This window comes from Lithobates pipiens, unplaced genomic scaffold (assembly GCF_037356315.1).
Source record: "Lithobates pipiens isolate NorthernLeopardFrog02 unplaced genomic scaffold, aLitPip1_a1.2 Scaffold_8, whole genome shotgun sequence".
Classification (NCBI taxonomy): domain Eukaryota; kingdom Metazoa; phylum Chordata; class Amphibia; order Anura; family Ranidae; genus Lithobates; species Lithobates pipiens.
Window position 1 is genome coordinate 156,649,912 of NW_027507903.1, and position 288,358 is coordinate 156,938,269.

General features: G+C 42.9%; 3 protein-coding genes, 1 long non-coding RNA gene and 1 pseudogene across 6 annotated transcripts in view; 4 read left to right on the forward strand and 1 right to left on the reverse strand.

The window, feature by feature from the left end:
• The window catches only part of DHTKD1 (dehydrogenase E1 and transketolase domain containing 1), a 61,753-nt gene extending 45,721 nt beyond the window's left edge, over positions 1 to 16,032 (forward strand). For both annotated transcript variants that reach the window (XM_077469218.1, XM_077469217.1), the window contains exons 16-17: positions 4,479 to 4,564; positions 8,478 to 16,032. In XM_077469218.1, the coding sequence (XP_077325344.1) occupies positions 4,479 to 4,564; positions 8,478 to 8,579 (188 nt within the window). In that variant the 3' untranslated portion in view covers positions 8,580 to 16,032. The remainder of the gene's footprint in view (positions 1 to 4,478; positions 4,565 to 8,477) is intronic.
• A 38,026-nt stretch (positions 16,033 to 54,058) lies between these two features.
• On the reverse strand, positions 54,059 to 98,258 carry NUDT5 (nudix hydrolase 5). Its single transcript, XM_077472138.1, has 10 exons — positions 98,166 to 98,258; positions 74,886 to 74,952; positions 71,487 to 71,554; positions 68,356 to 68,408; positions 68,147 to 68,254; positions 66,758 to 66,853; positions 65,541 to 65,642; positions 58,961 to 58,969; positions 58,803 to 58,856; positions 54,059 to 55,670 (listed from the first exon to the last, which is right to left on the reverse strand). The coding sequence occupies exons 2-10, from the start codon at positions 74,946 to 74,948 to the stop codon at positions 55,561 to 55,563; spliced, it is 663 nt and encodes a 220-aa protein (XP_077328264.1). The 5' UTR covers positions 74,949 to 74,952; positions 98,166 to 98,258; the 3' UTR covers positions 54,059 to 55,560.
• Positions 84,307 to 89,085, forward strand: LOC143963688 (uncharacterized). The gene is made up of 2 exons (XR_013271023.1): positions 84,307 to 84,836; positions 88,692 to 89,085. It is a non-coding gene; the product is annotated as an uncharacterized LOC143963688 (long non-coding RNA).
• Positions 98,259 to 99,934: 1,676 nt separating the features above from the next.
• On the forward strand, positions 99,935 to 208,512 carry CDC123 (cell division cycle 123). 2 transcript variants are annotated; one of them, XM_077472987.1, is made up of 13 exons: positions 99,935 to 100,083; positions 104,396 to 104,467; positions 105,957 to 106,017; positions 117,034 to 117,066; positions 117,173 to 117,268; positions 133,343 to 133,449; positions 168,887 to 168,935; positions 176,016 to 176,091; positions 185,626 to 185,748; positions 191,693 to 191,721; positions 194,353 to 194,469; positions 196,119 to 196,256; positions 208,032 to 208,512. In XM_077472987.1, exons 1-13 carry the CDS (start codon positions 100,010 to 100,012, stop codon positions 208,065 to 208,067), a joined length of 1,011 nt encoding a protein of 336 aa, XP_077329113.1. In that variant the 5' UTR covers positions 99,935 to 100,009; the 3' UTR covers positions 208,068 to 208,512. The 2 variants fall into 2 exon arrangements, with proteins under 2 accessions (XP_077329113.1, XP_077329112.1); XM_077472986.1 differs by having other exon boundaries at positions 99,936 to 100,083; positions 105,957 to 106,023.
• A 34,471-nt stretch (positions 208,513 to 242,983) lies between these two features.
• LOC143964658 (U2 spliceosomal RNA) lies at positions 242,984 to 243,066 on the forward strand (annotated as a pseudogene).
• Positions 243,067 to 288,358: the final 45,292 nt, after the last annotated feature.

Consider the following 288,358-nt stretch of genomic DNA (forward strand, 5'->3'; position numbering starts at 1 on the left):
TGGGTGACACAGGCATTCCCAGGCACATTTACTTAAAGCATCAGGCTGAGCTTAATAGCAGCGTCAGTTGCTGGACTATTGCTCAGCAGTGGGTGCATTTTTTGGTGTTACCTCTGGTCATAGTGCTGAGCACAAATGCAGAGGAGGTGGTTCAAATGCCACAAAGACCAAGGACACAAAGGGGTTGCCCTCAGGCCGTAAGGACCCTCCCTCTGCAACAGCGTCCCGTACTAAGGATGCTGGTCAGAGTGAGCCGTCGGGGTCAATGGGGGTTGCAATTGTTTCTGACACTTGAGCCCCTGTCTATATAACTGAGCAGGTTTTCTCCTCCACTATGAGTGGTTTAGAGGAAAGATTAGTGGCTTTAATCACATCTTCAGAGTGGAAGAAAATGCATTAGGTCCCCTTCCATCACCCAGGATCCTCAAATGGAGGAACTGTGGGAGGGGGAAGATGAATTCTCCTCAGGGGACCGTGAATAAGCTGATTCCTCTTCTGAGGAATCAAGTGGGGAAGGTCCTTCATCAGCCCCACATGCTGAGAAGTTGCTGGTGCATTCTCTTACTGAAATGGTCCACACCACATTTTAAGCTACCCTTAACGGAGTCGGTTGAAGAGCCCGCTTCCTGTTTGGATTCACTAAAGCCTCCGCAAGCCTTGCGTGCCTTACCTGTCCATTCATTACTAGAAAAGCTTATGTATTCTGAGTGGAATTGCCCAGATAAACATTTTTTTTCCTACTAAAGAGTTTTCAACACTTTATCCTATGGAAGAAAAATTTTCTAAGCTATTTGTAGGCGACTGCTCAGATTCGGAAAACACATGTTTTGTTCCTGTTGCCCGAAGGGTCCTAGGAAAGGACAGGCAGCATTGAAATCCACTATTGCTAAATGGATTTGGCAGGTAATTATTCAAGCTTATGGCTTGAAGAGGAAGGTTCCACTTTTTTCAGGTCAAAGCGCACTCCACTAGGGCTGTTAGTGCTTCATGGGCAGTGCATCACCAAGCCTCCATGGCTCAAATCTAGGCCGCAACCTGGTCTTTAGTCCATACATTGACCAGATTCTATCAGGTGGCTGTAAGAAGGCATCAGAATATCGCATTTTGGGCGTAGTGTGCTGCAGGCAGCAGTATAGGTCCTCCGGTCTGATTACACCCTATTTTTGTTTGTGTCCCCTCCCCTGCTTCTGGGACATCCCATGCAGTTATTACTGTGGGTCTGTGCCCCATGATGTACGATAAAGAAAATAGGATTTTTCTAACGGCTTACCTGTAAAAGCCTTTTCTTGCAGTAGATCACGGGACACGGAGGTCCCTCCCCTCTTGCTGGTTACACGTGTATTGCTTTGCTACAAAACTGAGGTACTCCCGGTAAGGGGAGGGGTTATATGGGGAATTGAACTTCTTGTTTAGGGCGTGGCAGTGTCCATAACCTGGAGGTGCCATATAACACATACAGTTAATACTGTGGCTCTGTGTCCTGTGATGTACTCCAAGAAAATGATTTTACAGGTAAGCTGTTATACAATTCCTATTTTTTATGTCATACGCTATTACTGCAAAAATTCAGTTAATAACACAGTAAAAAAAAAAAAACACATTAACCTTAATTTCAAATTTATTTAAGTTTAAAAACATATTTATATTGATGAATCCAATATAGTGCTAAGCATAGAACTCCTCACCAGCCAAACTAGATGCATAGCACCTTCCCTGGAATATGCGATTAAATCGGCATGTCGCTCCGCCCTACATAGTTCGTCTCACGTGTAATGAGCGATCTGCTGATATTGCATATTCCTTAAAGTGCAGGTGTTAAGCTTCTAGTTTGGCCAGCAAGGAATTCTCTGTATAGCGCTATATTGGATTAATTGATGTAAGTGCGTTTTTAAATTTTAATACATTTGAAAGTCGGGTTTTACACTATTTGGAACCTGGTGATGAGCTATTTGGGATGCTGGGATGATCATTGTTTAAACATCTGCCTCTGTGGAGAACCTTTGGAACCATTCTGGGATTATTCTGGCCTGGTGGTTTGGTCACAAGCTCGTCTGACCTTTCCTTAGAGAGTCATATATAGCTGGTAAGCCTGCATTCCTTCCATAAGTGGTGGTGGTGGTGGTGGTGGTGTCGCAGTTTACAATTTTCCAAAGGTAAATGGATGCTAATTTTGGACAAGCTTATATGAACACTTAAAGAGGTTGTAAAGGTTTGTGTTTTTTCGCCTTAATGCATCCTATGGCAATGATGGCCCCCCGTTTACCTGCTGTGCATGTGCCCCAGCGTCCTCTTCTCTGCAGAGTCTGGCTGTTGATTGGATGGATAGGATAAATTGATGGCAGCACAGCCATTGGCTCGCACTGCTGTCAATGACATCCAATGTTGCGGCCACTTTGGTGCAGGACCGAGTCATACACCCTATGGACGAAGCATGTATGACAGGGAGCGCGCCTGCAAGCTAATCCCCTCGTGATAGAGCTTCCCAGAGTGGGGTTAGCTATTGTGGGGAGGAGCTGAGACAGCCGCCGAGGGAACCCAGAACAGGAGGATCGGGGCCACTCTGTGGCAATGAACTGCACAGTAGAGGCAAGTATAACATGTTTGTTAATAAAAAATAAATAAAAACAAACCCATACAACCCCTTTTTGTTTTCTATTTTATTTTTTTCACGTGTACTCTTTTGTGGTTTTGGATTTGGTTTTACCCCTCAGAGAGAGTTTTTGTATGCTTTTCAGATTATTCATTAATACCGTATATACTCGAGTATAAGCCGAGATTTTCAGCCTCTTTTTTTGAGGCTGAAAGTGCCCCCCTCGGCTTATACTCGAGTCATCGCTGTCTGCCCGCTCGATCAGCGTGTCGAGCAGACAGACAGCGGCCATTCTGATTCAAAAGCCGCGCCTCCGGCTCCGCCTTCGCCTGTGATAGGCGGAACACTGAATTTCCCAGCAGCCTGTGTTCCGCCTATCACGGGCATCCGCTCATCCTCGTACTACGGACGAGGATGATACGACGTCCGTGATAGGCGGAACACAGGCTGCTGGGAAATTCAGTGTTCCGCCTATCACAGGCGAAGGAGGAGGCGCGGCTTTTGAATTTTACAATGGCCGCCGACGAAGAGGGCACGGGACGGAGGCAAGGCACGGCACGGGACGGGACGAAGGCAAGGCACGACACGGGACGGAGGCTCGGGACAAAGGCTCGGGACACAGGTAGGCTGGACACACACACACACACACACACACACACACACACACACACACACACACACACACACACACACACACACACACACGGATGGAGACACACACACACGGATGGATGGATGGATGGAGACACACACACACACAGGGATGGATGGATGGATGGATGGAGACACACACACACAGGGATGGATGGATGGAGACACACACACACAGGGATGGATGGATGGATGGATGGAGACACACACACACAGGGATGGATGGATGGATGGATGGACACACACACACACAGGGATGGATGGACGGACACACAGGGATGGACGGACACACAGGGATGGACGGACACACACACAGGGATGGACAGGCATGTCTCACCCTCGGCTTATACACGAGTCAATAAGTTTGCCAGTTTTTTTGGGGGTAAATTGGGGGCCTCGGCTTATATTCGGGTCGGCCTATACTCGAGTATATACGGTATGTATTTCATATAGTAGTGTGACCCTTTTATGTTAATAAAACTCTTATTAACCAAGATATCTTGCACTCGCAAAATTGCTTGGTAAAAGCGTGTATAACATACAATCCATTCAAGTTGAGAACTGCTCAATCGACTGGATGCAGATGTGAATTTTGGATTACACATTTTAAGGGGGCGAACCCTCCAATGCTGTGATGAATATGGTTCACCTTTTGAAAAACATAAACCACGCTGCACGTTTGAGGAAGTGATTACTAGTTATACGGGTTTGACAGTCGAACCTCTGTATCTTGTTGACTGAGCGATTCTCAAATTTGATGTATTTTATGTTATACAAGCTTTTGCCAAGCACTTCTGTGAGTATAAATATATCTGTTCATTAAAACTTTAACATTTTACATGATGCTGGTGCATTTTCTATTTGTTCAAGGATTTTCCTGTCTGGAGAGAGGTGCAAGGAGATGCTTATGATTGTGTTCTGCATCCTTAGGAAAAATCTTGACCACATTCTGCATGGATGTAAACCACCAATTAGTCTGAATCCTTTCAACCCTTTTTTTACTAAAAGAGTAGTTTTCACCAGGTACACGGGGATAATTACCAGCAGGTTTAGTTTAGAGTTTGGCAATGTTCAGACAAGTAGGTGCAAAACAGCTTGCTTTGTCATTATAACTGGCACATGTATAGGTGTCTTTAACATATAACGTAATGCTCCATTGAGAGTATGGCTAAAAAATGTGATGTAAGACATTCCAGTAAATAAAATGTTATATTGTCTTTTTTGCTTTTTGTTAAAGATTTCGTTTGGAGCCAAGAAGAACCACAAAATATGGGTGCATGGACTTTTATTTCTCCAAGATTTGAAAAGCAGTTGGGCTGTAAGGTAAAAAATTTACTATATTATGACGTTGAACATTTCTGTTTTTTTATTAGGTTGTTTTTGGCAAATGGTTTTCTTGCTTCTCATGAATAGTATTCAAAACTTTCCTAGAAATCATATTTTCATATATTTTTTTTTCCACCATATGTATTAAACAGTTCAAACTTCACAAGATAGTGATGCATTCAGAGCCTAGAACCAATTTTTCACATAGCACAGTGCCCTTGCAGAACATAAAGCAAAAAAAGAGTAAAAAAAGGGGCAAAAAAATGTATGCAAATACTACAAATCTGCACTACAAAATATACAAATTACTTTGCAAAATAGTAATATTTAACATGCTGAGCATATGACAGCATCTATGATCATAATTTTAATAGTAAGCAAAATCTCTGACCCTTGTTGCCCCTTGAAAACAAACCTAAACGACATTATTTAATTGGGTGAACTTTAACTATTTAAGGACCGAGCCTCTTTTTGAGATGTAGTGTTCACAAGTTAACCACTTTAACCCCAGAAGAATTTACCCCCTTCCTGACCAGAGCACTTTTTGCAATTTGGTACTGCGCCGCTTTAACAATTGTGCGGTCGTGCGACGTGGCTCCTAAACAAAATTGACGTCCTTTTTTTTTTTTTCTCTTCCCCACAAATATAGCTTTCTTTTGGTCTTATTTGATTACCCCTGCGGTTTTTATTTTTTGCGCTATAAACAAAAAAAGCGACCATTTTGAAAAAAAAAAACACATTATTTTTTTACTTTTTGCTATAATAAATATCCCCAAAAAGATACAAAAAAAACTTTTTTTCCTCAGTTTAGGCCGATGCATATATCTTCTACATATTTTTGGTAAAACAAAAAACGCAATAAGCGATTATTGATTGGTTTGCGCAAAAGTTATAGCGTTTACAAAATAGGGGATAGTTTTATGGCATTTTTATAATATATATATATATATATATATATATATATATATAATTTTTTTTTTTTTTTTTTTTTTTTTTTTTTAAATGATGGCGATGAGCGTTTTTTTTTTAATTCTTTTATTGTGACTGCGACATTATGGCGAACACATCGGACTTTTTTGACACATTTTTGGGACCATTGTCATTTATACAGCAATCGGTGCTATACAAATGCACTGATTCCTATGTAAGTGACATTGGCAGTGAAGGGGTTAACCAGGAGGTGGCAGTGTTTTACAGATCACAGGGAGCAGAGATCAGCGTCATTTGTTGCTTGGCAGAATGGGGAGATGCTGTTTACATCGGCATCTCCCCGTTCTTCCTCTCCATGAGTCGATCGCGGGTATCCCCGCGACAATCGAGTCCACATGACCCGTGATCGGACTCACGGAGCCCTCTTAAAGGGCAACGTACAGGTGCGTGATTTTGCCTGTACGTGCCCTTTTGCCGACTTATATCGTGAGGCGGTCGGGAAGCGGGTAATATCATTTTTTTTTTTGCTAGAAAATTACTTAGAACCCCCAAACATTACATATATTTTTTCAGAAACCCTAGAGAGAAAATGGCAGTTGTTGCAATACTTTGTCACACTGTATTTGCGCAGCGATCTCACAAGCGCAATTTATTTGGAATTTATTTTTTTTATAATTAAAAAATAAGACAACAGTAAAGTTAGCCCACATTTTTTTTTATATTGTGAAAGATAATGTTCTACCGAGTATCAATTTACTCAACATGTCATGCTTCAAAATTGCACCCACTCGTGGAATGGCGAAAACGTTGACCCTTCAAAATCTCCATAGGCAACGTTTAAAAATTTCTATAGGTTACCAGTTTTGAGTTAGAGGAGGTCTACTGCTAAAATTATTGCTCTCGCTCTTATCGCGGTGATACCTCACATGTGGTTTGAACATGGGCGCGACCTGCATGTGCGTTTGCTTCTGCACGCAAGCTCGGTGGGACGGAGCGCTCTTTTAAAAAGAAATTCCTTTTTTTTTTTTTTTTTTTCTTTAGACCGTCTTGGGTCACGTTTATTCCTATTACAAGGAATGTAAACATCCCTTGTAATAGAAAAAAAAAAAAGCACGACAGGACCTCTTTACGGTGAGATCTGGGGTCAAAAAGACCTTAGCTCTTACATGTACGCTAAAATGCAATTTAAGAAAAACCTTTTTATGACCATTGGGCGGAAGTGACGTTTGACGTTGCTTTCACCATCCAATGGTGTGGAGCTGAGCAGGGTGCCATCTTTCCCTCACTCGGCATCCAGCCTGTGAGGGAAGAGGACCAGATCGTCTCCACCGCTACCGACAGCTCCGGTAAGCGTGGGATACGACCACTTTTATTTGAACGCCAACCGCCCGCTGTTGAAAAGGATACCGAGGTTATGGCAGCTAGCTTCCCCTGCAAAATTATTTTTCTAACTCCTGCTTCATCTTGCCGTCTGCCCGCCGTAATTATACGGCAGGCAGTCGGCAACATGAAGCAGGAGTTGGTAAAATTATAAATTTTTATTCTTGAACTTCTGGGTGACAGGCGTCCCGCGATTCTGTCTTGAGATTTTACTGCGATCCATTGGGCGACAAAATCATGCCACGATCGGGATGCCATTGGAAGTGACGGTGATTGCACGGGGGAGTCCCAAGATTTGCCGTGATTCAGGATGCCTAGATGTGACCGGAGCCTTAGCCCTGGTTCAAACTGGAGCATTTGACATGTCAAATTGGTGGCAATTGCCATCAGTGGCATTGTCTTAAGCATCTGTGGCGCTACACCGATTTCAAAAAGTAGTTTCTCTACTACTTTTTGCTATTTTGGGCTGCAAATTACATCAATATCTGTGGGAAAACCTGCACAGATGTCTCTAAAATCACAGCCAAAAACGGGACTGAAACGTGGAAGTGAAATCTTGCGAGTTCAGCTGAATTCGCACGGCTTCATTCCCGCAGCTCAGTGTGAACCTGGGCTCAATTTGATATACTATACACCAAATATTTACTGCAGGTGTACCTTCCTGCATGTGTTTTCAATTACAGCGATTGATTTACCTGCAGGGAATGCTTGGTGAATGCCACATTTTAATGCATCTTTTAAGTGCCATTTGATTAGCTCAAGGAGTTTTTTTTACCAATTGCATATACTGTATGTCACAGTTAAAATATATGTAAAGAGTTGGGAGCATATTCATTCAGCTCTTTCAGATGTTTTTTCTGGCATTTTTGCAGAGTTTTCGTTCAGGCGTTTTGAAGTTCAAAAGGTCACAATGTAAAAGAATTAAAATGCCTGTAATCTGCCAAAAAAGAAGCTCGTGTACCTTTTTGAGCGACGGACGTTTTTTTGGGAAACAACGTTCAAATGTGGATGGGAGGCCATTGAAATTAAGAGGATTTGTCTTGAGCGTTTTTTTGAGCTGAGGCTTATACCCTGTACACACGGTCGGACATTCCGACAACAAAATCCGTCGGATTTTTTCTGACGGATTTTGGCCTAAACTTGTGTTGCATGCAAACGGTCGCACAAAGTTGATGGAAAATCCGATCATTCTGAACAAGGTGACGTACAACACGTATGTCGGGAATATAAATGGGCCAGCAGCCAATAGCTTTCATCTCTTAGTTTATTCTGAGCATGCGTGGCACTTTGTCCATCGGAATTGTCTAGACACAATCGAAATTTATGTTTTCGGATTTTGTTGTCGGAAAATTTTAGATCCTGTTTTTAAACTTTGTGCATCGGAAAATCCGGAAAAAGTCAGATGGAGCCCACACATGATCGGATTTTCCGACATGATCCGATCGCACATTTTCCGTCTGAAAATCTGACCGTGTGTACAGTGCGTAAGAGCAGAAAAATGCCTAGATGTGAACGGAGCTGTATTGTAATACTTGCTATTACTTTATGTAAGAGTAGTATTTGGAACACTATTAATTTGTTGTTTGGCATGTCTTTATAGCTGCGTCTCATCAGCAGACCTGCTCTTCCTGCTCCTGCAGTAGGTATTGGGACTCTACATAAACAACAACAAGAAGATATCATCAAACAGACATTTGCATAGCTGGACTAACTATGGACAGATCTGGACATCAACCATTGGATAAAACAAGCTTTTCTATAAAAAAAAATCTTTATCATGGGGATCAAAACACTAACGTGTTACGTTTTTCATTGCAACTGTATAACTTATTAGCAAAATATCATCATTTTTAAAAAGTGCACAAGTGATTTTCCTTTTTCTTCCCTTTTTTTTTTTTTTTTTTTTTTTAACTGAAATCAAAGCAGGTAACAAACATCAGTGCTGTTATGTGTTCAAAAAGCTGCTGCTTCTTCATTGTCCAGTCACCAGGCTGGGAGTATGTTCTTGACCAAATGATTGTGCTTTCACATTGGTGGTAGAGAATGTGACCATGCTGTATAGCAAGCTTGTTTAGGTCACAAACCCGACTGTTACTGTGTGTGTGTGTGTGTGTGTGTGTGTGTGTGTGTGTGTGTGTGTGTGTGTGTGTGTGTGTGTGTGTGTGTATAGATATAATTAGTATATAATGTATTTCAACTGTGAATTGCATGTGTACCTGGAGTTCAGCTTAAAATCATCTTATAGCCTCTGCCAGACTAATTCCAATCACAGATGATTCTAATATATAAAAGATGACTTTGATTGGAGGACTCCCGTCTATGTCAGCTGGAATATTTACATGTGTATATGGGAGTACTAAATTAAGTTTTTAAGGGGCAGTAGAGTTTTTTTTTTTTTTTTTTTTTTCTCAATTTATTGCTGGAGTTTTGCTTAAAGTGATAGTAAGGCCACTTTCACACGGTGCGCTTGCAGGACGTTAAACTGCAAGCAGCATCTTTGGATCGGCGAAGGAGCGGTGTTTCAATGGGGCAGCGTGGCTATACTGCCATCTGCATCGGCTTTTTGCAGGCAGTGTTGAACCTTTTTCGGCCACTAGCGGGGGTTAAAACTGCCCCGCTACGGCCGAATAGCGTAGTTTTACTGCCGACGACGCTCCCACCCCAGTGTTTAAAGGGGCCTAAAGGCATTTTTCAATTATACCTACCAGTAAGCCTATCATAAGGTTTACCTGTAGGTACAGTAAATATCTGCTAAACGTGCACCGTTTAGGAGAGATTTACTTAGCAGTGCCCGCGACATCACCGGCGCATGCGCACTGCGCTCTCGCTGGACTGCGTGCCGTCTATAGAGAGAGCTGTGCCGTGGCCATTACTCATCAACGTGACGAGTGATGTCATCACTACTCGCACAATGAAACGGCTGCAGCCCACAAACCCGGAAGAAATACCGGGTGAAGATGGAAGTCCTGTCAGCAGTGACAGCATGCCGCTGGAGGGCTTAGTTTTCAGGTACGTTTTTCATAATGTGCTAGTGTGTGATGCATACTAGCACATTATGACATTAATTTGCAGTTTTTTTGCAGTTTACTATGGCTTTAAGTATAACTAGGGTATAACTAAGGTAAAGCATATTATAGTTTTGACTAGAGTGAAGAGGGATTGGAACACCTGTCATATTTTCAATGCTGTCTGTGCCCCTATGATGGGTCACCTGAGACCAGGTGACAGATGCAATTCCGTAGGAGTCAGGAGTGCACCGCTAAGGTAGTGGACCCTAAGACTGACTGCTGCGGGTTGAACCCTGGGAGGTTCAGGAAGCAGGTCTACTGGATCACTAACACAGATCCCAGTGGGAGCTAGAGCATAGATTCCCCAGGGTGTGGAGTCTAAGAGCCAGCAGGTGTTCACCAGAGCCTCTAGTGGTGAGGATTGACTGCTGCAGTCTGGCTCCAGGTCGCGGCCCCTAGGGTTTCGCAGCTCACGGTAGACTACAGGAGAAGGAAGGAGCAGGCTAGAACAACAAGGATAGTAAGGGATAAGGCAGAGGTCAGGGTGACTAGCAGACAGAAACAACAGAGGACACGCCAAAGGTTCAGGGTCACAGGCAAGCGGGGATAGTCGGCGACACGCCAATAGGTCAAGGTCACAAGCAGACAGGAATAGTCAAGAAAACACCAAGGTTGGTAACAGAGACAAATGTAGAGCACGCAGGAAACAGGAAGCCAAACTCACACAATGGTTGATCAGCCTTGTTGGCTTGCAGTGCACAGGTTAATATGGGGTTCCCTGATAGGACCTGGGATGTAGCCAAGCTTAGAGGAGAGGTTATAAAAACAGCCAGGTGAGAGTGGCTCTGAACACATAAGTAAGCTGACAGAGAAAGATTACTGCATAACCATGACACCCTATTAGGGAAATTCACCCTCTCACTTTGTCATGTTTGCTATTAGAAGTAAAAGAAATTCCCAAATGTTGGGTTGTCCCTAGAACAGTAGCAGAGGGAAATCTTCCAATGGGGACACTATTTTTTTGGTGACCCAGAGATTTCCAGTTTTGGCTATGAGGCAGGAAGTAAAGAGAAATCTCCCCGATGCAACACAGATAGTGAAAAAAAAAACTGACAGACGTTATAACCCTCCCTTACTCTATCTAAAATTAAACAGTTTTGCCTTTAGTTCTACTTCAACTGTCTTGACTGTAAAATATTTCATGATGATCTTAAAGTGATATTAAACCCAAATCCAAAAATGTGATTTATTGCAGCTTACCAATGTTTAGATATGGTAGCTGCATCCATTTTCTTTTCTTTGGCTTTTCCCCCTCTGTTTCCACCTGGCCATCTGGGCAGTAACATAACTCCAGTATTAGAATACCCCCACTCTGGATGAAGGAGCACATGGACACCTTTTGGACAGCAGACTTTTTAACCTGGAGGGAAGGGGGTGTTGGATGCACTAGCAGATTTAGATACACTAACAAATGTAAGCTGAACTTCAGCTAACAATTAATAAGCAGTTACAGCAAACACTAACTGAATAAAAAATTTGAAAAGATAGGGGCAGCAGCCAACATTCAAATGTGTCCCCACATAATAATCAATAAAAACAATAAAGATAGATGTGGCGCTACCTCCAAGGTGCTTAATATAGTGCGACAGATTGAGTGAACACAGAAACAGTCTAACAAATTAGACATACATAACAAATAAAAATATGATGCCTCTAGGCAGTGCTGTCAAACTTCAAAGTGAATGATCAAATAATGCAAATATGCAAAAAATACACTTGATGAATAAAAAGCAGTGCCTGTAAATAATGGAATACAGTCCATTCAACAGAATAACTAGTTGCCTACCTTGGGCGTCTTACAAACGTCCATAAATCCCCGTCCCCTGTACACAAGGCATTTCTTGTACGCCTTGCACGATCTTATCTCATTGTGTTCAGCTAATGTGTACAGCCAGTGAGATCCTATGACTGGGAGCTAGTCAGAAGCCTTCCTCACTGAATGATCACTCTGACAGAAAATCTCAGTGAGAATTCAATGTAACATTTTAAGCCAAAACAAGCAAGTAACATAGTAGCTATCTTATCTCCTGCCTTCCCTGTCAAACAGATTTGTGTGAGAGCTGCAGCTGACAGAGGAATGTTTTTTATTGTGTGCACAGGGAGTTAACTCTTAACCATGACATACACTTTTTTTTTTTTTGTTTTTTAATAAACCCTTTCATTTCAACCTGTATAATCCCTATTTAACAGTTTTATCTCCTGTTCCATGTTTCTATTTTAAATTATTTGCTGGAATTTTTTTTTTTTTCATAAAGCACATATATACATTGTTATCTTTTAAAGAGGAAGTAAACCTTGATGGGTTTACTTCCTCTTTGATTCCCTGCAAAGGTAAAGCATAATGGACTACTATGCATCGCATAGTAGCCCATTATGTGTCACTTACCTGACACAGGAGCCAGCGAAGTCACCGCTGTCCCCTGTAGTTCCGAGTGTCCATCTTCTTGGTGGGTCTCACTGCTCCGGTGCTGTGATTCACCGGAGCAGCAATGACATCACTCCTGCGCATGCACACGGGAGCCGACACTCGTGGCATATCGGCTCGATCTGCAGCTTACCCAGTGCGCCTGCACCGTAGACAGCGGTGGCTGTCTTCAGGTAAATATCTCCTAAACCGTATAGGTTTAGGAGATATTTCTTGGACCTACAGGTAAGCCTTAATCTAGGCTTACCTGTAGGTCAAAGTGGTTTGTAAGGGTTTACAACCACTTTAAGGATTTACTTTTAAAAATACATTGTTTAGAATATATCAGTTTTATTTTAAATCCGTAATAACTATAAATTACTGATGCATTATGAGAAAAATTTAATGTATGTGAAAAACAAAACAAAAAAAAACATTATTTTGTAAATAACTTGCTTTGTATCAAAAATGTCATTTTAATGTTGCAGTCAATAGAACAAGCAGCAGGATAACATGTACGTTTTTCCTCAGATTAATGGTACTTGTGTTCAAAGTATTACTGATCAAACTTGAAAGTATACTTTTACTTTTTTTTTTTTTTTTTTTAAAGATTTTTACTCTTCTTTCTTTATTTTATTTTTTTTTTTTTTTTTCTCCCCTTAAAATTCAAATACATTTTAAAAGTCTCAGAGGACTTTAGAGTCAGAAGAAAGCCCCGTTGCCGCCCAAAAAACAATATGTGTATCAATTCTTTATCATAAGTAATTACAAAGTTATAGACTCATGAATTGACACAACAGAAATGTGAAATATGTGTCTGGTCCATAGGGGGTAAACAGGACTGAGAGCCGAAGTGGATAACATGCTGAAGGTCAGTTCCAATCAATAAAGTGTATGTGCAAGAATGGTGATATACAGTGTCTTGCAAAAGTATTCACCCCCCTTGGCATTTTTTGTGTTTTGTTGCCTCACAACCTGGAATTAACATGGATTGTTTGAGGATTTGCATCATTTTATTTACAGAACATGCCCACAACTTTTTTTTTTTTTTTTTTTGTGAAGCAAACAACAAATGGGACAAAATAACAGAAAAAGTCAATGTGCATTACTATTCACCCCCCCCCCCAAAGTCAATACATTGTAGAGCCACCTTTTGCGGCTATCACAGCTCCAAGTCGCTTTGGATAAGTCTCTAATGAGCTTGCCACATCTTACCATTGGGATTTTTGCCCATTCCTCCTTGCAAAACTGCTCCAGCTCCTTCAAGTTGCATAAACCACAATCTTTAAGTCTGACCACAGATTTTTTTTTTTTTATTGGATTGAGGTCTGAGCTTTGACTAGGCCATTCCAACACATTTACGTGTTTCCTCTTTAAACCACTCAAGTGTTGCGTTAGCACAGTGTGTTTGGGGTCATTGTCTTGCTGGAAGGTGAACCTCCGTCCTAGCCTCAAATTGCACACAGTGGTACAGGTTTTGCTCAAGAATATCCCTGTATTTAGCACCATCCATCTTTCCCTCAACTCTGACCAGTTTCCCAGTCCCGACTTCTGAAAAAACATGGTGTTCTTTGGGCAATGCGATGTGTTGGGTTTGCGCCAGACATATTGTTTTTCTTTGGCCAAAAAGTTCAATCTTAGTCTCATCAGACCAGAGTACCTTCCTCCACATGCCTTTTCGCAAACTATAAACGTGAGATTTTGTTTTTTTGCTGAACGTAATGGCTTTCTTCTGGCCACTCTGCCATAAAGCCCAACTCTATGGCGCATACGACTTATTGTCATCCTATCTACAGATACTCCAGTCTCTGCTGTGGAACTCTGCAGCTCCTCCAGGGTTTCTTTAGGTCTCTGTGCTGCCTCTCTAATGCTCTACTTGCCTGGGCCGTGAGTTTTGGTGTGCGGCCATCTCTTGGCAGGTTTGCTGTTGTGGCATGTTCTTTCCATTTGGTTATGATAGATTAGATGGTGCTCCTAGGGATCATCAAAGATTTAGTTATTTTTTTATAATCTGTCCCTGACTTGTACTTCTCAACAACATTGTCCCTTTACTTGTTTGGGGAGTTCCTTGGTCTTCATGGCAGTGTTTGGTTTGTGGTGCCTCTTGCTTAGGTGTTGCAGCCACTGGGGCCTTTCAAAAAGGTGTGTGTGTGCATGTAATGACCGATTATGTGACACTTAGATTGCACACAGGTGGACATCATTTCACTAATTATGTGATTTCTGAAAGTAATTGGTTGCACCAGAGCTTTTTATGGGCTTTGTATCAAAGGGGGTGAATACATACGCACATGCCCATTATCATTTTTTTATTTCTGAAAAATAGTTTTTTGTATATATTTTTCTAATTTTTCTTCACCAACTTAGACTATTGTGTTCTGATCCATCACATACAATTCAGATTAAAAAAAAACATTGAACTAAAGGCTGTAATGTAACAAAATAGGTAAAAAGTCAAGGGGGTGAATACTTTCACAAGGCACTGTAATTGATAAAACAATGTGAGAAGATCCAAGTGCAAATGGGCATCAACTCTTAAAATCATGTGGTCACACTAGCTTTCACCATCCAGAATACACCAGAAGTGTGCCCTAGCAGCTCACCTTAACCCCTTTCAGACCGTCCAACGTACATTTTGCTGCAGCCCAGGTGAGCAAAATAACATACCTGATTTCGTACACGCAGTTTAGAGGGTGTGCCGCGACCAGCTGATCGTTCACAGGGGAGGCAGCTCAGCGGTGTGCTGATGTAAACAAAGCACACCGCTGATCTCAGTGAGGACAAGTGAGAGATCGTGATTCAGCTAAGCTGAATCATGATATCTTCTTTCCTCCAGTGTAACGCTTCCCCCTACAGTAACACCTCCCAGGGAACACACCCCTTGATCGCTCCCTAGTGTACACCCCTTCCTTGCCAGTGCCATTTATACAGTGATCAGTGCATGATTATCGCACTGATCTCTGTATTGGTGTCACTGGTAACCAAAAAGTGTAATTTAGGGTCAGATTTGTCTGCCGCAATGTCGCAGTCCTGCTAAAAATCACTGTAAAAAGTAAATAAATAAGTCCATAAATCTACTCCGTAGTTTATAGACGCTATAACTTTTGCGCAAACCAATCAATGTACGCTTATTGGGATTTTTTTTTACCAATAAATATGTAGCAGAATACACATATTGACCTAAATTGATGAAGATATTATTATTTATTTTTTTGGATATGTATTATAACAGTAAAATATATATATATATTTTTTTTTTCAAAATCACTGGTCTTTTTTTTTGTTTATAGTGCAAAAAATAACTGCAGAGGTGATCAAATACCACCAAAAGAAAGCTTGATTTGTGGGAAAAGACATCAATTTTATTGGGGTACAGAATCGCATCACTGCACAATTGTGAATTAAATTGACGCAGTGCCTTATCGGAAAAAAATTGCCTTGTCAGGAAGTAGGTAAAACCTTCCGGGGGTGAAATCAAAGACCACAAGGTTCTGACTGCTTTCAATATGTAAAATCTTTAACCCTTGAGAAAGTCACATGATGTGTGATGCAATGTGTTGGGAGGAGCTGGGTAACATCACTTCCGGCCGTGGCCGAGATCGGAAGTTCTGAGTGTTTCAATGCCATTTTGTCTTATTATATGTAACCTACTACTCTTCAATAAATCTTTACTTTTACAATTACTGCACTATGGAGATTTCCTTTATCTTGTATGGCCCTTATTAAATAGAGGAGGAGGACTAGTACTGCACAGTGGGAGAGATATTAAAGTGACTGTAAAGTCTTGTTTGGTGCTCCAATCTGGAGGGGGAGTCTTGGATGACCGAGACATTCATGGACAGAGATGAGGCTCAGGTAAGTATTAGTGGGGCCGAGGGGGGGCTGCTGCACACAGAAGGCATTTTATCCTAATGCATACCACTTACGGACCGTCCGCCATCATTTTCCGTCACTACTTTGAAGAGGAGTATCGTTCTTATGGCAGCAGCTAACTGCCATAACCCTGATATCCTCCTCTTCAGCGTGCAGTCCGCTTTCAGATGAAAGTGGTCTCTGTGGCAGATTTGCCAAAATCGCTTTTATCGGCGGTGGGACAGGGTGCTCCGGTGCCATCTAATGCTTACTGGAGCGGACAGCAACTGCGGAGGCAAACGCATCTATTCTCTTGTATGGTATGGAGACAAGTGAGGGGAAGGTGGCCCCCATCAGTCTCCATACCATTGCAGGGCGGATGCGAAGTCAAAACATCACTTCCGCCCATAGCTCTTACAGGGACTTTTTTTTATTTATTTATTTTATTTTTTCATTTTAGTGTAAATATGAGATCTGAGGTCTTTTTGACCCCAGATCTCATATTTAAGAGGTCCTGTCATGATTTTTTTTTCTATTACAAGGGATGGTTACACTTCTTGGTGGAAGTATGACCACATTATTTTAAGAGTTAATGCCTATTTGCACTTGGATCTTCTCACATTCTTCTATTAATCATATAATCATTATTCTTGCACATGCACTTTATTGATTGGAACTGACCTTCGGCATGTTATTCTGTTATATGGACTGTGTTCTATTATTTATGGACACTGCTTTTTATTCATCTTTTCCATATTTATTTCTTTGCGTTATTTGATCATTCATTTTGACCTTTCATAGCACTGTAGATTTGGAATCACTGTCTAGAGGCATATCACATCACATATTGTGTATGTCTAATCTGTTAGACTGTTGCTGTGTTCACTCAATCTGTAGCCTGTGTGAGAATTTTTTTATTTTTTTATTATTATTTAAATATAAGGAAACTTGCCTGTCCAGGGAGCCTGCAATGTCAGCACCTAAAACTGACCCATCCATTGGTTCCGGGTGCAGGCGCCAGTATCCTTAATAAGGGAAAAGGGAAGTTTCCTACTGCGCATGCGGGAGTCGCGTGGCCCTTTCTGAATGTCCCATCATCTTCTGGGACAAAGGTCCCCCGGGGTGGGGGTTAGGGCCTGGATAAACCGCAGAAGTGATGTACCTCGCCATGGCACCGTGGGATGGATTCCCAAAGAAAATAAACAAAAAAAGTATGGAAAAAATGGTTTGTCTCAACCTTGTAACTGCTGCAATTGTAAAACGGCTTGTTCTTTTGAAAAACGACAAAATTACTGGCTAAATCATCATGTGACAATAAAAGAGCGAAAAGCCTAAAAAAAGAAAACAAATGCAACAATCACATCTAAGAATTGGTAAGCTGCAATATAATAAATATTTGACTTTGTGAAAAAAATAAACCCAATCAAAGGACTTTGGGTTTAATACCACTTTAGGATGCTTGACTGAGGAATGAATGTTTCCTATGCAAAACAAAACCTTTCTTTTATCAATTTGTGTACTAATACAATCGTCCTTATTGTGCATAATCATTAGTACAATACTAGGAGAAGACGGAATATGAAACCCTGCCACATATGTCAAGGTGTGGGATGTTTTGTTTATGAAGGCAACTTGGTTCAACAGTTAAGCCTACTAAATCCATGTTGGAAAAAAACATGCAAAAAAAAAAATCTTAATTTAACATGTATCTCTTTTGATGGTGGTGTCTTTTACAAATGAAATTTCACAAATAACATGTCTTAACTTGTATTGCGTATTTCTCTAAACAAGTTTTCTATATTATTGAAGTGAACATAATTGCTAAAATGCTGTCTTGCTAGCTGTTACAAAGTGAAAGAATGGTACCTTGGACTTGAGAGCTGTTAGACCCCAGATGTCTCCCCTGCCCTCAGGAGCTCAGGTCTCCCCATGTAGCCCTATTTCTAGACCCTTAAGTCAGACATCTCCTTGAGCTGCCTCTTTTCAGTTTTTGGTTTTAATCCCATTGCACATCTTCCCAGATTTGTCTGGACTCTCCATGCTCTGGGACCTCAGATTCCTACTTGGCAGAAACTCATCCTTCATCATTCCCTGTAGAGGGGATCTAAATCTACTAGGAGATGGGTCTGTTTTCTGAAGCTGAGCTGCAATCACCTTTTATCCTGGATTTTCTCTTTTTATTTATCAGGTATTCTTATCCCTTGCTCCCTGACAGAGGATTTTGTGCTTTTATAGGGGTAGGTTGGATAATTCATAGATTAGAAACACACATGGGTGTTGGTTGGAAGGAGTCCTAGTCATCCTCCTGGTACTGGTGTTTTTATATACCTGTTTTAGTTACGATATATCCTCATCCCTGCCCACCCATTATTGCGGTTCTGATCTTCCTTCTCCTTCGGGGGGAATCAGGGTTAGCATCCTTAATATTTCTTCCAGCTTAAGGGTTTTACTTTCTATTCTATTTAGTTTGTTATGCTTTAAGGGCTCTCACATCTAATGGCTATCCCTTATGATGGTTTTTCCCAACCTGGGGTACCTGGCAGGACATTTAGCCCCGGTTCACACTGAGCTGCGGGAATGAAGCCGTATGAGTTCAGATGAACTCTCATGATTTCACTGCTGCATGTCAGTCCAGATTTCGGCCACGATTTCAGAGACATATGTGCAGGTTTCTGCACAGATGTCAATGTAAACCGCAGCCTGAAATTGCAAAAAGTAGTACAGAAACTACTTTTTGAAACTGGTGCCGATTAGGATGGTGCCATTGATGGCAATTGCTGCCGATTTAACATGCGATTTGACAAAACTCTCTCCAGTGTGAATCCAGGGCTTAGAGTATGCAAATAAAAAGAATTATTGGTGGAAAAATGCAGTGCTTTACCTGCGATGTCAGAAAAACAAATTGATGCTGTAGCTAAGATTGCCATAGCTGGGAACCTACCTCCAAATCACATGGTAATTCTGGCTCTTCTGTTTGGTTATCGCTGTCCCGTTTGCATACTAGTATCTCCCGCTTGGTAACCTGAAGGTTTGTATGTATTAATGACCTAAAGCTGCATATGTGCAGCCTGCCAGGGGCTCCTGGTTTGGAGAGCGAAAAGTGTTTGTGGGGGGGCGCTGAGGTATAGAAACAGACCACAGAATGTCACTGGATTACGTTGGCAAGGGGAGCATTACTATGTTGTTGTGACTCTGTATAATGTAAGTGACAAATGTACTTAATGCTGAACGCTGTGTATTAAACAAAATATAAGGGTTACATGCTAGTTAAGTTTTGGGGGGGTTGAAGAGGCAGTATTACTTGCATTATACATACACCGCTTCGGCGCTGTCCTCTTCTCACCTAAACACCGGCTTGTGGGCTGTCCGTCTGTCCCTCAAAGTCATCACAAGTCATTCGCATTTCTGCCTAGTGGCGCTAGGATCATTGGTTCGAAACCCTACCACAACACTACCTGCCCAGAATTCGCATGTTCTCCCTGTGCCTCTGTGGGTTTCCTCCAGGTACTCTGGTTTCCTCCCAAACTCCAAAGACATGCTGGTTGGTTAATTGGCTCATATCTAAATTTGCCCTAGTATGTGTATGTATGAATGTGAGTTCAGGGACCCTAGATTGTACGCTCCTTGAGCACAGAGACTGATGTGAATGTACAATATATCTGTAAAGCGCTGCGTAAATTGATGGTGCTATATAAGTACCTGTATTAAATAATACATTTCAGGGCTAATAACCCTCTATATGTGGAGGCTGGAGTTTGACTTTAAAAAAAAAATGTGCCCAGTGCCCTGAAAGGGGCCCGACGCATGAATAGGGGGTGGCCTTGGGCAGCCATAAATAGATTCATGCTATGCATGAATCCATCTATTTGCATATAGAGGGTGGCCTGGAGAGAGGGGGAGTCGCCCTTCTGGTTAGTTCCTGTGACCCTGGATTTCACGTATACTTACTATAAAATTTAAAGGATCAAAAGTATTCAGTTTGTGTACATGTTTGATGGTTTCAGTACGATACTGACTGGAGACAGGTACAATTTATGCAAACAGACTGCCTGGGGTGGATACACAATAAAAAAAAAAAGGGTAGGGAACCATAGTCTTAGGAGATGGATTGTCTACTCAGAAAACATCCTTCTTTTATGTTAATTGTCACTTTCTTTGAAATTTAAGGGTTAGGAGTGTTCAGTTTAAGCCTTCTACTGTTGCCTGGCTATTCCTCTAGACTTGTTCAATCTGTATCGACTTCTTTTCCCTGAAGTCAAGTTTTATGTATGCTATGCTTCCCTTTTGTTCTGCAGTTAACCCAAATCTTTTCTCTATTGGACATAGAATGTCTGTCCAAACATAGGGATCTGTTATTTTGTCTCTAGGTCTGAGCCCAGCAAAAAATCTCTTCTTGTTGACCTCTTTAATTGTTGGCCTATTTTTCTATCCTATTTGAAGAGGAACTGCAGTCTGCTCACATAATTTGTAAAACTCTTTGCCATTATGAAGCTTCTCTCCAACCACTTTGCATATTATTTTATGTATACCGTGATTCTGTATTTGCCAAATATGCTGCAGAAAGCTCCATCCACTAAGTCTGGCTGCAACCTTTTTAACTGTGGGCAGATGAAGCTGCTGCTTGTTCACTTCCTGGATTCACACAGAGGCACACCTCCAGCTCTGCAGCCCTCATTGGACCTCTTATGGCTCATCCCCCCCTCCCCTTCCTAGCAAACTGTCATAAGAGAGAGAGCTGTGCATGATGTCTTAAGCCTAGGCTTTTTACCAGACAAGAAATAGGAAGTGGGCTGTATTTACTAGCAGAATAAAAATGTTTTAATATCCAAAGTTAAAACAAGGGCAGAGCATTTAACAGATGGAAAATTGGAAAAAAAAAACGTTTGTGTGTGTGTGTGTGCGCGTTCCACCCATTTGGTTGTTTGTCCACTTATTTGCTGATGGAGCCTAAGTTTGTTTTTTGTTTTTTTGGGGTAAAAGTTTCCCCTTCGCAATAGTTATCTCCATCTGGAGCATTAGGTTGATCCTCAGTGCCCTGCCCTTGGTCGTGAAAATTTCAATATTTGGTCTTGCTAATTCTTCATCCAGCCAGTTATTCAGGTGTTGATTCCCTTCAATGGCTTTTGCCCACCCCTCAACTGGATTGCTTTTGGACATCTTTTTGAAATCCTCTGTCTTCTAATCCCCCAGCCCCCACGGCCATATTTTCCAGGTGCTGCATGGGTTAATACAAGCCAAAGAACCTGTCATCTGCACTTGTCAAGTGTGCTGATTATTCCACCCATTTTCCATTCATAGGTACTGTACTATAGCTTCCATGACTGAAAACCACTTTATGAATGGAAGGCAGGTGGGTGAATGAAAAGTCCATGTCCTCCATTCATAGATAATCATTTTTATTAATGGAAGCTATAGTACTATTGTACAGACTCTATTATCTAGTGTTCCTAAATGGACTTCAGAGTAAAGATTTTACTCTAGGTATTTTATCACTGTAGATTGTGGCTGTTTTTACATGACTTAAACCCAACTCCCAGAAACATTCAAAATATCTACCTTTGCAGTACACTGCAAAGGTTAAATGCTTGTTAATCCTAGGGTTATAGGAACAAGGGGTTATACTTTGCTCACTGCCCAATCTGGCAGGCTTCTTGCATCTATGCGACCAGTCCTCCACAGCCTCTTTTCTAGGATGCTCCAGAAGGCGGTCATACGATGACTTGTACAATACAAAGCCAGTAGCGCTGCATTTTACAAGAGGACAGCAAGAAGCCTGCACGTAATCTGAAACAAGTAATAAGGTATGCACTACATCCTGTTCCTAGTACACATTTTTATTAAACTGGCCTAAACTCTAAATGTTTATAGAGCCAAAATAGTTTGATCTGAGCAGCTTTTGCACCTCTCTCCATTAGAAAGCTATATAACAATTACCAAAAGTATGAGTATACCTTTGGTAATTGTAATATAGCTTTCTAATGAAGGATGCAAAAGTTGCTCAGATGAAACTATATTGACTCTATAGACATTTAGATCTTAGGCCAGTGTAATAAAAATACCTACTTAGGCTGAAAAAGCACATCATTATTTTTCTGTTGGGTGTACTTTGCTAAATGTATGATACTGTTGAATATTTAATACTGGTTTGTTGAACAAAGTAAGTACCTTGTGAACTTTTTGTTCTTTTGTTATAGGGATTGCTAATGGCTTTCTCTCTGATTACATTTAAATAAAAACATTATGATCAGTCATAATAGTATAGTCTTTTACAGTGATCCCATCATAATATTGCAACCTCTCCATGTTAATAACTACATTTAAAAGCTGTAATCAACTTTGCAATTGCCATATTATGTATGTGATGTTTTCTATAAAGTATTGCAAATTTGACACAGAAAAAGGGCTATATTGTTCATGTGTTGTGCCACATCTATATGTACACTGCAATTAGTTTAAGGGCTACCGCATACTCTTACTTTAATGATCATTGTGATCGGAGTCACTTTGAGCGGGGGGCCCATGGAACCCGGAAACCTTTGTTTCAGCTCCCCATGCACCTCCTATGTCTAAGTCCCCCTGTGTCTATTAGGGGCACAGGGTGACTGAGAAAATGATGGAACATTGTAAGAGTTTTGTAGACTGTTGCCATGCCATCTGCAATCTCTGTTTAATCAAAGCATTGCTTAGATATGGATTTCATGGTCTTCAATGTAGTAGGTGGTCCGTCTACTACTGGGGGCTCCTGCTATTGTGTGAAGGTGTTCTGTGTTTATACTTATGATAATGTGTATTTTTTCTTCTGAGCTAGAAGACGGCAAGTCTGACCTGAAAGGTCAGACCTTTGAGTCACCTAGGCTGGTTAAAGGATTAGTTAATTAGCTCATGTTAATTTATGTTTCTGTTTACAGTTTATATTGTTGGGTAATATGATCAGGAGGTGGAACCTCCTTCTAAAGTGTATTAAAGCCTGTATTCTTGTTCAAATAAACAGTTCCAGCTTTGAAGCCAATGAGTCCTGCCTAGTTCTTGGTTACAGTATGCGGTTATAATACCTAATGCCTATATTCAGACTGGAGGAAGTGGTATATGATGGAAACACTCAAACGTAGTGTGGGAGGTTCTGTTACATTAGTGGTGGCAGCAGTGGGGATGCTTCCTGCAGTCTGGGACATCCAAACCTCCATCTGTATCCAAGGTCTGGACAGTAGGAGAGGGGGAGGTACAGATATCAGCTGCCATGGAGAAGGAGATTGCGGTATACAGCCCAGGGGACCAGTGTCAGAGCAGGTCCTGCTAGGATGGTATGATTCTGTCCACTGGGAACTCTGGAAGGAAGCGCTAGTCCATGAGCAGCGACACCAGGGAAAAATTCTCTCCTCCTTGCAGGAAAGGTACTGGTCATGGTACAAAGTGCAAATTGTATTTTTGGGAAGATAACCACACAAGGAATGGAAAGCTAAATTAACCAGGCTGGTCCAGGTGGAGATGCAATTTGACAAGAGCTACAGAGCCCTCTGCTGGTATGTAGCCCAAGTGTGCCCATGGACAGCGGACGACACCCCAACAGTAAGCTTTGGCTACGGCGGCCTGGGGCTGTTATTTGAGAGGCTGTCCAAGGACCCTGACTTTGGCAGCGATTTGGAACGGCGTTTGGAAGAAATCTTGGAATACATAGAATGGATGCTGAATGTCTCAGAAGTTCCCTGGGCACTGGAAGATTAGCAGTTTCTAGCCAATAAGGAATGGGAGCTGGAGATCACCTACAGACGGCTGCTATATTCTGCTCAGCAGCAGGTCTAGGTTCCCTTTGCCTGGGACTATCCAGAAGTACACGCTGACAGTCCTGAAATCCTGGCTATGTCTGCAATGTGGCAGAGTAACAGTGTGCTTTGCCCATCTCCGCCTGCAGCTGTGGATGCAGAGGTCTTATGGCGGATGTAGCAAGTACTGGCTGACCTTGACCATCCTGTTTCTGCATGGGACCATCTTAGATTGAGGAATGCGTCCTGTCCAGCAGCCAATGAGGGTACAAGAGATGAAGCAGTTGGCTCTTCTCTCAAGCCACAGATCACAGAATCTATGGATTTAATTGGCTTTTATTCAGAGGATGTTATGGATCATGAGTCGCCTGCCAAAGTGTTGGCAACCGTGCCCTGGATTTTTAGCAATTACAGAGACTAGTGATTTAACCGACTTATCTGCCGAGGAAGAACAACCAGTTGAGCCTCTGGCAGAAGAGCAGGCATCAAGGCAGAACATCACTAAGCTCTCCTCAGCACCAACAGCAGCTTTAGGCTCGAGAGAAGAGACAGCCAGCCTTTCTCCCACAACACTGACAGTGACATGGGATTTCCTGCCAGCAGCATCTGTGGAGTTACAAGAAACGTCTCCAGCTGAGGTGCTGGCAACTGGACAGAGGGTCCACGACCACACCTGCGGCAGTTCTGGAGGCCTAGGGGGAGAAAGAGATGGTCACTTCCCAGCAGCAGATTAGGCTCCAATAGGAGAAGGGAGAGGAGGTTAGTCAGTCAGAGTGGAGGAAATGGTCTTCCTTCCCCAGCAAGGATTGTGCACTTGGGAGACAGTGACAGAAATGTTATCCCTGCAGCCAGATGAGGGTTTGGGAGGTGAAGCAGCCGCCTTACTTCCCCAACGGCAGCTACACAGTCTGGGAGTGGAGGAAGTCGGCCTCCCTCCCCAACAGTTAGCCAGAGCAGATGATGTGGGGTCCCCAGCATAAGCGCTGGCAACAGGGCAGAATGCTGCTGCCCTCTGCCCTCAACTAGCAGGATGGATTTCCTGTGAAAGTGGATGGGACTAGGGTCTCCACTTGTATACCCCAGGGATGCTGGGCAGTTGGCTCAGATCCCCAACAGCATGACAGTGAGCCCAGCCACTCAGTCTTCTCTCCAGCGGCTGAAGGGACTCCAATGGGGAAGAACCACTTCCTCCCCCGCAGCGGGTATGTTCTATGAGAGAGGCAGAGGTTGGCTGGGTGAGTAATGCTCTGTTTGGAACAATTTTGTTTGGGGTACTGTGTGGGTACAGGCATTGAGGGACTGGAACTACGGACTAACTTTGGAGTCAACCCGTCTAGGGTTTTCTCCTGTGTTAGTCTGCTGCCAAAAGGGGAGAGATGTGACGGAAGTTACTTTGGGCAGGGGGCCCATGGAGCCCAGAATCCCTTGAAGAGGTTTGGAAACCCTTTTTTTCAGCTCTCTATGCACCTCCTATGTCTAAGTCACTCTGTGTCTATTAGAGGCACAGGGTGACTGAGAAAATGATGGAACATTGTAAGAGTTATGTTGCAATGCCATCTGAAATCCCTGATTAACGAAAGCATTGCTTAGATATGCATTTCATGGTCTTCAATGTAGGAGTTGGTCCGTCTGCTACTGGGGAGTCCTGCTATTGTGTAAAGGTGTTCTGTGTTTATACTTATGATAATGTGTATTGTGTCTTCTGAGCTAGAAGACAGAAAGTCTGACCTCAAAGGTCAGACCTCTAAGTCGCCTAGACTGGTTAAATGACTAGTTACTTAGCTCATATTAATTTATGTTTCTGGTTAGCTTATTGTTAGGGTAATATGATCAGGAGGGGGAACCTCCTTCTCAAGTGTATAAAATCCTGTATTCATGTTCAAATAAACAGTTCCAACTTTGCTGCCATACGAGTCCTGCCTAGTTCTTGGCTGCAATATGCAGCCATAATATCTATATGCCAACTGAAGCAAGTGGTATATGATGGAAGCACTTAAGCGGAGTGTGGGAGGTTCTGTTACAATCATGAACATTTAGTTTCTACTCTTTGTGGTCAGAACCCCAGCCTAGGGTTCCTTGCACGTCACTTACTCTGAGGTATTCGCTGTGCACAACACTGCCTTTTAAAAATGTACCCATCTGGCTCATGTGCATGACTGTCCTAGTCTCAGCCAGGATGAGGATTTCTATAGAAATGAATGGAGATTAACGTAGAAGCTGTGTGGCATTTAAATGTGAAAACTGAATTTTCTGTAATTTTTCAGTTCAGGGATAACTAGGGGTAGCTTTTTGGCACTGACCTTTTATGCTAAGTGGATGCCATAGTTTTAGCTCATTGTAAAGGTGTTTTTTGTAAGAAAGTTGTGGCAAAAGCGCCTTTCTCTATCATCCATTTGAGAGACTCAGCATGATACTAAGAAACCTAAAAATATACTACCACCTATAGGAGAACTGAACACTAGACACATAGAGAAGAAAAACTAAAGTGGATGTAAATCCTATTCATGAAATTTGAGCTGGGCACATATATCTGTAGTGTTTACTTATCTCTCTTCAAAGCCCTAAGTCTTGTGTCTTTCTCCTGCTCAGAGAGATCATTTCAGTCAATCTCATACCTTCCTAGATTGGTTTTGGAGAGTGTGGTACATCAAATGCTTTCTTCTGTTGGCAAACTCTCCTTGGTCTCTACTAGGCTCACCAAATCTGTTATCTCAAGAACTGGTCTTCCACCCAGATTTTTGCTTAATGGTTTTGATAACCTGGTTGTAGGAGCCTAGATTCTGAAAGACAGAGGTGTTTCAGATTCGGTAATTCTGGCAACGCTTAAAACTTGTATATCTACTTGTTTATCATTGAATTTGGAAGACTTATTCTTAGCTGTGTGAGATATTCCTTGTATGATATTATTTATTTATTTATTTTTTTAAGTTGGCTATGTTTTTTTTTTTTTTTTTACCTCAAATTTTGAGCTACAATACCAATTGCCTCTTAACTTTACCATAGGTCGGGTGTGTGCACTGACATTTTTTTTTTTTCAACGTCCTCTTGTTAATCATTTGCTGAATCCTACTTCTAAACTAGGGATCACACATGTTGCTTCTCCTGGTAGGCCTTTACTCCAACTGTAGGATTTAAATCTAATGGTATTTGTTCTAAAAACCTCTAAACCTATTGGTTTGGTGTTACTATCCCTGTAAGGTAGGCTATGTTGTGACCATCAATTTAGCCAAAGGGTTTCTAAGTTGATAGAATATTGTCCTGTAAGGAGCCCCATTTTATATTACTAAGTCATGGTTATTTTATTTTATTACTTGAAAAAAATGCAGTATATGTGATCGAATTGAAGTATTAATTGTTTGAATGTTTGCTGCTTTTTATGTTTTTCTATGAATAGTCTCAAAGTACTTATGTATAAAAGTCTGTAATTGTTTTCAATAAAGACTTCTATATTTGAGCCTAATGATTGTTTCTCGATTTATAGCAGTATGGTAATTTTACATTTAGCGCATTTAATTTTAGGGCAGTACTATACTGGCTACGGATTTCATTTTGTGACAATGTAATCGGGGTCTTTTATTAATATACAAGAAAAATTACTAGAAAAGTATATGCACAGCAAAGTGTAACGAAAAGGTAAGCATAGGATAGTTTTGCCTTAGCGAAATGTGATGTGATCTGTAGAAGTAGTGTAACTGTAGATGTAGTTTAATTCTGGGTTATTAAAAATATAGTATTCTATGTCAGTCATGCACATACGTTCTTTCATTAGCATTTGAAAAGGACAGAGACAGTTTTCTAGGATCGAAGTGACACCTAGATGCCAATAAAATTTCCCATTAGAGTAAACATAGATTGCCACCTTCCTGAGGCTTCAAAGAAAACTGCTCGTTATTTTGGCTACACAGATCCGCAGGGGGCATTCGCAAGGCCCCAGCCGATCTGCAAACTTTGAGTAATATCAACAGATCTAAAGAACCTATTTTATTTCTCATAAAAGCTAAAATATTAGAGGTAGAGAGATGAAAATAATTCCTTTTGATCGTACACATGATGGGTTACGTATACATGTAACTGTATTTTTAGCATGTGTGGAATCCTAGAGAACCATACAAAATCGGTATATGGCGCCTGATTGCGGCAGGCAGGCAGTAATTGGTACTGTCGCGATCGGACTGATGCGCTAGTATCGGAAATCCTATCCATGACCAGGCAATCAGCGCTGTTCTGGGCCAATTTAACTCTGGTAATTTCAGAACACAAAACGTCCTGTGGGTTGAGACGGGAACACCCTCAGGGTTGATTGGCTAAGGGCTAAAGTCCAGCCCACATCCATATTTCAATAAATTGAGTAGCCTGAGATATGGACATTGTTCTTCCATGAAGCCAGTTTGAAACTGGGGAGTTCCCACATGTTCCAGTATGCTTCTACTAATGGATAGATTTCGGTAAAGTTTATCTCTGTTTTTATACCTTTTTATTTTCATAACAAATTGCCAATTGTGTGTCTCTGTATTTTTTTGTATCTTTTTGGTAACTCCTTTTTCTTTGTGTATCATGCCCACTTTCGGGATATTAAATGATAAAATTAATAAGTGACTTTTGTGTACTAAGCTAGGACTCCTATCTCTGGAGAGGTTGTTGTATTTTAGTGCCTAAGTACTCGGTGTAAGTTACGCACCAATCGGAATGCAATTGCACTGTGTGTAAGCAGATTGCATGCAGATTGTAAGCTAACGGATCTTCCAGACAGAGATCTCTGTGTGTGGTGGCTCAGCAGACCAGTCTGCGGACAAACTGTTGGGTGGTGGCAGGCTACCGTTCATTGTGTGTCTGGTGTGTGGGGACAGTGGGAAGAGTGATTAACACCGGGGTTTAAGCTTGCAGGATAGCTGGAGGAACCCTAAAAGTGTGCAGTAATTGCTAGACTGCTCCCCAACCCTTAGAGTGCACCAGATTGTATGTAAGATTCGTATCTGCCTGTGTGTGTGGTCAGCTAGCTGGAGTCTCCCTCTAGTGGTGGCCAAAGGTAGTGCGGGCTGTGAAAGTACCACAGCCAGTTGTACATGCTCAGTATAAGTTCCTCCTTATTCCCTTAGTTTCACATATACCCCAGTCACGGAAGGTACGTCGTGGTTAGCTATTCGCAGTGGGTGGGCGTAATCCGTGACACAAAGCATCTACAGTGCCTTGCGAAAGTATTCGGCCCCCTTGAACTTTTCAACCTTTTGCCACATTTCAGGCTTCAAACATAAAGATATAAAAATTGTTTTTTTGTGAAGAATCACCAAGTGGGACACAATTGTGAAGTGGAACGAAATCTATTGGATAATTTAAACTTTTTTAGCAAATAAAAAACTGAAAAGTGGTGCGTGCAAAATTATTCGGCCCCTTTACTTTCAGTGCAGCAAACTCACTCCAGAAGTTCAGCGAGGATCTCTGAATGATCCAATGTTTTCCTAAATGGCTGATGGTGATAAATAGAATCCACCTGTGTGTAATCAAGTCTCTGTATAAATGCACCTGCTCTGTGATAGTCTCAGGGTTCTGTTGAAAGCGCAGAGAGCATCATGAAGACCAAGGAACACACCAGGCAGGTCCGTAATACTGTTGTGGAGAAGTTTAAAGCCAGATTTGGATACAAAAAGATTTCCCAAGCTTTAAACATCCCAAGGAGCATTGTGCAAGCGATCATTTTGAAATGGAAGGAGTATCAGACCACTGCAAATCTACCAAGACCTGGCCGTCCCTCTAAACTTTCAGCTCAGACAAGGAGAAGACTGATCAGGGATGCAGCCAAGAGGCCCATGATCACTCTGGATGAACTGCAGAGAACTACAGCTGAGGTGGGAGAGTCTGTCCATAGGACAACAATCAGTCATACACTGCACAAATTTGGCCTTTATGGAAGAGTGGCAACAAGAAAGCCATTTTTCAAAGATATCCATAAAAAGTCTTGTATAAAGTTTGCCACAAGCCACCTGGGAGACACACCAAACATGTGGAAGAAGGTGCTCTGGTCAGATGAAACCAAAATCCAACTTTTTGCCCACAATGCAAAACAATATGTTTGGCGTAAAAGCAACACAGCTCATCACCCTCAACACACCATCCCCACTGTCAAACATGGTGGTGGCAGCATCATGGTTTGGGCCTGCTTTTCTTCAGCAGGGACAGGGAAGATGGTTAAAATTGAGGGGAAGATGGATGCAGCCAAATACAGGACCATTCTGGATGAAAACCTGTTGGAGTCTGCAAAAGACCTGAAACTGGGACGGAGATTTATCTTCCAACAAGACAATGATCCCAAATATACAGCAAAATCTACAAAGGAATGGTTCACGAATAAACGTATCCAGGTGTTAGAATGGCCAAGTCAAAGTCCAGACCTGAATCCAATGGAGAATCTGTGGAAAGAGCTGAAAACTGCTGTTCACAAACGCTCTCCATCCAACCTCACTGAGCTCGAGCTGTTTTGCAAGGAAGAATGGGCAAGAATTTCAGTCTCTCGATGTGCAAAACTGATAGAGACATACCCCAAGCGACTTGCAGCTGTAATCGCAGCAAAAGGTGGCTCTACAAAGTATTAACGCAAGGAGGCCGAATAATTTTGCACACCCCACTTTTCATTTTTTTATTAGTTAAAAAAAAGTTTCAAAAATCCAATAGATTTTGTTCCACTTCACAATTGTGTCCCACTTGTTGGTGATTCTTCACAAAAAATAAAAATGTTATATCTTTATGTTTGAAGCCTGAAATGTGGCAAAAGGTTGAAAAGTTCAAGGGGGCCGAATACTTTCGCAAGGCACTGTACCATTTTCCTTATTTGTTTGTTACCAATAAAGCTTCTCTTTTTTTTCTGTTTGTGTGACTGAGAGGTCTTGGGCCTACAGTGGGGACGGAAAGTATTCAGACCCCCTTAAATTTTTCACTCTTTGTTATATTGCAGCCATTTGCTAAAATCATTAAGTAAATTTTTTTCCACATTAATGTACACACAGCACCCCACATTGACAGAAAAATACAGAATTGTTGACATTTTTGCAGATTTATTAACCACATCAATACCGGGCACTTAAACACCTTCCTGCCCAGACCAATTTTGAGCTTTCAGCGCTTTCACACTTTGAATGACAATTGCGCGGTCATACTACACTGTACCCAAATGAAATTTTTATCATTTTTTTCCCACAAATAGCTTTCTTTTGGTGGTATTTGATCACCTCTACGGTTTTTATTTTTTGCGCTACAAATAAAAAAAAATACAGAAAATTTTGAAAAAAAAAATTTTTTTTTTGTTTCAGTTTCAAAACTTTGTAAATAAGTACGTTTTCTCCTTCACTGATGGGGCTACACTGATGGGCACCAATGAAGTGGCATTGATGGACACTGATAGGCGGCACGGATGGGCGACACGGATGGACACTGATAGGTGGCACAATTGGCACTGATAGCTGGCACAGATGGGCATGGATAGGCGGCACAGATGGGCATGGATAGGCGGCACAGATGGGCATGGGTGGGCACTGATAGGCCGCACAGGTGGGCACTCATAGGCGGCACGGGTGGGCACTCATAGGCGGCATTGGTTTTATACTGTACTAATGGATGCCAATCAGTGCCAAACAATAATGCATGCCAATCAGTGATGCCCATTGTGGGCACTGATTGGCATCCATTATGGGCACTGATTGGCATCCATTGTGCTGACCATGGGCATCCCTGGTGGTCTAGGGAGGATTACCTTTTCCCTGGTGGTCCAGTGTGGGCATCCTCGGGGGGGCTGTGCTGATAATCGATCAGCACAGACCCCCCCCTGTCAGAGGAGCAGCCGATCGGCTCTCCTCTACTCGCGTCTGACAGACGCGAGTGAGGAAAAGCCGATCACCGGCTCTTCCCATTTACACTGTGATCAGCCGTGATTGGACACGGCTGATCACGTGGTAAAGAGTCTCCGTCGGAGACTCTTTACAGAGATCGTAGTTGCCGGGTGTCAGACTGACACCCCGCAACAACGATCGCCGCGGCTCATAATCCTGAGGACGTCATATGACGTCCGGTCAGGATTATCAAACCACTTTGCCGCCGTCTATTTTTAATAGGGCGGGCGGCAAGTGGTTAAAAAAGAAAAAATGAAATATCACATTTAAAAACCGTTTGCTCAGTATTTAGTAGAAGCACCCTTTTGATCTAATACAGCAATGATTCTTTTTGGGAAAGATGCAACAAGTTTTTTACACCTGGATTTGGGGATCCTTTGCCATTCCTCCATGCAGATCCTCTCCAGTTCTGTCAGGCTGGATGGTAAACGTTGGTGGAAAGCCATTTTTAGGTCTCTCCAGAGATGCTCAGTTGGGTTTAAATCAGGGCTCTGGCTGGTCTATTTAAGAACAGTCACGGAGTTGTTGTGAAGCCACTCCTTCGTTATTTTAGCTGTGTGCTTAGGGTCATTGTCTTGTTGGAAGGTAAACCTTCAGCCCAGTCTGAGGTCCTGAGCACTCTGGAGAAGGTTTTCATCCAGGACATCCCTGTACTTGGCCGGGTTCATCTTTCACTCAATTGCAACCATTGTCCTGTCCCTGCAGCTAAAAATCACCCCCATTGCATGATACTGCCACCACTATGCTTCATTGTTGGGACTGCATTGGACAAGTGATGAGCAGTGCCTGGTCTTCTCCACACATACTGCTTAGAATTAAAGCCAAAAAGTTATATCTTGGTCTCATCAGACCAGAGAATCTTATTTCTCACCATCTTGGAGTCCAGGTATTTTTATTTATTTTTTTTAAGCATACTCCATGCAGTCTTTCATGTGTCTTGCACTGAGGAGAGGCTTCCGTCGGGCCACTCTGCCATAAAGCCCTGACTGGTGGAGGGCTGCAGTCATGGTTGACTTTCTACAACTTTCTCCCATCTTGTGACTGTATCTCTGGAGCTCAGCCACAGTGATCGTTGGGTTCTTCTTTACCTCTCTGACCAAGGCTCTTCTCCCCTAATAGCTCAGTTTGGCCAGACGGCCAGCTCTAGGAAGGGTTCTGGTCGTCCCAAACATCTTTCATTTAAGGATTATGGAGGCCACTGTGCTCTTAGGAACCTTAAGTGCAGCAGAAATTTTTTGTAACCTTGGCCAGATCTGTGCCTTGCCACAATTCTGTGTCTGAGCTCTTCAGGCAGTTCCTTTTGACCTCATGATTCCCATTCGCTCTGACATGCACTGTTAGCTGTAAGGTGTTATATGAACAGGTGTGTGGCTTTCCTAATCAAGTCCAATCAGTATAATCAAACACAGCTAGGCTCAAATGCAGGTATAGAACCATCTCACGGATGATCAAAAGAAATGGACAACACCTGAGTTAAATATGAGTGTCACAGCAAAGGGTCTGAATACTTAGGACCATGTGACATTTCAGTTTTTCTTTAATAAATCTGCAAAAATGTCAACAATTCTGTGTTTTTCTGTCAATAGGGGGTGCTGTGTGTACATTAATAAGGAAAAAAATGAACTTAAATGATTTTAGCAAATGGCTGCAATATAACAAAGAGTGAAAAATTTAAGGGGGTCTGAATACTTTCCGTCCCCACTGTATGTGGTGTATCTTACCAAGTTCCTCAACATTGTAACAAATGTGATTGATCTAAACAAAAATCAAGCATTAACAGCGCTTTACTGCATATTCAAAATAATACTGATTCCCTATAATTCTGTAAATGCAGTCCACATGCGTTTGGTGTGTCACTATTGATCTTAGTGATTATCATCAAACAGTATCCAAAAGTTGTTGAAAAATGAGTATAAGACAGTCCAACATAAGGCACACATCAAAATATTAACATCAGTCTATTTGCTGGGAACATGCAGGGCAAAAAGGACTCCTCCTGTGCAGCTGGCAATTATCAGAATCCTACACCTTCACCGTTTGCACCGCTGTGTGGATCCCCTTAAATGGCCGCTTACCAGAAGCTTTCAACTTAGAAGCCTGTCTGCTTAATCCCGCTGGGTAGGCACCTCTTATTTCCTCCTGCTCCCTTCGCTGTATTCTGCTGTCCTCGTTGGCATTAAGCGTGTCAAAAACGCAAGGGGTCCAATATCGTGTTATACCCTTTATTGTAAAACCCTCTCCCCCCTTACAAATTGTGCTTACTTAAAATCAATGTGTTAAAAGCATATACATAGGTTGTCAGTGCTTCAAATCGAACGTCTCACCGTCAGGCTAATATCCTCTCACGTCACTGCCTGTCAGTAGAGTCCCGGGTGTTCGTCTGCTCCTGTTCAACCTCACTACTCGCGTGGCCACGATATTGGGCATGATATCGGACTACTGTCTTACCCACAACTATTTTTGGTACAATGGTGACTTCCACAGTCAAAAGGCGGGAGTCGCCATGGGAGCCAAATTCGCTCCAAGTATTGCGAATTTGTTCATGAGTCAGTGGGAAGACAGGTGGATTTACGAAAACAGACACAGTGAACTCACTTTCTATACTAGATATATTGATGACGTGTTCCTCTTGTGGGAGGGCACGGAAACATCATTGAAAGAATTCACGACACACTTAAATAGTAATCCAAACCATATCAAATTAGATTATAGCTGGAATAAGCAACAAATACACTATCTAGATGTAGTAGTAATAAAAGAAGGAAATCACCTATATACAAAAACATATTTCAAAAGTACAGAAAGGAATAGCTTCATCCCAATACAAAGTGGACATCACCCTAAATGGCTGATGAATATTCCCAAAGGTCAGATTACAAGGATAAGACGTAACTGCACAACAAATGCGGATTACACTACACAAGCCAACACGTTAAAAATGCAGTTTGAAGAGAAGGGATATAAAGCTGTGACACTGGATAGGTTAATTAATGACATAGGCAAAAAAAAAAAAACAAGATCATTACTTACAACCAACAAATAAACAAAAAGACACTACCTTTTGAATGGGGCTTCATATCACAGTACCATAAACAACATAGAGGCCATTATTACTAGACACTGGCACATACTCCAGATGGACAGAGTAATAGGAAAGGCTTTACCACAAAAACCACCGTTTATATACAGAAAAAATGCCACGTTTGGCGACCAAGTGGTTAAAAAGGTTCTGGACCCCCCCAAAAGGTTAAAAATATTTTGGGAACAAACAGGTTTCCATGCATGCAGAAGATGCAAAACATGCAGACAAGTGTCCACACACCTTAGGGGGCTGACTTAATTTACATCTACGGCCAATGGAAAAGAATTTCAAATTAAGGAGTGTATCACCTGTAAGTCCACACGTGGTTTATGCATTAGAATGTCCATGCGGCCTAATGTATATAGGCCGCACTAAACGGATGCTTACCACACGTGTGGCGGAACATATCTACAACATAACTATAGGGAACACAGTGTATCACTGCACTTTAGGAATAAACACAATTAAGACCCAAAGGGATTCAAATTTGGGGGAATTGACAAACTATACCCGAATTGGAGAGGAGCTAATATGATTAGGGAGATCTCCCGGCGAGAAACAGAATGGATCTTCCTAACAGACACTCTTAGCCCTAAGGGCCTCAATATAGAATTAGATGTGAATTGTCATATTAGTAACTACTGACGAGAGGGGGGATATTTAGAAAATGTAGATGGCAATACATCCAAATACAGTTCCTCCCATTGTAGTCTGCGTAATATTAATTAAAAAGAAAGGCAGTTAGGAAGAAAAAACAATGCTAACAACATGGCGGGTACAATGTTGGGCAGAATATATATTTTTATTATAAAAAAAGTACAGGGACAGTATAGCTTCATAATTAATGTAAATACCGAGTACTAATATTAGGTAAGGAAGATTCCATCTATGATTAAAGCAAGGGAAATCAAAAACAGTATAAGCGTACTATAATCCGAGGATTAATGTAAATAGGATTAATAAAAATAAGATGAGTAAGAATAATGAATAGGCATGGACAAAACTTAGCCCGATTTGTATTTTAAAAAAAATGGTTAATTAAGAATTATTAGGATGATGTGTCTGTGTAATATTTTAATGATTTAGAGTTTTTTTAATGTAATCATTATACCCAACATGAATGTAAAGTTCGTTTTGACTTGCTGAATATGGATGACAACCATATAAGTTCCTCCACACCCCCCGCACGGCCACAACATATGTTGCGCTATGCGGAGGATGTGAATATACTCAAACGGACCACTGTCCAATTGTCAACATCCGGGGGACACCATATCCGGTATTCGGAGGTGCACAAACCGGAAATACATAGGTTGCAGACAGTGGCCTGCTCGGATGGGAGGAGCAAAGGGAGGGGAGACGGGAGGCGGCATAGAGGATGTGACGCCGCCCTGCCTCCACTTAAGCCTACTATAAATAACTACAGCGTACACTGCGTGGCCACGCCCTCTGAAGACGTAATCACGAAACGCCCGGGACTCTACTGACAGGCAGTGACGTGAGAGGATATCAGCCTGACGGTGATACGTTCGATCTGAAGCACTGACAACCTATGTATATGCTTTTAACACATTGATTTTAAGTAAGCGCAATTTGTAAGGGGGGAGAGGGTTTTACAATAAAGGGTATAACACGATATTGGACCCCTTGCATTTTTGACACGCTTAATGCCAACGAGGACAGCAGAATACAGCGAAGGGAGCAGGAGGAAATAAGAGGGGCCTACCCAGCGGGATTAAGCAGACAGGCTTCTAAGTTTAAAGCTTCTGGTAAGCGGCCATTTAAGGGGATCCACAAAGCGGTGCAAACGGTGAAGGTGTAGGATTCTGATAATTGCCAGCTGCATGGGAGGAGTCCTTTTTGCCCTGCATGTTCCCAGCAAATAGACTGATGTTAATATTTTGATGTGTGCCTTATGTTGGACTGTCTTATACTCATTTTTCAACCACTTTTGGATACTGTTTGATGATAATCACTAAGATCAATAGTGACACACCAAACGCATGTGGACTGCATTTACAGAATTATAGGGAATCAGTATTATTTTGAATATGCAGTAAAGCGCTGTTAGTGCTTGATTTTTGTTTAGATCAATCACATTTGTTACATTGTTACTTTCATATATAATAGCTGCTAAAAGATAAGAAGAGAGTGATTTTAATCTAGTTTAATAGTTTACTGACTCACATGATCGCTGAGGTCAGACGTATGTGCATAGAGTATATATTTCTGTTTTTTTTTTTAAAGTTCCCCAATATGTTTCTGGAGAAAGGAAATGCATGTGTTTTACTAGTCTGGTATATGTCATATAGGTATAAATAAAACAATCACTTTTAGAAAACACCAGAAAGCAGACTAGAACACTAAAGAAGTGAAGATTGAGTAGCAAGTTTGTTAAATGAGTCCTCTTTAAATAAATAAAATGGCATGCAAGTTACTACGTTCTTCAAAAGAGATTAATCTACAGCGCTAAGCCTAATGTGAAATGTGTCAATGAGAGTGGTTCTTATGGCATTGACACACTGTACAGCAGGGGTGTCTTAACTTTTTTCAAAGAGGGCCAGCTTTGGTGAATTGAACATGCGTGAGGCCTGACCATTTTTCCTGACGTTCTTTGAACCATTAAAATTCGGTCTAAGTGTGTTTCAGCACTAATACACTGCCCAACAAGAATTCTCTTGCCTTTGTAGCTGTGTGTGGTGAAGAGATGAGCCCGGGTGTGTTATTTGGATATACCGTATTTATTGGTGTATAACACACACCTTCACGTTAAAGCTTCGTACACACGACTGGATTTTCCACAGACAAAACCTTGAAATTTAGTCCAAAGGCATGTGCCTGGATTCTGTCTTGCATACAAATGGCAAGGAATTGTCGGCCAACAAGTACGAATATAGTGAGGTATTAAGTAGATTTTGAGCTCTTTAGCGCCACCCTTTGGGCTCTTTCTGCTAATTTTGTGTTAGAAGTGTGGTGAGTGTTGATTTGCACTTTTCACTTCGTGCTTTCCTGTTAGTTTCTGGACGGCCGGTCGTCAACCAGACATTAAGAAAGGAGAGGATTAAGAGGGCCCTGCTCAGAAGAGCTTACAATCTAATATGGTGGGGCAGGTGGTACAAAAGGTTGTAACTGTGGGGAATGGGCTGATGGAAATGGTAGATTAGTTGGAGACGTGATAGGCTTCCCTGAAGATGAGATGAGTTATCAGGGATCGCCTGAGGTTAGCAAGAGTAGGGGATAGCTGGACCAGTGGAGGTAGTGAGTCCCAGAGGATGGCAGAGGCTCTGGAGAAATCCTGGAGAATGAGCATGGGAGGAGGAGATGAAAGAGCTTGAAAGTAGGAGGTCTTGAGTAGAGCGGAGAGGATGATTTGGGTGATATTTGGAGACAAGACTGGTGATGTAGCTTGGGGCAGAGTTGTGAATGGCTTTGTATGTTGTGGTTAGTATTTTGAATTTAATTCATTGGGTGATTGGGAGCCAGTGTAGGGATTGGAGGAGAGGGGTTGGCAGACACTGAGCAGTTGGTAAGGTGGATAGGTCTGGCCGCAGCATTCATGATAGACTAAAGAGGGGATAGCCTATGCAAAGGCAGGTCAATGAGAAGGCAGTTTCAATAGTCAAGGCAAGAGATAACAAGGAAGTGAATGAGGCGCTTGGTGGTTTCATTTGTTAAAAAGGGGCAAATTTTAGAGACGTTACGGAGGTGAATTCTACAAACATTTTATAAAAGTTTGCGTAATCGGAGGAGATAACATGTTGTTTGTTATTGGCCTTGAAGATAATGATTTGACCCAAGTCCAGTCCAGGAACAAGAGGAGGAGTTCTTGGACCAAACAGTTGCTTTATTAATCGTGACCAATTATATGATATGCCTTTGCTGCGGGAGCTCCAATAATCCAGATGTTTTTTGATTTGTTATATTTTTGGCTGCATAGAATGCACTTTTTGGTTAAGTTCTATTGGCAGATAGCATGTCTAATTTTGTTTCTTTTTTTTTTTAATGTACAATAAAAAAAATTGTGGAGAATAATACTTGGCTGTGTTTTTCTTCAAATTACAGTTTGGAAGTAGGCAGTTACATTTAAAAAAATAAAATAAAAAATACAATGTAAAAATTGATAAGGGACACCAACATAGTTTTCTCTTATTAAAAATGACAGGATAATGGTGTTGTGGTAACTTGACCAAAAAAAGAAAAAAGAAAAAAAAAAAAAAACATAGAATATTCTTGATATAAGAAAAAAAGAAACACTTTGAAAATTTGTTTGCAATAACTCCATCAGTATCACCAGCAAAGCAGCTTCATTATTATCCCATTAAAGAAGAAGAGAATGTGCGCTGCATTTAGAGATTTCACAATTTGCCACGTCACGAATGTTAATTCTCCATTACGAACGCTAGTTTACAAGACGGACCGCTACTTGCTCATCCTTGCTTTTCAGCACGCGTGTTTGTACTTTGGACTTTTGTCCGACAGACTTGTGTACACATGCTCGGAAAATCTGACAACTGACATTTGTCCGTGGAAAATTTTAAAACCTGCCATCCAACATTTGTCCGATGGAGCGTACAAACGGTTGGATTTTCTGCCAACAGCCTGTCATCACACATTTCCCGTCAGTAAATTTGATCGTGTGTACACGGCTTAAGAGGCAAGTTTCAGGAAAAAAAAATCTCTTAAATAAAGAACTGTGAAGCAAAATAGGGGTCGATGCCCATCAATGCAGCCCCACCGTTGCCACAAATGCAGACTAACCATTGCCATCAGTGCAGCCTGTTCAATGCCCATCCGCAGCCTCGGAGGGGACAGGCAGGGGGTGGGATGAGCACCAATCGATTACATACAGTGGAATCGGTTTTCTCTGCAGCCTCTTTTAATACAAAGTCCCACCTCCTGTGATGGGCAGAACAGTTGTCTAATGGCAGTGCAGGAGATGGTACTTCCTATTACAGAGGTCACTGTGTAAACAAGACACTCCAAGGCAGCCAGCATATATATCTTTTGTGGCCCCTGACTCTCGGGGATTCGTTGGGGGCCACAAAATATATACATGTCCAAATTATCAGGTGGGCCATTCTAAACCGGAACGCGGGCTGGACTTTGGACATGCCTGCTGTACACTTTCTGTGGTACAATAGTTTTTATGATGTGAAGTCATCAGAATGCAGCCTGCTTTCTATTACATTCTCAAGATACAGAGTGTGTTACACTAGATGCAGGGGTCTTCAAACTATGGCCCTCCCGTTGTTCAGGCACTACCTTCTAGGCAGGAGACACATCGGCCCACCTTCACCCTTGAGTGTTTTCCACAGGTTTCTAAATGCTAGACTATGCTCAACATGCAGAATTGTATTCTTTTTAACTGTGCCTGTACACTCGGTCACCCTACACTCAAATAAAAGGTAGTACATGTACTTTTTTTGTGTATTCAGACATTTTTATTTCATGTGCTTCAATGGGTGCATTTTTGTGCCTGAAAAAAACTCGTCCACTTTCCCATGCAGGAAACACATAGTTGAAGCTTAATATGCTTGTAAAATGGCCATAAAGCATCTGTAAAAAAAACAAAAAAAAAACAAAAAAAAAAAACCTTCACTAAATCACTACAAATGAGCATTGCTACTATTGACTGCACTAGTGGATCTACTGGCAATTGAGAAAGTATAATTTGTTGTATGGGATCCTCACAATCTATATTACTCCAGCCATATAATTGCAGTAGTTGGGATGCCAGATAATACAACCTGGCATTAGGAGCAGCCAAATCTCCTTCATCCTTAGGTAACTGCAAAGTTTCCAATCTAATACAGGGATGTTTATACCTCCAAATAGGGTATCTATTTGTGTAAAACATTTACATAGTAACCATATGGTACAATTATGTAACAAATAATTGTGGCATCCATATCATCTTTATCAGATTAGCTCTGCCTATTATTGTTAAAGGTAAGCTTACTCCAAATTTTCCCCACTTGCCCAATTTGCTCAAGTAGTGGGGCCAGATTCCTCTCTGCATTAGTGATGGACGAACTTCCGACGGGACGTTTCGCGAACGCGAAATGCGAACGGACCCAAACGTTCGCGAAACCGACCGTTCGCCGCGGGCCCCATTGACTTCAATGGGAGGCGAACTTTGCAAACCTTCATGTCGAATTTGCGGCCACGTGGTAATTATTAGGGGGTAAAACGTAGTCCCACCATCTGGACAATGACATAATACATGTATGAGGTGAATTTGGGATCGATAACTACAAGCATTTTTATTTTATTTGGGAAATTGTTCTAACAATTCAGGACTATGGAGCTAATGAAGGCAATGGAGGAGAGGGAAGGTCAGGGACCAGGGTAGGCAAAGAAGAGGGTGCAGGAGATGATCACCAGCAGCGTGACATACCGGAATGACACATGCACCGTGATAGAGGCATCTGACAGCAGCACCGTAATACAGAGCACTGACAGCAGCACCGTGACATACAGCGCTGACAGCAGCACCGTGACATACAGCGCTGACAGCAGCACCGTGACATACAGCGCTGACAGCAGCACCGTGACATACAGCGCTGACAGCAGCACCGTGACATACAGCGCTGACAGCAGCACCGTGACATACAGCGCTGACAGCAGCACCGTGACATACAGCGCTGACAGCAGCACCGTGACATACAGCGCTGACAGCAGCACCGTGACATACAGCACTGACAGCAGCACCGTAAGCAGCCCCAGGAGGAAGTCAGCACAGCACAGGGATGGTGTGATCCCCTCATAATAAGAACCCCCAGGAGGAAGTCAGCACAGCACAGGGATAGTGTGATCCCTTCATAATAAGAACCCCCAGGAGGAAGTCAGCACAGCACAGGGATATCATAAGCAGCCCCAGTAGAAATATGACACCGCTCAACCTCTTCAAAGAGGAGGGTAGGGGCATATAGTACGGTGTGCTTTTTTGGGTCAAGGAAGTGAGCCAAATGAATTAAGAAGGTCTGTGTGCTTGATTAAAAAAATAGTTTATAGACATATACATGGTCTACTGGTCACATGTGTTGAATTCCTCCGAGATCCATGCCTCATTCATTTTTAGAAATGTGAGGTAGTTAACACTGTGGTGAGCTAGGCGAGTACGCTTATCGGTCACAATCCCCCCTGCTGCGCTGAACGTCCTTTCGGACAGGACACTGGATGAGGGGCAAGCCAACAGTTCGATTGCAAATTGGGCAAGCTCTGGCCAGAGGTCAAGCCTGCCCACCCAGTAGTCTAGGGGTTCATCACTCCTCAGAGCGTCCACATCGGCCGTTAACCCAATGTAGTCGGACACCTGACGGTCTAGGCGTTCCCTGATGCTGGATCCGGATGACACCTGTCGATGGGTCGGCTGAAAGAATGACCTCATATCCGAAGTCACCAACACATCTTCAAACCGGCCTCTTCTTGCAGGCGCTGTTGGATTGGTACCCGCAAATCCTTCTCTGGGAGTGGGAATTGCTCCTCTGCCAGCGCACGCAAAAGCAGAATGCAGCATTTCTCGAAGCAAGGCCTGGAAGTGCTGCATTCTGACAGCCCTCTGCGACGGCGGTAACATTTCCGCCATTTTGTGTTTGTACCGGGGGTCTAAGTACGTTGCCACCCAGTACTGGTCCTTGACCCTCATGCTTTTTATACGGGGGTCCCTATTAAAACACTGGAGCATGAAGGCCCCCATTTGCACTAAAGTGGAAGCGGTGTGGTGGCCTGGCTCCTGCTCATCATCCAGGATAATGTCGTCCTCTTCATTCTCCTCTCCCCATCCTCGCACAACAGGGATCCCAGAAAGGTTTAAAGCATGCTCTTCTTGCTCCTGCTCATCCGCCCCGGCACCATCCTCCTCTGACTCCTCATCAGACTCCTGTTGTTGACTTGTCTCAGATAGAGTAGCCCCCCCTGGGAATTCATCCAGCATTGCGACTTCCTCATCTTCCCGCTCCTGCTCCTCCACAGCCTGATCAATGACACGACGCAATGCACGCTCCAGAAAGAAGGCATAAGGTACCATGTCACTGATGGCGCCATGGCTGCGACTGACCAGTTTGGTGATCTCCTCAAATGGCCGCAGAAGTCTGCATGTGTCGCGCATGAGCAGCCACTGGCGCGGTGAAAAAAAACCCAGCTCCCCAGAACCGTTTCTTTCGCAGAGTTCATACAGGTAGACGTTAACTGCACGTTTCTGCTGGAGCAGCCTATCAAGCATATAGAAGGTTGAGTTCCATCGCGTCGGGCAATCGCAAATAAGACGTCTGACCGGCAGATGGTGTCGCCGCTGAATGTCAGCAAGGCGAGCCATGGCCGTGTAAGATCTTCTGAAATGGGCCGAGATTTTCCTTGCCTGCCGCAAGATGTCCTGGACCCCAGGGTATTTGACAAGGAATCGCTGCACGACCAAGTTTAAGACGTGTGCCATGCACGGCACGTGCGTGATTTTGCCCTGTTTCAATGCGCTAAGCAGATTGGCACCGTTGTCACACACCACTTTACCAACTGTCAAATTGAGCGGTGTTAGCCACTCATCTGCCTGTGAACGCAAAGCTGAAAGGAGTGCCGGGCCAGTGTGGCTCTTTGCTTCCAGGCACAACAGACGCAGCACGGCATGGCAACGTCTCACCTGGCATGTGGAATAGGTTCTGGGGAGCTTGGGCGGTGCAGTGGAAGAGACGCTAGCAGCGGAAAAGGAGGAGGCAGCTGAGGAGGAGAGGGAGGAGGATGGAGTAGGAGGAGGAGAAGAAGAGTCAGGCCTGCATGCAATCCGTGGCGGTAAAACCAAATCTACACGGGTGCCACGGGTTACATGCTTGACGGCCGTCAGAAGGTTCACCCAGTGGGCAGTAAAACTGATATACCTTCCCTGCCCGTGTTTGCTAGACCACGTGTCTGTGGTCAGATGTATCTTGGCACCGACACTGTGTGCCAGAGATACATTCACTTGCCGCTGAACATGGCCATATAGCTCTGGGATGCCCTTCTCTGAGAAATACTTCCTTCCTGGGACCTTCCATTGTGGTGTTCCAATGGCCACAAATTTGCGAAAGGCCTCCGAGTCCACCAGTTTATATGGCAGTAGTTGGCGGGCTATGAGTTCTGACAAGCCAGCCGCCAACCGTTGGGCAAGAGGGTTATCCGGCATCATCATTTTTTTACGCTCAAACATTAGGCCCACGGAAGCCTGCCTTTTTGCAGAAAAATGTGAGCTTGGCGTGATGGAAGGTGGAGTGGAGGACAATTGTGAGGAGAGAGGAGAAGGAGAAGTAGAAGACGAGGCTGGACGGTGAGAGCCTGCAGTGTGGCTTTGTGTGTTCCGTTGCTCCCACTGGGCTCGGTGATGGCTGCTCATGTGCCTTCTTAAGGCGGTCGTCCCTAGGTGAGTATTGGGCTTACCGCGACTAACGCGTTGACTGCAAAGATTGCAGATGGCAACGCTATTGTCAGCAGCGGACACGTTAAAAAAAGCCCACACTGCGGAGCCATGTGCCGGTGTCCTGGGAGCGCCAGATGTGACCGTACATGGTCGATGACTCGCTCCTGATACATTTGCAGTCTGCTTTGTCCCTGCTGTGCAATGTAAGTCATTGCTGCTTCTCCTCCCTATCTGCTGGTCCATATCTCCCTCTGAACTCCCCTCCTCTTCCTCTCTTGTGGGCACCCACGTGACATCACTAGACACGTCATCATCAACGTCACCTTCCCCACCGCTATAAGTAGAGATCTCGGAGTAGGCAGCAACACCGGGGACCAACCTCCTCCTTGGGCTGATCTGGGTACTGGCGTCAGACTGCTGAGTAGCGCTTGTTGCTACCTCCTCTTCCTGATCCAATACCAAGAGTGGCTGCGCATCAGAAATGTCCTCTTGATATGGATCGGAAAATAATTCCAGTGACTCAAGCGGAAGGTATGTGGTGGTGGTGGTGGTGGTCGTGTTGTTGGTGGTAGTGTCTTTGGGGGTGCACATAGCAGAGAGTGAAGAAGAGGGTGCAGATCGAGAGGATGAGGAGGGTGCAGAAGAGTAAGGCTGAGCGAGCCACTCAACCAAGTCTGGTGCATCCTTTAAAGTAATTGAACGCACCTTCTGCAACTTCCCACTTTGGCTCAAGCCTGTTGCTCCTGCCCTACCCCTACCACCCCTGCGGAAGGGCCTGCCTCTTCCTCTGCATGTCATTTTTTAAATGACCCTGTGACAAAACTCTTAGTCCCTATACCGCTGAAGGACTGCTGCAGTATAGGTGAGCGGTCAGCAGTGGTGCACGTCAACCCTATCTATTGTGGACCTATAGCGGTCCTTACAGAACAGCAGACTGTACCGCACTCAAGCCTATGTACCGTAGCACCCTATACCAAGTTACCAGTCCTTATAAGAACTTTTGTGGACCAAGCAGGTTGTGTATTAGTGTTTAGCAGACTGTACGTCAGTCCCTATACCGCTGAAGGACTGCTGCAGTATAGGGCAGCGGTCAGCAGTGGTGCACGTCAACCCTATCTATTGTGGACCGATAGCGGTCCTTACAGAACAGCAGACTGTACCGCACTCAAGCCTATGTACCGTAGCACCCTATACCAAGTTACCAGTCCTTATAAGAACTTTTGTGGAACAAGCAGGTTGTGTGTTAGTGATTAGCAGACTGTACGTCAGTCCCTATACCGCTGAAGGACTGCTGCAGTATAGGGCAGCGGTCAGCAGTGGTGCACGTCAACCCTATCTATTGTGGACCGATAGCGGTCCTTACAGAACAGCAGACTGTACCGCACTCAAGCCTATGTACCGTAGCACCCTATACCAAGTTACCAGTCCTTATAAGAACTTTTGTGGAACAAGCAGGTTGTGTGTTAGTGATTAGCAGACTGTACGTCAGTCCCTATACCGCTGAAGGACTGCTGCAGTATAGGTGAGCGGTCAGCAGTGGTGCACGTCAACCCTATCTATTGTGGACCGATAGCGGTCCTTACAGAACAGCAGACTGTACCGCACTCAAGCCTATGTACCGTAGCACCCTATACCAAGTTACCAGTCCTTATAAGAACTTTTGTGGACCAAGCAGGTTGTGTATTAGTGTTTAGCAGACTGTACGTCAGTCCCTATACCGCTGAAGGACTGCTGCAGTATAGGGCAGCGGTCAGCAGTGGTGCACGTCAACCCTATCTATTGTGGACCGATAGCGGTCCTTACAGAACAGCAGACTGTACCGCACTCAAGCCTATGTACCGTAGCACCCTATACCAAGTTACCAGTCCTTATAAGAACTTTTGTGGACCAAGCAGGTTGTGTATTAGTGTTTAGCAGACTGTACGTCAGTCCCTATACCGCTGAAGGACTGCTGCAGTATAGGGCAGCGGTCAGCAGTGGTGCACGTCAACCCTATCTATTGTGGACCGATAGCGGTCCTTACAGAACAGCAGACTGTACCGCACTCAAGCCTATGTACCGTAGCACCCTATACCAAGTTACCAGTCCTTATAAGAACTTTTGTGGAACAAGCAGGTTGTGTGTTAGTGATTAGCAGACTGTACGTCAGTCCCTATACCGCTGAAGGACTGCTGCAGTATAGGGCAGCGGTCAGCAGTGGTGCACGTCAACCCTATCTATTGTGGACCGATAGCGGTCCTTACAGAACAGCAGACTGTACCGCACTCAAGCCTATGTACCGTAGCACCCTATACCAAGTTACCAGTCCTTATAAGAACTTTTGTGGACCAAGCAGGTTGTGTATTAGTGTTTAGCAGACTGTACGTCAGTCCCTATACCGCTGAAGGACTGCTGCAGTATAGGGCAGCGGTCAGCAGTGGTGCACGTCAACCCTATCTATTGTGGACCGATAGCGGTCCTTACAGAACAGCAGACTGTACCGCACTCAAGCCTATGTACCGTAGCACCCTATACCAAGTTACCAGTCCTTATAAGAACTTTTGTGGAACAAGCAGGTTGTGTGTTAGTGATTAGCAGACTGTACGTCAGTCCCTATACCGCTGAAGGACTGCTGCAGTATAGGGCAGCGGTCAGCAGTGGTGCACGTCAACCCTATCTATTGTGGACCGATAGCGGTCCTTACAGAACAGCAGACTGTACCGCACTCAAGCCTATGTACCGTAGCACCCTATACCAAGTTACCAGTCCTTATAAGAACTTTTGTGGACCAAGCAGGTTGTGTATTAGTGTTTAGCAGACTGTACGTCAGTCCCTATACCGCTGAAGGACTGCTGCAGTATAGGGCAGCGGTCAGCAGTGGTGCACGTCAACCCTATCTATTGTGGACCGATAGCGGTCCTTACAGAACAGCAGACTGTACCGCACTCAAGCCTATGTACCGTAGCACCCTATACCAAGTTACCAGTCCTTATAAGAACTTTTGTGGAACAAGCAGGTTGTGTGTTAGTGATTAGCAGACTGTACGTCAGTCCCTATACCGCTGAAGGACTGCTGCAGTATAGGGCAGCGGTCAGCAGTGGTGCACGTCAACCCTATCTATTGTGGACCGATAGCGGTCCTTACAGAACAGCAGACTGTACCGCACTCAAGCCTATGTACCGTAGCACCCTATACCAAGTTACCAGTCCTTATAAGAACTTTTGTGGAACAAGCAGGTTGTGTGTTAGTGATTAGCAGACTGTACGTCAGTCCCTATACCGCTGAAGGACTGCTGCAGTATAGGTGAGCGGTCAGCAGTGGTGCACGTCAACCCTATCTATTGTGGACCGATAGCGGTCCTTACAGAACAGCAGACTGTACCGCACTCAAGCCTATGTACCGTAGCACCCTATACCAAGTTACCAGTCCTTATAAGAACTTTTGTGGACCAAGCAGGTTGTGTATTAGTGTTTAGCAGACTGTACGTCAGTCCCTATACCGCTGAAGGACTGCTGCAGTATAGGGCAGCGGTCAGCAGTGGTGCACGTCAACCCTATCTATTGTGGACCGATAGCGGTCCTTACAGAACAGCAGACTGTACCGCACTCAAGCCTATGTACCGTAGCACCCTATACCAAGTTACCAGTCCTTATAAGAACTTTTGTGGACCAAGCAGGTTGTGTATTAGTGTTTAGCAGACTGTACGTCAGTCCCTATACCGCTGAAGGACTGCTGCAGTATAGGGCAGCGGTCAGCAGTGGTGCACGTCAACCCTATCTATTGTGGACCGATAGCGGTCCTTACAGAACAGCAGACTGTACCGCACTCAAGCCTATGTACCGTAGCACCCTATACCAAGTTACCAGTCCTTATAAGAACTTTTGTGGAACAAGTGAGTTGTGAATGTTTAGCAGACTGCAGCAGAAGGGCAGCAGTCAAGTATAATATCCTTTCTATATTTGGAAGAAAGAATATTATACATGTACAAGCCTATTACTGTACCACTGATACCAGTCCTGAAAAGAACCTTTGTGGAACTAATAATAACAGCAAGTCTTTAAAATTACCCTCACTGCCTGACAACACTGCTTCCTTCCTGTCCCTATACAAATTGGCAAAAAAAGAGAACGATTAGTGGTTACTGGAACAGCTCTTTTGTGGACCTTGATAGTAACAGCTAATGATGATGATGATGATGATGATGATGAAAGACTAATCTGGCTGTCCCTGTAGCATACACCGTCCTTTCCCTTTCTCTAAACTAACAAAAGACACTCAGGCTGCTGCAAGAATCAGCAGCACAGCAAACCTATCAACACCTAACACCTATACCAGTCCTGAAAAGAACTTTTGTGTACCAAATAGCTAGTGGTTTATCTCTCCCTACTCCACACAGGAACCTGTCCCTATCTTAACAGAAGAAAGAATGTAAAATGGCCACCGGATCGGGTGTATTTATAGGTTAGGGGGAATGTACAAGTGTCCATGTGCTGTCATGTCTCAATTGGCTGTCCTGTATCACATGATAAACGTGTCACCAAAGGTTAAAGTTCTTGTATACATTAAACACGTAAGTCCGCCGCGGCGAACGACGGAAAAAGGCGTTCGAACGTGCGGACCGCGAATGTCGGAAATTCGCCGCGAAACGACCGCCGGGCGAACCGTTCGGCCATCACTACTCTGCATATGTATTCCCTTGTGCTGGAACTTGTACCACTAAATATTTAAATGTACAAACTACATCAATTTGAGAAGCAGAGGTTGGCAGATTGGTCACCAGGGGGTCCATGGGTAAAATAACTGATCACAAATTATCGTGAAGTCTGAAAATGAGCCATAAGTATTAAGGACATCATTGCCTCCAAAGAAGGCAAGGGGGTTGACTTACTAAAGGCAAATCCACTCTGCACTACAAGTGGAAGTGCAGTTGCTGTGAATATGATTTTATCATCCAATCATGTACAAGCAAAAATGATCTTTTTTATTTTCCTTGCATGTCCCCCTTGGATCTACAGCGAGTGCACTTGTACTGCACAGTGGATTTGCCTTTAGTGAATAAACCCCAGAGTATCTCCCAGAAATAAAAGTAGCATTAGCATATAAAGCAATCTTTTCCTCTCCAAAACCCAATAATATGTGATGATTGACGAACAGATGCAGTTAAGGGTTCAAGGGCTAGGGCAAACAGTAAAGGTAATAGCGGACATCCCTGTCTTGTTCCTCGTTGCAGTGCAAAGGGTGCCGATACATGTCCATTTACCTGCAGCCTTGCCACTGGGATAGCATGAAAGAGTTGTATTCATCTTAAAAACTTGGGTCCAAAACCAATTAAGAAAAAAAAAAATAGGGTAGGGACTGATGTGAGTGTGCAATGTATAGGGACAATTGTAGACACTCACTCAGGATGGACTTGTGCCTTTATTCAACCTATGTAAACAGTGCCACAATAAAAAAAAATATATAGCATTCTATACTATCAAATACTTTTGCCACAGCAAGCAACAATATAGCTCTATTGTCCATATTGCATATTAAGAAATAGATGCCTTATATTAATTACTGTAGATCTATTTGGAATAAAACCAGATTGGTCCATATGTACTATCTTAGATATTATTTGCCAGTCTAGTAGCTAACATTATTGACAAGAGCTTAACATCTGAAGTAAGTAGTGAAATTGGGCGATATTCAGGATTATTAGGATTTTTATCAGGTTTTAACAAAACTATAATAATTGCTTCATTCATAGAAAAATGGAAGATATCCACTTTCAAATGCTGTATTAAAGACCTCCAACAATTCAGGCAACAAATCATCTCCGTAGACCTTATAAGCCTCCCCCGGTAACCCGTCTGCTCATGGGCCTTTATTATTAGGCAAACAAGCCGAAGCACTTTGTAGTTCCTCTAATGTCAAGGGCTGATCCAACATCTCCCTGATCGACCACTGTTAGTTCAATTGCCAAAATGTTTTTTTTTTTTTTTTTTTAAAGTTGCAATTTTCACTGCTATACAAATTTTTATAAAAATCAAAGAACGCTGATGAAATCTCCAAGGTAGTTTGTACGCTTTCAGTTAAAGAAATTTGTAATTCTACTACCTGTCTCATTGGTTTCTGAGATTTTGATATTGCTGACAAAAGGTGGCCCGTATATTCCCCATCCTCCAAATAAGGTTGCTGAAGAATAAAGTGTTTCTATTCTGCTTTTTCACGAGAGATATCAGCATAGATCTGTTGATTTGTATCCACTTCGGTCGTGTTTCTGTGGTAGGGTTTGCTATATACTGAAGTTCGGCCTTTAAGACATCTTCAGTTGCTAAGCATGCACATTCCGTAGATCCTTTTTTAATCTTTGAAATTTGGGAAATAAAGAAACCTCTCATATAAGCTTTTAAAGAGTCCCAATAAATCTGGGAATATACAGTGGGCTTGTTAACAATACCATAGGCCTTAATATCAAGTGTTATTTTCGGTTTTGAAGGGAAAAGATCAAACCAATATAGGTTAACTTTTCATAAAGTACAGATCTGGATTGAATTTAAACTTAACTTAAGAACTAATGGGGAGTGATCGGACAATCCTCTGGTTGCATAGGTAACTTCACATGTCACAGGCAGGGCCGCCATCAGGGGGGTACAGCTGAAACAACTGTAAGGGGCCCGAGCGTCTGGAGAGGCACGACCAGGCTAGAACTTAGAGAGAGTGAAGGGGAACAGTGTTGTGCAGTACAGAAGTGATCTCTGCAGCATCTGCTTTCTGTGGCAATGAACTCAGACATTGAGCACTTTACTGCCACCTCTGACAACTATACGCATGTGAACCCCTCCTGTGTGTTGAGTTATATAGTATGATTGGCCGCAGGCCCTCTGTGTCTCAGGAACATGTCAGCTTTGTGAAAACAGGATCTGGGATCAGGTAGAAAGACCTCCTTTAAGTAGAGGCTGTGAAGGTAAGAGGGGGATGTTTGTGTACAGGGAGGGGCCAGAGCTTTGTGTGTTTACAACCCTTTTTACTTTCTGCCATTTCACCAAGCCCTGATAAAGGGAGATTATGGGGCACCTGAAGGGTGTTGGCTATCTTACGCTCTGCTTGTTGTAACCAGTTGAACAATAAATACTTTAGACTATTAAGGATTTTTCATTTTGTGCACTCATTGCCTTATTATGTAGGTATATCGGGATCTAACTTCAGTATAGATGGAGGATCTGTAGAAGGGATGTGGCATTTTGTAGCCCAACGTAAAGATGTCTGTATTAAAGCAGTTTGTTAGATGGGGAACTGTGCCATGCAGAAAATACTGTAATTTTTTTGTCAGGCAGGCTGCTTGTTGCATATTTAAGAAAGAGCTAGAGTCTGATGCAGAGACTGGTGTTAAAAATCTGTGCCTGCAAGGGTACAAGAGAAGTATCATCACTTTAACCCTTTCATGACTAAGCCTATTTTTGACATTTGGTGTTTACAAGCTGAAATTCATATTTTTTGCTAGAAAATTACTTAGAACCCCCAAACATTATATATATTTTTTTTTAGCAGAGACTCTAGAGAATAAAACGGCGATTGTTGCAATATTTTAAACTCAACTTTTTGGGGAAAAGGGACCCTTTCATGAATTAAAAAAAAAAACTAAACAATAAAATTAGCCCAATTTTTTTGCGTAATGTGAAAGATAATGTTACGCCGAGTAAATAGAATCCAAACATGTCACACTTTATAATTGCACGCACTCGTGGAATGACGACAAACTACGGTACCTAAAAATCTCAATAGGCGACGCTTTAAAAAAAAAATTCGGTTACCAGGTTAGAGTTACAGAGGAGGTCTAGTGCTAGAAGTATTGCTCTCACTCTGACAATCGCGGCGATACATCACATGTGTGATTTGAACACAGTTTACATATGCGGGCGCTTTCGTATGTGTTTTCTTTGCTGCGCGACGGGGGGCGCTTTACTTTTTTTTTCTTATTTTAATTTTTAAATGAATAAATTGTTTTTAAAAATAAAAAATGTGATCACTTTTATTGCTGTCACAAGGAATGTAAACATCCCTTGTGACAGTAATAGGTGGTGACAGGTACTCTTTATGGAGGGATTGGGGGTCTAAAAGACCCCCGATCCCTCCTTTACACTTCAATGTATTCAGAGCGCCAAAAACTGCGATTCTGAATACTGTATTTTTTTTTAAATCCGGCGCCATTGGCAGCCAAGTAAACAGGAAGTGACATCATGACACGCTTCCGTGTTTACAATTAGGATACTGGAATGACGCCACTTACGGCATCATTCCAGTCCCTCCCTAGCCGCTGGAAGCGGCGGATGTCAGAACGGTGCTCCCGATTGAGCGCGAGCACCGATAAGAGTGGCGGGAGGTGGGGGCGTCCCCTCCCGTATAACAGCTGAGCGTCTTTTAGCCGCATTGGTTGTTATGGCTGGAAAGCCAATCGCCCGCTCAGAAAAACGGTACCGGGATGATGCCTGCAGGTGCCGGCATCATCCCGGTATGACCCCCGGAAGCAGAGTACGCACATCTGCGTACGCTCGGCGCGAAGGGGTTAAGGTTGAGTGTTATGTAGGCCTTCAGCAGAGCAAATGTTTGCTCAAGGTTGACTTGCGACTCCCTTTTGTCTGGTTTGCATCATAACTATGAATGAGAGGTTTTCCCCTTTGGGGTACTCACAAAGCAGGTGTGAAATATAGGGCAAGAGTGTCCAGAAGAAGTATGCAGCAACCCGAGCATAAACTATCCTGCAGTGAATCCTTATGGTGAAAGCGCAAGGAAGCACCTTATAAAAGGGCTCTAGGCATTAGTGGCAGTAAAGTGTGTGAACAGCTAGTTATCCACCTGAGACTAAGCTTTCGAGTGGCTAAATTTTAGCACCATGTTTTAAACGTTTACACTGTAAAGTGAATACATTGCAAATTTTTTTTTTTTTTTAGAGTAAGTCAGACACAGAGTGACCCTGTCTTACCTGTCCATAATGTTACACAGTATATAAAGTCCAGGCTATGCCCATCCTGGTGGGAATATCCTCAAAGTCATCTTCAGGGTCTGGGTTCCAAAGGGATAGGCCACAGCACTGGGCCTGTATAGCTCCCTGCGGGATTCAGAGTGTAGTAGGGTTGAGGGGGAGTGCTCTCAAAAGGTTTGCCAGTGTTTAATCACCTGAAGGTATGAGCCTACAGCCCAGGCTCTCTAGATACTTTACATGTGTCCTGTACAGTGCAATTAAGAGAACAAGGTTTTTGTTAAAAAAAAATAAAAAAAAAATTTGAAAGCAGAACTGTCGCTTCCATTGTGTTGCTGTATATTTTATAAGGAAAGTACTGCTCCCAGGTAAGCCTGCTCTGTTTGTGCAGGCCCATGGCTGGCACTCAGTTTAGAGTTAGGCACCATGATTATCAGGGTGCATTAAATCAACATCCTACTTTGCTGCAGCTCTGCATGATAGCCAATCAGCTTCTAACTTTGGGTTTGTTCAATTAGGGAAAGAAAGAAAGAACGAACCAACTCTGGAAGCCGATTGGTTTCTATGCAGAGATGCACCAGATTTTGCATTCTCCAGTTTTAAAAGCAACCCAATTGTGTTACACTGATTTATTTTTATTTTTTTTCCATCTATGGCTTAAAAAAAAATAAAAATAAATAAAAACATCATAAAATGTGCATTTCCTTATCATGGTAAATTTTCAATTTTCATTATTGTAATTAGTAAAAATGTCATGCAATTATTTGTACATCACATTTAAAATGTGCTTAACATTTAGAGACACAGAAGAATTTTTTTTTACCAGCAAATAGTTTAATATAAAAAGTTCAAAAACATGTGCATATAAATGCTATTAAGAATGGTAAAGTCTAGATTTTAGGACATGCTAGAAGAATTTTTCTCAACCAGGAACAGTGAACAATGGTGGACTGATCTTCCATCTACAGTATATGGACCTTCAATGCAAGCAGGACATTTTCCAATAACCACCAATACAAGGGGTGACCACTAATGTTAGAGCATGCCACAATTTTTACCATCTGCCTTTGCTTTCAGTTCCAGAAAATTACAAAAAAATTGTGTAGTGGGTTGCTTGAGAAAATAAATATGCCTTGAGTGTCAAATACACTAAGGTGCCTCACTACCTTAACTTTTTATTTAAGGGCTTGATCACATCATATTTGGCGAGCTGCATCTTTCTGCATATCACTGCACATGTACGGTGTGAACATAGGTGATGGCATGTAGAAAACAAAAGCATAGAAAACAATTGTTCTACTTATTGAACTAAATGTATTGATCACACCAATGTACCATAAGCTGTAGGTGCAAGCCCAATTAGCAAAAACCTAAAAATTATTTCAAAAGTTATTCAGGGGTAAAAAGGTTGAGAAGGCTGTTCTAGACAGCACACAGTTCATAAACTTAGGAGGTAAAAATGATGTTATCAAAGCATATAGATGAGTAAAAAAGCAGCATCTGTCCCATCATTATTATATTTCCTCCATCGGTTGCTTTTGGTCTGACATTAATACACATATGTAACCTTTAGCAAAAGGTGAGTAATGCAACAGAAATTAACGTGACAACATGGATAATTTTGCTACATGCCACGTCATGCCATTGCTACGAGTCTTATACCTTATGGCTGGTTTAGACAGATGCTATTTTTATCTTCTTTCCTAAATGATCAAAAACGGTAAGACACCTTTGAAGGCAGTCAAAAATAATGTTCTTTTCTTGTAGAACTTGCCAAACAGTTAAAGAGCAAACCCCTATGTTACCAACATGTAAAACCAATCTTAAATCTAATGCAGACAATAATAAAAGTTACCGATTTTTATATTGGTCCAAAACTGAAGGCAGCAAATTCACTTCCACAGATTTACTCTGACAATGTAATCCTCCGTAAATACTTTAGAAAATGTACCAATTTAAGGACAAATTGTGTACGGCTGCTTCTAAACTAAGATTACACGGTTTCATTTTATTTGTCAAACCTCTTTCTAGTCATGCAAAAGCTGTGATATGGTTGTAGAATGTATAATCATTCTCTACATCAACATTCCAGTTAATTTCCAAGTCAAATGCTCTTGAGGAGTTGTGTATTTTGGATTTTAAATGTCTCTTTTTATGAAATGAGTATTCTATATTGGATGGAATATGGAAATAAAAATGTGAAGTGCATTAGCACTATGGTAATGACACATCAGCAGGGCTGCTACTGTTGTGCAATTCAAAGATGTAAACATTGAGTGCCATGTCTGGATATGCAGGTTACAAACTAGTAACCCTAACCCTTTAGGAATGGCAGCTCATAAGGCTTAGCAACAGCATGTTCCAGAGCCAAGGCATACGTGTAGACTCTTGCATCAACCACCAGCTTCTCCTTTGCCACAAGCTCTGTCAACACATTAAAAGCATGATGTTAGTTAACATAATGATAAAAAGACAAAGTTAAAGCATTCACATTGAAGGTTTCTTTTGAGGACATTACGTAGTCATGCACAGTATAACCAAAGCAAACTTTTTTTCTTTCACACCAATCATGCACTAATTTGGTCTAATACCTTGCGGTTTCAAAAGAAAATTGGTTATGACTGAGCTTATGCAAGAATTGTTACAGGTGTTCAGGCTTCTTTATGAAAGCCTTTCCTCTTGTTTAACCACTTAAGCCCCGGACCAAATTTGCAGCCAAAGGACCAAGCCCTTTTTGCGATTCGGCACTGTGGCGCTTTAACTGACAATTGCGCAGTTGTGCGACATGGCTTCTAAACAAAATTGCTGTCCTTTTTTCCCCACAAATAGAGCTTTCTTTTGGTGGTATTTAATCACCTCTGAGGTTTTTATTTTTTGCGCTATAAACAAAAATAGAGCGACAATTTTGAAAAAAAAAAAAAACGCATTATTTTTTACTTTTTGCTATAATAAATATCCCCAAAAAATATATATAAAAAAAATTTCCCGCCCTCAGTCTAGGCCGATACGTGTTCTTCTACATATTTTTGGTAGGAAAAAAAAAAAAAAAAAAATAAAAAAAAAAAAAAAAAAATCGCAATTAGCGATTATTGATTGGTTTGCGCAAAAGTTATAGCGTTTACAAATTAGGGGATAGTTTTATAGCATTTTTATTAATATATATATTATTTTTTTACTAGTAATGGTGGCGATTGTGACTGCGACATTATGGCCGACACATCAGACATTTTTGGAACCATTATCATTTATACAGCAATCAGTGCTATTTAAATGCACTGATTCCTGTGTAAATGACATTGGCAGTGAAGGAGTTAACCACTAGGGGGCAGTGTAGGTGTTATGTATGATGTTATGTGTTTTTTTTTTTGTAGGGGGACGTGGCCTGGCATGTGACGTCACTGATCGTCCTTCCCTATAAAAAGGGGACAGATGATCGGTGACAGCCACACAGGGAAGCATGGGTAGAGGTTTGTTTACACATACCTCCCCTCGTTCTTCAACTCTGTGACCCGATCGCGGGACACCAGCGGTGATCCGGTCCGCCGGTCCAGTGGCCACGGAGCACAGGACTGGGAGCGTGCCGCTGGTGGCGCGCTCCCGGCCCACGGCTGGGCACTTAAAAAGCAACGTACAGGTACGTGCTTGTGCCCAGCCATGCCATTCTGCTGACATACATCGGCGTGAGGCGGTCCTTAAGTGGTTAACTTACCGGGTCTGAGACTTGAGTTTTATGCCCTATTCACACAATATTTTACTCACAGCTGCCGCAATAATCCAGTGTGTTCCTATGACTGGATACACAGGCGGATGTAGACAGTTGCAGCCACTTAGGTTGTATAAAGCAATGACTGGCTGACAGCAGCTGCAGTGTTCTGCGGGTGATCAGATGTAAGTGCACATGGGGCTATTACCTTGTTGAAAAAGGACAGACAATTGCCCCTAGATGCAAGCAGCTTGCTTCCAAGAACAATTATCTGTCCCTAGCAGATACTTCCATCCTGTATTAACCACTTCAATACAGAGCACATTCCCTCCCTCCCTCCCTCCCTCCTGCCCAGGCCAATTTTCAGCGCTGTTGCACTTTGAATGACAATTGTGCTGTCATGCGACACTGTACCCATATTAAATTTTTATCTTTTTTTTCCCACCACAAATGGCGCTTTCTTTTGTTGGTATTTCATCACCACTGGCTGTTTTTTGTGCTGCAAATAAAAACTAAAATTCTGAAAAAACAAAACAAAAAAAACATTTTTGTTTCTGTTACAAAATTTGTAAAGAAATACGTTTTTATCCTTCACTGATGAGGCGGCATTGATGAGGAGGCACTAATATGCAGCACTGACAGGCATCACATGTGGGTACAGGTGGGCACCGATTGGCATTACTGGCAGGCACTGATGGGTCTGCACTGATAATCGATGCGATGAATAACAGCGCAGACCCCTGTCAAGAGAGCGGCTGATCAGCTCTCTACCTGTGCCTTGTCAGGGCGAATGGAGGAAAGCTAATAAACGGCACTTCCTGGTTACCATGTGATCAGCTGTGATTGGAAACAGCTGATAACGTGGCAAAGAAACTACGTCATAGGCTCTTTGCCTAGATCGGAGATGTGGTGTGTCGGACCGACATGCCACATCACCACGCTGAGCGCCTTTGGGGGCATGCAGAAGCAGCTTATCCTGCTGCTATAGGCCGGGCAGGATGCAGTTAAAGAAATAGCTGTAATTCTGTATTAAAAACTGCACAGAAAACAAGTTATGTCTACACAATTTCATGTTACATTTCTTTTTATATCAACTAAAGAAGAAAACAATTTTACTTGGAGAATAAATCGGTTTTACTTAAAAGGAGTATACACACCACTGATGCAACTGAAAAAAAGAAAGTCGAACCAAGGCTCTTAAAGTAGAACTAAAGGCAAAACTTTCTAATTTTGTATAAAGTATGGGAGGGTTAGACCCCGTCAGATTTTTTTTTTGCCATCTGTCCCATTGCTGAGATTTCCCTTTGTTTCCTGTCCCATAGCCAAATATGAAAGGAGAGGAAAACCCTGCTAATAAGGGAATTCCCTGGGGCTCCCACTGGAAGATGTCCCATCTATTACTTTTTCTGGGGACAACCAAAAATTTTGAATTTTCTTTTACTTTCAATGATAATGGTAAGCAAGACAAATCGAGAGGATGAATCTCCATAATGGGGGGCACATACAGCAATAAAAACCGACAGGTGTTCTAATCCCTCCTGGCTCTGTCCAAAACTAAAAACAAGGTTTTGCCTTTAATTATACTTAAAATTAAAACTCCAGAATGTCGTCCCCCATGTTTTAAGAGAGGTGGCCAACAGAGGTTTGGAAAGGGACAGGTCAGACTTTAACTTTACAAGTTCTAGGAAGAATTTGGATACCAAATTCCCAGGGTTGCGAGACTCCCAGAATGGTCTAGAGGAAAGGCAAATCATTGTCAGACACCTACAGATGATTTATGAGATCCAAATATTACAATCATTTTTTGAGATCACAGATGTTGTAGAATAACATGTAAGGAGAAAAAAAAATACCATCAATGCGCTTGCGCAGCTCAATTTTCGGTATCAAGATAGTTTCTGTAAATTCTATAAATAATAAAAAAAAAAAAGTTACACTAATGCTGTATGGGGAATATATAAATAATACTGTATAATGTGGACAGACTTCAAAGAAACAAAAAATCACATACCTCCATCCGCTAAGTAACAGGGGGATAGAATAAAATATAAAAACAGAAAAAGAGAAAAATAAGATTTTTAGACTTAATAACAAAATTAAATAATGCATTAAGAAGAAAAAACAAAGGTTTTTTTTTTTTTTCAGGGAACATTTGCTGCAATGGGATTTACTAACTGGGAGTCTCCATTAACATTTGTCAACATAAGCCACAACATACCCAAATTATCTTTATCCATTTTGATTTACAGTAAGGCCTTTTTCAGACAGGGTGTTCCAATCAGGTCCACCTGTCAGTTTTTCAGGCAGACCTGACAGAAGGTCCATGCATTCCTATGGACAGGCAGTTGTAAATCATGAAAGAGAACTCAATCTTCCTCTGTTTAGGTGGAGCAGATCGAAGGTAGCCAGGTATAAATGGACAGCAGAGTCAGTTTACTCTTGGCCATCCATAGGTCAGAGCATGTTCTCCCCGTGTTCATTCGGCAAAAACTGAGTGGATATGGATGTGTCATCCGCCTGCTCTCATCTGCTCTAAAATCTTAGGTAAAGTTGACATGTACTATACAATGGCCATAAATGTAACATCTAAAAAAAGAGATGTAGAACTGCTCTTTCCAAAACCTAGGACTTTTTTTCCCCCCCAACACAAAGGAAAGACATCACAGATCTGTGTCACCTAATGACAGTACTTAAGTGTAAAAAAAATAAAAAAGCATTGTACTTCGTAAGCCTGTTATTGGCTGTCACAGTGATCATGTGATTGGCAGGCATCCTACACAATGCTGGGCGGGTGTACAACTGAGCGAGCACTCAGCAATTGTTATTAAAATGAAAATTCGGTAAGAATTATGGAAGTTATATATAGATTTTTTGTGAGTTAATGATTATTTTTTATTAAAACATATTTTGATAAACAATTGCTTAACAGCGGAGTTCCGGCTTAAATATGATTTTTAAGATAAAAATACCTCTAGAATACTCATGCCTCATGCAATGTAACAAAGGCATGCTGTAAACTATGCCCAGTTTTCTATTTGTGTGTAGCACCCTGATGCTTAAGCAGGGTTGCTCCCAAATTTACCTGCTGGGTGTAGTTACCTTGGCTCATTGTTAGGGATCAATTGCGTTCACCCCAAGTGTGAAATTGCTGCATGTCTCTCTTCTGCCACTGGGTGGCCGGGTACCTGGTGACATTAGATAAGAGAAGGGCAAAGCAAGGACAGATGGGGCATCTGAACCAATGGGCAGGGTGTTTTTTTTTTTTTTTTAAACCCTTGGTCTGCTGGGAGAACCTATATATTTGGGTGCAGTCAAGTGATCAGTGTTCTGTGCCACCTGAACGGCTGTCTGGGTGGACGTGTGTTGTATTGTCCCGGCTTCTAGGCCGGAGTTTGAGCCTATCCCGGGCACATCTGGCTGCTAGGCTGTCTGAGATCCTATCCAGAAGCATGAGAGCAACATAGGGTTGGGATTGCGGCTTGCAGTCCACCCAGAAGTGACGGTTCTAGCGGCCGGAGAACCTGTGGTGGTCAGAGGTAGAGGGAGGCTATTGCCACTATGGTGCCATCCACCAGGGACCACGGTGAGTAGCTGAAGCAAGTACAGGAGCAGTGTCCTCACCAACCGGGGACAGTGAAGAATTGGGAAACTTCAGCAGGTGTCAAGCCAAGGACCCAGCCAGCGGAGGTGACGCTTGCAAAGCAGGCTTGTGTGTCAAGCCAGGGACCGAGCAGACCAGTGGGGCAAGGCTTGAGAAGTATCTGGAGTGCCAAGCTAGGGACCCAGCAGAGAAGCGGGGGTAACGCTTGAGGAAGATACTAAAGCGCAGATTGGAAGAGCTCAAGGGATTTTCGGTGGCAGTGAATCAGCAAGTCTAGTGAGAGAGACTGGGAGCTCAGTGGGTTGAGAACCTACAAGTGATTGTAAAGAAAGTGAAGGAATTTGTTACAATTTGTGTTAGGAACCATTTTAAGACTGTTGCCATAGGAGACAGCATTCCTACACATGTAGATGTGGTGTCTTGCTCGATGCCTATTCCCTGCACGGCTGTTTACCTGTAGAAGTCTCGGAGTCTGCCAATTAACATTGCCACCACTAAAGGGTGTACTGGCCCTAAACCTTCTCTCCCAAAGTTCTGTTCAAGAGAAATAAAATCTCTTTGCATTCAAGAACCGTCTGGTGCCCATGAATATACCTTACACCCCACTCTAGCTGGAAGGATGTCAGCAGCTCTTGGCTCTGGGAGGTTCTCAGACTAAAGGAGGCCTGGGACAACATGTGCAGGATCATTTTCCTACTTTGTGAAGTTGCTTCACAGAGTGGCCATCTCCAGTATTCTTCCTGGATTCCATGCATGCTAGCTACCCAGCATGCACCTTCCAATCTTGCGCATGTGCAGTGGGGTGCAATCTTGGTCAGCTTGCCATGCCAAGCTGGCCAAGATTTTCCATAGATGCCAATGTTAAGGGAGCAGTGCCATGCAAAGCTGGCCAAGATTTTCCATAGATGCCAATGTTAAATATTACGGGAGCAGTGTCATGCCAAGCTGACCAAGATCTCCCAGGAGCCAATGCAAAACCGGAAATGACGTACGGCGCCCCGTCATTAATGGAGGAAGTGAAATTAAATATAGGAGTAAATCAGGTAAGTGAACAGGGAAAAAAAATAAAATAAAAAATTACCAATTAATTTTAACCACTTCTGGACCGGCTCACTCCGATATATGTCGGCACTTTGAAGAGGGATATAACTGTTATGGCAGCAGCTAGCTGCTTTAACCCCGGTATCCTCTTTTCCAGTGAGAGGTTCGGTTTCAGACAAAAGTGGTCTCTGCAAAATCACTTTAAAACCAGAGCCATCAGTAGCGGCGGAGGTGATCGCGTCCTCTCTCTGGCATTGTATGGAGATGAGTGAGGGGAAGGCGGACCCCACCCTTCTCCATGCCACTGCAGGGTGGAAGTGATGTCAAAACATCACTTCCGCCCATAGCTCTTAAAAATACTTTTTTTTTTTAAATTACAAATTTATTCATTCATTTATTTTATTGCATTTTAGTGTAAATATGAGATCTGAGGTTTGACCCCAGATCTCATATTTAAGGAGGTACTGGCATGCTTTTTTTATATTACAAGGGATGTTTACATTCCTTGTAATAGGAATAAAAGTGACACCATTTTTTTTTTTAAAGAAAAGTGTAGGTCAAGGTCTTGCCGAGCTCGCATGCAGAAGCGAACGCATATGAAAACGGTGCTCAAACCACACATGTGAAGTATCATTGCGATCGGTAGAGCGAGAGCAATAATTCTAGTCCTAGACCTCCTCTTTAACTTAAAACATGCAACCTGTAGAATTTTTTAAACGTTGCCTATGGAGATTTTTAATGGTAAACGCTTGTCGCGATTCAACGAGCGGGCGCAATTTTGAAGCGTGACATGTTAGGTATCAATTTACACGGCGTAACATTATCTTTCACAATATAAAAAAATAAATACAATTGAGCTAACTTTACTGTTGTCTTACTTAAATTATTTATTTTTCCAAATAAAGTGTGCTTGTGAGACCTTTGCGCAAATATGGCGTAACAAAGTATTGCAAACCCCCATTTTATTCTCTAGGGTAGGGATGCACCGAATGGGTTTTTTGGTGCCGAAACCGATACTGAAAATGAAAAATACACTAGGCCGAAAACCGAAACCGAAACAGCACCGATACCGAAAATGACTGTTTTTAAAAAATATTTTTATACAGGAGGTGGTCAGAGACTGGCGACATGGTACAGGAGGTGGTCAGAGACTGGCGACATGGTACAGGAGGTGGTCAGAGACTGGCGACATGGTATAGGAGATGGTCAGAGACAGGGGACATGGTACAGAAGATGGTCAGACTGGGGGACATGGCACAGGAGATGGTCAGAGACAGAGGATGTGGTACAGGAGGCATCCCCCATTGCAGCCAGTGTGCCTGTGCCCCATTGCAGCCAGTGTGTCCCATTTTGCAGCCAGCCTGTGCAGGGAAGAGAGCCGCCTCCGCCGCCTGTTTGATCACAGCGCCGGGAACATCACAGCTTTCATTTCAATAGCTGTGTGTTCCCGGCCGCGCCGTCACACGCAGCTCCTCCCCCTTGTCCGGGCACTTTGATAGACAGATCACCCGCAGGATTGGACGGATGATCTGTCTATCAAAGTGCCCGGACAAGGGGGAGGGGCTGCGTGTGACGGCGCGGCCGGGAACACACAGCTATTGAAATGAAAGCTGTGATGTTCCCGGCGCTGTGATCAAACAGGCGGCGGAGGCGGCTCTCCTGCGCTATACACCCCCCATGATGGGCGTCACCAGGGGCGGGGGCGGAGCCCCGCCCCCGCCTAGGCCACGCCCCATTTTCGGCTCCATTATCGGCCGTTTTTCTCTTTTGGCAAATTGCCGAAAAGGGCATTTTCGGTCGATATGTTTCGGCGGCCGAAATTTCGGTGCATCACTACTCTAGGGTGTTATATAATTATAGAAAAAAAAAATAAAAAAATGTGTGTGTGTGTATATGTATATACACACATACATATATACCACAGGTGGTCCGTTTTCATCCAATCTCCATAGAGGACAGTGGGGCACTTTTTCAATCGACTAATACGGCGTACTAAGTCCGCCGGACTATCCGCCGTACTTTTGAAATGAACGGACTCGCCCACACACGCGGAGGAATGTCCGCTCATTTTGAGCGTGTCTCCAGGTAGCCGGGGCCAGCGACACCTCCTTCGCTAGAAGAAGGCGCGGTGGCCCGGCAAGAAGAACCGAAGAGGGGGACAAGACCCCCGAAGTCGGAAGAAGAGGGCGGTGGCGAAGAAGAATGCCGAGCTCCTCCACTAGCAAAAGAGCTAGCAGAAGGTAGCGGAGGAGCCCGGCGAGAAGACCCCCGGAGCTGTGCAATAAACTATTTTAACCCTTGTGTGTTGTGTTTTTTTTTACTTTTATTTACAGGTGAATGGGTAGGGGTACATTGTACCCCAGACTCATTCACATAGGGTGGGGGGCCACCTTATTAAAAGGGGGCTCCCGGATTCCGATAAGCCCCCCGCCCACAGACCCCGACAACCAACGGCCAGGGTTGTCGGGAAGAGGCCTCATCAACATGGGGACAAGGTGCTTTGGGGTGGGGGCACGCGGCCTGGTACGGCTCAGGAGGGGGGGGGGGGGCGCTCGCTCGTCCCCTCCTTTCCGGGCCAGCCGGGTAGCATGCTCGGACAAGGGTCTGATGTGGACCTGGGGGGGACCCCCACGTCAACTTTTTTGGCGTTGGGGTTCCCCTTTAAGTCCATACCAGGTGACGGGGCCAGCGACACCTCCTTTGCTGGCCTCGGCTACCTGGAGATGCGCTCAAAATGAGCGGGCTTTTCTCCGGGCAGGAAAAGTACGTTCATTTCAAAAGAACGGCGGACTGGCACACACACACGGCCGGATTGTCCACCGAAATGCAAGTCCGACGGAAAGATTGGAATGCAAAAATACTTTAAGTCCGCCGTACTTTTGGGTAAAAAAAGTCCGCCGGAGGCTACACACGGGGGGAATTGTCCGGCGGACTCTCCGCCGGACTTTTCCACCGGATTGTTTGATCGTGTGTACGCGGCATTAGACTTACCAAAGACCATGTCTTGGAAGGACCTGCCCGATTAGTTATACACTGGAGGTAAGCCCACAGACTACATACTCGATGGTAAATTTAAATGAGATTGTAGAGAGACCAAACTGTAATGTGTCGCCAGCCTTAAAGGAAAATATGCAGTCGTGGCCGGTCCATAAGAGCCACACCCCCAAAGTTTCCAAACTTAATTTGCCAAAGAAGAAAGCTACTTTCACATGTTAAAACTGTTAGGCCTCTTGCACACTGCAGCTTGAAAAAGCTCAGTACAGCTTATTTTTTTGCTGAGCTAAAATACAGCCCATTCATTAATTGTAATGTGCTTATGCACACAGGCACGTAAACAAGCGACGTGTATTCTTCAGAAAAAAAAAAAATCTGCATTTTTGGTTAGTTATTTGCACATAATCATGTACATTGACTATGTTAATGCGGGAATAAGTTTGTGCGCAAATGCATATGCATGCAAATACATACAAAAATAAAAAGGCAAAAAAAAAAAAAAAAAAAAAAAAAAAAGATGCTCAAGAGGCCCAAGTCCTATTATAATTTATTAAAATAAAATCATTCATGTGTGTGCAGTGTGAGGGGACAGCCAAATGGGTGTCTATTAGGCCCGTACATTTTTGAAAAACATGCAATTTGAGGCTGCAGCTCTTATTAGCTTGTTTCAGGTTGTCCTCGGGGAGCAGAGCACTGTGCCCCGAACCCTTCCACTTTTGGGTGTCCACTGACGAGTAGGGTTGTTTTTTTTTTTTTTTTATTTTTTTTTTTATATAGCACCAGCCACCACTGAAAATATCTATATATAAAATCGTGGTGGGTAGAACTGTATGGAACAGTATATACAACTTGCTATTATTACAGCTTTATTCCAAGCTCATACTAATGCACTGGAAAGATTCTCCCCCTACCCTTCTTCTTTGGTCACTGAACCCCTTATTAAAAGTTAACTTACCAAGCTTGGGTTTTGGTTTGCCGTTTACACAATCATCCCCGTTAATGTGCACAGTTACAACGTAGGTTGTACAATTTGACAATCCAGGATCTAAGCAAGACACTAAAAAAAGTAAAATAAAGAAAATTAGTGAACAAAAGCAAAACTAGGAAAATAAAACTAATGCCACTTTATACAAAGTCAACCTTGATGGGAATGCACACGTTATTACCGTGTTTATCGGGGTATAACACGCACCGGCGTATAACACGCACCCCAAGTTTAGGAGGGCATTTTAAGGAAAAAAGTTTTAGGAGGGAAGTTTAAGGGAAAAAAACCTTACATTTAAATGCCTGTCAATGCAGCCATATCAATGCGACTCTACTGTGTACTCGGCTCGGCTCGCACCGAGCCGAGCCAAGCCGAATACACAGTAGAGTCGGCTCGGTCTTTTTCGGCAGCGCTCGCTCCAGAAACAGCAGGGAGGCGGGACTACGAGCGGAGCCGAACAGACGGCTCGGTCTTTTTCGCCACCGCTCGGTCTTTTTCGGCGGCGCTCGGTATTTTAGCCTCACAGACAGTGGGGATCGGCGTATGACACGCACCCACGACTTTCCCCCGATTTTAAGGGGGAAAAAGTGCGTGTTATACGCCGATAAATACGGTATATTTTCTTTATCATCGTCAGGAGTAAATACAATTTTATAAATATTTAATAAAGTAAAATATTGCATTTAAATAGTTTGTACTTTCACATTGAATCAACTAGTGGCGCTCTTTTTTTTAGTTCTTGCCCATGTCCCCTGAACCTCTGTTGGGAGCGTCAGATGCTGGCATCCCCTGCTGCACTCTGGTTCCATCTGCTGACCCATACGCAGCAGGGGACCATACATGTGATACACCCAGAAATGTGCCTAGAGAATTTTGCCAGCATGAGCAGTGGGACAGGTAGGTATTAAGTTCTCTCTTAATATAATCACACACATAGGCTGAACTTGATGGACTTGTGTCTTTTTTCAAGCTCACCTACTAGGTAACTAAAGATAATGTTTTAATAGAATTGAATTACAGTATAGCTTGTGTCATGCATACATACAGTATATGCTATATATTTATTCTCTAAATTTTTTGCCCACAAAAGTGGAGTTACCATTTAACTTTTGAAAATGGCAACAGCTTAACTTTAATAGGAATTCAATCCTAGGAGGAAAAAAAATAAAATAAAAAGTTCAACACACCAGGAGAGCATTCCATAACTTCTCCTTTGTATCCAGTTTCTTCCTCCAGTTCTCGAAGTGCTGCTTGTTCTGCAGTCTCATTCTTGTCAATAAGGCCTGGCAAGGTAAACCCAGTACACAGATTAAAAATAAGTCAGTAAGAAATAAAATTAGAAACCCCATAATTTTTTGTACAGGATTGTTAAAAATAAAAAATTAAGCATGCAGCTAGGCCTTTTATAAAATGGCATAGAAGGTAATAACACCATAGCCTCACCACCTCTGTACTGTAAAAATGATCAGGTGGCTCTACACCCACCTGCATCATTTTTACTGACAGCCAATCGCAAAACAATATACTAAAAAGTACCTTGCTATACAAGGTGTTAAAGCGGTAGTAAACCTCAATTTTTTTTTTTCCTTTTTGCAACCTGCAAGGTAAAGCCATAATGTGCTAGTATGCATCGCATACTAGCAAATTATGTGAAACTTGCCTTAGCATAAAGCCTTCCAGTGACTGTCACTTGTTTTAAAGTGGTTACTACTTGTTCAGAATATGTAAATACTTTAGTGTGTATGATCTGTGCACAGATTTCAGTTTAACCCATTTTTATCAGTTTACCACACATATGCATTGCTCGTTAAGCTGAGTTTATGTCCTGAAAGCGTGCTTACTACATGCTCCCAGCACAAAGACTGAGCTGTTGAAGACAGCTCTTGGTTCAGATTAAAGATTAAAGATCAGTAGCTGGTGGGACCAACTTCCAATCATGTGACCACACGAATAGCAAGTACTGCCGCACACTGTATTCAACTTCAGTGTGAATTGAACAAAAGCCAGACTTCAGCTCATGTCATGTCATTGGTCAGGCCCTTCTGACATGATCTATGATTAGGTCCAATGTGGGTGAAACATGTCAGGAGGGGTGTGGCAGATTGGCAGAAATTGAGCTGAAGCCTGTGTCTCAGTCACTTGAGTTAAATACAGCGTGCAGCAAAATTTGTATCCTATACAATATCTTGGAGCAAGATGTGCTCTGTCTCTGCCAGCACCCGAATACAGAGACAGATATTGTGGGCTTGGAGAGGTCTCAAGATGTTAAGGTACACTGTGACAGAAGTCAGATAACCGCCAATCCTTTCTGCCCCCAGGCATTAAGAACTGCTTAAAGGGATGCCAGGTCAGGTGAGAAGGGGTTAAGGGCTCATTTACATTGTTGCCAAAAAGGAATGTGCAAAAAAAAAAAAAAAAAAAAAAAGTTCATGCAGCATTTCAGTTCATGGCAATGCACAGGAGTAGTGTGTTATGAAGGTGCACTGGAGTAGCATCACGCATGTTGCCGCAGAGCAATAGTGTGAATGACCCTAAAGAAAAAAAGTTGAAAATTATGCTGGCAAAGCAACACTGACCTGCTGGGAATTCCAGGCAGTAACAGCCTAAAGGAGGCCGAAACTGTTTTATGAGCACCATACATTCATAATGAAGAGTTCTCTGTAGTACTGGTAATATTGCTACACCTGTTGAACGACAAATTGAAATAATTAACACACGCTAAAATGTAACAAGATTGTATACTTTATTTTTAACAAATGAAAACGCAACTAGAAAAACTGCTTACCATCTGCAGCATTTCCTTCTATTCTGGTTGTACGTTTCACAGTCTCCCATGTTCTGAGGGAAGAGATGAAGAAGAAGAAAAAAAACAAAAAAACTCTTAAAAAACCGTTAAAGGGTTTGTTAACCCACCCCTACAAATGTGCATAATCCTGCTGCTTCCCTAACAGGCGAGATTCCCCCGCTGACATCAGCCAGGACGCAGAAAGGAGAGGAGCGAGCCGGCCGGTCAAGTGACTGCGGGGAGATGCTCAAATACAGTAAACGAGAATTTTTTTTCATTAAACACTGAGACAGGAGTGCCTGTCATTAGGGAATCAGCAGGATTATATGCATTTTAGAAAGTTATGACTGCAGCAGGAGCGGAAGGGGCCTGGCACTGACACACGGGCAGGCAGGCAAGGAGGGGAGGAGGACAAGAGAGCTGCAGCTGACGGAGGTACATAAACTGACCATGGCGTCAGGCTCAACAGCCATGATATACCGTGGTCAATTTACAAAGGGGATGACCGACACTGGCAGGATCAGCCAGGTATTTCAGGTGTTACATGGGGCTAAATAACACAGCACAAGCACTGTGCTGTATAAAATTCTTTAAAGGTAGCAGGATTTTATTTTATTTTTTCTTGGGTTAACAAACACTTTAAAATGACTGTTAAAAAAAAACCAAAAAAAAAACATTTTTTTACTTTAGGTTTTAGATTTGGGTAGAACGCTTGTTCTGTTTTTACAGATATCCAGGGCTCCCTTCACCTTCTGCCCCAGTGACAATGATTTTACCAGACAGTAATCAAGGAAAAAGTTGTACTGTGAAGAATTTTAGCACAGGCCAGATTTGAAGAAAAATTATGCTGGAGGACCTTCAACAGAGGCAAGTGAAGAAAGCTTTGGGGAGAAATGTAGAGTCTGGGATCAGACAACATCCTAAAAGTTTTGTGTAGGAGACTAAATACAACATTCAGACTGCATTAAGGAAAAGTTTGAGATGCTTCCAATGCTGTCCATTGATGGACTGAAATTCATCCAGTTCAGCAAGGAGCGGACACATTTTTATCACCGTGTGGCCCATCCCTGATTGACTTCTGTTGAAGGAGAATGTTGGAAAACCTCTCTCGATCAGGGTTGCAGCTTGTGATCAATGTATTATGGCAGCAGTCAATATCCTGTAGCGGGATAATACTCCATCCACCCCACTGGCTGATCAAAAAAAAAAAAAAAAAAAACACACAACACACAGAACTAAACCATTTATGGCGAGATCAAGAGCTGTCCACAATCCTCTAAGGCACTTGTTGCCAATGTGCTTCAGTCTGCATTTGCTTCGCCTTGCCTTGCATTGGGAGAAAAGTAGTTTTGAGGTGACGTTAAGTGCACAAGTCCTAAATCTGTTTCAAACAATATTTGGATGCAACTATTATACAATAAATACCTTCGAGCAATACTGAATCCTCCTAATCCGACCATACTATATTCAAGAAGATTGCTTTCAAGTATTGTGAAATGATTTTGTGCAAATGACCGTGAGAAATAGAAACAAAAGTCCACACACAGCCTGATGTTATGCAAGTCCACTTGTGATTTGGGTGCTGACTTGATTATCTATGCAGAATTAATTTCATACCTTCATAGTAAATTAGAAACCCCAATGACAAAGCCTTTCTAAGCTTTCCTATGCAAAACACTATTATTCAGATCTTTTTTCCATAATAACACATTAGAAAAAGTTCACTTTTTGCATTTGACAGCTGTGCAGGTTAAACCTACAGAAAATTCAGATGCGCAATAGTTCATTAATATTTCTTGCACATTTGTAAATATCATTTATAAAATATTTTAAAAAATCCCTTTTTTAAATTGGCTTAGTTTTTAGAACTCGTCTATTTCAAATGTATACAAATAAAAGGAAATCCTTCTCTACCAATACCTGTACAGCATGACCTAAAGAAAGAGGAATTGTTTGCCTTTCCGTTATTATGCATTATTCAAATAGACCTATAGGCAAAACATTTTTTTTTATTTCGGATAGAGTAAGGGAGGGTTATAATGTGTGTCATTTTTCTTTTGCCACCTGTGCACCATTAGGGAGATTTACTGTATTTAATCGGCATATGACATGCACTTTTCCCCCCTGAAAATAGGGGGCAAATCACGGATGCGCGTTATACACCGATAGTGTACCTTGGGAGGGGGGACAAGCACCGATGGAATTCATGAGCCATCTCATGTCACACACACACAGTCCCGCCTCCACCACTGGCACTGGACCAAGTGTTCTGTCAATCACAGGAGCTGGTCCAATGCTGATGGCAGAGGCGGGACCGTGTATGTGACTGCCGACTGAGAGCCGAGTAAACAGCTCGGTGATTTCCTGCATGAGAGATGATGAGGCTGCAGCTGGGCACAGATCAAGCTGCATTCATGGGCACTGATCATTATTTTGCTTCAAAGTGGTTTATTTTGGAAAAAAAAGTTTATTTTCCTGAAACGTCCCTCTTAAATTGAAGGTGCGTGTTATATGCTGATAAATACACAGCCAAAAAAGGAAGTGAGAGTAACACCTTGAAAATTTAAGGGGATTCCAGGGTCACCATAACTAGTGCCCCCCATTGGAAAATTTCCCTTGTATTACTTTTCTGGGAAGAACCCAAAATTTTGAATTTTTTTTACTTTCACTGTCAGTGATAATGGTAAACAGGAGAAATAGAGGAGGTGAATGTCCCTTAAGGGGGAACAGACAGCATTAAAAAAAAAACTTAATAGGTCCTCAAATTCCTCTCCACACCAAGTTTTGCCTTTAGTTATAATTTAGGATATGGAACATGCAAACAAAGACCGCTAAATATAACTGGAGCCCACAATAAATCTGATTTCATTACAGCAAAATCTGGCTAATGAGACTAGTATCTATGCTGTCTACTTAAGCCAACAAGCTCCCACTTGTCATTTTTATAGCATGTTAGAAAATGGCTGCTTTGAGCTATACCTTTACTTTTCATCCACTTCTAACACCTTATTTGCAATACCAGTTTTAGGTGTACTAAGCAAATTGCTTAGTACACGGTTTTCTGATGTTTTGGTAAGCTTAGTGCAAAATAAATACCATGCCATTATGCAGTGCTGAAAACTGTTACCAACCTGGTTTTTCCTTCATGGTCCACATATGTAGTTTCCTCAAGCTGTACCCATTTTCCTTTTACAAGCGTCTAAAACAAAAACACAGATGTAATGAACAAGAGCAAACATCCAATGAGTTTTATTTAAACTGAAGTAAGTAATATGTAAAACAGAGTTCCATGCTCATCCAGTATGGGAAAAAAAATAGCATCTGAGAAGAATGTGTTCTGAAACAGTCGCAAAGTGGACACTGGACAGCTTTTGATAGACTGCCCAATTATTAGCCAAGACATGAGATTTTACTGGTTCAACTATAGGGCCTCAGCCTATTATCTTGACACACTCTACCAAATCAATATCCATCTGCACATCAAGCAGCAGGATAAAAATCATACAGTGAGAGAAAAAAAGTATTTGATCCCCTGCTTTTGTACATTTGCCCACTGACAAAGAAATAATCAGTCTATAATTTGAATGGTCAGTTTATTTTAACAGTAAGGGACATAATAAAAATATCCAGAAAAACGCATTTCAAAAAGTTATAAATGGATTTGCATTTTAATGAGTGAAATAAGTATTTGATCCCCCATCAGCAAGATTTATGGCTCCCAGATGTCTTTTATAAAAGGTAACGAGCTGAGATTAGGAGCACTATCTTAAAGGGAGTTCTCCTAATGTCAGCTTGTTATCTGTATAAAAGACACCTGTCCACAGAAGCAGATTCCAATCTCTCCACCATGGCCAAGACCAAAGAGCCGTCCAAGGATGTCAGGGACAAGATTGTAGACCTACACAAGGCTGAAATGGGCTATAAGACCATTGTCAAGCAGCTTGGTGAGAGGGTGACAAAAGTTGGTGCGATTATTGGCAAATGGAAGAAACACAAAATAACGGTCAAGCTCCCTCGGCCTGGGGCTCCATGCAAGACCTCACGTCGTGGAGTTTCAATGATCATGAGAACGATGAGGAATCAGCCCAGAGCTACACAGAAGAATCTTGTCAATGATCTCAAGGCAGCTGGAACCATAATCATCAAGAAAACAATTGGTAACACTACACCATGAAGGACTGAAATCCTGCAGCGCCCACAAGGTCCCCCGGTTCAAGAAATCACATGTACAGTCTGAAGATTGCTAATGAACATCTGAATGATTAAGAGGAGAACCGGGTGAAAGTGTTGTGGTCAGATGAGATCAAAATCAAGCATGCCTATGACCCCAAGAACACCATCCCCACCGTCCAACATGGAGGTGGAAACATTATGCTTTGGGGGTGTTTTTCTGCTAAGGGGACAGGACAACTTCACAGCATCAAAAGGGACAGTGGACGGGGCCAGGTACCGTCAAATCTTGGGTGAGAAAATCCTTCCCTCAGCCAGGGTTGTGGATGGGTATTCCAGAAAGACAATGAGCCAAAAGCACAAGACAACAAAGGAGTGGCTTTAGAAGCACATCAAGGTCCTGGAATGGCCTAGGACAGAGGTGTCAAACTTGATTTCATTGTGGGATGCATCAGCATTATGGTTGCCCTCAAAGGGCCGGTTGTATTTGTTAGAAGCTAGGGGCAGAGCTGGGAAGCAGAAAGTGCATTGTCTGAAGGAGGACTGAAGTTAGATGAATGCTGAGACCAGAAGAGGCGGAGATGAAGGGGTGTTGCAGCTGCACAGAGAGTTGCAGGATCTGTAAGATGAGTTCTGTCCTCCTTTCTGCTGCCGACTGCCGGGACGAAGTATAGGTGGAGACAAGGGAGCAGCTGCAGGAGAGGTGTGAGGGCCACATAAAATGGCCTGGAGGGTTGGATTAGGCCCATGGGCCTTGTGTTTGACATTTGTGGTCTAGGCAGTCTCCAGACCTAATCCCACAGAAAATATGTGGAGGGAGCTGAAGGTTCAAGTTACCAAACGTCAGCCTCAAAACCTTAAATGACCTGGAGAGGATCTGCAAAGAGCAGTGGGACACAATCCTTCCTGAGATGTGTGCAAAGCTGGTGGCCAACAACGACCTCTGTGATTGCCAACAAGGGTTTTGCCACCAAGAACTAAGTCATGTTTTGCGAAGGGGTCAAATACTTATTTCACTCATTAACCCCCGACGGTATTCCCGAGTCTGGCTCGGGGTGGAATTTTTATACCAAAAGCGGTATCCCCGAGCCAGACTCGGGACTGCATCGCTGGATCCAGGAGGATGTTTACTTACCTTCTCCCTCGGATCCAGCGTTGTCTCCCCGCTGTACGAGCGAGCCGTGTCTCGCTCGATCTATCACGGACCCGATCTCCGTTCCCTGCGAGCGTTGCGACGAACGGGGACGGAGATCGGCGCCAAATTCAAAAAGTGAAACACACAGTATACATACAGTATAATGTAATCTTACAGATTACATTGCTGTATGTAAATATTTCACATCCCCTTTGTCCCTAGTGGTCTGCCCAGTGTCCTGCATGCAGTTTTATATAATAAAAACTGTTCTTTCTGCCTGGAAACTGGAGATTGTCCATAGCAACCAAACTGTCACTTTACATCAAAAATGGTTTTAGACCAGCTAGAAAACAGCGTTAATAAATTGGAATCGCTCGCAGAATTGAGCGATAGCGATTTGTGGGGAGATCCGTCATCAAATACTGAAAAGTAATGACAGTGACAATTCTGCAACTGAGCAAATTTCAGTGTTTTTGATTTGCTTACATTATTGAATAATTTTTATTATTGTTATATTATTATTTGGTACATTTATAGTTATTATATTATAATTTATGATTTCATTTTTCAAACGTTATCATACCCGGGATGTCCGCTAGACTCTGGTTTGGACAGATTTAAGAGAGTTATTCCTAAGAATTACAGGACTACAATATAAAACGCCAAATTTTCATGCAAAATAATGGTACCGCTTTTAGCACCTAAAATCCGAAATAATCATACCGCCAGGGAGGTTAAAATGCAAATCAATTTAGAACTTTTTTGAAATGTGTTTTTCTGGATTTTTTTGTTATTCTGTCTCATTGTTAAAAGAAACCTAACATTAAAATTATAGACTGTCTTTTTCAGTGGGCAAACGTACAAAATCAGCAGAGGATCAAATGCTTTTTTTGCCCTCACTGTATGTATGATAACCGACTCTTCCCATGTGACATAATTGTATGACTGTTTTTTTTTTTTCACAAATAGGACATAAGGCAAAATGACCTGGTCTAGGAGTTGGCAAAAGTGCCCAATGCATATACAGTAGTGTGAATGGGTCGTTGTTAAAGTCATGTCCTCATTCTTTCTCTGCTCCCCACCCTTTTTGCCTTGTTTACTTTTTTTTTATCTTGCCCCTACCTTCTATAACCATATATTAACTATGCTTTCTTGTTTTATGCTTTTGTTTTTGTGTTCAGAATAATGTTGACCTATCAAAAACATGTAATGACTGCAAATTTACCTTTTCTTTTATGATGGTGTCTTTTGTAGGATGTGATGTATCTTCTGAATTCATGCTTTCCATTTTTCTGGAAAACAACAAAATATTTTTTATTCTTTCCTTGCCGTGATAAGAGAAGCTCAATATTTCATTTATTAAAAAGCCACTAGTTATACCTACATATCACACACACTATACTGGAACATTAGGAGGAGGGGAAAAAAAACAAAAACATACTTCCATTATACCCCGGTTTCCACCCATGGTGCCCAGGCAAGGGTGATTTCAGAGACACTCCTGTGATATCTTTAGAAAGTTGAGAATCCGTATCCTGATTTTACATCACAGTTCAGGAGCTGGGGGTTTAAAAGATGAGCAGAACATTGCATGGCAAATCTTTAGCTCTTCATTTTGGAATTTTGGGTAGAGCAAGGGAGATTTTTTTTTTTATTAGGTGTCCCAATAGGGACCTTACTTTCTGTGCCACAGCCAAAAGCCATTTGAGATGGGTGATATTTGTAGATAGAAACAAACTGTGCAGCTTTATCTAAAGCTGAATAATGCCCTTGCTATAGGTGTAGGCCATTTACGTACCTCATAAAGCCTAACAGGGAAACTTCTAGGATGTTGCCAAGCGAGGCTTAGCTGTTACTGCTGGGGCCAAGGGTCTGGCTGCAATGGGGCTGGTGAGCCATCCCAGTCAGGGAATTCCCCGGAAAGGAAGGGGGTGGGCACAGCCCATACTGCTGTCCCCAGCCTGCTGCATGGGTACTTTTTTTGGGGTCAGTCTGCCCGATTCAGCAGGGAAGGAAGGGGATGGGCAGAATCAGAGAGAAGACTGATCTGCAGGCTGTAGCAATTAAAAAAAAAAACAACTTTCCCCTGTCAAGCGGACTCTTTATCCACTTTCGGGTGCCTCTGCGCAGTGATCTCATGTGTGACAAGTACATGACAGTCCCAGTCTTCCAGGTGGATTGATATAGAAGGGACTGTCATGTACTTATCACACAGGAGATCACTGCGCAGAGGCACCCAAAAGTGGAGAAAGAGTCCGCTTGACAGGGGAAAGTTGTTTTTTCTTTTAATTGCTACAGCCTGCAGATCAGTCTTCTCTCTGCCTTCGCCCACCCCTTTCCTTCCCTGCTGAATCGGCCGGACCGACCCGAAAAAGAGTACCCATGCGGCGACCAAAGCAGGCTGGGGACAGCAGTATGGGCTGCCCCCTCGCCTCAGTGCCCCCCAATCGGCCGCTCACGCTGCTCTGCCTGTGGCTGAGTGATAGATCCAGCTGGGAGATCGCCCTGCACTCGCGGGTGCCCACAACTAAATGCGGGAGACTCCCATGGCTCACGAGACTTGAGCTGTCTGTTTATGGCTTCTAGCTTACATGTAATCTGTGCAGGGACAGCTGTGTTGTTGTGGTGTGTAGTCTTTCAGAGACTTCACCAGGACCGTCCCGACATAGAGGTTTATTTACTAAAACTGGAGTGTGCAAAATCTGGTGCATCTCTGCACATAAACCAATCAGCTTCCAGTTTTTAGTCAAAGCTTAACAAGCTGAAGTTAGAAGCTGATTGGCTACCATACAAACCTGCAACAGATTTTGCATGCCCCAGTTTTAGTAAATCAACCCTTCAGTCACGACCCCCAGCTGACAGCTGAGTATTGTGATATATGTTGATACAGTATCTTAATGCATAGTACATGATGTCCTTGTGACCCGCATGCATTGCAGGCTAGTACTATGTAATAATGGACTTTGAATGAATGATTATTTCTTAAGCTTTTTTCCACTCATCCAACATGCTTAACCACTTGACCACTGGGCACTTAAACACCCTTAATAACCAGACCAATTTTCAGCTTTCGGTGCTCTCACATTTGGAATGACAATTACTCAGTCATGCAACACTGTACCCATATGAAATTTTTGTCTTTTTTTCACAAAAATAGAGCTTTCTTTTGGTGGTATTTAATCACCGCTCGTTTTTTTATTTTTTGTGCTATAAAAGAAAAAAGACCGAAAATTCAGTAAAAAATAAATTTTTCTTCGTTTCTGTTATAAAATTTAGCAGATTAGTAATTTTTCTTCATAAATTTTGGCCAAAATTTATACTACTACATATCTTTGGGAAAAATAAGTACAAATCGGTGTATATTATTTGTTTTTTGTGAAAGTTATAGAGTCCACAAGCTATGGTGCCAATATCTGAAAATTGATCACACCCGAAGGACTGACGGCCTATCTCATTTCTTGAGACCCTAACATGCCAGAAAAGTACAAATACCCCCCAAATGATCCCTTTTTGGAAAGAAGACATTCCAAAGGTATTTAGTAAGAGGCATGGTTTTTGGAGTTGTCATTTTTTCCTACAATTCTTTGCAAAATGAAGATTTTTTTCACAAAATTGTCATATTATCAGGTTATTTCTCACACACACAGCATATGCATACCACAAATTACACCCCAAAACACATTCTGCTATTACTACCAAGTAGGACGATACCACATGTGTGAGACTTTTACACAGCATGGCCACATACAGAGGCCCAACATGCAGGGAGCGCCAGCAAGCGTTCTGGAGCACCCAGGACAATTCTGACATTTCTCTCCTACATGTAAAAATCATCATTTATTTGCTAGAAAATTACATAGAATCCCAAAACATTAAATATGTTTTTTTTTTTTTAGCAAAGACCCTAGGGAATACAATGGTGGTCGTTGCAACTTTTTATCACGCACGGTATTTGCGCAGCAATTTTTCGAACGCGTTTTCTTAGAAAAATAAAAAAGCTTTGTGCTTAAAGAAAACAAAACAGTAAAGTTAGCCCAATGTTTTTGTATAATGTGAAAAATGAAGTTACGCTGAGGAAATAGATACCTAAACATGTCACCCTTCAAAACTTCACACGCTCGTGGCATGGCGCCAAAAATCCCCATAGGCGACGCTTTAAATTTTTTTACTGGTTACATGTTTTGAGTTACAGAGGAGGTCTAGGGCCAAAATTATTGCTCTCGCTCTAACATTTGCAGCGATACCTCACATGTGTGGTTTGAACACAGTTTTCATATGTGGGCGGGACTTACGTATGCGGTCGCTTCTGCATGCGAGCTCATGGGGACAGGGGCGCTTTACATTTTTTTTTTTCTTTTTTATTGTTCATTTTACTTTATTTATTTTAGTTTGACATTTTTTTCCCCCAAAAATAAATTTTTTGATCACTTTTATTCCTATTACAAGGAATGTAAACATCCCTTGTAATAGGAATATTGCATGACAGGTCCTCTTTACAGTGAGATATGGGGTCAATAAGACCCCACATCTCACCACTAGGCTGGGAAGACTGAAATAAAAAAAAAAAATAAAAAAAAAATGGCAGAGTATTGGCAGGGTATTGCAGAGAATTGGGGGGGGTTACATTTCGGTGAGCAGCTTTGTGGGCACTGCAGATGCAGCCCACAGCGCTGCTGACACCGATCTCTTCCCCCTCCGCTGTACCGATCGGTACAGAGAGGGGAGGGAGAAACCGGCGTCATGTTATGACGCCGGTTTGTTTACAAGTGATCGCTCCGTCATTTGACGGAGCGATCACATGGTAAATGGCCGCGATGTCACGGTCACGGATGCTCTCGAGTGCGCGCCCCAGGGGGCGTGCGAGAGCAGAATTCTGGGAGGCCGTTAATTAAAGGCCTCTCAGGCCGCGTACACACGGGCGGACTGTTCGCCCAACCTTGTCCGCTGAACAGTGTTTGGGCGGACAGTCCGCCCGTGTGTGGGCTTTCAGCGGACAGTTTCAGCGGACAGTTGGACGGACAAAGTCTTTCGGAAATTCCGAAAAACTGTCCGCTGAAACTGTGTTTGAGCGAACAGTCCGCCTGTGTGTAGGCTACTTTCGAAATGAGCAAACTGTTCCCGCTCGGAAAGTCCGCCCATTTCGAGCGCGTGTACAGGTAGGCGGGGCCCGCGAAGGAGACGTCGCGGGCTCCGCCGCCTGGAATGGGCTTAAAGGGGAACCCCAACGCCGAAAAAAATCGGCGTGGGGGTTCCCCCAAAGTCCACACCAGACCCTTGTCCGAGCACGCTACCCGGCCGGCCAGGAAAGGGGGGCGAGCGAGCGCGCCCCCCCTCCTGAGCCGTACCAGGCCGCGTGCCCTCAACATGGGGGGGTGCCTTGGGGAAGGGGGGGCCGCGCGGCCCCCCCACCCCAAAGCACCTTGTCCCCATGTTGATGAGGACAAGGGCCTCTTCCCGACAACCCTGGCCGTTGGTTGTCGGGGTCTGCGGGCGGGGGCTTATCGGAATCCGGGAGCCCCCTTTAAGAAGGGGGCCCCCGGATACCGGCCCCCCACCCTATGTGAATGAGTATGGGGTACAATGTACCCCTACCCATTCACCTGTGAAATAAAGTACAAAAAAAAAAACACAACACAGGGAAAAAATATTTTATTGCACAGCTCCGGGGGTCTTCCGTCTTCGGGGGTCTTCTCGCCGGACTCCTCCGCTATCTGTGTGTAGCTCTTTTGCTAGCGGAGGAGCCCGGCTTTCTTCCTCCCCGCCGCCGGCCTCTTCTCCCGACTTCGGGGGTCTTGTCCCCCTCTTCGGTTCTTCTGTCGCCGCTGCCTTCCGTTCTTCTGTCGCCGCCTTCGGTTCTTCTGCCGGGCCACCGCGCCTTCTTGTAGCTCTTTTACAGGCGGTGGCCCGCTGTCGTCGCCGCCGCCTTCCGTTCTTGTTCTTCTTCTTCTTCTCCTGGAGATGTTGACTCGACGAGCTCTCCGGCCGGAATGCCAGAGCCGCGCTGTGCGGTCACTTATATAGTGACAATGGGGCGGTGTCACATGGTATATGTCACATGGGTTGGTCACATGGGTTGATGTCACATGGGGACTATGACATCGTAAGGGGGCGGGGTCACCATGTGACCAACCCATGTGACATATACCATGTGACACCGCCCCATTGTCACTATATAAGTGGCAGCGGAGCGTGTCCCTGGCATTCCGGCCGGAGAGCTCGTCGAGTCAACATCTCCAGGAGAAGAAGAAGAAGAACAAGAAGAAGAACAAGAACGGAAGGCGGCGGCGGCGGCGGCGACGACAGCAGCGGCGACAGAAGACCGGGCCACCGCCTGTAAAAGAGCTACAAGAAGGCGCGGTGGCCCGGCAGAAGAACCGAAGAGGGGGACAAGACCCCCGAAGTCGGGAGAAGAGGCCGGCGGCGGGGAGGAAGAAAGCCGGGCTCCTCCGCTAGCAAAAGAGCTACACACAGATAGCGGAGGAGTCCGGCGAGAAGACCCCCGAAGACGGAAGACCCCCGGAGCTGTGCAATAAAATATTTTTTCCCTGTGTTGTGTTTTTTTTTGTACTTTATTTCACAGGTGAATGGGTAGGGGTACATTGTACCCCATACTCATTCACATAGGGTGGGGGGCCGGTATCCGGGGGCCCCCTTCTTAAAGGGGGCTCCCGGATTCCGATAAGCCCCCCGCCCGCAGACCCCGACAACCAACGGCCAGGGTTGTCGGGAAGAGGCCCTTGTCCTCATCAACATGGGGACAAGGTGCTTTGGGGTGGGGGGGCCGCGCGGCCCCCCCTTCCCCAAGGCACCCCCCATGTTGAGGGCACGCGGCCTGGTACAGCTCAGGAGGGGGGGCGCGCTCGCTCGCCCCCCTTTCCTGGCCGGCCGGGTAGCGTGCTCGGACAAGGGTCTGGTGTGGACTTTGGGGGAACCCCCACGCCGATTTTTTTCGGCGTTGGGGTTCCCCTTTAAGCCCATTCCAGGCGGCGGAGCCCGCGACGTCTCCTTCGCGGGCCCCGCCTACCTGTACACGCGCTCGAAATGGGCGGATTTGCCTCCTCCTTATGTGGGCGAGTCCGTTCATTTCAAAAGTTGAGCGAACTGTTTGGCAAACAGTTCGCTGAAACAGTCCGCTCGTGTGTGGGCAAGTCCGCTCATGCAAATTTTGAGCGGACTGTTTGCCGAAACTGTTTGACGAACAAGGTTGGGCAAACAGTCCGCGCGTGTGTACGCGGCCTCAGAGTTAAACAACCGCCCTAAAGCCGTTAATCGGCTATGGGCCGGTTGTTAAGTGGTTAAAGGGTTAGTTCACTTTTACCAAAGAAAAAACTGCCCACTGAGAAAACCGTGCTGCTTTATCTCAAGTTGAATAATGCCCTTGCTATAGGTGTAGGCCATTTACGTACCTCATGAAGCCTAACTGGGAAACTTCTAGGATGTTGCCAAGAGAGGCCTAGCTGTTACTGCCCACCTCAATTATCACAGTAGAGAGCCATCAAGTGCTGACCTAAGACTAAGATCCCTTTCACACCAGGGCGTTTTGCAGGCGCTATAGCGTTAGAAATCTCGCTTGCAATCCGCCCAAAAAAAGCTGCACCATTGTCTGTAGCGGTGCGCTGGCAGGACGTCAGGAAAAAGTCCTGCCAGCAGCTTCTTTGGAGAGGTGAAGGAGCGGTGTGTTTACCGCTCCTCCACCTCTGCTCCCCATTGAAATCAACGGGGCAGCGCTGTAATACCGCCGGCAAAACGCCACCATTGCGGCGTATTGCCGGTGGTTTTAACCCTTTCTCGGCCGCTAGTGGGGGGTAAAAGCGCCCGCTAGCGGCCGAAATGCGCTGCAAATCCGGCAGTAAAATGCCGCTAAAAATAGTGGCGTTTTACCACCCACGTTATGGGCGGTGTGGTGTGAAAGGGGTCTTACTGCAGCAGGGGAGAGAAGCACATGTGAGGGGGTGTGAATCAGGGAAGGAGCTCACTTGTGTCATGCTGAAGATGAGCTGTAACACCAGGCTTTTCCTAGCAACTTCCTAGAATTTTTATAGTCAGGCTTCATAAGGCGTATAAATGGCCTACACCCTTAGCAAAGGCATTATTCACCTTTGGCCAAAAGCAGCTTGTTTTCACCTACAGAGCCCCTTATCCGCATAGGCAGTTTTTATGGTAAAGGTGAACTATGTCTTTAACCACTTGCAGACCGGACCATTTTGCTGGTCAAAGACCAGACCACTTTTTGCGATTCGGCACTGCGTCGCTTTAACCGACAATTGCGCGGTCGTGCGACGTGGCTCCCAAACAAAATTGACGTCCTTTTTTTCCCACAAATAGAGCTTTCTTTTGGTGGTATTTGATCACCCCTGCGATTTTTATTTTTTGCGCTATAAACAAAAATAGAGCGACAATTTTGAAAAAAACGCATTATTTTTTACTTTTTGTTATAATAAATATCCCCCAAAAATATATAAAAAAACATTTTTTTCCCTCAGTTTAGGCCGATACGTATTCTTCTACATATTTTTGGTAAAAAAAAATAGAAAAAATAAATAAAAAATAATTCGCAATAAGCGATTATTGATTGGTTTGCGCAAAAGTTATAGCGTTTACAAAATAGGGATACCACCTGACAACTGGGCACGTATACCCTCCTCCTGCCCAGACCAATTTTCAGCTTTCGGTGCTCTCACACTTTGAATGACAATTACTCAGTCATGTAACACTGTACCCAAATGAATTGTTTGTCCTTTTTTCCCACAAATAGAGCCTTCTTTTGGTGGCATTTGATCATCTTTGGGGTTTTTATTTTTTGCTGTATAAATTAAAAAAGACCGAAAATTTTGAAAAAACAAAAACACACAAAACACATTGTTCTTTGTGTCTGCGATAAAATTTTGCAATTTATTAATTTTTCTTCATAAATTTTGGCCACAATTTATACTGCTACGTATCTTTGATAAAAATAACGCAAATTAATGGATATTATTTGGTCTTTGTGAAAGTTAGAGAGTCTACAAGCTGTGGTGCGAATCATACAAAATTGATCACATCTGATGTACTGGTGGCCTATCTCATTTCTTGAGACCCGAACAAGCCAGCAAAGTAAAAATACCCCCCAAATTACCCCTTTTTGAAAGTAGACATTCCAAGGTATTTAGTAAGAGGCATGGTGAGCTTTTTGATGTTGTCATTTTTTCTCAGAAATTCTTTGCAAAATTAAGATTTTTTTTTTTCCCCCACAAAATTGTAATAGGTTATTTCTCTCACATGGCATGTGTTTACCACAAATAATGCCCCAAAATAAATTCTGCTACTCCTCCTGAGTATTACGATACCACATGTGTGGGACTTTTCCACAGCCTGGCCACATAGAGAGGCCCAACATGCAGGGAGCGCCATCACGTGTTCTAGGGACATAAATTACAACATCTAACTTGTTGACTACCTATTACACTTTTGAAGGCTCTGGAGCACCAGGACAATGACATGTGATACTGACGACACAGGACACTAATACGTGGCACTGACGACAGATGGCAGTGGGGACAGGTGGGCACTTTATTTTCGTTTTTTTTTCCACTAACCGTTGCATCTCTGACTAAGCTGTTCATCTCTCCCTCCTCTGTGTGAGGAGGGAGAGCCGGCGATGAGAGATGATCTCATATGTTTACATATGAGATCATCTCTCATTGGACACGCCGATCACGCTGTAAACGGCCGATGTGATTGGCCATTTACAGCGATCTGTGACTGGCTGTGTCCAAGGGACATGGCCATCACAGAATTTCCCCAATGCGCGGGAGCGCGCATTACGTAAGTAAACAGGACGACGTCCAGTGACGGCCTCCCGCAATTGGCGTCCGCGCTGTAGCAGTCTTTTGGCTATAGCGTGGGCACAAAGTGGTTAAAGTATTATAGATCACGTGTTAGAATAGACTTTAGCAATTTGGGATCTATCCCTGATTACCATCTCTTGTTTCTATTCAATCCCTCCCTTACTGTACTTTAACTCCTTCAGATCCGTGTTATAGCCGAATGACGGCTACAGCGCAGATCTACTTTGCTGGGTCAATAGACCTGCCACCCCTTACCACCAATGACAGCTGATCACGTGATGTAAACAGAAGATCAGTAATAGTTTTTTTTTCCTCCTCACGCTGAAAATGACCTTTTTCAAATTTTTTAATTTTTTTAAGCATAATATAAAACAGTTATGTATTTATTTTTGAATTCAGTCTTTAACCCTTTCATGACTAAGCCTATTTTTGGCATTTGGTGTTTACAAGTTAAAATCCATATTTTTTGCTAGAAAATTACTTGGAACCCCCAAATATTATATATATTTTTTTAGCAGAGACTCTAGAGAATAAAACGGCGATTGTTGCAATATTTTATGTCACACGGTATTTGCGCACTTGCATAATATCACACAACTCTGGAATACAGTAGAACACAACACTCTGGTGTGAACATGGCACACGGAAAACGTATTTTCGGTGTGTCATTGCAGTTACCTGCATTTATGCAAGAGGTCAAAACACAGGAAACTGCACTTAGTGTCATAGAAGCCCTTTGACTCAAAGTGGTTGTAAACCCTTACATATACCCAACGAAGTGCCTGGCCTCACGTAATACAGAGAGTTGAAACAAATTATAAGGGAATACTTATTAAGGTTGCCAAAAGATATACGGTACTAGGTTAAAGGTCTAAGATAATATGCTTAGGCGTGCATTTCACTAAGTTCAGAATTAAGATGCAAGATGTTGACATATTAGGATGCATCTGTCTGCGGTAAGAGGTACAAAGCTAAGATAGGACTGGTTACGCAAGAATATGGTCAGTCAGCAGATGTTGAAATGACGAGATAACTATCAGAAGACTGTATTTCACCTTTGACTTAGATAATGTCATGAGTTTAAGAAAAATGTCGATGTATGTATGAATTACCTGATTGGTTAAACCACAGGGCTGTCCTTCTGTTCAAACTAAATAAAATTGTTGTGTGTGCTTCAATAGGCACATTCATTATTCACGTACAACAGTGTATGTGTAATGTTTTGTCCACCGGTGAAAGGGACCTCCGCTCTTCAATCCTAGCCTAGGCTACCAGGGGTTACTTACAGAAGACGAGCAACCTAACAGTTTTGGTACCAGCAAAGTGGGGTTCGTCTCGTCTTGCGACAGGTAAGTCACTTTACTCTTTTTTACCTGATTGGTGAATGGTGTAAACACTTACTCTGTCCGGGCGGCCGCTACGAACTTAGTTTAAAATTAAAAGAAGTAACTGTGCCTTCGCGATGGACTAGGCTGGTCACTCGGGAGGTGAAAAGGGCTCGCAAGGAATTTATAGGTTTAGGGGAGTCCGACTAGGTTGGTCTGACTTAAAACTATTGGTGATAGTATTTTTAACACGGGAAGTAGTAGATTACGCCCGTGACAAAGGGATTGGTGGAGTGGACGCCCATTTGAAAAATTTTTTTTTTTTAAAAAAAAAAGTGCACTATAAATTGATAAATGTATTGCAATACGGTTATGTCATGTCTTAAAGTATATTAAGAATATGTCTGTTTCTCTCTAGGTACACGTGTAAGTATATAGAGTATAAGTTTTAATATAGAGTATAAGGAAAATAATTGTTGTTGTTTAAATGAGTGCAGAATATGAGGAGCCCTCTTGTAGTGACATAGTATCCGCCTGCCCCCATTGCACGTTAGGTCTACTCTTCCTAAGAATAGATGACAAGTGGATTTTACTGACCACCAGACCAGGGGGGTTCTCTTGCAGACTTGGTGTAAGAGGGGTATATCCCGCCACCAGGAAAAATTTACCCTTTATCATATATTAAGGGTGAATCTTCATAGTTTTTATATAAGTCCATCTGCCCCAAAAAAGATCAGGGATCCTACTCCCAGACCAGAGACCGGATTGTTGGACAAACCGGGTGTTATCACCTGTGTCCTGCCACTAGACACACACTGCCCAGACTACTAGATGGGGAATACTGCAGCAACCCAAGCCATGGCCACCCCATCACCCTATGAATTTGTCAGTAATATGATCCCTGGCCCCCAGGTAGAACCATTTTGGACACAAGTCCGGGAAAGGTGTCACCAATTGGGAATCCATGACCCAGGACCCCAAGGTCCTTGTTCAGAGGAAGACTGGCAAGAAGTCAGTAAAATTTGTCAGGTACATAAGCATTCTTATCCTCCCTGCAAAGGGGCTGACCCACAATACATGAAGGATTGTTTCTGTGCATGGAACAAATGCCTTGGAAAATATAGGCAATTGTGGACAGCAAGGACATTGGAAATCCCAGTGCCCTTATAGGACTGGACAGATTAGAGCAAGAGGCAGAGGCAGGGGATTTAACCCCCAGACCCGCCCACAGTATCCCCGTTATCTGCCATACCAGAACCCTCGTCAACCACTACCCCAATATCCTACACAGCCACAAATAATGCACCGAGGGAAACTCTGTTGGTATTAATGGGACACCTGTCACCCATCCCATCACTCCACCACTGACTGTAGCCACTCCAGAAGGACAGAAATTATGTACCCAAACTTTTGCCGTCTTGTCCTCATGCCCTGTGCCCCGTATGGGACGGGACCTCTTGGCACAACTGTGTATTACCATTAAGTTTAATAAAGAAGGTTCCCTTACCGCTAGTTCACCATTATGTGACTTACATGGCCCTAAGCGACATGCACACAGAGGGTTCCCAAAAAGACATGCACACAGGAGTTTCTTTCTAATGATACCTTCCTCCCTTGACCATCACACAATTTGGGCAGAAAACAAAGGTAGTGTGGGCTTTATTAATTGCACACCATATGCACCCCAAATGCGGTCAGATGCAGGGATACAATATCAAAAACAGTATCCCCTACCCCCAGAGAAAGTCAAAGGCATCTCCCCTCAAATTAATGATTACATATCAAAAGGTATCCTGAGACCAATCATCAGTCCCTGGAACACGCCCATTTACCCTGTAAAGAAGGCCAGTGGCGAGTGGAGACTCGTCCAAGACCTCAGAGCAGTAAACAAACAAGTGATTCCCCTCCCACCCCTAGTCTCAGACATCACTTATTTTTTCATGCATACCGGCAGACTCTCTATGCTACACAGTAATTGATTTAGCGAATGCTTTCTTTAGCATTCCCATTGCAGAGGAAGCCCAACCTATGTTTGCTTTCTCCTGGGCCGGGGGCCAACTAACCTGGCAAGGGTATGTAGACAGTCCAGCCGCCTTCTCTATGGTACTCAACGAGACTGTCAAGTCTTGGACATCTGAGCGAGGGTCGGTACTGATACAGTATGTGGACGACTTGCTCCTGTGCAGTCGAACTGCTGAAGATTGTGCGGTCGATTCAACATCACTGTTACAACACCTAGCTCACGCCGGGCATCTAGCCTCAAGGAAGAAAATACAATGGTGCCAGCCACAGGTAGAATACCTAGGGTGCATTCTAAAGGAAGGGACAAGGCTAGTGTCCCCCAAACGTGCCGCAGCCCTTCGAGCTCTCAGTCCCCCAAAAGACAAGGCCGCCCTACTCTCATTTTTGGGTGCAATTGTATATTGCCGCCAATGGATCCCTGACTGTTCTCATTATGATAGTATCCTAAGAGAGGCTACTGGCTCGACAGCCCCTAAATTAATAGATTGGACTGAAGACAGACTACAAGCTTTTCAAGCTCTATTAAACAGTCTGTCAAATGCTCCCGCCCTAGGGTTGGTAGACTATGGTAAAGCTTTTCAACTATACTGTGTAGTCTCGGGGACCTCTTTTGCCGCGGTTTTGACACAACAGCATGGAACAGGCTACCGCCCTGTCTCCTACCTATCTAAAAAAAACTCCCCATCCAAGTACAGGGAATGCCATTCTGTCTCCAAAATCTTGCTGCCTGTGCAATGGCTGTACAAGATGCAAACAAATTAGTGCTAGGTCACCCATTGACTCTCTATACCACTCATTCAGTCACGCATCTTATTCAGAACATGAATACCCAACATATGACCTCGCAAAGACTTAGTGGTTATGAGATAACACTGATGAACACTGATAACCTCACACTCAAATATGTGCCTGCCAGCAACCCCGCTGTGCGCCTTTTGCATTCCATGTTGCGTTTACCACATGACCCAGACATTATACATGACTGTTCGGAAAAGGTTGCTGCTATTACCAGTCCCAGACCGGATCTCACTGACACCCCTATCTCAGGTGCAGAGGATGTTTTTGTGGACGGTAGTTGCTCCCGTCCCTCTGATTCCACCTTCCAAACAGGATATGCAATAGTCCAGTTGCCAAACAAGGTATTAGAAGCCAAACCACTGCCCCCTCTTCGGCTCAGGTGGCTGAACTGGAAGCCCTCACTAGGGCCTGCATTCTATTCACCGGTAAAGAGGTGAACGTCTACACAGACAGTAGATATGCTTTTGGAGTGGTGCATGATTTTTGGTGTGATATGGGCCAATAGAGGTTTTAAAACCGCAGACAACAAAATAATTGGCAACTCCACACAGATTAGTGCTCTCCTCCAAGCCATTCTTTTTCCAAAAAAGGTAGCCATAATTAAAGTAAAGACACACTCCTCTGACAGCAGTCGTGTTTCAAAAGGGAATGCTTTTGCTGACAGAGAAGCTAAAAGAGCTGCTGCCTTTTCCCCTAACCCACCTGCCCCCACAACAATGTTTTTCAAGGAACACTTCGCAGCACCTAACTTTAAAACTGTCATAGCACAGATGCAATCAATGGCCACAGAAGATGATGTCCATTTTTGGACAAAGGAAGGATTGACCAAAGACCCTGAAGGTCTTTGGTCAAAAGAGGGGAAGATCCACATGCAAGAACAAAACTATCACCCTTTGAGGTCCTCATGGGAATCCCCGCAAACATAGAATTACCCCCATTAGACCAAGACACTGATATTGACATTTATTCCCAACAGGAAATGTACGTGAAAAACCTGGTAAGTATGCTTCATGAAATGAACGAACACGTTTCTGTCACCTTTTTTCCCTCTTCCCACAGAACCAACGCATCCCTTCATCCCTGGGGATAAAGTGCTGATCAAACAATTAGCACAAAGAAAGAGTATCGGACCGGCTTTCTCAGGACCATGGAAGGTGGAAAAGGTATCCAGGACCGCAGTGTTAACAGACCTAGGAAACACCTGGATCCACGCCAGCCGTCTTAAAAAGTGTCCCCAGCTTCCCTCGACTCCAGAGCCCCTGGCAGTGACAGAGAGCAGCAACTCCCAAGAACAAGATCTACAAGAAGTTCAGAGAGGCATAGAACAAATTTCCCTGGAAGATCCCACACCCCCTCAAAAGGACAAAACAGAGCCAACAACTGCCGGGATGAGAAACGAAGAAGAAGAACAGAACTCTTAGATAACAAATAATCAGAACTTTAAAAAAACAAAGATGCTTTCTCCATCAGTGTCAGGGAAGGCTGTATGCCTTTGGGGTAGTCTGGTACTATTTGTATTCCTGCCCACATGGTTTATAGCCAACTGTATATATCATCCAGAAGATTTAGGTTTATTAAAAGGGATATGTGGACCACCTAAGATGAATAATACCCCCGGCCAAAGACATAGTAGAAGTATTGTACCCGTTAATGAGTCACCTAAGGGACTGACTAACAAGATGTTACTACTAAAATTCAAATATAGCTATGCTCAAAAATCTGGTTTTGAGAAATGCTGGATTTGCAGCAAGCTACATCCCAGTACAGCTAGAATCCCTCTCATGGCAGTCCCCTTGAATTTTACCCCCCTCCTTAATGGAACACCCCCTATCGTCCTAACGAATGTTACTAGGACCCGTCCAAATAAAACCCTCACTTTCCAAATTATAGGTAGAAGCCACTTCCCAGACTGGTGTTTCCGACTGGGAAACACCACAGATGGAGCCGAGGTTTGCAAACAAGCAAAACTTAACATTTCAATGACATCATTTAACAGTCCTTCTTTCTTCCATACTTCAGATCCCACCCTAAATGCCACCTTTTTAGACTTTCTTAGCTCCAGTACCAAGACTACAATACACCAATTAATGTCAATTCTGGTGCTCTCTGGCCTTTCTGATACTCTTAGGAACGTGTTCCATAAACGACCCCTAGCTCTAGGAAATACCATATATATATGCTGCGGCAAACTCTGTCACCCCTGGATCCCAACCAAACCCCAGGGGTGGTGTTACCTTGCAGCCCTGGTTCCTATCATGGGGGTATTAGGGGATAACAAGGGAAGTCACCTCCTTGAAGCCAGCATGCATCCTAGATATCCCCTTAGACACCGTAATAAACGAGAATTGTTTTTAGGAAAAGATATGGCCTGGGCATGGTTCCCTTCCTGGACAGGGTGGGGAATTGACCTAATGAAAAGATTAAATAATTACACTGGCATAATTGATGAGATTCTGGAGGAAAATTCTGATGACATAACCAAACTAAATCTAGAAACTAGGGCAATTAGGAAGCAACTAGAACTACATGAGTTGGCTATAGAAAGTATGAGTGCAGCCCTTACTGGCCTCTGTGAGACTACTGAGGATTATGAGTGCTGTACCTGGATTCATAATACCAGCATCGAAGTCCCAGACTACTATGACGTTATTGCCCAACACAGGGAAGAGGTAAATAAACTACAGAAAGAGGCAAGGAACATAGGAAAAAACTGGGATCCCTTCTCGAGCAGTTTTAGTTTTGGGGGATTAATATCTTGGCTCCGAAATGCTGCCATGACAATTGTCACTGTGATTCTCTTCATTCTATTTTTATATGCCTGTTATAAGATAATCAAATGTTTATGTAAAAAGGGAAACACGGTCGCTCCGAAGGATCTGAAACTCACTTCCATTGTTAAGGATCCAACGGTATGGTATAGAAACCAAGAGCACAAGGGTTCGGAGTATGAAGCCTGTGCTATTAAATTAGAAAAGGAATGATCATTATGTAAATCACAGAATGATCAAAGGAAGGATTATAAGGGAATACTTATTAAGGTTGCCAAAAGATATACGGTACTAGGTTAAAGGTCTAAGATAATATGCTTAGGCGTGCATTTCACTAAGTTCAGAATTAAGATGCAAGATGTTGACATATTAGGATGCATCTGTCTGCGGTAAGAGGTACAAAGCTAAGATAGGACTGGTTACGCAAGAATATGGTCAGTCAGCAGATGTTGAAATGACGAGATAACTATCAGAAGACTGTATTTCACCTTTGACTTAGATAATGTCATGAGTTTAAGAAAAATGTCGATGTATGTATGAATTACCTGATTGGTTAAACCACAGGGCTGTCCTTCTGTTCAAACTAAATAAAATTGTTGTGTGTGCTTCAATAGGCACATTCATTATTCACGTACAACAGTGTATGTGTAATGTTTTGTCCACCGGTGAAAGGGACCTCCGCTCTTCAATCCTAGCCTAGGCTACCAGGGGTTACTTACAGAAGACGAGCAACCTAACACAAATCATCCTACATAAGTTATAACTATTTACAGCCATCTTTCCTCAACAGCCATTCAAAATGCAAATTTTTACAAAGGATCTCTCAGCTCTGAAAAACAGGGGGGGCAGAGAGCTGAAGTTCCATCAGTGAGGAGAGCTCTGGGGCTGATTGGAGGGAAGGGACACACCCTCTTTTAATTAACACATGGGAACAGAGCTGAGGCTGTCAATCTGCTGGAGGTCCCTCCCGTCACCATTTGTCTCTTGGTGTCAGGAAAACTTGTCAGAAGCGATTCATGTTAATAGCAGAAAAATTAATCAACAGACAGAAAGAACACTTAGTGCTCCGAATTGAAAAAAAGCACATACTAAAGAGGGATATGCTTTGTTAATATTTCATTTTTACACCCACTGTAACCCTTTCACTGTCGGAGCCGTTTCTGCCTTTTTTGCACACATTTAAAAAATAATTTTAAGCCTGATGATTACATAAAACCTACAAACATTATATACTTTCTGAAAGCAGACACCCTAGAGAATAAAATCTTGCCGATAATGGGGGCGGGCCATATCCCCAGCCTCTGGCCCATCTCCTGTTCCATGTCCCCCAGCCTCTGGCCATCTCCTGTTCCATGTCCCCCAGCCTCTGGCCATCTCCTGTTCCATGTCCCCCAGCCTCTGGCCATCTCCTGTTCCATGTCCCCCAGCCTCTGGCCATCTCCTGTTCCATGTCCCCCAGCCTCTGGCCATCTCCTGTTCCATGTCCCCCAGCCTCTGGCCATCTCCTGTTCCATGTCCCCCAGCCTCTGGCCATCTCCTGTTCCATGTCCCCCAGCCTCTGGCCATCTCCTGTTCCATGTCCCCCAGCCTCTGGCCATCTCCTGTTCCATGTCCCCCAGCCTCTGGCCATCTCCTGTTCCATGTCCCCCAGCCTCTGGCCATCTCCTGTTCCATGTCCCCCAGCCTCTGGCCATCTCCTGTTCCATGTCCCCCAGCCTCTGGCCATCTCCTGTTCCATGTCCCCCAGCCTCTGGCCATCTCCTGTACCATGTCCCCCAGCCTCTGGCCATCTCCTGTACCATGTCCCCCAGCCTCTGGCCATCTCCTGTACCATGTCCCCCAGCCTCTGGCCATCTCCTGTACCATGTCCCCCAGCCTCTGGCCATCTCCTGTACCATGTCCCCCAGCCTCTGGCCATCTCCTGTACCATGTCCCCCAGCCTCTGGCCATCTCCTGTACCATGTCCCCCAGCCTCTGGCCATCTCCTGTACCATGTCCCCCAGCCTCTGGCCATCTCCTGTATGAAAATATTTTTAAAAAACGGTCATTTTCGTTATTGGTCTAGTGTATTTTTCATTTTCGTTATCGGCACCAAAAAACCCATTCAGTGCACCCCTAAATATTACTCTCACTCCGGCGTGTGCAGTGATATGTAACGTGTATTACAAGCGACGTTTCACACATAGGTGGCCCCCGACAAGTGCATTTATGTTCATAAGTGTATATATGTGTGTGTGTGGGGGGGGGGGGGGTGTTATGTGCTTGGATGTAACAATTTTTTTTACTTAATTTCTTTCCCCCCATCACATAGGGGACAAAAAGCACAGCCACCCAAACGCATCCACCCGACAGGCAGCCTGCCGGTCAGTTTTGCACACAATCCCAGTGGACGCAGCCCCTGGATTGTGTGTGAAAACCCCCCCGCAGTCAGGTCTGTACTTCGGAAATGTTTTATTTTTATTAGTTCTGGATAGAGAGAAGATGGATTGGAACACCGGTCAGGTTTATAACATATAGCAGTAAAGCTACAGTGCTGTTTGGCTACGGAACAGAAAGTGAAGGTAAATCTCTGCAATGGGACACAGATGTTAAATATTTTAACTGCTTGCCGCCCGCCCATCATCAATTGATGGAGGGACAGTGTGGCTTTCGTTCTGGGAGGATGTCATACGACGGTGCCCCAGATCAGCCGTGGCTCTTTAAACATGTGATTGGCTGTGTCCAATCACAAACAGTCACATGCAAAACCTTCACGTCACACTGACAGTGCGTATGGCGAGGAGTGCTGATCAGTGGCAGAGGAGACTTGGGCAGATAATCAGGGCACTGATCATTAGTGTCCCGATGACAGGAAAGCCCCAACAGTGCCACCTCATCAGTGCAGGAGAAATATTAATTATTTACAAAATTTACTGACAGAATTTTTTTTTCTTTTTTATCCCCCCAAAATGTTCGGTCTTTTTTTGTAAAAAATAAAAATCTCAGTAGTTATTAAATACCACCAAAAGAAAGCTCTATTTGTGTGAAGAAAAATCTAAATAAATGTATTTGGGTACAGCGTTGCATGACAGCGTAATTGTCATTCAAAGTGTGACAGCGCTAAAAGCTAAAAAATGGTCTGGGCAGGAAAAGGGTTAAAGTGGCCTGTATTGAAGTGGTTAAAGTAGAAGGGCAAACTGTTTCTCTCTCCCCCCCCCCCCCATTTCGGATACAGCAAGAGAAGGTTATACCCCACATCACTTGTTTCTCCCGTTTCCCTTCCCTTTTTGTCTTGTAGTTACAACAGTAAGTGAGGGGGAAAAAAAAAAAAAGAAGAAGAATCCCCTGTTGTCACTGGAACTAATGCACCCATTGGAAGATTTCCCCTCTTTTCCTGTTCTAGGGACAACCCAAAATGTAGGATTTTTAACAGTAAGTAGAACAGGACAAATAATAAAAGTGAATCATCCTAATAGAAGGGCACAGACAGCAATATAAACCTGACAGATGTGCCAATACCTCTCCACTCTGTCCAGAGCCAAAACAGGTTTTACCTTTATACATTAAATATAATTGATCCTGTGGCTGTGTGCTCCTATGAAGCACGGGGTCCTTATAATACCATAACGTGTACACATTGGGGTCAATTTAAGGAATTGTTTAAGGACCACCCCACCTTCACATACTGCAGCAGGGCGGCCCTTTAGTGCAAAAATCACATACCTGTACGTGATGGCTTCCATCAGTTCTGGGGTGTGCATGCGTCACCAGAGCCACGCTCCCGTTGTGATTGGACACAGCAAGAGCCAATCAGCGGAACCAGTGGCCACCTGTGATCGTTTGCTGGAGAGACAGAACGGCGGTCTTATGTAAACAAGGCAGACCGTCGTTCTGTTAGAGTGGAGAGAGAAAGGGAGATTTGTAAATCCTGCTAATCAGGAACACAGATGTCTCTCTTCCTCAAGTAAGTCCATCCCCCTCACAGTAAGGAAGCACTCCCAGGGAACACCGCTAACCCTTTAATTGCCCCTGATAACCCCTTCCCTGCCAGTGTCATTGGTACAGTAACAGTGCATTTTTTATTTTATTTTTAAAAGCACTGATCACTGTATTGGTGTCACTGGTCCCCAGAAATTGTCACTAATGACCCGTACACGATCCAAAAATCGAAGATGAAAAATACAGCTTTCGGCGCGATCGTACAATAATCAGATCGTTCGTACACAGCTTTTGCGAGCCAATCACGGCAATTCACCTGATATTATTAGATTAGACAAGCACGAAAATTTTCCAGATTGTACGATTTTCGTTTAGTCAGTACAGTTGTCGTCCGAAAATGCAATACAAATACATTACAACACATGACATCACCTCTGATTTTTTTTTTGTACGAGAATTTTCTTGACTTTAGTAACCTATTCAATTCTGAATATTAAGCCAAAAAAGTCAGACGATCGGTTGTCTGATTTTTGGATCGTGCACAGGGGCCATTAGGGTCCAATTTGTCTGCCGCAATCCCGCAAAAAATAAAATAATCGCTGTTCACCGCCATTACTGGTAAAAACAATAAAAAGTCCATAAATCTATCACATAGTTTGTAGACACTATGACTTTTGCGCAAACCAATCAATATATGCTTATTCAGAATTTGTTTTACCAAAAATATGTAGCAGAATGCACATTTAAATTGATGAAAACATTTTTTTTAATATTTTTATTGGATACGTTTTATAGCAGAAAGTAAAAAAAAAATATATAGTTATTTTTTGTTTATAGCGCAAAAAATAAAAAAACCACAGAGGTGATCAAATACCACGAAAAGAAAGCTCTATTTGTGGGGGGGGGGAGGGACATCAATTTTATTTGGGTACAACGTCGCATGTCCGCGCAATTGTCAGTTAAAACAATGCAGTGCCGAATCGCAATAAATGGTCTGGTCATTAGGGGGTAAAACCTTCCAGAGCTGAAATGGTTAACCACTTGAGGACCGCCGTATTGCCATTGTACGTCAGCACAATGGCACAGGCAGGCATAATCACGTACATCTACGTGATTGCCTTCCAGCGGGTGGGGGGTCCGATCGGACCCCCTCCCGCTGGTTACGGCGGTCCGATTCGGTCCAGGAGCGCTCCGTGATGAGGGGATGGCCGTTGGTTTTCGGCCACCCCCTCTGGATCGCTCCTGGCCAATGAGAAGCTTCCTCCCCTGTGTATTGTTTACACAGGAAGGAGGAAGTGATGTCATTCTCCTCGGGGCGGTCTTTTTGACCGGACTACGAGGAGAAGAGTAAAAGTAAGTGTGCACCAACACTACACTGACATGTAGGTACACACAGGCACACAAACCCCCCCCGCCCCCCCTCCCCCCCCAGTCACAGTGTCACTGATTGCATTGATCATTTCTTTACTGATCAATGCATTCAGTGTCAGTTGTGACAGTAAAAACTGTCAGGACAGTTAGTGTTAGGTCCAGGGTAGCCCCCTATCACCCCCCAATAAAGATTTAACCCCCTGATTGCCCCTAGAGTTAACCCTTTCACCCCCTTTTGCCAGTGTCACTAAGCGATCATTTTTCTGATCGCTGCATGTGTCGCTAGTGTCGCTAGGTAGCTAGTTATTTTTTTAGGTTCACCGCCAGGTTTTTATATTGCTAGGTACCCCGATATACTACCCAATAATGTTTTTAACCCCCTGATTGCCGCTAGTTAACCCTTTCACCCCCTTTTGCCAGTGTCACTAAGCGATCGTTTTTCTGATCGCTGCATTAGTGTCGCTACAGTCGCTAGGTAGCTAGTTATTTTTTTAGGTTCACCGCCAGGTTTTTATAGCGCTAGGTACCCCGATATACTACCCAATAATGTTTTTAACCCCCTGATTGCCGCTAGTTAACCCTTTCACCCCCTTTTGCCAGTGTCACTAAGCGATCATTTTTCTGATCGCTGCATGTGTCGCTAGGTAGCTAGTTATTTTTTTAGGTTCACCGCCAGGTTTTTATATCGCTAGGTACCCCGATATACTACCCAATAATGTTTTTAACCCCCTGATTGCCGCTAGTTAACCCTTTCACCCCCTTTTGCCAGTGTCACTAAGCGATCGTTTTTCTGATCGCTGCATTAGTGTCGCTACAGTCGCTAGGTAGCTAGTTATTTTTTTAGGTTCACCGCCAGGTTTTTATAGCGCTAGGTACCCCGATATACTACCCAATAATGGTTTTAACCCCCTGATTTCCGCTAGTTAACCCTTTCACCCCCTTTTGCCAGTGTCACTAAGCGATAATTTTTCTGAACGCTGCATCAGTGTCGCTAGGTAGCTAGTTAACTAGGCTCCCAAAAAGTCCCCCACATGTGGTATCCCCGTACTCGGGAGAAGCAGCAGAATTTATTTTGGGGTGTAATTTGACTTCTGCCCATAGCATGTGTGAGCAATATATCATTTAGTGACAACTTTGTGCAAAAAAAAAAAAAAGTTTGTAATATTCCCGCAACTTTTGGCAAAATATAAAATATTCCATGGACTCAACATGCCTCTCAGTAAATAGCTTGGGGTGTCTACTTTCCAAAATGGGGTCATTTGGGGGGGTTTTGTGCTATTTTGGCATTTTATGGCCTTCGAAACTGTGATAGGTAGTGAGGAGTTAAATCAAAAATTTGCACCCTTAGAAATCCTGAAGGTGGTGATTGGTTTTCGGGGTGCCGTGCGCGACTAGACTCCCAAAAAGTCCCACACATGTGGTATCCCCGTACTCGGGAGAAGCAGCAGAATGTATTTTGGGGTGTCATTTCACATATAACCATGGCATGTGTGAGCAATATATCATTTAGTGACAACTTTTTGTAAAAAAAATTTTTTTTTTTTTTTTTTGTCATTATTCAATCCCTTAGGACAAAAAAAATAAATATTCAATGGGCTCAACATACCCATCAGCAATTTCCTTGGGGTGTCTACTTTCCAAAATGGGGTCATTTGGGGGGGATTTGTACTGCCCTGCCATTTTAGCACCTCAAGAAATGAGATCGGCAGTCATAAATTAAAAGCTGTGTAAATTCCAGAAAATGTACTCTAGTTTGTAGACGCTATAACTTTTGCGCAAACCAAAAAATATACGCTTATTGACATTTTTTTTACTAAAGACATGTGGCTGAATAAATTTTGCCCTCAATGTATGACTAAAATTTAGTTTATTCGATTTTTCTTATAACAAAAAGAAGAAAATATCTTTTTTTTTCAAAATTTTCGCTCTTTTTCCATTTATATCGCAAAAAATAAAAATCGCAGAGGCAATCAAATACCATCAAAAGAAAGCTCTATTTGTGGGAAGAAAAGGACGCAAATTTCGTTTGGGTGCAATATTGCATGACCGCGCAATTACCAGTTAAAGCAGCGCAGTGCGAAATTGCAAAAACACCTCTGGTCCTTAAGGTATTTATTGGTCCGGAGCTGAAGTGGTTAAACTGGAGAGTATGAAATCTGGTGCAGCTGTGTATGGTAGCCAATCAGCTTCTAACTTCAGCTTGTTCAATTAAGCTTTGACAATAAAACCTGAAAGCTGATTGGAGAGTGCGCAATCTGGTGATTGGAAACCACTTTTAGTAATCTCCCCACATACTAAGTGAAAGTAAAAGAAGATGCCTTTCCAGACACGTCCCATTCCAGCTAAACCCGAACCGCCACTACTTCCAACACTGGGCACAGAGAGCGCCCAGTTCAGAGGAAGCCGAGCCTTCCACAAACAGGCCGGTGAAAGCTGGCACCTCTTCCAGGCACTGCCCACCCCCCTCCTGGCCTACCTGTACAGCGAGAACAGCACAAAGATACACAAGTCAGGAGATCACAGGACACATGCAGCGCTACAACACGCCCACCTACAGGCCACGCCCCGCCATTGCCGTGCCCGCCCCTTCACCAATCAGCGCGGAACCTCTGAGAGAACCAAGCCTCGTTTCGAGGAGAACTCAGCCAATAATGTTCTGTACAGGGCTGTGAAATGACATGTAAACGAGGCGTGACTCGCAAATGCCTCACGCTTTAACTCGGTCAGGGCTGGAAAGGTTTAGAACGAGCGAAGTGTGAATATAACTGAAAGTCTGTGTGTGCTATTCATTAGAAATGTATGGACGTGTTGTTAAAAGACTAGCAGCTCTGTCTGGGCTAATTGTAACGACTTGTGCACACGCTGTTAGCTCCGGTGTTTCATCAGATTTGGCGACCTGTCAGAATGTGTAACGGAAGTGACGTTCCGTCACCGCCATCTTGCTACGCCCTGCACTCCTCCATAGTAAGGATACATGAGAAGGAGGAAATCGGACATGTTGTTACACCCACCAGAGTTTTGCATTTTACACGTTATTATTTTTATTTTTTTTGCATAAACGATTTATTGGGTTTTCACAGGGATAAAGAAAAAAAAGTTGAAGGGGAAGATAATACGAAGCTTACCAAATCACATTTGAATTAAATAACAGTGGCGCTCTAACTGGGATAACCCAGAAGTTGATCAAGTGAAATAAAAAAACAAAAGGAAATAAACACAAACAAACCATTTCTAAACAGGAATATTACATTCCTCTGTGTGGTGGGAGAGGCCATGTACAATCTTCTTGGGCTTTTGGACAGTAAGTCTACGCGAACAAGGGGAAAGGATAGAAAGGGGGGGGAATGATGAGTGGATGGATGGGTTAAGAGTTGGGACAGGAGCAAATGAGGGAAAGGGGGTGAGAACATCACCAGCTGCCCTCTCCTTGTCCAGAAGTCAAATAGTAAGAAAAAGTAGTACCATTGGTGTAACACAGGGGTGAACTCAAGAATCAAAGATTAAATAATCTTTTGGTGGGTCATGTTGCACAGTGTGTGAGCTCCTTGAACAATTGAGAGCTTTTAAAGGCCGTCCAAGGTTCCCATGTGGCAGTGAATTTCAGGATCTTGTCCAAGGTGGTGTAGATCAGCGCCTCCATCTCCACCACGTGGTTAATTTGCTGAAACCATTCCATCATTGAAGGCGGGGATGTTGACCGCTAGTGCTGACTTCCTGGCAGGCTCTGCAGGTGTGCTGTGCGAACACGCCAGAGCCCATCCTTACTGCCCAATAATAACGCTGGAAGGTCAGGGAGGCCAATGTTTGTTGCCCCAAAGGAATACACGACAGATTGACTTATATAGCGCAAAGAATGCAGGTGATAGACGGATCGGTAATGTTTGTAGTTTATACAACAAGCCTGGGAGGATTGTCATCTTTAATTTTACAATTATTTTTAACAGTAAAGTGAATTTATATAGTGAAATACAGTACTTAGAACTCCATCTGACTGGTTAGATGTTGAATTTTAAAAGCAGTAGTATTTCACTATATAAACTCACTTTGATTTTTAAAAAAAAGTGTAAAATGCAAAACTCCGGTGCGTGTAACAACATGTCCGCTTTCCCCTTCTCAGTGTATATTTACTAACTATGGAAGAGTGCAGGGTGTAGCAAGATGGCGGCGACGAAACGTCACTTCCGTTACATATTTTGACGGGTCGCCGAATCTGACGAAACACCGGTTTGTTTTACCACAAAGGGTACCTTTATTTCTCTGTGATGTGTTCTGTAGGGGAGGTACTAGGGAGGGCACACTTCCGGTCTCGGTGTTTCCAGCATGAAGAAGGAGCAGGTGGTGAATTGCCAGTTTTCTGTGTGGTATCCTAGGTTTAAGCGGCTCACTATTAGGAGGTGAGAAGGAGCATTGCTTTTATTTAGTAAGGCGGAGTGCACTAACCCACTGCTTACTCCCCTCTTTAGCAGTATTACGTTATGGAAATAAGAGGCGGAGATGTTCTTTATTAAAGCAGGGAAGAGCTCAGGCAGGGCTGACAACACTACTTGGCGTTTTAGTGCACAGCAAAGGTAGAGGTGTCCTCTCACTACAGGAAGTTAGGAGGTTGGACTTCATAGGGATATGCAGAGCGTAAAGCTGATCTCCATTAAAACCTGTGTTCTACTTTGGATAAAGAGGGGAATGGTTGGAGCTCTTATTGCTGTCTGCCCAAATCTAGGCTATTTCTTATTACTTCCTGTCAGGACAGAAGGTGACAGTAGATATCTGACCAAGTTCGTTTTCTGAAGAGTGGGGGAGGGTTAGCACTACCAATGATGTTTTGATCGCTGTCTGAGTCCTACTGCCCCACTAGCAGCTGATCCCTCTATTCCTTGTCCTGGGTTCCAATCTCCCCAGTCACAGGCTAAGATAAAAATGTGACAGCAATGTCATCACATGTCCGACAAAGGGGGTCCTTCGTGGCTCTGAAATGTTGCACTATGTCTTCTGTAATGTGATCGTTCTTCAATAAAGTTTCGGATGTAATTCACGATCCGTGGTGTGCTGTAGGGATGAGCTCCGGCGTGGTCGCATACTCCACGTGCAGAGCCCCCCAGGAAGTCGGCGCAGCACTAATCACAGGCAGTGAGACATTGCCCGATCTCTGCAGCCACGCATCGGGGGCAATGTCTCACTGCCTGTGATTAGTGCAGCGCCGACTTCCTGGCAGGCTCTGCATGTGGAGTATGCGACCACGCTGGAGCTCATCATTGGTGTGCTGGTGGATATGATCAGGAATGTCAGCTCTTCCCCACTCTATTAACAAAGGGCAGGGGTCAGGCTTTATAAAAATATTTGATTTGTGTCTGTGTAATGCCCCGTACACACGATCAGAAAATACCGCTTTCGAAGCAATTGTATGATAATCGGATCATTAGTACAGAGCTTTCGAGAGCCAATTATGACAGTTCATCCGATATTATTCGGACGTGCAGGAATTTTTAATTTTTTTTTGTACAATGCCAGATCATACGATTTTTGTGTCTCAAAGCGGTACAATCATTTTGCATAGAAATTTGTCATTTTATATTGTAGGCCTGTAATTCTTAGTAATAACACACTTAAAGAGGAAGTAAACCCTGATGAGTTTACTTCCTCTTTCATTCCCTGCAAAGGGGGACAAAAGGGATGTGAAATGATTTCCTACAGTAATCTGTAAGATTATACTGTACGTATTATGATTTTTTTCACTGTTTTGAATTTGCCCCTGGGCTCTGTCCCCATACATCTCCATGCTTGCAGGGAACAGAGCCCGGCACAGAGAGGCATCGGGTGGAGGACAGAGCCCGCGGGCACATGGTGGGGGGACATCACAGGATCCCGGGGACAAGGTAAGCATACCGCACCACGATCCTGCAATGCAATATGCAATCTCGTGGCTCGGGTTTACCGCTAATGGTGCTGAAATTTTTAACCCTGAGCCACACTCTGAAAAACTGCCAGGGAGGTTAATCAGTAGAGATATCGTTCGCAAATGCAATACAAATGCATTACAACACATGACATCACTTCCGAATTTTTTTTTTCTGTCGTACGGAAATATTAGTGACTTGATCAGATTCGATCTGAGATTGGCATGCAAAACCCCCCCCCCCCCTCCCCCAAAAAAAAAAAAAACGCTCATTCGTCCGATAATCTCATTGTGTGTACGGGGCAAAAGGAATGTTTTTAAAAGGTTCGTTTACCATTTTAGAAAAAAGAAAAGTGAACCAACACACCCCCCGCCCCCCCTCTTGATCCCATTATACTCTTACTTACAGTATGTGGGTGATGAACTGTCAGTGCCAGTGTAGCAGTCCAGGGATTTGAAATTCCAACTCCTAGTCTAAATTGGTCCTAGTATGTTTATGTGTGAGTTACTAGATTGTAAGCTACTTGAGGGCAGGGCTTCATGTGAATTTACAGTACAATATATGGTATATAGATGTAAATTGACGGGGCTATATAAATCCCCTGTTCTTTCTACAGGGCTTTCTGGGAATAATCAGTGCGATTCTTTGTGCTGGTTTTGACCAGTCTGGATCACTCTGATCCATCCCAGAAGCCCTGCAGAGTGAAAGGAGAAAAGAGAGGGTAGCACTACACCAGCTGCATATGACAGCTCATCCCCCATGGAGGTAAATATAGTGAGGACTAGGTGTTTTTTTTTCTAAAAAGGTGAACTTACACTTTAAGTTGCCTGTACATGGGTCAATTTTTCAAAAACATCCCCCTTCCCCTCATCCTCAGTAGTTTTCTGTTTTCAACCATCTAGGAGTATCCTACATAATGTTTTTTTTCAGCCCCCATCAGATGACTAGGTCTTGTTATGCTTTGCTTACTTGGGGGTATCTTTAAGATTTCAGCTGGACTTTGCCACTTGACTAATGCAGGCAACTCTGGCTGTCTGCTTGGTGTCTAATTCTTATGACAGGTTTTTGTTTAAAAAAATCTATCGTGCCTATTCATAGGTTCAGAATCTACCATTTACATGATAGGTTTTATGATGTTCATGAGTGAGAAACCATTTTCATCCTTTTAGCTCTTCAGGTCTCTTAGCAGTTCTAGGGCCTTCCATATCTAGATCTGCCCCCCCAGCTTAGTGACGCTAAGCCACCTAATTCTCTGCTTCTGGAATTAGACTGTTAGTTCCCAGGCACATTCTGTTCTGAAAGGGGGGATAATTCAGCTACCTCTTTGGAAGAGGGATCTGGTTCAGAACAGGAAGATGCATGTACAGTCAGTACAGCTAGGTTCCTCTGGTAGAAGTGACTGATGAGCTTTTAAAAGCGATTTGTGCAGATTGAGGGTTCACTGTCCGTCCAGGACAGAATGTATAGGGGTTTGCAGGAACATAAGCATAGGCCTTTTCCTATACATAACTACACTCTAAGGCAGTGGTCATCAACCCTGTCCTCAGGGCCCACTAACAGGCCAGGTTTGCAAGATAACTGAAATACATCACAGGTGATATAATTTGCTGCTCGGTGATTGCCGTATTCTAGTCTGCATCTGTCCAAGGAAATACATAAAACCTGGCCTGTTAGTGGGCCCTGAGGACAGGGTTGATGACCACTGCTCTAAGGGATAGAGATTCATTTTTTAGATACCCTACATTGGACACAGCTCTTGATCCAGCTTCTCTCCTCTGATACTCTAGTGATTCTGAATAAGGAATTGCTGCCCTTTGCTGCCCTTAGATCAGTAGCTTTATTGAACAATGTGGCTGTGGAATCAGTGTGGGCCACAGAAGAGGAATATGGTTCAGAAGGGCAAGATGCATGTGGCGTCAGTGCAGCTAGGTACCGCCTTATGGTAGAAGAGACCGGTGAGCTTTTAAAAGTTATTTTGAACAGATTGAGGATTCACAGCCAGTCCTGCCAGTCCAGGATAGAATGTGTAGGGGTCCCCCCAAGGTGCAGTTACTTGTTTATCCTCTCAAGTAGCTGTCCTGGAAGATGATTTGAGAAAACAAAGGGTTTCTTACTGGTGATAGTATTTGGGAGAATCTTCCTGGACCGCATCCATATTCCCATCCAGGGGATTCTAGTTTGAGGTGGTGTTTTTTGCTTATGACTTTATCTGCACATTGTTGGAGGTTCTTTACGCACAACAACGGAGGAGGAGGGGCTATTTAATCTGTTACATTGTTACATGCTCAAAAGGTGATCTTATCCTTAAGGCTACTTTCACCCCGGGGCGGGGGCTGGGGTTTAGAGGTAAAGCTAGTTTTAGTGGTGCTTTACCACTGCTATAGCAGCACTTTTTGGCTCGCTAACCTTTAATCCCCGCTAGCGACCAAATAAAGGGTTAAAAGCAACCGCAAAGTGCCACTGCCAAAGTTCTTTGCAGGCTCTTCGGCAGCGCTGCCTATTGCTTTCAATGGTAAGGGTGGTTTAGGAAAGGTGTATGCACCGCTCCCGCTCCACCCCAAAGTTGCTGCTTATAGGACTTGTTTTCCCGTCCTGCAAGTGCACCGCCCCAGTGTGAAAGCACTCGGCTTTTCGCACTGGGGGGCTTGAGAGGCGCTTTACAGGCGCTGTTTTTAGCGCTAAAATGTGTGAAAAGTGCCCCAGTGTGAAAGAAACCTTAATGTCCCCAAACATGTTTTTCTTTCTTTTCATGGTTGTTAAGTAGGATATTTCTATTATTGCATCCTCATATTTCACATTTATCTCTCTTGTTTAGTGTTATAATTACACTGCCAGAAAATGTGAAAGACTATTTACTAGACGATGGAACTCTTGTTGTCTCTGGCAGGTACCACATATTTTATTATTCCCACAGTTATTTGCAATTATGTAATATTTCTTCTTGTCATTGCGTGTGTTATTCTTGTGTATTTTTTTTAAAGGGTATTTATAAATTAAATTTTGTATTTTTGATAAAGCAGGGTTGTGTTTATTTTTTTTTTTTGTTTTTTTTAACTGCCTCTACCTTGTTGGGTAGATATTAGAGCTGCCCGATTAATCGTTAAAAAAAAATCACAATCTTGATTCAACCCCCCTCAGGATCTTAGAATAAAATTGCGGTCATTGCAATTTTTTATGTCACACTGTATTTGTGCAGCGATTTTCAAAAGCACTTTTTGTAGACAAAATACACTTCAATGATAAAAAAAAAAAAAAAAAAAAAAAAAAAAAACGTAAACTTGGCCCAATTTTTTTGTACGATGTGAAAGATGTTAGGCCAAGAATCATGATCTTTATTTTAAGCAAAAAAAAAAAAAAATCGTACTTCTCATTTTTTACAGAAGCGTGCAGCTCTAGTAGATATCCCTTCACATCTTTTTCCATAGCCGCAGCAAAAAGTGAGAGGGACTCTTTTGTACAGTTAAATCCAGAGTAGATGTCTCCATGTAAAGATTTCCAGCCTATTCCTGTTAGTGAACACAAACTGTTTACTCTCCATCTATTTCAGTCAGGGAAAGCTTTGCTTTTACTGAGAAAATCCTGTGTTCCCTGAATAGCAACTTTGTGTGTCCTGAAAACCTGCAGCAATCGGTGTAGTGGCAATGCATACTACAGTGATTTTCATCTTCCACTGGGATAGACCAGGCATGGCTCATGTATATTTACATTGGTCCAAGCTCAACAAATGTAACTGAAAAATGTGCAAACCTAGACTTCAGTATGTACCTCTAGTTAGGAAACTAAGAACTAGTATTCTCGTCTTAAAACCAAAGGTATTTACATGTCATCACATACCTTTTCAAACTCAAATAACAAGCTACATATGTTTAAACATATTAGACAGAAGCATGCAAGTCATTCCTGTATGCCCCAGTGACTATGTCTGTTTCCGGAACCAAGGAGCCCAAATACTGTATGTATAATAATGGAAATAAGCACACTAAACACAAAAATATTTACTGCAGCAAATTCAAGCATTGGCCAAATAGTGTATAGTATTAAGTTGGTTATCATTGCCCCATAGAATTGCTTTGTTTTCTGGGTGTACAGTGAAAGTGGTGACAAGTAATTACCCTCTATTTAAAGAGCAAAAAGAAAATGATAGTGCACTGCCTTTAGCTCTCTCTACGTGGTCTGACTTTATATACTGGAATATATGGCATTTGGATAACTGGTTCTGTATATTGGACTAAATATTTGCTATAACCCAGACACTTTTCATTAATAGTTGACCGTCGGGGCATTCAAATTCTTTGCATTGCCCCATCCTGTATTCTAATTTGTTTCTTACTGCTACTCAGTGATGCAATGAAGGTCTATCGTCTTTCTGTTTTTAGGGAGGATTCTGCTGGGTGTTCCCACCCAGACTATAACAGTAACGATGAGGAAGAAGAGGAGGTACAGGTAGTGTTTTGTTTTTACACTGATAATAGTCAAGGCTACAGTCACTGCATTATGTAAATCATTATTGAGATGTTAGAAATATAATATGGCATAGTGCTAGCTAGTGCAAAAATGAAGGTTGTAAATGCAACATTTAGCGATACAGATTACTGTGGTAAAAGATTACAGATCAAGCATCGGCATACCTGTGATTTATTTTTTTTTTTATTTTTTTTTTATCTCATATTTAGTTTGGTAGTTCTAATATTAGGCTTTAGAGTGTATGCAAATCTAAATGTAAACATGTAATATATTACAGCTTACCAACCCTGTGATACGATGGCTGCATTACTTTACTTTATTTTATTTTTTTTATTTTTTTATTGTCCTTATGTCACCTGTTGATCCTTTTGGTTATTACACTTTGTGTCCTAGGGTGGGGATGCTCACTGACCATACTGTATTTATAAAGAAGTAACAAGGTCTTTCTAGGACAAAATGTGTGTCAGGACTACAGAATACCTCCTTCTTTCCTCTTCTTCGTAACATGGGGTAAGTATTCTGTAGTTCACAGGGAGAAATGGGAACATTACTAACTGACAAAAATGCAGCACAGGCAGAGTACACAGGAAATTGTCAGATCACTAGAAGAGAAGCTAAGGGAAAGGATAGACAGATTCTGATGGTAGGGGACTCAATTCTTAGGACAGAGAGGGCAATCTGTGACAAAGACCTGAAGCACCGAACTGTAGGCTGTCTACCGGGCGCTCTGGTTTGGCACATCACGGATCTGGTGGACAGATTACTGGGAGGGGCTGGAGAAGACCCAGCTGTCATGGTGCACATTGGCATGAATGATTTTAGGGTCTTGGGAGCTAAAGTGAGGAAAAGGACCTCTAAGGTAGTATTCCCAGTAATGCTACCGGTACCTCAAGCCACACCAGAAAGGCAGAGGGAGACTAGGGAAGTAAACGAGTGGCTGAGGGAGTGGTAATAAGGAGGGGTTTGGGTTCCTGTAGAACTGAGCCAACTTCTCAGTATAGAAGGGACCGACTGCACCTAAATGAGGAGGGTGCAGATCTGCTGGGAGTGAAGATGGTTGAAATTTTAGAGGGGTTTTTAAACTAGGTGATTGGGGTGAGGGTCCAGAGGTAGAGATAGTCAGCAATGAACTTAGTCCAGAGGGTAGTGTTGGGGACATTAGTGGTAGGTCCTATTTGCAATCTTGGAACACCCAATAACAGGACAGTATGCGACCGGTCTAAACTACGTGGCACATTCACCAATGCTAAAAACCTGCCGGACATGATGGGTGAACTAGAGATACTGTTGAACAATGAGGATTTCGATTTTGTGGGAATTTCAGAGACCTGGTTTAACAGCTCTCATGTTTGGCTGGCAACCATTCAGGGGTATTCCCTTTATTGCAGGGATAGAGAGGGTAAAAAAAGGGGGAAGGGTATGCCTATATATCAAGAATAATGAACAAGTGAATGTGAGAGATGACATCAATAAGGGAGCTAGGGAGGAGGTGGAATCCTTGTGGGTAGAGCTCCAAAGGGATGATGCTAAGGGCAAAATAATACTGGGAGTATGTTATAGGCCCCCTAACCTGAGGGAGGAGGGGGAGATGAACCTCCTACCACAATTTGGATTAGCAGCAAGCATGAGAAGTGTAATAATCGAGGATTTTAATTATCCAGACATAGACTGGGCGGAGGGAACCACGCATTCATCTAAGCCCCTGTACACACGGTCGGAGATTTCGACAACCAAATCCGTCGGATTTTGTCCGTTGGATCTTATCCGAAACTGTTGCATACACGGTCGGACTAAGTTGTCGAAAAATCCGATCATTCAGAACGTGATGACATAATTTAGTTACGATGGGACTACGTTCAGGCTAGTAGCCAATAGCTTTGATGTAGGAATTTGATCTGAGCATGCGTGGCACTTGGTCCGATCAAAATTCTCTACACATGATCAGAGTATGTCCGATCGAACCAGTTGGTCGGGAAATATTTCCAACATGTTGGAAAATTGGGTCCGACGGATATTCAGACAGAATCAGTCCGATGCATACCACACACAGTCGGATTATCCAACGACACGGTCCAATAGGACACATTCCGACGGATTCTCCAACCGTGTGTACAAGGGCTTAGGCTCGCCAGTTCCTAAATGTCTTGCAGGACAATTTCATGGGTCAGATGGTAGATGCACCAACTAGAAACAAGGCGTTACTAGATCTACTGATTGCCAACAATACATACCTGATCACGGATGTGAAAATACGGGCCAACTTAGGAAAGAGCGATCACAGGTCAATTGACTTCAGTATAAATCACACAAATCGGAAACACATGGGGAGCACAAAGACACTGAATTTCAAAAGCGCCAACTTCCTCAAACTATGAATCTTGCTAGAAGATATAAATTGGGATAAACTCTTAGAAACAAAGAACGCAGAGGAAAGATGGGTTTGTTTTAAGAGCATATTAAATAAGGGCGTTAGGCAGTGCATCCCGTTGGGAAATACATTTAACCAGTTCCCGACCAGCGCACGCCGATGTACGTCGGCAGAATGGCACGGGCAGGCATATTGGCATACAGGTAGTCCAATCTTTAATGCCGCCCTGCCATCGCGAGCGTGCCGCCGCTGCTGGTCGGGACCCCCATGAGTCCGGTCGTGGGTCCCGCAGACTCGATCGCCGTGGGCATACCCACGATCGTCTCACGGGCGGCTGAATGGAGAGATGCCGTTGTAAACAGCATCTCCCCGTTCTGCCTAGCAACTAGTGAAGCTGAGCTCTGCTCCATGTGATTGGAGCAGAGATCAGTGTTCACTAAATGAAAGCCCAGCCCCCAACAGTTAGTAACACACCCCTAGGGACACTTAACCCCTACACTGCCACCCACTGGTTAACCCCTTCACTGCCAGTGTCATTTACACAGGAATCGCTGCATTTTATATAGCAGTGATTGCTGTATAAATTACATTGGTCCCAAAAATGTGTAAAAAAAAAAAATGCCCGATGTGTCTGCCATAATGTCGCAGTCACAATAAAAATCGCTGATTGCCGCCATTACTAGTAAAAAAAAAAAATATTACTTAAAACGCCATAAAACTATCCCCTATTTTGTAAACGCTATAACTTTTCCGCTAACCAATCGATAATCGCTTATTGCGATATTATTTTTTTTACAAAAAATATGTAGAAGAATACGTATCACCCTAAGCTGAGGGAAAAAATGTTTTTTTTATATATTTTTGGGGGATATTTATTATAACAAATAGTTAAAAATAATGGTTTGGGTTTTTTTTTTTTTTTTCAAAATTGTCGCTCTATATTTATGTTTATAGCGCAAAAAATAAAAACCGCAGTGGTGATCAAATACCACTAAAAGAAAGCTCTATTTGTGGGGGAAAAAAAAGGACATAAATTTTGTTTGGGAGCCACGTCACATGACCACGCAATTGTCAGTTAAAGCGATGCAGTGCCGAATCGCAAAAGTGGTCTGGTCTTTGGCCAGCAAAATGGTCTGGGGCTGAAGTGGTTAAAGAGCGAACAAAAGTCCTGGATTGGTTAACTCCAATGTAAAAATGCATATAAAACTAAAAGAAAAGGCCTTCAAAAAATACAAGGCTGAGATTATCATCAGCATTCAGACTTTACAAAGAATGCAACAAGATATGTAAGGGTGCAATTAGGGAAGCTAAGATGGAACACAAAGAGGCATAGTGGAGGAGAGCAAAAAAATCTCAAGAAATTCTTTAAGTATATAAACGGTAAAAAAGGGAGGACAGACCATATTGGCCCCATAAGGAATATGGAAATACATCTGGTTGCAAAGGTATTGAATTTATTCTTCTCAGTCTTCACAGTGCAATTGCGGGGGGGGGGGAGGGGGGGTTCAATACACAAATCACCGGGACCAGATGGCTTGCACCCGAGGGTCCTTGGGGAACTCGGTCAAGCAATTTGCCAGACCATTGTTCGTAATTTGTACTGACTGGAATGGTACCAGCTAATTGGAGAAAAGCCAGTGCAGCACCAATATTTAAAAAGGGACCAAAATACATCCCTGGGAATTAGACCCGTTAGCATAACATCAATAGTATGCAAGTTCTTGGAGGGGATAAGGAATTATATACAAGATTTTAGTAATGAAAACAGTATCATTCGCAGTAATCTGCATGGATTTATGAAGAATCGTTCTTGCCAAACCAATGCTCAGTGAATGAGTTACAAATCATTTGTAGTTTCACTGCCTATAGCCCTTTCTTTGACTGCAGTTCAGTTTTCCTTGGCAAGTTAAAGGCTAGGAAGTGCGATTCTGTCGCTGCTACAGAGATGCCTGCGTGACATCAGCCTAAGGCCCTTTTCACACGGGGCGGATCAGTAATGATCCGCCCCGTGATGATCCGCTCGCTCAGCAGGGATCGCTCCGTTGTCCCCACTGAGCCAGCGGCGGACAGGGTGGTCCCGGTACACTGTGCCGGGACCGCCCTGTCAGCTCTCCGCTCTCCTCTATGGGGATCGGATGAGCACGGACCATCTGACCGTGTTCATCCGCTCCGCTCTGCAGACGGCTAGAAATATAGGATTTTCCTCCTTTCCTCCGTCTGCAGAATCGGACAGTAGCGGAGGTGGACGATATCGGGTGTCTGCGGATGAACATAGGGATAAATGTATGTCCGTATTTCATCTGCAAACGGATGGATGAAATACGGACATACCGTCCGCATGTGTGAAAGGGGCCTAAGGGTTTCTCTTAGAAGATCATGGAGTTGATTTACTAAAACTGGTGCAGCGCTACATAGAAACCAATCAGCTTCCAGGCTTTTTGTCAAAGCTTAATTGAACAAGCTGAAGTTAGAAGCTGGCTACCATGCACAGCCGCACCAGATTTTGCACTCTCCAGTTTTAGTGATTCATGAATGTCAGAGAAACTGTTAATATTCCCCAACAATACTGAGTGTAGTTCTCAACTTTAAAGTGTTGTCCATAGATGAATACTTGTGTTACATACAGTATGTGTTACCTGTCACACCTGACAAAAAAATAAGGCTGTTTAGCTAGAATCCAGGCATCCATGCAACATCAAGTTTTTATACACCCTATGCAGGCTTTTAAGCATTTACCTTTTTTAATCCAATTTTGTTTAGGAAATTCACATTATACAAACAGATTACTTATGGCTAAAAGAACATAGCTGGCACAGTTGGTAGCTATAAAGGATATCCTAATCACATGGTTTCATACAAATGCAAATATCAGACTGGGGATATCATTTTAAAAGTTTATCAGTATGTTGAATACTCATATCCAACAACAAGATTAGAGATGGTAAATTGTCAATCCAGACACAGTTGAATCAGAAGTTAGTTAGGTCTGTTTCACACGAGCTTCAGCTTGTATTGGAGCAGCGTGAACCGCAAGATTTATGAAAACATTTGAAGAGCTCTCAGCAATCTTTGTTTTTAAAATTGCATTCAGCTCCAGTTTGTAAATGTTGAACACCAATCCTAATGGAAGTAACGATTACCACCCACAATTGTGGTCACAGAGCTCCCGCGGGGTGCCCCCACAAGCCACCTCTTAAGGGGCAACATACAGGTATGTTAATCTGCCTGTACGTGTCCCTTCTGCCGCAGTATATGTTCGTGAGGCGGTCGGGAAGGGGTTAAAAGCTTCAACAAAGCTTGCTAAAAGCTCTGCAAATGCGTTGTGAAAGCTTGCTGTTCACACTGCTCCTAATCTCCTAATACAAGCTGAAACCCGTGTGAAACGGGCCATATAGGATACACCTGTAGTAAGAAAGCATGGGAGGCTAGTGAAGGAAGGGCATTCAGCAGGCAGGATAAATAGACCAATACAATAATCCAGCTTACAACTCCAAATCATACAGTGATATCTAGTGGAGGGCCTTTCTTTATGCATAGTTTTACTTTTTCAAACCGTTTATAAAGCTCATTTTACTCGGGGCTCAACAGAAGGTGGAGCATTGTAGATCCATCTAAGGACCATCATTCTATGTGCAGTGAATGGTGCCCTAGATGGGGCCAATGTAGTGTTTTTATATCTATCTCTGATGAGTCAAATGAATCCAAAGATCATGTAAGCAGGGTATTTGTTGAGGGGGTAAAGACCATACTTAAACTTTTTACAACTGTGTGCCAATAGCGCGCCAGCTCAAGGCATCACCATTAACCTTTCTTTAGTACAAATAAAGCAATGCAGCTTGTTGAAGGCTGATTGAATAGTGATGGCACTGCAGCTCTTTAATGTGGTCATCTGTATGCTCTCTCCTAATCAGCAGGTCAATTTGTTATATTAACAGACCTATTGACTAGCAGCAGTGTCCTTTTTTTTTTTATTTTATTTTTTTTCCCCTCCATCATAACTCAATTAAAAAGGGTTATTTTATACAGTATCTTCTTGAACTTTAATTTTAAAGAGAAATTTAAAGTGACCTTTTCTTCACTGCATATTAAAGTGTTAACTGTACATATTCAGTAGAAAGGTTAAAGCAATACCAGCCCTCGTTCTGCTTTGTAGCTATAGGGATTGTGGGAAAATTACTCTTCAAAATTTACATTAGAGGCATTGAAGCCACAACTTTATTTTCCCTTTTACTTTCCAGAGATAACATCTCAGCAGCTTTTCTAATATATATTTTAAAAAAAACTTCAGAGACTTGTAATTTTGGGGATCTTTGCAAATTAGTTACTTAACTGTACATGTAGCTAGAAACGTAATTTTCCATAAAACTTTAATGTCCATAGTCAGGTGCAATATAGTTTTGAAATGAAGCACAAAATAAACCACTAAGTGTAAGTACAAAAATTCCTCACAGAAACTGTTTATGCCCAAATACCTCTCATTAATTTTGGCTTGCATACAGAATTACAAATTAGTTGAATCTCCTAATTGTATCATGGTAGCAAACCTGCTTGGCTATGGCATGCTACAGCAGGGGTAGGCAACCCCCAGCACTGGTGCCGCAAGTGGCACACACAGCCTCTTTTGCCGGCACTCGACTCCCTTCCAGTCAGCAGAGCAGAGCATGGAAGTATCACTGAGACACTAATGCATTCCATTTTCAGAATTTCCCACGCTGTACATGCACTGAGGGGGAGGCACTGCACCCCCACACATTGGGAAAGAAGCATTGTTTGGTTCTCTAACTTTGCTGTAGCTGCCATCGTCCGCTTTTATGATGGGGAAGAGATTGGGCGCAGTTCTGCTGGGGGAGTGGTCCCTGTTTCCTGGAGGAGGAGGAGTGTTATTGGGTACTGCTAAAGCCAATCACAGTGCTGCTAGCCCCGTCCACCACCTGGAGAAACATGACTCCCTTGGTTGCCACTACCAATCTCAGAAAGAAGGGATTTCACTGTGATTGAGAAAACCAATCGGGTGTCAGTTTGTGGAATTACTGTTGAGCTTCTGGGAACTTTGTTAAAATATTTTCTTTGTGTCACTTACTACTAAACCCCTGCACTCTGTGTCCCTTTAAGCCACAGCCAGTATTCAGCGCAATGAAAATCACACCCAACTTTTCATGTGGCGCAGAAAGCCTCACTTTTTCTCAGCTGCTGGTGCCCAACTTATGATCCTGCACACAGGCCCACTGCTTTCAGAAAATGCCCCTGACCTGAGCTCATCATTGCGCATCCATTCCAGATGCTTGTATGTGACATCATATACAAGCACGTGGGCTGGATGCAAGAGGTGGACCAGCAGGATGAGTGTGCCAGGACAGGTAGATGTGTCTTATCTCTGCTTCCTTTCAGCACTCTGCATATCATAGATGAGAAGAGGGTACAGCGGTGGAGCAGTTGAGCAGGAGGGTATAGCTGTGGGGAAAATGAGCAGGAGGGGTTCAGAGGTGGGCTAGAAGAACAGGAAGTTACAACGGTGGGGCAGATGTGCAGGGCGGTACAGTGACGGAATAGATGGGAAGGGGGTTCAGCAGTGGGACAGAAGACTAAGGGGTTCAGTGTTGGGCCAGGTGAGCAGGGGGGTTCATTGTTGGGTCAGGTGAGCAAGGGGGCTTCATTGTTGGGTCAGGTGAGCAAGGGGGCTTCATTGTTGGGTCAGGTGAGCAAGGGGGCTTCATTGTTGGGTCAGGTGAGCAAGGGGGCTTCATTGTTGGGTCAGGTGAGCAAGGGGGCTTCATTGTTGGGTCAGGTGAGCAAGGAGGGGGGGTTCATTGTTGGGTCAGGTGAGCAAGGAGGGGGGTTCATTGTTGGGTCAGGTGAGCAAGGAGGGGGGGTTCATTGTTGGGTCAGGTGAGCAAGGAGGGGGGGTTCATTGTTGGGTCAGGTGAGCAAGGAGGGGGGGTTCATTGTTGGGTCAGGTGAGCAAGGGGGGGGGGGGTTCATTGTTGGGTCAGGTGAGCAAGGGGGGGGGGAGTTCATTGTTGGGTCAGGTGAGCAAGGGGGGGGGAGTTCATTGTTGGGTCAGGTGAGCAGGGGGGGGGAGTTCATTGTTGGGTCAGGTGAGCAAGGGGGGGGAGTTCATTGTTGGGTCAGGTGAGCAAGGGGGGGGAGTTCATTGTTGGGTCAGGTGAGCAAGGGGGGGGGGGGAGTTCATTGTTGGGTCAGGTGAGCAGGGGGGGGGGGGGAGTTCATTGTTGGGTCAGGTGAGCAGGGGGGGGAGTTCATTGTTGGGTCAGGTGAGCAGGGGGGGGAGTTCATTGTTGGGTCAGGTGAGCAGGGGGGGGGAGTTCATTGTTGGGTCAGGTGAGCAGGGGGGGGGGAGTTCATTGTTGGGTCAGGTGAGCAAGGGGGGGGGGGTTCATTGTTGGGTCAGGTGAGCAAGGGGGGGGAGTTCATTGTTGGGTCAGGTGAGCAAGGGGGGGGGAGTTCATTGTTGGGTCAGGTGAGCAAGGGGGGGGAGTTCATTGTTGGGTTAGGTGAGCAAGGGGGGGGGAGTTCATTGTTGGGTCAGGTGAGCAAGGGGGGGGGGGAGTTCATTGTTGGGTCAGGTGAGCAAGGGGGGGGGAGTTCATTGTTGGGTCAGGTGAGCAAGGGGGGGGGGGGAGTTCATTGTTGGGTCAGGTGAGCAGGGGGGGGAGTTCATTGTTGGGTCAGGTGAGCAAGGGGGGGGAGTTCATTGTTGGGTCAGGTGAGCAAGGGGGGGGGGGTTCATTGTTGGGTCAGGTGAGCAAGGGGGGGTGTTTATTGTTGGGCCTGAAAAGCAGGAGGGTAGAGCAGTGGGACAGATTTGAAAGGAGGTGTATTGGTGGGACAGATGAGCAGGGGCTTACAGTGGTGAGTAGGGGGGTACAGAGGTGAGACAGATGTTAAGGAAGTACATTGGTGGGGCAGATGAGCAGATATGTTTGGTGTTAGGCCAGATGAGAAGGGGGGGGGGTTGCAATGATGGGCCAGATGAGAAGGGGGGGTTGCAATGATGGGCCAGATGAGAAGGGGGGGTTGCAATGATGGGCCAGATGAGAAGGGGGGGTTGCAATGATGGGCCAGATGAGAAGGGGGGGTTGCAGTGATGGGCCAGATGAGAAGGGGGGGTTGCAATGATGGGCCAGATGAGAAGGGGGGTTTGCAATGATGGGCCAGATGAGAAGGGGGGTTTGCAATGATGGGCCAGATGAGAAGGGGGCGTTGCAATGATGGGCCAGATGAGAAGGGGGCGTTGCAATGATGGGCCAGATGAGAAGGGGGCGTTGCAATGATGGGCCAGATGAGAAGGGGGCGTTGCAATGATGGGCCAGATGAGAAGGGGGCGTTGCAATGATGGGCCAGATGAGAAGGGGGCGTTGCAATGATGGGCCAGATGAGAAGGGGGGGTTCATTGTTGGGCCAGATGAGCGGGGGGGGGGTTGCAATGATGGGCCAGATGAGCGGGGGGGGGTTGCAATGATGGGCCAGATGAGCGGGGGGGTTGCTGTGATGGGCCAGATGAGCGGGGGGGTTGCTGTGATGGGCCAGATGAGCGGGGGGGGTTGCTGTGATGGGCCAGATAAGTTGAGTGTTAGGACAGATGAGCAGATGTTTCAGCAGTGAGACAGAAGAGCATGGTGGTACGGCGGTACACTCTGCATATCATAGATGAGAAGAGGCTACAGCGGTGGAGCAGATGTATAGGGGAGGGTACAGCAGTGGGGAAAATGGTGGGGCAGATGAGAAAGGGGTAACATTGGTTGGGCAGATGAGAAAGGGGTAACATTGGTTGGGCAGATGAGAAAGGGGTAACATTGGTTGGGCAGATGAGAAAGGGGTAACATTGGTTGGGCAGATGAGAAAGGGGTAACACTGGTTGGGCAGATGAGAAAGGGGTAACATTGGTTGGGCAGATGAGAAAGGGGTAACATTGGTTGGGCAGATGTGCAGGCGGGTAAAGTGGTGAAACAGATTTGCAGGGGGGGGCAGTGATCTGAGGTGTGGAGTTGCAGTAATTGGGGCTGATCTGAGGTGTGAAGGTGCAGGATGTTCATTTCTCACTATTACTAAAGTAGTTTTACAGCATATACTTTATAAAAAAATCATTTTTGTGATTGGGAGTGTGAAGTTGACTTTTTTTGTTATAAAATCGGCACTCTCAGTTTCTTTGAAAACATTTTTCGACTCGCTGCTCAAAATGTTGCCTACCCCTGTGCTAGAGAGGGTAAGTGGTCTTCCACATGTCTTCATTTTATTTATTTAAGCTTTCCCAGTTGTTAGAGGCATGACAACCCTGTTTTTTCATGTATTCATTTGAATCAGGTGGTGTTATGCAGTCAGTTTAGATGCAGACAGTATTTAGCTAACTACTTCCTTAAATATGGAACTTAATGTGAACTAAATAATGTATAATGCAATTATAACAGATTAAATGTCTGTTCTGTGTAACTGTATCTGGTCGTCTGGTGTTACTTGTAACAATTGTTGATGATGCTGTTAATGCAAGATCCACAGACAATGCAAAACCTCTAACAAGAGGGTAGTTGGATTCTCCTATGTTTATATAGTTTTATTGTTGTCTGCAATATTGATACTGAAGTAAACCTTTCTTTTTTTCCTAGTGGTCAGATGATGAAAATACGACGACACTGACAGTAAGATGCTTTTGTGGATGCCATCCCACCAACCGTAAATTGCATGCAAGTGTGTTGGTGCTATTGGCCAGTATTACAGGAGTAATGTATCTTTATGTTCACACAGGCCCCAGAATTTCCAGAGTTTTCCATAAAAGTGCAAGAAGCCATTAATTCTCTGGGCGGCAGTGTTTTTCCTAAACTGAACTGGAGCTCCCCAAGGGTAATTATTTACTGCATTTTCTCTTTTCACAGTCGCATAAACATTTGTAATCCCTCTTTACATCTACAGCGAATCAGCCATTTTATAATTATGCTGTCTGGGCACTCGAAATTTATCACAAGACCAGAAAAGTTTGCCTAGAAAATAGTAGGTATTGTTGACATGCCTCTTAAAAGGGACACTTTGAACTTGCATATGAAGGGAAGATGACATTTGCTGGTTCACCTTCCCAATACCTTGCTGCTCAGTAGTTGACAAGGATCCCCACACTTCTAGGTATGGGGGAGTTTATAACTTGCTTCTCTTTAACATTGCTCAGGCATGATTAGGGGAGTGACTACTTCTCTGGGTCCAACACAGCCAATCTCATTACTGACTGCATAGTAAGACTTATGTAAGACTACATAAGTATGGGTCTGGAGGAAGTACACAGTGGACTACAAGTGTGGAAATGTCGCCATGCTAGTGCTCCATTAAAGCGGGTTTCCACCCTAAAGTGGAACTTCCGCTTACCGGAACCCCCCCCCCCTCCGGTGTCACATTTGGCACCTTTCAGGGGGGAGGGGGGTGCAGATACCTTTTTGAAGACAGGTATTTACACCCATTTCTGGGCATAGACTCCCATGGGAGTCTATGCCTTTCCCCCGTCCCGCCGCGCTGTCTGCTGAGACACACACGGGTCCCAGAGGCAGCGCGGACCATTCCTAGTGCGCTGCACAACTCGCGCATGCGCAGTAGGGAACTGAGAAGTGAAGCCGCAACGCTTCACTTCCTGATTCCCTCACCTAGAATGGCGGCGGCAGCAGCCGAGACCCGATCGATCGGTCTCGGCTGCCGACACCGCTGGACCCTGGGACAGGTGAATGTCTATTAAAAGTCAGCAGCTGTAGTATTTATAGCTGCTGGCTTTTAATATTAAATTTTTTTTTTTTTTTTTTTTTGTAGGTGGAATCCCTCTTTAAGATCCACAAATCTTTCTGCTGAACAGATGAGACTTGTAGTCTTTTTTCATTCACAGATCCCTGTTAATGGATGAAATGGCTGTACACGCAGAGCCAAAAAAGTAAAAAAAAAATAAAAATTTTTAGTCAGCCACCAATTGTGCTATTTCTCCCACTTATATGAGAGAGGCCTGTAATTGTCATCATAGGTATACCTGAACTATGAGAGACAAAATGTGGAAACAAATCCAAATCAAGACAATCACATTGTCTGTCCTGATTTTATTTTATTTTTTTAAAGAATTTATTTGCTGTTGCTGGTATGTTGGCCCGCCCATTCCTTCATGAAGATCTCCTCTAGAGCAGTGATGTTTTTTGGGGGCTGTCGCTGGGAAGCAGACTTTCAACTCCCTCCAAAGGTTTTCTATGGGGTTGATATCTGGAGACTGGCTAGGCCGCTCCAGGACCTTGAAATGCTTCTTGCAAAGCCACTTCTTTGTTGCCCGGGCGGTGTGTTTGGGATCATTGTCATGCTGAAAGACCCGGCCACGTTTCATCTTCAATGCCCTTTCTGATGGGAGGAGGTTTGCCCTCAAAATCTCACAATGCATGGCCCCATTCATTCTTTCATGTACACGGGTCAGTCGTCCTGTTGCCTTTGCAGAGAGACAACACCAAAGTATGATGTTGCCAGCCCCATGCTTCACAGTAGGTATTCTTTGGTTGCAACTCGGCATTCTCGCTCCTCCAAACACGATCAGTCGTGTTTCTACCAAACAGTTCTACTTTGGTTTCATCTGATATTCTCCCAATACTCTAATGGATCATCCAAATGCTCTCTAGCAAACCTCAGACGGGCCCGGACATGTACTGGCTTAAGCAGAGGGTCACGTCTGGCACTGCAGGATCTGAGTCCCTGGCGGCGTAGTGTGTTACTGATGGTAGCCTTTGTTACATTGGTCCCAGCTCTCTGCAGGTCATTCACTAGGTCCCCCCCGTGTGGCTCTGGGATTTTTGCTCACCGTTCTTTTGATCATTTTGACTCCACGGGGTGAGAGCTTGTGTGGAGCCCCAGATCGAGTGAGATTATCAGTGGTCTTGTATGTCTTCCATTTTCTAATTATTGCTCCCACAGTTGATTTCTTCACACCAAGCTGCTTGCTTATTGCAGATTGTCTTCCCAGCCTGGTGCAGGTCAACAATTTTTTGTTTCTGGTGTCCTTCGACAGCTCTTTGGTCTTCACCATAGTGGAGTTTGGAGTGTGACTGAGGTTGTGGACAGGTGTCTTTTTTTATACTGATAACAAGTTCAAACAGGTGCCATTAATACAGGTAATGAGTGGAGGACAGAGGGTCCTCTTAAAGAAGATACAGGTCTGTCAGTCAGAAATAGGGGTACACCAAATGGGTTTTTTGGTGCCAAAACCGATACCGAAAATGAAAAATGCTCTAGGCCGAAACTGATCGATACCGAAAATGACTGTTTTTAAAAAATATTTTTGTACATGAGATGGTCAGAGACTGGGGACGTGGTACAGGAGATCAATGCAGCCTGCTTGGGCCTCACCAGTGCCCAGCAGCCTACCAGTGCATACCTCTCAGCTTTTGAAGGTGAGAATGAGAGACATTTAGGGGGGAGATTGACCTGTATAAGCGTAGTGCACTGCGGCAAAAAGTGGGTGTGGTAGCATAGTAAACTGTGTTGTCTGTAAACCTAGTTTATTTTGCTACAGTTGGGAATGGACAGAGTAAGTGATTTGTACAGATAACTTACTCTGTCATTTCAGGCAGGGAAACCTTCCCTGCTCTCCACCCTGACCTATTATCCACAGCAGAAGTGGGAGATGGAGGGGGGAGGGACTTGGCAGAGGGGGGGGGGGGGGCAGGATACAGTACAGGGTGACAGGAGAATGGCAGGGTAAAGAACAGCACGGGGGGGGGGGAGGGCATCAGAGAGTAGAGCCCGGGGGGAATCGGGGAAGAACCCAGGGAGGGGCCAGAGAACAGTAGGGGGGCAGAGAAGTTGCTGGACAAGATCACAGAAGGGCCAGGAGAGACTTGAGGGGCCCATGGGCAGCAGAAAAAAGCTGGAGAGGAGGGGGCGCATACAGAGAAACCAATGCCCTTCATGTTCTTCCTGCAGCTGCTGAATGCCCACTTTTCCTGCTCTCCCTCCTGCAGGAAAAACATGGAAGGCATTGGTTCCTCTGTATGCCGCCCCTCCTCTCAGGCTGGATCGCAATGGTGACCACTGAAGTTATGTACCTGCAGTGAAGTTAAAAAAAAAAAAAAAAAAAAGAAAAAAAAAATTTGTCAGAATGAAGGAGCAATGAGGAATGAATGGAAAGCTGGCAGGATTCTGAGGCTGAGACAGTTGCAGACTAGAGCATACAGAGGGTTAAGAAGACTGTGAGATGAAAAGATTGGGGACCAGGGAATGCTGAGGATGAAGGGGGGTTGTGAGGAGTTATCAGTGTGCAGTGATACCTGGAAGATTACCGTACTTTATTTACCTTTTACAAAGCACATTCTGGTCATACAGAGGCACTGGGTAGTGGTACTTGGATAGGAGAGCATCACATCGCACGGCACAGGGACAGAAGACAGGATTCTGACATCTGACCCCATCCAAGCTCCTCCCATGTGCAGAGACATCTATCACACAGTGCTGAGTGATGGGAGGAGGGGAGCAAGCGCCACATCCTGTGCCTCTGATCAATCTGTATACAGGCCGCACTTAACATACTGTGCAGGAAAACTCAGAGCGAGATGTCAGGAGGCGGAGCTGGGATGGGAAGCTTCTCTGCACAATTTCCCCCAGAAAGCATGGCAGCACTCCAAAACGATACCCCCGTAATGGGCGGCACCAGGGGCGGGGCCCTTTGCCGGGCCCCCGCCCCCATTTTCGGCACCATTATCGGCAAGAATTTTCTTTCGGCAAATTGCCGAAAAGGCCATTCTCGGCCGATATGTTTCGGATTTGTTTCCACATTTTGTCTCAGTTGGTAATATTTCTTCATAAATTTTGGCCAAAATTTATACGGCTACATATCATCTTTGGTAAAAATAATCCTACTTGGTGTATATTATTTGTTTTTTGTGGAAGTTAGTCTACAAGTTATGGTGCAAATCATTGGAAATTGATCACACCTGATGTACTGAAGACCTAATTTCTTGAGACACTAACAAGCCAGGAAAGTACAAATACCCATAAAATGACCCCATTTTGGAAAGCAGACACCCCTATGTATAATCTATAAGGCATAATGAGTCTTTTGAACTGTTCATTTTTTTTACAAACATTTTTGTGGAAACAAAATGAAAACACTTTTTTTTTTCCCCCCACAAAGTTGTCTATTTTTAAGATGTCTCCAACACATAGTATGTATATAGCAAAAATGACACCCAAAATACATCCTGCTACTCCTGAGTATGGCGATACCACATGTGTGAGACTTTTACACAGCTTGGCCACATACAGAGGGGCCCACAATTGAAGTAGCACCATCAGGTGTTCTACAAGCATAAATTACACTTCTAATTTCCTGACAAGCTATTATTTTTGAAGGCCCTTATATTTCTAACACATAGCATTTACATACCAAAAATTACACTCTAGAATAAATTCTATTGAGGAAAGGGTAAAAAAAAAGTATTACCTTTTTTTGTTTTTTGTAGTGTTCCCAGAGGAGGGAATTGGTCCAGGCAGCAGGCAGGGATGTGCTTAGAAACAATAGCAGTTATCAAGGCAGGAATATTGTCTATAGTCGGCACAAGGATATCCCCAGCTCAGCCAAAACATTTGTCCATAGAAATTGTCCAGGCAGAGACGGCCAGCACAGCCTTGATATTGGTCCTGGTACACCGTTACCTGCCTGAACTCATTGTACTGCTCCCCAGCCCTTCATAAACATACTGCCTCTTGCTACAGCTTATTTTTTCCATAGTCCAGGTAGCAGGTAGAGGCGTGGTCAGTTTATGCTGCAGGCAGGGAGATAGCGGCAGTAAGTCAGCAGCAGGCTGAGGGCTGCAATCAGGTAAGACCTGTGCACAGGGGTAGAGGCTTAGACCCACCCAAATTTCTATGAAGCCTCCAGACCCTAATCCAGAAATTGCGAAACCCGGAGACAACAAGAAAATATTTTTCTCCATCCGGAAAAACATTTCTGGAGCCTCTCACATGTGAGACCCCTGTCTACTACAGTAGCAGGGCAAGAGATCAGTCAAAGCGGTAGGCAAAAGCATAGTCCATAAAACAGGCCAGGGTCAGTTCACGTGCAGGCAGTCCAAGCAGTAGGCAGAAGCGTAGTTGATAAAACGGGCCAGGGTCATTTTACATGGAAGCAGTCCAAACGGTTGGCAGAGGCACAGGCCAGGGTCAGTTCCGAAGGCAGTGGCATGGTTATTTGAGGAAGCATGGGAAATGGTTAGCACAGATGATGAAAATGGCGAAATGGTTAAGAATATGGGCTAATATTTTAGGGATGTGTGATATAGTCTGAAGCATTCACCAATGCAAAGGCCGGGTTTGGAGGGACACTGGGGACAATGGTAGCTGGTATCTCTTCTAAATCCATTTTTGCTGCATACTCTAATAATCTTTTTTGACGTCTTCGGCCTGCTTCAGATGGTGGAATGTGGTCCGGGAAGTGGCGTTCATGAAGTTGGCTAACAGCATCAGAGCGAAGATTTTCTGGGGGGTCTTTGATGGTAGATGAGGGACGTGACAACTTATATGAAATTTAGGAAGTGGGCAGGGCTTTCTGTGGATTTGGTGTGAATTATGTAGGCATTATAAATGGCCAAATTAGAGTGCTACTTTCTTGTACCAGAAACGGGACCTCCTTATTGCTAAATAGGGCTGAAGCATTTGGAAATGCACCCCCCGCCCCCCGCATGTACAGATTGTAATCTTGTACACATGTTGGCTTTACAAATTAACGCTTGTGGGAAGCCCTTCCTATTCTTTCTGGAGGTTCCACAGGCCAGGGTTTCTGCGAGGTATAGGTGTTTGAAAAGGGGCAGGCTGGTGTAGAAATTATCCAGGTATATGTGGTAACCTTTCTTCGGCAGTGGGTAAGCCAGGTCCCATACAATTTTACCAGTTGTGCCCATGTAGGCTGGGCACTCAGGGGGCTGGAGCTGGGACTCTCTTGCTTCGTATATGCGGAAGGCATACAGATATTCTGTGACTCTCTTGCAAAGCTTATAAAATGTCACTCCGTATTTGGCCCTTTTGCTAGGAATGTATTGTTTTATTCCTAGCCAGCCTGAAAAGGGTACCAGGGACTCATCTACACATAAATGCTTTTTCGGGGACATAGAGTTCTGCAAATCGTTGGGGAAATGGGGTTAGTGGACCAATAGGCATGTCCTTCCTTTTTTTTTTTTTTCTTTTTTTTTTTTGTAAGCCCATGTTTATGGTGAGGCCGATTAAACAATTTGAACTCCTCCAGAGTCAAACTTTTCCACTCAAACGGACAGGCGTATGATGATTGGGGGTTGTTGGCAATATGCTGCTGGGCATATAAATTGCTCTGGTCCACGATGAGTTGCAGCAAAGTGTCGGGTAAAAATTAATAAAAACAATCAATTGCAGAAAACTTTGGGGTATTGGCCTGCACACCTGGCTGTGCGGTGAAAGGGGGGATTCTTGCTGATCCTGAGTCAGAAGGCAGCCATGTTGGATTGGCAAGACCATCTGGGAGGTATGTAGCGGCCCTGGCTCTTGGGGTACGTTGCACTCCAGTGCTGGTAGTTGGGGGATTTAAAGTTCCTGTGCTGCCATTTGATGCGGCAGTGCTGGTACTGGGCTCGGGCATTTCTTGTGGCCTTTCGCTCGTGGCAGCGCTGGTACTCTGCCTCGGAATTTGGTCCTGGGGTATATTGCTGGTGGCTGCCTGGTTTCCAGAGCGCCACACTTTTTTAGGAGGGATACATTCTGCTCTTTCGTGATCGCGAGCATGCCCTGTGTTTATCAGCCGTCGTGATATGACGGCGGCCCAGAACAAGAGTCGCACCGCTCCACCGTCATGACGGTGGCCGGGCGGCAAAAGGTTAAGTGGGAGAACTTGCACAATTGGTGGCTGACTAAATACTTTTTTTCCCCACTGTAGTTTGTTTGGGCCAGCCTGTCACAAGAGAACTAAAGTTTACTAAAACCCTGAGATCAGTTTTAAGCCAATTTTCTTGTGTGAACAGACATTTTTGTCTGTCTGGTTCAAGCTGCATTCAAAGGGGACTAATTAATGTGTTTTCTAAGTGCAGCCTGAAAAATCAGACAAAGATCTGTCATGTACTCAAGCAGTTCACATAGGGGATACACATACAGTGCCTTGCAAAAGTATTCGGCCCCCTTGAACTTTTCAACCTTTTGCCACATTTCAGGCTTCAAACATAAAGATATAAAAATTTTATTTTTTGTGAATAATCACCAACAAGTGGGACACAATTGTGAAGTGGAACGAAATCTATTGGATATTTTAAACTTTTTTAGCAAATAAAAAAACTGAAAAGTGGTGAGTGCAAAATTATTCGGCCCCTTTACTTTCAATGCAGCAAACTTACTCCAGAAGTTCAGCGAGGATCTCTGAATGATCCAATGTTGTCCTAAATGACTGATGGTGATAAATAGAATCCACCTGTGTGTAATCAAGTCTCTGTATAAATGCACCTGCTCTGTGATAGTCTCAGGGTTCTGTTGATAGCGCAGAGAGCATCATGAAGACCAAGGAACACACCAGGCAGGTCCGTAATACTGTTGTGGAGAAGTTTAAAGCCGGATTTGGATACAAAAAGATTTCCCAAGCTTTAAACATCCCAAGGAGCACTGTGCAAGCGATCATTTTGAAATGGAAGGAGTCTCAGACCACTGCAAATCTACCAAGACCTGGCCGTCCCTCTAAACTTTCAGCTCAGACAAGGAGAAGACTGATCAGAGATGCAGCCAAGAGGCTCATGATCACTCTGGATGAACTGCAGAGAACTACAGCTGAGGTGGGAGAGTCTGTCCATAGGACAACAATCAGTCGTACACTGTACAAATCTGGCCTTTATGGAAGAGTGGCAAGAAGAAAGCCATTTCTCAAAGATATCCATAAAAAGTCTCGTCTAAAGTTTGCCACAAGCCACCTGGGAGACACACCAAACATGTGGGAGAAGGTGCTCTGGTCAGATGAAACCAAAATCCAACTTTTTGCCCACAATGCAAAACGATATGTTTGGCGTAAAAGCAACACAGCTCATCACCCTCAACACACCATCCCCACTGTCAAACATGGTGGTGGCAGCATCATGGTTTGGGCCTGCTTTTCTTCAGCAGGGACAGGGAAGATGGATGGAGCCAAATACAGGACAATTCTGGATGAAAACCTGTTGGAGTCTGCAAAAGACCTAAAACTGGGACGGAGATTTATCTTCCAACAAGACAATGATCCCAAACATACAGCAAAATCTACAAAGGAATGGTTCACAAATAAACGTATCCAGGTGTTAGAATGGCCAAGTCAAAGTCCAGACCTGAATCCAATCGAGAATCTGTGGAAAGAGCTGAAAACTGCTGTTCACAAACGCTCTCCATCCAACCTCACTGAGCTTGAGCTGTTTTGCAAGGAAGAATGGGCAAGAATTTCAGTCTCTCGATGTGCAAAACTGATAGAGACATACCCCAAGCGACTTGCAGCTGTAATCACAGCAAAAGGTGGTTCTACAAAGTATTAACGCAAGGGGGCTGAATACTTTCGCAAGGCACTGTAAGTAAATAAAGGACATTTGATTCAGTAAGTCACCATTTCTCAAACTACTGTTTACACGGAAGATGCACTGTCATTGCAGAGATTTATGCAATGCTCTGCTGACTTGACATAAATCATAGATGTGCTTCAAGCTTATATTTACATGGGTCTTTATGCTTGACTGAAGCATCAATTCCAGAGAGTTTCTCAGGTTACTGTAGAGTCTTGGCTCCTGTTTTAAAATGATGTTGAAGATCTCCTTTACAGGGTCATTGATAGCAGTTAAGATCTGGCACGGTTTCAAACGGTGTTCAACCTAAAGCTGCATATGTGATTCTCACTTTATAGGCACCAAATAAACAACATGGTGCTCATGTGTTGGAGAGTATTTGCGACATGCTCTAGAAACTGGAAATTGTGTTGCAATCTGCAGTATCTTCAATAATGAAATATTTGTGCTACAATGTGGCACAGATTTTAGCTGCAGGTCACTGCCTAGTCTGATCAGGTGCAGATCTGCACAGCAGGCTGACTCCTGATAAGCGTCTGTATAGATGATGAGCTGGGGGAAGCTGCCTCCTCCCTTCCTCCCTCCTCCTGGGGGCAGCTGCCAGGTGCCCTCTGAGTGTCCACATACACACTGACCAGAGGGAGCAGGCAAAGGGCAGCTCTATGCTACTCTGCTGCTTGCATCTCTCCCCCTCTCTCCCTCTCTTGAAATGCAGTGCAGCTGACCTACATACATATGATTTTTTTTTTTTTTTTTCGTTCAATGTTTTTATTAATTTTATATAAGGGTTAACAGGAAAGTCCTTGCAGGGGCTAAAGTGTCAGACAAAAGCAATCGGTCATATACACCATATAATCAGCATACACAATAAGTAACTGCAGGCTTCCCAAGCATCGGCTGACACAGATAATTCAGGCTTGAGGTAGGTAGAGATTGCGTTACCCTGGCCATACACTATACGAAAAATTGTCCGAAATTCGGTCATTTAGACGGTTTTCGGCCAGTTAATGGGCACAAAATTGATAATCACTGGAATGTTTTTGAGCCGAAAAAACGAAGGACAAGCTTGGAAATTTTCTGCCAAACGACAAATTGAAAGGTTTTGTTTCCTGTCCGAACTGTTTACACTAGGTATATGTAAAAAAAACAAACAAAAAATGCATTCATTACATGATGGCACCATCATTTGCGCTCACTGCCAAATGTTCGTTTTTCTTAAATGGGTTTGGCCGATTTTGCGTATAGTGTATGGCCAGCATTAATCCACGGTTGCCATACTTTAAGAAATTTCAGGTTTTTAATCATTAAGGATGGTGGGCAATTTTTAATTCGCATCAGATTCATAGGACTTGACTTCATGGAAAGGGTAAGAGGCTTTCCTCCATGCCTTGGCTATTGTTTGCTTAGTAGCTAAAAAAAACATACATGGGCAGTTTCTATTGGTAATAGGGTTGCCAAGATATCCTTTTTTTTATTTTTATCGGCAAGTATCGTACGGATACTTTTGGTCAAATAATTACCGAATGCCGATAATTTGCAGTGCGATTTGCGTCAATACTAAATAAATGGACACAAATCACACTGCAAAGAATCGCATCCGATTTGAACAGGAATGCGGTGCAATTCCTGTCTGAATCGCATGTGATTTTTAATTTTTTTTCCCTCACTGTTTGTGTGTGTTTATATAGAAAGGGGAAAAGCACCATCTAGTGGGCAGTTTATTAAAAATGTTAGGACCAGTTCACACCATAGAATCAGTCTGGATGAGTTCCAGATTCTTTTCTGCATGCGTATTTTTTGATGCAGTCCAGTGTATTTTTTTTCCTCCTATTTATTTTCTTAACCTTAAATAAGGACATGTGTGTTCCAGTACGTTTTTGGTGCATTTTATATGCATTTTACAGCATTCCAGAGCAGGAAAAATGCAGCATGTTCTACTTTAAATTTTTGGAACATGCTGGAACTACAGGCACTCTGCCTTTGAAAACCATATAACCTACTTTCCATGCATTTTTGATGCAGAAAGAAAACTCGCAGGACTGCATGTGGTGTGAACTGGCCCTTAGAACTCCCATTAAGTACATATCTGGCCAAAAGTTAAAGTGGAAGTAAACCCATTGATTTAAACAGTTAAAAAAAAAAAAGGCATGCCGGGAATTCTAACTGCACATTGGCTGTGCTCTCGGCCAAACTATCAAACCATCCAATGGCTAGTTTCATTAAACAGAGGCAAAGATGTCAGCTTCCTTGGCTGAAAACGATAGGGGAGTTTACTTCCACTTTAAATCTGCATTGGTATTCCGTTCCCACCAATGATGGCAAATCACGGCCACTGGAGGTGCTCACAGAGCTGGAGGAGATGCAGAAGCGGTCCGCCTCCAAGTTGACGTCACTTCTTCCCTATTCCCACAGGGTCCCGAAAACTTCTCCTGTAGCCCTCTGAGCACCTCCACAGGGCTTGATTCGCTATCTTCAGTGGGACCGGGACATACTTAACCACTTCCCGACCAGCGCACGACGATATACGTCGACAGAATGGCACGGGCAGGCATATTGGCCTACAGGTACGTCCAATATTCGACGCCGCCTTGCCATCGCGCTGGTCGGGACCCCCGTGAGTCCGGTCGCGGGACCCGCGGACTCGATCGCCGCGGGCATCCCCGCGATCGTCTCACGGAGCGGCCGAATGGAGGAAATGCTGTGTAAACAACATTTTTCCATTCTGCCTAGCAACTAGTGACGCTGATCTCTGCTCCATGTGATTGGAGCAGAGATCAGTGTACACTAAATGAAAGCCCAACCCCCCCACAGTTAGTAACACACCCCTAGGAACACTTAACCCCTACACTGCCACCCACTGGTTAACCCTTTCACTGCCAGTGTCATTTACACAGGAATCACTGCATTTATATAGCAGTGATTACTGTATAAATGACAATGGTCCCAAAAATGTGTCAAAAATGTCCGATGGGTCCCCGACAATGTCGCAGTCACAATAAAAATCGCAGATCGCCGCCATTACTAGTAAAAAAAAAAAATAATAAAAAATTATTAATAAAAATGCTATAAAACTATTCCTATTTTGTAAACGCTATAACTTTTGCGCAAACCAATCAATCGCTTATTGCGATTCTTTTTTTTTTTTACCAAAAATATGTAGAAGAATACGTATCGCCTAAATTGAGGGAAAAAAATGTTTTTTTATATATTTTTGGGGGATATTTATTATAACAAAAAGTAAAAAATAATGCGTTTTTTTCAAAATTGACGCTCTATTTTTGTTTATAGCGCAAAAAATAAAAACCGCAGGGGTGATCAAATACCACCAAAAGAAAGCTCTATTTGTGGGAAAAAAAGGACGTCAATTTTGTTTGGGAGCCACGTCGCACGACTGCGCAATTGTCAGTTAAAGCGACGCAGTGCCGAATCGCAAAAAGTGGTCTGGTCTTTGACCAGCAAATTGGTCCGGTCTGAAAGTGGTTAAAGTGATACTAAGATCAACTTTTTTTTTTTTTTTTTTTTTGTTTAAAAATAACAAACCTGTTATACTTGCCTACTCTGTGTAGTGGTTTTGCACAGAGCAGTTGTCCTCTCAGGTCTCTCTTCGGTGCTCCTGGCTCCTCCCTCCTGTTGAGTGCCCCCACAGCAAGCAGCTTGCTAGGGGGCACCCGAGCCAAGCCGCAGCTCTGTTTGTCCACTGGGACATGGAGCCGTGGCCCAGCCCCGCTTCCTCCCTGTCCTCATTGGCTCACTGACTTTGACAGCAGCTGGAGCAAATAACACTTCGCTGTTGTCTCAGCCAATAAGGATGGAGAGTCTCAGACAGCCAAGTCTCTCGTTCAACATCGCTGGATCGAGGGCTCAGTTAAGTATTAGGGGGGCTGGGGGGCTGCTGCACACAGAAGGTTTTTTATCTTAATGCATAGAAAGCATTAGGATTAATTAAAAAAAAAAAAAAAAAACCCTGCCTTTACAACCAATTTTTATAAACTGCCCACTAAATGGCACTTTTCCTTTTTTTTCTTTTACACACACACACACACACACACACACACACACACACACACACACACACACACACACACACACACACACACACACACACACACACACACACACACACAGTGGAAGAAACCGCATGGGATTTGGACAGGAATCGGACCACATGCCTGTTCAAATTGCATGCGATTCTTTGCAGTGCAATTTGCACCTATTTATTTTGTATTGACACAAATTGCACCGCAAAGTATCGATATCGGGAGCATTTTGATGAGTACATGTACTCGTGAAAATACTCTATCGGTGCATCCCCAAATGGTACTAGAAAAAATCCTTAGATTGGGCAATGGAGGGGATCCATCTTGGAATCCTTGGGAATGATCAGGTGAATCCGTATGACTTTTTTTTTTTTTTTTTTTTATTTTTTTTTATATAATATCAGCCCTAAGTAGCCATATATTCAGGCTGTGTGTTCACTTCTGCTTGGAGATATTAGCAGCCAATTTGATTCTCCCTTCCTTACCCTTGAAACTGATCCATTAGCTGGGGATCACACAGACATTTCTTCTTTGATAAACTGATACCTTCTGTAATAGTGTTGCCCATTTGTTTGTTTTTTAATTGTGGTCTTCAAATAAATTGTATTTTCTGCCTAGAGTTGCTGCTACACAAACTCGTAATAAATTATGTAAGCTTCAGGAATGTGTTTTTTTTTTTTTTTTTTTTTTTTTTTTTTTTTTTTTTTTTTTTTTTACTGTTCTCACAAATGCTGAGTCTTTTTACTGATCTGAATTTAGATGCATTGTTGTCAATGCAGTGGTTCTCAACCCTGTCCTCAAGTACCCCCAACAGGCCATGTTTGCAGGTTCTCCTTCATATTGCACAGGTGTTTTAAATTATGGCTTGGTATTTTTGACAGCTATTTTATCGAATGCCCCTTTCACACTGTGGCGCTTTGCAGGTGCTACAGAACTTAAAGCGGGAGTCCGCCGTGACTCCGCATTTTTTTTTTTTTTTAAAAAGCCAGCAGCTACAAATACTGCAGCTGCTGACTTTTAAAATAGTGACACTTACCTGTCCAGCGCGCCCGCGATGTCTCTAGATCGACTCTCGGGTGCTGCCGCCGCCATCTTGGGTATGGGAATCAGGAAATGGAGCCTTTCGGCTTCATTTCCCGGTTCCCTACTGCGCATGCGCGAATCGCGCTGTGCAATAAGGACGGTCCCCGCTGCCTCTGGGATCTGTGTGTTTCCCAGCAGGCAGCGGGGCACTTGCGGAAAGGGGCGGGCACTTGCGGAAAGGGGCGTAATCTACGCCCCTTTCCGCAGAGAGCTATCCCGGGAAGTGGGTGCAGATACCTGTACTTTACAGGTATCTGCACCCCCCCTCCCCCCTGAAAGGTGCCAATTGTGGCGCCGGAGGGGGGAGGGTTCCGATGAGCGGAAGGTCCACTTTAGGGTGGACCTCCGCTTTAAAACTGCCTCGCTAGTGGCCGAATAGCGCTGCTAAAACAACGTCAAATATAGCATCGCTTTACCGCCCGGAGATAAGTCTGCTCATTTTGAGCGCGGCTCCAGGTAGCTGGAACCAGCGAAGGAAGAGTCTCTGGCCCAGTCACCTGGTATGGACTTAAAGGGGAATCCCTACGCCGCAAAAACGGCGTGGAGGTTCCCCCCCCCCCCCCAAAGTCCATATCAGACCCTTATCCAAGCACGCTACCCGGCCGGTCAGGAAAGGGGGTGGGGACGAGCGGCGTGCATTCCCCCCCAAGTCCATATCAGACCCTTATCCAAGCACGCTAGCCGGCCAGGAAAGGGGGTGGGGACGAGCGAGCGCCACCCCCCCCCAGCCGTACCAGGCCACGTGCCCTCAACATGGGGGGGTGCTTTGGGGAAGGGGGGGGCGCGCACCTTGTCCCCATGTTGATGAGGACAAGGGCCTCTTCCCGACAACCCTGGCCGTTGGTTGTCAGGGTCTGCGTGGGGGGGGGGGGCTTATCGGAATCCGGGAGCCCCCTTTGATAAGGGTGCCCCTGGATACCAGCCTCCCACCCTATGTGAATGAGTATGAGGTACAATCTACCCCTACCCATTCACCTGTGAAAAAAAAATGTAAAAAAAAAACACAACACACAAGGGTTAAAATAGTTTATTGCACAGCTCTGGGGGTCTTCTTCTGTCTTCAGGGGTCTTCTCGCCGGACTCCTTCGCTATCTTCTGTTAGCTCTTTTACTAGCGGAGGAGTCCGGCTTTCTTCTTCGTTGCCACCGCCCTCTTCTTCCAACTTTGGGTGTCTTGTCCTCCTCTTTGGTGGTTCTTGCCGGGCCACCACGCCTTCTTCTTGCTCTTTTACAAGCGGTGGCCCGGTCTCCTGTATTAAAGGGGGCTCCTGTATTCCGATAAGCCCCCCCGCAGACCCTGACAACCAACGGCCAGGGTTGTCAGGAAGAGGCCCTTGTCCTCATCAACATGGGGACAAGGTGCTTTGGGGTGGGGGTGGCCGCGCGGCCCCCCCTTCCCCAAAGCACCCCCCCATGTTGAGGGCACGCGGCCTGGTACGGCTCGGGGGGGGGTGGGGCGCTCGCTCGTCCCCACCCCCTTTCATGGCCGGACGGGGAGCGTGCTCAGATAAGGGACTGATATGAACTTGGGGGGGGGGGGGGTGCCTTTTTTTCGGCGTAGGGATTCCCCTTTAAGTCCATACCAGGTGACGGGGCCAGTGACGCTTCCTTCGCTGGTCCCGGCTACCTGGAGCCGCGCTCAAAATGAGCGGACTTTCCTCCGTGTGTATGTGGGCAAGTCCGTTCATTTCAAAAGTGCAGTGATAGTCCGCCGGACCTAGTCTGCTGAAAAAGTCCTGTGTGTGGGCAGGTCCGCCAGACTAAGTCCGCCGGATAGTCTGATAGGTGTGTACGTGGCATAAGAGTAATTACCAAAACATGGCCTGTTGGGGGTATAAGGACAGGGTTGAGAACCACTGGTCTATGGGACATTGCGCACAGCTGAGTAAAGATCAGTAATACAGCATTGAGTACAGAGTAGTCAAACAAAAATAGAAAATTTTACATTTAAGTGCAGTAATTTACTTCCGTGTTTACTCATTTAATGTTTACGTGAGAATAAGTGAGTACGTTACAATACTGGCAATGAAGATGAATTTTACTCGTCTATACTCGTGTATATGCTTGCAGACATTTACTCGCCTATACTTCACATTACTTGGGTCTTTACACACCGTTTTTTGACCCCTTGCACACAGGCGTCACAAGTTTCTGATTAGACATCAGTATATTATGACACCTGTGTGCAAGGGGCCTTAATCATTTAGAGGACACATGTAGGTAAATTGAGCACTTTCCTTGTACTATGTTGTTTTTTTTTTTTCTGCACAGGATGCCTATTGGATCGCACTGAACAGCTCACTGAAATGTAAAACCCTGAGTGACATCTTTCTGATTTTCAAGAGCTCTGATTTTGTGACACATGACTTCACACAACCGTGAGTAGTGAAGATTTTAATTGAACATTTTCTGCTCAGTGGAGTATGTGGCCTTTTTCTAATAACTTCATTGCATCAGTATTGTTTGTGGAGCTGAACATTCCTGTCACAGATGATTTCTCAGCGTATGCTTTCAGATGCAGCTGCTGATGTGCTGTGGAAAATCAAGCATATTTAATGCCTTGTTGTAACATGTACCTGCTGCGGTCTTTTAATAGATGTGCTAAGTGGGAGTGCCGCCAATGTTTTTAAAAATAAACCATCGCGGCAGTTGCTAAGGTTTTCCAGGAGAGGGATCCTTGCTGCATTCATGATGTTTATTCTCTTTTCTGTAGAACTCTGACATATGCTCTATAACCATTGTAACCTTGAATGTGTCCATGTGGCCTTATGAATCCTTATTCCAGATTAGGTATATAAGGTGTTTCCCAGCTCTGCTTCTTACAGATTCAGAATACACATATACATTAGGTTTTACAGTTTGTTTACTATACAGTGTCTAAAGCTGTGCGCTTTGGAAAACCCATCTGCTTATTTCTTTTAAAAAGGTAGTAGTAGGCTTTTACTATGGCTTCCAACAGTAAACCTGGATGAACTCTCAAGAGGAGGGAGTAAATTGACATTGTAACAGCAAGGTGGAGGTGCTGAAGGTACCGCTGACTGCACAGCAAACAGTTGTTTAGCTGTAGTCGGTTCATTTAAGAAAACACAGATCACAATCAATTGAACATGAAGATGTCAGTTGTGAGCTGCTTTTAGTCTTCTATTTAGAGATGCATTTTAATTTTAGGAAGACACAGGTGCAGTTTAGGCTAACTATTATGGTAGGCAGGCTTATTTGATTTGAGGGAAAAAAGAAAAAAAAAAACGCACCGCAATGTGCAAAGTGCACTTGTACGTTGCCATTCTGTATACCTAGTTTACCAATCTGCACAGCTAACTTGAGCAGCGCTCCTCTGTGATTTGAAAGCAATTTTAACTAAATTTGTTTAGACTCAAAGATGAATGACAAAAAAACTATTGCTGCTATATCAGAATAAACACTAAACTTCTAAATCTAAATAATATGCCAGATCATCTAAACGGAAAGCTTATATATGCTCATATAACTGACACAAATGTAATCTCTAGTGCAAAATATCAAACAGATGTGATTTACCACAAATGGCTATATATAATAAGTGACCCCCCCTCCAAATCACATGAACATAAATCCTGTGTAATAAACCAAACCAGCAAATAAGAATGTTTCAAAAGTCCACGATATGTGAATCAAAACACATAAAAATCCATAAAGGTCTTAAAGTGGATGTAAACCCGAAAAAAAAAAAAAAAAAAAAAAAAAAAAATCATAATGTAGAAAATAAGATTTCCTATCATTTGAGCCCAGTCTTGCCACACAGTTACTCCATCTGGGAGCAATTGTCTTTTATTGTTCAGTGAGAGAAATCTTGACAAAGTCTTGAAAACTTTGTCAAAAACTCCCCCTGGCTGTGAGTGACAGGTTTATTTACATATCTCATGCACTAGCCTGAGACAGGCACATCCTGTGTAAAAAGTTCACAATTCACATTCCCCCTCCTCTCCCCTCCAGCTGTCCCAGGACTGGCTGCCTTTACATACACAGCTGTCAGTCAGATGCACACCGCGCCTGAGCTCTCCATACCAGACAATGCCGCACACTCCCGATGCTCCTGATACTCTGCATGGGGCGTGCTTATATGTTAACCCCTACACCACGCAATGCCTACAGGGATACAGTTACAAAATATACATTTACTACAATGCCGTACGCTCACGATGCTTGTGATACTCTCGATATGACAATAATACACCTGCCCCTTCCAAAGTAGGATGTGCCTCGGGAGCGTGCGAAAGAGTCGAGGCACAATGTCATGCTCATTGCACAGGCGCCATCTTCAAATCACTCAAAGCTATTTAGCTACGGCTATTTTCAGTGGCTCCCTTTTTTGTACTGCGCAAGCGCTGCTCCTGTGCTGTACAAGGGGGACATTATCCACCGAGGGGACTGTTTTCGGCTGACCAGGGGAGTGTTGCGGTCAGCGGAGGAGTCCTCTGATGTCACGACTCCGCCCACTGAGTGTCAGGAATGAGAAACGCCCACTAATTTGGCGATATTACGGGGGCAAATTACAGCTGAGGGGGTGAGTATTAAAACAATGATACATGCAGAAGGCATGTATATCATTCTAGATATTAACTATGTTAATATCTTGCAAATGATGGTAGTGGGTTTACATCCACTTTAAGTCCTCTTTATCCACTTCAGCTTTGGAATATTTTACTCACTTCACAACCAGAGCATTGTTTTCTATTCGGCACTGTGCTACCTGGAAACTGTGCGGTCATGCAACACTGTACTCAAATAAAAATTTTTTATTTTTTTTTCACACAAATAGAGCTTTCTTTTGGTGTGGTATTGGATCACCGGTGGGTTTTTTGTTTTATTAATGAAAAAAAGAAAGAAAAAAACCCAGGATTGTTAACTTTCTGCTTAAAAGAAACCTACTTAATAAAAAAAAAAAAAAAAAAAATATGTAATCAAATTTCTTCATAAATTTAGACAAAAAATAAATATAAATATATATATATATATATATATATATATATATATATATATATATATATATATATATATATATACATACACACTATATACACACTATATCAGGCAGGAGAGTGCTTACCTAGGAAAACTCCTCCTGCAAACTCCTGGGATATATGAGATAATTTGCCAAGGCATGAAAACTGGGAACTAAAGAAATGTAAAAAACTGTTAAAAACATGATATTTTTTCCTATCGTTTTACTAATGCAAGCAGCATAAGGATTCAAAATGAATGAATTTTAATTAAGAGAGTGAAGTTCCACTTTATCCGTTCGCCAACCAGCCGCTGTCCTTATACTGCCGCTGGTCGGCTTGATCCTGCAAATTGCCATAGCTGTACATTTTTGTCCCTTTTTAAAAAGCTATAGCAGGTGTGCATGCCCTCGCAAGACGGGGGGAGCTGATGCGCGTGGCCGGCAGCCGCCATGTCCGCTGGCCACCCACGATCGCTCCACAGAGAGCCAAAACGGGGATCTGTCAGGAAAGTACAGAGTGATCGTCTGTTCCTAGTAATTAGGAATCCCTCTCTCTCCCCTCTCTCTCCCCTCTCTCTCCCCTCACAGTTAAAAACACCTCCCTAGGGACACTCTTAACCCCTTGATCGCGCCCCAGTGTTAACCCCTTCCCTGCCAGTGACGTTTATACAGTAATCAGTGGCTATTTTTAGCTGTGATTGATGTATAAATGTCACTGGTCCCAAAAAAGTGACAAGTGTCCGATCTGTCTGCTGTAATGTTGCAGTCCCGCTAAAATTCACTGATCACCGCCATTACTACTAAACAAAATAAATGTGCCATACATTTATCCCATATTTTGTGAAAACCAATCAATATACGCTTATTGTAATTTTTTTTTTGTTTTTTACCAAAAATATGTAGGAGAGTACATATTGGCCTAAATTGATGAAGACTTTTTTTATTTTATTTATTATAGCAAAAAGTAAAAAAAAAATGTATTTTTTTTCATAATTGTCGCTCCTTTTTTTTTTTTTTTGTTAGTTTTATAGTGCAAAAAATAAAAATGTCAGAGGTGATCCAAATACCACGAAAAGAAAGCTCTATTTGGGGGGGGGGGGGGGAGGTGAGAAGGATGTCAATTTTTGTTTGAGTACAGCATTGCACAGCCGCACAATTGTCAGTTAAAGCGACGCAGTGCCTTATCGCGAAGATGTCCTGGTCATTAAGGGAGCAAATCTTCCAGGGCTGAAGTGGTTTATACTGCCCAACAGATTTGTTCGGATCTCAATCGTAGATGCATTACTTTAGAAATATCCTTGAAGATCAAACCATTCTAAATATGTGTTTCGAATATGCATTTGCTTGTTTTGGCTAGTGTGGCTCTCAATTTTTTTTAATTTTTTTTTTTTTTTTTTTTTTTTTAACCCCAGCAAAGCTTTATTTTTTTTTTTTTTTCATTTCCTCCCCCTGTAACTTCAGCTTTCAGTGTTGTACAACTTGTCGATTAATTTCTTGGTTGATGTTCTGGGTTGCAGGCATTGCAGTAAAATAAAATGTCTGCTGAGGTAGTGGAATCATCAATTATAATATTGATTTTACTCTGGAAAACATATTTCACACTATTGGATTATTCTGTAAACTGCTGGCACTGTTTGGAAAAATGTAAATTTTTAGAATAAGACTTTGATTTTTATTTATTTTTTAAGAACATAGGATATCTGTTTGTTACGTGTATATAACTGTTTTAGGTAGAAGCAAGCTGGTGGCAAAGGAATAATGTACATCTTGGATTTGTAGTGAATTATAAATGAACTGCACAGAGAGCGGGCGGGCCGGCATTCCTTTGAGCACTAGCTGAAAGATTACTAGACTGTGCATAACCTGACAGGAAAACTGCCCCTCGTCTACAAAATCAGTGCGCTTCAAAGCAGAAACACACTGTGTTAGATTATTTGGCCAGACAATACTTCTGACAGTTAACTCAAGCACATATCAATAATTTGATGTTGCTCGGTGCCGCTTCAGATCATTCTTCATGGTAAATGGAAGGACACTGATGAATGTCCCAGGACTGTCATATTCTGTAGGTAAACATTAAACCTGTTTCTGTAAGCAGCGGCTGTTGGCATAATTTATGGAAATGTACTAAATGTTCTGGTAAAATGCTGTTTACCAATAAACTCCGCTCTTACCAGTTTACTGCGGTGCGTTTGTTGTGCTACTAGATTACTTTTGTAGAAATAGCCTCAATTTCCCAGTTGTCCATTCTCACCATGACTGTTATTGAGCAATAACTTTGGGCCATCCTTCTCTCTTAGATTCTAGCTAGCCTATACAAGGGGTGCGGGGCCGAGTCCTACTGTCTGTGTCAATGAACACAGCAGCAGGTCTCTGGAGCACGCCCGCACGAGTGCCCCCAGGGAATGCGTGTCTCTGTGCTCTGTGGGGGCACTCTGATAGAGCAGGAGCCAGGAGTGACGCCAGGGGGACCCCAGAAGAGGAGGATTGGGGCCCTTCTGTGCAAAACTCTTGCACAGAGGAGGTAAGTATGACAAGTTTGTTTTTAATAAAGCTTTTTTTTTTTTTTTTTTTTTTTTTTTTTTAAAACAACCCCTTAACCACTTCAATACAGGGCACTTAAACACCTTCCTGCCCAGACCAATTTTGAGCTTTCAGCGCTGTCGCACTTTGAATGACAATTGCGCGGTCATGCTATACTGTACCCAAATGAAATTTTTATCATTTTTTTCCCACAAATAGAGCTTTCTTTTGGTGGTATTTGATCACCTCTACGATTTTTATTTTTTGCGCTACAAATAAAAAAATACCGAAAATTTTGAAAAAAAAAGTTTTTTTTTTTTTTTTTGTTTCAGTTTCAAAACTTTGTAAATAAGTACGTTTTCTCCTTCACTGATGGGCACTGATAAGGCGGCACTGATGGGCACCAATGTGGCACCAATGAAGTGGCACTGATGGGCGACACGGATGGGCGACACGGACGGACACTGATAGGTGGCACAAATTGGCACTTATAGCTGGCACGGATGGGCGGCACGGATGGGCGGCACGGATGGGCGGCACAGGTGGGCATGGATAGGCGGCACAGGTGGGCATGGATAGGCGGCACAGGTGGGCATGGATAGGCGGCACAGGTGGGCATGGATAGGCGGCACAGGTGGGCATGGATAGGCGGCACAGGTGGGCACTCATAGGCGGCACAGGTGGGCACTCATAGGCGGCATCGGTGTTATACTATAGTAATGGATGCCAATCAGTGCCAAACAATAATGCATGCCAATCAGTGATGCCCATTGTGGGCACTGATTGGCATCCATTATGGGCACTGATTGGCACCCATTGTGCTGACTGGCATCCCTGGTGGTCTAGGGAGGATTATGACCTTTATTACCTTTTCCCTGGTGGTCTGGTGGCGTCCCTGGTGGTCCAGTGTGGGCATCCTCGGGGGGGGCTGTGCTGATAATCGATCAGCACAGACCCCCCCTGTCAGAGGAGCAGCCGATCGGCTCTCCTCTACTCGCGTCTGACAGACGCGAGTGAGGGAAAGCCGATCACTGGCTCTTCCCATTTACACTGTGATCAGCCGTGATTGGACACGGCTAATCACATGGTAAAGAGTCTCCGACGGAGACTCTTTACCGAGATCGTAGTTGCCGGGTGTCAGACTGACACCCTGCAACAACGATCGCCGCAATGCGTGCCCCCGGGGGCGCGCAGCGGCTCATAATCCTGATCACGTCATATGACGTCCGGTCAGGATTATGAAACCACTTTGCAGCCGTCAATTGCCTATAGGGCGGGCGGCAAGTGGTTAAAGTGGAAAAACTGCCCTCATTTACAGACCAAGTTTATCCTTTTGATCTAAAAGAACCAAATGATAATGTTTCTCTTTATCTCAGAGCTGAGCAATGTTGTGAAACTTGTCAGGCTGCTTTTTTTTATTTTTTTTTATTCCTTTTTGTGATAGCTGTCAGCTGTGAGCAGCGGACATGGCTCTGTGCTGAATCGTGGAAATGCTAGATTAAGATTGTGAGAAGGGTTGAATCGAGATCATTTTATTTTTATTTTTTATAGCAATTAAACATTCAGCTCTAAGAGCGAGGAGAGTGATTTACATAATTCCTAAAACCTAGAGTCGCAAGGGAGGAATGGAAAGGGTAAAGTGAGCTGTTGTGCTTTGCTTATGCAGCAAAAATCAAGTTGGCTTTAAAGGCCAGCTCAAAGCTATTATTATTATTATTATTATTATTATTATTATTCTATTTTTTATTCTTTACTCTGGCTATAATTTTGGCCTTCAATCGAGTGCTGTCCCCTGCAGTACTCTCTATTTGCCACAAGATGTCCTAATGCTTCCAGGTTGGATGATGCCCAGTGTTATTCAGCCTTAGGCCGCGTACACACGGGCGGACTGTTCGCCCAACTTTGTTCGTCAAACAATCCGACAAACATTCCGCTCAAAATTTGCATGAACGGACTTGACCACACACGATGAATGAACAGTCCGCTGAAAGCGTGCGCGATGACGTGAACGGCACGTACGACGGGACGAGAAATTCGACGTCCAATACACTGCAATGCAACCTTCGCCGTGTAAATCCTTTCTGAGCATGCGCGAAACTTAGTTTGTCGAACAAGCCTACACACGAGCTGACTGTCCGCTGAAACCAAGTTTCAGCGGACTGTCTTACGGAAATTCCGAAAAACTTTGTTCGTCAGACTGTCCGCTGAAACTGTCCGCTGAAGCCCACACACGAGCGGACTGTCCGCTGAAACACTGTTCAGCGGACAAAGTTTGGCGAACAGTCCGCCCGTGTGTACGCGGCCTTAAAGATCGAATGGGCAGACTTTGTTTTTTGTTTTTGTTTTTTTTTTTTCTTTTTTTTTTCTTTGTTTGTTGGGTTTTTTTTTTTTTTTTTTTTTTATCAAAAATAAAGTTTGAGTATTAAAAGACAATACAGGATAATGCATACAATGTGCCAGATGCAACAGGCACAAACCTATACAAATAGCATGTACGACATTGCCTGACAGAGCACCATTACAAACAAGAAGATTGCCAAGCCTGAACGCCCGCGCCCACAACGTGAGCTCTCCCAATCCCCAGCAGCCAAAGGCAAAAGAACACACGCTGATGAGGCGGTGCAGACCAACTCCAGGGAACAAACATTACTAGGCGGTACAGGTGGGGAGGAATCATTCACCCACCTGTCCCAGATCTTGTTAAATTTACCAGGGCATCCTCGGTGTAGATGGAGAACTCTTTTATAGGGAAGGGTAAGGTTCACCGCCCGCTTCCAGTGGTGCACAGTAGCAGGGAGGGCCTGAGCCAGAGCAGGGCTATCTGCATCCTAGCAATGAACAGGGTTTCCTGTAGAAAGATCGTCAGGTACTTCGCCCCCTTAGAAATGGGGAGAAGGCCAATTACACATTGACGTGGGCATAGTGTCAGAGAGCAGCCCATTCAGTCATGAAGGAATTTTATGATCTGCGTCCAGTACTGCTGTATGGGTGGGCAAGACCACATAAGGTGATAAAAAGTACTACTAGTGGCGCCACACCTGGGGCAGGACAGGTCACTTGCCAAGCCTGTGCTTAGATATGCAGGTCGGTGTAATGTAGGACTGATGGAGAATATAAAGATGGGTGAGGCGGTCTGATAGTTTAGGTAACACTAATTTTGTGTTTGCTAGTACTCGCGCCTCCCCCCCCCCCCCCCCATTGGTCATCCTCCATCTCTCCGAAGTCAGTTTCTTACTTAGTCTTCCATTGGTACGCATGAGTGGTGGCCTTGGGCAGGAGTAGGAGGTTGTACAGGTAAGAAATTCGCTTCTTAGGGTCTTGGCCAAGGGCGTCGATTCCAGCGTGGAGGCGTCAGTTCCAAACTGGGACTGAAGTGCATGACGGACCTGGAGGTAGCGGAAGGGCATGTGGTTGGGCAGATCAAATTCCTCTTTAAGGGCCTGAAATGGTTTGACGGTTCCACCTGTGACTAGCTGAGATAAGTAGATCATTTTCCTGGCTATCCAGATTTTGTGCTCGGGGATGGTCAGCAATTCTGGGAGGTGGGGATTATCCCAAAGTGGCATGTGAGCATGTAAGGCAGGGCCCCGGTAATTGCGCTAGGTGCCAAATTTTGCTATGGTGTGATAACATATGGCGCCTATTGCCAAGGTGAGTGAGACCCCGTGGTGTTTGCAAAAGAGCACCTGAAAAGGGTGAGCCACCATGTCAGAAGCTGCCAAGCAAACCAGTGGAGTGGAGTAACGAAGTTTATCATGCCTGTAAGTGCGATAATTGGGAGGCAATGTAGTATAATGCTAGATCAGGTAGGGCAGTGCCCCCCAAATGTGTGGGACGCTTCAAAGCCTGTCAGGACAGCTTATGCCTAGAAGCGCCCCAGATAAGTGTTGAGGATAGCTTCCAGTGTTTGGAACCTGTGAGCAGGGATGTAGAGTGGGGGCATGCCAGAAGACATACAACACTTGGGAAGGAGAATCATCTTCATCAGGTTAATACGACCCATGACTCAGAGGGGAGGCCTGGACCAGATCTGGGTTTTGTTTTTGAGGAGAGCATATGGTGGTTCTAGATTAAGCAATGTATAGTCTGTGAGGGAGCGAGAGCACTGCACGCCCAGATATTTAATGTGATCAGTCCTAACGAGGGAGGGCTGCCTGTTCAGCGGTGGGAATGGAGGCATCTATAGGGAGAATTTGCGATTAGAACCAGTTAATCTGTAGTCCAGGGAAGGCGCCAAAGTGTTCAATAAGGTGCAAGGCCGCAGACAGCGACAGACCCGCATCCTCAAAATACAGAAGCATATCATCCGCATATAAACTCAGCACCTCCGTCACGTCCAATGGGCAGACTGTTAAAGGAGAAGTTTCTTTGGCTGTACCGTGCACTTAGTTTTGCACTCCCATGACCTCTTTCAACCAAATGCGGGCAGAAGCCTGCTGTTGGCCGATGTCGGAGCTGGTCCAGGTTGAAGAAATATTGTGACCATATGGTTGGGATCCACCTAGATTCCTGGACCTGCACCCTGATCGGCTTCTCAGCAAGCTTGAGCCAGCTGCTTCCGCCCCCCCCCCACAGCCCAGTGCAACAGTGTTTTCAGCATGTGGCTGAAAGAAAAGGTGGCAATAATGGCTTATGAAAAGGGTGTGTGGTCTGGCCCTCCGGGTGCCGCCCTTTGTGAGGTGTCATCCTGGTGGGTTAAAGCGGAGGTCCACCCTAAAATGGACCTTCCGCTCATCGGAATCCTCCCCCCCTCCGGCGCCACAATTGGCACCTTTCAGGGGGGAGGGGGGTGCAGTTACCTGGATAATCCAGGTAACTGCACCCACTTCCGGGATAGCTCTCTGCGGAAAGGGGCGTAGATTACGCCCCTTTCCGCAAGTGCCCGCCCCTTTCCGCAAGTGCCCTGCTGCCTGCTGGGAGAACACACAGATCCCAGAGGCAGCGGGGACCGTCCTTATTGCGCAGCGTGGCTCGCGCATGCGCAGTAGGGAACCGGGAAATTAAGCCGAAAGGCTCCATTTCCTGATTCCCATACCCAAGATGGCGGCGGCAGCACTCGAGAAACGATCTACAGATCGGCTTCGGGTGCCGACATCGCGGGCACGCTGAACAGGTAAGTGTCACTATTTTAAAAGTCAGCAGCTGCAGTATTTGTAGCTGCTGGCTTTTAAAAAAAAAAAAAAAAAAAAAAAAAAAAAAAAAACGCGGAGTCTCGGCGGACTCCCGCTTTAAGGTCCTATCCTCCCCTCCCTGCTGGGACATTGAATCGGTGTGACATGATCACAGGAGGCGAAACATTGTTACTGTGGCTGGGAAATTCAAATACAGCTCCGTGACACAGCGGAAGATCTCCGCTCTGCATCTGACAGGCACTGGTGAGGCTGCATTTATCGCTTATATCATGTCTGCAGTCTCTGACCATCTCCTGTATCATGTCTGCTAGAGGTGCACCAAATGGAAATTTTGCTAATACTATTAGCAGTGTGTTTAAGAGACTGCAGACATGATAAAAGAGATGGTTAACCACTTCAGCCCTGAAAGAATTTACCCCCTTCCTGACCAGAGCACTTTTTGCGATTCGGCACTGCGTTGATTTAACTGACAATTGCGCGGTTGTGCGACATGGCTCCCAAACAAAATTGACTACCTTTTTTTTCCCACAAATAGAGCTTTCTTTTGGGGGTATTTGATCACCCCTGTTTTTATTTTATTTTTTGCGCTATAAACAAAAAAAGCGTAAATTTTGAAAAAAAGCGTCAATTTTGAAAAAAAAGCATTATTTTTTACTTTTTGCTATAATAAATATCCCCCAAAAATATATAAAAACAAATTTATTTTCCTCAGTGTAGGCCAATCCCTATTCTACATATTTTTGGTAAATAGAATTGCAATAAGCAATTGATTGGTTTGCGCAAAATTTATAGCGTTTACAAAATAGGGGATAGTTTTATGGCATTTTTATTAATGTATATATTTTTTTTAAATGGCGGCGATCAGCGATTTTTTTATCATGACTGTGACGTTATGGCGGACACATCGGACATTTTTGAAACGTTTTTGGGACCATTGTCATTTATTCAGCAATCAGTGCTATACTAATGCACTGATTCCTGTGTAAATGACAGTGAAGGGGTTAACCACTAAATGGCAGTATAAGGGTTAAGTGTGTCCTGGGGAGTGTTGCTAACGGTGGGGGGGTGTGGCTGTGTATGACATGTCACTGATCTCTGCTCCGATCACAGGGAGCAGAGATCAGTGACACTGTCACTAGGCAGAATCGGGAGATGCTTGTTTACATTAGCATTTCCCCATTCTTCCTCCCCATGAGGCGATCAAGTTATCCCCTCGGCAATCGAGTCCGTGGGACCTGCGACCCGAATCGCAGAGCTTGGCACGCGCTGGCCACCTCTAAAAAGGGCCACGTGCAGGATTCTGCCTGTACGAGCCCTTCTTCCGACATATCGGCGGCAGGACGTGATACAAGATATGGTTAGAGACTGCATTTTTCTTGAGCTTTTCTTACACTGAAAGTGGCGGTGCCAATAATGGCCAACAATAAATTCATATTAATTTATATTCATGATATTAATTAAAAAGTCTAATATAATTCAATTGTATATAAAAATATTACTATTTTTAAAAAAACTGTCAGTTTTCGGCAAAGTGCATCCTGCAATTTCGGTTTCGGCACCAACATTTCCATTCGGTGCACCCCTATGATTGGTTTGCGCAAAAGTTACAGCGTCTATAAACTATGGCATATTTGTATTTATCTTATTAATGATGGCAGCAACTTGTAGGGGAACTGCGATATTGCGGCGGACGTTCTGACCCTTTTGACACTTTTTATGAACCAGTTACACTAATAAAGTGATCAGTGGTAAAACTATGCACTGTTACTGTACTGATGACACTGGCTGAGAAGGGTTTAACATCAGGGGCGATTAAAGCGTTTACTGTGTGCCTAGCCAGTGTTTTACTACACAGTGTGAGGTGCTTTTTACTATGGGAAGAGAAGGAATTTATTTCCTGCTTTGCAGGGACACAAACTATATCCCTTCCCTCATATCAGAACTGTGATCTGCCTTGTTTAAACCCTTCGAAAGAATTTAACCCCTTCCTGACCGGCCCATTTTTATGGCATTGTGTTGCTTTTAACTGAAAATTGATGGACACCATGCTGGTCCTGAGGAGCTGTGGTCAGGAGTTTTTAGGCGAGGCCACGGCTTTGGCCTAGTCCGGTGTCCGGCCTCACGGACTAGGCCGAAGCCGCGGCCTCGCCTAAAAACTCCAGCGCGGTGTCAGCGCCGGTCCTGTTGAACAAAAACAAATCTAAAAAAATAGATCTGTTGAAATTTAGAATCGATTTGACCTCTCAACTCAATTCAAGATTTAAATGGATTTTTTTCCCCCAGCCCTAATGGTCGTGCGATGCTGTACCCAAGCAAAATGTATGTCGGGTACAATTTCTAGTTCTGATCTATCCAAACCAAATAAAAGGCTTGGAATTTAGTTCCACTTTAACCACTTGCTTACTGGGCACTTAAACCCCTTCCTGCCCAGACCAATTTTCAGCTTTCAGTGCTATCACTCTTTGAATGTCAGTTGCGCGGTCATGCTACAGTTTACCTAAATTCAGCCGGGTTTCTTTATTTTTTTTGCTAAATTAAAACAAAAAGGGACTGAAATTTTGGAAAAACTAATAACAAAATTGTTTGTTATAAAATTTTGAAAGCAGGTCATTTTTTCTGCTTCAAAGACGGGCACTTATAGGCACTGGTAGGTGACACTGATGGGTAGCACTGATCTGTGGCACTGATTATTAGACACTGATGGACATTGATTGGGAGCATTGGTGGGCATTGATGGGTGGCACTGTGGGCAATGGCAGGTGACACTGGTGGGCACAGTCGCTGCTTTCTGAGTGAGGGTCCGGTGTCCCTCTGGCAGAAGCCGGTGATCATTCCCCCCCCCCCCCCCCCCACACTGACAGCTGATCATGTGGTAAGGGGCCCTGATCGACCTCCCCCCTTACTCGGATCTATGATCAGCCGAGTCTCATAGATGAGATCACAGAGCGCGCCGTGTGCGACCCACAGCAATTGCCGGCAATTGAGGCCCACACTGCAGCCGTCTTTCGGCTATAGCGCAGTTGGCAAGTAGTTAAGGCTTTAAATTACCTTTTAAGGTTTAACCACTTCAGCCCCGGAAGGATTTACCCCCTTCCTGACCAGAGCACTTTTTGTGATACGGCACTGTGCCGCATTAACTGACAACTGTGCGGTTGTGCAACGTTGCACCCAAACGAAATTAACATCCTTTTTTTTCCCCCACAAATAGTTTTCTGTTGGTGGTATTTGATCACATCTGCAGCTTATAAATTTCTGCGCTATAAACAAAAAAAGAGGGACAATTTTGAAAAAATAAATTTTTTTACTTTTTGCTATAATAAATATCCCCAAAATATATCTGAAAAAAAAAAAACAAATTTCTTCCTCAGTTTAGGCCAATATGTATTCTTCTTATTTTTGGTTTATAACGTTTTTTTTTTTTTGTGTCTACAAAATAGGGGATTATTTAATTATATATAATTATGGCATTTTTATTATTTATTTTTTATTAGTAATGATGGCGATCGTGAATGCGACATTGCGGCGGACACATCGGACACTTTTGACACCATTTTGAGACCAGTGACATTTATTCAGTGACCAGTGCTATAAAAATGCACTGATTACTGTGTAAATGACACTGGCAGGGAATGGGTTAAACACTAGGGGACGATCAAGGGGTTCACTTTGTTCCTTCACTGTGTTCTAACTGTAGGGGGGGGATGGGCTCACTGGAACATGAGAGATCATTGCTCCCGATGACGGGGAGCAGTAGATCCCTGTCATGTTGCTAGGCAGAAGAGGGAAATGCCTTGTTTGCATCTCCCCACTCTGCCTCGCCGTGTCACGGTCGTGGGCCACCGGTGGTGATTGAGTCTGCGGGCACGCTCATGCAGAACATGGGCGGAGTGTGCACACTAGCCCGCAATTTAAAGGGGATGTACAGGTACGCCCATTTGTGCAGCTGTGCCATTGTGCCAACGTGTATAAGAAAAAAAAATACACCTTTCCAAGCTGAATATTCCAGTTTTTTAGATTGCAGCACTATCTTATATATATTATTATTATTATTATTATTATTATTATTATTATTATTATCATTATTATTTTTTTTCATTAGTATCCACTGGGGGTAGCGCGGATTATCCACGTTACACATTGTGCCAATGTACGTCGGCAAGCGGTTATTGTACACAGCCACTGGTAAACGGACGTTTAGGAGCAGTTGGGCCTTTTTTTTTTTTTTTTTTTTTTTTTTTTTTTTTTTTCAGCTGCCCCTGAAATTTCCTCTATTTCTAGATTGTAAGCTCTAACGAGCAGGGCCCTCTGATCCCTCCTGTACTGAATTGGATTGTAAGTGTACTGTCTGCCCTCATATTGTAAAGAGCTGCGCAAACTGTTGGCGCTATATAAATCCTGAATAATAATAATAATAATTATCAGTACATGTACACAGAAGAGTTTATAGGCGTTTATAGGCAATTGAGTTTAGAAGCATTTTTTGGAAAGAAAAAAAATGCATTCAGCACCAATGTTCAGAGGCATTTGAAACGCCAAATGCCTGCAACAGCTTATAAACGCGGTAACTCGTTTACAGGCGTTTTTAATGGATATACATTTTTGATTATTTGAAAAAAATAAAAATAGATATATTTTCTTTTTTTTTAGACGCAAACGTGGCATGTAAACATGGCAAAACTGACTTTTTTTTTAATGCAGTTTACTAAGTTAAATCGTTCAGGGGAGGTTGTAAAATGTCCCGTGTACGTTAAGCCTTAAGGACTTGGTAGCAAGAAAGAATATAAAAATGAATATTTTGAAATATAAGCAAAAACTTCTGGCTGGAAACTGCCAAAGCATAAGAGGTATCGCTTATAGCAGTGATGGTGAACCTTGGCACTCCAGATGTTTTGGAACTACATTTCCCCTGATGCTCTGGCACTCTGCAGTGTAGTTGAGCATCATGGAAAATATAGTTCCAAAACATCTGGAGTGCCAAGGTTCGCCATCACTGGCTTATAGGATACTTGGGTAGGAGTCCTAACTAAGCAGATTGTTTCAGAGGAATTTGGTAAACCTGCACCGTGTATTGTCTGGGGGGAAAATAAAAACATTTGTGTTAATTCTTGAATAATTTGGAACCAGCTAGCTTGTATGATATGCTTTGTGAATCTCAGTCAATCCCCTTTTATCTAGTGCCCAAGAGACCTGTAATTTCTCACACTGTCAATCCTTATCAGCGAAAGAGCAGACCAGGATTTAATCTTGTATAATTACTGACTGCCTAATGACATAATGTACTACATCCATATAATTAGACCAAGAACTGTGCAATCACATCTGCCCTAACAGACCCTTCATTAAACTCTAAACTGTTTAAGGCTACTTTCCTAAATTAGTATACATATTAAAGTGAGAGGAATGATACTTTGCCACCCCAACATAGTTATTTTTATAAATCTGATGCTTAGTTGTGCTGTGTAATGCATTGAATAATTGATTACCTGTGAATCCCTATATATAGATATGTATAGATCGATATGACAGAATCTCTTTAAGTGACTCCAGATATTTTCTTGTAGAGGTCTTTGCAAAATTCCATATAAACATAATGAATGGCATGCCTGCCAGGCATGACATGCTTGGCATGAGTTGCTAGTCTCTATCACAAAGCATAGTCACTTGTAATAATAGCAACAATTAAAATAAGTCTCTCTAAAAATGTAGAATCTATAATAATTTTTCACTGTGACAATAAACAGTATAAATACCAATAAATGCCTTGTGCCTTGCCAGATAAATGTTAGATGGATATATATATATATATATATATATATATATATATATATATATATATATCTCTATCTATCTATCATATATTTGTTGCAGTTGGTAAATATTTCTCAGGTTTGCTGTATTGGGCAGTAGTAGATGATTTATAGGGTAAAGCGAAAGAGATGGCCCGTGCATCAAGCCTGTCTCTTCAACCATTCGATTACATGTGCTTTCTGTGACCTGAACATTATGATAGTTAATCTCCTTGCATTTCATTCCCTTTATTTTAAAGGGTAACTCCACTTTCATGGGGGGGAAAAAATTGCAAAACAAAAAAAAAAAAAAAAATTTAGAGTATACAATTGCCACACAAGTCTTATTGTAATAGACTGTTTTTAAAAATGATTTTTTTTTTTTTTTTATTCGGCATCACTGTAATTTTCTGTAAAATGCAATTAGGACTGAAACAACTAATTGATTAATCGATTTGCTATTTTCATAATGGATTAAACGGCCAGTAACATAATTGGGTTAAAAAAACTAAAATACTAAAATGAGCCCTTTTATAGTACAAAGAGCAAATAATTGCTACTGTAAATATTACTATCACAGTTCTACAGTAAAAAAAATTAACCCCTTACAGTAGTGATTATCTGTGTTTTTTTTTTTTTTTCTTTCTTTTTTTGTACTATAGATGGCTAATTTTAGCTTTTTTAACCCCATGTTGTTACTAAATCTAGATTGTAAGCTCTAACGAGCAGGGCCCTCTGATTCCTCCTGTATTGAATTGTACTGTCTTCCCCTGGTGTTGTAAAGAGCTGTGCAAACTGTTGGCACTATATAAATCCTGTCTAATAATAATAATAAAGGTCTTAGACCTGGTTCACATCTATGTTTTTTTGTGCTTTTTGCAGAAACGCACTACAGTTCATTTGCATGGTTTCCTATGGGACACGTTCACATCTATACTTGTATTTGGAAAGGGTCCCACTTTTTTTAACGCAAAACAGTGCTTTTTTGGTTCAATATACTTCAAGCATGTAATGCGTTTTTGCAGCAATTTGTGTTTGTGTTTTTTTAATCTGCCCAACAGCAAATTGGCCAAAAAAAAAGCAAAAACACAAATCGCAGCAAAATCACGTGCGCAAAAACCAAATGCACAGCATAAAGCACTGCAGAAACGGATCAAAAGCAAACTGCATAGGTGTATACCGAGCCTTATGTTGGCCACACAGATCAATTTTCAGACGAGAATATTCAGACGAAAAAATCTTTGTACATTCACTGAATGAAAGAATGTTGCTTGAAATTATCACTTGTTTTTAACATTCTGTATTTAAAATGAATGTCATTTCTGAATGAAAACCACATACAATATCTGAAAATTCCTTTGACCAAGAAGTTTTCTATTTCCAAATTTTCCCATCACTGGTTGAAAATGAATGTCAATTTGACCCCACTAACGATTAGAAAATCAAACGAACGAAGGAAGACATTGTTTAAACAGAAAAATATGATCTCTGAGTCTGATGATATTTACCAGATTCACCCCTTTTTAATAGTGTATATACAGTATATCTCTAATAATAATATGCACAGTATGTCCTTTAATAGTATATACAGTATATCTCTTCTGTCTGTTATTCTTAGAGTGGAGTAGATATTTTGCCCCCTAACCATATAGTTGGTTATATATATTTACCACTGCATAGAGATATTTAAGAATAAATTCCCTTTTTTTAAAACTTTACATATTAACTAACTTTTTTTTTTTTTTTTAAGGTTATTAACGGATTAATCAAAACAATAATCTGCCAACTAATCGATTATGAAAATTAATTGTTAGTTGAAGCCCTTAATGCAATATAGCAGCCTGAAGGAGTTCTGTACACAGATGGTGTACATAACACCCCCCAGAAATTTCAATTTTTGCTGTTGTGATTGGCTTACTGATTTACCCAGAAGTCTGCACTAACACACAAGTCAGATTTTGGGTATCCACTGCGACATTGTTTTTTTGGTGAGATACTACTAAACGGAAATTACATATAAAGCGATGCAGACACTGTCACTTTCCTCATTCGAGTGCTGCAGGTGCAGCTGCTGACTAATAATTATAAAACCACTCCCATTCAAATTTACTTGGCAAGCAGACACACAAAAACAAACAGCTATTCCTTCAGAATAAAAAAAAAAAGGGTAAGACTCCTGCAACAAAATTTGTTGAAATCCCTGCACTGTACATAGCCCAGAGAGGAATGTTTTTTTTTTTTTTCTCTCTCTCTGAACGAGAGGTTTTTAACCACTTGACCTCTGGAAGATTTACCCCCCTTCATGACCAGGCCATTTTGTGATATTCGGCACTGCCTTACCTTGACAATTGTTCAGTCATGCAACACTGTACATACATTTTCCTTAGTCTGCTTGTTTTCAGTAAACTGTGGGCTTTTTTGTGCACGATCTTTAGAAGAGGCTTACTTCTGGGACGACAGCCATGCAGACTAATTTCGTGCAGTGTATGGTCTGAGCACTGACAGGCTGACCCCCCCCCCCCCCCCCCCACCCCTTGAACCTCTGCAGCAATGCTGGCAGCACTTGTACATCTATTTCCCAAAGACAACCTCTGGATATGACATTGAGTACGTGCACTCAACTTCTTTGGTCAACCATGGCGAGGCCTGTTCTGAGTGGAACCTGTCCTTTTAAACCGCTGTATGGTCTTGGCCACCATGATGCAGCTCAGTTTCAGGGTCTTGACAATCTTCCTATAGCCCTAGGCCATCTTCATGTAGAGCACAATTCTTTTTTTCAGATCCTCGAAGAGTTCTTTGCCATGAGGTGCCATGTTGAACTTCCAGTGTGAGAGCGATAATACCAAATTTAACACACCTGCTCCCTATTCACACCTGAGTCCTTGTAACACTAATGAGCCACATGACACACCGGGGAGGGAAAATTGGCTAATTGGGCCCAATTTGGATATGGAGAATATAATATATATATATATATATATATATATATATATATATATATATATATATATATATATATATATATATATATATATATATATATTTGTTTTATATTATTATTACATCTCCAGAATTTGACCTTTCCTGACTGACACCACAAAGCAACTTATTCACTCCTTGATTATTTCCCTCCTTGACTACTGCATCTCTCTACTTAATGGCCTACCCTTAATACACCTCACTAACCGATCCGTGACTGCTGCCCCTCTCTGCCAATCCCTTCACTGGCTTCCCCTACCTCTCTGTATAAAATTCGAAACGCTAACCACAACATACAAGGCCATCCACAACATCGCTCCAAGCTACATCACCAACTTCATCCGCAGATATCGCCCAAATCGTTCCCTCCGCTCCTCCCAGGACCTCCTGTTGTCTAGCTCCCTTTTTGCCTCATCTCATGCTCGCCTTCAGGGCCTCTCCCATCCTCTGGAACTCCCTGCCCCGGTATATACGATCAGCCCCTAACCTGTCCACCTTTAGGAGATCCCTGAAAACTCACTTATTCAAGGAAGACTATCCCACACCCACCTAACTGTCTCCGAGCCACCCCCATCAAATCATTTCCTGCATCTATTACCTTTTGTACCACCACCTCCTCCTCTCTTTAAAATGTTAGCTCTATGATCAGGGCCCTCCTGTCCCTTCTGTATTGAACTGTACTGTAATTGTGCTGTCCCCCCTCTGCATTGTAAAGCGCTGCATAAACTATTGGCACTTTATAAAGCGTGTATAAAATTAATAAAATATATATATTGGAATTTTGGGGAGTATTTGTTTCTTGGCATAGACAAGCAGCAATGAAATCAGTAATTTGGTGTATCTGGGCCTCTGTTTGTCATCATGAATAGCTAGCAGAGCTCATTAATGCATTCCATAACCGCAGACCAATACTGTGATATGCATGGACACTCCCAAAACATATGCAAAAACGAACCCTCAGGGGATCGACGTCTAGGGCAATTTGGGGTATCTATTCGGATAAATTCTGTGCAGTCTCTGATGCGTGAAGGGCATTCTATGTAAACACTTTGTCTGTATTAACCTATCCTTAGAGGATATCGGAACCCTGATACTTGTCTCGAAGCAGTCTTCCCAGGCTTCTCTATCCAGTGTTGGGATATCCCCTTTCCACTAGTCCCACAGCGCTTCCATTTTTGGGGACTCCCTGCTGATCAACACCGAGTACAGCGCAGAGAGGGGTTTCACTACTGACTCCTGATCTAGCAGGCCCTCCAAGTCATCCACCCCCAGAACCAGCGGTTCCCGGAACTGCGCTCGAAAGGCATGCCGCAGTTGCCAGTACCTGAAGAGCATTCCCCTAGGCATACCACGCATCCCCGTTAACTCCCGGAAAGGGACAAGGGTCCCATTGGAAACCATATCTCCCAAGGTCTTAATACCCTACCTGGCCCACAACCGTGGGTCCGGAATAGTCCTAAAGTGGGGAAGTACCGGGTTTCCCCACAAAGGGCAGCATGGGGACCATCTATTAGGGGCCATGAAACGCTTCTTAGCCACCTCCCAGATCTTCACCGTGACTTTGGTGGGGCTCGGCAGTTCAGGGCGAGGTGAGCACCCACGATATACCAGGTTGCTCAGTTCCATAAGAGAACCTATTATGGCAGCTTCCAAACAGACTGCCGCATTCGCCCTGGATCGTTCACACCACCGTACCATTGCCAACATGGCTGCCCAGTAATATACCAACAGGTTGGGCATTGCCAGCCCTCCCCCACTGGTCGGCGGCTGCAATGTAGCCCTAGCTAACCGAGGGGCAGAACCCCTCCATAAAAAGCTTCCAAGGCAAGCTTCCAGCCCTCTGAAAAGAGCCCGGGGCAAACGCACCGGGCAGTTCCGGAAGATGTAGAGAAATTTAGGCAAGTAGATCATTTTAATGATACTAATGCGTCCCAGTAAGTTTAAGGGGAGAGTAGACCACTTGGAGCAGTGGTCCTTCATCTGCAGAACTATGGGGCGGAGGTTTAATTGTTGAAATGATTGGGGGTCCCTCGTTACTTTAATACCCAGACAAGTGAACTCCTCAACCCATCTCAGCGCTAGCTGAGTTGCAGCATTCTTAGCCCGCGCATCCACCGGAAAGAGCACTGATTTGGTCCAATTTATGCATATCCCCGAGAATCTGCCAAACTCGTCGAATAACTCCAGGACAGCTTGTAACGAGGACTCCGCATCCTGCAGATACAGCAGGGCATCGTCCGCATACAAAGAGATTTTCTCCTCCAGAGGGCCTACCCTAAGTCCAACAATTCGTTCAGACTTTCTAACCAACGCCGCCAGCGGCTCAAAAGCCAAAGCAAATAGACTAGGAGACAGCGGGCAGCCCTGGCGGGTGCCCCTCTGGAGGAGAAAAGCTTCCGTGAGGGAATTGTTCACCCTAATCCGTGCTCTCGGGGATCGATACAGCAGACTCAGCCAGCGCAGGAACTTTGGTCCCAGCCCAAATTTTTTATGTATCTTCTTTAACCACTTAACAACCGCCCTATAGCCGAATGACGGCTACAGGGCGGTTTCTTAACTCTGGGAGGCCGTCATATGACGTCCTCCCAGAATCCCGCTCTCGCGCGCCCCCTGGGGCACGCACTCGAGAGCATCCGTGACCGCCGGGTCCACAGGACCCGGCACATCACGGATCACGGTAAACGGCCTCTCATAGCGGCCGTTTACCACGTGATCGCTCCGTCAAATGACTATTCCTCCCTCCACCTCTCTGTACCGATCGGAACAGCGGAGGGGGAAGAGATCGGTGTCAGCAGCGATGTGGGCTGCATCTGCTGTGCCCACATCGCTGCTCACCGAAAATTAACCCCTCGATACCCTGCCAATACTCTGCAATACCCTGCCATTACTCTGCATTACTCTGCATTACTCTGCAATACCCTGCAACGCTCTGCAATACCCGCCAATGCTCTGCAACACCCGCCAATACCCTGCAACACTGCAATGCTCTGCAACACCCGCCAATACCCTGCAATGCTCTGCAACACCCGCCAATATCCTGCAATGCTCTGCAACGCAATACTCTGCAACGCCATACTCTGAGATACCCAGCCATAGTCGGTGATACCCTGCAATACCCAGCCATAGACACCCCCCCCTCCCGCCTCCCTCCGGTGCTTCTACCGACTCGCCAATACGATCAAATCCAGAATCTTTTTTTTATTTTTATTTTTTTTTTATTTTCAGCTTAGAGGTGAGATGCGGGGTCTTATTGACCCCATATCTCACTGTAAAGAGGACCTGTCATGCCATATTCCTATTACAAGGGATGTTTACATTCCTTGTAATAGGAATAAATGTGATCAAAAAATTTATTTTTGGGGAAAAAAATGTCAAACTAAAATAAATAAAGTAAAATGAACAATAAATTTTTTTTTTTTTTTTTTAAAGCGCCCCTGTCCCCATGTGCTCGCATGCAGAAGTGAACGCATACGTAAGTCCCGCCCACATATGAAAACAGTGTTCAAACCACACATGTGAGGTATTGCTGCGAACGTTGGAGCGAGAGCAATAATTCTAGCCCTAGACCTCCTCTAACTCAAAACATATAACCAGTAAAAAATATTTAAATCGTCACCTATGGGGATTTTTAAGTAGCGACGTTTGGCGCCATTCCACGAGCCTGTACAATTTTGAAGAGTGACGTGTTGGGTATCTATTTACTCGGTGTAACTTCATCTTTCACATTATGCAAAAATTTAGCTAACTTTACTGTTTGTTTTTTTTTTTGTTTTTTTTAAGCACAAAACAGTTTTTTTTCAAAAAAAAAAGCATTCGAAAAATTGCTGCGCAAATACCGTGCGAGATAAAAAGTTGCAATGACCACCATTGTATTCTCCAGGGTCTTTGCTAAAAAAAAACATATATAATGTTTTGGGATTCTATGTAATTTTCTAGCAAATAAATGATGATTTTTACATGTAGGAGAGAAATGTCAGAATTTTCCTGGGTGCTCCAGAACGCCTGATGGCGCTCCCTGCATGTTGGGCCTCTGTATGTGGCCACACTGTGTAAAAGTCTCACACATGTGGTATCGCCATACTCGGGAGTAATAGCAGAATGTGTTTTGGGGTGTAATTTGTGGTATGCATATGCTGTGTGAGAAATAAACCTGATAATATGACAATTTTGTTAAAAAAAAAAAAAAGTAAAAAAAATCTTGATTTTGCAAAGAATTGTGGGAAAAAATGACAACTTCAAAAAACACATCATGCCTCTTACTAAATACCTTGGAATGTCTTCTTTCCAAAAAGGGGTCATTTGGGGGGTATTTGTACTTTTCTGGCATGTTAGGGTCTCAAGAATTCAAATAGGCCGTCAGTACTTCAGGTGTGATCAATTTTCAGATATTGGCACCATAGCTTGTGGACTCTATAACTTTCACAAAGACCAAATAATATCCACCATTTTGTACTTCTTTTTACCAAAGCTATGTAGTAGTATAAATTTTGGCCAAAATTTATTAAGAAAAAAATTACTAATCTGCTAAATTTTAGAACAGAAATAAAGAAAAATTCATTTTTTTACAGAATTTTCTGTATTTTTTTCTTTTATAGCACAAAAAATAAAAAACCCAGCGGTGATTAAATACCACCAAAAGAAAGCTCCATTTGTGTGAAAAAAAGGACAAAAATTTCATATAGGTCCAGTGTTGCAGTAATTGTCATTCAAAATGTGAGAGAACCGAAAGCTGAAAATTGGTCTGGTTATTAAGGGTGTTTAAGTGCCCAGTGGTCAAGTGGTTAAAGGATGGCTACACACAAACACCATCAAATATATTCCTGAGCTCTCCCTTCTAAAAAGTTCTAATAACTGAAAAATCTGCTTGAGATATGCACTGGAGTCATTGCTTGTGATTATCGGGCAGTTTCTGATCTGCTGGAGAGAAAGAGGTATTTATTTAGGAATCATTCTGATATCGGGCCTGATCCTATGTTATGTGCCAAATGAAAGGGTAAAAATGCTGCACATGTAGTATTGGCAAATGTTGCTGGAAGGACATATACTTATGTATCATTTTTCAAGGAAATACTTTCTCTTCTATGGCCAGCGTACCAGTGTGTTGCATTTAAGCACTGAACCCTTGTTGCATACCATGGGAACTTCTCCACTTTCCCACTGTTTTTTGTTCCTGGTATAAAGATAAGCTTGTTCGTTATTCAACATTCACAAAACACTGGATGAGTGTTTCAGATGAAAAATGGACCTTTCACCATCCGATCATCTGCAAAAAGTCACTCTCTCATTTAAAAGCGAAACCTGTTTTGGGCTGCAATAGAACCAGTTTTTTTGTTGTTGTTATTTTAGATAGGGTTGCTGTGCTCAAAAGTTTGCATACCCTGGCAGAAATCGCAAAATGTTTGCATTGATGGTGAAACTGATTTATCATGCCATAAACACTGTCTTTTATTTAAGGACAGCAGTCATATGAGGAAATGTATTATCAGATAGTTATTTGGCTCCTTTTTAAAACCTAATGATAACAGAAATCACACAAATGGCCCAGATGAAAAGTTTACTTATCTTGGAATGTTTGGCCTTGGTACAGACACACAAGGTGACGCAGGTTAAAATGAGAATTAAAGATTAATTTCCCATATCTGTGGATTTTTTAATTTGACGGTTGTGTAAATGGTCAATAAATTTGATGGTTGTGTAAATGGTCAATAAATTTGTTAGTTCTCATGTGGATGCACCGAGCAGGCTAGATACTGAGCCATGGGGAACAGAAAAGAACTATCAAAGGACTTGTGTAACAAGGTAATGAAACCTTATAAACATGGAAAGGCATTTACAAAAATATCCAAAGCCTTAAATATGCCAGTCAGTACTGTTCAATCACTTATTAAGAAGTGGAAAATTTGGGCATCGATTGATACAAAATAATATAATTGAGGGTTACTTATGAGATCAATGACAAAACAAGAGTCATAGTTGAGCTTGAACAGTGGATGCAGTATGAGTGCTAAGGGTATTGCCCACCCCACCTAGACACCCCATCGGGTAACAAACTGTGTCATAGGGTGTGAGGCAATTCAGCCAGCCTTTGAATTAATGTGTATTTATTTTACTTAGTTTACTGACTTTAGAAAGAGGAAACAAAGTCAAGTACATAGGCTAAGTTACCTACATAAGTAATGTACATGTCTTACTATCACATCTATAGGTAAATAGTGTAGCATTATATTGTATACCAAAACAATAAACTAAGTTAACTAAACTAACTTGTTCCATCCTGTTTCCCATTTAATGAAGGAGTCAACTAGTGTAGCTTTCATACCATTTGGTCCACGCTAGCCATGGTGCCCTTTCTCTTTAATAGTTCTCCTTATCAGTTGTCAATAAGAGTTCATATGTGCAGTATGTTTGGATCATGTTAACCTCAAGCACTTTTGGTGGTGAGGGTGTTTTTTAGAGTCTGGCTTCTAGAAGTATGCATTACTACTTTCCTCCCAGCTGGGGGTACTTAGTCACTTTTCACATTAAGAATGGCTAAGCCTGGGGATGGGTGTACTTGGGTTCTTACAGTGTTGATGATCGAAAAGACCTCTTTCCAGAAATTTTGTATAGGGACATTCGCACATTATGTGTAGATGTGCTCCTGTTTTGGCCACAGTTCTTCCAGCAGGGTGGGAGGCATTCTCTTTATAGTGGGCTAAAACAGAAGGGGTTAAGTACCATTTTTGGGTTAGTTCCCATAGAGCGGTGCATGAGGTGGCTGTATAAATTGACATTGTAAATCTCTTTCCCATTTGATCATAGGGGAAAGTTTTGTGAATGCGGCTTTTACCCCCAAGTGTGGAATAGAACAGTGATATACTTTTCTTTCTATGTGAGTTCAGGTGTAGGTAGTCTTTCGCCTGTATTGGTATGGTAAACAAGATAAGGTCTGGTGTCACCGGTAACGCACCTCCATCCCTATAATATGCAACAAAAAAAGAGAAATTCGCCCTGGGACTTTAGATGAGGTGAGCACCACTAAGCCAATAAAAGTAACAAGAGTAAGTACAGTATATGTTTTTATTCAGTAAAAATATTACAAACATATTGTCATCAAAGAAAGCCACTTGGTACAAGGTACATAAAACTGGGTTGAATACGAGTAGTAGTAGTAGCACAATTGTATATGAACAGTCGCATAACATACAGACATCAGGTGTACCCGACATGTTTCGTGAGTCCCAGCTCGCTCTTCAGGGGTAGATGTGTATGAATTGTACTTAAGGTGAAAGGATATAATTTGGTATATGGTAAATACTTGGTATTTTAAAGGAAGAGGTTAAGAGGGGCCTAATAAATGGAGGCCCCATACTCACCACTACACATAGCCGAGCCAACAAATGTGAAGCCTTCAGACAGTGGCAGCAAATGTATCACCAGGGAGCTGAGGAGGCAGAGCCAGAAGAAACCCCCCACACAGGGCAGACTGGAGGGAAAGCATTGCATGGATGGGAAATGTGTATCCCTATTGGTCTCACTATGTCCATGGTAAGTATTAACTGTAAACATAAAAGGGGTATATCAGATAATCTGAAGTAGTAGGTAGAATATAAGAGTAATAACATGGACAATTCTATATATAATATATAAGACTAGAGCCATTAATGGCATGGACAAAGGACTATAGGGAAATGTGGTGGAGAACCACCAGAGAATGGCATGAGTGGAAGTAAAGAAAGTGAGCAAAAAGCATTGAAAAATAAATTAAGTGCAAATATGGGGCCAAGTCAAAGTGGTCAAAGACAAGCTACAGATGAGCACTTGAGGAAAACTAATGAGTATACCTGAGTGAGATAGGTGTATAATTGCATCGGTGGTAGATTCCAATAAGAGGCATCCAGAAGCATGAGTGTTCAGTGAAAGCAAAAGCTGCAAATGAATCCATGTAGTGCTAAACCTCCAAGTTATATCCAGGAAGTCCCAGGGCGAATTTCTCTTTTTTTTTTTTTTTTTTTTTTTGTTGTATTGGTATGATGGATTTGATCTGAGAGTTGTCTGATACAGTTGTGCATTTGCAGGTACTAATAGACATCTGTAGGGGGTATATTGTATTCCAGGACTAGCCGATCAAAGGATTTAAAGGTTCCTTTGTTGAATAGTTTGTTGTGTTCTTTCTGTTTCTTTGAGACAGTTATTTAAGCGGATATCTGGAATGGGGTATTTCAGAATAGCGATTGGGTGTTTTAACTCTGATAAGGGGGTATCATTCCAAGTGGATGTCGTAAGTGTCCACCAGGCCTGTGCTGAGGCTTTGATAGTGGGTGAGTAGTGAGAGGGATCTAGGGCATCTACTGTATTGCCATAGACGTAGGTTATTGCATGGTACTGTTTCTCGTTCTATATCTCCCCATAGCGTAGATGGGGATGGTCTAAACCAGTCCTTTAGTTGTGCTAATATTGAGGTGTAAGAGTAGTCTAATATATTTGTCATTGTGGAGCCGCCAGTGGTTCTACGTTTGGTTAAAATATTATGGGCGCTCCGGGTTTTTTTCCCTTGCCATACATATTTATTCAGGCTGAGTTGTAGTGACTTTGGATAAATGTATTTTTAAATGCATTAAGTGTAAATAGCTGAAGTTCTCTTCTGCACATCAGCTCTTCACCTGGGGAAAAGGGGGCCAGAACAAGAGGTAAGGCCCCTTTCACACGGGCTTTCCGATCAGGTCCGCCTGTCAGTTTTTCAGGCGGACCTCAACGGACGCTGCATGCGCCTCCTATGGAGCAGGGGATGTCTACAGTGACATGTCCGCTGACATCTGCCAATATACGATCCTGTCCGTGAAATCCAGACAGATGGAGAACCTATTTTCCATCCTGGCAGGTCGGATGGGATCAGATAAAAATGGACAGGCGGTCCTTTTTCATCTGCTCTCCCCATAGAGAACGGGACTCTGACAGTTCCATCTCAGCACAGTGAGTGGCGACAGACCTGTAATCCGCCTGCTCAGTGGAGATTAACGGCTCGATCCCCCGCTGAGCAAAGCGCAGGCGGCTGAGCGGGAAGCCTGTGTGAAAGAGTCCTTGAAGTCTCTCCTGCAGTGCAGATGTGTTAACAGTTAATGTGCTAACAATGGGAAAGCAAGGTGAGCAGAGAGGTGTCCTTATCACCGTGCTGCTGCTCTTTTATTGTCTTTTTAGCAGGCTGGGGGTCTTTTTGTCCAAAGTTCTTGACCAAGTGGCCCTGCTACCAAAGTGGAGGTTGATGGGTTTTTTTTTTTGTTTTTTCCTTTTCAGGGATGCCAGGAATCACAAAACCGACTGCTTAGATTTACAATGTATTTAGCATGTAAAAAAAAATTCTCATGCGGATGTTTTTTGCGGTTTGGTTGGAGTTCAGCTTTAGACAGCTGCAGGGTAAATTCTGGAGAGTAGCCAGGCAAGTTATCACCCCAAGACAGTCTTTTGTATCGCAGCAGAAAACCATTTTGATTTGTGTGCTAGGTCACAGCAGAGAACACTTTGGATATGTGTTTCAGATTTTTTCTGTTTCACATATCATCCGTTCTTCTGTTAGCTGACCCTCTGTTCATAGGAGATGATCCTGAAATGTGCACTGTTTGTGTGCAGTACATTGAACTGTATACCCAAGGTTATTGAAGGAGTCTGTTATATTAAAGCCATTTGTCATCCTGCTTGTAATTATGTACATCTATCTTCAGTGTTTCATTTACCAGTTTGTGTAGCTGTTGGGGAAAATATGTATATTCTCTTATTTTTTATTTTTTTTTAGTCACTAAAATTATAGAAAACAGTTTAACCACTTGTCTACTGGGCACTTTTACCCCTTCCTGCCCAGGCCAATTTTCAGCTTTTAGCATTTCATTTTGTTCACACAACTAGAGCTTTCTTTTGGTGGTATTTAATCCCCGCTGGGTTTTTTATTTTTGCTAAATAAATGAAAAAGGACTGAAAATGTTGAAAAGAAAATGCGCTTTTCTTCCTTTTATAACATTTTGCAAACAATAAAAAAAAATCATTCTTCACAAATTTTAGATAAAATGTATTCCGCTACAGCTCTTTGGTGAAAATAACCTAAATCGGTGCATATTTAGTCTGTAGGAAAGTTATAGAGTCCCCAAACTATGGTGTGTGTGTGTGTGTGTGTGTGTGTGTATGTGTGTGTGTGTGTGTATATATATATATATATATATATATATATATATATATATATATATATATATATATATATACACACACACAGTATAGATATGAAAATTAATCAATCCCGATGTACTGACGATCTCATTTCTTGAGGCCTGAAGATGTCAGGTCAGTACAAAAATCCTCCAAATGACCCCATTTGGGGGTAGACAGTCCAAGGTATATAGTAAGAGGCATGGCAAGTTGTAATTTTTTGGAAAAAGATGAAATTAAAAAAAAAAATTTTTTTTCACAATTATAAATTTTTAAATACGTACTATCGCTAGTGCAGTACATCGTCGACTTATAACTGGTGTGGCAGTGATCAGGGACACTAGCTGTCAAATTACTTTTTTTTTTGTACTGTCGCCAGCCAAACTGGTTAAAGGGGTTGTAAACTCGTAGGGTTTTTCACCATAATGCATAATGCAAACCTCCTGTGTTGCAGCTGCCTCCCAGAGCCCCCCTTTTACTTACCTGAACCTGGTCCTTCCAGCAACGGGAACAAGCACACCAGCTCCAGCCAGTGTCTCAGGTCCTGATTGAATAGATTGATAGTAGCCAGAGCCAATGGTTGTGCTGCTATCAATCAAGTCCAATGACACGGGGTCGGGTCCTGCTGCCTGTGTCAATGGACGCAACAGCAGGACACTGGAGCATACCCGCACGAGTGCCCCCCAGGGAAAGCGCTTCTCCATTGGGGCACTCAAGCAGGAGCCAGGAGTGACCCCAGCAGAGGATCGGGCCCACTCTGTGCAAAACCCTTGCCCTTGCACAGAGGGGGTAAATATAACATGTTTTTTTTTTTTTTTTTTTTTAAACAAGCCTTTACAACCGCTTGCACATATCAAGCCAAGTATATGATCAAGAATAACAACTAAATTAATTCTTCAAGGAGAACTGTAGACAAAACTTTTTCATTTTTGATAGAGCCAAACAGGACGCGAGAAGAAATCCCTGCACGGTAAAGGAATCCCTTGGAGACTCCACTGGAAGATTTCCCCTTCTAGTTCTCTTTTGGGGACAACCCGAAATTTGCAATTTTCTTTTACTTTCAATGATAATGGTATACAGGGCCAATGGAGAGGGTGAATCTCCCTAACAAGGGCACAGACAGCAACACAAACTTAACCGGTGTTCTAATCCACCTCCACTCTGTCCAAAAAAAAAAAGAAAGTTTTGCCTTTTAAGTTGTACTTTAATCCAGGGGTGGGCAAACTTAAAGAGCTGGAGATCTACCTGAACAACGTGGGAAAAGTCAAAGATCACCGGGCACAGTGTCTTCTCCTCACACTTGCTTGAAACGTACTACTGTGTCGGAATCGCGTGCATTGAACGGCAATCATGGGTTTAAATCAGGTGGTGAGGAGGCAACTTATCACCTCCTTGTGGCCTTTCAAACACACTTGGGCCACTTTTCAGAGGAGCAGCAGTGTCTGCTGCACTTGTGAATGAGCCCTTAGTTGCATTTGGCAGCGGAACCCTTAGGGGTTGTTCACATGTAAAGTGGGGGTGGGGGAGGTAAAACCCTGTGGTTGGGTCGCAGTTTTATCGCCCCCAATTCCTACCTCCTTTAGCTGCTGAGGCATGCCAGAGACGTGCTCCAGCAGGAATTAAGACCTCTGTTGCTTTTTAAGGATGCTACCACCTGCCAATCACATCCCTTTCAAGTAAATGGGGCCACTCTGCAACTGCCCTACAACTGCATGCTTCTGCGGGGTCTAAGGGATTAGAGCAGATGGGGAGAAAGCAACACAATGATGCCTGCTTTAACCCCTTGTTTGCTGTACTGCATAAGGTTACAGGGCACTTGCAGGGCGGCCTCATTCACTTGAATGGGTCATGCTTGGCAGGTGCTAAACCATCAACCATGACCGGGCATATAACTTCTGCTGTAGCGCGTGTACACCCCCTGGCCACTGCAGCCAAAGAGGGTGCAGTTGTGGTGTGGGTGATAAAGACACATCTTAACTATGGAGTTTTACCACCCCCAAGCTGCAAATGTAAATGAATCCTTACTGTTCTGAACCCCCTAGTGCTTTCTCACTGATGTGTTTCTCAGTGCATCTGCAACTTTTCTGGGTTTGCTGCGCTTTGCCATAGACTTCTATTATATCCTGCAGGTGTGATGCACTATCTGAAAGCAAGCCAAAACTCCTGCATTCAGAAAGTGCACCAAACCCACAGGATGTAATTGAAGTCAATGACTAATCACAGGAAAGCTGCATGTACACTGCACCCACAGGGTGGGTAAACTGTATCTCTCCACATGGGACAGAAGCAAACACTACAGAGGAGGCATCAGCATATGCGGCTCTTGCTCCCTACTACAGCTCCATCTTTACAAGTAGTCTCTCTGCCTTGCACTCTGATGCTTTGGGATAGCGGGTCAGCTGTCTGCGATCTAGTGGTAGATCGCGATCAACAGGTTGCTGACACCCACTTTTAATCCTTCATTATGGGACACAAGGTCAGAAGGAATTGTGAGAGACACAGGTTATACTGCCACCTACAGGAGAATCGGACACTAGTAACTAAAACAATTAAAAACTGTTAGCCAGTATAACACTCCCGAGACCCCCCCCCCATATGGTGATTGAGTTTTTCTAGTTTATGTATTAGTAAAATAAATGTCCTTTCTTCTCAAAGAAAATCCATAATTTCCATTCTCTGCATTCATGGTATGTGTTTATTACCTGTACTACCCCAGGGACCCCTACTACCTCTCATTTCTTTCTTCCCTATCTATTTTCTTTATTTACTAGCAGAACTTTTATTTCCTTGATTATCATTATACCAATTGTACATAGTTCCAATATGTAGTATAAGATTAGATTCTATAATATATATATAAATATATATATTTTGTTTTATTTAAAAACTAGTCTCTTAATAATAAAGACTTTTTTTTTTTTTTTTTTTTTTTTTTTTTTTTTTATATCTGAGGACATCTTATATTAACCTGGTGCAAGTTGGTTTTATTCTCTCTTATACTATATATGACACAATCTTTTGAGTAATTAGATCCATACTAAAATTGTTTTAGTTAAACTACTTTTAGTTGGAACTACAACTCAGTATTATTGCCATATTGTGATCTTTTCTTTTGCTGCCACGATATGTACTTATGTATACTTATTGTTGAAATTCAATAAACAAATTTGACAAGAAAATCAATAAAATTACTTTTTATCAAGACATTTTTTCAATCGTGATTCTGCTATAAAGCCTATAAGGAAAGTAAAAATCCCCTAAAAAGCCCCATGCAGTGCAAGGATTAAAGTATAATGTGAATCCTTACCATGTAAAACAACCCATTCAGTTTAAAGCGGTTCTGCACCTAAAAAAAGCAGAAGCTTTGCGGGTTCACTGCCCGGTTCCCTACTGCGCATGCGCGAGTCGCGCTGCGCGTCTCTTCTGGTCCCTGCTGTGTCCTGGGAACTGTGTGTTTCCCAGAACATAACGGGGGGGTGGGGGGCGGGGCATCTGCGGCGGTCTGTCCCGGAAGTGGGTGCAGATACCTTGCACCCCCCTCCCCCCTGAAAGGTAAAGATTGTGGCACCGGAGGGATCAGATTAGCGGAACTTCCACTTTAGGGTGGAGAACCGCTTTAAAAATAGAAATTAAATGTGTATTATATATGTATTATGATGTATGTATGTATATATATATACACACACACACACACACACACACACACCCCCCCCCCCCTTTATTTATTTTTTATTTATTTATTTTTTTTTTTAAATAAGGGAATTAATAAGTGCATTAGGGGCTTAGAGAGCCGGGGGAGAGAAATAATATGAGGTTCCTAGTGAATGGCAGTGCAGGGGGGTATATCAGCACAAATCATGGCCATTATGGAACAGGCAGGCTGTTATCCCAGCACGGCCAGAAAACTGACCATGCTTAGATGGATGTGCTTCTATGCCTAGTGTGGTCAGTTTGGAATAGGAAGACAGGGGGACTGGCAGGATCACCAGGTATTTCACTCAAAGCGAGCAATACAAAGAGGATACAGGATAGATTTTAACACAAGTACGTGGTACAACTGGTACATAACAGGAATGTGTGCACATGCATACCATTCTTCTGTGTCTCCTGTATGTGGCCAGTGAGGAATCCCGTTTGGCTCATTGTTAAGGTCCCAGGGTCTGCCCTCCTTGCTCCTTCCTACGTTGACTTAATCACAGAAAGTTACATAACCTTTCCTGCAGCTGAGTCGTGTGTATTCTTTGGAGTATCTGACTTTTCCATAACATTGCGGATCATTAATGCAAGGGCAGCGGTCCTGCAAGCCTTTCCAGCTCAAAAATCACTTACAGCTTCCGGGGGACTTGCAGCGTTCCACCTCTTGGACCTGATGCTGACAGTCTGGATCTTTGTCCAATGCTTGAGTCCACCCACTCCTCAGTCGTCCCTTGCTTGACTGAAACCAGTTCAGGCTACGGACCTTTTCAATTCATGAACCACAAACGGCTTTATGGGGGCTTTGAGGGGGTTCCTCCTCTTGGACCTTAAGCTTGACAGCCTGAATCCTTATCTCATGGTTGATTTCGGCCGCTCCTATGAGTCTTCCCTAGCTTGTCTGCAAGTGGTCTTGCAGGCCTTTCCAGCCCATGATCCACTAACTGCTTTGGAGTTTGGTGGGGAGGGGCATCCACCCAGAGTCTTTTTGGCTCATTTGGTGTGGTTCCCTTTTCTGCATTATTCAAGAAGGACTTTTTCGCAGTCTCCTCTTGAACTCGCCCATTACACACACCTGCCTGAGAACCCCACAGAGGACACAAGATCAGGATCCCCATGCCATCGTCAGTGACCACTTTCATCCTGCATGGAGACAGGTTTTCTCCATAAGTGCACTTGCAAGGTTTCATGATACCACCCCCCCATGAGTGCCCACAAATGGAACAGTTGATTGCTGAACCACATTTAAGCAGAATAGCCTTTTTGAATCAACTTACTACACTAAAGGGCTCTCCCGTTTTTTCTCTTTTCTTTTACGGTGGGCACTCTCTCTTAAGTAGACAACTAGCTAGCTCTTCAGGACCGAAACCCTGGGACCTTAGCTGACCACCAGGTCCTAGATAGTCTTGTGACATGGCTCCCTCAAAAATCTTGGAAAACAAGACAACAAGATTTTTGATTTGGCGTAAAAAGCCTTTTCTGTTAGAAGTGCGTGTGTGTAACAGAAGCATGATGGCAGTGGGTGGGTTATCCTGAAGGGCTAACAATGTTTCTGTAGGTGGCAGTATGAGTCATACATTTCAGATTTTCTTCTGACGCTGCGCCCGTTTTATAACCTCCTAGAAAAAGATTTTGTTTGATCAAAATCAAAAATCCTGTTATTGTAATTTCCATCCATACTCTGTTGGAGGTTCACAAAGTTCTGTCTCAAAGATGTCATCATTGTCACTCTGGTCACCATCAGGTGCTACAACACGTTTTAAAAAGCCCTTTGTATATATCATACTTAATTCTCAAACAGTGTTTTACAACCGCAGTCCTTAAGTACTCCCAATAAGTCATGTTTTGGGACTTTTCCTTAAAGCGGCTTTCCGTACATTTTTTTTAGTTTATTAAAAGTCAGCAGCTACAAAAATTGTAGCGGTTGACTTTAAATAAACAGACACTCACCTGTCCCACTGCCCAGTGATGCGGTTGCCCGGAGCCTCACTCCTCTCCCCCCTCCTCTCTCCCGGCGCCGTCATGGCCACTGTGGGCACCTGGCCATGACAGCTTTTGGCTTCACGCCCGGGCGCACACTGCACTCTGCCAGTGGCCAGGCAATCTTCTGGGACCTGTCACGTGTCCCAGAAGATTACTGGCAGGGAGGGTCCGCCTAGGGGGAGAGGACGAGTCAGTCGCCTAGGCAGCCAAGAGTAGGAAGAAGGAAGTGGGACAGGAAGTCCCACTCTAAACTAAGTACCCACTCTCCCCCAACAAAAAAAAAAATTACATGCCAAATGTGGCATGTCCGTGGATGAGGAGTGCTTAAAGCGGAAGCTCCACCTTTTGGGTGGAACTCTGCTTTAAGATAAAAAAAAAGCTATATATAAATACCAAGGTATTGGCATTGGTTTAAAGCACTTCTACATGGTGAAGGAAATCTAGAAAACATGACCCGTGTAGGTTTGAGGTTGGTAACCACTGTTAAGCACCATAGATGTTTCTTGCAAACAGCAGTGTCCTAATAGGTATTGTATTGACAAGCTTTCATTTTTCTGATCTACAGGTTTATTCATTGTACAGATGATTCCCCTGACCCCAATGTAAAGTATGAGGTAAGCAAAACTTTATTTGGATAATCTTTTAACCAGAAAGAATTTGTGTATTTGCATCTTCTTCAGTTTGAAGAGCATAGTGTATTTTGTATTTATTTTCTGTTTGTTCTTGAACCACAATCGCAATGATAAGAATTCATCGAGGTTCTATAAATACAGTAAAGAAAGTAGACTTATAGACTTTAAAAATGGTCAAAAACATAAAACCATTCCTTGTAAACAGTAAAGGAGGCTTTTCATTATTGGCATTGAAAAATTATTGGTAGATTGTATATCAACTTGGCTGTAATTCAAGTTTGTACTCCCCTGTCTGATCTGAATGAAACTGACCACCAGTATGACCATATCCAAGCTGAAATTGATAGATGTTGCAGGAATGATTGTTAGTGATATCAGAATGGACTGGAATGCTGGCTTTAAAAAAGGAATGAAAAGTAATACACCTTGGCATCATGGAACTGCAGTTAGAAATTGGGTATCAAAATGCTTTTGCTGTTTTTGTGTGTAACCAGCAACCTCTTCAATGTGAATATGTTCTCCTAGGTTCACACCTTTTAATTTTTTTAGTGCATTTTGCAGAATCTGCACTACAGTCCATTTAAGATGGTTTCCTATGGTACACGTTCATATCTATGCGTTTTGCGGCCAGTGCCAAGTGTTGTGTTTGTGATGCAATTTTTAATATTTTGGGGTTTTTCTTTTTCCATTTAAATCGCTGTATATAGCTGGTTGCTAAGGAGGGGGCCAGGAAGCCTGCCTCCGCGTCCTTAACGGATGAGTCATCAGCTGTCAGCGGGGGCTCCTCATTTACAGCTGAATGTACACCCCCCCACCCCAAAGCAGTAACTTGACCCCATGTTGATGAGGACAAGGGCCTCTTCCCAATTACCCTGGCTGGTGGTTGGCGGGGGGCTTATCGGAAACTGGGGGCCCCCATGTGATTGGGTATGGGGTACATTTAACCCCTACCTGTTCACTCTAAAAAGCAGGGATTTCCCGGCGTTTAAAAAATAAAAATTACATTTAGCTGTCAGCGGGGAATCAAACTTCATGATGATATTCTAATTTTATGAGATTTATGTAGAAGACACCAGCTGCACTTTGTCACTAAAACTGACCGTAGGCTATAAAATCTGGAGAGCATAAGAAAATCTCAATACTTTTGGCAAATCAAGATGACAGCCTTAAAGTCTGCAAATCTGAATACTCTAGGTTAGAAATACTAACCACCTCAGCGGCTCACTTAAAATGTATGAAGAAGAAAAAAAAAAGCCACTGTGCTAAACAAATGTGCCTTCGATAACTTTGCCTTTTGAAATGAAGTTGTTTTGAAATTCTAAATGTTAATGGTGGAGAAACGGAAGGACCGCAACACCGATGAAATAATTAAATGGATGAAAAAATGGGTGTGTTGAAAAAAACAAAAAAACAACCCAGAGGACAGGCAGAAAAGACCAGGATCAACACTGTAGCAGAACCTGAACAGAAGATAAGCCCTAATATAACTGTCTAGCAAGAATGCTACTGGAATTGAATCTTCTACATATTGAAACCAGTTAAGGTACTTTCTAACAAATTAGGTAAACAGGAAAATTGCCAAATGACCGGAGTTGAGTTTGCATAGAGTGCTTATACCTAAGGAATGGGTTCCGACAATATAAGAAACTATTGTACAGTTTTCTTATTGGTGCACACCAGTAAGGTAATATAAGTGATTGTACAAGAAAATTAGAGAATAGAATTGGAGAAATAGAAAATTGCCCAGTGTATATTCAGGTTATTGAAAGGCCTGGCAACTAGAGACTTTTTTTGTAATATGCTCTTGTATATTGAAAAAGCAGATTGCTACCAGAAATTCCCATTTGCTTTATTGACTTCAAGAAAGTCTTTGTTTGTGAGATTTATATGAAAATCTGCAAACTTCCCAGGGCAGGAAATCCCCCAGAATGTTATCATATAAAAAGTTATCTCAGTTTGACGCTACAGTGATGACGGAGCATGGTGAAACAGGCTTGGTTTTCTACTGGAAAATGAGTCAAACAAGATTGTAACCGTTCTCCACATTTAGCATGTATGCTACATACAGATTGAAAGAAGCTTGATGGCAAGATAAACTAGAGGAAGAAACATACTCGACCTTAGATCGGCTCCTTTTTATAAATTCTTCAACTCACATACTGAACGCTTACATCTTTAGTTTTTGTTGAATAAACCAATATACTTTATTATAGCTGTATTTCACACTGGATTGCATTAGCAGGTCATAGAAGTTTTTTTTCCTGGAGTTTCCTTTTATATATATATTCATTTGATTTCTTTATAGCATCCCTGCTTTTATTTAATAAAACTAAATAAAATGGCAATTGATTACTACTGCTGTTAAAATTGCATCCAAGCTATTGCGGTGTGCAAAACAAAATGATACACATTTAGATTATAAACTTTGTGTCACTAAACCCAGGACCCTGCATTCACTATATCTGGTTTCCCAAAGTACACAGAACATGGAAATGCAATTTTATTAAACATACTGTAAATTTGCTATATAGCTTTTTCTCATCAACAATTAGCAAGGTCTTGTTACGTCCATCAATGTCTGATTAAAGCTTGTAGGAGGAGTTTTCATTATCCCCTATTTGCCCTATGAGGGTGCAGGACCCCTGACTCTCTGTCTGGACAGTGCTGATTGGCCCTGTGCGGATCACATGCCTCCCAAGAAAAAATAAACTATCTAGCAATACACACCAAGCTGAGCATGTGCAGCTTGCCCCCAAGGCTCTGTTCCATCAGCAGATGGATTGGGGACTGTAGAAGAAGGGGGGAACCAGAGAAAGACCAGATCAAACAGCCTTTTTACACAATGCATAGGATTAACCTTTTAGGTTCCACAGTGAGTATAACAAGCATGCCCTACTGCACATACAGTCCGATTTTTTTAACTTTTCCGGGTTTAGTAACTAATTCATTAGTGGAAGTGGAATTCAGTGCTACAGTAGATCTAACTAACTAATGCTGGCCATACACTATACAAAAAACCGGCCAAACCCATTTTCCAAAAAACAAACATTCGCCCGCGAGAGCAAACGATAGTGGCATCATGTAATGATCGATAAATCGTTTAGTGGACATAAATTTATTTATTTATTATTTTTTTTTTTTTTTACATATACCTAGTGCAGACAGTTTGGACAGGAAACATATTAACCTTTTGAATTCATCATTCATTCATCTGAAAATTTCCAAACATGTCCTTGGTTTTTTCGGCTCAAAAACGTCCCAACGATTATTGATTCTGTGCCCATTAACTGGCTGAAAAATGAACGAGCTGTCTAAATAACCGATTTTTTTTTTTCATATAGTGTATGGCCAGCATAAGCCTAAAACTGTTCCCACTTTTCTTCCTGCTCTTATTCTAACAACCCTTTAAGAGGAACATGCCTAGTCTTCCCTATTCTCAGTGCGCTCCTGTCTGGTCATGTGATCTCGTGCCAATAACAGACGGAATGCCTGGATGGTGGCACCACCTATAGGCTTACTACGAGACATTAGTTGTTGGCTGTCCCTCTCCTTTCTCAAGCAGCCAGTGGGAGCCAATCGCGTGACCAGACTGGCATGCCCTGAGAACAGGTAATGCCCCATACACACGTTCCGATTATCATAAGACAGATCGTTCACATTTTGTTGAATACAACTAAGAATACAACAGTGCAAAATGTGTGTAAGATTTTTGCCGTACGATTCTGGAAAAATCTTCCGTGCTACGTATTTTAAATGATGTCAAATACGTGTGACCTGTGTGTCCTTCTGGTTTATTTTCATGTTTCCGATCATGCGTGGTGTTTGTCGAATTACTTTTATCGGACGCATACTGTACTGGCTACACATTTGTCGTACGATGGGCTGTCATCCGACCAAAGTTTTCCTTTTTGTCCCTTCGGATTTGGTTGGACGGACTGTCGTGATCGGCTGTCGAAAGCTGGGTACTAACGATCAGATTATCGAACAATCTGTCCGAAAGCGACTTTTGTGGTCCGATTATCAGAACGTGTGTACGGAGCATAAGTATAGGCATCTTTATTCTACAGAGTAGTTAGTATAGATGTTAGAAGGGGTTGGGGGCAGTTTTAAGCCTAGGTGTAGCCTGGACTTCCACTTTAAATAATATATGTCTAATTCTGAAATGACCACAGCTGCCTGGATGCTAGAGACTTCTAAACAGCAATGTGCCTTTAAAAGGTAAAAAAATGTTGCTCATACTTATCTATTCCCAAAACCTCACAACCACAGTATATCCACTCACCATAATTGTCACTTAAGCTCACGCTGTACTTGTCATACAACTTCAGAGAGTCACAGTTTGTGAGACTTTAATAAGAGCTAGAAATGGAATTGGCCTTAAAATACACTATCAGTGATTGCTTGTCTACAGGAAGTAAATATGTATGCATAATTCTAATGTGAAAAGCTGGATTAAATCACTGCAACTTCCCAGAAAGCAATTTTATTTGCAAAAATTGATCACTGAAGTAATGTTTAAAATTCCTTTTTGGCAATGCCATTTATAAATGTATATGGATAAAGCACTAAAATGTGTGTTTCCGTTTTAACCACTTCAGCCCTGGAATAATTTACCCCCTTCCTGACCAGGCCATTTTTGCAATACAGCACTGCGTCGCTTTATCTGACAATTGTGCAGTTGTGCGACACTGTACCCAAACAAAATTTACGTTCTTCATTTTTTCCCACAAATAAGCTTTCTTTTGGTGGTATTTGATCACCTCTGCAGTTTTAATTTTTTGAACTATAAACAAAAGAGCGACAATTTTGAAAAAAAATATATTTTACTTTTTGCTATAGTACATATCCCAAATAAAAAATAAAAAAAAAAGTTTTCTTCAGTTTAGGCCAATATGTGTTCTTCTACATATTTTTGGTTAAAAAAAATGAAAATAAGGGTATATTGATTTGCGCAAACCAAAGTTATAGCGTCTTCAAAATAGGGGATGGATTTATGGCATTTTTATAATTTATTTATTTTCTTTACTAGTAATGGCGGCAATCAGCGACCTATATTTTTTATTTTATTTCGGGACTACGATATTATGGCGGGCAAATCGAACACATTTTGACAAATTTTTTGGGACCAGTGACATTCAAACAGCGATCAGTGCTATAAAAATGCTGTATAAATGTCACTGGCAGGGAAGGGGTTAACTGCGTTCTCTAGGTGTGTTCTAACTGTTGGGGGGATGGGACTGACTAGGGGAGGAGAAAGATCGTTGTTCCTGCTTGGTAGGAACACACAGTTTGTCTTCTCTCCCCTGACAGAAATGGGATTTGTGTGTTTACACACACAGATCCCTGTTCTCACTCTGTCGCGAGCGATCGTGGGTGCCCAGGCGGTCATTGTGGCCACCGGGGACACACTGTGGGCACGCGTGCCTCCATGGTCTTAAAAGCCTAAGTACAGTTAAGACGGCTAGCCCAGGGGAGCCATCCTGCCGCAGTATAGCTGCGGTGGCTGGTCAGGAACCTGTTAAACATTGCATGCTTCAATGATGGATCCAGGAGTATACAAATTTCTTTGCTAATTTTTTAGTTAAAATAAAAAAAATGTTTTACTTGCCTGCTGTGTGAAATAGTAATGCACAGAGAGGCCTCTTCCCACCTCTTCTAAAGTCCCATGTCGGCGCTGTCCACTCCTCCTTCCCTGCGGGTGGCACCTCAGCAAGCGGTGTGCTGAAGAGGCACCCATGCTCCTAAGCCGGGCTGATTGCGTCTATAGACACACAGCGCAGCTTGGCCATGCCTTCTGCTCTCTTTTTTACATGATTTGACTGACAACAGCAGGAGCCAATGTCTTCCGCTGCTCTCGGTCTCCTGTGAGAAGAGGACGTGTGTGCAGCTGTGCTACAAATGGGACAGCACTGGATCAAGAGAGGACTCAGGTAAGCGTTTTAGGCAGGGGGGTGTTGGAGCAGGTATTGGAATCAATGCTTGCACCTGTGTGAAAGCATTAATTTAATTTAGGTCATGTTTAAAATGTTCCTTAATGTTTGTTTTTTATCATGTATTATACAAATAGGGAGATAATTATTAACCATAGAATTTCTGGAAAATATGAATTTCATTTATTTTTCTTTACCATTCATTCCTAAAAGCATAGTAACGTTCATTACAGCACTTAGAAATTGTGCATGTATTGTGTTTTTTTTTTTTTTTTTTATTTTTTTTTTCTTAGGGCCAGTTCACACCACATGCAGTCCAGTGCGTTTTTTTTGTTTTGTTTTTCTGTATCAAAAATGCATGGAAAGTAGGTTATATGGTTTTCAGTTGCATAGTTCACACCAGTGCTTGCAGTTTAGGTGTGTTCCAGTTCCAGAAAAAAAAAAGTAGAACATGATGATGCATTTTTCCTGCACTGGACTGTATTGGAACGAAGTTAAGCTCATAAAAAAAAATGCACTGGTACACATTTCAGTTTGTTTTTCAATTGAGTTGCACTGTTTATAGGTCACATTAAAGGTGGAAAAAGTTAAAAAGTTAAAGCTGAAATTATTTCTTTGTCTCATTTATTTACATCACAGAAACCGGACATTAACAGGGATGTGTAGACTTTTTATATCCACTGTAAATGCAGAGAGAGAATGAGAAAATGTGCAGTTTTTTTAGCCTTGGTTAATTGTAATTTTTTTTAAAAGCTAATTTCCTGTAAAACATCTTTTTGTTTCTTTACCAAACATGAGGGCGATGCTTTTCAGCACAACCACATCTTTGACACTTTTTTTTACAGAGAACTTCACAGACTAAGGGAATATTATATTGTAACCAAGCAGACATCAGCTTTTACTGTTGTGACATCAATACTTTACTGAATTGTAATTGGTTGACATGTGCAAGTGTGCATCATTGCCCTTTGCACTAATCTGTTAATTGTGAGTTATTTGCTCAATGATTCTGATTAACAATTTGTAGAAGTTAATCTTCTGTGAGTAACGCTGTCAATTCCACATAGATGTACTTCATAATGGATTCAAATAATGACAGTGGTTTGGATTTTTTGTTTTTATTTCCCTCTAGCTTGTTCTAAGGAAATGGTGTGAATTGATTCCAGGTGGAGAGTTTAGATGCTTTGTTAAGGAAAACAAACTAATAGGTAAGCTTTTCCAAAACCATGACTATAAACTATACAAATGATGAGTAACCTTTAGGCCCGTTTCACACTTGTGTGAGTTGTCCTGTGACTTGGCCCTGTACTGCTTTGGTCCTACTTTGATGCGAGTTGAGGTCCATAGACCTCAAGTTTACACAGGCAGTCCCTGTAATTGTTGGAAAATTGCATGACTTTGAAGTCGCAGTAGTGTGAAAGGGGCCTTAAAAATGAGCACTACATGATGATGGGATTTAAACATTTAATTATCTGGAAGTGGATGTTGTAGAAATATTATATATTTCCCTTTCATTAATATGTAAGATTTGGTTCTGTTCAAGTTTCCCTAAAATGCATAGAATTAATCTTCCACTTAGTGTGTACCACTGCATTTCATGCCTTCTTAATTTTCATATAAAGAATATTTGCACTCCCCATATTTGATTTAGTGTGTAACAAACCACAGATGCATAAATTATATTGTGAGAAAAAAAACTTTTTTATGACTTTATTTCAGTAAATAGAACTGGATGCTTACATTTCATTTTAAAGCCTATGTATGCATGCATGCAATATTACCATGTTCTATATTTCCTTCTATTTGTTTCAATGGTGTTTTTGGTAGCTCTTTAGCCAGTGTTCATATGATGATTTCCAACTGTGTATAATTTTGAACATGTGTGTAAAATCTACCTATTTCTTTAAAATGTGTCAGTTATTTTTTTGGGTTTGGGGAATGTCTATCATTATGTTTATAATAATAAAAATGCAGAAGTGCAAGCTTGAAAATTGATATTTCTAAATAGAAACTATTGACTATAAGGCCTCATGCACACTGGGCATTATAAACTACTTGTGTGCCCAGAAATCTTAGATTCCTTCTCTACTCTTTCATCAGCTGTAGCCTAAATTGCAGATGCATCAGCTGAGTCTATTAGATTGACAGCAAGGTCAGCATCTCTATCTAATTTGGGCCAGGTGAGCACTGGGGTTGAAAACCTGGATAGGGGACTCTGCATCCAAAAGTAAGCTTTGTGGAATTCACTTTACTGGGGATCTTTTGTTTGGGCCAGAGTTAGATTCTATACTGGATAGGACAGCTGACAGGGGAAAAAAAATTCCGGTTAAGAAGAAAATCCTTAGCCTTCTAAGCGTTTTTTTAAACTCAAAGGGCACAAGAGCAAGACAACAGGCCCCAGTCCAAGAGAAGGAACTGTTCCTCGCAGAAATCGGAGAGCAGGGGTGGACTCCTTTTCCATCCTCCTGCACAGGCAAACAAAACACAATGACTTGTCACTTCCTGTGGGAGGAAGTCTTCAGGGGTTCCCCCCAACATACAGTAACAGAAATCTGTATATCTTGATGATGCTTTCCCAGGAATGCAGGATAGAATTCTCGAGTCTTCCCCCAGAAATTTTCTGAAAGACGCAGCCAAGTCTCTGGCCAGGAAGACCCTTCTAGAAGATCTGATGCAACAGAGAGTGGTGGTTCGAGTAGCGCCAGAAGAATATCAACAGGGTTTCTACTCTCATGTCTTTCTAGTGAAGAAAGGAAGACGGAAATTTTTGTCTAATTCTCAACTTAAAAATACTGAATAGATCTGTACTTTTACAGAAAATTTAGCATGGACTCAATCTTTACAGTCAGTAATCTATTAACTTTCTATACCCATGACCGCTCAGTCTCAAAGGTTTATGAAACTAGTGGTGAAACGGATTCTTTATTTGCTGAGCTATTAATAATCCCCCCTGCACATGCCCCCCTCCATGACTTTTACATCAAAATCAACAATGCAACCATCAGGCCCTCCCCTCACGCCAGGGTACTAGGTGTAACTCTAGACTCTGACTTTTAATTTCAGCCCCAAGTCCAATCGTTGTCAAAAGTTTGTAGATTTCACCTCCGTAACATCTCTAAAATTCGCCCCTTTTTAACAAATGAAACTACCAAGCTCCTCATTCACTTCCTTGTTATATCTCGCCTTGACTATTGCAACTCCCTTCTCATTGGCCTGCCTCTCCTCTTCAGTCTATTATGATTGCTGCTGCCAGACTAATCCACCTTACCAACCGCTCAGTGTCTGCCAACCCTCTCCTCCAATCCCTACACTGGCTCCCAATCACCCAGCAAATTAAATTCAAAATACTAACCACAACATACAAAGCCATTCACAACTCTGCCCCGAGCTACATCACCAATCTTGTCTCCAAATATCACCCAAACCGTCCCCTCTGTTCTTCTCAAGACCTACTCTCAAGCGCTCTGGTCTCCTCCTCCCACACTCGTCTCCAGGATTTCTCCAGAGCCTCTCCAATCCTCTGGAACTCGCTACCTCCACTGGTCTGGCTATCCCCTACTCTTGCTACCTTCAGGCGATCCCTGAAAACTCATCTATTCAGGGAAGCCCATCACGTCTCAAACTAATCTCCTACCACTTCCATCAGCTCATTCCCGACAGTTATAACCTTCTGTACCACCTGCCCCACCCTCTTGTACCTTTATTGTATTGTAACTGTATTGTCTCCCTTTTATATTGTAAAGCGCTGCATAAATTGCTGGCGCTATATAAATCCTGAATAATAATAATAATTTGCAATTCAGAGTGCTTCCTTTCGATCTTTCATCTACTCCGCAGATTTTCACAAAGATGATGATGGAAGCTCTTGAACCACTTCGTCTTCAGGGGATTGCAGTGATCCCTTATCTAGACGACCACCTCCTTTTTTTATTTATTTTTTATTTTTTTGCCCCTTAGAGTAAAGCTTACAGGAAGATCTAGTCAGGGCTCACAGCCATATGGAGATGTTGGGGTGGATCGTTAACCTCCAGAAGTCAAGCTTGGAGCCCACTCAAGTTGTACAATTTTTGGGTTACCAAATCAGTTCCGTGGAACACTGAATCTTCTTACCAGAGGAGAAGATAGTCAAAAATATAGTTTTTGTTACAAACCAATCAAGTTCTATCGATCAGAAGAATCATGTCGGCTTTCGGGACCCTGACCGTGACCATACCAAACATTTAATGGGCAAGAATTAATTTAGGCCTCTTCAAAGATTTCTCCTAAAAGCATTGGATCACAGTCCAGAATCCATGGACAAAGTAGTGAACATTCTGATCAGAGTGAAAAGAACTCTTTGGTGGATAAATCAGACTATCCTTTCAATTGGCCTTCTGTGATTTTTTCCAGTAGAAAGAGTAGTTATGACAGATGCCAGTGCTTGGGGTTGAGGTGCCCATTGGGAGAAGAATCTGGCTCAGGGAGTCTGGTCCTGGAGGGAGGCAGGAAGGTCTTCCAATTGATGGCAACTGAAGGCAGTCATGCAAGCGCTGGATACTTTCTCGCAAGATCGCCAGGGTTACTATATCCAGATTTTTTTGGACAATGCCACAACTGTGGCCTACTTGAGCAAACATGGTGGTACAAGAAGCAGAAATCTTCAGTTGCTGGCCACAGAAATTCTGAAGTGGGCAAAGGGTCATTTGCTGTCCTTGTCTGCAGTCCACCTTAAAGGCAAGCTGAACAACTTGGCGTAGTTCCTGTCGAGACAATCTATTCAGGAAGCAGAGTGGACCCTGATGCCAGAAGTGTTTGCTCTTTTCACAGAGAAATGGGGAAAACCCCAGGTGGATCTGTTTGCTTCCAGAGAAAATATGAACCCCCCTCAATACTTCTTTCTTCACCAAGACGGATCCTTCAGGACAGATGCCCTGGTGCATTCTTGGGAGTTTCCTCTAGAGTATGCCTTCACACCATTTCAGATAATCCTGCTAGTTTTAAACAAAATTCGGAAGGAAAAAGCCTTGGTGATTCTAATCGCCCTGTTTTGGCCAAAGAGAGCTTGGTTTTCAACAGTTCTTCATCTATTAATCAAGCCATTCTAGCACCTTCCTCTCGGGCTGTACTTGCTACTTCAGGGATCCATTAAACTTCCTGAATTTAGCCAAAATTGCTGTCTGGTATCTGAGGAGCAGCTTTTAAGGAATAAAGGTTTTTCTGAAACCCTTGATAAACCCCTTAATTTCAAGTAGAAAGAAGGTTACTAGGGCTATTTACGCCAAAAATTGGAAAATCTACAATTCCTGGTGCCATTTTGGAAGGCAGACCCCTGAGATTCCACATCAATTTTGCAGTTCCTACAAGTTAAGGGTCTAGCAATTATTACCCTTAAGGTACAGGTAGTGTCCTAAGAAGTTTGTCAAGAAATATCTATTTCCTCAGAGCCTTTAGTTTTTTTTTTTTTTTTTTTTAGTTAAAGCCCTGGCTTGGTCCAGGCCAGTCCCAATAATGATCTTTCCAAAATAGGATGTATCCGTGCTCCTGCAGGCATTGACAAAAAAAAACGTTTTAGCGTGTTGTGCTTGTGTGTTCCAGCCTAAGCCTAAGCTAAAGGTACTTTACTACGATGTGGAGAGAAGCCTCCTTTTGAAGTTTGGTGGAAGAAGTGGTCTGGTTCGGGGAGCCATGATCTCAGTTGCTGTCCTAAAAGACTCCCGGGAAAACAAGTTAACGTTAGGTCTAACTTGGCTTTTCATGAAAATGTTTGTACGAATAATCGTACGAACATTTGTGTCAAAATTCATAGCATATTTCTTGGCTTGATGAATGTTGTTCAAAAGTACTTCAAAATTTATTGTGTTTTTAACATTCGATTTTGGATTGAAAGGACTTTATTGAACAAAAAACACAAACTATTAGAAATTCATTAATTCAAGAAAACAAAAGAATTTCATCCTGTTTACTTCGTTTTTCATCCCTTCAGGTAACGATTTGACCCCACTAATAATTGGAAAAGCAAATTAACATTCCTAACCATTTTCTGCCCGCACTATAGCCAAAAGACTATAGCACGGCTCTCCAGTTCTAGGACATCCACATCAGATCGGGGTAAAGGGCCAAAAACAGTGGCCCTTTACCTTGTGACCAGCTGTGTCCAGTCACCACTGGTCACGTGTAAATAGACCTGCCGGTTATTGGTTCTCCTTTCCTCACATAGAGACAACGTGTGAGGAAAAGAGAGCCAATCTGACAGAGCACAGTGAGTACATTGTATACAATGATAATCGGAGCACTGATCATTGGTGCCCTGGTTATCGGTGCAGTTTATCAGTGCAGCCTCATCAGGGCACACCAGTAAAGAAAAAATGCCTATTTGCAAAATGATATAACCAAAACTAAGAAAAAAACTTTCTTCCCAACATTTTATCTTTTTCCGTTTACCAAAAAATAAACCCAGCGGTTACTAAATACCACTAAAAGAAAGCTCTATCTGTCTCAAAAGAAAATAAAAATTTGAATTTGGGCACATTGTTGTATGGCCTCGCAATTGTCATTCAAAATGTGACAGCTATGAAAGTTGTCCTGGGCAGGAAGGAGGTTAAAGTGTCCAGTATTGAAGAGGTTAAAACAAAATTCAATTCTACTTGTGTATAACCAGCTTTAAGGCTGGCCATACACAGTTGTGTTTTTTTTTTTTTTGTTTGTTTTTTGCTTTTGTTTTTTGCCAGTGAGGTAGGTGCAGGAATCCCCTTGCTGGGAAACTGTGTAGAATACACTGATCACTGGCTTTAGCTGTTGAGCATCAGAATTTTTCTTTCAACATGTCCGACTAAGTTTCAATCAGTGTATGCCCAACATTAAAAAGTTCCTAGGCTTTTTTCTTATGCTGACCATACATTGAATGAATCTCGGCTAGTTCAGCAGGGGCCAGCCAAGATTCGATTCATGTATGGGCAGACTGATTGTACTGATAACGAACCATTGATAGACTTCAGTGATACCAGCCTGTCAGACTTTTTGACTGAGATTATTGCCTGCAGCTGTAGCTGCTAGTAGTAATACTTGTGTTCTGCTGTCCATAAACGCTCCTCGCTGACAGAAAACAACGCTTTGGGACGCGATGGCCTTATCAACACTGATTGTGTTCATGGGGAAATCTAGCGGGTTTTTTTTTTTTTCTTTCCTGCAACCACAGTTCCTGGCCAAGAATGCTGCTCGCTGGAAGAACACAATAACGCTGTGGGGAGGATTCCCTTATCAATGCTGATTGTGTCAATAGGGGAATCAAATGTGTTTTTCTTTCCTGCAACCACCATCCCCTTTTGCTTTCATCTGTTAATTGCACACCAATCGTTAAGCTCGGGCCCAAAGCCATATTCTGGTTGGTTGTAAATTGTCTTTTTATTATTTTGTCTACATCTGCTACCCTTTTGACCTGTATCTTGTTCAGGACTGTAGTGTGCTAAATTGTGAAAACAAAAATCATTGAACAGAGAAAGTTCCTACGCTTTTTATAGCATTTACGCAGCAAAACAATCATGCATCTTTTTCTGTTTTGTCTGCTTTATGCTATCCTCACTGATGCTGCACATTTTGAAAGCAAGGTTATGTTGACACAGCTGCATTATTCAGCATGCTGGTGTGAACTCATTTCTCAGTGACAGTCTGACAAGTATTTCAAAAATTCAGTGGCATCAATGCAAAAATATGATGACAGTGCTATGAATAACTTTATAACCAGACTGATGTTAAGTGACAAGTGGTATATGTACCTTACTCCAGCATTGTCATGTCAACTCTTAAGTACATCCTCACAGTGCTAGCTGCTTGATGACTCAGATGTGAACTTTTCTTGTGGAAACTTTTACAATTTATGGTTTACAGTAAGTAATAGTATCCCATTATGTAACTAATTTAGCTGGGAACTTTTTAATATCCTAGTAATTTCTTGCGTTTAATATACACATTAACATTAATCACGCAGACTGATGCGACCCTTATGTGACGTCTGTGACTATAGAACTATAATGAGTGCATATTAACTGTCTTGACTGAAGCTGTTCTATTTTAATCTTAACTCTACTCGCTGGATTCATTTTTTTTATAGGTCTTTTTCAGGATTTAGCCTTTTCCCTGTTTTTATTGAATAACCTGAATTGCATTGCTTCAGCTGTAATTGATGAGGGCATGGCTACATAGAGTAACTAACTCAACGGTCACCTAGTTATTGAATTGGAGCACCCTGATCATGCATGTTATGCTATAAGTATATTCATAGTAGTGTGGAGCACTGGACCACTTATTCTAAATATTGATTAAAGCATAACTCAATGAAAAAAAAAAACGTTCTTCCATGTAGTAGGGCTGCACAGCATGGGTTAACTGCTCATTTTGTCTCAGGATAACCGCACCTCCCCATCTCCAGCGGTGGACCATTCCTGCTGTCCCCACCAGAGACAGTCTATGGAGGAAAACTAGGCACAAGGGCTGTGTAGATCCAGAATAAATATTAGTTGAAGATGCATACTGTAAAAATGGCCAACTCCTTTTAGTATTCCTACTTGTATAAATTGCAAATTCCAGTTAAAAGATGAAAGCAACATAGTTAAAGGGTAAGTTCGTGAACCCCCACCAACCTTCTCACCCAGACAAATAGATTGAGCTGGCAACACTGTAGTCCATATAATAATTTTATTGGTGACTGGTTACAAAGGAATGACAATAAAACACAAAAACTGTCACATTTCAGCGAGAGCCTTAGTCGTAGCAACTACAGTGTTGCTGGCTCAATCCTTCCATTTCTCTTGTTCTGATGTGTACAGTCGTGCTGAGCCCAGGCATCTGTGTGTGCATCTTGCAATCAGATTGGGTGTTCCTTATTGTGTGCGTTTCTCCTCTCAGACTTCAAACTCCCCGCCTAGTTTTTGCTGTACAGGGGGACATTATTGAGTTGATTACTTTGACTACCGTTATAAATCTGGAAATGCTGATGTATGCTTTTTAAAGGAATAGGATTTGCAAGACTTTAAAACTATATAACACTTCTTTTTATATTCATTAAAGTCATTTTGTTTATAAAATTGGTGTAGTGTAGAAAACAGATGATTGTTATGCATTATAAATACTTCCTGACAAGTCCTTTCAGTGTATCCTGTGCATTTTTAGTGCTGGAAAAGGAGCGATTTCTTCTCCTGAAGCTGTTTTATTTGAATGTGCCATTTCTTATTCTGGTAAAATCTAAGGCTGGCCATGGATGTGCAGACCTCTCTCCAGGAAAAATTGTATAAAAAATGCTGCCTGGAACAGTGACAAATAGAACCTATATGTGCGGTGGCAGGTTTGTTCCCTTTTTGCCCTGGGAATAATTGACGTCGGTCACCAAGCTATTTTCAGAAGCAATGAACCTTTTGGTGCTCATTTCTAGGGATGCACCGAATGGGTTATTTGGTGCCGAAACCGATACCGAAAATAAATCTTCCTTGATCCTTAAAACCGATACCGAAACCACACATTTACCGAAAGTGACTGTTTTTAAAAATATTTTTATACAGGAGATGGTCAGCAACTGGGGACATGGTACAGGAGATGGTCAGAGACTGCAGAGATGGTACAGGAGATGGTCAGAGACTGCAGAGATGGTACAGGAGATGGTCAGAGACTGCAGAGATGGTACAGGAGATGGTCAGAGACTGCAGAGATGGTACAGGAGATGGTCAGAGACTGCAGAGATGGTACAGGAGATGGTCAGAGACTGCAGAGATGGTACAGGAGATGGTCAGAGACTGCAGAGATGGTACAGGAGATGGTCAGAGACTGGGGACATGGTACAGGAGATGGTCAGAGACTGGGGGCATGGTACAAGAGATCAATGCAGCCTCACCAGTGCCCGTCAGATGCAGCCAGCCTGTGTCCCCAGTAGTGCAGCCAGTGTCCCCATTGCAGCCAGTGAAGGGAGAGGAGAGCCGCCGCAGCCTGTTTCATTATAGTGCCAGGAACATCACCGCTTTAATTTTAATAGCTGTGTGTTCCCCACTGCAAGCTGTCGCATACAGCCCCTCCCCCTTGTCCGGGCACTTTGATAGACAGATCACCCGTCCAGCGGCGGCTCACCTCTTTTCTATGATCTAGGAAGCCCCCCTGATAGGCGGCACCAGGGGCGGGGGGTGGAGCCCCACCCAGGCCCAGCCCAATTTTCTGCGCCAGTATCGGCAGGAATTATTTCGGCTTTTTGCCGAAAGGGCCATTTTTGGACGATATGTTTCGGCTGCCGAAATTTCAGTGCATCCCTTCTCATTTATGTTTTATTGGGAGAATAAGGATTGCTTCTCTCTCCATATGTATGCAGCATCCATACCTTGGTGGTCTGAGTAGATCTATTGCTGCCCTCTCTTGTTCCTGGAGAGATGTCTGCTTACGCTGGTCAACTCAAGGTTTAACACCAGGGGGAGATTTACTAAAGCTGGTGCACCCAGAATATTGTGCAGCTGTGCATGGTAGCCAATCGGCTTCTTATTTCAGCTTGATCAAAAAAGCTTTGGCAATAAAAACTGGAAGCTGATTGTTTTCTATGCAGAGTTGCACTCGATTTTTCACTCTCCAGTTTTACTAAATCGACCCCTATGTAAGGTATGCATTGACAAAACTGTTCACTATGGCTGTTGGCCTCATTCACAGGCCCAACTGTGGCCTCGTTTTCTAGTGAACACGCTAGCAAACACTGCATTTTAAAATGAATTTATAATGGAATAATTTAAACTTTGCAGGTATATCACAAAGAGATTATACACAATATTATGATCACATCTGTAAGCAAAAAGAAGACATCCAAAGATCAATACAGAAATTTTTTCAAAAAGACGTCCAGTACAACTTCTTTGATGAGGACTGTAAGTATTTAATGTAACATTTTTAGCATTTCTGATCATGTGGTGTTCATCCAAACTCTTTTTGTTCGTTTGGTGTAGTGCAAATGTTAGCTCTGTGGAAAATAATTGCTGGAGCTTGACAGTTTTGGAGACAAATAATATGTAATAATCCAACAATACTGATCAAAGAACTGTTTAAAGCAAGGTTGCACACCTATTTCTTTAGGTTTTCAGTCACTATATATCAAACACTGGCAGTTTACAAAAGAAATGGTAAATGTTGTAAAAAAAAAACTAAGTTGACATGTTTTTTACACTTTAGACTGAGATGCTTTAAGATTTTGCATACTTTTAACCACCTCGCGCCCGCCCTATAGCCGAATGACGGCCGTAGAGCAGGCGCGTTCGTCCGGGAGGCCGTCCCTGGACGTCCTAATGTTTACTTCCGCAATGCACGCGGGCGCGCATCGCGGAAGTTCTGTGTTCGCCGTGTCCCCCGGGGACAGGCAAACACAGATCGCTGTAAACGGCCAATCACAGCGGCCGTTTACAGCGCGATCGGCGTGTCCAATGGGAGATGATCTCATATGTAAACATATGAGATCATCTCTCAGCGCCGCTCTCCCTCCTCACACAGACGGCGTGTGAGAGGGGAGAGATGAACGGCTGCAGTGCCATCCATCCTCCCCCAGCAGTGACATCCTGCCCCCAGTGCCACCTGCCCCCAGTGCCACGTATAAGTGCCATCTGTCATCAGTGCCACCTAGTGCCATCTGTCATCAGTGCCACGTATCAGTGTCACGTGCCCTCTGTTGTCAGTGTCACGTGTCATCAATGCCACTTATCAGTGCCATCTGTCATCAGTGTCACGCGTCATCGGTCCCACGTATTAGTGCCATCTGTCATCAGTGCCACGTGTCATCAGTGCCACATATTAGTGCCATCTGTCATCAGTGCCACGTATAAGTGTCATCATTGCCACGTATCAGTGCCATCTGTCATCAGTGTCACGTGTCATTGTCCTGGTGCTTTAAAAGTGTAATAAATAGTCAACAAGTTAGATGTGTAATTTATGTTCCTAGAACACATGATGGCGCTACCTGCATGTTGGGCCTCTCTATGTGGCCAGGCTGTGAAAAAGTCCCACACATGTGGTATTGTAATACGCAGGAGGAGTAGCAGAATTTTTTGGGGGTTGTCATTTGTGGTATACACATGCCATGTGAGAGAAATAACCTATTACAATGACAATTTTGTGGAGAAAAAAAAATGAAAAATCTTAATTTTGCAAAGAATTGTGGGAAAAAATAACATCAAAAAGCTCACCATGCCTCTTACTAAATACCTTGGAATGTCTACTTTCCAAAAAGGGGTCATTTGGGGGGTATTTGTACTTTCCTGACTTGTTCGGGTCACAAGAAGCGAGATAGGCCACCAGTACATCAGATGTGATCAATTTTGTGCGAATCGCACCACAGCTTGTAGACTCTCTAACTTTCACAAAGACCAAATAATATCCACTAATTTGGGTTATTTTTTACCAAAGATATGTAGCAGTATAAATTGTGGCCAAAATTTATGAAGAAAAATTAATAATTTGCATAATTCTGTCACAGAAACAAAGAAATATGCATTTTTTTTTTTTTCGAAATTTTCGGTCTTTTTTCATTTATAGCGCAAAAAATAAAAACCCCAGAGGTGATCAAATACCACCAAAAGAAAGCTCTATTTGTGGGAAAAAAGGTCAAAAAATTCATTTGGGTACAGTGTTGCATGACTGAGTAATTGTCATTCAAAGTGTGAGAGCACCGAAAGCTGAAAATTGGTCTGGGCAGTAAGGGTGTTTAAGTGCCCAGTAAGCAAGTGGTTAAAGGGTGCCACAACTGAAAAAAGTTTAAGTGCTAGTCCAGCACTCCACTATCACTTCAAAATATGTTCAAGAATAATTTTAACCTTTTCACACAAAAAAAAAAAAGGTGAACTACGTAGCTCCAAATTTCCTTGCCAACCTCCAGATCCTGCTGCACTTGGGAGCCATGATGCCATGTGCTGCCTAATGTCTCAGATACTTTTTGCATTGGGCAGTGTGTGTGTATGGAGAAATCAAGTATGTTTTTTTTTTTTTTTCATTGAACCCACTGGTTAAAAAAATAAAAATAATAATTTGTCTATGGGCTGCCTTTCAGAATGTTCTGCTTTTTTTGTTGCAGGATGTTGAAGAATGGTTGTATCTAGATTATTTTTCTAATTGTTGTCCACATTGCCCTCATGCTTTCATTACTTATACTGAAAATCCAATAGTTCGGAACGTGATTATGTTTGTTCGCTACGACGGGACTACGTTCAGGCTAGTAGCCACTAGCTTTGGTCTCGTAATTTGATCTGAGCACTTTGTCCGATCGGAATTCTCTACAAACAATCGGATATTGACGGAAAAGTCCGGTAGAGCCCACACACGATCGGATTTTCCGACAATCTAATCCGATCGGACCTTTTCCATCGGAATTTCCGACCGTGTGTATAGGGCATAAAGCTTCCTTTTAGTGTTGTCTGTGTAACATAATGGTAAGGTAGCGGTACTTAGTCAACATAAGTGTAACGTGTTGGATCTTGGGCCCCTTTCACACTGGGGCGGTGCGGGCGTCGGTGGTAAAGCCGTGCTATGTTTAGCGGGGCAGTTTTAACCCACGCTAGCAGCCGAAAAAGGGTTAAAACTGCCCACAAAGTGCAGCTGCAGTGGCGCTTTGCCGCAGTATACCCGCGCTGCCCCATTGATTTCAATGGGTAGGAGCGGTGAATACACCGCTCCAAAGATGTGGCAAGCAGGACTTTTTTCGCCATCCTGCCAGCGCACCGCTCCAGTGTGAAAGCTCTCCGCTGTTGCGCCTAAAAATCGCCTCGGCGTGAAAGGGGGCTTACACTACAAAGTACAGAAATCGTATCAACACACCACACTTCACCCCATATCTTGCAGAAAAAATCATTTAAGTCTAGAAATTATAGTCTATTGTTTTGAAACATTAAACTGTTTGTAAATACCTAGTGAAGTGACTAGCCTCAGGTGATACACAGAGATGAATCCAATCCTCCTACATAGGTTGTACCTTTTTATCTGCAGCCTTCTCTTATTTACAGTCTTACAAAACGCACATCTTACAATGCATCTCTTAGCAGCAAAAAGCGAGGGGGGTCAGGGATCTGACCTCATCTGATAGCATCAGGGGTATCGGCTTAATCTATTAGGAGTTGTGTTGTACAGATGGCAGAGAGAGCAGAGATCAGAAAGGAACCAGACTCTGTGCTTTGGATTCAGATTAGCACACACTATAATAGGCCGTGCCTTGTTCATTTTTGATGTCTGAGGTTTACAGAGTATAAAAGAAGGAAATGAAAATTGCAAGGGCAAAATAAAAATAACAAAGATCCAACATTACTCCATACAAGTGTTAGCCCTTGTACACACGGTCGGACATTCCGACGGAAATTGTCCGATCGGACCGCATTGTCGGATAATCCGACCGTGTGTGGGCTTCATCAGACTTTTTCCGTCGGAATGTCCGACCAACAAAGTTTGAGAGCTGGATATAAAATTTTCCAACAACATGATCCGATTGGACTTTGTCCGATCGTTTGTACTGAATTCCGATCGAACAAAGTGCAACGCATGCTCAGATCAAGTTCCTAGACCAAAGCTATTGGCTACTAGCCTGAACATAGTCCCGTTGTAACTAAATAACGTCATCGCGTTGCAAACTATCGGATTTTTCGACAACTTTGTCCGACCGTGTGTATGCAACACCAGTTTCGGACAAAATCCGTCGGAAAAAATCCATCGGATTTTGTTGTCGGAATGTCTGACCGTGTGTACAAGGGCTTAAAGTAATATAATAGATAAAATGCAACACATCGAGAGGACTTTATTAAACTGGAACAGCCAGAATCTGGAGCAGATCGTGCATAGCAACCAGTAGTCTGCTTTTATCTTTCATTTTCAAAGCTTGACTGAAGAACTTTGAGATGGAAGATGATTGGTTACCATGCGCAGCTGTTCTAGATTCTTTATGCTCCAGTTTTGAGAAACGCCCCCATTGTATGGCAAAAGCTACAAGTACCACATGTGCAAGAAGCATGTTTATTAATACATCATTGTTCAAGACTTGGTTTAGAATATTAACCACTTCAGCCCCGGACCATTTGGTTGGGAAAAGAACAGAGCACGTTTTGCGATTCGGCACTGCATCACTTTAACTGACAATTGCGCGGTCGTGCGTTGTGGCTCCCAAACAAAATTGACGTCCTTTTTTTCCCACAAATAGTGCTTTCTTTTGATTTTTGTGCTATAAACAAAAAAAATGTGAAAATTTTGGGGAAAAAAGCGTTATTTTTTACTTTTTTTGTTATAATAAATATCCCCAAAAATATATATAAAAAAACATTTTTTTTTTTTCCTCAGTCTAGGCTGATACGTATTCTTATATGTATTTTTGGTTAAAAAAATCACAATAAGCGCTTGATTGGTTTGCGCAAAAGTTATAGTGTTTACAAAATTGGGGATAGATTTATGGCATTAAGATTTTTTTTTTTTTTTTTTTTTTTACTAGCAATGGCGGCGATCAGTGTTGTGTGTGTGTTTTTTTTTTTTTTTTTTTATTGTGAATGCGCCATTCTGGCGGACAGATCGGACAGTTTTGATGCTATTTTGTAACCATTCACATTTATACAGCAATCAGTGTGATTAAAAATGCATTTGTTTACTGTGTAAATGTGTCTGGCAGTGAATGGGTTAACCAATAGGGAGCACTCTAGGGCTTAAGTGTGTCCTAGGCAGTGATTCTAACTGTGATGGGGGGGAGTGGCTATGTGCGACACAACACTGATCACCGCTCCTGATTACAGGGAGTGGTGATCGGTGTCAGTGTCACTAGGCAGAATGGGGAAATGCTTGTTTTACATCAGCATTTCTCCATTCTTCCTCTCTGTGCGATGATCGCGGGTATCCCTGTGGACAGCAAGTAAAATCCTTAAAAGGCAACGTACAGGTATGTTAATATGCCTGTATGTGCCCTTCTGCCGATGTATATCGGTGTGAGCCAGTCGGCAAGCGGTTAAAGCAGTTCCGTAATCTATGATGTTGGCTTTGTAATCCATCTCTCTGGATTAACCAATACAGATCAAGAGTGACTACTGAAGCCAAAAAGGCAATAATATAATCGATGCAAAAATAGTTTTATGTCTGATTTTTACTGTATCCAAATGGATTTCTAATTTGTAGGAAATAGATAAGTGTGCACAAGAGTTTATGGGCTTTAAAAACTGTTTTATATTTTAGATTATTGATTCTAGATTATCCAATTCTACATTTGACCTTTTTCTTACCTGATCTAAACCATTTATTCTTCAAATTCTAGAGATTTAAAGTAGAACTACAGGCACAACTTTGTTTTTCATTTTGGATATGGCAAAGGAAGGTATAACCCCCCCCCCCTTTTTTTGCCATCTTTGTCCCATTGTAGAGCTTTACCTTCACTTCCTGTCCCATAACCAAAACAGGAAGTGAGAGGAAATACTTGCAATTTAAGGGAATCCCTTGGGACCCCCAAGGTCACCAATAGTACTAGTGTTCCTCAGTCGATGATTTCACCTCCTATTACTTTTCGGGGGAGGGGGGACAATCCAACATTTTTGGATTTTTTATTTTTATTTTCACTTTCAGCGGTAACAGTAAACAGGACAAATCGAGAGGGTGAGTCTTGTTTATGGGGGCATAGACAGCAATAAAAACATTACTGGTATTCTAATCAATGTCCACTTCATCCAAAACAAAAGAAAATAATATTTTTTTGCCTTTTAGTTCTACTTTAAGTATGCTTCCAGCAAATTCAACATTTTCTAAAATAACTTCTATGTGTATCACTGAAATTGTACATTTTAACAACTTCTTTTTTTTTTTTTTTTGTCTTTATAGTTGTTTTTGACATATACAGAGACAGTGAGGTAAGTGAAATATTTTGTCCTTGAGCTTGATGTATGAGAAAACTCAAAAGTTGGATAAATGTTTGGTTGTACTGAGAATCTTTAATTATTATTGTTAGTGTTTTTGTGCTTGTATATTTAAAACGTGACATAGCACTGATAATAATACTTTGTACGGCAACGATATTGGCAGAAGATACGGCAAGGGATATATATGTTAATATCACAATTTTGAGGTAATGCACACTTTAAAAAAAAAAAGTTTATTTGTTACCATTTACTTGTAAGTGGAGTAAAGCCATTCTGATACTAGCAGAAACCCATTAAAAATGGCCTTAACAATTGGCACATTAGACTCTCTTTAATGAGTAAGGTTGATAGGGCCTCATTTATCAACCCATTACAGCACTTTAATGCTGGTCACACATTTAATAAGAAATAGCCTAAATGAGGGGCCCCTAAACTCTTCAGCTCCTCAACCACGTAAAGACGTTTCAGATTGTTTCTCAATGTCCACACATTTATTATATAAAATAATTGAATAAATTCTACTACAAAAAATACTACAAATAGTAATATTCTTGTGAATGATTTTGAGCGTTCCTCTTATCAGCTGTTAATGATAAGTATATGGTTGTTCCAATGCTGAATTTTAAGTAAATGGACAGTAATCAGTCATTTGGCAGCACTATTGCTATAGGACTTCTCACTGGTTTTCCAACAGAGCTTGAGATGGGGGGGGGGGGGGGGTGTATGCTCAGTAGGTGAAGTAAACATGTATGTATGTATGTATGTATGTTTCCTTTTTTAAAGGGGAGAGTAGAAGGTCACAAACACACAATGCAAAGCATGCTGGTAAATAGGGGCTATTAACAACCCAGAGCTGATATGGACATCTCAAAATTTTTCTCGTGGGTGGCTGACTATGCAACCATGGATAACACAGTCTCACTGCTATCCGCCTCATCTTTAGGACTAAGGACTGTCAAAGAGCTCCACAGAAACCTCAAAAGATTACTTGACCCCAATCCATCTTCCATCATTTGATAACCACCCATTTACCTCAGACGTTTCCTGACCGCAACCTTTAAAACTTTATTTTGAAGAATCGGCATGACAATTTGGGATTCAACATACATATTACAACTTAGAATACCGTAGGTGTGACACTTCCTATATGCATAAATAAGTCAAAGGTCCATGGACCTAAAGAATGCAAACACAAGTTAAGTGGCCATATAGTGTATCCCGCCTACCCATAAGGTCATACTGATCCTCCCTTTTTTCTTTACTTCTTGTATGGGGGCTAGTAAATATTGAACCCCAAGTCAAAGTAATAAGGTAAGGGAAGGGGGGGATGAAGGGAAAGATGGGGAAGGGGGTAAGGAAATGAAAGTTATAGGGCCCTTCCCCATCCCCAGCCCACATTCCCAGACCATTGTGTTTGCCAGAACCAAATGAACCAACCTATTGCCCTTGAGAAGCCAAAGGTATTTTGTCTTTATAGAAAAAGTATGGTGTCCATATTTTGCAATATTTCTCTTCCTGTCATTTCAGTGCTATAGTTAGATTCGCCGTTCATTTGCTTTCTGAAATCTGGGTGAGCCATTGCTCTGCTGAATCCCTTGTGACTACCCCACTTATATAGACATTAAATGTAAGGCTGCACACAAGTTAACAAGTGGCAGAGACATATCCCCTGAATAAGTAGAATAAGTTAAACCAAAAAACAGTGCTCTAATCCTAAATGATAAAAACTGTAGTTTACACATGTACCGTAATGTTATCAAATAAACTTTGTGCCCATGTTCTTGTGAAATAATAAAGCAATCTGCAGTATATTCCCAAACAAAAAAGTCAAAGAATTATAGATTTTTTATTAGTTATTGAGAACATGGACACAGTTTTTTATTTGATAGCTTTGTGGGACATGTGTAAACTGTACAGTATTTGCCATTTAGGTTTAGAGCACTGTTTTTTGGTTGAATAATACCCCCCATTTGGTTACTTTTCTGTGCCTACAATGGCTTGCCATTTACTGAATGTTAGCACACAATGATCGAGGCTTCTAAAAACTGGGTGTTTTTTTTTTGTTTTGTTTTTTCTTAGTTGCAGTGACAATTTTCAGCAAGAATAAATTTTACATTTGTGTTCTCACGCACAGTAATAAAAATTGCTTATTTAACCTTAATCATCCTAACATGACTCCTAACTGCAAACTTTTTTTCCCTCAGCCTACTTTTACATTTACATGTTTGATGTATTTTTTTTTCCCCCTTATTTTACTACACTCTTACCATTTGTGCAATTTCAGTAATCTCAACCTTGACAGAGTTAAAGGTTATATAATACAATTTATTGGATAGCATGATAAAAATCACATTAGGAGACTGACATTAGACATGATATGACCCTTGCTTAAAAGTGCCTATTATATTTTTCTTTAACATAGAAAAGGACTGTTGATGAATCAACTATTGTCTTATTTTGTCTGATTCACTGCAATGCTAGACTTACTTTTTCAAGTACCTTGTTCTGCGTTTGCTCACTATAAAGTCTTTCTTATTCTACTGCAGCACTTGTGTTGCTGTATTCTGTGTATGCACTGTTTAACAAACTATTTTCATAATCTAAAGGGATCCATGTTTTCAGGGGAAGGTCTGGATAATTGACTTTAACCCATTTGGAGAAGTAACAGACTCCTTGCTGTTTAGTTGGGAGGAACTAACTACAGGAGCAAATCCAGGAGATGAAGAAAATGTTGATCAAGTAAGCAAATAGGCTGTTTTTTGGACACCAAAGAATATATTGTGACCGAAATGGCTATTTTTCTTGCTAAATATGCTGTATTTAAGCCTTCTGTAAAAAAAAAAAAAAAAAACTCCAGCCAATACTTTCCTTAGTTTTAGGTACAACCTCTGTCTGTTTTTAATGCTGTTTGCATCCTTTTGAGGGAGATTATCTCCAACTTTCTGTCCAGGAAACAGATGTCGGACAGAATAGATTAGGAATAAATCACTTCTGTGGCCAGGGTGCACAACCCATAGGTTGCAACTCCAAATGGAAGCTTAATAATATTCAAAGTAGTGACGGTAGTGTAAAAGGCTCTTCCACCACATGCCAATTCAACATGGACATACTCAGTAGACAAGCAGAGCCATGCATTCCCGTGATATAATTTAGTGCAGCTTTGGAACTGGAACTGCCTTTATAAATAGTGTAGTATCCTTATCTTCATGTGTTGGTTTTCTGAATTGAGTCTATGGGTTCCTGTAAAATTTACAGCTGAATTTTGGGTCTTGTCCTTGAAAAAGATGAGTGCCATTGCTCTGGGGGAATATAAACTATATTCAAAATGACCTTTTGTGGGGAAACATACAAGTTCTAACTTCTTGAAAATTGGTTATTGAGTGGTTTCCCATTAAAGTGTTAGGAAACCGCTGTGGTGGTTTTTTTTTGTTTTGTTTTTCGGGAACCTGCAAGGTAAAGCCATAATGTGGTAGTATGCATTGCATACTAGCACATTATCTGAAACTTACCTTAGAGCATAGCCCTTCCAGCTGCAAGCTGTCAACACTGACAAGGCTTCCATCTTCACCCGAATTCCTTCCAGGTTTGCGGACTGTGTGACTAGCCCAAGCTGCGAGGACATCATTGCTCACTTGCGGGCGAGCTGCCGTTTACAGCACAGGGCTCTGAAGCAATGGCCCGGGTGCCCGTTACTTCACCGGAGCACGCGCCCTATGATGTAAGCAGCAGCATGTACAGTAAGTATCCCCTAGCGAAGCGAGTAAACCCTGCAAAAAAAGTTTCCCCCTTCCCTGCAAATAAAGGCATAATGTGCTAGTATGCATTATCTGACACCTGCAAATGAAAATTTTATTAGTGGATTTTCAGACCTTTTAACACAGCCAAAAATAGAGGAAAGCCATAAAAATATAGACTGAAATTAATGTATGATTATTAAAATTGTTGATCGTCACAAAGATGGAGAGTTTAATGTCTTGCTAATCGTATCATTACCACTGCTCTATATAGGCTTGTGACTCCGTTTTGGCTTTTACGATGAATATACCTCAGATGCCTTTTTACCATTTTACACACACACACACACACACACACACTCTCCAGTAAAGACGGTGCCTTTTACACAAAAGCACTATATATTTTATAAAACATGCATATTTGTAATTTCCACTAAAACTGTGATTGCATTGTGCATCCCTTTACTGAGGTATGCATAGCATACTGTAATGTTGTACATACTCGAGAACTGAAGCTATTACCGTCAAAATTTATTAAACACATTTTAGGAAATCACCAACCCTGCACCCAAGCTCTATTTTTTTCTTTATATTTAAATGACTGTGGGTAGCACAGCAGAACAGAATGACATTAAATGATGGCATGTTTTCCAGGATCTTCCTATATTCCGCTATACAACAAGTGAAGTCACAGTGCAGCCTAGTCCTTACTTGAGTTATCGCTTGCCAAAGGATTTTGTTGATCTTTCTACGGGAGAGGATGCTCACAAACTCATTGATTTTCTTAAACTGGTGAGTAATGTATTTGGATTACTATTCCTTCTCTAGTGGGATAGTACTATGCCTCATGTTTCTTAATTTTTTTTAACTGCTGTGGGTTTTTATGGATTTTCTTTTGCAACATCGTGTTTTCATATTTAAATTTTATGCTTGATATGGAAAAAAGAACTGTAATAGCCTAGCAAAGGGTTCTGCTATCATTGCCTCACATAGTGAATATCTGTATATGGGCTGGGGTTGATGGATGTGGTTTCAAACATCAGCGCTATATGAGTGGCAAGAGGTTAAAAGCTGCTGTTTATAAACAGTACTGTTAGACAAGTGGTTAAGTGCCTTTTCACACGGGCTGAAAACTGACAGGCAGACCTGATCAGAAACTCCATGCGGCACTATAGACAGGCGGATGTAAGCAGACTTGTGTCCGTTTACACCCATCTACTTTCGAGTCTGTCCAGGTCTGGAAAGTAAAACAGAAAGTACTGTGTTGTTTTCCTTTTTCTTTTTTTTTTTTGACCTAAACCTGCTGGATCAGGGGTAGCCTGTAAACAGACAACTGAGTCTGTTTACATCTGGCTGCCCATAGAGCTATCATTTACATCTGGCTGCCCATAGAGCTATCACTGGTCTGCCAGAGACAAACTGAATGGGTACAGACGTCGAAAAAAACCTGACACCTGCCCTTGTCAGATTTGATTTAGCAGGGGATCTGTTTCCAGATCCGCTGCTGATTGGCACAGACACTACGCAGTGAAAGAGCCCTAAAGCCACTATAAGTACTGAAAGGTAAGTGTTGATGTATGAGAAATTAACTTACCGTATTTATCGGCGTATAACACACACTTTTTTTCACCTTAAAAGCAGGGGAAAATCGTGGGTGCGTGTTATACGCCGATCCCCCGAAATTCTGAGCCTCTGGGCGGCTTTCAGCCGCCTTCGGCTCTTCAAGGCGACTTTCGGCCGCCTTCGGCCATTATCGCCGGCTTTCGGCCATCTTTGGCTGTTCTCGGCAACTTTCGATCCGCCTTCGCCCGTTCTCTGAAGCTTTCAGCCGCCTTCGGCTCTTCTCGGCCGCCTTTGGCCGTTCTCTGAAGTTTTCGGCTCTTCTCGGCGGCCGAAAGCTGCCGAGAATGGCTGAAGGCGGCCGAAAGCTGGCGAGAAGAACCGAAGGCCCGCCGAGAACTACCACACGTCGCCGAGATACACATCTGACTCTGTATCTCGGCGGCGGCATTTAAAAAAAATAATAGCAAAATAAATAGACAAGGCTGCAATGGGGGACAAGACTGCATAAGGCTGCAATGGGGGACAAGACTGCAGATGACACTGATGGGCATATAAATGTAAGTTTTTTTTTGTAAGTTTTTTTTTTTTCCCCCTTAAACTTCTCTCCTAAAAGTTTTTTTTCCTTAAAATTCCCTCCTAAACTTGGGGTGCGCGTTATACGCCGGCGCGTGCTATACGCCGATAAATACGGTAATTTCTCATTTTTGTTGTGGGTCGGATAACCCCCACAGCGTTTTATAGACTAGTTGGCTTTTTCTTCTCAAGCCCCCAACTGATCTGTTCAAAAACATAAACAACATAAACAACATAAAATGATCTGTAGTCCCAAGATAAGAACTAGGAGTGCTAATTAGGCTCTTTGAGACCAATGACACAAGTACACATAGCAGCTCTGAATTTTTTGTACAATTAACAGGTATATTTTGCACTTATGGAGAGAGAAAAGTGGTAACTCAGGATGGCTTCAATATAAAATCCACGCCTTTTTTTTTAATTCACACAAGATGCAAAGGGAATCCATAGCACAGCAAAATGTATGTGTTTCAGCCACACATGGCCTTATTTTGCACTTAAAATAACTAAAGGCAAAACTGTTTTAGTTTTGAGTAAGAGTGAAGAGGAATTGGAACACCTGAGTTTTTTTTTTTTATTGCTACCTCTGCCCCCATTAGGGAGATTCATCCTCTCTTTTTCTTGTTAGTTAAAATAAAATAAAAAATCCCACTTTTTGGGTAGTCCCCAGAAATGTAATAATGGGTACATTTTCAAATAGGGACGCTAGTTCTGGTGACCTTGGGGACCCTAAGGTATTCCATTTATTTTCTCACTTCCTGTTTTGGCTATGGGACAGGAAGTGAAGGTAAGTATCCCCAGTGGTACACAAATGTAAAAAAATAAAAATAAAACTGACATGGATTATACTCTTCCCTTATTCCAGTGATTCTCAACCAGGGTTCCGTGGACCCCTAGGGTTCCTCCAGAGCTTGTTAGGGGTTCCTTCAGCATTGGGCAATTTCTGCTTCTCAGATACGTTCCCACTGACACCATTGATATTTTTAGCTATCTGTAAGGAGGTAATTCTTCATAAGGACCATTCCTCTCACTGACCATCACACTAATGTATCATGAGTTGTAGAGTTCTCATTTTTAGCAGGGGTTCCTTAAGTCCGGAGAACTATTTCAATGGTTCCTCTGTGTTGAAAAGGTTGAGAAAGGCTGCCTTACTCTATCCAAAATGCAAAGGAAGTTTTGCCTATAGTTCTTTTTTGAACAGTTATAAGAAAAACCTTTTTCACTTTCAGGTTTCATATATAATAGTTTCTAACATCTTTATTGATTTTCTTATAAACGTATATTTTACCAGTTTGATTTATATTTGGGAAGCTTATGCAAATAGAAATGCACATAGTGGATTGAAACCGCTAATATAGCATGATGTGAAGCTTAAAGTGGAGGGCCACCCTGAAAAAAAAAAATATTAAAAATTACAAAAAAATCTAAAAAAAAAAAAATGAAAAACGTTTTTTTTTTTTTTACTTACCAGAAGTGCCTGTTGCTAGGCACATAATCCTAATCTTCCTCTTCCTCCTCCGCGGAGATCTTTCTTCTCTCCTCCGTGCGGCGTCTTCTGGGTAATGGGTCGCGCTGTTATCTGGGAACTGTGTGTTCCAGAACACAGCGCGTCCCATTCACAAAGCGCTGCGTGACTCGCGCATGCGCAGTAGGAAACGGGCAGTGAAGCCGTAAGGCTCCACTGCCTGTTTCCCTTACAAGGAATGGCGGCGCTGGGACCCGAGAGCCGAGGGACAGGTCGGCCTCGGGCGGCCGACATCGCGGGCTCCCTGGACAGGTAAGTGGGCTGATTAAGTCAGCAGCTGCTGACTTTTTTTTTTTTTTTTTTTTTTTTTAAACGGCCCTCCGCTTTAAATGAACTGGCCCCATATTGTGGAATAATATAGTTTAATTTTCATAAAAGTGGAGGTAAAGTGAACACATTTTTAATACCGTGAGGGATTGTTGTTCGATGAGTAAGTACCTACATATGGATAATTGGATAGTTCTATAACAGATATTGTAATTATATAAAGGGAAGTAAAATAAAAGTAGGCTCGGTGAATACTGATTTTGCAGGCACTAAATATAAAGCTTCCATATCTACAAGATTTATACCCTATGTATAGCTAGCCATTCAATAATATATATATATATATATATATATATATATATATATATATATATATATATATATATAATATGACTTCATCTGCACTTTGATGCCTTGGGTATTACTCCATATGAATGGAGGCCGCATTGACATTTATACTGCTAGCCCTGTTATGTTTATGAGGCCATTGTAAAAATATATGGCTCTCATGTCAGTGATTTATGAATGGCTAAGTCCCTCAAAGGTAGAAGTGTTTTTAATGTGGATTTTTCTGTTTCCCTTTTCAAAATGCTAGTGACTTATTTATGTTGCAGCCTTAGGAACAAAATGCACTTCTCTTAAAGTGCCCTTGTGCCTAACTATAGGACTATAAAATGGGAATGGCTGTGTACAGTGGAATAAAACAATTTACCAACACTCCCCCTTTTTGTTCTTCTAAATATTACCGCTGTCTGTATATTCATGCAGTGTATTTTCATCTAGTAGTCAACTGGATGCCTTTACTGCCAGTTGTTGTGCTAGCACCAGCGCTGCTAGACACTTGCTGTTATGATTTCACCTGTGATGTATTTCAGTTATCTTGCAAACCTGGCCTGTTAGTGGGCCCTGAGGACAGGGTTGATGACCACAGCTCTAGCAGACAGAGTGAACAATTTAGTGCATTTCTCCGAACTTTCTGATGGACTGTACAGCACAAATCAAAGTAAAATCAAGTAAAAAAATCAAGTAAAATAAGAAAAAAATGCCCTGTTCCGACTAGCTCACGTGCAGAAGCGAACGCATACTTGAGTAGCGCCCGCATATGAAAACGGTGGTCAAACCACACGTGAGGTATCACCGCGATCGTTGATGCGAGAGCAATAATTCTAGCCCTAGACCTCCTCTGTAACTGAAAACATGCAACCTGTAGAATTGTTTTAACGTTGCCTATGGAAAGTTTTGAGGGTAAAAGTTTGACGCCATTCCGAGTGGGCGCAATTTTGAAGCGTGACATGTTGGGTATCAATTTACTGGGCGTAACATCTGTCACAATATAAAAAAAATCAAGCTAATTTTACGGTCTTATTTTTTTATTCCAAAAATTATTTTTTTCCCCCAAAAAAAAGTGCTCTTGTAAGACCACTTCGTAAATACGGTGTGAAAAAAATATTGCAATGCTCGCCATTTTATTCTCTAGGGTGTTAGAAAAAAAAAACTATCTAATGTTTGGGGGTTCTAAGTAATTTCCTAGCAAAAAACACTAAAACCTCAAAACAACGCTGGTCTTTAAGTGGTTGAGTGTGACAGAGAGCTGTCCTACTCCATTACCGCCAACTTGTGTATGAAAACTGATTTGCAGCAAAAGTCTGCACTGTATGTCTCATAGTCAGTCGGGGCAGTACAACCTATTACCACCACCACCAGCAGATAAAATCATCCAGGAGGGAGATAGCACTGCAAATGGTCTGCAATGGCGGCTTTATCTGCATAGAACAGTAGGCAGACTAACGGACATAGTTCCAGATAACAGCAAAGAGTCTTGCCGTTCTGCCATAAGTAACAGGTCCTATTCAGGGACAATGTGGCAATGGCCCAAAATTTGCTAGGTGTTAAAATAGGTGTTAAAATCAATCAAGAGCAGGATAAATCACCCATTTACTGCCTAGCAGGTAGAGTCTCCATCCAAGCCTCAGCGTCACTGGGTGAAGTGAAAAAAAGTACAGACTCGCCATCCTGGACCCAGGGCCTAGCAGTAAACCGCACACTGTAGCGTATAGCCCGGGCTCTAAGTGCAGCCTTCACTTGATCAAACGATTGGCGTAGTTTCTGTATTTCCACAGAATATTCGGGCAAGAACCTCAATTTAACATTTTGGAATTTCAGATCCCCGATCCCTCTGGCAACGCTGAGCACCTCACCCCCCAGTCACGTAAATTGAGCAGTTGAAATATTAGGTTTCTAGGCCGGGAACCAATTGGGTTAGGAGCGGGCGGTATCCTGTGAGCCCTCTCCACAGCATAGTGAGCAGAGAACTGTGGGGCCGGCAGAAGCGAGCGGAGTAAGTCTTCCACAAAGCTTGTAGGGTTTTCCCATACCGGTAACCCCACAAGCCGCAAGTTGTTCCTCCGATTTCTGTTTTCTGCATCATCCATTTTAAATTCCAGCAAGCGGACCTTGGAGCTCAGGGTTTGTAGAGATGCAGCATGCTCCACCAGTGTGTCCTCGGTCTGCCCGACCCTCTGCTCCACCTCTGATATGCGCAGGCGGATCTTGTCAAAATCCTGTTGGATCAAGCCCACGTCAAGCTGCACAGCCTCAATCGTGTTGGTTAGCGATGCTTGACAAGTGGCAATAGCCGCCATGACCTCCTGGAAGCCGATCTGTGAGGAGGAAGCGGACTCCTCCATCTCGGTTTTGTGAGGCCATGTTAGAGGTAGTCCGGGGGCAAGAGATGTGGGAGCCCAGGTCCAGGGAAACTGCGGGGGGAATGGAGTTTCTTCCCCATGCCCCGTGCATCCATTAGATCACACTACATCTAGGGACAGCTAGGGCAATCCAGCAGCTAAATTGGCAAGCCAAACAGAGGATAATCAAAGCAGGCCAGCAGAGCTCTTGACCGTGCGGTCTCGTCGGCCACCTTTTCCAGGTGGATTAGACAGATTGTTGTACAGGCCTATGCCTTGAAGGGGCAGGTGCCCCCTTTCCGGTGACGGGCCACGCTACAAGGACAATCGGAACGTCTTCCGACATCAAGCGCCTGTCGCTCAAGTGTGTAAAGTGGCAACTTGGTCGTCTGTTCACACTTTTACAAAATTCTACTAGGTAGATGTCAGTGCATCGGCCGATGCCTGTTTTGGCCGCAAAGTTTTGCAGGCTGCTGTATAATGCCAGTTGCACATACAAATATTTTTCCCCTTTTTTTGGGGGTAAAAACGCAGTAACTTTAAGATGATGCAGATTTGCATTTGTTGCCGTAGTTTTGGTGCGGTTTGAGGGTAGTGCTTCTCTGTTGAGGAGCACCCTGTTTTTTTGTGGTGGTTATTCCACACACTAGTTTTTTTGTGGGTAAAGCTTGTACTAGCTCCCACATGCCATGATGGATGATGTTTTTTTTTTGCTGTTTTCCGACCCCTCGTTTTGGCACTGCTTGGGGACGTCCCAGTGGTCTAAAGAGAGAAGCTGTGTCAGTCGGTGAATATAAGAGAAAATAGGATTTTTTGTGCTCACCGTAAAATCCTTTTCTCTGTAATTCACCGACTGACACAGCACCCACCCCTCATATTTCTCTTTACGTTCTACTGCTTGTTGACGTACTGAAGCTGCAGTAGCATGCTGAGGGGTTGTTGCCTAAGGGACCGCCCCTTGGGCGGAACTAGAAAGTTCTAGTTTTATTATCACATGATAACATGTAATGCCTAGTCCTCTCCTGAAGGTGGCATAACAACCCAATGGTCTAAAGAGAGAAGCTGTGTCAGTCGGTGAATTACAGAGAAAAGGATTTTACGGTGAGTACAAAAAATCCTATTTTTTCATAAGTTTCTGTATGAATTTGATTTGCCGGGTGTTGGGGGCGTAAATGTTTACTATGGTACATTTAGTGTTGTCCAGTGTGCAGTCTAGGGCCAGGTATCTCCCGTCAGTGTCCACAAGACTATTGTGGAGGGTAAAGGATGCAGTATTTTTGACCGCTATAAATATGTGGGGAAAATTCTTGTTCGAGCATCAGGGTTCCTCATTAATCTTGAAGTGCGTCTCTTGTATGCTTATCTCTTCACAGTAAGATTAATGCGCCGTGTGCCATAGAGAAGCCCTTTTAGCTGGGTGGTTCAGCCCTTTGGTGTTGAGTGACTTTTGAGTGATGAATTTTGGCATTTTTGGCCGGGTGTCTTTTTGGTAGTCATTCATTTTTTAGGGAATCCCCATTGGTAGGAAATTTTATAGTTAAGAGGTTTGGTTATTGTACTTGGCGTCTGAGTTATCGGGTGTAATGCGACAGGTCAGTGTACATTTGCAGGTTTGAGTACAGTGCTGGGAGTTGACCCAGTTGTCGTGCTTTATACAAAAGCTGGTCTTTCATGTGGTAGAAATGTATTCTTAGTAAAACATCACAAGGAACTTCTTCAGGGATGTGAGGGGTTTTAGGTAGGCGATGGATCCTGTCAATAATGGTTGCCATGGGAGACAGCTCAGGAAGCATGGTGGATATTAGTCGTCTGGTGTATGCATTAAGGTCAGGTGGCAGGACCCTCTCGGGTATGCCACGTATTTTCACATTATTGCGACGGGGCCTGTCTTCCAGGTCCGCCATTTTGACTCTCATCCATTGGTTTTAATTGCATGTATGTTCCTGTGCATCAACCAAATCGTTCACTGCTTCTGTGATTTCCCCCATTTGGATGTATATTTGGCACAATTTATTCCCCATGCTGTGCATCTCTGAGGAGAATTTCATGAACATGGATGATATAGTGACATGTAGGGAGTTTTGGAAAAAGATGAGCATCTCTTTCATTGTGGTGTCTAGCACCGGTTGGTTGGACGTAGGAAATGCAGCAATAGGGGATGGCAGAGGTAATGGAGCAGGAGGGTCAGATACTAGAGGACTCACCGCGGGGTTGTGATGGTCAGAATCCAACCTTATCTGCGATTTCACCGGGCTATTGCGCGTAGAGGAAGCCATGGAGGAAGGATCACCTGCTGTTCCATCCCTGGGAAGGGATATTTCTGATGGATCGGCATCTGGAAGATCTGTGTAGGAGCCGTCATCTCCGCATCGCAGAATGCGGGCACCATCTTGGAATCGGAGGCTTGGCGGCTGTGTGAAGTAAGATGTTGGTTTTCTGGGCTGTCTGTACTCTTCATTTTCAGGACATGGCTAGGTGATTCCCTGGTCTATGCTGTCTGGGGTGAAATTTTTTTTCCGTACTGGGGTGCTTCTCCGCCGGTTTTCTCCAATCAGCATTGGAGCTGTGGAATCAGACATCCATTAGGCTCGGCAGCTGGCCACCAACAAAATGGTTTTTTGTCTTGCATGTTAAATCTTTTGTGGAGGAAGACACTACTCTATTGTGTTGATGGACTAAGGGATATTGTATGCCATGGAGAAATCACAATGGGTATCCTTTCTGCACATGTGCAAAGAGCTCTTTGATTGAAATGTTTGCGCATTAGTGAAAGAAACACCTCTTGCATTATGCCGTTTGATGAGGAACACCTCTTTGGTGAACTTTATTAAGGAAGTCACTGAGGAGGAAGTATACCCGTTTTTGCCACAGAAAAAGAAGGAACATTCTTCATCTGGGAAACCCTTTACTCCTGAGGTAAACAAAATCAATTTAATTTTTCTAAGGCCTCCAGGTCCTCCACAGTTCTGAGGTACAGGGGCTCACCAGATTATTTATCATTAATCTCTTGAAAGCTAAGAAATGTACTTCTAACATAGTCTACAATGACGTAAGCGTAATTCTCGGTGTATGGGATAAGGTAATTGCATTCCAGGAAATTCTTTATTGAACAAATTCTGTCTTTTCTCCAGTCTGAAAAATTTCATAATTTGGCTTTGCGTACCATCAAGGGTCGAATCTCATTCTTAGCAGTTCTTTTTCAGAAGCCACTTGCTTCTCACTGCTTAGTGAAGGCCTTAGTACAGGGTGTCACATTATTCCTCCTGTTCATTATCCAATAAATCTATGGGATCTTAATTTAGTTCTGCTGGCTCTTCAGAAACTGCAGTTTGATCAGACTAGAGGTCTTCCTATATTTATCCTTACAAAGTTTCCTTCTTTGTCGCCATCATCACTACTGCGGGTGGAGTTTTTCAGTTGGCAGTCCTAACCTGTAAAGAACCCTTTCAAAGGCCAGGTTGTTTGAGACCCCCAGGGCCTTTTTACTTCACATGGTTTCATCCTTTTAGCTTACATAGGACATTGTTTTGCCACCCCATTGTCTTGCTCCTAAACAGATTTCCCTTGTGTCTGTTGTCTGGATGTAGTATGTGCTGTTTGAAATGATGGCCCCTTTCACAGGGGCGCCTTCCCTTTTGATCAGCAGGGGATCTGTCCGCTGACGCCCTGCTGATCCGAGCAGAATGTGATAGACGGCAGGTCCATGTCCGCTCAGTTTATGCAGAGTGGTCACAGACAGAGCCCGCTGTACTCTATAGGATGTTGCGTGTAAACAGACTCCACTGTCCTTTTTACACCCGACTACCGCCAATCTAAACTGCCTTCACGGATGAGAACAGATCCCCTTCCATTTGTTTTTAGGGAACCAGATCGGATTGGAGGTAGGTGGATGTAAAGGGACTTGTGTCTCTTTTAAACCCACCGCTCCATCAGGGAATGAATGAACTGACCAATCGGGTCCGCCTGAAAAATTGACAAATGGACCTGACTGGAGCGGTCCTGTAAAAGGGGCCTTGCTCTCAGCTACAGCTCTCTTTTGACAGTCCAACCCCCTGTTGTTCCTGGAGGTTCCGTAGAGGACAACCTGCTTCTCGTTCCACTGCCGCAAAGTGGACTTGTCAGCTCATCCTTCAAGCTTGCGGTTTCAAGGTCAGATTTCCCTTTTCCCAATTAAAGAACACTCCACAAGATCCGTTGGTGTTTCAAGGAATGGGAAGTCACCTCATTTCCTAGAAATTTCCTATTACTTACTGTTGTGTCTCCTGGGACCCCAGTAGTATACATAAAACACCTGATAATGGTTTATCCCTTTACTAATCTAATATAAAGAAAAAAAAATCAGGTTAAACATATACTTTTAAGTCTTACAGGCAGCAGCCAATCCCAGGAGAAGTTCAGCTTGTTTAGTGTCATACCTCCTGTAGATATTTATTTAGAAATATTTAGATAATAAATATTTAGATATTACCTTCAGGCATCCACCAGTTAATTTTAAGGTGAATACAAATAACTTTTCCTTTTTACCAAACATTGGAAATTATGCAGTTTCTGGAGTACGTTTACACTTTTAACAATTCGTTTGTCGTAGTGTAATACATCCACAGTCCGAAAATCACCCATCCATACTAAAGTATGAAAGGAACAAGTATAAGTACAGAGCTTCCCAACTTCATGTAAATGGAAGTACAGCACCCCTTACCCCTTTGCTGCAAAACTTTAATACTTTATAGTGTCCCACTGAGATTACAAGTTAACCTTCACCTTGGATTTCAGACATTTCCTTCCTGCATATGTATTTACTGCGATATCTAGCCCATATGGTTGTACTAGAAAAGACATTACCTACAATCTCATTAACATGATTGGACAAGACTTCTTTTTTTTGTAATTTAATGCTGTAGCCTAATCTTTAGACCTTAGCGAAAGAGAACCATGACTTCAGGGGAAACTGAAGACTACATTTAGATATACTGTAAATATATTTAAAGCCTAACTCCAGGAACAGTAATGGTCTTCCACTGCAAGTGAGGGCTTTTATTTTTACATTTAATGTTCTAGCGGAGTTCCCACGCTGTGCATGTATAGTGTGACATGGGATGATTAGACTTGGTGGTATTTGTATTTTAGAGACATGTCAGTCTGAACTTCAGTTTAAGGGCATGGCAGCTCACGTTTATTGGGCAAAAGCAAAGTTCCAACACAATGTTTATTTTTACTTGGTTGCCTATGCAGGGGTTCTTCTCCAACAAACATCAGCAAAAGAAAATGCTAGCCCACCTTGCAGCACTGCAGCTATTAAAACTAGTCCCTCAGGCCACCGGCTATTCAGTGCATACAGCGATGCAGCTCCCACCTGTCTTCTAGGGTGAACCCTTTTGTCAGCACACAGCGATACTTGTCTCCAAAAATGGGAGCTCAACTTACACAGGTTGCACGAGATTAAAGGTTCCATCCCACCCATTAAACATTGAAACCTTCAAACTCTAGGCCCCCATCCGTGTCTACAAAACTCAGAGAAAACTTAAAACACAGCATTCTCTGCTCTTAATATACTAACATTTTGAGAACCTTGTGTCATCTTTACATTCCTTTTCTAATCGCACACTGTGGCAGGGTCCTGCACTGTCATAATAGGGAGTGTGTTTGTGAGTTTACAGGGCCATGCATCCAATGCTCAGTTTGTTCTTCCATCTGCAGGACTTAGCGTAGTGGTCACTAGAATAAGATTATTAAAAAGGAAGCATTCTTTTACAAAACGGAGCACTGCATATTACTGTACGGCGGGTAGTTGTAATGCATGGGGATGTTTTTGGCAAAAGTCCTTAAAGTTGAGCTAACCCTTTAAATATGTTGTTTACTACAGCTGTAATTTATGCAATTTTGCAATTATTATGCAATTTTATGCAATTTTGTTTTTTATCTTCAAGTATTTTTAATGTGTTCTAATCCAAATAGAAAAAGAATCAGCAAGAAGAGGACTCTGATGATTAGGTCAGTCCTATCTGCGGTCCGTGAGTGACAGCTTCCTCTGGTGTTATTATGTAATCAGGTTCAAGTGAAAGCAAGAATGGAAGGAATGGAGTTCCTACTAGATCCTGAAAAATCACATAAACTTTTAATCTTCAAACAGTTTGTTCTTTTTGCTTTTTCCAGCTGCTCTGTATGTTGACTGAAGTGAGTGGGAGCAAGCTGGCTGTGTTTGTACTCAGTTCAGTGTAAAATCACTTCTTCACGTTATCAAGCTTCAGTCTTGACAGCCTCATACTTTATACATACTGAGGTGTTGTAAATGCTTATTGCCAGCTGATTTTCTTCACTTTAACTCACTGTAAATCAATAGTTTGTACATGCCAGAGTTATTGAGTGATTACGTCATTATGTACATTTTACAGTTTTTCCCTATAACTGTGCATAATAAATATATATTTTATGCTAATATTTTTCCTTGTTTTATTTTTCATTTAAATTAACTTACTATTTTTATGATTTCTAGAAAGTGGGGTTGAATATTACCAATTGGTGATCACACCCTGTCATACAGTACTAAGCTTCTGAAATTGCATAGATGGTGTGTGAGGTCTAGAATAGTCCTATCACTGACCATGCACCACCCTGCAGCAGTCTCAGCTATGTTAGCCACAAGTTGTGTAACATCTAGTCACATGAACATTGCTAGCTTTTTTTTTTTTCTGCTGAAATACCTTTTTAAAGACACATGGATGTTAGGGAAGGTAAATTAAAGCCACTTCCTTCCAGAGTACATTAGGTGTGAACCACACTTCTTCAGCCAGTGTCTAAAGTACAGAAAAACCAGTGCTGCTTTGAGATGGACTGTATGTGCAGTGGTTTGATAAGTTGTTGTTTTTTGTTTTTTTTTTAACAAATGCTGTACAGGTAAATAAAATAGTGCTATAACATTCAGATGACTGAAATTATTTATTGTTTTGTTTGTGCTTAACTAGCAAGAAATGTAATTGCTAACAGAAAAATGCTTAATCACAATTTTTATCATTTGATTTTGATGGTACCAATTGTGGGAGATAATAAAAGGTGCCCATAAAGTAGACCCAAACTTTCCAAATCTGAATGATCTGGGTATTTGAAGCAGAAGATCCAGATTAAGGGGGTGATATTACAAGAGCCACGGTGGAAAATGTATTTATTAAAGGAAAATACAACATAGCACAACCTGAAATTTAAGTGAGGTAAAGCTCCTTCTATTGAGACTTTAGTAATAGTCCATCCAATACTTAAGATTACACCACCATTAACCTAAACGTAAATAAACAGGAAGAACTGTGCCTACAGTAAGAATTTCAATTTACATGAAAGACAGAATTAAATATTTAGGAACAAGATTAACATCATCCCCAAGGAAATTATATCAGGTAAATTATATCCCACTACTAAATGATATAAAAACAGAAATGAGAAAAATGGCAACAAGGTCCCTCTCATGGATTGGATGAATAAATACTATAAAGATGGTAATAGTACTGAAAGTTATGTACAAATTTCAAATGTTGCCTATTCCCCTACCTCAGACATATTTGAAAACATTTAAAAATATAATGACAAAGTTCATTTGGCAGAATAGGAAACCAAGAATCTCATTCTCTGTATTAAGGAGAGATAAAAACAAGGTGGGCTAAAGGGACCAGACTTTAAAAAATATTATAATGCAGTGTTAATATCATTAGTAATGGAGTGGACAAGGGATCAAAATTAAAAAAGACTGGTACAAATTGAGAACATAATGAGTGATACATAATGAGCGGGTAGAATCATTTGGATCCCACCTCAATATAGAGCATTGGGTGAGAATTCACATGCAATGACATGAACTGTACTCAAACTGATCGAATACATAAACAAGGTAAATGAGAATATAATTCTCCACTAATATCACTGAAAGAAACAAATCACTTTACACTAGGAAAAGGGAAATCATTTTGAGATTGGATAAAAAATGAAAATGCACAATTAAAGGATATAACAGAAAAGGGGGAAATATTCTCTCTTAAAACACAAGACAGATTTTATGGTGATTAATGAATGGTCATATCTCCAGTTGAAACACTTTGTCAGAACCTTGCCACAACCAATGAGATCAGCAGAAGATCTAAGGCCGCTAAAGTGGCTGAGTATGGCATCAAATACAAAAAATGGTATATCATGAATTTATAAAATTCTAATGGCAGAGGAAGGACTGGAGGCCCCACCATACATTAAAAACAAATGGGAAAAAGAATTGGGAACAGGAGGGAATAAACAAAAAATAGGAAAAATTTTGAGATTGGTACTTAGCTCCACAGTTGACTGTAACACAGCAGAGATGAACTATAAATGACTCGCAAGGTGGTATATAACCCCAGACAAGGTAAGTAAATATCAAACAAGTAAATCGCCATATTGTTGGCAGGGATGTCAAGTATTTGGAACGATGGCACATTTATGGTGGGATTGGTCAAAAATGAAGAGATTGGAAAAAGATCTTACAGTTAATAAAATAAATTACTAACAGAGAAATGTTAGAAGAACCTTGGACGTGCTTGTTCCATGGGATAGAAAGTTTTAAAAAATCTGTGATACCTCACCTGATCAATACAGCTAAAAGTCAGATACCAAGATACTGTCAAATAGCCCCACAAAAAAGATTTGATTGGAAAGGTAGAAGAGATATATAACGTGGAATATCTGAGATACTGCAGAGAGGAGGGAAGAGAGGGATTGATAAACAGATGGAAAGAGTGGAAGATGTTTAATTACTTCAATACAGGGCACTTACACCCCCTTCCTGCCCTAGCCAATTTTCAGCTTTCAGCGCTGTCGCTGTTTAAATAACAATTGCACGGTCATGCTACACTGTACCCAAACAGAATTTTTATCATTTTGTTCCCACAAATAGAGCTTTCTTTTGGTGGTATTTGATCACCTCTGTTTTTCATCTTTTGCTAAACATATAAAAAAAATGTTTTTCCTTTTGTTTCTGTTATAAAATTTTGTAAATAAGTATGTTTTCGCCTTCACTGATGGGCACTGACAAGTTGGTACCAATGAGGAGGCACTGATGGACACTGACGATCACTGGTAGGCGGCACTGATATGCAGCACTGATGGCCGCTCATGGGTGGCACTGGGGGCGCTGATGGGCTGCATTGATGCAGCACTGATTGATGGCATCGATAGGCATCACTGATGGCACTGGCGGGCATTGGGGGTGGGCACTGATTGGCAGCTGCCTGGGCCCTAGCATTTCCCTGGTGGTCTAGGGTGGCATACCTGGTGGTCCAGTGTGGTGGCATCCCTGGGGGTCCTGGGAGGGCATCCGAGGGGGGGCTGTGCTGATAAACAATCAGCAAGACCCCCCACCCGTCAGGAGAGCAGCCGATCGGCTCTCTACTCGCGTCTGTCAAATGCAAGTGAGGAAAAGCCGATCAACGGCTCTTCCTGTTTAGATCGTGATCAGCAGTGATTGGACACGGCTGATCACGTGGTAAAGAGCCTCTGTCAGGCTCTTTACCGGGATTGGTGTGTCAGACTGATGTCAAGCCAGATCGAGAGCTGCACTGCCCAGCTATCATTTGTGGGCGGGCGGAAAGAAGTTAAGAAGACCATGAGTTTTTTGGAGGCTGTAGGAAGATAAGCAGGGTAAATCGGGAGAAAGGGAGAAAATTCTGAATTTCGATAAGAGATGGACAGGGACAGTTGGCGAGGGGGGGGGAGCGGGGAGGATTTACGGGTGGGATGTAAAATGTATCATCAAATGTAATCATTTTGGAATTTACAGAATCTGTTTTTGTATGTGGATATAATAATAAAAAAAAAATGAATAAAAGATTACACCACCAAAAGAATGCCTGTGATATTGCTGACATCTCAGTAGAAGAGCGTTGTACCACATTTCAATTGGTTGTCCACCATATTGTTTCACATTAATCCTCTGTAGGTCAGTTAATCATTGTGGAACTTGTGCGCACTCTTTTTACTTATTTAGCCATATTTCTGAGTTGAACCTTATTTTGGATTTTTTGTGTGCACATCTGTATTTAAACCATTTTGACTATTTCTAGTTAAAAACTACTAGTTTCAAGCCCTATTCCAATCTCTGTACTCCCAACCTCCTTTCCCCTCCACTGCTCCCCCCATTCCTCTTGGATGCATTTGATAACTTCAGTGCTGCTCCCCTCACTATTGCATAGTATATGCTAAGGGGTATCTAGGGGGTAGACCATGAACACCCTGTACTCTCGCAGTATGTTCTCAGTTTTCGTCACTGAATGATGCTGAATGCCTGAGAATGTCTTCTGGTGTGAAGAAAGTACAGCTGGTAAAAGCTCCAGACTGAAGGTAAGTGTTTTTTTTTTTTTTTTTTTTTTTTGCAGAGTCACTTAAATTAAAATTAGCCTAAAGTTGGGCTTCAGATTTAAACAAAGATATGTAAATATTTCAGCGTTTTTCAAATATAATTTCTCTTTCATTCACTGACTGACACAGCTCCATTAATCTTGACCATAGGGTTGTTACGCCACCTTCAGCAGAGGACTAAGCAGAACATGTTATACATGTGAAAAACAGAACTTTACAGTTCCGCCCAGGGCGCGGTCCCTCCAGTAACATCCCCTCAGCCTGCTTTCTGCAGTATCAGTTTTTTTCTGCCTAGTGAAGGAGATGGATCTAGGAACCCTGCGGGCCCATCGGTCCAGGGATTTATTTTGCAGAAGTTTCTTTTGCGCAAGATTAAGATCCTGTGATCTATCAACAGCCGACTAGGTGACAGGCTGGATACCCTTATCCTTGTAGTCTCCCCAGCCTGGCCAGCGAGCGTGTGCAGACCATAGCTACGTGCTGGACTGGCCACGATATGCCCTTCAGGCTCCAGGGGCAGCCGGTGAGCGCAATGTTCCAGGGCACACATCTGACCTGGCTACTGATGTATGAGTCAGTGTGCCGTGGCCAGCAACCACCCCGTACTGATCGGAGAGTGGGTCTGCGATGGGATGTCCCCAGCTCATTCGGATGGTAAGTACAGCTCTCCCTGCCTCAGTGGGGCTGAGCAGCTTGGCATTCCCTGGGAGGTCGATTCTCCTCCCTCTCTTCTCCCTGTCCCCATCTCTCCCCCCCGTGGGGGATGCATGGGCTGTTGAGCGGTGTGTGTACCATATAGATGGGGGTCCCCTGGGGGGCTCTCACCTTGAGTGGGGGGCTGCGCTGGGTGGCTGTGCCCATGGGTGTCTGTTGTCTCCCCACTGGAGGTCTGCACATGCTGATCGCCATAGTGCTGGTCTGCCGCTATTTTCTCTGTCTCTTTTCACTGTCCCTCTCTGTGTACAGTTGTTTGGCGGCCAGATGAGTGGGCGCCAAGGTGGTAGAAAGCGGCCCCTGCCCCTCTTCCTCCGGGGAGAGCTCTGACGCATACTCGGGCCCCACAATGACTGGTGGCCCTTGCTCTCTCGTTTCAGAGGACGCTGACCAGGACCGATCGGAAAGTGAGGATGAGTCCCCGTCCGGGTCCGCGCAAGAAAAACGCTAGTTGGTGCATTTATCACAGCTGTGCGTAATACCCTGAAGAGCAGGATACAGCAGGTCCTTCTGCTGCAGTAGCAGTCCCTTTTGCGTCCCGTAAGCCAGCCTGTACACCTAAGGTGTTTCCGTATCTGACTTATTTCCATAAGTTCTTGTACAGGAATGGGGGCGACCACAATGGACCTTTTTCGATCTCAAAACGCATGGCGGTGCATTACCCCCTTGAGGAGAGCCTTCCTAAATAATGGTCGGCTCCTCCGGTCGTGGACCCCCCAGTATCCAGGTTAAATAAAAGTAACCATGATCTCGGTAGAAGGGGCTCCTGTGTTTAAGGCCCCCACGGGCAGCAACCGAGGCAGTGGCCCGTTCCTTATTTACGGTTGGGGGGGGTCAGCAATACGACCAATACTGACCATAGCACTTGTGTCACAGACTTACTGAATGGGCAAAACTTTTGCACCACAAATTGGAGAAGCAGCAGGCTGCTCCCATCTGCGTGGAACTAGCAGACCAGTTAGTGCGCGGTCTTAAGTACTTTGGAACGTGGCTCTGGATATGCTTCCACTGTTATCCAGGGTTTCAGTGTCAGTGGTGCTGAGGCACCTGATTTGGCTGAAATGCTGGTCGGCGGACTAGGCATTTTAAAAAAGCCTTGACGGATCTACCCTTCCTTGGTGGGCGGTTCTTTGGAGCCTCGTTGGATGACATTATTAAGAATGTCACAGGTGGGTAGAGTACCTTGCTTCCACGGGCCAGGAAGACTAAGGAGCCACGCCGCAGGCAAGGCCCTCATTTTCTGCTCAAGAGGTTTTTCCGTCCGTCCGGGACTTCGGCCAACAGGACGACCCTTAGGGACGAAAGCATCCCTGGAACCGCAAAGTGCTACTGCATGAAGGTTTCCCTTCGCCTGTCATAAAGGTGGGGGGGGTCGCCTTCGGGAGTTTGCAGCTCGGTGGGCCTCTCGGCTATCTGATCAATGGGTCTGCAAACTGATTTCCTTGCCTACAAGATGGAGTTCCTCTCTTGGCTGCCAAACAGATTCTTCCCCTCCAGCATACCCTTACTCCTGGCTCGCTGGGAGGCCCCATGGGGGCAGTATGGGACCCGCTAAGCCACAGGGTGATAGTGCCTGTTCCGGTGTTGGAAAGGTTCCAGGGGTTCTACGCCAATCTGTTTGTAGTCCCCAAAGAAGGAAGGGGTATGTCCAATCTTGGACCTAAAAGCCTCAGTTGCTTTGTTTAAGTAGAGAGGCTAAGTGTGGAATCAGCTCGCTCAGTAGTCGCTGCACTCCATCAAGGGGACTCCCTGGTGTCTTTGGACATCCAGGATGCGTACCTGCCTCAGGCATCAGGGTTCTGCGAATTGCAGTTGGGAAAGCCCACTGCCAATTTGTGGCGCTCCCTTTTTGACTTGGCTTCAGCACCTTGAGTCCTTACCAAAGTATTGACTCCAATTTTGGTTAACGCGACAACCTCCTTCTGAGAGCAGCTTCCGACTCACTGAATGGACAAAATTATTGCACCGCGAATTGAAGAAGCTGTGTTTTCTGCTTGTGAGTTCTGGGCCTCATGGTGACCTCTCTCGAGGCAGTACCGTACGCCCACTTTCACAGCAAAGTCTTGCAGGAGATATTGACACAATGGGACATATCTCTGTTATCCCTGGATCGGCAGATTCAGGTGAGCCAGTCAGGGACTCCCTGCTTTGGTGGCTGAGGTCCCCGGAACGTCGGTCCGGGAAGTCGTTCCTACCTCTGCATTGGACTGTGATCACAACAGACACCAGCCTGACAGGCTGGGGTGGAATACTGGGAGTACAGTAGACCCAGGGTCTCTGGTCGGGTGAGGAACCCAAGTTGCCGATCAATGTGCTCGAACTTTGAGCGTTCAGGCTTTGCCTCTCCACATGGTCGATGGGACTACGAGAGCGTCCATTCAGGATCCAGTCAGACAACACCACAGCAGTGGCATATGTCAACCATCAAGGAGGAACAAGAACTTCAGCTGCAGCACGGGAGGTTTCTCACATCCTTCAGTGGACAGAGAGATAGGTACCAGCCTTGTCCGCTATTTACATCCCGGGAGTAGAAAACTGGCAGGCGAACTACCTAAGTCGCCAGATGCTGGGCCCCAGAGAATGGGTCTTGCATCCAGAAATGTTCAGGCTACTGTGCTTGTGGTGGGGCACACCAGACGTGGATCTTCTGGCCTCCTGTCTCAATCGGAGGAGGCCGAGATCGTATCCAGGATAAGAGATCCTTGGGCAGGCGCGTCAATCGTGCTGGTGGCTCCATGGCATCGGTACCGACCGATCTATGACTTTCCACACTAAAGCTACTACCACGTCTGCTCCGCAGAGTGGAGGCCGAGGGGGTTCCAGTAGTACTGATTGACCGGTTTGGCCTCAGCTGTTACCATCGCTGGTTTAAATGGCATGGCTGTTGAGAGCCAGGTGCTAAGGTACCGAGGCCCATCAGACTCGGTGATCTCTCTATGTTGAGAGCACAGAAATCTGCTTCTTGGAAGATATACTGTCGTCCCTGGAAGGCATACACCTCTATGTGTGAGGAAAAAGGATGGCATCTGCGCACCTATTCCGTTTCCAGGACCCTGCTGTTTCTACAGCGAGGAGTAGACCAGAAAATGGCTTTAAGCAGCATTAAAGGACAAATATCAGCCTTGGCTGTCCTTTTTCAGCAACCCCTAGACACTCTCTAGTGAGCACTTTTTTTCAGGGAGTCCGACATGTAATTCCTCCGGTGCGTCCACAGTTACCTCCGCGGGATCTGAACCTGGTGTTATCGGCGCTTCAGAAACCGCCGTTTGAGAACATCAGAGAAGTTCCCTTGCAGACTCTTTCTCAGAAAGTGGTCTTTCTAGGGGCCATTACATCAGCCAGGAGGGTCTTGGAACTGGCGACCTTGCCTCGCAAGTCGTCCTGTCTGGGTATCCATAAGGATAAGGTGGTGTTGCGTCCGCGACCTTCTCTTCTGCCGAAGGTGGTTTCGCTGCTCCACATCAATGAAGATATTGTGTTACCATCTCTGTGTCCTAAACCAACACATCCTAAAGAGGTGGCCCCTTATTCCCTAGATGTGGTCAGGGCTATAAGAATATATTTGTCTGCCACGGCTCCCCTTCGGGAGTTAGATTCTCTTTCGTTTCGGTAGCTGATCCGAAAAAGAGGTATGGCGGTCTTGTTGACCACCATTTAAGGGTGGATCAGACAGATGCGGTACAGGCCTACGCCTTTGAAGAGGCAGGTGCCCCCCTTTCCTGCCATGGCCCATTCCACCGGGGCAATCGGGGCCTTCTGCAGAGTAGATGTATGCGCATTGTCTGATGCCTGTTGTGGCCAAAAAGTTTTTTCTACAGAGTGGATGTAAGCGCATCGTTTGATGCCTTCTTTGGCCGCAAAGGTTTGCAGGCAGCCGTGTTATGTTGCAATTCTGCATTCTTTTTTCTGTTTTAAAGGAAATACAATTACTTTAGTATAATGCACGGTTGCATTGTTGACCGCATGTCCTGATGCGGCTAGTCAAGGGGGTGACTCCCTTGTTAGGGAGCACTTCTGGTTGTGGGTGACAGTGTTTTTATGCCTTTCCCACCCCTCGTTATGACACTGCTTGGGATGTCCCTATGGTCAAGATTAATGGAGCTGTGTCAGTCAGTGAACAAAAGAGAACATAGTATTTTTGTACTCACTGTAAACTCCTTTTCTCTGAAGTTCACTGAGGCCGCGTACACACGCGGGGACTGTTCGCCCAACTTTGTCCGCTGAACAGTGTTTCGGCGGACAGTCCGCCCGTGTGTGGGCTTTCAGCGGACAGTTTCAGCGAACAGTTTGCTGAACAAGGTTTTTCGGAATTTCCGAAAAACTGTCCGCTGAAACTTGGTTTCAGCGAACAGTCCCCTCGTGTGTAGGCTTGTTCGTCAAACTAAGTTCCGCGCATGCTCAGAAAGGATTTACACGCCGAAAGTTGTAATGCAGTGTATAGGACGTTGTATTTTCCGTCCCGTCGTACGTGCCGTTCACGTCATCGCGCACGGTTTCAGCAAACTGTTCGTTCGTCGTGTGTGGGCAAGTCCGTCCATGCTAATTTTGAGCGGACTGTTTGCTGAAACTGTTTGACGGACAAAGTTGAGCGAACAGTCCCCGCGTGTGTACGCGGCCTGACTGACACAGCACCCTCCCCTCCTATTGATTTACGTTATACTGCTTGTTGACATACTGAAGCTGCAGGAAGCAGGCTGAGGGGATGTTACTGGAGGGACCGCCCCCTGGGCGTTAACTGTAAAGTTCTGTTTTTTCACATGTATAACATGCTCTACCTAGTCCTCTCCTGAAGGTGGTGTAACAACCCTATGGTCAAGATTAATGGAGCTGTGTCAGTCGGTGAACTTCAGAGAAAAGGATTTTACGGTGAGTACAAAAATACTATTTTTGTTCCCTGAAGTTGATAACTCTACAGAAACAGTTTAGAATATCATTCTCAAAGCTAATCTGTTCCCTTAAACCAATGCAAAAAAAAAAAAAAAGGAGCGTGTTGCGTAGTTGCAGCAGACACTTTAGAATTCAAGTAAAAAAAGCAAAAATTAAAAAAAAGTTTTTAAGAGGAATGTTTATTGCTTGTTTAAGGCTTTTACCATTTTACAGAGAACATGATTATGAAATTCTGAAATGCATATTTAGAGCTCATGCCCTGACTATTAAAACAAAACAAGTGGATTGCTGTGTAATTGCTCATTCAAAACCCATTAAAGTGTAAAATTGCATAAATGTGTTTGGGTGTGATTGCAGTAATTTTTTCCCTTTTTATTATAAGCATTGTTGCCACTATGACTAAATATCTAATCTAAATCTTGTTCCATCTGTAACAACACTTGAACTTGATTTTCTGTAAATTGTATGTTGTCCAAAGCATATACATGTTTATATTATGCACATAAACATTACATATATACAGTTAAAGGCCACCATACTTTAAAATTGTTATTAAAACTCGAATTACCAAAAATGACTGTGAGATGGGGATGATGTTGGAGCTCGACTTAAAATCATGGCCTTTAAGATCTGAAAAGGGATAGGTGTGATATTGGGCCTAGGTATTAGAACTATGCAAGTGATAGACGACATAGTGCACTTAATACAGTTTTAAACTGCTGTTGCAAGGTAAAGACTGCCATAGGCAGTGCAATTTTCTTTCCTGCAACCATGGGGGAAGCAGGAGAACACAGTGATTATTGCTATCCTACAGGCTGGTTGTACCCAAGTTGATTAATTGATCAATTTTGGTACAAGCAGCCCTGCCCATACATGGTCATCTATGGCCATCTTAAAAAAGCCAGACAGTTCCTATTAAGGACTTTCTATCTTTTATTATGTTCATAGGCATCCAGAAGCTCTTTTAAAGGCCCTCTGTGCCCTTGCAGTCAGGTATTGCTAACTGGAGAAGACCCATGAATAGAGACTGGATCCTGTGGTTGATAACACTGCTCTCTCAGAACAATTACGGCTGATGCCCCCAGCATCATTATTTTGTGCTGATGAGAGAATGTAATTGATCTCTAGCATGTGTTTTTTCCTTGTACATCTGTGCAGAATTTTGTTGTTAAAATCTTGGTTTGTTAAACTGCTTGTAAAAAGTGTCTTCTACACATGCCTTTTGATGGAGAATGCCAAAGGAAAGCACTTTTATTGATTGCATTGCACAAACTTCCAATTGTACCAGTTCCTTCAGAAGAATGTTTTCAATTCTATTCAGTTTTCAATCCTATTCACAATCCAAACCCCTCTGTCAACGTTCTGGAACTGTGACCCATCAGCTAATCTCTACAACTATGGACCTCCCTTATGCAAGGTCATCCAGTCAGGGTACAGTTGCTCAATGCCACTGCAGTGGCTCATATAAACCATCAATGGGGCACCAGAAGTGAAGCTGCCCTAAGGCTATGTTCACACCTGCATCCTTGATACAATTTTATTAAAATGCTTATTATATACAATATATACTATAATTCAATGTTAACACAACAAAAACATAGGTATAATGTACCTGAAAAGCAACTCTCCTAAAATATACTGCACAGATGTGAACCAACCTTTACAGAAGCAAGTCTGACATTCTCCTGGGTGGAAATTCACATTCCAGCTGTCTTGGTTGCCTACATTCCTGGAGTAGATAATTGCCAGGCAGACTTGCTAAGCCGTCAACATCTAGACCTTGGATAGTGGTCTGTGCACCTAAAGATCTTTCAAAATCCCTATCAAAGATGGGAAAAAACAGATATCAATATCTGGGCCCCCAGGTTAAACAATCTCAACAAATTCGTATTTAAGACCTGGGATCTTCTTACCTTCATAGTAGATGCCCTTTGACTCAATCCAAGATGGTTTATGCTTTCCCTCCAATGAAGATACTCCCTCAACTGCTGCACAAGGTAAAGGAAACCATAACTCATGTAGCCTATGAAGTATAGAAAAGCATTTTAAATAAACTATAACATAGATACTAAGGCTGGAAAGCTAACCTCAAATCGTCTAAAATAGACCAATTAATTTTCGTCATGTAACACAACAAATAAATGTGTCTTAGTGGCCATATAACAACTGGGACTGCAGACAATTGTAAATGTGTGGATAGGTACTTCTAGACTCTATCAAAATGCCCAAGGAGTGGTCGACTAGGGGAAAAAACAAAAGAGAGGGTAAGATGTGGTGGGCAGAGTAATCCACAAAACAGAACTTTCCAAATGGGTATAAATAGTACTTATCTCAGGTCAGTATAGCATTACCCAAAAATAAGTACCCCATAAAATATAATTTGGGCATATAACTTATATGAAGGGTCCTTGCAGTCTTGAGTTACCAGCAATTATGTCTTTTACAAATGTTTAGCAGAAGCCAAGAGGGTATAATATGCAGCTAAAATCCTTTCTTATAGATATAGCTCAAAGCGTGGTCCATCCATTAATTAGATTCACAGGTGCTGTCTCACACTGGCCAACCTGGGTGCAATGCTCGCCCAACAGCCTGACAAGATGGCACCATCTCTGTGGTTCTCCCAGCTTCTCTGTAATGGAGCAAATTCCACCAGAACACCAGGCAGGCACATGTGCTGTAGATGGTGGCACGTATGCGTGATGATGTCACTTGCATGGGCGATCCCCTCAGAAGTCTTCAGACTTAAAGGAGGGTGGAAGTGTAAGCCAACACTACCCAAAACAAATGACCAATATGTGGGAGGGGACTATGTACTTTAAGGGGGAACACCGTCTGGCATCCTCCAAAGAAGTAGCAGGAAGGGAGCCTATTCCACCAGGGCTACATCGAGCATCTGCTTACTAGATTTGCAAGGCCACCACCTGGTCCTCTGTTTACATGTTCTCCAAGTTCTATCAGGTGAATGTTCAGGCCTCGGCTACTTTGAGCTTTGACACATGGTGCATCACATATACATTTTTTACATTTTATGTCATATACTACCTGCCACAGAATTTAGCAACATGTACAACTACTTAAAATCAAAACCACATGGAAGAGAGAGCTCCATGGACTGGTGGACTCAGGAGTAAATGCTTTAATCCACAGAGAAAAGAGGAGGGAACCCCACAGCAATGACAATATGCCAATAGATAGCTAGTGGTGCACTGTAATAGCATATAGTGTAAATAAAGTTTTGGTACATTATGGACCTATGCCTATCCAAATTAGTTATTAATTATGGGCTATCAGTAGTATTATCATAGCTGCCATGTTTTATAAGACCACAGGCATAGTAGCCTTTAGTCAGATTGTGACTACACCAAATTATAGTGCATACCAATATAAACATATAATGTTTATTATGTGCCATTACCTATCCTCACTAGTTAGAGATATTGCTAGGTCAAATATATCAGTATAAATAACTAAATAACTAAATTATACATGCAGCTGTCCCAACTTCTCCCCTACTCCCCAGTAAGCCATGTGTCCTGTACTGTACTCCAAGACAAGGCATTTATACCCAAGTCGAAATGCCCATTAGTCATTTTGGGCTAGTTTTTTTGGCTATCAATAGATATAACCCCTTCACTAGATTTACATGCCTGAGAATTAATTTAAGGGTCTATTTTTTCAAAGTTTTCACCCATGAGTCACATTTCCTAATGTAAATTGTGTGATTCTTGAGTGAAAAAAAATATAAATATATCCCTTAACATCTGTGTTTTTTTTTTTTCTATGAGAGACATTCATAAATAAGTAGTGTTCTGAAATGTGTTTGCATATATTCTCCTATATTTGGAGTGTTCACCAACCAATGCTGTCATAATCATAAAGTGATCAGCTAACTGATGAGTTAGGAAAATGGTGATTACCTTCAAAAGTTAAAGTGGTTGTAAACTCCTCATTTAGATTTTTACTAAGAGTTACTGCAGGCTTATAATAAAGCTTACCTGTAGGTGAATTAATATCCCCCAAACATGCACCATCTAGGAGCTATTCACCTCTTTGTCAGCTGTTGACCGGCACATGCGCTTTGAAGGAACAGCATACCTGTGCTGTTCCTTCAGAACTCTGTGCTGTGGCTCAGTCATTCCAACGGCTGCAGCCCAGAAGGAAGACTGGGTAAAGATGGAAGCTTCTGCAGCTCTGACAGTGCCACTGGAGGGCTTTATTTAAAGGTAAGTCTCTTATAATGAGCTAGTATGCAATGCATTAGCACATTATGCCTTTACCTTGCAGGAAGAACATTTTTCTTTTTTTTTTCTTTTTTTTGTTCAAACTTTACTACCGCTTTAAACGCATAGGTGCTGCATTTCTAGATGCACTGCCAATCACAGGATTTTGTTCACCACTATTACAGCACCAGACTAGTGATGCAGGTATTATTTTTGTCCAGATTCATGATTCTTTGAGTCAGACTTGTTGACCATCATTAGTGCAGTAATTTAAACTCTGAGGGGCTTTGAGGTTCTGAGGCTCATTAAACGCAGGGGTCACTCTGGCCTGTAACATGGCCAAAGCAGAGTTGTGTGTGTGTGTGTTCTTTAAGTGATTGGAGACTGGCAAACCAGATAGGAAGTCCCCTCCTATATAACTCCTCCCATATAGGAGGGTACTTTTTTTACCAGTGTCTGAAGACGATGGTCACTTCTGTGCCATTCTCTGCACAATACTACTAGGTTCCCAACATTTCGTACCAGGATCAGGAGACTGGTTCTCTCTGAATCAATTTCTGCATCATCTCTGAGTAGAATGATAAAGCTTCGATAGAGGTTTTCTGGTCCCTTAGTAGAGTGTATCATATTGCTAAGGGGAAGAACAGGATGGACTTGCTTTTTATAAATAATCCACATAGGAAGATTAATGAAATAGGTCCCTCTTTAGTCTTGTCCTACAGTCTAGAATTTGGACCGATTCGGAACATTGTAAACAAACATTTATCTCTTCTATATAATGATTCTGTTTGTGCAGAAACATGTTATTATTCCTCCAGTCAGATCACCTTTAACCCCCTGGGATCCCAGTTTTTTTTTTTTGTTCTACAGAGACCTCCAGATGCCAATACGCTCCAGATGACATCAGAGTGACGAAACGCGCAGGGTAGAGTCGGCATACGTTCTTGCATCACTTCCGGTCGTCGCTGTTAGTGTCAGTAATACATGTTTTACATGCTTTGTTGTGTATGGCAAAATGTGAGTACATTTTCACATTTCTTTTAATTGTAATAAAAGTTTTAAATAGTATTACACTATTGGGACCCTTCTCTCCTTTTATATGGTAAACAAGTGGAACACCAATTAAAGTACCCCGGATCGGCTAAGCTTAAGGGTGCTACACAGTGGCAGATGCTGTGAATGCCTCATACCCCTGGAAGGGGTGAAATTTATAGTGAGTGCAGTCACAATAAGAGCACATAAAAGTCACGTATGCTTTGATCACTTTCGGAAGAGGATTTCAATCCAGCTTTTGAATTTATTATTTCTTCACCAGCACAAAGCACTTTATCAGCACAAATATTGAACTAAAGGGAAATCATCCCTAATTTGGATTTTCATTTATTTATTTGTACTATTTTTTATTCAAATTGCATCATGTATTTTTTCACTCTATTACCTAATTTTTAGTTTTCAGTTTTATATATTTTTATTCACATTCAGGATTGATGTCCACCAATATGATGTTTTTTTGCACATAACTGTATTTAATATACTAAGCAATTAAGGTTTTAGGTGTAGGGGAGCATTTTGTGTAAACTATTGACAGCACATATTTTAGCTCTTAGGTGGATGAGCATTCACTTTACAGAGACTACATTATTGATTTTAATTTATATATTTAGATTAGAATGCATTGTATGAATCGCATGAGCAGCGCCACATCTACCTTTATTTTATTTCACTACAGAGATCTCAGTTTGCGTCAGGAGGACTCATTTCCCTTGAGCATGTCAGGTGACCTGTGATGCAACGCGTGGGGAGGAGGAGCCAAGTGGCGTGGAGCCTTTGGTCTGCAAGGAGGCTGTGAGGAGGAGTACAAACCTGACTCTCTATCAGAGGCTTGTGTATACTATTGGTTTTGTGAGTAGGATCACTTAACACAGTGTAGCAACACTCCGTGTTTTCATACACATATTGCATAAGGATTAATGTGGATTACACACACTCATGCACACAAGCACTTTATTAAGCATTTAGTATTTTGCTTGCATAATTAAATTAGAAGAATTAGGTTCTTTCGGGGTATTTAATATACCATCTTTGTAGCAATTATAGCACGTTATATATGAAAATTTGGGATAGTTATTCCGTTTAGAGCACTTTATTTTGAAGTTTACATAATTTAGCACAAACGAGGATTGCACTCCATATGCACATTGGGCACTTTATTGATGAATTGTTTTGCACGCATATATGCACTGGAGCACTTTATATGGATATCGTTGTATGATAGATCACTGTGAGTCCATGTGAAGTATAGATACAGTGTCATTTTGTTATGTATCTCTTTGACCACATTATTGATTTCAGTGCACTAACATCTAATAATCTATATTGTGTTCCTGGTTGCCATTACTTCGTTGTGGAGGGTATCCAAGCTTGAGATATTTCTGGTACTTCACCATGGTGGTTCTTCCTCCTCAGCCATCTTATTTGCATAAGGTGGTTACAGCCTTCCATTTCAACCAGGACATTGCTATGCCTTCTTTTTGTCCTAAGCCTCAGTTGCTGGGGGAGCTTATCTCAAGCTTATGGTTTGAAAGGAAAGGCTTCACCTTTTCATGTAATGAGTCATTCTACCAGGAGTATAGATGCCTCTTGGGTTATTTGCCATCAAGCTTCAGTTGCTCGGGTCTGCAAGGTCACAACCTGGTTCACATTTTTACAAGATTTTATCCGGTGGATATTAGAGCAGCTGAAGCTGCGACTTTTAGTCGCAGTCTTTGCAGGCTTGTACAATGGTTTATAGTTGGATCCTAGCAAATGTATTCATTTGGGTACTCTTGTTTTTTTTTTTTTTTTTTTTTAAACATCAACAAGTTTATTCATAATAAAATACAAAAAGCATACAGGCTCAGTCTATGTGTTACATAACATCTCCTGGGTATCTGGTAATATCGGCCATAATTGACATATACAAGTCTAGGTTCCCTAAGTCATGTCGTGTGGCTCGCCATATTTCGGCCGCATACATTTCCACTATGTTCATTCCAGCCAGATCATACACTGTTGTTACCGACTATATCCACATATACCGGAGAGTATATCAATCGATTCCGTACAGGTGTCTAGCCACTTATCCCAGATCTTGTGATACTTCACATCCCCTGTGTTGGTATATAACCTTCTTGTATTGTAATGTTGAATTGATTTCCCTAATCCATGTTTGGACCGTTTGGGGGGGGGGGGGGGGGCATTGTGCATCCAGAGCCGGAATATCATTTTCCTGGTGCAAAATAGGGATTGATATAAGAAGATGACTTGAAAATTGTCAATTGATGCGTCAGGGAGTAGGCCCAACAGACAGGTATTGGGGTCCAACTGTAGGGGTGAACCCATGCAGTCATGTAAAAAACTGATTGCTTGTGTTCAATAGGTCTGAATGTCCGGGCATGTACACATTAGATGGTAAAATGTGCCAGACCGATCAGAACATCTTGGGCACCACGGATCCCGATTGGCCTGGTATTTGGCAATTCTTACAGGGGTGAGATAGGATTTGTGTACAATGTACAGTTGGGTTAGTCTGTCGGATAGTCTAGGGGAAACTTTTTTGGTGTTTTCAAGGATCTCCTCCCAGTCCTCATCCCCTATGGGGCCTACCTCCTCCTCCCATCTATGCTTAGCCACATCTATAGATCGAGACACTGAGTGGTTTCTTAACACGTTGTATAGCGTGGAGATCAGTTTAGAGGGATCTGCACCTGTTATCACTTCCGTCATGGGTAGGGGTTGGGGAAACCGTCCCTAAATTGAACCAGAAGAGCATGGCACAATTGTGCATACCCAAATGCCACGTGTGAGGGCAGTCCGAACTCATCCTGTAAAATTTGAAAGTTGCGTACTCCCAGCCAGGTAATCACCTGGTATAGGTAGACCATGCCCCTAGATGCCCACAGATTGGCGCAGGGGAGTGCCCTCAGTTCCCTCAGTTGAAGGTTATTCCACAGAGTGCACAAAGTCGGCACCAGTCATTTTGAGTGCAGCCTTCCATACGCATCTATGGTGTGCGAGTAATAAATTACAACCCTCTCCTCCCCTCCCATCCTCCCCTCCTCTGAACAACACCTGTAAAGGGGAGTATATACAACTATTCACTTTTTTGCATGTCAGGGCATTGGTATCTAGGTCCATCCATCTTATGTAGATGATAGAAGTGGGATAGTTGAGCCGCGATATAGTACGCTCAAATATTCGGGAGAGCAACACCCCCCAAGGAAGTCGGGTTCTTGAGGACGTTCCACGCCAGTTTGTCTGCTGGGGCCCCATATAAAAGTGTTTAGGATGGTGTCAAACGCTTTCAAGATTTTTGTGGGGATCAGGGTCGGCGACTGCCAGAGCTAATATAGAAGTTTAGGCAATAGGATCATTTTTACTAGGTTGATTCTGCCCATTACCCCTAGCGGGAGTCTGGCCCAGGAGTGTGTTCTTGCTTTGATGTAGAACAGGGGCTCTAAATTATTTGCTGTGTATTCTAATGGGTCCCTAGTGATATGAATTCCTAGATATTGTATAGAGAAAACCCTGTGTAATGCAAGGGACGCAGCGTCCTGTGTCAGCGGCAACACGGCGAGGGGCAAAATCTGTGATTTGGACCAATTTATTTGCAGACCCGAGTGCTGACCAAAGTCTTCAATGACCTGGAGAGCAGCCCGGAGGAATGGGCCCATGTCTTCAAGGTACAGGAGCATGTGATCAGCGTACATGCTTACTGTCTCTACAACAGAACCCACTCGAAGCCCTCGGATGGTTGGGTTACTCCTGATGGAAATGGCAAGTGGTTCTGCAGCCAGGACGTACAGTAACGGGGATAAGGGGCATAAAAATCTAGTGGTAGGCCAACTTATCTGGGGGCCTTGGCTGCCGCCAGGGACGATAGTGCCAAGGCAACCCCATCACTGGTAATGGGCACCTCCAAGCCCTCCACTTGGGTTTTGGACAGTTGGGGGAATTGTATATGCTGTAAAAAAGTTTGTGTTTCCTGTATCGGGGCCTCCACTTGAGATGCGTACAGTTCTGCATAGTAGGAGCGGAACATTTCCGCCACCAGTGTCGGGTCCGTAACAATACACTCTGTGTATCCAGTAAGGACACCACCACTGGTGGCCTAGCGTCCTGGTGGGCCAGGTAGGCAAGCAGTCTGCCCGCCCTTTCTCCCTGTTCGAACACCCGTTGTCTGGAGAAAAAATGTTTACGTTTGGCTTGCTCGTAGTGTAAGTGGTTTACTATTTGTGTGTGGAGCTTGAGAGTTGATGCATTTTGCGGTGTGGGGTCTGATGTGAATACGTTAGTGGTGGACTCCAGTTGTTCAGAGGCCTGTTTAAGCTGAATGGTGGAGGAGGCTTTCAACCTATTTATGTGTCGGGACAGAACAGATTGTGCATGCAACTTAAAGCGGAGGTCCACCCTAAAATGGACCTTCCGCTCATCGGATTCCTCCCCCCCTCCGGCGCCACAATTGGCACCTTTCAGGGGGGAGGGGGGTGCAGTTACCTGGATAATCCAGGTAACTGCACCCACTTCCGGGCTAGCTCTCTGCGGAAAGGGGCGTACATTACGCCCCTTTCCGCAAGTGCCCGCCCCCTTCCGCAAGTGCCCCGCTGCCTGCTGGGAAACACACAGATCCCAGAGGCAGCGGGACCGTCCTCATTGCGCAGCGCGGCTCGCGCATGCGCAGTAGGGAACCGGGAAATGAAGCCGACAGGCTCCATTTTCTGATTCCCATACCCAAGATGGCGGCGGCATCACTCGAGTGTCGATCTAGAGATCGGCTTCGGGTGCCGACATCGCGGGCGCGCTGGACAGGTAAGTGTCACTATTTTAAAAGTCAGCAGCTGCAGTATTTGTAGCTGCTGACTTAAAAAAAAAAAAAACGCAGAGTCCCGGCGGACTCCCGCTTTAAATGTCTCCCAAACCGCACCCACCGGCGCCGTTAGTATTAAAGTAAACTTGCCACTCCTCAGCTATGTCCTCCTGTCCCTCTAGGGCCGTCAGCCAGAAGGTGTGGAGACGCCACACGCTCTGGCCTGTCTGGGGGGCGAGACGAATAGTGGCCCAGCATGGGGCATTGTCTGGCGTGGTATCCCGCATCTTCTACCTGGGGGACCAATATGTTCGATACCATAATATAGTCTATTCGGGACATGGTAGAGTATGATTCCAAGAAGCATGAAAATGTCAGGGTATTTATTTCGCCAGAAATCAGTCAGGGAAAAGTCTGTTAAGGTGCAGCCTAGTAGGGAAGTACTCTGAGGTATTGTGGTAGGCTGCGGGTGTAGCCTATCTATGGTTGGAGAAAAGAGAAAAAATAGGGTTGGGACTTTATAAACATTAACAGGAAATGGGGGGATTAGGGGGAAAAATAAAAAATATGGATGAAAGAACCTACACATAAAAGACCTCAAGAGAAAAAAAATGTGGGTTCAGTTGGACTTTTTAGGCATAAAAGAAGTTGTAAACACAACCGATATATTCAAGAGAACTTATCTCTATTTATTATCAAAACAGAAAATATAAACAACCAAAAATAAAAATTTTTACAAACACAAAGAAGTTTTTTCATCCTTATACATACACATTTAAGACCTAATTGACATCCTATCAGAGGTAATATAGTCCACTCAAAATTTCCAAAAAGGAAAAACAAAATACATATTTATATAAATATAAAATAGAGGATATCAAACATACAGTCGGAAATTACATATGTGAGCACCAGATCATATGTAATTTCCGACGGTATGTTTGATATCCTCTATTTTATATTTATATAAATATGTATTTTGTTTTTCCTTTTTGGAAATTTTGAGTGGACTATATTACCTCTGATAGGATGTCAATTAGGTCTTAAATGTGTATGTATAAGGAGGAAAAAACTTCTTTGTGTTTGTAAAAATTTTTATTTTTGGTTGTTTATATTTTCTGTTTTGATAATAAATAGAGATAAGTTCTCTTGAATATATCGGTTGTGTTTACAACTTCTTTTATGCCTAAAAAGTCCAACTGAACCCACATTTTTTTTTTCTCTTGAGGTCTTTTATGTGAAGGTTCTTTCATCCATATTTTTTATTTTTCTCCCTAATCCCCCCATTTCCTGTTAATGTTTATATTTACAAAGTGATAACCAGGACGTGGCATTTTGTTTAATTTTTTTAGTGTATCCACAGACACCACCCTGTGATGGATACACATCCTTATTCATTTAAATACTAAGGGTTGGGACTTTAATTGAGGCATGTGGGTGAAAAATATATATGGAATGTAAAGAAATTGAATGTCACAGTCCCCTAGGGGCAGTACATGATCGAAGAATTAGTAAGCATAATCCAATAATATAATAAGGCATTTATGATGTAAATCTACAATCATAAAAAAATCAACATAAGTTGATATAATAATTAATTTATTCATACAGGATAGATTACTCAGCATAATTTGTGACAGACGTTACATTTCATAACATAAAAAACAAATAGATAATGATAAAAATTTATATAAACAGTATAAACATGATTTACATGATGAATACAAATAGAGGTCATGATTAGTTACAATTGTTACAGCAAGCATAGCTTGGCATTTCTAGATGAACACTCAACGCGTTTCATGGAATGGATTTAATAGCTGGCTATGCATTGTATCCTAGAGATGGAAAATTAGAAAGGGTCTATTGCTACTTACAAAGTAGCCCATAGATTAAGAACAGCTCCAAGAGTGGGGATATACAGCGGTCTGGTGTGAGTAATCTTCCCCGGGACTGAGGCAGGGAGCAGCCAAATGGAGACCCAGATTGAAAAACGGCCATGGGGTTGGGTCGACAGTCCCCGTGCAAAGATATGATACATGTTGTACACTTGGTTGGCGTCTGCTGGGTATTATATAATAAAAAAGAAAAAAAATGTAAATATAAATAAATAAAGAAGAGGTGGCATAAATGTCTGAGCCATGTAGATAAGCATATTGGGAGATGGAAGAGGTGAACAGCTTAGCTGTGTAAATATAAGATAAACAAAAAAAGGAAGTAACGGACAAGTAAACAAAAGTTATATGCAGCCTGAAAGCAGGTGCAGTTAATACAAATACAAAAAAAAAAAAATATATATATATATATATATATATATATATATATATATAAAAAATGTATTGAATGTGAAGTGGATGAATGTAAAAGAGGTGCGTGTGTGTATGTGTGAATACCAGTGCATCGGAAAGGAGGAAATTAAGGAAAAGAAAAGTGGAACAATCCTGAGTTACTGTACCTGGATTGAAGTGAGGTTAGGCAGGAGAGATCGCGTCTCCATAAAGAAAATAGAAAAAAGTGAGGTGATATGTCGGTTCGCTCCAGGCTGATGAGTCTTCATGATTTGGCTGCATACCCCCGCCAGCATCATATATACTGTGCGGTGGTGGGGGGAGGGGCAGCGGGCCTCCACAGGTGATGATCACACCACCGGGGGACACCCGCTTATCTCCACCAAGGCATGGGATGTACAAAGCGCGCTGCCGTCCCAAAGCGTCCTGAAATGCCGGGGGCAGGACCTGCACACATGACGCTGAGGTCAAGCTACACCCACCCACCAAATGTTGGGCGGGGGCAGGAAGAGCTGAGCACATCACAGCCCTGGGAGAGTGACACCACAGTTCACCAGATCCACCTCCCACAAGCTGGATGGATAGCGGTATGACAAAGAATGGATACACTAATTGAATGCAAGGATTGTTATAAAGGAAAATTGAATAATAGCAATTGTTTAGAATAATAAAGGGTGTAACTACATGAAGATAGTAAAAATCTCTGATTTGATATATATAAATAATAAATTAATTTGTGGATTATAGAGGACACTCTGATAAGAAATAATGATTGGATGCACGGTGGGGCAGGTCAAAAAGGGGAAGGAAAAAGCGGGTGTCTTCCACCCATATGCAAAATGCTAGCAAAAGGGATGTGACCTGTCTCAACCTGAAATTCAATACCAACATGCAGGGATGTAGGCATGTTAGTATTGAATTTCCTTCCTTCAGCTCAGTAATAGAAAGCTCGTACCTTGGTACTGACATGGAGCTGGAGGAAAAGTTTGCAGTGGCCTGTGCGTTGCTTCCTTGATCCACTGATCATGATTACAATGATTTGCATGCTCATATGAAGAAATAACAAATGTGTTTTTTTTTTCTGGATGCATTTAGTTTGCAAAAGGTGGACTTATCTTTTAAAATAAAAGCATATACAGTGGTGTGAAAAAGTGTTTGCCCCCTTCCTCATTTCCTGTTCCTTTGCATGTTTGTCACACTTAAGTGTTTCGGAACATCAAACCAATTTAAACAATAGTCAAGGACAACACAAGTAAACACAAAATGCAATTTGTAAATGAAGGTGTTTATTATTAAAGGTGAAAAAAAATCCAAACCATCATGGCCCTGTGTGAAAAAGTGATTGCCCCCCTTGTTAAAACATACTATAACTGTGGTTGTCCACACCTGAGTTCAATTTCTCTAGCCACACCCAGGCCTGATTATTGCCACACCTGTTCACAATCAAGGCATCACTTAAATAGGAGCTGCTTGACACAGTAAGGTCCACCAGAAGATCCTTAAAAGCTACACATCATGCCGAGACCCAAAGAAATTCAGGAACAATTGAGAAAGAAAGTAATTGAGATCTATCAGTCTGGAAAGGGTTATAAAGCCATTTCCAAAGCTTTGGGAATCCAGCGAACCACAGTGAGAGCCATTATCCACAAATGGCGAAGACATGGAACAGTGGTGAACCTTCCCAGGAGTGGCCGGCCGCCCAAAATTACCCCAAGAGCGCAGCGACTACTCATCCAAGAGGTCACAAAAGACCCCCCAACAACGTCCAAGGAACTGCAGGCCTCACTTGCCTCAGTTAAGGTCAGCGTTCATGCCTCCACCATCAGGAAAAGACTGGGCAAAAATGGCCTGCATGGCAGAGTTCCAAGGAGAAAACCACTGCTGAGCAAAAAGAACATCAAAACTCGTCTCAATTTCTCCACAACACATCTTGATGATCCCCAAGACTTTTGGGACAACATTCTGTGGACCGATGAGACAAAAGTGGAACTCTTTGGAAGGTGTGTGTCCAAGTATATCTGGCGTAGAAGGAACACTGCATTTCATAAAAAGAACATTATACCAACAGTAAAATATGGTGGTGGCAGTGTGATGGTCTGGGGCTGTTTTGCTGCTTCAGGACCTGGAAGACTTGCCGTGATAAAAGGAACTATGAATTCTGCTGTCTACCAAGAGATCCTGAAGGAGAATGTCCGACCATCTGTCCGTGTACTCAAGCTGAAACGAACTTGGGTTCTGCAGCAGGACAATGATCCTAAACACACCAGCAAGTCCACCACCGAATGGCTGAAGAAAAACAAAATGAAGACTTTGGAGTGGCCTGGCCAAAGTCCTGACCTGAATCCTATTGAGATGTTGTGGTATGACCTTAAAAAGGTCGTTCATGCTCGAAAACCCTCTAATGTAACTGAATTAGGACAATTCTGCAAAGATGAGTGGGCCAAAATTCCTCCAGGACGCTGTAAAAGCCTCATTGCACGTTATCGCAAACGCTTGGTTGCAGTTGTTGCTGCTAAGGGTGGCCCAACCAGTTATTAGGTTTAGGGGGCAATCACTTTTTCACACAGGGCCATGATGGTTTGGATTTTTTTCACCTTTAATAATAAACACCTTCATTTACAAATTGCATTTTGTGTTTACTTGTGTTGTCCTTGACTATTGTTTAAATTGGTTTGATGTTCCGAAACACTTAAGTGTGACAAACATGCAAAGGAACAGGAAATGAGGAAGGGGGCAAACACTTTTTCACACCACTGTATTTGTGGGCACGTATCTCAGTGCACGATTAATCAATTATGACAAACACATGCTAATGATCAATGGCATGTGTAGATTAAACCAAAGTGATTAACTAAAGAATAAACAGCTTTGTAAACAAAATGTAAGTAGGTAAAGGTCAACCATATAAAAAAAATAGGTTGTAAAATATGTGATAAATTCTGCACCATTGCATAAGTGACGAGATACAGGGTGACCATCCCACATTATCCAAGTCTCTCCTGAGCCAAAAGGACAACAGTTTCCTAATATGCTGTCTCCACTCATTTGATAGTTTCATAGTAAGGTTGAATAAAGACACCAGTCCATCCAGTTCAACCTGAGTGAGTGTCTACAATTGTCCCTGTACATCGCACACTCACATCGGTCCCTACCCTCAAGGAGCCCACAATCCAAGGTCCCCATTCATATACTAGGGTCAATTTTGGACAGAAGCCAATTAACCTACCTGCATGTCTTTGGAATGTGGGAGGAAACCAGAGTACCCGGAGGAAACCCACGCAGGCACAAGGAGAACATGCAAACTCCAGGCAGGTAGTATCGTGGTTGGGATTCGAACCAGCGACACTTCTTACTGCTAGGTGAGAGTGCTAACCACTACACCACTGTGTCGCCCATCATTTGCATAAGTACAAACCGGATACGATGGAAGGTTGACAAAACAGTGGTCATAAACAAAGTGAAACAAAATAGAAAAACATAAAAAGTGGATGTAAACCCACCACTGATAAATATCAACTCTTGCCATGATAATAAAGTATATATCTATTTAAACTTCACTAGACTCCTGCCCACCTCTACACTCCCCTTGGGCAGGCAACAGAGCGAGGACGAACCTCGCTCTTGTTATACGAGAAGTGCATGCCCAGGGGACACAGTGTGTTATGGGCAAAAACAGAGCGCACTGACGGCGCCCCTGTGACTCCTGCACCTCTGCCACAGAGGCTGTAGTGAGGAGGAGATTTGGGCATAGCTCTGTCGCTCTAAGATGCTAGTGCATGAGATAAGGAAATTCCCGGTCACTCACAGCATGGGGAAGAAAACGGCACATATTTATCCGTGTGATGTTTTTTTTTTTCGAACTGAAAAAAATAGGAGGATTGCTCAGAGCTGGATTAACTTTGTGGCAAGACAAATGACATGACATCCTCTATTGTACAAGGTAGATGTCTTAATTAAAAAAAAAATTTTCGGGTTTACATCCACTTTAAACTTTCCGTCAAAATCAGAAGATGCTCAGCATTATTCTCGACTTAGAATTGGCAGAAACCACTGGGACCCGTTACACCCATCTAGAGTACAGCAAAGTCTTATCAGAAGTGGTGTTTGAGATAAAGTTGTGAGCAAAAAGCCATACCTCTGATGTGAAAATTAAATTAGACTCTTCCACATACAAAATCATGACTAAGATGCAGAAAAAGTACAGCAGGTGCTTTGTGTGTTAAATTTTAAATGTTTTGGCTACATAAAGTAATTTTGTCTCTCACATCTCCTTAGATCTCAGCAAGGACGCCAGGTCATGGGTAGAAAGAAAAGATCTAAGTGCTCACCGCTTAAGTATAATATTAAATTTTTGTGTTCAAACACAAACTACTCCCATAAAGATGATAAAAACACAGCATGTAAAGCCGACAATCATGTTCTGTAGGGCAGCAGCGGGTGACATCATGCAAAGCTCCTTCCCCGTACGCGTTACGCTCAATCAACTTCAACGTCACTGGACTCCTCCCCTTCCCTTCGTTAGACAGACACTTGGGGAAGGGGGAGGAGTCCAGTGACGTCGATGTCTGTGACGTCACTGGATCTCCGCCGGAACTCCCTGAAACCCAGAAGCTGACGTAGAGGTGAGTACCGATCAAAATAATTTTGATCGATCAAAAAAATGTATTGATTAATCGAGGAATTAATCTTTAATTTCCACAGCCCTAATAGTTAGAAATGACCTAACTAAGTACATTTTACATATACAACAGTTGTAATCATTTCCAATCTTTTTTCCTGTTTACTGTACGAAAAAGATGTTTTTTTACTATTAGCTCATCCGTAACATGAAAAAAAAAAAAAACGTGACAGCTAAGAAGCCTTAAATACTTTCAAAACAATTATAATGAAAGATACAAACTTTAGTGCATTTATAATTTGTCAGACAGATCTGGTAATTATGCCCCTGGCATCTCCCAAATGGTTTCATGGCCTTGTTCCAGAACAGCAGCATACCGTGTTCAAACTTGCTGATATATCTCGTTCACAGCTACTGTATTAGACAAACACAATGAGCTGGGCATGACATACAGGCTGAGGATACGTCATGCATGTTATATGAGCACACAGCAATGCAATTTATGTCTGTGGATAAAACAAGGTTTTTTTAAGGTTTCGATTAATCTAAAACAACTTTATTTCAGGTGAATATGCATTAAATAAGCTGTAGGGTATTTAACTAAAAGACATGTTCTGATGCTACTGATATCTTAAGTTATCCTACCTCATCTGTATGTGCTCATTTAACTTTCAAAGTGATATGCATGCAGTTGGCTATTTCCTTCAGCCAAGTTACTCAAAGGCTGAGACAAGTTGCTCAAAGGTTTTCCAACACGTTGGAAAACCTTTTGGACCCAAATTGGAAGTGATTTTTTTCATCCCAATGAATGATGATAGAACTGGATTGTTCCTAGTAAGACAAATGCTCATAAATTCAGATACCTATTTTTAAATCCCAACATTTTACAACAGCTAATTTCACATGTATGTCAAGAAGATACAATTTATAGCTGTTTGGTTAAATGAAACCTAACATGTTTTGAAAGCTTGCATTTTAAGTTGTGAGGCAACCAAGAAATGGCATTAAATAAGATGTCACAAATGTCATTTGGGAAGCCATTACTAATTACACTTTAACAGAGATGGATTATGAACAGAGATAGAGAGAGATAAACATGCATAATGGGGCCAATGGGAGTAGCTGTCTTCTCCCCCCATACCTTCCATTGCATTACACTAGGCTCAGAGAAGTAAATGTGTGCATATTTAATTTAATTTTGAATTGTAGTTATCCGCCTATGGTTATCCAATTATACACTGGGCCTTGGGATCTTGCCCCAGGTTGCCATTCATTAGATCCAGCTCTGCACTAAAATGCGAAGTTTCAAATTCTTAATTTTACTAAAAAAAATATTTTAATACCGAGTATAAACTTGATACTGATGATGAAATGCACTATAGATATTGTAGACTAGAGAGGGGATAAGGGGAAGAGGGAAATCCTGTGACTCATTCCGCAATTTATTTCAGCATAGAATAAACAATTGGAGGTAGAAAATAATCTAGGGAATCATATTGTTTAACTGTAGCGGATGACATTTGGGATCAAATGTCATACGCATGTAAATTTAGTTTTTAGCCTCAGAACAATAAAGGTTCTGAGGGTTAATTGTGTAGGTAGGCCTTAACACCAGTCTGGTCAGGCTGTGTTTGGAAGTTCTGCCTGGTCATGTGAACGGTGAGGTGCACATGACAGGCCAGAACAAGGTCTAGTTGGATGTTTAGGTATCGGCCATTCTCGGAGCCAATCAGTGGGAGTGCCGGGGCCCGCTGAGGAGTCTGGGAAGGGGTACTTAAAGGGTTGTGGGTCACGTGTTCGGGGTTCTGGAGTTGTTCATGAGACCCGTGTGGTTTGGTCTGGTTCCAGGACCGGGGTAGCCCCATGAGGGGTCACGGGGTGTTCGACACCCCACAACATGTTCCTGTCAGTGTCCCCTGATAGACCTGCTTGGTCTGGGGTAGGGATCCGTCCGTTCCTGAGTCTTGGAACCTGCTGGTCCGAGGAGCAGTAACTGAGGGAGGATTCAAAGTGTCCGGGTGTGCTCTCGGCTTGGAGGGACATCGCAGCTCGTGGAAGTGACCGGGGGAGGACTCTTTGGAGGAGGGCCGGCAAGTGGCATCCTGAGAAGTGCCTGGTTACTGAGTTGAGAAGGACATTGACAAATTCACACTTTTCCAGTACCATTGAGGAGACGGGAAACATGCCAGGTACAGAGGAAAAAGGTTCTTGTTCACCCTTAGTTGATTGTTCTAGTTTGAGTCAACGTGCTGACTGCCATGATCTCTGGCTAGAGATCTTTTCAGCTTTAAAGTACCCGCTGCGAGTGGCTACTCTCTGGGCGGAAAAAGAGACTTTGCGAGACCTGCAGTTCAAGGTGCCTGAGTTCTTCACCTGTGCCCTCTGTTCCCTAAGAGACTGTTTATTGAGGGTTCTTACTGCAAAATAAAACCTTTTAAAAAGGACTTTATCCATGTCAGTGTTCAAGTCGTTGGGTATCAACCCTGGGAACCCCTAGAAGTGGAAGAGCAGGCCAAGAGAAGGTAACTGGTAATCCCATAAAGTCAAGGTCGCCTTGCAATGGGTTATGGCCACTACATAACAAATTATATTATTTTTTGACTCCCCAAATAGCCTGTTTTGCCAATGAACATTCTTGTTGCATTCTTTCTACAAAGAAAAATCTAATCAAATGGAAAATTCCTCCTTGCACTGTTGTAAAAACTGCCACAAATGTGTTGCAGTTTTCGATAGCTTTGCTTTTGTCCAGTTTATCACAAACCAGTCAAATAGAGTTTATCTCTGTGCTAGCCATTCCATGACTTAAAGTTTACCATCTATTTATTTAATTATCAGTAACATAACCTAGAAATATGTTTTGGGTTATTATTTGATTACCTTATATTAAATTCTGAGTAGTCCACTAGCTGTGTTTCTTGGTCAAATAAGCCTCTTTTACTTGTTTTACCAACATAGCAATGACTGTCTTACTGGCACTCAACCCGTCAAACCCACATTTGAAGACTTCTCTTCACATTTAAAGTGAGACTTGCTTACTTTGATCACTTATAAGCTGTGCTTGAAACTATTGTTCTGTCAGGTGTCTATCGTAACAGCTTTTGAGTCTCAGAAGTTTGTTTCTGATTTTTTTGTGGCTTGGGTCTGCCATATGTATTCCTATTTGTGTTTATTCAAGTTTTCAAGTGCTTTTTGATGGCATAACTGTAGTCATGAATACAGTGGTGGCTGGTGCTCAAAATTTTTGGGGGGTGCAAACAAACTAAAAAATTCAGAAAAATAACCCATCAATTGCAGTCACTGTGCCATCGATAGCAGCCACTGTGCCGTCAGTTGCAGCCAATGTGCCGTCAGTTGCAGCCAATGTGCCGTCAGTTGCAGCCAATGTGCCGTCAGTTGCAGCCAATGTGCGTCAGTTGCAGCCAATGTGCCGTCAGTTGCAGCCATGGTGCCCATCAGTGGCAGCCACTGTGCCCATCAGTTGCAGCCACTGTGCCCATTGATAGCAGCCACTGTGCCCATCAAACGCAGCCACTGTGCCCATCAAACGCAGCCACTGTGCCCATCAAACGCAGCCACTGTGCCCATAAAACGCAGCCACTGTGCCAATCAAATGCTGGCACTGTGCCCATTGAATGCCACAACTGTGCCCATCGAATGTTGCCACTGTGCCTATCAAAAGCTGCCACTGTGCCCATCAAAAGCCGCCACTGTGCCCATCAAAAGCCGCCACTGTGCCCATCAAATGCCACCACTGTGCCCATCGAATGCCACCACTGTGCACAATGAATGCCGCCACTGTGCCCATTGAATGCTTCCACTGTGCCATCAAATGCTGCCACTTTGACATTGAATGCCACCACTGTGACCCCCCCCCCCGCCCCCTCTCGTCATCTGCCCAGCACTTACCCTGTCTTGGTGGGGCAGCGGGTCACGGCGGCAAGCGGTGTTCTCCATGCGTCTCCTCCCATCCTCTCCGCCTGATAGGCGTCCAATCACAGCCAGCGCCTGTCGTTTCAGCCAATCTGGTAACGGGTAACAGACCCGTGCACCTGATTGGCGGAGAGGCAGTTCAGTGTAAGGCAAGCGAATATTAATTTTGCTTTTCTAACACACCTGAGTGGACTGCGAGCACCAAGCATGACGCTCGCTGTTCACCTATTTTGAAGCCTATTAGAGCCTATGGCACTAATCAGGTGCTTTAAAAACACCCCCGCCATTGTAATTCAGGCGCCCAGTGCACAAAAAGGGGCCGGGCGTCTGAATAGGGGGTGACAGTGGCAGCCATCGATAGATTCATGCTATGCATGAATCTATTCATTGGTCACAGAGGGGGTGGCTGGAGAGAGGGGCTGGTGCCCATGCGCCCTTATGGACGCACCGCCACTGCATGAACACTTGGGTTTAATTTGCAATTTGTCTTAAGAAAGTACCTACAATATTTGGGATTATAAAGGTCTGTCTTTCTTTCATTTTCTTGAAATGATGAGAACAACATATAACCTTCTGTCCAAATAATATTCCAGAGGGTATATTAACACAATTTGTTCCAAAACTGCTTTTAGAAATCAATAAATATTGGGACCCTTAATAAGAATTGTTTGCACTTTTACTGTTTAATTTACTTTAGATACAAAAGAGCTGTAATTTGTTAACACACTACTTGTTTCCTGAAAATGCCTTTTTAAAATCATCATTATTATTCAGTCTTTGAAAACAAAATTTTTTTTTTTTTTTTTGTTTGATCAAATTTTATAGATGCCAAGTAACAAAACCAAAAGACCCCATCCATCAGAATTTGCAGGAAGTATGACACCACAACATAACAGGTATGAGGATATGGTGTTGCAGTGCTTTGAAGTGTTCTAGGAACTTGCATCAGACTACATTCAATAAAATATGTAAAACCAAGCGATAGGAACTGTGAGCAGTCAAAAGACCATGCACCACGTGATGGAAATTCAGACCTTAAACAGTAAAGGGAAAAATGGGACAGTATATGTGCCAAAAAAAGGGGGGAGTTAAAGGAAAGGTGAGGGGAAGGGACGAGGAGAAATGCTCTCCACCTTGCGCCAACATGTTTTCCAACCTTGGACGGCCCAACTCAGGAGGGAAGCATGACTTGGAACTCCTTTGAGTTATGGAATATGGTCCAGGTGGCCCAGGTCATGGTGTGCCTTCCCAACCTATCATGTGGAAACCTAAATTTTTTTGAACCTCTGGTAGTTTACCTTTGTCCTAATTTAGGTTCACTGAACTTGAACTACTTAAATTTCACAAAAAGCTGGGAAAATATTGATGTTCTAAGATTATTATCCACTAGTGCGTGTCATGGCGCTAGATTAGCTATTGGATAACTGCCCTTTATTACATAGTTAGTCAGGTTGTAAAAAGACACAAGTCCATCCAGTTCAACCACAAAAAAATAAAAAAAATATCATACAATCCCATATAGCCAATTCTATACCCACAGTTGATCCAGAGGAAGGCAAAAAAACTGAGCATGATCCAATTTGCTAAAGCAGGGGAAAAAATTCCTTCCTGATCCCCCGAGAGGCAATCAGATTTTCCCCTGATCAACTTTACCTATAAATATTAGTACCCAGTTATATTATGTACATTTAGGAAATAATCCAGGCCTTTCTTAAAGCAATCTACTGAGCTGGCCAGAACCACCTCTGCAGGGAGTCTATTCCACATTTTCACAGCTCTTACTGTGAAGAAACCTTTCCGTATTTGGAGATGAAATCTCTTTTCCTTTAGACGTAAAGAGTGCCCCCTTGTCCTCTTTGTTGACTGTAAAGTGAATAACTCCAAGTTCACTATATGGACCCCTATATAGACGCTTTATTGTAAATGTAAGTACGCTCACACTCATATGATGGAATGCATATGCAGGTGCAAAAAAATGTAAATATGGATGTGCCCCTTCATGTTCAATGTACACTTCCTATGACCCCATGACAAGGCTGTTACTATCAACCACTGTCACATTAAAGTGGCCAATAGCCAAACATAGCTGCCAGTTGGTGTTCAATATTTTTTGGGTCACAGCCCTAAAACATACATAGTAGAGCTCTGACTTTAACCCTACATAGTTACATAATACACACCTGATTCAGGGCTTCTTAGAAAACATTCTAAAATAGTTTAATCAGTTCAGCTTTAAGATTTCCAGTCCTCCGCCTATTTAGCAAAAATTTTATTCTTTAATAGTGATTTATTTAATCTGTTATTGTCATTGTATTATATACATACAGATAGCTAATAGGTGTAGATGGGGACAAAATAATATTAATAAATCAAATCATGAACAATATGTTACAAAGATTATATATTACATATTTCAATATTTTATTTAAAAAAAGATTTTATATTTTATCTTACAACCAGGTGACTAGATTCTCTACATGGTATCATGCAATCCAGAGGAATAAAGAGGGTCCCGGTGTACACCTTATGCATACGACCCCAATAGCAGAAGGGTGTATGTGTTCCTAGTGCAGGGGTACCCCTCGAGGTGTTAGAAAGTACTTGGCGCCTAGTAAGGAACAGTCTCTACTTAGGCTAAAAGTGTGCGGCGGGCGTTTAGGAAGTGTAGTTCAGCTCACCACTTCCTGGCAGGTAGCTAGTCTGGTCCCAATGGTTTGCAATCAGCAGGTTCCAGATGCCTGGTCCTGGCTGTCACCCCCTCAGCAGAATTTACACCATTGACTGCAGAATGTACTGCCCTCTCACCAATAGTAGCATGTGCCTAACCCAGCACATATTCATTATTCAAACAGCTATTTCCAGAGTTGCAAGGTCCCTTTCTCAGACTGATTGGTTACCCTTTCAGAAGGATGTAAGGTGCAGTCCTCTAGTGGACTGGGACCAGAGCACTGTGGAGTAGTGGTAGTTCATGAGGATGCACTGAAGGATATGGCAGTCACACTCTGGGCTTGACACTGAAAGAGAACAGATAGTACAGGCCGGAAAGGGCAGACTTTGTGGCCTCTGACTTCCAGTGGTTGTGGGCTCAGGGCTGGTATTCATATTTGCTTATAAATAAAGTGGCTTTGGAGGTCACCAACCTACCTATGCTGTCTATCAGGGGTGGCTGGATCACAAGACTGACTGTAAAAGAATTACGGATCTTTTGGCTGGTAAGAGTAAATACTGTATCAACATTTTAGCTGTGAGTTTAGCGATTTCCTTTGAGTTCAGTAACACAATTTATGATGTAAATATGTATGTTCCAATAAAGAAATACAGTTTATATAGAGAATGTATATTTAGGGAAGGACACATTGTCAGTATGTGTAGAGTATCTGATAGTATTGTGTGTGTCTTGTTGCGTCATGCTGTGAAATAATGCACATTTATTAGGCAAGGCATGTCTTGTCCTTCATAAAAATACTTGTCACATTGCTCCTTTACAGTCATTTTATCTGTGAGCTGGTTACACTAATGACCAGAGATGAGGAGCGCTCCACCCTAGGTGTGTGCACATAAAAAGCTGGGCTCTTTTATTGACATTTCTTGACAATTTAATGATATAATTTATGTGAGGTAACAAAGCAAACTGTTCACTTCACCAGAAAATAATTTAAAACCGACCTATTGTCTGAGGTATGTACCTTCTGACAAATAAGTCAGAAGTGACCTAGTAAAATACCAGACTTTTACACATAAGATTGTTTCTACATAAAATCTTGAAAATGTCAACAGTGTGGGAATAAGGGAACAAAATATGGTGGCATTTCATTACACAACATATGTAATGACTAATGATGCCTACAGTATATACACAAGGATACATTCAAACAGCCGCACAGGTGTGTCCACTTGCGGTAATCTAGATTTTTTCTGGTGGTTCTAAATGCGGCCTGCACACACTGTGAGTGAACAGAAGCAGCTGTCACACTTGTACAACATTCAAATGAATGGCCAGCACCACTGCTCTTCCCAGGTAGCCGCCAATCTGAGCACTTGATGTCTCGGCCTTTTGGCTAAGATCAAGTGTAGTATCTGTTCTTATCAGTTGCCAATAGGTGGCGCTTGTTTACCGTCCCTGCTCTACGGCGAGGTGGAGCAGGGGTGGCGGTTGCTATGCAAAGCCTGTTGGTGTAAAGGTGACCCGGACTGGTTTGTAGCCGGTCCGGGAAGCCTCCTGATGGGGACGGAGAACCACTGATCGAAGCCAGGGGAGGGGACCCTGGCCTTTTGGCCTGGATTGTGGCAGCTTTAGCTCCGGTCAGTTTTTCGGGACTGGAACGCTTGTTCCCCTTTTGGAGTGTGGGGGGAGCGGCCAGTACGTCCTGGATGTAATTAGGTGGGAGTGATGGGAGTGAGGGTGGACCTGATGGTAAAGGGTCTCACTAAGCTCCTGGATCTCCATACCTTCCTGACTAGGGTGGGGGCTGTTGTGGTCTGGGCTGGGGGGCCAGGGATGCTTTTGTTGGAAAGCCCATGGTGATGTGCCCCTGGAGTGGCAGTCCAGGGGTGCCTTCTTTCACTGTGCGTCAGCACTTTGATTTAGGCACCTAGGTCACGTCACCATTACACGTTTTTTTTACACCTGCCTCTAGGGCCCGGCCTTTTGGCTAGGACCAGAGGAATTTTTGATTCCTGGCCGGAGGGCCGGCCATTGTATTACACGATGGTCACTTTTCACTCTCCTCTTCACTATCCCTTCCTCACTTTTTATTTATTTTATTTGTGTGTGTTTGTCACTGTTTGTCACTTCACGTTTGATTAGTAGGGTGTCGGTCCTCGGACCAATCCTGAACGTCTTGTGGGAGAGCGGACATAGGCCTTCTGGCTTGGTCCAATCTCCATGAGGGGGGGCCTACCTTCGGGGAAGCCCCCACAGTACCAAGTACCTAGGAGGTTCTGTTTCGGCAGTCCTCCCGGGGAAAGGAGGGCTTCCGGTTTCGTCCGGGGGCCCACACGTTGAGTCTGGTACCTCAGTCCCTGTCTGGAGCCTAACGCCCCGGGGGATCAGGGTATGGTCCTTCTTTTGGAGGACATCAGGCACCCGTCTGCACTTTTTAGTGTGTCACTCTTTATGTGTGTGCACTTTTTTTATGCACCGGGTGGAAGTTTTTTGGGTGTGTTTGCACGCCATGGGCTTTTTCAATAGAAAACTTGATGTCAATAGAGCCTCCGACCGACCCTAAATGCAAACAGTTTGTGTCTAGGGTTGGCGCAGAATGCACAGCCTGTTGCTGTGTCCAGAGGCAGAGTTTACCCACCTCTGAACACAGCAAACTATCCACACCTAGCTATTTATTTATTACAGGCAGTGCAGCACTTAGTATATTGTACATTCACATCAGTCCCTGCCCTTGGGCTTACAATCTAAGATCCCTGCCTCATATGCATACAAACACATACTAGAGCTAGCTTAGCCAGGAGCTATTTAATCTACCATTTCTTTGTGGGAGGAAACTCAAGTAAGCACATGGAGAACATGGAAACTCTATACAGGTACTGTTTGGAATTCAAATTAGAACCCCAGTGCTACAAGGCAGAAGGACTAACTCGGTCTTTCTCAACCTTTTTACCCCAGAGTAACCCTTAAAATAATTTTCACGTTTCAGGGAGCCCCTGCTAAAATAAATTAACTGGGGGTTATTAGTGTTAAAGTATAACTAAATGCAAAACTTTTTTCTTTTTTAGTTTTGGATAGAGTGGAGAGGGATTAGAGCCCCTGTCAATTTATATTGCGGTCTGTGTCCCCATTAAGGAGATTCACCCTCTCTATTTGTCCTGTTATCCATTAGCATTGAAAGTGATAGTAAAAAGACAACCCCAAATTTTGGGTTGTACCCATAAAAGTAATAAATGGGAAATCTTCCAATGGGGATACCAGTTCTGGTGAGCTGAGGGTCCCCAAAAAATGCCTTTAATTTGCAGAGATATCCTCTCACTTCCTGCTTGGCTATGGGACAGGAAGTGAAGCGAAATATCTGCAATGGGCAGAGATGGCGAAAAAAATCTGATAGGCGTTAAAGCCCTCCCCTGCTCTATCCAAAATGAAAAAAAAAAAAGTTTTGTCCATAGTTTTACTTTAATAATTCGTGAAAAACAGACATTTTTTCATAATCGGCCCTGGACAGTAGAAAAGCACTTCTAAAAAGATCTGCTTGTTGCCAGCTCTGAACTGTACATGGGCAGTTCTGGAGGTAGACGATTTGTGAACTGCTGGGTTCAACCTCAGATTAAGCTATGGGGCAGATCTGGATGGCATCATGGTGCACATCAGATGTGACTTTTATTCACACACCCCACCACACAAGCTAAAGCCGTTCAGAGCCAGTGACACGGGGATCTTTTTTTACAGCCTTTTCGTGCCAACCACCAGGTTTGAGGTGGCACTCTGGGAAAACTAATCTGGGGTGGCACCCTGTAGACACTGATGTAAGGCGGCAATCTGAGGTTTCTTATATAGGATGGCACTCTTATGGCTATGATGTAAGGTAGGCCTTTGGGGGCTCTGGTGTAAGGTGGAACTCCAGGGACACTAATGTAAAGTGGGAGTCTGAGGACACTTATGTAAGGTGGCACTATTAATGTATTCATTGTTATAAAAAATTTGCAGCGCTAAACATAAAGTGCAAACAAAATACAATGATATTCAAAATAACACATATCCTGTGTGAATATCTACTTCATAAAGATTACATGAATGCTCTCGTATTTGTCAAATAAAGTGCAAGTGCATAAAGTGTAGCAGTGAGATAAAAGTTCATATAATGTGATAACAACGTATAAGTGCACGTGTGGGAACATCAGTGGTCTCATCCTTGATATGGAAGGTAATCTCGGCTTCAGATAAATCATCGGTCCAACCTCCAGCTCACATTCACCAGATTACATGCGGTATATTTAGTTGGAGTGCCAGAATTTAATAATAAATATAAAGGGGTACCTACATCCTATCAAAGTGGGAAGATTGCACATTGGCAGTCCTCTTCTTCTAATCTATCTGATGAACAACTTATGGCTCTTAGACAGCTGAAAACACAGACCCAGGTAGTCATTAAGCCCTCCGAAAAAGGGGGCAACATTGTTCTGATTTCATATGCACAATACCAATTGATGTGTCACAATGTGATTAACAACAAATAATGCTGGTACCGTGCGATTAACATAAACATGGTCTCAACATTTGAAAGAGAATTCTGTGTACTATGTACACAGGCCTACCAGGAAGGATTGGTAGTAAAAGAAACATTGGACTATTTAAGGAATCCTTTTCCCCTTACACCGACATTTTATACCCTTCCTAAAGTCCGTAAAAATGTCTTTGTATTCTAGTATCCCGCACGAGTGGGTCGCTGGGTAACGGCGTCCTTTCTCATGTAGCAGGATAGAAACACCTGGCCCACTCAATTATTTTGTTTTTGATCTACATAGTTTTATCCTGACAAAGAATTACTTTGTTTTCATGAATCAATTGTATCTTCAGATACAAGAAGTAGCCATGGGCACCTGATGTGCACCATTTTACGCAAACGTATATCTGGGTGGATGGGAGAGAGAGATATTGTCCAGTGAAACCTTTTCATCATGGCTCTCCATGATTCAATACTGATTCAGATATATAGATGACCTATTGGTTATCTGGACTGGCACCGTTAAAGAGCTCTGTTAATTTTTGGAACAACTCAATATCAATCGATACAATAAGAAATTCACGCATACCACTAGTGAAACACAGGTGTCTTTTCTAGACCTCAATATATCAATAGGTATAAATGGTTACATCTATACAGATCTATACAGGAAACCTAGTGCAGGGAATACATTACTCCATGCTCAGAGCCTTTACCCACCATTACTAGTCAGAAGCATCCCTTATGCCCAATATATATGATTGTGAAGAAACTGCACATCAGACCAAGACTTCCAGAAACAAGCTGATCTTCTACAAGAAAGGCTTTTAGCAAGGGGTTACACCAGAACTCAATTGAGGCACTCTTTTAATAGAGCCAAGGCTAGATCTAGAACTTCCTTAGTGTATGGGACACTATCAGACCACAGGACATGGTTCCAATAATCCATGTCCTTAGTCTGCTTGTCTTCAGCAAACTGTTTGCAGGCTTTTTTATGCAACATCTTTAGAAGAGGCTTCCTTCTGGGATGACAGCCATGCAGACCAATTTGATGCAGTGTGTGGCGTATGGTCCGAACACCTACAGGCTGAACCTCCCACCCTTCAACCTCTGCAGCAATGCTGGCACCAATCATACATCTATTTCCCAAAGACAACCTCTGGATATGACGCTGGGCACATGCACACAACTTCAATGGGCGACCATGGCGAGGCCTGTTCTGAGTGGAACCTGTCCTGTTAAACCGCTGTAGGGTCTTGGCCACAGTGATGCAGCTCAGTTTGAGGAAATCTTCTTATAGCCTAGGCCATCTTTATGTAGAGCAACAATTCTTTTTTTCAGATCCTCAGAGAGTTATTTGCCATGAGGTGCCATGTTGAACTTCCAGTGACCAGTATGAGAAAGGGAGAGCAATAACACCAAATTTAACACACCTGCTCCCCATTTACACCTGCGACCTTGTAACACTAATGAGCCATATGACACCGGAGAGGGAAAATGGCTAATTGGGCACAATTTGAATATTTTCACTTAGGGGTGTACTCACTTTTGTTGCCAGTGGTTTAGACATTAATGGCTGTGTGTTGAGTTATTTTGAGGGGACAGCAAATTTACACGTGTATACACGTTATACAAGCTGCACACTCACTACTTTACCTTTTAGCAAAGTGTAATTTCTTCGGTGTTGTCACATGAAAAGATATAATAAAATATTTACAAAAATGTGAGGGGTGTATTCACTTTTGTGAGATACTGTATAAATCCTTAGAGGCTAGCACTGTTACCCATATGGATTGGGACATATTTGTATTCCCTCTCCTTTTTTCTATAGCATATGCCGGCTATGTCATCAGAGCAATCTCTGGCCATCTACTGAAGCTATACATTTGGTTCCAGTTTAACCCCTGATGTAAACAAGCATTTCCCCATTCTTCCTAGTGACAGGACACTGAACACAGCTCGCGGGAGCTGTGATCAGTGTTGTGTCACACGTAGCCCACCAACCCCCAAAGTTAGAATCAATCCCTAGGACACACTTAACCCCTGCAGCGCCCCCTAATGGTTAACCCCTTCACTACCAGTCACATTTCCACAGGAATCAGTGCATTTTTAATCGCACTGATTGCTGTATAAATGTGGATGGTCCCAAAATAGCGCCAAAAGTGTCCGATCTGTCCACCATAATGTTGCAGTCATGATAAAAATTGCAGATCGCTGCCATTACTAGTAAAAAAAAAAATATTAATAAAAATGCCATAGAACTATCCCCTATAACTTTTGCGCAAATCAATCAATAAATGCTTATGACGATTTTTTTTTTTTTTTTTACCAAAAATATGTAGAAGAATACGTATCGGCCTAAACATATTTATTACGTTTTTTTCAAAATTGTCGCTCTTTTTTTGTTCCTAGCGCAAAAAATAAAAACTGCAGAGGTGATCAAATACCACCAAAAGAAAGATCTATGAGTGTTGAAAAAAGGACATCAATTTTGTTTGGGAGCCACGGCGCACGACCGCAAAAAACTTTCTGGTCTTTGGCCAGCCAAATGGTCCAGGGCTGAAGTGGTTAAATGCTCCAGAGTTATTTTTGGCTGTCTACTGAAGCTGCTCACTCGGTATGACGACTCCTTACTATGTGTTTTTGGTTATTGTTATACTATATATTGGCAAATAGACCTAGATTAGACTTATAATACCATCTATTGCACTTTTAATAGATTCCCGGCTGCTTCCATTCCTGGCTTGTGGGGGGCTCCCGCGCCTGCCGGGGCAGGCCCACTTATTTTGGACTGCGGCTGGTGCTGCAGCCCTTGGTAAGGGTCATGGCCATCTTTTGGGAGGGATACCATACTTGCCACTGCTATGCTGTTATTATCTGGTCATGTTATGTGATGTTTTATCATGTACATTATGATTAACTTGATACTCTTTTCTCTTATCTTTGTAGTATTATATATTGTCTCTGTTCTTATAACATCTTAGTATGCAAACAAAAGCTCCTGAGGAAGCGGTGAACATCCGTGAAACATGTCGAGCATGGCAATTTAACTGACACAGGGTGAACTGGTACTGCCATTTTTTTCAGTTGTACCCCCTTGATTGAATAGACAGAGATATATATTTAAAAAAAAAAATGTATGTTTTAACACATCCTGTCAGGGGAGAAGAGACAGATCGTGTGTTCCTAGTATATAGAAACACCAATCGCTCCTTCAGTCAGTCCCATCCCCCAACAATTAGAACACACACTGAGGAACACATTTAACCCCTTGATCGCCCCCTAGAGGTTAACCCCTTCCCTGCCAGTGACATTTATACAGTAATCAGTGGCTATTTATAGCACTGATCGCTGTATAAATGTCAATGGTTTAAAAAAAGTGTCAAAAGTGTCTGATCTGTCCATCGCAATGTCACAGTCCCAATAAAAATCGCAGATTACCGCCATTACTAGTAAAAAAAATTATAATGCCATAAATATATTCCCTATTTTGTAGATGCTATAACTTTTGTGCAAACCAATCAATAAAAACCCTTTTGCGATTTCAGCCTAAACTGAGGAAATATTTTTTTTTTTTTTTGTAAAAAATATATTTGCAGAAAGATAGTAGTAATTATAAAATTTGTATGTAAACCATGAAGGAAATACCAGTCTCCACTTCCTAGTACGTCACTTCTGGTCCGGTCTGCTCAGCCCTACGCATTATGTCACGGTCACATGACTTCCTCAAGGGCTAAACACAATATTCCCCATGAACACGTTCAAGAAATGGGCGGTGCTGTAATGACCATAGGCTGGAAACCGTGAACAATCAATGTGAAAGGTCATCAGAACTCCAAGGATTCCACAAAAGGATCCAAATATTTCTCGTGGTCACAAGGTGAACATATGGCAATGTTTCGGGACCACACAGAGCCCTTCCATCAGCCAAGTTCTTCACTTTCCTCATTTAGAGCTGTGTCAGGCTCTACCCACTGCAGGTTCTTTGCAGAAAGCTATAGAAGAGGTGGAGACAAGACCAGTCACTCTGCACAAGGAGAATAAGCAGCAGTGACTGGACTTTATTACAGGAAGCTGCTGCACAAAGGCAAAGTCTCACACTGGATTTACTGCACAGATCTGGAAGAAATACAGAAAGCACATCTAGATTCCATAAAGAAAAGACATGACAAATGCATTTAGACAATATTTACTTATCTTGGAGCTCAGCTTTATTTATTTTTTATAGTTTGCTGATATAGAACTGAGAGCAATACCATGATTCAAGCATGTCTATGACTGCAGAAAGGAGGGCTGATTAATTTTGAAGCCGGCAACATCATTATACTTTATTTCCTGAATTAACTTTCTGCTCATCATCTTCCATTCTTCTCCTTGCTGTCCTGTTGATTTAATTATTCAATGCAATTCTCATTCCACCTATTTACATAATTTTATCACAGTCACATTATTCTTTTTTATAGTTTTCTCCAGAAGAAGCAGGAAATGAATGTTAGTGTGGCATAAGAAATGTCTTCCTGAGATTGCTGTGATAATTCTTCTTCCATTGTAATTATCTTAGCATATTCTCTTGTTACTGTGATTGTGCATTATACAGAACTGTTTATATATTGGGGCACAAGTGAACATAGCACTGACAATAATAATAACACTAATTATGATGATACCAATAGTTGTAAATTCAGTCCAATAGCAAGACATTTACATTAGAGTAGAGGCCTTGAAGGAAAAAATTGGCCATACAGGGTGCAATACAATAGGACTGTTGTGAAATATGCCTTCTCGCTGACACTACCATGGTTTAGACTGTTTCCTATGAGGGTTTATAATTTAAAACTGGTAAACAAATGAAGCTGTGAGCAGCAGATTAATACTGTTAAAAGCAGACGGAAAAGCTCCAAAACTGTCATCAAAATAGCCAAGTGAACGGCTAACATTAGCCATAAATTAAAAGGGCAATTTTCATTAAGTGGGGTTGTGGGACTGAAAATTGATAGCAGATTACTATGATTAATGATGTCAATTTACTTCATGATCAATAAAACATAATTGTGGCTATTTTCAATTACAATTGTGGCCTTATGGCTACTGATCCTTCTTCAACTAGAATTTACCATGGCGTGGAAGTGGTAGCTAAGGGATTCCAAAAGTGAAAAAAAAGTCAAGTATTCTAGTTAAGTGTAAAAAGTTAGAATTTAAAGTGACTCAGAGTTGCAAAGCCTAAATCCTAATTGATATCCAAACTGATAGCCTGGCTAGCCTCTACTACAAGGAATTCTGCTAGCAAAATGCCCAATTGGTGTCATCTATATCTTTTTAATTACTCTGAACCCAAGCAGGTGAAAATGTTGGCCAACATTTTACCATGACTTTAGCAGCACCTATTTTAAGGCAGAATAGAATTATGGGACTAAAATTTGTAGTTCCAACCAAAAGTTGGAAAGAGGTTTAAAGGGGTTGTAAAAAATTTTTTTTTTAAATAACAAACATGTTATACTTGCCTCCACTGTGCAGCTTGTTTTGCACAGAGTGGCCCCGAGCCTGCTCTTCTGGGGTCCCTCTGCGGCTGTCTCTGCTTCTCCTCGCAAGTACTTCTCATGTTCATGCAAGCTCCCTCGCATGGTGAGAAGCACTTGCGAGCGTGCTCCCGTGATACAGCCGGCAGCTATAGCTCACTGTATTACTCAGCCCCGCCCCCCGACGTGCCACGTCATTGGATGTGTTTGACAGCAGCACGAGCCAATAGCTGCGCTGCTTTCAATCCATCCACTCCAGCCAATCAACGGCCAGGCTGAGTGGCGAAGAGGACGTCAGGGGCGAGCGCGGGACTTTCGAGGGGTCAGGTAAGTAAAACGGAGGGCTGGGGGGGCCAGCACTGTCAGATGCATTAAGGTGAAAAAACTTTTACCTTTACAACCCCTTTAAGGGTTGATTTTGTTCTCAGTAATTATATTTTTGTCTTTTACAAAGGATGTATTGAAGGTTTTTCTTTTTGTACAGAGAAATACAAATAGACTGCATACAAAAGGCAGTAACTGTATGAAATTACACAAATAACAACAGAGTGAAACAGTCACTAAACAACTGTTACTGTTTAGTAGCGAAGGCATAAACAACCAAAATGAGATGTAGCGAGGTGGCCAAGATAGGGCTGTGAAGAGTCCCGAAGTGCTATGCCAAATACGGAAGAGTTTGCTCTTCAGCAACTAAAAGGAAAGCAGATATGCTATTAAAGGCAAGAGGGCAAAAAGGGAAGGGGGGCCTAGGGGGGCCTAGGAACAAAACCACTTGCTTGGGAAAAAGAATTTAAGAAGAGGGGAGGGAGAAAAGGAAAAAAGGAAGAAACCCGAGTGGTACAACCAGTAGGCCTCAGCAAACTCTACTGAGGTAGGCTATAAAGAGGGCAGAGTACAGTTAATGTTTGCCTAAGCATTATAGTCTATCCAGGAGCCCCACACCTTAAAGCGTAACTCCACTTTTGTTGAGAAAATAACATTCCCCTCTGAGTGATTGATGTACATTACAAAGAATTTAACAAACTTTGTTGCAGCTTCCTACCTTTTGTTATTCTGAAGAAATCCCTGTGTGTTTGTCTGTGTCCATGTGGGAAAGTACCGTATATACTCGAGTATAGGCCGACCCGAATATAAGCCGAGGCCCCCAATTTACCCCCAAAAAAACTGGCAAACTTATTGACTCGTGTATAAGCCGAGGGTGAGACATGCCTGTCCATCCCTGTGTGTGTGTCCGTCCATCCCTGTGTGTCCGTCCATCCCTGTGTGTCCGTCCATCCCTGTGTGTCCGTCCATCCCTGTGTGTCCGTCCATCCATCCCTGTGTGTGTGTGTGTCCATCCATCCATCCATCCCTGTGTGTGTGTGTCTCCATCCATCCATCCATCCATCCCTGTGTGTGTGTGTCTCCATCCATCCATCCATCCATCCCTGTGTGTGTGTGTCTCCATCCATCCATCCATCCATCCCTGTGTGTGTCTCCATCCATCCGTGTGTGTGTGTGTGTGTGTGTGTGTGTGTGTGTGTGTGTGTGTGTGTGTCCAGCCTACCTTTGTCCCGAGCCTCCGTCCCGTGCCTTGCCTCCTTGCCTCCGTCCCGTGCCGTGCCTTGCCTTGCATCCGTCCCGTGTCGTGCCTTGCCTTGCCCCCGTCCCGTCCCGTCCCGTGCCGTGCCGTGCCTTGCCTTGCCTCCGTCCCGTGCCCTCTTCGTCGGCGGCCATTGTAAAATTCAAAAGCTGCGCCGCCGCCTTCGCCTGTGATAGGCGGAACACTGAATTTCCCAGCAGCCTGTGTTCCGCCTATCACAGACGTCGTATCATCCTCGTCCGTAGTACGAGGATGATACGATGTCCGTGATAGGCGGAACACAGGCTGCTGGGAAATTCAGTGTTCCGCCTATCACAGGCGAAGGCGGAGCCGGAGGCGCGGCTTTTGAATAGAATGGCCGCTGTCTGTCTGCTCGACACGCTGATCGAGCGGGCAGACAGCGATGACTCGAGTATAAGCCGAGGGGGGCACTTTCAGCCTCAAAAAAGAGGCTGAAAATCTCGGCTTATACTCGAGTATATACGGTAAGTCTGATGGGAGTGGTTTCATAATTATCAATCAGCTGTGCACCTGCAGGGCTCTAATGAGAAAAGCTGCTGGGCTTTAGACGTGATATACATTCCCTCTATGTTTACAGAAAGTTAGAAGTATGTCATGTTGAAAAAAGAGGACTTTAAGAGTAGAGAAAATAATGCTTACAAGGAATCTTTATTTATTTTATCCGTTTCACCAAATTCTGTAATGAGAAGAGAGGTTTTCTAATGAGTTCCTCTATTGTTTTTTTATGATAGAGTTGGGCTCAGTCTTCAGACACCATTCTTTCAAGCCAAAATGCTTCTTTGACTTGCATTAAGGGAAATTACTGCTTATGCTGTATTTATGAGAAACAGATGTATGGTTCAAATTAAGTAGAGTTAGATGTGGGAAGGGGGAGTTTTTAAATTAATATTACTAATAATTGTGCTCCAAATAAAGTTGTTTGTGAAGCAATAGAACTGCATCTAATTGCATTCCTATATCAAGTGTCTCCATCTCCAGCAAATAAGATTTGGATTGCATGTAAATATAGAATCATCTGGGACCATGTGCCATCTAGATGCATTTGTACAACAGCCATTGATTTTTAATTTTTGACTAAGGTAATTGGGTAATGCTATTCCTTTAGCTTTGACATTTGTTTCTATTTAAATAGGAACAATGATTAGACTGGGTTATTTTATTTTTTCAGTATATTCAATTTATTTTGACATTTAATTTATGTTACACAATATAAACCATAACAATATCTCCATAATTTAAATATTTCATGTCATTCTACTTGTGACATGGTGGATTTATGCATGATGTTATTCTACTTTTGACATTGTGGATTTATGCACTGTTTATTTAGTATGTAATCTATAATGCAAATTAGAGCTGCACAACTCTGGATAAAATGAGAATCACGTTTTTTTTCTCAGAATAAAGATCACAATTCTCTACGTAACATCAACTTTAACATTATACAAGAAACTGGGCTAACTTTATGGTGTCATTTTTTTTATTTTTATTAATTGAAGTGTATTTTTTCCCAAAAAATTGCTTTTGAAAGGCCGTTGCACAAATACAGTGTGACATAAAATATTGCAACAACTGCCATTTTATTCTCTAGGGTCTCTGCTAATATATAAATATATAATGTTTAGGAGTTCTAAGTAATTTTCTAGCAAAAATCACAGATTTTAACTTGTAAGCAACAAATGACAGAAAAAGGTTTAGTCTTTAAAGAGGAAGTAAACCCTGATGGGTTTACTTCCTCTTTCATTCCCTGAAAAGGTAAAGCATAATGGACTACTATGCATTGCATAGTAGTCCATTATGTGTCACTTACCTGACACAGGAGCCAGCAAAGTCACCGCTGTCCCCTGTAGTTCCGACCGTCCATCTTCTTGGCGGGTCTCCGTGGGTCTCGCTGTTCCGGTGCTGTGATTCGCCAGAGCAGCGATGACATCACTCCCGCGCATGCGCACGGGAGCCGACACTCGCTGCATATCGCCGCGATCTGCGGCTTACCTAGTGCGCCTGCATGCGCCGTAGACAGTGGTGGCTGTCTTCAGGTAAATATCTCCTAAACCGTATAGGTTTGGGAGATATTTCTTGGACCTACAGGTAAGCCTTAATCTAGGCTTACCTGTAGGTCAAAGTGGTTTGTAAGGGTTTACAACCACTTTTAGTGATTAAACTGCCTTCATTTACAGACTGAAGTTCACTCCTTTGATCTAACCAAAAGATACAGCGTTTCTTTTTATCTCAGCGCTGAGCAATATTGTAATAAACTTTGCGGCTGTCTTTTTTTTTTTTTTGACAGTTGTCAGCTGTGAGCAGAGAACGGCTCTGCACTAAATCGTGGAAATGCCAGATTAAGATTGTAAGTGGGGTTGAATCGAAATAGCGATTTTTTTTTATTAAAGATTAATCGTACTGCTCTACTGCAAATATGAGAAAAATGCACACAAACACCATTACAAATGCATAGAAACGTACACACAGAACTGCACACTGACTGCTGGGATTGCGATGTAAGTGAGCCCTGTGGAGGACATTTTTAAATGCATATAAAAAAAAAATTTGTATGGTACCATTCACACTGTACATTTACCTGCATTTAGATGCAATCAGTTCAGCTGTGTTTAGAAACTCAAGGTGGCTAAATGTGTGCAAATGTATATAAACATACATAAATGCAGCTAAAGCAAGAACATCTAAATGCAGAAATAAAGGTTATCTGTGAAGCATAAAGTTGTGTAATTTGTAGTAATGTTTTAACAGATACATTCTTGATGAAAGCTATTTTTTTCTTTATTTGCCTGGAATAATAAATAATACTTAATAGGCTGGTGTAATAAAGCCATAATCAGTGGAAATAAAAAGTCTTGGGCATGTTTGGAAGTGAGAAAGGAATGAGAATGGTTGTGTGAGTGGAATTAATAGTGTTATACCCTAAATGCTAAAGATGGAATTAGTTCAGAGATTCAGAGACTGTGACTCATGTGGGTTACTCAGAACTAAATAAAGCTCTCTCACACTTCTGAGCTGAGGCTACATCGATAGAAACAGCAGAGTAGAAACTAACTCCTTCGTTGCTCCTGTCAGTACTTCAAGTACACTGAGAAAAGCAAGCTGTGATTAGCAGGAATCTAAAAAAAAAATGGACCCTTTTATTACACTACCTAATGTGCGACCTGATACCTGCTTCTCCCAGTAAATATGTGCATTGCACGTCACTTCTCTTTTAAATACCAGAAAGGTTTTTCTTTAATCGTCATTCACTTATTTTTGCTTTTCCTCATTTTGACCATAGCTAATGTAGTAACTTAGCTTTTTAGTAGCCCGATAAATGTATAATGTGTAAGCATCTTATTGAAGTGGTTGTTAAAGCAGTGCACACAGCCACTGCCAGCCCCTCTGCTAGGATTATATGATGTATATACCATATGCATTTTCTAAGATTCTTCTTATAAATACAGTTTTTCTTATCATCGGTCATGTGACCGCCCAGCGCTATCTTTCTCCTCTGTATGAGCCCTCCCTCTGATGTCTGCTAGGAGGTCACGTAACCTCCCTCTTTAATACAAACATCGGAATAAGACAGCGCCGGGCGTTCACGTGACCGCCCGGCAGACGTCAGAGGGAGAGCTTAGCCCTTCCCTCTGGAATCCATGCAGCAGAGAAAGACAGCACCAGGCTGTCACATGACCTGATAGGGGATAAGAAAAACTGTATTTATAAGAAGAATTTTAGAAAATGGCATATAGTATATACTTCATATAATCCTAGCAGAGGGACTGGCAGTGATTGGGAGCAGTAATGTTACTCAGAACGTGATAGAAGGGCAGGGGTGGGATGGCTCACACACAAGCAGAGAGGGGAGGAGGGGAAGAGGACACAGAAGCAGATAAGAGAGCTGCAGATAGCAGGCTTTGGATGACGAAGGCATGTAAACTGACCACGGTGTCAGGGCTCAGCAGCCATGATACATCGTGGTCAGTTTACATAGGGAAGGGCAGAAACTGGCAGGATCAACCAGGTATTACAGATGTTACAGGGGGCCAAATTACACAGCACAAGCACTGTGCTGTTTAAAATGCTTTAAATAAACAGGATCAATATATATTTTTTTGGGGGTTAACAAACGCTTTTAACGTTAGTATTGTCTCAATATTTACATCATTACTTTTTCTTATATGACGTTTTATCTTTATGTATTCATCTTTTTAGAAATGAGAAAGTCATTAAAACTCAAACATTTTATCTAAATATATATATATATACCATGTGTGTCTCTCTCTCTCTCCCCCCTCTCTCCCCTCTCCTCTCTCCTCTCTCTCCCCTCTCTCTCTCTCCCCTCTCTCTCCCCTCTCTCTCCCCTCTCTCTCCCCTCTCTCTCTCCCCTCTCTCTCTCCTCTCTCTCTCCTCTCTCCTCTCTCCTCTCTCCTCTCTCTCTCTCCTCTATATATATATATATATATATATATATATATATATTTATGGTCGAAGCCCTATGGCCGATACGGATATGAACAAATAGACTTTACCATAAGATTAACAACATGAAATGGACCTGAAGTGTGCCCTGGTCTGATGGTCGGTATACCAAAATAAGGGGGCATACCCTAGATTAGAAATTAATATTTTGTGAAGAGAAATGAATTTGAGAAATGCCCTGAAAAAGGGGATGGGAGGGTGGGTGCCACGCACCGGAAACTGACAAAGACCACAGGCGAGCGGGCTGGTTAAATACCCTCCGGGCTCCTCCCATAAATTCAGGCCACCATACTGGCCTTCCTACTTATGGTCGAAGCCCTATGGCCGATACGGATATGAGCAAATAGACTTTACCATAAGATTAACAACATGAAATGGACCTGAAGTGTGCCCTGATGGTCGGTATACCAAAATAAGGGGGCAAAAACATTCAGGTAGGGGTGTAGTTTTATTAGTTTTAGCTTAATTAGTTGAGCAAGTTTGGTGAATGCTTGTGCTAATTCCACCCGAGGATTGGGGATGTACCAGGCGAGGTAGGCAGGGTTCCAACTGCTTAGTCTCTTAATGACGTGACTTGGGACCCATGCCAACATGCTGCCAAGGGTGCTCAAATGCCAAAGAGTGACCACGGTATGGACCGAGGTCGAGGTGTAGGCTGCGTAGAAGAACCCCATGTGTTTGGGAAACTGGCAGGTACACAAGTGTTAGCACGAAAAGGCAATAGGGAACTAGAGTTTACGCGTTCCGGTAGGAGTGACAGTAGGTAGTCGAGTATGGTTACTCGACACCAAGCACTGCTTGTTCTATAGAAATGGACGTCTATCCTGGAGCCAGAATGCTGGGTTTTTAGACACTGCAAGGTGGAGGATGAAATGGTGTTGGTAGAGAGCCAAGTGACGACTATGCAGAACTTGGCCTGCGGGATTGCTGAAGGCCTGGAATGAACATACAATGGACATTAAACTGGTGCCGCCAAGATAACTGCAGCAGTCTGCGCAGGAAGGACACAACCGAGAGCGGTCCAGACCTGGCTTCATCAACAAGATGAGCCTCGGCCCAGTTGTCGGTGGTGAAAGCCACAGCCTGTCCTGTCCTGACATGACCCCAGATTTGAGAGGCTGTCATGACCGGGTATAGCTTGAAGAGGGAGGAAGTCCAGGTAAACCCGGGGTTTAGGAGTATCCCTGATGCCATGGTTCTGTAAACCAGTGGTGGCCAAAAATTGCAGCGAAGCCTGTGAAGGCTGCGACATCTGTCACTACCAGGGGTGACAGGGGCATCGTAGATGGTCTAAACATCGCTACACCAATCCATGCAGTAAGGAACCTTCCGACATTGATAGGTCTGCTATAGCCATGGCATCTAAATTAAGGATCTGAGAGGGGTCCTGTGTCCGTGAGAGGAGGACCAGGAGGCGTGACATAAAGATCGACCCTGGGGAATGGCCCGTATTGCAGATTTGAACATTCGTCAGGTAGTGTCTGTGTAGAACCTGGCTGCCAGTGCTACCAACAATAAATTGGCTAGGCCATGGAAAACCACAAAGGGCCAGGTAGATGGCCGCTTGGATGACTAGACTGGGGAATATGCGAGGATTTTATATGTCCCTAAAGATGACAGTTGTGATGGGCGAGCGTTCGCCGTTGGCTATGGGCCGATGCCTCTGGATGCCTTGTAGTGGGGATCTTGCTGTATGGCCGTAAAGACAGATGGCTTTCCGGGCCCTGTAAGGATAAGAAATGCTGAACGCTGGCTAGGTATAGCCTGAGCGTGTTACAGGAAGAAGCCAGTTGCGTGTGTCAACACGATCCTGGTGCAGGATGGAAGTTGAACTCAACTGTCCTAAGGGAGAGACAGACAGACAGGAAACGGTGAGTGGTTTGTAAGAAAAGCCACAGGAGACAAGTGGCCAATTAAGTGCTGCTGAAAACGACGTGTAGCCAGTTTGTGTGCCACTGAGAATGTGCTTGCAAAAGAATGATTGCAAGAAATTATGCTAAGTCGCGAGCCTTGGCATGATTGCAAAAGTAGTGTTTAAACGTGTACTTGCGACAATTGCACGGGAGTTTATCACTGCAGATGTGTTCATAGTGACTGTGAGAAATTCGTGTTACCGCATGTGCTTTGCGAAGACTGCAGGAGATGTACTTGAACATGTGTTTGGATGCGTGCTTGCAACGATTGCAAGATGTTATGCCAAGATGCGTGCTTGCAACGATTGCAAGATGTTATGCTAGGATGCGTGCCTGCAAAGATTGCAAGGAGCTACACCAGGATGCGTGCTTGCCATGATTGCAAGATGTTATGCTAGGATGCGTGCCTGCAATGATTGCAAGAAGTTATGCCAGGATGCGTGCCTGCAACGATTGCAAGGAGTTATGCCAGGATGCGTGCCTGCAACGATTGCAAGGAGTTTATGGTAGGATACATGGGTAGCCAGGTCGGAAAAGACAGAAGTCCATCCAGTCCTAACCACAAATCAAACAAATAAAATATCGCACAACCCGACACACCCAATTCTACACCCACAGCTGATCCAGAGGAAGGCAAAAAACCCCAGCAGAGCATAGCCCAATTTGCTACAGCAGGGGAAAAAATTCCTTCCTGATCCCTCGAGAGGCAGTCGGATTTTCCCTGGATCAACTTTACGTATAAATATAAGTACCCCGTTATATAATGTACATTTAGGAAAGTATCCAGGCTTTTCCCAAAGCAATCTATTGAGCCAGCCAGAACTGCCTGCTAGCAATGATTGCAATAAGTTTGTGCCTGGACATCTGCTTGCAATGATTGCAAGAGGTCTTAAGCTCGAATGCGTGCTTGCAATGATTGCAAGAGGTCTATGCCTGAATGTGTGCTTGCAACGATTGCAAGAAGTTTATGTTTGGATGCGTGCTTGCAACGATTGCAAGAAGTCTACGCTTGGATGCGTGCTTGCAACGACTGCAAGAAGTCTACGCTTGGATGCGTGTTTTGCAACGATTGCAAGAAGTCTATGCTTGTATGCGTACTTGCAACGACTGCAAGACGTCCATGCTTGAATGCGTGCTTGCAACGATTGGAAGAAGTCTATGCTTAATGCGTGCTTGCAACGATTTGCAAGAAGTCTATGCTTGGATTCGTGCTTGCAACGATTGCAAGAAGTCTGCACTTGGATGCGTGTTTGCAATGATTGCAAGAAGTCTGCACTTGGATGTGTGTTTGCAATGATTGCAAGAAGTCTACGCTTGTATACGTACTTGCAACGACTGCAAGACGTCCATGCTTGAATGCGTGCTTGCAACGATTGCAAGAAGTCTATGTTTGGACGCGTGCTTGCAATGATTGCAAGAAGTCTACGCTTGGATGCGTGCTTGCAATGACTGCAAGAAGTCTACGCTTGGATGCGTGTTTGCAATGATTGCAAGAAGTCTACGCTTGTATACGTACTTGCAACGACTGCAAGACGTCCATGCTTGAATGCGTGCTTGCAACAATTGCAAGAAGTCTACACTTGAATGCGTGCTTGCAACGATTGCAAGAAGTCTATGTTTGGACGCGTGCTTGCAATGATTGCAAGAAGTCTACGCTTGGATGCGTGCTTGCAATGACTGCAAGAAGTCTACTCTTAGATGCGTGTTTGCAACGATTGCAAGAAGTCTACGCTTGTATGCGTACTTGCAACGACTGCAAGGCGTCCATGCTTAAAATGCGTGCTTGCAACCGTTGCAAGAAGTCTACACTTGAATGCGTACTTGCAACGACTGCAAGACGTCCATGCTTGAATGCGTGCTTGCAACGATTTGCAAGAAGTCTATGCTTGGATGCGTGCTTGCAACGATTGCAAGAAGTCTATGCTTGGATGCGTGTTTACAAAGATTGCAAGAAGTCTACGCTTGAATGCGTGCTTGTAACAACTGCAAGACGTCCATGCTTGAATGCGTGCTTGCAACGATTGCCAGAAGTCTGTGCCTGGGAATGTGTTTGCAATGATTGCAGGGAGTGTATGCTTAGGTGCGTGCTAGCAGCGATTTGCAAGAAGTTGTTTCTTGGATGTGTATGGAATGAATCCGATATGAATCGGTCGTACGAATGAAAACAACTGGAGCACGCCGGAACGAATCGGTGCATGTCAGATGCGACCGACTCGAATCGGGGCACGGTATATGACGGTCAATTTAATGAAAAACCCTGTTATGACAGAGGCATAAGCCGGTCATGCCGTGACTGTGACTGATGATGAACCGGACTCTGGAGCATGCACTGAAATAAGGCTAAAGCACTGGGGCACACCGTAACGAATCGGTGCATGTATGCAACTGGATTCGAAACGGAGCGCGGTACGTGGCAGTGAAATTATTTTGATTGCCATGACAGAGGCACGAATCGATCATGCCGCTGTTGCGACTGTCCGTTAATCGTGCATGCTCTGAAGCATGTACTGAAATGTGGCTGAAATACCTGGGGCGCGGCGAGACGAATTAGCGCACGATGCGACTGGATTCGTATCGGAGCGTAATACGTGACAGTGAAATGATTTCCCATGACAGAGACATGAATCAGAGAACCGAAACCTGCAACCGATAATGAATCCTGACTCTGGAGCATGTACTGAAATGAGGCCGTAACCAACTGGGGCACATCAAAACGAATCGGTGCATCACGGATGCGACTAGATTCAAATCGGAGCGCGGTAAGTGACAGTGAAATGAGTGACAAAAGTTTGCCATGACAGAGGCCCGAATTGGTCGTGCCGCGATTGCGACTGACAACGAACGGGACTCTGGAGCATGTACTGAAATGAGGCCGAAAAATACCTGGGGCACGCCGGGACGAATTGGTGCATCGTAGATGCGACTGGATTCGTATCGGAACGTGATACGTGACAGTGAAATGATTTCCCATGACAGAGGCACGTAACGGTGCGCTGCAACCTGCGACTGACAACGAACGGGACTCTGGAGCATGTACTGAAATGAGGCCGAAAAATACCTGGGGCACGCCGGACGAATTGGTGCATCATAGATGCGACTGGATTCGTATCGGAACGTGATACGTGACAGTGAAATGATTTACCATGACAGAGGCATGAGTCGGTGAAATGAGGCCGAAAAAGCAACTGGGGCACACCGGGACGAATCGGTGCATTGTGGATGCGACTGGATTCGAATCGGAGTGCGGTAGGTGAGAGTGAAATGATTTGAAATGGTTGAAATGGTTCGACCTTGATATGGCACTGACCGGTGTCCATCAAATCCACGAGAAACATCGATTAGTCTGTGGAGCAAAAAACAGGGAGACACGCCTAAACGAAGCTGTGTCTTTGCGTCGGTGTGAGGTACACAAACACAAAAGAAATGTTTTAGTATGATAACGTTACGAGTAGTAGACAGACATCGCGGCTGTGTGTAGGGTTCTACGAATAACTCGTAAGTTTGATATCGAGGTTTAGTGACGAGACATTTACAATGTATGAAATGACAAGTCAACCGAAAAAACCCTACCTGCGACAGCCGAATCGACGCGTTGTATGTGAATTGCAAACGGGAACGAGGACCTCGAACAACTACGAAACGGTAACTCACGGACGCTAACGAGTTTCGAAGAATCGGCCTAGTGACGTCATGCCGCGCACCGGAAACCGACAAAGACCACAGGCGAGCGGGCTGGTTAAATACCCTCCGGGCTCCTCCCATAAATTCAGGCCACCATACTGGCCTTCCTACATATATATATATATATATATATATATATATATATATATATATATATATATATATATATATATATAGTACAGACCAAAAGTTTGGACACACCTTCTCATTCAAAGAGTTTTCTTTATTTTCATGACTATGAAAATTGTAGATTCACACTGAAGGCATCAGAACTATGAATTAACACATGTGGAATTATATAGTGAACAAAAAAGTGTGAAACAACTGAAAATATGTCTTATATTCTAGGTTCTTCAAAGTAGCCACCCTTTTCTTTGATTACTGCTCTGCACACTCTTGGCATTCTATTGATGAGCTTCAAGAGGTAGTCACCTCAAATGGCTTTCCAACAGTCTTGAAAGAGTTCCCAGGGATGCTTAGCACTTGTTGGCCCTTTTGCCTTCACTTTGCGGTCCAGCTCACCCCAAACCATCTTGATTGGGTTCAGGTCCGGTGACTGTAGAGGCCAGGTCATCTGGCACAGCACCCCATCACTCTCCTTCTTGGTCAAATAGCCCTTACACAGCCTGGATGTGTGTTTGGGGCCATTGTCCTGTTGAAAAATAAATGATGGTCCAATTAAACGCAAACCGGATGGAATAGCATGCCGCTGCAAGATGCTGTGGTAGCCATGCTGGTTCAGTATGCCTTAAATTTTGAATAAATCCCCAACAGTGTCACCAGCAAAGCACCCCCACACCATCACACCTCCTCCTCCATGCTTCACGGTGGGAACCAGGCAAGTAGAGTCCATCCGTTCACCTCTTCTGCGTCACACAAAGACACTGTGGTTGGAACCAAAGATCTCAAACTTGGACTCATCAGACCAAAGCACAGATTTCCACTGGTCTAATGTCCATTCCTTGTGTTCTTTATCCCAAACAAGTCTCTTCTGCTTGTTGCCTGTCCTCAGCAGTGGTTTCCTAGCAGCTATTTTACCATGAAGGCCTGATTCACACAGTCTCCTCTTAACAGTTGTTCTAGAGATGTGTCTGCTGCTAGAACTCTGTGTGGCATTGACCTATTCTCTAATCTGAGCTGCTGTTATCCTGCAATTTCTGAGGCTGGTGACTCAGATGAACTTATCGTCCGCAGCAGAGGTGACTCTTGGTCTTCCTTTCCTGGGGCGGTCCTCATGTGAGCCAGTTTCTTTGTAGCGCTTGATGGTTTTTGCCACTGCACTTGAGGACACTTTCAAAGTTTTCCCAATTGTTCGGACTGACTGACCTTCATTTCTTAAAGTAATGATGGCCACTCGTTTTTCTTTACTGTTTTTTTTCTTGCCATAATACAAATTCTAACAGTCTATTCAGTAGGACTATCAGCTGTGTACTGTATCCACCTCCTGCACAACACAACTGATGGTCCCAACCCCATTTATAAGGCTTGAAATCCCACTTATTAAACCTGACAGGGCACACCTGTGAAGTGAAAACCATTTCAGATGACTACCTCTCGACAAGCTCATCAACAGAATGCCAAGAGTGTGCGTAGCAGTAATCAAGGCAAAAGGTGGCTACTTTGAAGACCCTAGAATATAAGGCATATTTTCAGTTGTTTCACACTTTTTTGTTCAGTATATAATTCCACATGTGTTAATTCATAGTTTTGATGCCTTCAGTGTGAATCTACAATTTTCATAGTCATGAAAATAAAGAAAACTCTTTGAATGAGAAGGTGTGTCCAAACTTTTGGTCTGTACTGTATATATATATCTGTGATAGTAGCTACTATAGGCTGGTTACTTACTTCATTCAGGCTAAGTCTTCAGATCACACCTTTGTTGACGATTAGTAAAAACAGCATTAAATTAAAGGATTACTTATCTGTATCTCAGCACCACAAACTGAGAATGCTGTTCAAAGCAAACTCACCCATCCATCCATGTCTCCATGCTTTATTTTGTTGAAAAATCACCTGGAATCCAACTGTACTTAGCTCAAGCATTCAGGCGGAAAGGTGTGCTTCGTTGAGAAAGCCCTTCCATCCATTCTCCAGATAAAAGGAAAAAAAATGAAGACTGCTGAGGTGTATGACATCATCTTAGCCTAGGCCAGAAACCAGGAAGCAACTGAAGAAATATATAAAAAAAAATCCTAATGGATTAAGCCAACACCTCAGCCGCCTGGGACATGGCCTGTCCCCCCTCCAGCACACTGCAGATTACTCATACCCTCAGCTCCTGGTTTCTCTGAGCCCGTGAACAGAGGGGTGTGTCATTGTCATTTCAGATTATACTTGGCTCTGTGCTCTAGTTCTGCAGTGTATGTGATATCGCATCCCTTCCCTCTGCTTTCTGCTGCTGAAAAAAATACTTTTATCTGTGTGTTGTAGAAGGCTGTACAGGACAGATGGCTGCAGATAAACAAATACAACTTATGTAGGAGGATTTGTATCACCTGAGACTAGTCACTTCACTGGGTATGTGTAAGGGTTTATAACCACTTTAATGTTGATTGAGATAGTAAAGTTATGCTTTAAATGATGAGTACTCTTTAAGTTCACTCTCTTTACAGCTCCATCCCTCCTTTCATTGTAGCCTGTGTACAGCCTTCTGCATAATCTTACATTACTGTACAATGCATCCCTGGAACATACCTGGCCAGATATCACTGGCTTCAAAGGATATCCTATGAACTGGCCTCCCATGACATTGTGGGGTGTATGATTATGTATGCACTAGGAGCTTAGTGAAGGATTGGGAACATTTGGAAGAAGGGTTGTGTGAAGCCAAGCTGTCTGCAATGCAAAGCTCTTCGAAGAAATCTATATTACAAACACAAGGGAGGTAGGATGGTGCAGTTGTGGTCTGCACTAGACATTATGGGGTTGATTTCCTAAAGGCAAATAGGCTGTTCACTTTGCAAGGGAATTTTCTCTTAGTTTGGTGAATTTGGTGGAAATTCAGTTTGAAAAGAATATCCAATCATGTGCAAGGGGGAAAAATATATAATATACAGTGCCTTGAAAAAGTATTCATACCCCCTGACATTTTCCACATTTTGTCATGTTACAACCAAAAATATAAATGTGTTTTATTGGGACTTTATATGATAGGCCAACAGAAATTGGCACATTATTGTAAAGTGGAAGGAAAATGATAAATGGTTTTCAACATTTTTTACAAATAAATATCTGAAAAGTGTGGCATGTATTTGTATTAAGCCCCCTTTAGCCTGATACCCCTAACTAAAATCTAGTGGAACCAATTGCCTTTAGAAGTCACCTTATTAGTGAATAGAGTGCGTAATTTTATCTTAGTATAAATACAACTGTTCCGTGAAGCCCTCAGAGGTTTGTTTGAGAACCTTAGTGAACTAACAGCATCATGAAGACCAAGGAACACACTAGACAGGTCAGGGATAAAGTTGTGGAGAAGTTTAAAGCAGGGTTAGGTTCCAGAAAAAAATCCCAAGCTTTGAACATCTCATGGAGCACTGTTCAATCCATCATCCAAAAGTGGAAAGAGTATGGCACAACTGCAAACCTATTAAGACATAATCGTCCAAATAAACTGACAGGCCGGGCAAGGAGACCATTAATCAGAGAAGCAGCCAAGAGGCCCATGGTAACTCTGGAGGAGCTGCAGAGATCCACAGCTCAGGTGGGAGAATCTGTCCACAGGACAACTATTAGTCGTGCACTCAACAAACCTGGCCTTTATGGAAAAGTGGCAAGAAGAAAACCATTGTTGAAAGAAAGCCATAAGAAGTCCCGTTTGCAGTTTGTGAGAAGTCATGTGGAGGCAAACATGTGGAAGAATGTGCTCTGGTCAAATGAGACTGAAATTAAACTTTTTTGCCTAAAAGCAAAATGCTATGTGTTGCAGAAAACTAACACTGCACATCACCCTGAGCACACCATCCCCACTTTAAAACAAGGTGGTGGCAATATCATGTTGTGGGGATGCTTTTCTTCAGCAGGGACAAGGAAGCTGGTTAGAGTTGATGGGAAGATGGATGTAGCCAAATTCAGGATAATCTTAGAAGAAAACCTGTTAAAAAAAACTTGAGGCTGGGGTGGAGGTTCACCTTTCAGCAGAACAACATCCCTAAACATACAGCCAGAGCTACAATGGAATGGTTTAGATCAGGGATCTCCAAACTATGGCCCCCCAGCTGTTGTGCAACTACACGTCCCATGATGCATTGTAAAACTCCGACATTCACAGACATGACTAGGCATGATGGGAATTGTAGTTCCTGAAGAACTGGAGGGCCATAGTTTGGAGACCCCTGGTTTAGATCAAAGCATATTCATGTGTTAGAATGGCCCAGTCCAGACCTAAATTTAATTGAGCATTTGTGGCAAGACTTGAAAATTGCTGTTCACAGACACTCTCCATCCAATCTGACAGAGCTTGAGCTATTTTGCAAAGAAGACTCGGAAAAAATGTCACTCTCTAGCTATGCAGAGCTGGTAGAGACATAACGAAAAGACTTGCAGCTGTAATTGCAGCAAAAGGTGGTTCTACAAAGTATTGACTCAGGGGAGCTGAATACAAATGCACCCCACACTTTTCAGATATTTATTTGTAGAAAATTTTTAAAAAACATTTATCATTTTCCTTCCACTTCACAATGATGTAATTATGTGCCACTTCGTGTTAGTCAATCACATAAAATACATTTCGTTTTTGGTTGTAACACGACAAAATGTGGAAAATTTCAAATGGTATGATTACTTTTTCAAGGCACTGTGTATATATATATATATGTACAACACTATATTACCAAGAGTATTGGGACGCCTACCTTTACACACACATGAACTGTTTGACCGTTCTTTCAGAAACGCATTTGTAAGGTCAGGTACTGATGTTAGACAAAAAGCCCTGGCTCGCATTCTACACACTAACTCATCCCAAAGGTGTTCTATCCTGTTGAGGTCAGGAATCTGTGTAGGCCAGTCAAGTTTGCCCAACTTCAGTTCGCTCATCCATATCTTTATGGGCCTTGCTTTATGGAGTCCTGACCTCAACCCAATATCATATCTAGCAGTGCACAGACAATTTGCCTTTAGTAAATCAACCCTTTTGTCTATTTTCAGGGGTTTATGTGGAAGGCTAAATACTCCATTCAGTATGCCTCACAGGAGTTCACAGCACCCACAATTGGCAATGAGGATCCACGCTATCTGAGATATAATCTTTCACTGGTAAGTGCACCTATCACTGATTTTTACAGTAATGCCCCGTACACATGGTTGGATTTTCCGATGGAAAATGTTCGATGGGAGCTTTTTGTCGGAAATTCCGATCGTGTGTAGGCTCCATCTGACATTTTCCATCGGAATCTCCGACACACAAAATTTGAGATCTGGATCTCAATTTTTCCGACAACAAAATCCGTTGTTGGAAATTCCGATCATGTGTACACAATTCCGACGCACAAAGTTCCATGCATGCTCGGAATCAAGCAGAAGAGCCACACTGGCTATTGTATTTTTCTCGGCTCATCGCCAAGAACGTCACCACGTATGTATACTGTAAGTAATCTAAAAAGCATATTAATATGTTAATAAAATATTTTCCTGCAATATGTTATAAGCTATGACCTATTTGCTTCTTTGCTCCTTCTAGATCTTCTCCTGAGAACTGATGAGAATTAAAGGAATAATATATAAAGAGCAATGAACTCACTTTGCACAAAGTAGCTCTGGGCTCTCTGCCCAACCCTTCATCCCAGAGATGAGGCAATTGTCCTGCGAATGTAAAGAATGCCCTCTAGATATGCTAAAGAGCTCAAGATTTAATACCATACACTTAGTGACTAAGTGATGAATACCTTGAACACATCTTAATTAATTTTACTTTTGCTTATAATGCTATATAACTGGAGGAAAAAATTTAAAGAACTGAAATAATATATACTTCAACTATGTGAAATGTTTTATCTTGGGTAAACAAAGATTTATGCCATGCACACTACTGGAAGGCAATTTTCATATTAGACAATGTTTAAAATTATTATTTTCACAGCTTGCTTCTAAAAACTTGGGTCAGGCACAACATAATCATTTAACATGTGCCATGTGTAGTTGTATTCACAGGAGAAAATACAACATCACAAATTATTAACCTGCTGAAGGATGAATCAATTTGTCAAAGTAATTGTGCTTAAAACCATGGGCGTAGCATAAGGGGTTGCAGGGGTCACAATCGCAACCCCGCCCCTAGGTCCAGAGAGCCCCTGCAGCCTCCCTGTCATATTATCATATCCTCCACAAAATCCAGCTCTGATCTGTCCTTGGGCCCCACAGCCACGCTCCTTTACTGGGCTTCTACTTTGCATTCCACCATCCACACCCCCTCTCCATTGGCTGGGGAGAAGCTGTGAGCCATTTCCTGAATGGAGAGGAGAACAAGGTGAGAACAGCCCGGAATGGGGAAGTGTCTGTGCTGTGTGCTGGCAACATGGAATGGAAACCAAACTCAACGAGGCAAGAGGAGGAGAGTGCCGTCCTGTAACCATGATGGGACCGATGTCACTGGTGAGGTATGACACTGCTCAGTCTCTCCTAGTCACCAGCTGGGATTCTCTGTAGCCCTCCACATGGGGAGGTCTACTTAACCGACTTACCTGTCAACTGGGGAAAAGGCACAAACCTCCGGGAGGTGACATTCTCCCAACACTGACAGAGAAACCTTCAGAAATTGCTAAAACAAATCCCTTAATACCTCCTTGGGGGGCCCCTGAAGGGCTGCAGGCTCTAAATTTTGTGTCACATGGCTTTGCCCTCCCAGACCTAAGTTCCCCCCCCCCCAAAGCCCCCTGACCACCCCTTCCACCCTGCATGCTATGCCCGGCTGCTGAGCTCCTTTCCCATTACAGCACTCTATACTGTTCCTCCTCCGCAGGGCTGAAATCACATTCCTTTACAACACAGCCAGTTAGCCATGATCTGCACAGGGTGTATCTGCCTACTGCAACTACACTGCCATTCCGACCAGAGATTTTCACAGGTCAGAAGAGCAAAATAAAAGCCAGATACACCCTGTGAAGTCTGACAGATTGTGTGTAAAGGAATGTGATTTCAGCCCTGTGTAGTGTTTGTGTGTGTGTGTATAGGGGGGGGGGGGGCTGTATACAGTGCTAGGATGGGAAAGGAGCTCTGCCAAGGGACCTGCCAAGGGACCTGGAAAAAATGGTACCGGGATGATGACCGCACCTGCAGGCATCATCCCGGTACCATTTTTTCCAGCGGGCGATTGGCTATCCAGCGATAACAACCGATGCGGCTAAAAGCCGCTCGGCTGGTATGCCGGAGGAGCGGGAGGGGACGTCCCCCCTCCCGCCGCCTCCCGCGGCTGTTACCGGTGCTCCCGCTCGATCGGGAGCACCGATTCCACATCCGCTGCCTCCGCTTCTGGGGAGGAACTGGAACGAAGCGGTAATCGGCTTTGTTCCAGTATCCAAATAGTAAACATGGAAGCGACATCATGACGGTATACCCCCCGGAAGCCGAGTACGCAGATCTGCATACGCTCTGCGGGAAGGGGTTAATAGAGACTTATTTGGAACTAGGACTTTTGGAGGTCCATAGTGATATTTGGGTGAGAAAAGGACCTCCAGTCCTGACTACTGAGACTCCAGTCCATGCAGGGTTAAGCAACCTCCAGGAAGCAGCACATAGAACAGGAAGCTCTTATGCCTTGTACAAACGGTCGGACATTCCGACCACAAAATCCGTTGGATTTTGTCCAAAACTTGTTGCATACACACGGTCGGACAAAGCTGTCGGAAAATCTGATCGTTCAGAACGAGGTGACGTTCGTTGCGTACGATGGGACTACGTAGAGGCTAGTAGCCAATAACTTTGGTCCCGTAATTTGATCTGAGCATGCGTGGCACTTTGTCCAATCGGAATGCTGTACAAACGAACGGAAAAAGTCAGATCGGATTTTTTTGTCAGAGAATTTTAGATCCTGCTCTCTAAAATTTTCCGTCGGAAGAGCCCACACACGATGGTATTTTCCGACAATATAATCCTTTTCCGCCGAAATTTCCGACCGTGTGTACAGGGCGTTAGTAGTAGGTGTGATGGAGAGTGGGTGTTTGAGAGAGATACCTGCTGTACATGTGGCGGGAGCTGCCAAACAGCTAGAGTTGGACTGTGCTAACCTTGGGGTAAATCCTGTATATGAACTTTGTTTCTTTTTGTTTATTTTATGCTGTTTGTGCTGAAGATAAGCAGACTTTTCTGCAGGGACGTGCAGTGAGGCCAGTGGCTGATGAGGCACTGGCTAGTATCATATAACCACTTAGAGAATAAACCACCACATTATTTAGTGAGTAAACCCCACATCACCATTTCGTGACTAAATCCCCACAGCGTAGCCGAGCGCTGTGAGATGAACAATTTAATCTTTATCTTCATCCAATTGGCTTACGCTTAAAAACCAGCGCGTCAGGATGCAGACAATCAATCAGATTTCCCAAGACAAATAAGCGTCTGGTGAAAGGAATCTGTTGGACAGCTGATTTTTATTTTTTTAGATTTCACTGGTCAAGTACAGGGCTGTTACAAAATGCAGAAATAAAAAAAACGGAAAATTGTATACTCACCTTCCGTTTCCTTTCCTGAGGCATCTTCATGGCAGTACACACTGGGTTGTGACTCCGCCCCCCACAACCTGACAGGATTAGATTAGCTATAAATTTGAAGGGGAGACCCCCCCCCCCGCTGCATTCTCTGTATATATCATCACAAAGAGACAGGGAGGGAACCGTGTGCTGCCATGAAGATGCGTCAGGAAAGGAAAATTACGGAAGGTGAGTATACAATTTTCCGTTTTCCTGATGCTTTCATGGCAGCACACACTGGGAAATAACTCGGCAGTCGGGTGGGTGCAAGTAAAAAATAAACTTTAATTCCTTATAATGCGGAAGAATTTGCTCTAATGATGGATCTGCCGAAGTCAGTCATGGACATGTGAGCTGAATCCACCTTGTAATGGGAAATAAAGGTATGCCTGGAGGACCAAGACGCTGCTCTGCATATTGTCTCTGGAGACACTCTGCAATACTTTGCCCAGGAGGTAGCTACTGCCCTTGTAGAATGAGCCCTGATGCCTTCAGAAATTGCCAGTTGCTGGGAGGAATATGCTTTCTTAATGATTCTGACCAGCCAGGATGCGATGGTACCTGAAGAAGCTGCTTGTCCACGTTTGGATCCGTGAGGGATGACCAAGAGAGAATCTGTCCTTCTAAACGAGGTAGTAGCAGTTAGATAATTGATGATGGTTGACCTCACATCCAGAGGGTGTGGATCCCCCTGATCCTTAGAGAAGGATGGAAGAATGATATCCTGGTTGTAGTGGAATGAAGTGGCCACTTTGGGTATAAACTGCTCCGAGGGTCTTAGAACCACTCTGTCAGGAAAAAGAACTAAATGAGGTTCCGAGATCATTAATGCTTGGATTTCTGATACCCTTTTTGCTGATGTAATTGCAATCAGGAAAGTCAGCTTTAAAGTCAAGTCCCATAGAGAGATTTTTTCAGATGTATTAAACGGAGGTGAAGACAATGCGTGGAGAACTACTGACAAATCCCATGACAGAAAAACTGGTTTCCTGGTGGGGTTTGATTTTCAGATAGGCCCTTAAGAACTGGATAACTAGAGGATGAAAAGCCCACTTCGTATCCGTTTTGGTTGATAGGACAGACACCTGAACTTTGAGGGTACTTAGACTCAGGCCCTTGCTGACCCCTGATTGGAGAAATTCCAGAATGTGAGCAGGTTCTGGAGAAACGCATTTCCATCCCTTCTGTTGAGCCATGGAGCAGAATCTTTCCCAAATTCTAGAATAAATGGAATTGGTCGTAACTTTTCTGGCTTGCATTAGAGTCGATATGACCTCTTGAGAGCATCCCTGGGCTCTCAGCCTAGCCCTCTCAATCTCCAGGCCATCAGCTGCAACCTCTCCGGAGCTGAATGCAGGAACTGACCTTGGGACAAAAGATCCGGAGTTACTCGAAGGGGAATAGGAGGTTGAAGGCTGAGTTGCAGAAGTGTCGTGAACCACGGCCTCCTCGGCCATAGTGGAATAATTGCGATTACCGTCGCTGAGGATCTCCGGAGTCTGGACAGAAACCTTGCGATTAATGGAGTTGGAGGAAAAATGTATCCCAGCCTGAAGTTCCATGGGTGACTCAGACAGTCCACCCCTTCTGCCGATGGGAACGACCCTCTTGATAGGAACCTGAGGCATTTGGTATTCGCTGGGGTAGCTGCTAGGTCTATCTCTGGCATCCCCCAGACCTCCGTCAGAAGAGAGAAGGTTAGAGGGTTCAGGGACCACTCGTTGGATAAAGTCTCTCGACTTAGGTAGTTGGCTAATATGTTTTGCGTTGCTGGAACATACACTGCTTTTAGACTCGAAAGATGAATCTGAGCCCATTCTAAAATGGGCCGAACCTCCTCCATCAAAGTGACACTCCTGGTACCTCCTTGCTTCTGAATATAGGACACTGCCACTTTGTTGTCCATGCGGATAACCACATTCTTGCCTCTCAGGAGTGGCGCAAAAGCTCTCAAGGCATGGAAAGCCGCTCTGAGCTCCAGAATGTTCGAGACTAGGCCTAACGCCTGAAAATGCCACTGTCCCTGTGCTACCTGGTCCTGAAAATGGGCTCCCCAACCCGTCTCGCAGGCGTCTGAAGTGACTATTTCTGGATCCGGAGGGACTATTGGTCTGTATCTCCCGAGATTGCTGCGGTGTGTCCACCACCATATCGACTGCTTCACTGATCTGGAGACAAAGATGATTTGATGCATCGATACTCCATCCCACTGCCTGAGAAATTATTTCTGGAGAGTTCTCATGTGCCACTGTGACCACTGTATCATAGGTATGGTTGCCGACATGGACCCCATTACACTTAGGCAGGCTCTGGCTGGCAACTGATTTGTCGACAATAGTCTCTGCATTTTTCGCACCCTTCTCCTGCGGAAGCTGTATCCTGTTCAATCTGGTGTCTAGGTCTGCCCCCAGAAAGACCATTCTCTGTGTAGGTTGTAAACTGCTCTTCCTCCAGTTGACTATCCACCCAAACTTCTGAAGTGTCGCAAGGAGAATCTCCCGGTGGAGAATCAGAGATTCCTGATCTTCTGCTAACAGCAGGATGTCGTCCAGATAGTGGTGAACTCGCAATCCTTTTTCCATGAGAAAAGCTACTAGCGGCAACAGAATTTTGTCCTGGGAGCCGAGGAGATGCCGAACGGAAGACACCGAAACTGGAAGTGGTGCTGTTTTATGGCGAATCGCAGAAACTTTTGAAAACCCGGGTGAACTGGCACATGAAGATATGCGTCTGACAAATCTATAGAAAGCATCCAGTCGTTTAGGTTTATCGCTAGGAGAATGGACTGTAAACTTTCCATTTTGAAGGATTCCACTTTGATGCCTCTGTTGAGTCTCTTGAGGTCCAGCACGGGTCGCAAGTCGCCCGTCTTCTTTTTCACCAAAAACAGAAGGGAATAGAACCCCTTCCCTCTTTGGTGTGATGGCACTTCTAGGATTGCTCCCTTTTGTCTCAGCTCTTTTATTTACTTTACTAACAGGCTCCTCTTGGATAATGAAGATGGAAGTCTGGTTGAGTGGAAGTAGTTTGGTGGAAAACTGTTCTTAAATTTCCATCTGTGACCAAATCTGATTGTGGAAAGTGTCCATAAGTCTTTTATGTGGTTCGCCCAAATTTTGAAAAAGCTTTTTTAGCCTGGCGCCCACCTGGGCCGGATGGGCGGGCGAATTTTCAAAATGATTTTGCTGATCCCCAGCCGGGGTGGCCTTGGACTTCTGCAATTTTAGAAAGGAGGGTTTTGTGCTCCTCCAGTCCCTTCTAAATTCCCTACCCGGACGGTAGGATCTGGATTCCCGGTATTTGTCTGGCAAATTACGCTTGAAAGCTGGACCTCTCTGTGCCCTGGGTCTTCTGTCGGAAGGGATCAGACCTGAAACCTTGGAGATGGCCGAATCTAGTTTGGCACCGAACAGGTTCAAACCATCATATGGAATCCTGCACCAATTAGTTTTAGAGGCCGCATCTGCTATCCATGGTTTTAGCCATAGAGCTCTTCTTGCCGTTACCGAAGCCAGCATTGACCTAGCAGAAGATCCTATAACATCTATCGAGGCCTCTGCCACAAAATCTCCTGCTAGTCTGATCTCCTGCAGGGAAGATATTATTTTCTCCATCTCGACACCATCCTGAAGGTCTTTCTCCACTCTGGATGCCCATCCTGAGATGGCTCTGGCCACTGCCACCGTGGTAATCGCTGGCCTACAGGCCCCTCCAGCCGTGGAATAAGATTTTTTTTAATTCTAGATCTATCTTTCGATTAAGAACATCCCGGAAAAAGACTGCATCCTCGATCGGTAAGGTTACGTGACGGGCAAGACGCATTAATGAAGAGTCGACGATGGGAGCATTTATTAGGGATCTCACTTTCGCTTCCTTTAAAGGATACATTTTTGCCAGTCTATTGGAAAGGCTAGCTCTCTTATCTGATCTCTCCCACTCGTCCTTGATTGAGATCCTCGAGTTCTTCAATGAAAGGAAAAGTCTCCGGATCCCTTTTCAAATTCGGAAAATACTTCCGCACCATATGGGGATTTGTTGCGTCCTCCTGCCAGCCAATTGCCTCCTTAACGGATTTTGCAAAAGGTTCCACAAGGGAAAAGTCAAAGCCGGCTGACATATCCTGACTCTCATCCTCAGAGGATGACTCTGATGCTTGGGTGAGACGAGGTTCCGCAGAGGATGTGCTGGGAACTGCTCTATCCAAAGCTGGCGTTGCTGACTCCAGTAATGTTTCCCATACAGACTCCCTAATAAGGTCCGTAGCCATTCTTGCATCTGCTTCTTTCTCTCTAGTGGCCTCATTGAAGTAGGAGCGACAAGCAAGCTTATCTGGCAAAGCCAGAGCACTGCATACCCAGCAAGCGTTTGCTGCAGGACGGGCATGGCAGCTCTGATGGTGCGAAGGAGGATACTTCCTGCGTCCTGACTGGCTATGGTGTGAGTGGCTATGCCGTGAATGGCTATGCCTTCGGTGGCGTGAAGGGGATCTTGGGCGGCTTCTGCGAGATTTTCTACTTGAGGTATGGCTGGATCTTCTCCCCTGTCTAGAACTTGTGGTTCTTGACTCAGCCGGGCTGCCGAAAGAGAAAAAGGCAGCACTAAGCATCTGGCACTCTTTTTTCCATCTCCCCTTCAATACCTACCTAACCGGTATAGCCTCTTACCTAACTTGCTGATGGTGGTCTGCGTGGGCATAAGAAAAAAGGTACAGGACAGTCTAAAATGTAAGAAGGAACGCATAAGTAGGAAGAAACTACTATGTCTCCTACCGAAACTTTTTTTTTTTTTTTTTAAACATGTAATTGCCCGCAATACACAAAAAAATATGGACATATAATATAAATTAAATATTTATTTTATAATTATTTTAATAATATTTTAATAATATTTAAATTCATTAAATATTAATAATAAAGCAGACTAAGCAGAAAAAAATGTATAAAAGAAACCCCACAGGGACTTACCTTTGGTAGAATATTGGAATTAGGGATGCAGAGCAGTCTTCTTCAGCTGTAGCCAGCAATACATCATACATTGGACTTGCACAGAGACGCTGTGTTTTGAAAAAATGGCACCATACCGCCGCTGAATGACGCTCCGCGGAAGTGACACGAGCACCACCACGCCATCTTGAAAGAGGGAAGCTCAATCAAAAACATAGGAAAGAAAATCCTATGTCTGCACATGCGCAGAGCTGCGAAACGAACGGCGGTCATGAGGGATAACAGGTACCAGCAAGTCCTGCTCCCTCTGCTGGAAAAAAACAAGGTATTTAAAATTACCCAAAGATAATAAACACAAGAGATGCCAGGTTGCATATACATAAAGAAGAGAGTGGGAAAGCAAGGAAGGGAAATCCACTGCAGATAAAAGCTTCTTTAAAGCTTGTCATATGCCAATAAGATGCCCCTTGAGACCACCAGAGCGGGGGCTCCCTCCATAGAAGCTCCTTTAGAGACTGTACAGGAGGGACTTCCAAACAGGAGAGGCTTGAACCTGCTGGGGCGAAGGCGGTAAGAGGCTTATTCATCTGTAACAAGGAAACGCGTCCGATCAACCTGTCAGGTGAGGATTAAAAAGAGAATGCAGCGGGGGGTCTCCCCTTCAAATTTATAGCTAATCCAATCCCGTCAGGTTGTGAGGGCGGAGTCACAACCCAGTGTGTGCTGCCATGAAGGCGTCAGGAAAAATAATTACATGGAAAAAAGGTAATTTTTTTATAAATTGCTATAATAACATTATTGGCAGAAATTCACCATTAATAAATGTTAATTTTATAAATTAAGTGCTATAATAACATAATTGTCAGAGAGTCACTACACCTGTACTTGTGTATTGGATTAATAAAGCAAATGTTGCCATTTGCAAGGGGAATAATTGTGGGATCCCTAAGAGGTAAATTGCAATTAAACTTCTTGGCATTTAGCTGTCTTCTAGAGCTTATATTGACTTTTTCCTTCTTATGAAAAAGCTCTTGTCTTCTGATTTTGCTGAAGTAATTGAACATCACTCACAAAGTAGTTGACATAAAAGGCCAATGGTCATAAAACAAATATCAGCAAATGTTCCAGGAGATTAGATAGCCATTCTGTTGAGCTATTTTGCTTGCTAGAACTGCAGTGAAAATATGCTCTGCCAAAAACATAGGCAAGAGACCAAAATATTAGCTTCTAAAATAGCAAAAAAAGAACAATTAGTAAGATTCAGAACTTCTTTTTGAATTATTGGATTACTATGCAGAAAGGATTTTATGGTAATGATTTTACCTTTCTGAACCAACTACTTCGGTAATTCTATTAAATGTATACCCATTGCAAACCAATAAAATTCAAGCTAGGCCAATGATTACAAAAAGACTAAGCAAAGATTACCATTATTGATAACCATAAATCAAGTCATCCAACAGTGTCAGAGGTATAAACAGTTGGAGTCATATGCAAGTCTTGAATTTTCTGTAAAAGTCTAGCCCTCATTAAGCCTCCCTATTGGTCCTTAGGTGGCTAATAAGTGGACTTAGGAGAGAAGGTCAAGTATAAAAACATTTTTAGAGAATTCCTAAAGTACTTTAGCCACTTCAATACCAGCACTTTTGCCCCTTCCTGCCCAGGACAATTATCAGCTTTCAGCGCTGTCATACTTTGAATCATAATTGCGTGGTCATGTAACACTGTACCCAAACAAAATTTTTATAATTTTCTTCCCACAAATAGAGCTTTTTTTTGGTGGTATTTGATCACCTCTTGGGTTTTTATTTTTTGATAAACAAACTAAAAAAGACCAACATATTATCAGCACAGACCCCCCGCCAATCGGCTCTCAGCACGAACCAAGGAATGCCGTTTACTGGCACTTCCTGGTTCACGCTGTAATCAGCTGTGATTGGTCACAGGTGATCACGTGGTAATAAGCCTTTGACAGAGGCTTCTTATCACGATCGGAGATGTGGGGTGTCAGACTGACTCGCCGCACTCACAATTGCCACGATGCGCGCACCCATGGGCGCACGCTGCCATGCTATCCTGTTGGACGTCATATGACACCCAGTCAGGATAACAGAACCACTTCCCGGCCGTCATTCTGCATACGATGGGCGGGAATTGGATAAGTATAGGCTGATGGCAAAACACGACATGCATTTATACTTGGAAAGAAAAAGAATCCAGGAAAATTATTGCTCATACAACTTAAAGTGGATGTAAACCCCATTCATGAAATGTAACCTGGGCACATATATCTGTAGTGTTTACTTATCTCTCTCTAAAGCCCTAAGTGTCGTGTCTTTCTGCTGCTTCATTTCTCTGTTATCAGCATAACTTCTGACAAGCTCCCTGACACAGGAGATAAAATCAGCTGAAAATTTGTGTAGGGGAGGGAGCTTAGAGACAGATAAGCAGAGAGCTTGTCTATTCACAGCACAGCTCTGCAAGTTTCTTCATTCCTCTACCTATGTGGAAGGGGGGGGGGGGCGGGTGTGCCTCTCCTCCAATCAGCTCACACACAGTATATGTCCAGACTCCCCTCCAACTGCTGAAACAGGAAGAAACATTTCTAACACAATGTGCACTTTCTAAAAAATATAGAAAGGGACGGACAGCAGATACCCTGTTTCCCCTAAAATAAGACCTAGCATGAGTGTCGGTGATGGCTGCAATATAAGCCCTACCCCCCAAATAAACCCCACCCTCTTTACCCAAAAATAAGCCCTACCATGAGAATAAGACATAGAAGGACTTTAACTAGGGCTTATTTGGGGGGTAGGGCTTATATTGCAGCCAACGTCGACAATCACGCTAGGTCTTATTTTAGGGGAAACAGGGTATACGTGTGAAACTTATGTGGAAAGATTTGTTTCATCTCTGTATATCATCTGAGGCTGTTCACTTCACTGGGTATATGTGAGGGTTTACATCCACTTTAAGGAGAGCACATACAGTTGTGCTCATAAGTTTACATACCCTGACAACATTTATGATTTCTTGCCCATTTTTCAGAGAATATGAATTATAACACAAAAACTTTTCTTTCACTCATGGTTAGTGATTGGCGGAAGCCAATTATTATCAATCAACTGTGTTTACACTTTTTAAATCATAATCACAACAGAAACTACCCAAATGACCCTGATCAAAAGTTTACATACCCCAATACCATGTATTTGCCCCCTTTGACATCAATGACAGCTTGAAGTCTTTTGTGGTATTTGTGGATGAGGCTCTTTATCTTCTCAGATGGTAAAGCTACCGATTCCTTTTGGCAAAAAGCCTCCAGTTCCTGTAAATTCTTGAGCTGTCTTGCATGAACTGCCCATTTGATATCTCCCCAGAGTGATATTGAGGTCAGGAGACTGAGATGGCCACTCCAGAATCTTCACTTTACCCTGCTGTAACCAATGTAGCCAGTCGACTTGGCCTTGTGTTTTAGTTTATTGTCATGTTGGAATGTCCAAGTACGTCATATGTGCAGCTTCCTGGCTGATGAATGCAAATGTTCCTCCAGTATTTTTTGATAACATACTGCATTCATCTTGCCATCAATTTTGACCAAATTTCCTGTGCCTTTGTAGCTCACACATCCCCAAAACATCAGCGATCCACCTCCGTGTTTCACAGTAGGAATGGTGTACCTTTCATCCTAGGCCTTGTTGACTCCTCTCCAAATGTAGCATGTATGGTTGTGGCCAAAAAGCTCAATTTTGGTCTCATCAATCCAAATGACTTTGTGCCAGAGGGTTTGAGGCTTGTTTCTGTGCTGTTTGGCGTATTGTAAGTGGGATACTTTGTGGCATTTGCATAGTAATGGCTTTCTTCTGGTGACTTGACAATGTAGCCCATCTTTTTTCAAGTGCCTCCTTATTGTGCATCTTAAAACAGCCACACCACATGTTTTCAGAGAGTCCCGTATTTCGGCTGAAGTTATTTGTGTGTTTTTTTTTTTTGCATTCCCAACAATTTTCCTGGCAGTTGTGGCTGAAATTTCAGTTGGTCTACCTGACCGTGGTTTGGTTTCAACAGAACCCCTCATTTTCCACTTCTTGATTAGAGTTTGAACACTGCTGATTGGCATTCTCAATTCCTTGGATATCTTTTTATATCCCTTTACTGTTTTATACAGTTCAACTACCTTTTCCTGCAGATCCTTTGACAATTCTTTTGCTTTCCCTATGACTCAGAATCCAGAAACGTCAGTGCAGCACTGGATAAAAGATGCAAGAGTCTGTCAGGAGTCCAGAAACTCAATGACCTTTTATACACAAACACTAATTACAAGCAAACAGATCACAAGTGAGGATGGTTGCCTTTAATAGCCATTCAAACCCCTTTGTGACATGCACTTGTGTGCATGTTATCAGGCCAAAATCACCAGGGTATGTAAACTTTTGATCAGGGCCATTTAGGTGGTTTCTGTTGTCATTAAAAAAAGTAAACATAGATGATTGATAATAAATGGCTTCAGCCAAACACTAACTATGAGTAAAAGAAATGTTGTGTTATTCATATTCTCTGAAAAATGGCCAAGAAATCATAAATTCTGCCAGCGTATGTAAACTTATGAGCACAACTGTAAGTGAGTAGAAAGCAAATCAATCCAAAGATTTTTAAATGAACCTAGCATTAGATATATTTCTTCACGTTAGGTTCATAAATGCTAAGTAATGTGTAAATCCTTCCAAATATTTAGTATTTAGTATCATCCAGGGTCATTATCTACTTCCTGGGCTCAGATGGTGGGCCAAAGATGACATGGTCGTGTGGGCAAGTGCAGTCTACTGTTTCCACTGAAGGTGACGTTCAACCACAGCATCACTTCAGAGGGAGAGGAAGTCACGAGGAACTGGTTCCTCTATGGTTTCTTGAGTCCCTGGGGCAGCGATACAATTGGATGCTGGCTGCCCATGTGACTCTGGTGGCTATCTTATGTATGGCATAAACTATTTAAGAGTTCCTGGCTCCTGAATTTGGCACTTCATGTGAGTGTGTGGTGTAGGGAAAAATACCTCGTCTGTTAGGTACAGTACTCGTGGTAAGGAAAGGTCCCTGATGAGGAGGGAAGACTTGGGGTCACATCTCCCCTGGATACCTTCCTGATTGGGCACAAGGCGGCCAGGCTGCATTTTGTTCCGTCTCAACAGACGCTGTCGGTTCGGCTGGAATCAATTTTTTCACATTATTGGAAACTGTGAGTGTGCTTGGCTTGGAAGTTGCCCCGTCTGGGATGTTGTGAGCTGTTGCTACCTTACTCCAATATTTTTTAAACTTTTCTATTGTAACTGACTATGTGAATTATTGCCGCCACACAGCACTGCATCCCACCACACTCATGTCATCTTTGCAGCCTGTGCAGTCTTTAGCTTTGTTCACAAATGTCTAGAACTGTCTCTGCTGCAGACCCTCACATTGTGATTTGTTGAAAATGAATGATGTTGCAGCCTGACCACTGGGAAAAAAAAGAGACTGAAAACTTACTGAGAGGTCTATTTACATGGGACATCAGTTTTTTTTATTTTTTATTCATTTGAGTAAAGTTAATACGGACAAACGTGTGAAAAAAAACAGTAATCAGAAGTGACTGAAAGATGAAACTCATAGTACACACCCAGCCTGAGAAAATACATCAGAAAAAAAGTCAGAATCTATGTCGTTAAACATTGCATATGGATAACTATTGTGTCCATACCGCTCTGCCTGGAATTCATTTTTCAAAACAACCAAACAATAGAAGACCCCAAAAAACAGAAAATAAATCTTTTTTTTTTTTTTTTTAGATAGCTTTATTGAAGGCATATTAATATAATATACCATTGAAAGACAGAGTTTACAAAGGGCTCCTGTCCAATACTGATATCTAGCATGTAATTTGATCAACACTCATACTCACTTTAAGGAGTATAACAGGTAAGAAAAACATCAGGATGCTCCCAATATTGCTAGGGATCAGTAACTATGGTGTACATACTGTATTTATCATCTTTACTAAATCTTACAAAATAAAAACATCTAAACATTTCTACAAAACGTACTGCACTGTTTGTCTACATAAGGGGTATATTATCACAGTATCAGTAGCAGTATGAAAAACCTCAGGCCATCCATCCATTAAAATCCAGTTTTGATTGCATTGGTTGTTTCATGGAGATCCCATCTATAATTGCTGACATATGCAAATCTCCAATGGGTCAATTTCAGCAATATGTCAAGATTCCCTAAATATTGCTTTTGAGATGGTCTAGGCGAGCGACATTTAAATGGGATTGATTTTTGCCCAACTAGTGAAAGTTTGCCCATTTACTGAATAGGATGAGCAAGTATAGAAAATAATGATAAATGTGTTCATGCTATAGTAAACATGGTAGAGAAGATTTAGATGAATGTGTTTCGAATTCATTATGCTAATAAATTGCTAACTAAACTATAAAAGCACACAAGTAACAAGTTCTGATTAGTGATCTGTGATGTAACAATTGATTGCTGGTAAGGAATGGCTGTACCTATGAAATATGGGACCAACTATACTCATCCTAATTTACGAGATTTGCGTCGTCTATCTATATCTTTCTAATCATCATAGTGGGTTACAGAGCTCTCCAAATTGTTCCAGATTAATTGATTATTCATTTGCAGTTACTATTAGAAAGACTTTATAATTAATGGCTCCAGATAGGACAGGTTAGGATGAAGTAATTTACTAATCATTGGATTAATGGTTTCTGATAATCCAAGTACTAGAAAGGTACAGCAGTGGCCTTGGTGATGGAACGGGTGAACATTCCCTCAGCAGGCTTATCAATAATGGGTAGAACAGTAATATAAAGTGCTTCATACTAATGAGTTCCCATCACTGACACTATGGGCATGCTAATCTAATTGTATGAGTAAATCATGCCCATTTTCATCTCTGTACACAAGAAAAAGCAAAATATTAAATATCAATCAGCTTCTAAAACTGTGCTACCAGCCTAATTGAAACCACAATGCAAATTAGTATAATGGCAACACATTCTGTACCAACAATATTCATATGAGAAATTATAATAACAATGGCACAAAACTGCGTTTGCGAATCCTACCCTGGAATAAAATATACCTTTGTTAGTTTTTTGTTACTTTTTTCTGTATTAAAAATGTGTGTTTAAAGTGGAACTACAAAGTCTTTCAATTTATGATGCAGTGGGGAAGGCTTAGATCTGCTAGCATAGGGGTGCACGACCTTTTGACGACCGAGGGCCACTTAAGCTTAAGGGATTTGGTAACTGGTCGTGGGCCACAATGAAATTAAATAGTTTGAATTTCAAATTTTTTATTTTGAACATCGTAATCAACATTTTCTTCCTGCACCTGCTGAATGCCGGTGGGAGGGAGAGGAGGAGAAGCCGGATTTCAGTGGTTGCAGGAGGAAAATGGAGAGGATCCGTTCCTGTATATGCCACCCCGACTCCCCTCCTGTCGAAGTGTAAAAAAGGATGTGATGGAGAGGCCACTGGGGCTCCATGGAGCATGGGTCGAGGTCACCATTGGGATACATAATTACATATTCATTCATTAGTCCATAAAGTTCAATCAATTGAAAAAATAAATAAATGTGTAAGCCTCTTCTCAGGGAAGATCACATTTAGTTAACCACTTCAGCTCCAGAAGGTTTACCCCCTTCATGACCAGGCCATTTTTTGAGATATGGCACTGCGTTACATTAACTGACAATTATGCATACACCTATGCCAAGGCCAGTGCCTGGTTTCCATTTTTGATGATCATAATCAGTGCCATGAATGCTGATCAAAGCCAATTCTAAGTGTTCCAATTTGCTCGTTTCATCTAGTGCCAGTGTTTCCAGTTTCCAGTTTGCATATCACAAGTGGCATTGTTTCCAGATTGTTGATCATGGCCAGCACCAGTGTTTCCAGTTTGCTGATCATAGCCAGTGCTTCCAGTTTGTTGATCACAGCCAGAGCCAATGTTTCTAGTTTGCTGATAACAACCAGTGCCAGTGTTTCCAGTTTGCTGATCACAGTCAGTGTTTCCCATTTATTAAGCATCACACTGCAAAACATATTCCCATGGGTATTAACTTTAAAAATCTAAAAGTAAGGCATAAGTAGCCCACTTCAAAAGTACTTTAAAGTGGTTTTAAAGGCTCAAGGTTTTTCAAAGGGGCTGGGGGGACTGCTGCACACAGAGGGTTTTTACCTTCATGCATAAAATGCATGAAGGTAAAAAACTCTGTGTGGAGCGCTCCCCCCAGCCCCTTTAATACCCATCTGAGCTTCCTCGCAATCCGCCATTGTGAATGGGAGCTGAGCTTCTCCTGGGTCTCTCATTCCTCATTGACTGAGACATTAGCTTGAGCCATTGGCTACTGTCACTCACAGCCAGTGAGCCAATGAGGAGAGAGTGGGGGCGGGGCTAAGCCACGGCTCTGTGTGTCTTGTGGACTTATAGAGCAGAGCTTGGCAGTGAGCACGCACCTATCGGTGGCATTGGCTGAAGAAGAGGAGCCAGGAGTGCCAACAGAGGACCAGAAAAGAAGAGGACAAAACCACTGCACAGAGCAGGTAGGTATTTTAAAAAATGAACGTTTAATGTCACTTTAATTGTATTAATCGACAAAAGATCATGTGTGAGCGTGTAGGTCCTTTATAAGATAACTCTTGTAAGTTGGTAACTGGGGAGGAAGAGAAAGCTAATCTGTTACCTATCTTCTTTAGCTCTGTGTATACAAAAGAAAATGACAGAGCTCAAGTTCATAATGGGGATAGTGGAAACACAACCTCAAATAAACCACATTGGGTCAAATATGATATGGACCAGAAACATTTGGAGAAAATTAAGGATCAATAAACCTGGACCAAGATGGCTTGGTTGAGGACTGTTATTTTAAAGCTGTTGTTTCTAATTTTTAGAGATTCTTTAACTACTTGCCGACCAGCCACCGTCATTATACTGCGGCAGGTTGGCCCTCCTGGGCGAATCGCCGTAGGTGTACGCTGGCTGCTTTAAGAGCTCTATATTCCCTACATTGTAGACGTTGTAACTTTTGCGCAAACCAATCAATATACACTTATTGTGTTTTTTTTAAACACATGTAGAAGAATATATATTGGCTTAAACTGATGAAGAAATGTGTTTTTTAAAATATTTTTTTAGATATTTATTATAGCAAGAAGTTAAAAATATATATATTTTTTCAAAATCGCCGCTCTTTTTTTGTTTATAGCACAAAAAATAAAAATTTCAGAGGTGATCAAATACCACCAAAAGAAAGCTCTATTTGTGGGGAAAAAATACATAAATTTTGTTTGGGTACAACGTCGCACAACCGCGCTATTGTAATTAAATCGACACAGTGCCGTATCGCAAAAAAAATGGCCTGGTCAGGAAGGGGGCAAATCCTTCCGGGTCCTAAGTGGCTAAAGTTATTGTAAACTTATTTTTTTAAATAACATGTTAATGGCTCCAACTGCTGCCTCTCTGTCCAATGAGCAGAGAAAGAGCCACTGCTCTCAGGCACAGCGCTGGATTAAAATCAGGCTCGGGTAAGTACAGGTAGAGGTTGGAGGGGGGGAGATGCATACAGAAGGTTTTTCTACTTTAATGTAGAGAATGCATTAAAGTATATAACCTTCTGCCGTAATGACTGATTTGGTACTAATGGTTTTGCGGAAGGCCAATGTGGTTTCTAAAATTTAAAATAAATCAAAGTCTTTATCAAGTAAATACAGACTTGTAAGCTTAACTTCTAATATCATGAATATACTCAAGAGCTATTGCTAGAATATAATATTATATGCAATAGCATAGACTCACAAAAGACAAAGTCAAACAAATCTACTTTTCATTTATGAGGATCGTACTATAGTGAGTATAGTAAAGTTGGATTTTGCAAATTATTGTGACACAGTTTCCCACAGATGGCTAATGTATAAGTTAAAGTGGATGTGAACCTTTTACATTGTAAATATGCCATACAGTTTAAGAAAGTAGTCTAAATAAACATAAAAAACGGTAAATACCTTCTTGGAACTGTTTGTAAGCAGTCACATTATTGCTATTCTCTTCTGTATCTCAGGCTTATAAAGGTGGCAGTGGTGCCTCCTTATGACAACCAGCAAATGTCGCATATCGCAACCACTATCTCCCAAACAGTGCAGGGCTGGGGAATAGGAGGGGTGTGACAGCAGCTGTCTTACCAGAGTACAGGCATGCTGTGCCTGTGTAAAAGGCAGATATTTGCATACTGGATCCTTCCTTGTGACAAGTTGCATGGTGGTGTGGCAGCAGCAGTCCAACTGAAGTATAAGCTATGGCAGCCTGTAATGCAGGGTGCAGGGGCTCTGCCCGTCTAATTTATATGCGGGGCGCCGGTCACATGTATTGCAATGTTTTTTTTTAGAAGCATGTGATTAGAGCCATAGGCTCTAATAGGCTTCAAAAAAGGGTGGGCTCGGGACACAGAACACTGCGCCCCGAGCCCACCCAGTTGTGTAACACTATAAAATAATATTTACTATTGTCTTCCTGATTCTCCTCCTGGCCAATCAGGGTTCTCTGGGTCCTGAGAACCGTCACCTGATTGGCCGAGAGGAGAACCGATCCTATTGGCCGCCGAGGAGAAGAAGGGAAAAGACACAGGGGAACCCACCATGAAGCACCAGGAGGAGGAGACGCAGCCTGGAGGAAGCGCTGCCTGCAACCCAGATGAGGTAAGTGACGGAGCTGGTGGCCAATCTGGGGGGGTGCGTCTGTGACCCAACCAACCGGGGTGGTGTGGTGGCGGATGGACTTTTTGCCGCCGCCCCCAAAAAATATACCACCAGCCGACACTGAGTATAAGCACACTGTGCCTTTGTAAAAGGCAGATACTTCACAATCTTCTGCACTGTGGTCCTTTCTTGTGACAAGCTATATGGGGTCGGGGACGTGACAGCAGAAGTCTGACCACGGAAGTACGGCATGCCTTGTGTATGTACAGCAGGTTGTAGCTCCCAAGTAGAAGGCAGAGGTTAAAACTGACTACACTAGGATGTATTTGCTTCTGTGCGTGGTGTGGTCAGTTTGAAACAAGAAAGCAGGGAGACTGACAGGATCACAAGGTATTTCACAGCCAGCCAAGTAAGCAATACAAAGAGAACAGCCTACTTTTTTAATACAATTATATACATTATAACGCACATATCTAAAATATTACATTTTGGGATAACATACACTTTAACTACTACAGGGGCAGAAAAATTGGGCTTTAGGCACTAGTGCTGGTGCCACAACACTGCAACCCCTCACAAATACTCTAGTTGAACGCAGGAACAAGCCATGCTGCAAAATATTACAGCAAAACTTGTAATTACATGCCCCTGTTGAACGGAGGCAGAAAAATTGGGCTTTAGGCGTTGG

Bases quoted from the DNA above. Each gene is read 5' to 3' on its own strand.
- NUDT5 (XM_077472138.1), bottom strand. From the start codon at position 74,948: ATGGAAAGCATGAATTCAGAAGATACATCACATCCTACAAAAGACACC. The intron at 71,555-74,885 runs GTAAATTTGCAG...TTTTTGTTTTAG, and splicing joins ACACCATCATAAAAGAAAAG to ACGCTTGTAAAAGGAAAATG. The intron at 66,854-68,146 runs GTCAGTGTTGCT...TTACCTTGCCAG, and splicing joins CTGCCTGGAATTCCCAGCAG to GCCTTATTGACAAGAATGAG.
- CDC123 (XM_077472986.1), top strand. From the start codon at position 100,010: ATGAAGAAGGAGCAGGTGGTGAATTGCCAGTTTTCTGTGTGGTATCCT. The intron at 191,722-194,352 runs GTAAGTGAAATA...CCATGTTTTCAG, and splicing joins ACATATACAGAGACAGTGAG to GGGAAGGTCTGGATAATTGA. The intron at 194,470-196,118 runs GTAAGCAAATAG...CATGTTTTCCAG, and splicing joins ATGAAGAAAATGTTGATCAA to GATCTTCCTATATTCCGCTA.